Source organism: Chlamydotis macqueenii, chromosome 3, assembly GCF_036417535.1.
Source record: "Chlamydotis macqueenii isolate bChlMac1 chromosome 3, bChlMac1.mat, whole genome shotgun sequence".
In the NCBI taxonomy this organism is placed as follows: Eukaryota; Metazoa; Chordata; class Aves; order Otidiformes; family Otididae; genus Chlamydotis; species Chlamydotis macqueenii.
The window spans coordinates 79,911,160-80,179,123 of NC_141558.1; the positions used below are offsets into that span (position 1 = coordinate 79,911,160).

General features: G+C 39.1%; 3 protein-coding genes across 5 annotated transcripts; 1 reads left to right on the plus strand and 2 right to left on the minus strand.

Annotated features, from left to right (window-relative positions):
• Nucleotides 1–16,054: 16,054 nt before the first annotated feature.
• COX7A2L (cytochrome c oxidase subunit 7A2 like) lies at nt 16,055–26,441 on the minus strand. Of its 2 annotated transcripts, XM_086745627.1 has the most exons (3): nt 26,039–26,440; nt 17,838–17,972; nt 16,055–16,952 (listed from the first exon to the last, which is right to left on the minus strand). In XM_086745627.1, exons 1-3 carry the CDS (start codon nt 26,108–26,110, stop codon nt 16,809–16,811), a joined length of 351 nt encoding a protein of 116 aa, XP_086601753.1. In that variant the 5' UTR covers nt 26,111–26,440; the 3' UTR covers nt 16,055–16,808. The 2 variants fall into 2 exon arrangements, 1 of the variants encoding a protein (XP_086601753.1); XR_015258266.1 differs by lacking the exon at nt 17,838–17,972 and having other exon boundaries at nt 16,794–16,952; nt 26,039–26,441.
• A 17,312-nt stretch (nt 26,442–43,753) lies between these two features.
• Nucleotides 43,754–54,956, minus strand: KCNG3 (potassium voltage-gated channel modifier subfamily G member 3). The gene is made up of 2 exons (XM_010116516.2): nt 54,166–54,956; nt 43,754–45,285 (listed from the first exon to the last, which is right to left on the minus strand). Exons 1-2 carry the CDS (start codon nt 54,819–54,821, stop codon nt 44,640–44,642), a joined length of 1,302 nt encoding a protein of 433 aa, XP_010114818.2. The 5' UTR covers nt 54,822–54,956; the 3' UTR covers nt 43,754–44,639.
• A 19,097-nt stretch (nt 54,957–74,053) lies between these two features.
• MTA3 (metastasis associated 1 family member 3) lies at nt 74,054–221,380 on the plus strand. 2 transcript variants are annotated; one of them, XM_086745229.1, is made up of 20 exons: nt 74,054–74,147; nt 76,275–76,342; nt 78,290–78,383; nt 97,008–97,134; nt 114,198–114,261; nt 115,447–115,564; nt 133,711–133,813; nt 141,833–141,932; nt 147,693–147,881; nt 155,989–156,063; nt 162,512–162,570; nt 168,461–168,585; nt 170,291–170,442; nt 170,958–171,180; nt 177,082–177,168; nt 182,263–182,409; nt 193,377–193,408; nt 200,847–201,001; nt 204,374–204,401; nt 217,014–221,380. In XM_086745229.1, the coding sequence occupies exons 1-20, from the start codon at nt 74,120–74,122 to the stop codon at nt 217,023–217,025; spliced, it is 1,986 nt and encodes a 661-aa protein (XP_086601355.1). In that variant the 5' UTR covers nt 74,054–74,119; the 3' UTR covers nt 217,026–221,380. The 2 variants fall into 2 exon arrangements, with proteins under 2 accessions (XP_086601355.1, XP_086601356.1); XM_086745230.1 differs by lacking the exon at nt 204,374–204,401.
• The last annotated feature ends 46,584 nt before the right edge of the window (nt 221,381–267,964 follow it).

The following is a 267,964-nucleotide window of genomic DNA, read 5'->3' on the forward strand; positions in this document are numbered from 1 at the left end:
AGCATGCACTGAGTAGGGTTTTCCAGTGCTCTGGCTGTTGTCTGCTACGTGCCTCAGTGAATTGTACTTTAGTCTACAAAGATGAGGCTCACCAGCAAGTATTCTAGGGTAAGACCAATTTCTTGCTCCCTTTTTATGCTGCTTAATATCCAAGGCTCCCATATTTACCTGAGGCAAATAAAAATTTTCAGCTTTTTTTTTTCCTTCAGGTATTTAATTGATTTTTTTTTTCAGAAATGCACATCTACACTGCAGTAGAGAATTGCAGATTAACTACAATGCCTCATTTAATAAACTGTATAGACCTTGTAGCAATACTGTGCATGGCAGAAGATATAACTGAGTTACAGTACCCTGACAGATGAGGATAGTGATGCGGTACCTCTGGCAGAGTGCAGTCAGAGCACCCCAAAGAGGACAGTCACGCTCACAAACCAACTTGGCTTGGGTCCTAAAGGCCATCACAAGTTACACTAGCCAGCACTCTCACTCCTGCAGCTTATTAGTGTCTTCATGCACGGCCACATCTTCTTTGCCTTGGCCAAAGTACTCATTTGCAGCTCTGTCTTACTCTATCAAGGAGAACAAGGTTTATTGCAACACAGCGAGTCAGTTACGCAGTATGAGATTTAATCTATCAGTGCCCCACTGATAATGATTTAAACTTATTTGTTGATGTTCTTCAAATTGCAGAAGATTAAATTGCTGGAAACTTCTTAAAAATTGATGCCTTGACACAGTAGAAAGCTGAGAGATTTGTGCTCCCAGTGTCAGGAAAAGCAGCAGAACTCAACTGCTGCTTGTGGTTTGTTGGGGCCGATTTGCCAGCTGTAATCCTGTCTGTCAGCCTGTGAGTAGCTCCAGATTACCTGCGTGTTGCCTATTTCCTGATTAAAATATTAAAGGCGACCTAGGATACATGTTACATTGAAGGGAAGGGGACAGGTTTGAGAGACAAAGCATGGACCACAATAGAAGAGCAGGCATTACTAGTTGTACCACGCAGAGAAGCAGCTTGTCTTCAGTCTTACCTGCATCCTTCCACACTGCCTTGTGAATGTGGCGTGCCCTTTCAGCTTTGGTTGGAATAACCTCTCTGAAGTAGTTAGCCAATATAGATTTATTCAAATATATCACATGGATTAGCTTTTGACATGAGAACCCCCAGAAAACAAAACACTGAGCAGAGTGAGATCATAAGGCAGATAGGTGCCATCTGTGCAACTGTGGGCTGAAACAAATCAGTTCCTATAGTTTGAACACCAAAGACTTGTTGTTCATGAATATCAAAGTCTCATTGTTCACAAGTCTGTCTCCCACAAACGGCCCCCAGCTTTTGTGTTCTGGCTGTTCAAAACAGGTACTGCTTTCCCCCTGCCCCTACTATGTTATTGAAGCAAGATAAATTCCCAAGGTCAGTCTCAGCAAAGCAGTCATGTAATCTTGTCAAGTTCTGAATGTTTACTGTTGCCTTTGTGAGGCTGAAATGTGTAAGTGTTCAGTAATTTAAAAGGGGCCATAGTTCTTCACTGGGACTAAGGACTAAGTCAGAGTTAGGTAAGGACACTGATAGGGCTTAAAGCAAAATATCGCAGATTTTCAGCAAAGCTCCCATTACAACAATGAAAATGTTTGAATGGAAGAAAGCCAAGGAGAATATTCCATCTCGCCAACCTTTCATGTTTCATTTTCATACAAATCTGCACAAAACAGACTTTCACTTCTGTTCATTCTTAATGCCTCACATCCCCTTGGGTGCTCAGAAATGTTTTTTCTGAAGCCATGTGTTCCTTTCAAAGTGACAGTCAGTCTTGGCGTAATCTTATCTTGCACTACTATTGGGTATTGATCAAATTCAAATGAAAGTATTTCAAAGTTATTATCATCTTAAGTTTTCCATATGTTTGGAATGGAGAAGGGCACGCCATTGAGAAGGAAGAGAAAAACATATTTACATGAAATGTTGTGACATTAAAATTCAGTAGCTAGGGTAAAACACAGAGGTCAATGAATCGGAAATTATTTCCAAATTATTCTAGTTAGAAGAAGCAATATAGTCACTTTAATAATTGAACCTTAAGCACCAGACAGAAAACACTGCTTTATTTTGTGTTATTAAACTCTTGAGTGTTCTGCATCACCAAAGTTCCACTAAATAGTAGAAATCAAATAATCTTAAAGTGTTCATCCACAGACCTCTTCATCTCGAGGTCTATGCCCTCAGCATGTGTTTTTCTGAAACACTTGTAAACAAATAACCCTCTTCACCAAGATGTCAGAATACCCACGTTGCCCTCTCAGAGAAATAAGCTTCCGCTCACACATGGCTTTTAATGGTCTGTAATGGAAGGTTTGCCTTCTGCCATCCACTCCCAGGACAATGTCTCTGTTGTAAATGTAATTATTCGTATTAGCCCTAACAGAACAGTAAGATGTGAAACTATTTGGATGATGACTTTGCATAATAGTTTGGACATTTTAGGGAAGCATTGCAGGGAAATTCAGTGTCACAATTGATATAATTTCTGTTCTTTGGATGCTGCTTTCAGTTTTGCCTTTATGAAGCAGAGTCTACATTTCAGCTCATGTGTACTAGTCTAGTTTTATTAAAATCTATAATAGTTCACTGTAAACCTCTTTTTTTTTTTTTCCACCATACTTTTTCTTCCAGTCTTCATTATGCTAAATTATCCTTAAAATTAGTCTCTCTCCTGATTCCCTATTTTCTTCCACTTTGTACGGTCTATTCTACTGCGTGCACTCTCATAATTTAGCCCTGTGAATGGTAAATGCACTTGTTAGAACACCATCAAGCCATTTATACGAGAGCCAGATTCATTTTATTCTGTTTTCTTAAAAATCTTCTGTTAAGGGAGTCTGTTTCTGTGGAAGCTAAATGATATTCAAGCTTGAGTTAAATTCAGTGAATAGTTTCATCTGCACAAAAAGGAAAAACCAGTAAGAAACAGTGTCTGTGTTTCTGTGTGAGGGTTTTATTCCTGAAATTCTAGTGTTTTGTGGAGGTGTTTTTGTAATTTAAATCTTCAGAAATAGTGTATACTTTCTTTTATCTTAAAGTTAAGAGCTTCTGAAGGTTAGATTACCTGAGATCAGAAAGTTTTGTTTCAAATTGAATGGACTGCTTTAAGATAAACTTGAAATAGAAATGCCCCAGAATTTTTCTTACACTTAGCTGACCACTGAATTAAAATGTCAGTATCCTAAGTTTACTTTGAAAACACAACAATTGCAGCAGACAAAATGAGTGAGAACGAGGCCTCTCTTTCCCCTGCCAAATTCCTCTTGTGTATGCCGTGAAATATGTTTCAAGCCTTTTAGTACTCTATTGAAATGAATATCCTGCACAGTTAATTCCCAACAAAATGCTATTAATGAAGGATTAATAGAGTAAATCACATTTGATTTATAACCAAAATGATACAAATAGGTAGAAATAGAGGACTATTTTGCATTTATTCTAAAAATGGAGCTACTGCAATTAATACTAGAGCTTGTCCTAAACTCTACAAAAAATAAAATGTATAGTGACAAGATGATGCTCCATGGTCATTCAGGCTGCCAGGTGTGATGGCCTCACATAACCCAAGTTCTCACCACAAACACAACTGTGAAGTTGGTTCTAATTGTTAGTGTCATTGCTATTTAAAAATGCTGCAGTATCTTGTAACAGATAACTGACTTTGTATGAGACAGAGCTGGATTCAGAGTGTCATTAATACACTTCAGATTTATTCCAGTGTGTCTGATCATACAATTTTTGCAAAGAACAATTTATAGCAAGTATGCAGTTACTTCTATATCAGATTCTGCAACCCTCTTTCATATATCACTCAGGTGAAACTCCAGCCAAAATTCACATGGGCTGTAATATTGTGACACAGTTGGGTGTATTGCAATGAGTTCTACCAGTAAATCAAAAGGACTTTGATCAAAATAAGAAATTGTAAATGGTATTATATGCAAAATATAAGACAAAGCTTCAAGGAGCTTTGTTTCTGTAAAAATACATTATGAAATAACTGTAAAGAACTTTACAAGGCTGTAGCACCAGGACTTAAAGGGGACCTGCAGGAAAGACGGGCAAAAATTCTCCAGTAGGGCCTGTTGTGACAGCAGTAGGGGTAATGGTTTCAATAATAGAGGGAGGTAGATTTAGATTGGATATTAGGAAAAAAAGTTTTACGCTGAGGGTGGTGGATAACTGGAACAGGTTGCCCAGAGAGGTGGTGGATGTCCCATCCCTGGAAACATTCAAGGCCAGGTTGGACGGGGCTCTGAGCAACCTGATCTGGTTGGGGATGTCCCTGCCTCTTGCAGGGGGGTTGGACTAGATGATCTTTAAAGGTCCCTTCCAACCCTAACGATTCTGTGATTCTATGAACAGCCAAAGCAAGTTTGTCCTTGTAGGGGGAGTCAAATCCACATCCTAGGTTTATAAGTTACTTGGTACTCAGTGAAAAATCCTGTAACTTTATATATTTTTAAAACCAGATACTTTTGGTGATTGCTGTAACACAGTGTTTCCATCTTGCAACCTCCAGGTTATATTGTCTCTGCAGATGGGACAATCAGAACTCTATTTGTTTCAGTAGGCAAGTATGACAACACAGATTTATGTGGGATACCTCGGATGGCAAAAGGACCATTTCAGTATAATTGCTCTATAGTTTGATTTATCCTCTGTGTCCCGTTAACTTTTCAATCCCAGAAGAGCATCAAACTGGGTCACATATACTGCCACAAATTCACAGCTAGCACTTCCATTGACGTCAGCATGAGTCCTCTGTCTGGTGTTGCAGAAATGTGGCCTGTTACAAACTGCTTCATAAGAAAGAAATTGCTCTCTGAGACTTGATCTTTCTGACTGGGAGAGATGAAATGTGAAAGGAGTCTTGAGAGGGGAAATATCTGTAGGGATTTCCTGTCATAATCTGTAAAAATGGACAGAAACTCTACCAGGCCTCTTCATTTATAGGTTTTTAGTTTTTTGGGTGGTGGTTTTTTTTGGTTTTTTTGTTTTTTTTTTTTTTTCCTAATGCCCTGGCCTTGAATGTTTATGTAACAGACGCTTGCAATAGAAACATAAAGGACTTTTTTCACGTGTACCACATCCACTGTGGCCTGGATTTTGCCAGTAGGAATTAAACTTGGAGAGGATGCTATGCAAGCCTGCACCAACAGAAGAGAAGTTCTGCTGATAAAACGGTGAAGAGTGTGGAAATGCAACCTAAAAATGTTTATGCTTTGCCAGAAACAAAACTTGTTCTGATTCAGGCTGGGAGAGATGATCCCTCTGATACGTGGCGATCAGGCAGGGCTCTTCTAGTTCTGGCCTAACACTCTGTGTACTACCAAAGCTGACTCTAAAAATGATAGCACATAGGATCCTGCAATTTTTCACACAAAAATGCATTAATAGAAAAACACTTAACTGAAACTTTTCACAAGCTGTGGATGACCTATGGGCAGGCTTCCAGTGGAGGCTGACTTGCAGTTGGAGACCATAGTGTCTCCAGAGTTCACAGCTCTAGGAGAGCAGCCATGCACTGTCGTAGTTCAGCCCTGATCAGGACCAGACTACGCAGTCTCTCTCTCACTCCCCCCACCCTCCGAGAGAACAGGGAGAGAAAATATAAGAAAAACGGCTCGAGGTTTGAGATAAGGACAGGGAGAAATCCTTAAAGTTACCGTCATGGGCAAAACAGACTCGACTTGGGGAAAACTATTCATTTATTACTACAAACAGCAGGATAATGAGACAGAGAACAAGATAACCTCCCCCCACCCCTCCCTCACTGTGAGGGTCTCCAACACACTCATGATTCAGCTGTTGTAAAAATGAAACAATTACTTAATGAGAAAAAAAGGGCAGTAGTATGTTTTTGCCTAATGTATGTTAAAATCCAAAGGTAGACAGTGCAGTAATAGTTAAATTCTAAGTTGTCTAGAGTTGATTTCAACAGGTTAGATAAAAATACTTTTATAAAAATTATTTCTCTTTTGCTTTGTGAAGATGAGTTTCGCTGGAGTCTTGTATAGTTTGATTTCCTCAAGGCAGTGGTGCAAACCAGGCAAAGTATGTTTGTTACAGACAGTAGCTTCTACTTGCTTATTTACTGCTGCTCCTGGAAATGTATTTTTCCTGAAGTGGAACTGAAAAACAGAATTAAACCTGCAGGCCTCATGTATGCATATCTGCGTGTTAGGGCTGAGAAATAAAGCACGTAATTGCTCATTCACACATCAAGTTCAGCAACTTTCAGGTTCTGTTACTAGGAGCAGAACTGTTCATACAAGATAAGATGCTTTATAGCTCTGTTGAGCAAACACTTATTAGAAATACCTAGTAAAAGCAATGGAAGTTAAAAGAGCAGTTTGGGCTTGGTGTTATCATTTGATGGCTCCTATGCAGCTAGTTAATATTTACAGAGATAAAAAGATCAGGTGATCCTGATGAAATGTATATATCAGATGGTCATTTGACTTTACAGTATGTAAAAACGAAAGGGCATATACAAGGGTTCACAAAACAGAATGTCACCTATCTAGTGAAAGTTGCTGAGTTTTGAAAACATCGAACCCAAAACTTATAGCTGAAATAGTGTACATGTGTGTGTACAGAATAACCATCCGACATATATGGTCACAAGTGGCATTCCTAGTACACCTGCTGGCATTCGATGGTGTTTTTTACAGGTGATCTATTCACATAGTCCTGAAGGCTTTGTTTCCAGAGACAGCGAGTATCACCTTCCCTTTTCTCTCGCTGCTTGTACCTAAGTGCCAGCCATGGCAGCTGGGCCTATCTCTTGACCAGCCAGAGTATTCATGAAGATCTCCCATCCTTAGGTGAGTCAGGCAAGTGAGGTGCTCCAGTTTCGGAGAAAACTGCAGAGTCTAGCTGTTTGGTTGCATCCTCAAAGGAAGAAATGAGTGTCATGGAAATGAGCTGTTTACTCGATGGCCACACAATCTCCCTTGTTCCAGAAGCAAGAAAAATCATACTGTGAATATGTGCGTGATTGCTTGTTGCTTCCTCCTACCACAAACAGTGGCAGGAAAAGCACAGGCACTGATATCTGCTCCTGGAAAGGAGGGGCTCCAAACTGAGGAGAAGGGATGGCTGTGGTTAATACTGCTATTGATAGACTTTTCTATTTTTACTTGCTTTGCTTTATCCCATAAAATTTGAATAAAGAACATGGTATTTGAGTCTGTAATCTAAGAAATCCGTATTACATAGAGTTTTTCTCGCAACCCTTTGGTCAGCAAAAGTAAAAAATATGCCACACAGGATGAGAAACTTCTTGAAGGACATGTGCCTCTGAATTATTCAAACATTTTAATATTGCCACACTGGGATGTTTTACAATGATTACATTTTCTACATGTTGCAGTACAGAGGGATCAAATACACAGCTTCTCTGCAGGCAGACCTGACAGACAGTATCTATCAGGTTCTGCATATCTGGGAGCATGTCTAAACAAGAAAGACCTTGGCCTCGCAGACTGTTCTTCAGTGATGTCCTGGTTCCGGATAGGATAGAGTTAATATTCACCTGAGCTGGGAGGAGAACTGGAGCTGGTGGCCCCTGTGGCTGGGGCACCCAGCTGGGATAGTTTACTAATTAGCCAACAGCTGGGGTAAGTTTACCCAAATTAGACAAAGGGCTGTTCAATCCTGTGTGACATCATCCTCAGTATATAAGTGTGGAGGGTGCTGAGGGGTTTCCTGTTACGTGGAAAGAAACTGGGCATTGAGATTTGCTGTGAGCTATTGTACTGTATTTGTTTTCCATCACTGCTTTGTTTTCTTCTGTTAGCTCCCTTAAATTTATTTTTTCATTTCATCTCAACTGATGCGTTTTTGCTGCCTTTTGTTTACCAGTTCTCCCCTCTGTCCCGCTGGAGAGTGGGGGGAGTGAGAGAGAGACTGTGTAGTCTGGTCTTGATTGGGGCTAAACTACAAGAAGTGACCATGGAAAGCTGTTACAGAGCTTTAGAAAGGCTTCCAAGTGAACTTCAGGGAAACCAGTAAATATCCGAGATTGCTAGAAATCACCCTTTCAGTCTGTTTTTATGCTTTTCTGAAAGAGAATGCAAGAAGGGGACAGTGCTACAAGCTATTTGATTGGTTCCTCCACATCTTGGTGAACTTACGTGGATTCCAGCCTGCTTCATTGCAATGCAGGATTTTGCTGCTGCTGTCATTTTATGAGAACCTGAAGTCTTCACTCCTGTTAATTCTGCGGGGTCATGCTGCTAACAATAAGTACGCTTAAGTGTGGTTTTTGTTATGCATATGAGCAGACTTGCTTAATCAGTTCTGATCAGAAGACTAATACATTGTCCTTAACGCAAGAATAAGCTTTAATAAGCAGCACTTGCTCTTTATGCCAGAAAACCTGCTTTCTTGGCTACAAGTCGGGATCAAGTGGGTGGAATTGACACTTAAGACCTCTCCACTCCTCCAAACATGCTCTCCTTGCGTCCTTCCAAAGAAGTGCTATTGTGGTTTTAGTTTAAAGGTAGACACAATTTACATTTTTGCAGTATTGTGAATTAGATAATGTTCAATATTTTCTTGTGAGCAGATAAGCAACTGAAGATTACACAGAGGATCTTCCTTACATGTAACAAGATGCAAAATGCTAAGGATGGCTTTGTGTGGTTGGAAGAACATCTGATTTACTGCAGCAGGTTGCACTGAACTCAGCTATGGATGCTGTCAGCTGTCTCTGCACTATGTCTCAAATGAAAGATTTGTAATGGACACATGTTGTAATTAATCCTAAATATCTAATTTTGGGTGCTCAAAATTAGAGCTCAGTAATGAAACTGAAAAGAGAATCTGAGACGTTTGAGGTAGCACCACACCATAAGCAATTAATAGCAAGATTGATTCATGTGACTGAATTGCAAGGATGATATAAAAATGGGTATAATACACTTTGAGCCATGTTAGCTTAAATGTCTAAGAATGTTGCAGGGAAGAAGTATTGTCTGTACTTCTTTTAAATACAATCGGGTGCTTGGAAGCAGCAAGTCTTTTGATGCCACTATGTTTTCACACCTGTAAAACAGCTTCTTCAAGGACTTGCCACTGTAGTAAGCAGTTTACCTGTGTACCTGGAGCAGATGCGAGTTGCTGGCTTGATAGGATCATATACTTCACAAAGGAGGCTTCCGGGGATTGTTCCAACTTGCAGAATAAAAGTACACGTGGCAGATGAGTACTTTCTGATATGAGTATTTCAGAAGTTCTCTTGAAGCACTTAGAAACTATGTCATTCCTTTTATGACACAGAATGTTTTTTAAATGCTGTGGAAAAAAAAATGCAGTAAACTAGAAACTCTTCATAGTCTTCAATAAAAACATGAGAGTGAGGGAGAAAAGTGGTGGTGGTATACAGCTGATGTGAAGGGAGGGAAAATACTTCTTCCCTCCCCCACCCTGCTAGTTTTGCAGCATTGGATCCACTGGGCAAAGTCATTTAGAGAAATGTTTTTGTACAGAGTATCATCTCTCTTTGGAGCTAAAGGATGTTGAATGCTGCCTTGTAGGCCAGATACAGGCTGCCTGCAACAGACTGGGGAGGGAAAAGAGATCCTTGCATTTAACTTTCTTGTATTTTGGGATGTACAAATAAAATGGCTCCTTCTGTCTAGTGCCACACCCAAAAGCAGTCTGGGATCATATAAGAAGCACCAGGAGACAAGGCTCTTCTGAAGCCTCTCGGAAGGCTTGAATTTGGAGGAAGTATGTATTATGTATATACATGTGAGGAAACAGCTCTTGAACACCCTTCAGCTTTTTGATGTCTTTAAGATTAGATTCCCATTTTCCTACTTTCTCTTGCTTTTGTTCCTTACAGTGCCTTTTAATTTGACAAGCTCTACTTCTAAGGCAGGATCAATACATTAATGTCTGAGTATTGAAATGATCAGTTTATTGACAATTTAAAATGTTAAGGCAAAAGCCAGTTGAGACGGTATGGTCATACTGAAATACTTTGGAGGAATCCTCTCCTTAACATGATTTTATTTTTAAAGCAGCTGAAAGACATATGTGCATACTATCAACATCTTCTCAAGTGCATTTACTCTACTACTCCCACACAAATAAGATCTCCCTCACTACTTTTTAAAAACCATTACAAAGATGTAACTATTCAATTCAGGTTGCCTGAGAGATCATTTAAGAAGGAAAATAACTGTCTCTTAACAATAAGATAATGCCATGGGGGATGGATTATTATCCTTGAGATAATTTCAAGTATTGTAAATCTCAGCTGCTTTCCCTTCCAAACCCACCACCTTGGGGTATAAAAGCTTATTCTAATTTATTCTCTATGGTGCATCCAAGCCAAAACACTAGAGCATAAGCTATCACTTAAAAACGTGTCTTGTTTTCTCAGTTCTCGGTGCTGGTATGTTGCATAATTTCTAAGACAAAACTGAGAGGGTCTTTAAAAAAAGCAGAACATAACACACATATAATGAAGTTGTAGCAGCCAAGTCAGATTCTTCTGGGGACGACAACTCAAAATATTGAAGTAGCCTTCTTGACACTGCAATTCAGTCACAGTTCTCCTTACTTAAGACTGTATTTAACATCAGGCCAGGGACAGACTACTCCTTTTAAAGGTAAGGGCGTTCTTAAAGGCTTAAGAGTAAGATTAAGTCTATCACAACCAATAATTCAAAACACTGAAACTCTCTTGAATCCTCATAGAAGTCTAACATAAGAAATATTTTAAAATATATAGATATTTAACAGAGCTTTTTGCCTAGGAAGAAAAGGATTTATCATGTTGTAATTTCTTTATGATGATCTCAAAACTAATTGATAAAAGAGGCAAGATTTTGCTGCTGCAGCCTAACCTTTGTGTTACAGCTTGCAAGCCTTCCTGTTCTTCAGAGCACTTTGCTGTGGGAATATAGAAATGTAGTCTCCTCTTTCCCTCATGACTGGAGCTCTGCCCTATGGCTGCAAACAAGCAATACCTCTTTGTTCTTTAACCTCCAACTGAACCCGGGATGTGAATCTGACAAGCTGAAGAAGCATTCTCCTCCTACTTCAACTGGGTCAGGTTTTTTTGAGACAGGCAAAGTGCAAGGTAGCCCGACCGGCTCGCGTGATAACTAGCGCTACCAAGAAAGAGACAAGTGGTAGTAGTGGGTGACTCCCTCCCGAGAGGTACGGAGGCACCCATCTGCTGACCTGATGCGCTCTCTCGGGAGGTATGCTGTCTCCCGGGGGCTCGTATCAGGGATGTCGCCGAGAGAATACCAAGCCTTATACGGCCCACAGACTATTATCCACTGCTGGTGTTTCATGTGGGGGCCAGCGACACAGCTGGCAGCAGTCTGAGAAACATCAAAAGGGATTTCAGGGCTCTGGGGCGCAGGTGGTATTCTCATCAATCCTCCCGGTCAAAGGACAGGGACCTAAAAGGGCCAGACGTATCTGGCAGGTTAACTCATGGCTCAGGGAGTGGTGCTACAGCCAGGGCTTTGGGTATCTCGACCATGGGGCGTGCTTTGAGAAGCCTGGGCTGCTCGGGGTGGATGGCATGCACCTAACCGAGAAGGGGAAGAGTGTGCTTGGACGAAGGCTTGCCAGGCTCGTCCGGAGGGCTTTAAACTAGTGTTGCTGGGGGAGGGGGAGCACAGTTCAGCCCACTGCTGTCAGCATGGTGCCAGTGCCAGCACCGAGGGTCCAGAAGCTGAGGAAGGATGGCAGGTGTGTGCAAGTGAACTTAAACTGCGGTCCAAAAGAACTCCTGTTGCTCCAGCCAGCAAGTCGGCATTGTCGGGGGCCCAGCTGAAGTGTGTCTATACCAATGCACGCAGCATGGGGAATAAACAGGAAGAGCTGGAGATGCTTGCACACGAGCAGAGCTACAACCTTGTTGGCATCACAGAGACATGGTGAGACGACTCATACGACTGGAGCATCAACATGGAGGGGTGTAGGCTATTTAGAAAGGACAGGAAGGGGAGATGAAGAGGGGGTGTCGCTCTCTACGTCAGCAACCGGCTGGAGTGCGTGGAGCTCCGCCTGGGGATGGAGGAGGAGCTGACAGAGAGCTTATGGGTCAAGATTAGAGGATGGGGATGGACAAGGGACATTATGGTGGGGTTCTGTTACAGGCCGCCTAGCCAGGAGGACAGAGCGGACAAGGTGCTCTATAGCCAGATAGGAGCAGCCTCACAATCACAAGCCCTGGTCCTCATGGGGGACTTTTGGAGAGACAACCCGGCAGGGCACAGGCAGTCCAGGAGGTTCCTGGAATGTGTGGATGACAACTTCCTCCTGCAGGCGATAGAGGGGTGCCATGCTCGACCTTGTGCTCACCAACAGGGAGGGACTGGTGGGGGATGTGAAACTGAAGGACAGCCTTGGCTGCAGTGACCTTGACACGGTGGAGTTCAAGATCCACGGGGCAGCGAGGAAACTACACAGCAAGCTCTCTCCCCTAGACTTCAGGAAGGTGGACTTTGGCCTCTTCAGGGAGCTGATGGGCCAAGTGCCATGGGAGGTGGCCCTGGAGGGAAGAGGGGCCCGGGAAAGTTGGTCCACATTCAAGGAGCACCTCCTCCAAGCTCAGCAGAGGTGCATCCCAATGAAGAATAAGTCAGGCAAAAAGGCCAGGAGGCCTGCATGGATGAGCAAGGAGCTCCTGGACCAATGAAAGTGAAGAAGAAAGCCTATAGAGGGTGGAAGCAGACACAGGTAGGCTGGGAGGGACTACAAAGAGGCTCTGCGAGTGGCCAGGGATCAGGTGAGGAAGGCTAAACCCCTGACAGAATTGAATCTGGCCAGGGATATAAAAAGCAACAAGAAAAGCTTCTATAGGTATGTAGGGGACGAAAGAAAATCCAAGGAGAGTGTAGGCCCCCTCCGGAAGGAAACTGGTGTCCTGGTTACCCAGACATGGAGAAGGCTGAGGTACTCCATAAATTTTGGGCTCAGTCTTCACCGATAAGGGCTCTTGTCTCACCACCCAAGCTGTGGAAGGCACAAGCAGGGACTGCAAGGATGAAGAACCGCCCACTGTACTCGAAGAGCAGGTTCGGGAACATCTGAGGAACCTAAAGGTGCACAAGTCCATGGGACCTGATGAGATCCATCCGCAGGTCCTGAGGGAACTGGCGGATGAAGTTGCCAAGCCACTGGCTATCGTATTTGAGAAGTCGTGGCGGTCTGGTGAGGTCCCCCGATGACTGGAAGAGAGGGAACATAACCCCCATTTTTAAAAAGGGGAACAAGGAAGACCTGGGCAAGTACAGGCCAGTCAGCCTCACCTCTGTGCCTGGCAAGGTCATGGAGCAGATTCTCCTGGAAACCATCCTAGGGACATCGAGAGCTGGGAGGTTGTTGGTGACAGCCAACATGGCTTCACCAAGGGCAGATTGTGCCTGACCAATTTGGTGGCCCTCTGTGATGGGGTGACAGCATCAGTGGACAAGGGACGAGCAACGGATATCATCTACCTGGACTTGTGCAAAGCTTTTGACGCTGTCCCGCATGACATCCTTCTCTCTAAACTAGAGAGGCATGGGTTTGATGGACAGACCACTCGGTGGATAAGGAGTTGGCTGGATGGCCGCACTCAGAGAGTGGTGGTTAACGGCTCAGTGTCCAAGTGGAGACCGGTCACGAGTGGCGTCCCTCAGGGGTCCGTGCTGGGCCCGGCCCTGTTCAACATCTTTGTCGTTGACATGGACAGTGGGATAGAGTGCACCCTCAGCAAGTTCACCGATGACACCAAGTTGTGTGGTGCTGTTGACACACTGGAAGGGAAGGATGCCATCCAGAGGGACCTTGACAGGCTGGAGAGGTGGGCCCCTGCCAACCTCATGAAGTTCAACCAGGCCAAGTGCAAGGTCCTGCACCTGGGTCATGGCAATCCCAGGCACAAATACAGGCTGGGCGGGGAATGGATTGAGAGCAGCCCTGAGGAGAAGGACTTGGGAGTGCTGGTGGATGAGAAGCTCAACATGAGCCAGCAATGTGCTCTTGTGGCCCAGGCGGCCAACCACATCCTGGGCTGCATCAAGAGGAGTGTGGCCAGCAGGTCGAGGGAGGTGATTCTGCCCCTCTACTCTGCCCTGGTGAGACCCCACCTGGAGTACTTCATCTGGTTCTGGAGCCCCCAACATCAGAAGGACATGGACCAGTTGGAGAAGGACCAGAGGAGGGCCACGAAGATAAGAGGGCTGGAGCACCTTTCCTATGAGGACAGGCTGAGAGAGTTGGGGCTGTTCAGCCTGGAGAAGAGAAGGCTCCAGGGAGACCTGACAGTGGTCTTCCTGTACCTCAAGGGGGCCTACAAGAAAGATGGGGAGAGGCTGTTTAGTAGGGCCTGTTGCGATAGGATGAGGGATAATGGTTTCAAAATAGAGGGAGGTAGATTTAGATTGGATATTAGGAAAAAATTTTTTATAATTCGAGTTGAACACCGGAACAGGTTGCCCAGAGAGGTGGTGGATGCCCCATCCCTGGAAACATTCAAGGCCAGGTTGGATGAGGCTCTGAGCAACCTGATCTAGTTGGGGATGTCCCTGCTCCTTGCAGGGGCATTGGACTAGATGACCTTTGAAGGTCCCTTCCAACTCTAACCATTCTATGATTCTAAAATAGTTCTTCAAAAACAGAGAAAACAAGGGATTACCTACTATTTGGTTATTTGCAAAATTTGATGGCATTTTCCTTTCCCTTTAGCACACGTATTTTCAGCTGCTGAGTAAGAGCTGGAAAAAGCCAGACCCAGGGCAATAGAGAGGCAATTCTAATATACACATCTACAACTCTGATGTCTATAGCAACACATGAACTCAATCTCACAGTTGAGCTCCCTTTAAGAAAGCTGTACCTGAGTGACAAGTCTCTGTTGTTGTTCCTTTCACAAGTGCTTGGAAGAGTATTTTCACTGGTTAATGAGCCATGGGGTAACATTTTAGTTACTTTATCCATACTTGCCTTAGCAACAAGCAGAAATTTTGTTATCTTTTACGTTAACTGTAAAATAGTTTGGTTTCTAAAAAAAAAAAAAATACAAAAACCAAAAGGATAGAAATTCTCTGAGCAAAACTTATCCTCATGAAAATCTGTCAAATTTGCAAAGCAGGCTTTACTAGAAGATTCTTGTAGGCAGTGCTTAATATATGGTATACAGGGAAGACAGACAATAACCTACCATCCTATTATGATGCTTTCTCTCTTTTTTTTTTTTTCTTTTCCTTTTTTTTAAATAGGATTTCACAGCCTACAGCATGAGATTTAGTGCCATGGAAGCATAGGCTACTGGGGATAAAATGTTTTATCTGTTGTTTGAGTCTTACTGTCCTTACAAATTTCTTTTTCAGTGACTTAATCTCTCCCATCCTGAAATGCCAACATTGACTGAAACCTGAGATCACAGCACAAGCAGCTATTTTGTTTCCTATAGAACAGTAATAAGGCTTGGATATAACTTAACTGGAAAAAATAAACATCAGAATATTTTTAGTAAAAGACTGAAGAAATTGAAATTTTAGGCTCCTTTATCAACTGTTTTCCTTATTTACATGGAAGGTGACTTCTGCAAAGTCCTGGGAGAGACAGGTCTCTACAGAGGGCAGTGAATCCATGCTTATTCAGAGCCTGGGTGGCCAAGAGTGAATATTTGATGTTCATAGACAGAGGAGGATCTATCAAATCAGAGGTTGCTTTTTGTGAAGACTTGTATCAAACTTACAGTTGAAGGCTGTGATGTTACAAGGGAAAGAGAATGAATAAAAGGGTTTATTGGCTTCTCTCCCTTTCACCCACACAGCAAAGGAAATGTGTGTGTGTACATAGATATGTGTGGGCACTTAAAATAATATGCAGCTGAGCTATGACAGTGACCTGTTTCACCAAAAATTATACTTAAAACCCTCTCCCAAACCTCATTTGGTGTTTAAGAGGATTACCATTTCAAAAAGATTACAGTAAGGTAGCTGAATCAGTCGTCTGGTTTGAGTTCTACAAGTTGAATTCAAATAAATGTGTACCAATATCTTTATTTCACACCCAGGCCAGTTGAAGTGGTCTGAAACTTTCAAGACTTGCCTGTTTTATTATTCATGTAGTTATCTTTATTGCACAATAAGACAGTTTGACAAATGAAAGTCCAAAAACTGGTATAACTAATGTTACAATACTGGTACACTCTGCTGCAAATAGTGATACTGAATTATGGAATAAATCCACTTTGAATGCTTCAAGGAGATGAGCCCTTTGTCCCACTACCAGAAGTACAAATATTTAATAATATACCAGCATTTGGAAAAGTTCCACTGCCATCTGCTTATGTAAAATGAGCTGTTTATGACAGAAACAGGTTCTCGGTATGTTGTAATAATTAAATGATTTGCTTTTACTGTTTTGGACACCAGCAGCATCCTCCCAATACAGAATGTGGAGCATAGCCCACAAAGTATTTGTTCTGTCCTGTCTCTAACATTGTTTAAGTTGCGGAAGGGACGGAAGGAAAAGCTTAACTTTCTTCAACTGTTCATACACTCCTGCAAGACAACAAATGCAAAGCTACAACCATATGTTAAGATGATGTCATTAAGTCTGTTTATATTGATTTCTAGAGCACATAAGGCAACTAATTTAAAAAAACATTTTCTCCAGGAAATTTTATCTGAATAATGAACCCTATATGATCACAAAATTAAAGCAAGTGCAAAGAGATACAAGCAGGAGGTCCTTCCAAGAAGTGTCACAAGTCCCATGAGTTGTGGTTCATTTACTTTCTGTTTCTGGGTTGTGAGGCCATGTACAGTGCTACTAGACAGTAGATAGTCCCGCCTATTGTTAGAGCCATAGTGGTCCGATAGAGCAGCTTGTCTGGAACGCCTCGTTTCAGGTGTACTGGCAGTCCGTCTGCTTTCTGTGGGAAGAGTTTAAAAAGAAAACAAACAAACAAACAAAATGAATACCTGTACCAAGGCCACAAGGAACAAACTACCTCAGGTAAATTAAGAGACTTCCACGAGGGAAAACTCCTGACAAATAGGCTATCTACAATCCAGTGCATTATGTGTTTTTCATTTAGCAAGACAAGTGCAAAGGCAAGTTAATTTTATTAGCCAAAGCTGTTAAATGCGGGCAGAAAGCATATATCCTGAAATATTTCTCAAGAGGACCTGGATGGGAAAAGTGTAACTAACAAAATAATGTGAAAAGATATGTATAAAAGGTTATTCACCAAGTCAGACTGACACATTCCAAATGCAAGTGGCATGTAAGAGAGAAAAGGGTACATTATATAAAGCACATTCTTGATGTTTTAAAAAAAAGAAAAAAAAAAAAGAGCTTAACTGATTTTTTATGAAAAGTCCTGGTATGCTTAGAAATTGCATAGCTAACAAATTGGCTTTGAAAACTCCACTGTGCTGCTCCTATACTGCATCACAAACAGCTTCAGTAATATCCAAATTATTAGACATAAAACAGTAATGATCTGCTTAAGGCATACGCTTGGATTCCCAGACACAAAGTGCTTCCAATAGTCAAATAATACAAAAAGCATCTTCCAAAGACAGCAGAAGGACAGATGATGTTACTAGACTTTCCACTTTCTCTATTTCCTATACAAGGTATATATACCTGGTAGTATACTACAAGTATACAGGTTATACTGTACATAATGCTTTCTTAAGTAGACTTTACAAATTTTTGGTATTGTGGAATGACAAAAGTAGTTAGCCACATTAAAATAAGGTAATATATGTCCCAATCTCCAGTTTTAAGTTACTCTCAAAGTTGTCGTTACCTGAAAAAGTTTCTGTAGGTCTGGCACCTTGTTTTTACCCAAGAAAGAATCAGTTGCTGGTAAATCTGAAGCAAGTTTAGTTGTTGTCCCAAAAATCAGAGCTGGGGATTCAGTGGAAACTATTGGTTTGAGTCCCTGCATAAATAAAGATTAAAATATCAAGGTATATAACACTTGCAAATGTACCAATTGTCATGTTAGGCAGGCATACTGCCAGTCATTACAAGGATACATTACAAAGATTATTTATCTGGTATGAAGACCTATGACAATGAGATAAAGACACATTGTTGGCCCACTCATTTCTCAGCTACAACTCTGGGTCAGGGTCAGGGCTTAGCAAGAGGAATAGAAGCCTCCTTTCCGATTTCGTCATTACATGAATTTATAGCTATCATTAAGGTTTTCTGTGCTGGTACGTGGTCCAAATTGCTGTTTTTCACATGCAGTCAATACTATCTAGGGCTCTATCAGAGTAGTAAGATTAGAAGCAGGGAATCCCTGATTCTTGGGTCAAACAGAGTAAGGAGATCTCAATGAATTCTTCCTCCTGAATGCTGCAAGCAGTAGCCTTAAATAATTTAGATGTATAGTTTGAGGAGGGGGCAAAAAAAAAAGGGTTAGGACCACTCATTTCATACAAAAGTAGTAAGTGGTACTCAAGGACACTCCAGAAGCCCTGACATGGGGGTATTTTATGCAGGTGTAACTACTTCCCATAATCCACATGCTACTGCAAGTTTCCATCCCTCAACATACTCCCCATGAGCAGCATAACTTTCAGTTCAGACAGTTGTACTCTACATTTGCCATAATTAAAAACTACATAATCCAGTTCTATGGACAAGATTAAGTGCACAAAGTCACAGCCATCATGAGGTGGCCTCCTTGTCTTTATTATTAGTTAGATTTAACAGTTACACCCGTGCACATGGCAGTGATGTTTTACATGATGGCTCCTGAAACAGCTGTATTTTTTTCCCCTAATTTGTCACAGAAATTAAAAGCATTATACAAATAGGTTAATGCAAGAGGTTTTCATTACAAACAGAAGCAGCAATTTATCTCCATTGGTCAAGATAAGGCTGCACTGAAATTCTAGTTTCTGTTCAAAGGACTAATTGATGCATTTTGTATTTAAGAGAACTGCCTGAACAGTATTTGGAGCTGGAAGCAGACTGTTACTCTCTTTCTCTTCTGCCTGCCATAGACCAGACATGTTTTGTCCATATGTAAATTCTCTGAATTCTCTGCCACAACAGGCACCTTCAACAGAAAGATCCTGTTTCTCAACATCCCAAAACAGCCCATGGAATGGTCATCAGGGCTCCATCCTGAAGACATGGGTTCAGCTTTCCACTTTTCTAGTGCCTGAATGAGTATTAGAATCTCTTCGTTACTTTCTTGGTTATGTTTTGAAAGACAGCAGCCAAAACCGGATTGTCTGATGCATTCAATAACTAGTGCCTTCCTAATGAACAGGCTTGGGCAGAAGACAAGTATAGAATTATTGAAAACTAAGGAGTTCTGGTCACACCAGTAAGGAGGAAGCATCTAAAAAACTATTATTAGCCAGGGGAAATTACTGGCTATATATTCAAGGCTAAATGCCAGCTATGTCAAAATACTTGAAGAAAGCAATTTTGGACTAGTATTTTTGTCTATAAGAACACTAAGTACTTGATTAGATTTGTCTTTGAAAGGTTGGTGATTTGATATAAAGAACTATAGAACAGATGTTTATGCCAGATGTGTAGGTGACTTGTTCTCCAAAGCTTTTCTTGCCTTCTTGATTGTTAGTATCACAACAATGTGCGTCTTTCATCTTCCTTTTAGTTCCCACTTCTGAATCTCACTTTTGCCTTCCTGAGGCCTCAACTTTTTCAGCAGCAGTCTTTGAGATCGCTTCAATAGTTACTAGACCATTGCAAATCCTGCTTGTTGTGATCATGTCTATTTTATCTTGTGAGCTATCTGTACTGGATAAAATCTGTAAATACTGAGAAGTGGAGTAAGCTGCAAACTACTTCAGACAGTTCCATGATAAAGATACTTTGTTCATCATTCCTAAATTAATAGATGGGGGCTTAACAAATGGCAGGGGTTGCTAATCACATTTTTATTAGCACTAAAACTCCCACCTCTACAGGATACCACCTGGACGCAAGACACACTGTACAGACTACTATTAGAATACTGAAATCAGTCATGTTAACAACTGTAAGTTATCACATACTTTTTCAGGCTTTAGCAATATATTCCTGTTCAGACAGTTATAAGATCCCCTCCTGCTGGAGCAACAGGAGATTCAAACCTGACTCAAGTGACTAACTTCATCATGAAATCAAATTAAACCATTTCAGAAAACTCATATAATCATCAGTACACTGTTGTAAATGACTTCCAAAGCAGCATGGCACCAGTTAAGAATATCACATAGCAATTCAAATAAAAGTCATTGATACGGTTCATTTGATTCAGGAAAGATACATGCTGCAGAAGAGAGACAGTTCAGTTTGCCTAACATAGACACTGCATTAATCAGGGTCCCTCACCCCAACATAAAATTCCACTTGAATTCCATCCATGAATCTTGTGATCAGCTCCAATCAAGCTCAGCTAAACTCGTGTAAGTGCATGGCTGTTCCAACAGGGTATTTGTCTGTGTTTACTGAGAGAAAGCAGCAAGTGCTTTATCTTGCACTCAGCTACTTGCTAAGCTTAGCGTGGCTGAAGAGAAATCCTCAGTATTACACAAGAATTTCAGTACAGATAATTTTTTAAGCAACTCATTAAGACACCTTAAATGACCCTTAATTGTCACTTGTATTTAACATGACTAAAACTGCAGGTTTATTTAATAACATCAGTGTCTCACTATGCTGAAGACCGTGCTGAGGAATGAATGCCTCTACACATTTGACTTGTGCTTCATAAGAAAATGTTTCACATTGATAATTCCTCTTCTGATGTTAAGGTGTTAATCTTTTATTCCTAATCATGTTAACAGGAATTTGTTCCAATTCTTAGACAAAGTACAACAGATCTACTCGTGCAGAAGAGTCAACATCAGCTGATTTTATCAGCATGCTACAGCAAGTACTTTGTCAAATGCTGAAGTCATCAATAAAAGGTCAGGACATGTAGCTAATCCAAAATGCTAAAACAAAATCCTCTGCCTGCCCTCTACAAAGTGTGTTTTCCTGTCAGAGGTCTGAAGGTCTTAGGACCCAATCCATCTGTTGGCTGGCCAACACGCTCAAAGTTAAAACAAACTTAGACCTTCCTAGCATGAATTCCCAAGCTAGATTTACATTTTTCTTACTGCAAAAAACAGTTAAGGATTTGGAGCACAATTTAATGGAGACAGAAACATACTCAAGTTTTTAAATGTTTGGGGAATTGCTCAAAAAGAACAGAGAATGAGAAAGTAGAGAAAACTGAGGTAAGGACCAAAATGAAAAGGGGAAACAGAAAAGAAAGTTAAGCTGAGAATTATTATTTCAGAACATGCACTGAAATAACTTTTACAAACTTGCTGAACCTAGACACTTCTAACCTAAATAGCAGGTCCTTCATAGTAGAACGCACCTCACTGTATGAGGTTAAATCTTTTTTTTTTTTACCACTAACGCAGGGATGCTGTTAGGTACGATCACTTCAGGCTTTGTATTGGGATGACACACTTAAGTAGAAGTGATTTTGTGTACATTTTAAGTATCATCTACTGCATAAAAGGTTAATCATTATAGTTTCTCAACAAACTCCAAGCAATTCATCACAGCTAAAATCAAAAGATCTGTGATTTGTGGGGTTTTTAAATAGCTACAAGCAAAATAAGTTGTATCAAGTGAAGATACAGTAGTATGACTAAATTTCTACTAGGACCGTGGTCAGCCTTGAAGAACTAGGAAAAAGTTCACGTAGTCATCTTCACCTGATGGTACTTGAAACTGATCCCACTATTTGTACTTTAAACATAAGCCAACTCTTTGAATTAACAGTTTTTACTGTATTGGTAATGGTTATGGCAATCATTATCCTCCTAAATATGACTAGTAGTTTTGAACCTACTTGACTCCGCACTTGCACTAGCTGAGAAAGTTTCCATTTACTCAAACAAGCTAAATTGTTCATACTACTTTACATAACTTTGTTAGAAGCAAAACTAAGTCTTCTAAGAACTCTAAGACTGAGATGGAAAGAACAGTACAGGTTTCAAACCAAGGGATTTTTTTTTTAGTACAAGCTGTTAGTTATGTTACTGTCAGCAAAACAGTTTCTGAAGTACATTTTTACTGATATTTTGCAATCCGACAATAAGCTTAAACCTGCATCAGACCAATAGTCCGTTGGGAAGCATCAGAATGTAACAGTGCAGAATAGAGTTAATTATTATACTGCATATTTGACCGAGTAGAATTTGAATCACAGGATGTCTTCATTTTTCCATAAACATCAAGATAAACAGAAGCATAAAAAGCAAACCATTTTACATGCTAAGCTATGCTTTTAGTAAATACAGCAACAAAATCAATAGGAAAAAAATATATACTTCATTTTGGACTTAACATCTACTTATTCACATGGTTCCTTTCATATTTTAATCTCTATTTATTGCAAACAATTTTATCAGACGGATGCGTCTGAATGTGTCACCTAGGAGTAGAGTCAAACTAAAAATAAAACCCAACAAAACTATCAAAAAGTTGGCCTAAGAACATTGTAAAAAGGGACTGAAGGTAACTTTTTAAAATGTAGCTATTCTATTGCATAGCATGTTTGCATGCCACAGCTGAGGACTAAAGAGTGTGAATGGTGAGTCAGATATGAAAGATAGTTTCTTTCATCAATACCAAAAAACCTCACATTTACAAAAATCTTTGCAAGACTTATGTGAAATGCTCCTGCTTGGATACAATCTCATCTTCTCAACTATATCGTCTCAAAAATTAGGTTTTAACATTTCGGCAATGACACTGAAATGACCAATGATGACCTAAAAACAAATCACTATAAAGTTCTAGAAGAAAAGTATTTCTATTCCTTGGATATTATCTTTCCTGCCTGGCAGAGCACAGAATTGACATGTATCTAGACTTTTTTTTTTCCTACCTGCAATGATACCTGTATGTGAAGCTTGTTTTGCATAGACCCTTTACAAACCAATTTTGATATATGGCACTACAGCATTTTAATTTATAAAATTTCAAAAATTCAGAATTTATCATATCTTTCTGTATCTAGTGCAATGATATTCATACATACCTAATATTCATTAACAGAACAGAACGTGGGATAACAGAGAATTCTCTACCTTACTTCTGCCTTTTCAATCCCTAAAAAATAAACATGTACTTAAAATTAGATGGTTGTTGTAATGTAATGGAGCCTGCTGAACAGAAAGGTAGCAGTACCCCACAACCTGGGCTCCAGAAGCCAAGAGCGTTGTCTTCAGGACTTTACTGCAGGTGGTTATCAGAGCTTCCTGTATTTCTGTGTTGGGGCTTTTTTTCTTAGGATTCTAAAAAGGATATATTATTATTTGCAGAAGAAATAGTCACAATGGCCTAGAGACTAAGCCATAGTGTTTTAAGCCATACTCTTCCAGAAAGGAGGTATTTACTGCCCGGGCTTGAAGCCCTTTCCCCATCCCCCACAATCATAACCCTAGCCTTTGCTTTCCTCTACACAAATGAAGTGACAATTAATGTTTATTCTTTGACTATAACTTTGTGGTAGAGTGCCCTAAACACTGCAATAGTGGCAAGAGTGTTTTTTATCACAGGTGCCTGTTGGACATACTCTTAAGGAACAGACGTAATTTCCGACTAGAACATATTATTTATTCCCTGTGCCCTGCACCCTCGCCCCCCAGTAGCTACCCAGGAAGCCTTCCAAAGAACGATGAGGAAAGAGGATAAAAATCTTGGGACAGAAGTTGCCATATCAGAAAGTCACTGGTACTTCAATGTTTACTTAAGATCATAGGATAATTCAGGATGGAAGGGGCCTCCAGCGCTCTTTAGTCCAACTGAGGTGAGATCAGGTTGCTGTGGGTTTTGTCTGGTCTGGCCTTGAAAACCTCCAAGGATGGAGACTGCACAACCTCCCTGGGCATCCACTGACTGATTCTTCTCACCATGAAAACATCTTTCTTTAGATCCAGTTTGAACTTCTCTTGTTGTAGCTTATGCCTGTTGTCTTTTGCCCTCCCACCATCTGCCCTTGTGCAGAGCCTGGCTCCACTGCTTCTTGCAGGTGCTGGCTGGCCAGTCTTAGGGCTGCACCTGCCCCCTCTCCCCCTTACACCTTCTCCTCTCCAGGCAGAACAAACCCCATTCCCTCATCCCTTCCTCACAGGGCATGTGCTCTGGCCCCCCAACCATCTTGGTGACCTCTGCTGAGCTTGCTCCAGTTGCTCAAGAGAATATTCCCATACTGGGGTGCCCACAACTGGATGCAGTACCTAGATGTCATCCAATGAGTGCCAAGTAGAGGGAGATCGTCACTTCCCTTAATCTACTGGCTATACACATGGTGATACAGCCCAGGATGCTGTTGGCCTCCTTTACGGGTAGGACATACTGCTGACTCATTAACCACTGTGCTAAGCATAACCATCCAGTTCTCTTAACCTTTCTAATTGTCTATCCATGTAAACTATAACATCTTAACTTTCAAAAAATTCAAAATGAAAAGCTTTGTAGTTGGTCTGGGCCTCTTGAAACAATCTGAGATTTTACAGAAGCTTAACAGAATATGCTTGCTTGCAGAAGATGATGGGATTTTCCAAGTAAAATTTGCATAGTCAAGGAAATCCAGGAAAGTAGAACTGTAAAATAGGTTGCTAACAGGCTAAGGAAGAATGAAATAGAAAGTTATTTGCGTATCACAACAATACACATTAGTCTACAAGAATGTAGTGTATTTCAGCTATCTTTTATTAATTAATCAGAAAAAAGACAAACCAGAACTTTGATTGCACTTCTTTGTGTACACATGTATCTACTTTTTTTTCTCTCTTAAAAACCTCGCATCATATCAGACATGTTTGGTCTCTGGAGGCAGTTTTTTGGAAGCCTGACTTTTTAAAAATCATTCTTCCAATCCCTAACCTCCAGTTGTTTTCTTTTTTTTTTCTTTTTTATTACTAAACTGTAAGAACTGTGAGTTTTTCAAAGTTTACTCTGAAACTTGAACATAGTATAGCACTCATGCTGCATTTGATCTGTGACAGAATCACATTACAAATCTCCCTATAGTATTACTTAAAAATCTGTGTTGACATATATAAAAGCAAACAAGTTCTGTGGTGTTTTTTTTTCTCTTTTCTACCACTATGCAACACTTCAATGTCTTGAAACAGCTGATGTAACCAGGATCCATTCTCACCTCCTTCAGCTCCCCTCCACTCCCAGAGAATTAACCTTATATTTTAACTGTACACTATGGAAAGTGTAAGTCTATTTAATGCAACCTTTAACCTGTATAATAAGTCAGCATCATACAGAGAAAGGCTCTTCTTCATTTTGCTTTAAACAAACTTTTATAGATATGTGTCTTCTCTAGTAAGGGTTTTAATGCTTTCAGTAATTAGTTTTTCTGCATGCACAGACAAGGGAGGGACTAGTTGCAGTGCTTTTTGGATTTACCAGCTGCGATTTTAAAACACCACCAGCCGCCGTTCTCAGTGAAGAGCAGTCCTATGCGATGAAAGTGTTAATTTCTTGCTCAAACACCCAGTGCATCCCAAAACTGAACCACGAAACGCTCTGCAGAAGGAAGCGTCTCATCGTGCCCAAGGTCACACGACAGGTCAGGCGGGCCAGGTGCACCGTGGATGCGCACAGGGGGCGCGGAAAATCCCTCCCCAAGCGAAATAAACGCCACCAGGTCCCGAAGCCGCTGCGGGGGGAGGTGTGGGCCGGCAGGCGAGGCAATCACCAGAGCAGCAGCCAAGCGCCCTCCGCCCGGCAGCATGCACTCGCCCGGCGTGGAAACTCCAACCCCCGCCCCGACCGCCTCAGCCTCCACCGGCGGGGGGTCCCCCGGCGGCCAGAGCCGCTCGCCGCGGAGGGTGCGGCGGGCTCGGTTCCTCCAGCGGCTCTGGGCAGCTGGCGGCGCCGCCGCATGAGGAAGAGGACGGCGAAGGTCACGACCGCCGCGAGGGCGGGCACCCAAGGCGGCGGCCCCGTTACCTGGGGGTTGTAGGCGGCGGAGGCCGCTGCCCCGACCAGCCTCTGCGTGACGCCGTTGAACTTGTAATACATGGCGGGGGGACACCGGCGCGCGCGCTCCCCAACGGCCCACCGGCTGCGGCGCTTCACGAGGAAGGACCCCAGCCGGCTTTTTCCGCGACGCCGGAACGACGTGCGAGGGCCCCCCGGCTCGCTGACCGCCGCCACGAACGCCTGCAAGCGGTGAGGCAGCGGAGCCACCAAAGGAGCAGGGTGAAAAAAATATCTGGCGAAATGCAGGAGTCGCTACTAAGGATGTGAGAGCGCCTGTCTCCCTCGAATGCTTGCCGCGCTCAAAGTAAGGCTAGCGACAACTTTCAATCAGGCAACAGGCCGGGCCCCTCGCACGCCGAGCTGTAGTGCGCCTGCGCGCCACTGCCCGCCGAAGGGCAAGGGTAGCGGGCTGCAGGCTCGCGGCGGGTGGTGCAGAGGGGCGGGATTGCCTCCAGCCAATCAGCGCAGGAGAGAGGCGAGGCCCCGCCTTCAGGCCGAGGAAGAGGGCTGGGAGGGGCGGGGCCGAGGGGTGGAGGGTGGTGTGGCCTAGCGCTACGCAGTGGGGGCGGCTGGGCAGGGGGCTCCGCAGGGGTAAAAGAGGGTTCGTGTGGCGGTGGGTTTCCCCTCCGCGGTGGCCCAGCCCACCCTTCCCCTCCTGGGGGTCGGGGGGTCCAGCCCCTCCCTCAGGCCGCTGCCTTCCCACCGCTGCCTGTGCGCACTGGCCACCGCTGAGCTCGGGGTGTTTAGATTTGGGTGGTGGCTTGTCCTAGAGTGTTTGCTTTCTGACATAACTTAAGAGACAGCAGCAGGTTGGTTTTTTTTGGAACTTGATCTCTGTGTCTCTGCTTTGTCAAATGATTCCCTTCTCTTCCACCATCTTTTGAAAACACCTGAAATCTATAATCTGTTTCATAAAACAAGGTTTCCATTAAATGAAGTGAATTGGCGTAATGAGCTAGGGGAATGAGATACCATGCTGCTTCTGTTGTGACTTAATCTTCCCGAGAAGTCCGGTAGTACTAAGGCTGAAGGTACAACATGGTAGGGTTTTGCCATGCTTACAGCTTAAGGGCCTGTGGGTGTTGAGTGATCATTTGGCTTCTGTGCCTGCCTAGGGTTGTAGGTGGCTGCTAACCGAGATCTCGTTGGTAATCAAGAGTATTTTGCTGTTACCAGAGTCTGACAGTGCAAATTCATACTTTGAGTTCACCCTGTGATTTGCCTACTGTTGGTCAAGATTAAACATACTGAGGCCTTATTAAAAAAGGAATGTTTGTTGGTAATATTTAATCATTAGTGACCCACACTAATTACAGTATTGCCTGTTAGGAGTTGCTGATATGCTTGCTATAAAAATGTCTGTGGTCATGCACTAAGTGAAAAACTATTAAAATATACTTTGCTTATAAACTGGGGGAAGATTGATTTGTAGGAGCTGTTTTAGAAAGTAAAATACCCATATAAAAATATGTATCATATGACTTCTTTATCCACCCATGTAACGCCTTCTACTTAGTTTTTAGAATTTGAGTTTGGTAGCAGCAAAGTGGAGCCTTGAATCTTCTTTGATTTATCCGCTTCTGAACAGACGTCTCCTATACAGGATAACCACCGCTCAGTAGTGAGGAAAGCTGTTGTGAACCCTGTGCATCCATTTACTTGTGAGAGCAGGGCTATGATCCAGAAGCTAGGTCCTTGCTTTGCCAGTTCTTAATCTGTGCCTGTTGCCCTGGAAGCACATTTTCTTCTTGGTGAGACTTCAATTCCGCAAACTCTGTCTCTGCTGTCCTCTCATTGAGAGAGCCAGCTGGATGCTCCATACGTGATATCCTGAGTTGATGTTTTGACTCTGTGTTAGGAACATTAACTGGAGAGGATATGTTGTTTGCTCAGTAACTAGGAAATTTATGGAAATATTTTGTAAATGTAACAGGAAGAATTGTGAAATCCCTGTAGCTTTCAAGACTATGCAGTATTAATGAACTGGAACATGTCCTGCGTAATTTACGGTAGAAAAGAATTTGCTGATCGAGATTCTACTTATTTCTGAGAAAATTAAACTAAAAGTTGTGTTTGATTACAAATCTGCCTGTAATGGAGCATGGAGCAGAAGACCCTGACAACAGGGTAGACATGTTTTTTTTAGAGTGGAATGCGGTGAATCATGGCTAGGCTTGTATGGTAACAATCTTGACCTATTGAAATCTGTGGGATCGGCTTGTGTTATAACTGCTCTGGAACCTTCCCTGGGCACGTCTGTCTGCAGATGCACTATAGCTGCTCCTGTCCGGCTGTTTCAGTATTTGCCGGAAGAAATAGGTATGCCTGGCAAGCTCACTTACTAAGGTTGTTTCATATCCTGCTCTTCTGCCTTTTTTTCCCAATATTAATACATTCTATAATCCCAGAGAAGCACAGGTTTTGTGGCAGGTCATGCATGGAGACAAGCCACCGTATAACTAGTTCTTGCTTCACTGATGCTCTTGAATCAACTTCTTGAAAAGTCATTCAATATTGACTGAAAGCTGCAGGAAATAAAGGTTCGTGCCCTGGGGCTCCAAGGAGGCTGTGAAAAACATACAAATATATCCCCTTTTTCAGTTAATCAATTTAAGTCATGATGCTTAAAAGTAAGCTGTGAAACTTCGCTGCTGCCAGCTGTTGAAACAAAACCTAGGTGTTGTCTCTCGTTTTAGCACAGAAAACTGAAGATGAAGAATTGTTTACCTCGCAAAAGAGATGCATGGACATGAATAAAATGACAGTTAAAAATGAAGCTTCTGCTGTTGTTCTTGTAACACAGGAGGATGGCGACATTCCGTCAAAAGAAAAGTAAAATCCGAATAACATAAAGTCTTCCCTTTAAAGGAAGAAACTTGGTTTTGCATTAGGCTCTTGGTCCATCTTTTGCTTTAGTCTCTAGACTTTTGCCAAGACTGCTTTGCTTATCAGAGTTTCAGACATAATGGGGTAATTAGGCTGTAAAACTTACTGCCATAGAAAGTAATTGGGGCAAAATGAGGCCACTCACCCTAGCAGGGTTTAAAGAAGAACTGGGCATCTTTGTGGACCATAAAACTATGGGCAGTTAATGCGAACAAAGTGTCCCGGAAGGAAAAGGCTTCCTGCATTGGCTTTAAGCTGACCTCTGACTTTTAGACATTGAGATGAATAATTCATGGGGACTGGCAGTCTGTTAATGCTTTTATAGCTTCGTCTGCAGTGTGGTATTGGCAGCAGCTAAAGACAATACTATCCTACAGGCTACACTGTAGTTTAATCTATTCCATTTTCCCCGGATTTTAATGTAACTGATTTCATACGTGTTAGTTGGTCATGGCTCTTTCCTGGAGTAACACTAAGATTATGTTTCAAGATGAGTGGATTTCTGGGATGAATGAAAGAAGCAGAGTACCTTGACCTTATTCTGCATTTTTTTTTGTTCTTGTTGCAATTTTTGTGTGTTTATTTTCTTTTTGAGGATAAAATAAAAAAAAACCAAGACCCTATTCTGTTGCTTAATGAACAGAACCTTCATACGCTGATCATTATTTCAGCACAGATGTCTGTAACTCAAATTCTGTGAATCTGCCCATGCAGCTCTCTTCTTGAATTGCTGAGAACAACTGTGTGGGTGGATTTAGAACATGAAATTGCTGTGTGCGTTTATGCTTTGTTTATCCAGTACTCATTTTTAAGAGTACTAGATTGGATTTGCTTAATATTTGCTTTCTGTGTCTCTTTGTGTGTGTATACATGGCATACACAAACTCCCAAACTAGAAGATGATCACCAAGCATAAGCTCTATTAATGCAAGAGACTGTGACATTGTGAACATGTTCCATTTGAATCATGTTTTTAACTGAAAGAAATAAATCAAGTCTATGCACGGAATAAGGCAGTAGTAACTTCTAAAACCCATACCTGAATTTATTGGTGTTTTGTTGCCCAGATGTACCGAATACAGCACAGATGACTCTTGGGAATAGACTGCTGTTGTCAACTAAGAGATTTCTCTTCGATAGACTTAAAAATGCTGAAAATTAATTAAAATAGTTCCTAATTTTAAAACTGTTCTGAGTTAATATCAATTTTGGCAATAAGGGCATTGAGTTAACTGCCTTGTGTTGGGAATCGGGAATCTTTTTAAAAGTATTGAATTTTATTTGGGGGTATCTACCTCTTGTTGCACATATATAGTATTCTTGCCAGGTTCTCAGGCGGAATTTGTCTGAAAAAGTAAATTAAGGAATTGAAAACTTGATGATAGAATTAGTGTGAAGTATAATGATTGAATAATGCTTCTGTGGCAATAAGTTATGCTTTTTGTAGGCCATTTATCTGCAATTACATGTTACCTGTATAAAAGCAGAATGGAAATTGTGAAACCAATGGTTTATTCCAGGTTAGCAATGAAATATTCTTTTATCCTCCAGTCTCCAGATGTGAAAAGCATTATAGGAACCTACAGTAAATATTACTTTCACTGCTTTTCAGCTTTGTGGTCTTTGCTTTTTTTCAGAATTGCAGAAGCAAAGATAAATTTTTTCATCTGATTGAGACATCAGTGTTTTCTGTCAGCAAAATAATACTCACTGAAAAGCCCTATTTATTCTACTTTTCAGAAGTAATTTTGAAATCTCCAGGCCCAATCTTTGTGGCATATAACACTTCCCACTTTTGAAATGCTGTACTAGAAGGTTGGATACTTTGCTTCTTGCTTTTGACTTTGATAGGGACAACCATAGCTTGAAGTTCCTGTCTGTGTCCTTTCTGCTGTGATGTATTTTTTCCTTTACCACCAGAAGGGAAATCTCATGATGGCAGTACCTTATTCTCCCTGAACTTTTCCTTTAACCATTATACAGGTAGTGAAAAAGGTTCCAAAATAAGTGAGCAGGATCTCTGGACATCAGGAGGTAAAATGTGTCAGCAAGGTTTTCTGTTTTCACACCGCTGACAAGTCTTCCTTCATCTCTTCCTTCTCCCTTCCTAGGCTAGAAGTGTTTCTTTGTCAAATAGTCAACAATCACAGCAAAAGTTTATTTTCTTCAGATGTGTAGTAGATACTGGGAGGATGATGCATAGTCCTTGTGTTTAATTTCTTTTTGTCAGGCTTTTCATATGCAAATCCACAGACAGGAGTCCAGAGACAACCGCATCCTTAGTGCAGTATTGTAACAATCTTCTCTGAATAAGGTAAGAAGATTTATAGACAAAAAAAAACTTATTTTGCACGAGTGTTAGAGGAAATGCTCTGTGTATTTGTAGAGTATGAAGAAGATAGTATTGTCGTGAGCTGAGGAAAGATCCCATGCACTGTTTCTCAGTATTAACAACTAAGATACAATGGAAATGCACAGGGAAATTTATACCAGGTGGCTTGACTTGAATACCTAAGTCTTTTGCTTTCTTGGTCCAGCATGCACTTGTTAGTCACTCATACTTAATTTTAGTTATTATTAGTCACGTTTCAGAACATTCTATAGAGCTATTTCTGGGCTTAATTTACCTTTTCCCAGCAGTGACACTGCTCTGTATCTACTCTAACTGTTCCTTGGAGAAGGCAATAATCAATGAACATGCAGAATTGCCGACACCAGCTGTTCAAAAATTATGAGCTTGGGTTAAAAAAAGTTGTCAGTTTATTCATGTTTTAGCATGTGATGATGTTTTAGCACTTCTCTCTCACACCTCAGGATATAAGGAACATGAATAGATGAAAGCCTCATTTCACGTGATGAATTTTTATAACAGCTATCATAGGTAGTAAATTTCACAAGTTGGCAACTTACGAGCTGTAATTTCCTGAAGATATAAACTGTTCTTTAGAGCTCCACCCTTAACATAGTGCAAAGTGATGTATAGGTACATGCTGAGGCAATCCTGTTTGATAGAGTGCATTGAATCCATGCTGTTCACAACGAAGTAATGAGAATGACACCAATTCTTCCACTGGAGGATCACTGTTTGCTAATAATTCTAAAGGTGGTGCCATCAAGTAGCAGCACTTTACTTTTTTGTTGAACTCAGTATCCAAGCGTCCTTGTGAGAGTACTAGATGTGTTTTGTAAAAATCTTTTGATTGTGTTTTAGCTAAGGATATGTCTGGGATGAAGAGCCAAAGAGTCATCTCCCAGTTTGCTCCTGGACACAGTTTTTCTTGGGAAGGAAGCTACAGAAGCCTTTGGCTGAGTCTCTAGATTGAGTGAATAGGAAACCAGGGCCATGCAGCACACCATGGCTGCTCAGCCAAGATGTAGTCTAAGAAAAGCCTGGGCCTGCAACTCCAGTGAAACGTCTGCGGTTCTGTGGATTCACAAAGGTTGAAAACAACTGATCTTCAGTATGTTACACAGGAGAAACTGAAATATAAGGAGGAAAAAGAAGTATCCTCCAGATGTACTCAACTAGGAAGCTTTTAATCAGAAATATGTTTTTGAAGTGAGCCTCCCAGTTACTCTTTCTAACTGTGGTTTGGTTTGTATCACTGAGCGGGCTTGGAGCTGACAAAGAGGATATCTTTTTGGATGAAACTGGACTTCCTGGTCAACTGTAAGATGCACTTAAGGAACACACCTAATGTGCTCCACTTGCTAACGGGCCTTCAGACAATAGGGCCAAACTTGAACTGGTCTGAAGTAACTCCTCCTGAAATGCGTATGGTGTGCGTGTCAGGTCCTCAGCACAAGCTGTTTCGTTCTGCATGTCACTCCTCTGGTCTCCACTGCTTCCCACCGTAGGTACAACCTGGTAAATTGTACAAGATGGGGTGTGAGGATGGATTTTTCTAGATTCTGATGCCTGCATAGAGTCCTATTGACAGCTACTACCTCTGAACCCTTCTTCTAAGCACTGCCATGGGGTAAAGCCATTCAGAGCTGGCTGAATTCTCGCCATACTCACTCAGAAGGCCCAACTTTGCCCAGATTATTTGTCAGTAGTCTGTACTCGACAGGGTTTCTGTTTGACTAACTAAAAAAAAAAAGTGCATACTTACATTTAGTAATACTGATGTCAACTGTCTGTTTACTAGAGAAATCTTTCTCATAGAAAACATTCTTGTTTTATGAAACATTTAGCATATCAGAGGTAACATAATAAAAATAGATTGCTGCCATGAGATCACAGCATAGTTTTGACTGCATTTACTTTTGAAGATTGTATTTTTCCAGCAGCAGGAACCATTACCCTGTGATACCTTTACAACTGACAGTCTCCTAATTATCTTTCCTGCAGCATCCTACAGCCTCACCAACATTCCGTCAGCACCTAACTATTCTGCTTTAGTCTTTTCATGTGGTAGTAACTTAGATCTGTTTCAGAAGGTCTTGCAGGTTTCTGATGCATTTCCCCTTTGTCTTGCTGCATTATAAATTATGTTTGTTTGGGTTTTTTTTCTTTTAAAATATTCTGTCAGGTGTTGTATACCTGTCTGTGCTTTCTTACTGCCATCAGAATAGGGACTCTGTAAAACTGGGAGTCCAAGCAGATGAAAGAATTATCTATGTCCTTATCACAGCATTTCCCTGTGTAGGAGAAAGAACTTCAGAAGATTAGGTAACACTGTGCAGAAACACTGATAAAGTCCAGAATGAGGGGAAGACAGAAGCTCAGTAGCAGCTCTGCAGAAAAGGGGACTGAAGTGTGCTGGAGTGAGTAGAGTAACAGCAGGGAAAGCTGAAAGGAGCTATTCCTGAGCCAAGTCCTTGCACACATTAAGGGGCTGGATAGTTGCAGAAATAGGGAGCCCTCCAAGTAAATGCTGCCTGCAACATCTGCCTCTACATTGTGCAGGAACTCTTCTTTGGCAGAGCATACTCAAAGCCTATGGTTAGATTAGGGTTCTTCGTACTGTGCTTCATGTCTTTGTTTACTCCCAGGCAAGAGATGACCTGTGTAAGCGCAGATATGTGTACGTGGGTGGAAGCAATGTGATTCAGTTGCTGACCACACTTAAAATGTGTGAAAATTTTTGTTGAAAACACGTCTTTTGACAACAGTCTCCCTCCTAAAGATTTTTTCACAGTTAATTTTGCTGAACCATATCTGGCTCCCTTATCTTGCGTAGGTTCTGTGATGCTAATTGCTAACGGAGAGTTTCATTTGGCTCAATGTATAGGAGCCTGGGCTTTTAAATGGGAAAATCTGAGTTCTGTTTTCCCAGGGAGGGTGCAGGCATGTTCGTTTAAAAGTGCTATATTCTTTTCTGGAGCCTGAGGGAACTGAAAAAGGGCGGTGAGGAGGTGTGGAAATGGAGATTTGGCACCATAGTTTTACTTGCTTTTTACTTTGCGTGCTCTTGATTGTTTTCCCTCCCCAATATAGTTCTCTTTTTAGATTTTTTGCAGTGTGGAGCTGATGTGATTATGGTTTCCTGAAGGATTCCCCATCTCCTTTAGACTACAGGATTTGTTGCTCACTGTTAAAAGGCAGAATGGAAACTTGCTTCTGTGCATCCTCAGAGTTGCTGGAGGCACCGCTTTGACCCTATTAAATTGCTTGTCTTGGATCCAGTTGCCACCAAACAGACAGTAACAGATTAATAAAATTTGAGCCTACAAACTCAAGCTTCTTAGCACTGGCTAAACACTTGCCTTATAGTATAGAGATTACACTAAAATAATGGGAACCAAATTACTACAGGTTCTTTCTTTGCTTTCACTAGGTTATTGAATTATAGCATCATGCTTATAGTGCTTCAGGGAGAAATTAATTAGGAGTGAGATCTACGCGCTTACCTTACAGGGAAGTTCTATGGGTAGAGACAAGGGAAACATTCTATAAATGCTATTTAAAAGATTTTACTTGAAGTCCCATATATTTTTAATGTAATCTAAGAGCTGACTTTGATTCACACATAAACCAGTTTGAACTCTGGAACAATACCTGTGTGTGTTCCCTTTTGTTTCTTTTTGGGTGATTGCAGCCTTAAAGCTTAAAAAACTTTCTTAAAGCTGGTTACAGAAAAAAAAAAAAGAAATAATAAAATATGATTTGCACATTTGATGTATGAGGAGGAAATAAAAGACCTAGCAGAAAGTTTATGGATTATTTATGACTACTGGTAAATAACTGCAGGTTTCTACAATGGACTTACCTAGTTTTCTTTCTGAACTATAACATTCAAGGTGAATATCTTTTGATTCAGGAGATCTGTGTCTCTCTCCTTTGAGCAGTGAAAAAGCTTAACCAAGTACTGTACTGCTTATCTTCCTGCTGTAGTCTCCAAGACATTTTATGGTTCTTTAGCTGAGCTTTTGTTTCATACTCTTTTTAAAAGCAAAGTAGTAAGTATTGTTTGTAGTATATCCTCCTTGAAAATAGTAGAAGAAAATTAATAAAGATGTCACTTGTAAGCCCAAATTAAAGAGCTGAACACAGCAGCATTTGCTGCATATGTTGTTGTTAGCCTTAGAGTGCGAGGAGTTGGCTGACATGCTGCTGATCACAGCTTCAGGCTGTGGAAGCAGCCAAAAGTTGTGTTTTGTGTGCCAGGTATCATGACTGAAGTCTAGCTTAGGGACCCTCCATGCTGAGATGTGACATTTTCATGGAAGTTTCCAGTGGTCATCTCTGAAAGGAAAGGATGTGACATTTGGGGAGGTTTTAAGTCAAAGGCCTCTGTTTGCTTTTGTGTGTATTTTGGGTTATAGCTTGCAGGATCCAGTCCATGGATCCCCTTACTGTGGATACCTTATGCTTTTGGTAGTCATTAGTGCTTGACGGAAAGGGAAGCGACTGCTGAATGGGATGAGATGGTGCCAGATTCTCTTTATTCTTCTGATTTGAGAGACTGCGTCTGCAAGCAGACACATTCAGAAAACACTTAGAGGGAAGCAGTAAATCACAAATGTTGGCGAAACAAGTTGTTGTCATAGTGTGTAACTGAAAGAAATGGGTGAAGGCTTTTGTTTTTAGCAAAATAGGAAGGTTTCACTTGGGTTACGCTTACCAAGGATGAGTGGAGTGGGGAACTGCTTTTTAGCACAGTTCCTCAAGGGGCAGGGCACTCTATTTATATAAGTGTGTACCTATAGAAATGACAGTATGACAGAAAATGGGCAGGATGAGATGGCAGACAGTGGGCTGCCACTGCCATTTTGGAAATATTTGGTGCTGGCACAGAAGCCTGCCAGCGTGGCTATCAACAGAAAGAAAATAGGGCAGCTGGGAAAAGGGTAAAATCCAAAGAGGAATGGAGTTGGAAAAAGTCTGGAAAAGGAAGAAAGCAGAGGTGTGCTTTCAGGGAGGGTATGTCAGGACAGCAGAAGTGAGGGAGAAGAGAGCTGAAAAGTACAGCAAAGTCCTACTGTGTTTAGTGTCCGAGAGTTATCTACATTGCATGTTCTTAGTTTTCAATGAGTCACTTGGAAAAGATTTCATTACTGTCTCAGACTCTTTTGTGTTGTTGGATGTATTTTTAACCTCTCTTTATCCCTCTACCACATCTAATTTTTTTCATTACTTAGTCTTGCACTTTCTCTCTGATGAGTTCTTTCAGTTTGGATGACAATCCTGGACTCCAAGTAGTGATAAATCCCCAAAGCAGGGATCATAAAACTAGTAAGTCCTCTTATGAATCTTAAACTGGGATCTTTAATACTAGAGTGAAATCCTACCAGTTTCCAAGACTGTTAGTTGCTTCTAGCATGACTCTATTATACACTGGTGGAAGTGGACCAGCCAGTGGAAATGCACTGTCCAAACTTGAACAGTTTGCTTTATGGTTTGTTTGTTTTCTTTTTTTTTTTTTTTTTTTTTTTTTTGAGGAAACAGCAATTTAGAGCAATCAACCAAAAAGTAAAGAAGTACAAATCTGCAGCTCCAACATCCCATTGGCAATTTGTCTGTAAGGTCCGCTCATGTTGGCAGGAATAGGTGGCCAAAGGCAGATAGGTGATCTTCACTGCAGAGTTGTGTGTGGATTTGAATGGGTTGTGGGATGCGAGGTTCCAGGACAAGACTGGAGATAAAGGGTGGGATGTGGATGATTTGGGCTATTTTGTATTGCTTTGTAAAAGCTTTGCTTTGCATGACTATTTCTTCCCATTATATATGACATTTATTGTGTGGGAGGAGAGAGCTTCTTATCCTACACTGAGATGGAGAAATGTATGGATATTTTTTCTCAGCTATCTAATCTGGAGTTGAACTGCATTTCAAAAGTGAATGGGACGTTCTGTATGAATAGAAGGCAAAGGTAACAGCAGCTTCAGTCCCTGAACGTTAATGTTTAACCTTAATGCTCCTTGAGTGAGCAGGTGAAAGGAGAAAGGGAAAGGTCTAAGAAAACAAGACAGAGGTGCTGAAGACGGAGTCTTCTATAAGAGGGAAGCAGATGAGCTTCGTGATCCCTGGTCTTGTACTGAGGGTAGCTTGGCATTTACATCCAAGACTTTGTTTTCCATAAGCCAGATGACAAATAGATTTTCTAAAACAAAGCAAAACTCATCTTAGCTAGCTTTTATTCATTGCTGGTTGCCTGACTCCCTTGAAGATTTTTCTCTTCAGACATACCTGCTTTTTAAGCCTTTTGAGTCAATGGAGACTAAAAAGCTGTTGTGACCTATAGGCTTAGTTTGTATCAAAGGACCCAACAGGTACAGCCTAAAAACACTGCACCCAAAGGCAGGGACACTCAAGGAATCCATGTACATTTCAGAGCTGTAAGCAAGAATCTCTGGCAGGAATCCGCACTTTTAGATTTGTATTTATTTTTTTTAATTGAAATAATTTTGTAACTGATGTTTTTCTTTTCAGTGGGCCTCTGCATAACTATACTTAGTGAATACATTGTTGAGATTGTGGGGGTTTTTTAATATGTCATCTATATAATAGCATCCTTATGTAGCATCAAGGATTCAAGATGCTATTCTAATATACGGCCCCAATTTTACTCATTCACAGCAACCCATCAAATGGCATGAACTTCAATAGTAAACTGTAACAACAAAAGTCATGGTTAGAGGCTGTGCTGCCTTGGCACAGCCAGTACAGCTCACAAGGCCTTTAGCAATGTAGAAAAGACTGTCTTGTAAGTGCTGCATTCTCTGGGAGCCTCTCTAAATTGAAGGGGGGCGGGGGGGGGAACCAGTATTTGAACACTTAGTACTTAAAAGTATATCGGACTCAATAGATAAGCTACGCTTCTGCTACAGAGAAATGCCCTGTTGTTTGCTTGCACTGTTGTCTGCATACAGCTTTTGATTTGTGTTTCAGTCTCAGATTACATGTTTTTTGGGAGCAGAATTGTAATTTTGATCCATGGCTGTTGAGCACTTAGTACAACAGAAGCCTGGGCCTCAATGTAGTTCCTAGTTGCTACTTCAATATTGGTAAAAGAGCAGTGAAAAGACATGTAAAAATAGAAGTGGAGGATTTCTGAGGTACAAGGGAAAGAATTCCAACCTCTTTACTATTTTCTTTTAAAAATTCTTATGGTAAACAAATGTATGAAATGTTCCCCAAGAGAGCAAGAATTGATCCTCTTTTGGGGGTTCTATGTATTAACAGTTGCATCTTGGATTGCTAGGAGGTGCAAGTGCTGAGCAGGTCTGTAAAATAATAAGTGTTAAAACATTTAAAAAACCTTTCTGCTTCCAAAATATCTTAGAAGTTATTTTAGAAAAACACTTCTAAAATATATGACTATGTGGACACCTGCTTAATTTCTTCACTGATTTTATGTAAAACTTTTTAAACAAATAAATAAGATATAAGAAGTAAGAACACTCATGATTTCTAAATGAAAAGTTTGTTCATTTTAATAATAATGCAGTGGGCTGGTGCCAGAATAGTTCATAATTCAGTTATCTCTTAAAATATTCAAACTTTTTTTAAAAAGAGCATTAGTTGTGATTATTTTTGGAAGTACTTTGGAAATGGCTGCATTTAAAGTATCAGTAGAGTGTTTCAGATCCGTTCATAATAAGGCAAGCATTGCACTGGTGAAACTTCTGGTTGTTTTGAAATTCCAGAATAAAGACCATATTGATGGTGTTTGCCTTTTTTTAAAAAATATAAATACATTTCAGTCAACTTGAAGCCAAATTCAATCAATTTTGCCAGATTTGTTCTTATAAATAATCCCTGAGGAATAATGTATGTGTTACATGGCTGCTTTTTAATTTTATTTTTACAGTTCTGTTGTAGGTTTAGCTTTATTTTTTTTTGCTTAGACTAACTTCTGGATCACATATTCAAATTTTCTATTGAGTACAACTCCTAGGTTCTAAATGGCAGACTTCTCAGTAGCTAAAAATTGTTAAAGTTTTTGCCAAGGTACGATACTAATATGAATAGCCATTGAACTAATTTGTTAAAAAGAATGCATTTTATAAACATTCATGTTTTGACCACTAGTCCATGAAATATAGCAACAAGACCAGCAAATTTTATTACGTGATTTTATGCATCTAATTCTGTATTCACATCAAAAAAAACACATTAGCTTTTCAGATCAGAGTACACATTTTTCTTTACAGATAAGCAAACAATATATAAAATTAATGTTCTATAAAATTATAAACTTTTGCATTTGTAAAGAATAAAGGAATCTAAAATGTATAGTTGCAAACATTCACATTTTATTAATTTGACCAAAGATTTACATTCTTCTTCTTCTGTGTCTCTTAAAATTTCTTGTCAAGCAGATTGTCAGTCTTGATTGCTCACTGTGCAGCCTTCTTGATGCTTAACCTATCCTGTCATCTGCAAAAGATACTCCCTACTTTGTGTTGCACTTCACAGGCCCTGCATCATGTTAGTTTTTCATTATGAAACCAATGTTTTGTTGTTTCTTCCATATGGGCTGGGGCATCTGTTCAGCTAGTGTAAGCTGTTACAGCTCTAGCAAAGCTGGAAGACCTTTCTCACTAAATCTACTTATTTTAAACGTGGATCTGTTTTATGTACCAAGTTTAACTAGCATTGTGTATACTGGCCTGCACGTTTGCTTTTACAAACAACAGAAAATGCGAGTCAGTTTCCTGTTTTAAAATCATAGTGAAAAAAATTCATAAAGCGATATAATCTTTTTGCGATGCATAGCTTATTTAATTTTCCAGCAAATGTTTCCTTAGAAACACATCTGAAAGGATAATTCTGAAGTTTTCAAGGTACTTCAAATGATCAAAGTTTAATCAGTAGTTTTATCCTGAACCTCTTAGGTGGCAGAAGGTGCAGAGCACGGCAGACCTTGTGCGTGGGGCTGGTTCCCTGGAGACTGGCTGGCTTGGCTGCTGAATGTAGCTGGCTGGTGTCTGCATATGACCACTTCCTGGCAGATGTTCAGATCTGGTAAGACTTTTGTAGTTGTTACCCAGAGGGGAAGAGACAAAGTGTTTTGAACCCATAAGGACTGCAGTTTTATTTTGGAAACATGAGTGTTGAATGCTACAAAAGCTGAAGAATGATTCCTTTACGGGCACAAATTGCATACACGATATGAAAACCCAGTACCCTTTTCTTTAAATACATGGGTATCAAGCTATGAGTCTTACATTAACAGGATTTTTATCTTTCTGCCTTTTTTTTTTTTTTTAAATCTATCTAACTTGCTGCTATGTACGCCAGGATAAGCCATTGGACAGTAAGAATAAATGTCACATATTTAAATGGCTGATCCCTATGCTGATAAAACTGTTTAAAATAATCAAATTAATCTATTTTTTGGCGAGCATTCAAAAAAATAATATTGTTTCCAAGTTTTACATCAAGGTAAATGATAATCCTCTATTCTCTGTGATTTTGGGGATAGTGCTTCATGTAGAACTGTGGAAGGAAAATGTATCCTAGACAGCTTTCCTTTCCAGTAGTTTCATTAATGATCAAATGCTTTTAAGTGGCACACAGTACTCTGAAGGACTGCAGCCAATATATAGTTCCCAATAGGTCAGTCCCAAGGATTGAACCTAGTACAATTAACCTAATGTACGATTAACCTTTGTTGTCATCCAAACATACAATGGCAGTTGAAAACTCATCGGCATTGGTTTTAGTTTTAGATGAACGGAAAGGCTGGATCACAATTATCTAAGCTGTCTTCATTTATCCCCAGTTTTATTATATTTGTATTTAATCTAATTTGTTCCAGCTGTGAATGTTTCAGATGCAGCAAGAGGTATGGCCCATGAAGTATTTTATCGTATAGGGTTCAAACTGGCAATGATTAGAAAGGAGCCGGCTTGTCTTCACTTAGCTTAGAAATGCTGTATTTTGAAATAGAGTGCTGCACCCCATGTCTGCATAAAACATGGTCTCTAGTAAACTTTTAGTAAAACAGTTTCATCTGTTTAAAAGTATGCTTATTTTTTACTACACATATAATTCAGTTTCTTTAGTTTCACTAAAAAAAAAACCACTGGCCCACTGAAAATAAGATTACATATATTACAAGAAGTCAGGAATCCTATTTACTTTCTATAAAATTCTGTTTTAAGGCTACTGTTGAGATCATGTTCCTTCAACTTTGTTTCTAAGGAAACTAAAGTCTACACATTGATAACATACAACAATAAAAAAGCAAAAACCACCCCACCCCAGTATGTCTCCTTAGTGGGCTTATATAGAGAGCAGTTTCAAAATAGTATTTTATTATAACTTAAAAACTACATTTAAAAATTTTAACTAAAATTTAAAACTACATTCTGTTCACATTTTGCCATATAAAAAGCGAACATAAGCTGTTAAAAAAAAAAGTACGATGTAAGATTGTCTCCATAGACTTATTCCTTTACACGATTATTTTAATTAGATAATCATTTTACACTGGGAAAGGATTCTTTAGCTGGAAAACACTTTATAAAGAATCAAACACTTTGTCTGTATACCACATATAGCCTGGATCTTTGAAAACCTCCTGTCCGTAATTGCTTATACAAAATGTTTCTTGTTGCAAATTAGTATTTGTGAGTTAATATCTGCATTAATTTAATTTTTTTTTCCTTTGTACAAGCATCTGAAGATTGGATTTATAGGTAGTGCTGAAATGCATTTTATTTTGTCTTGAAATCACGATTGCAACATACTTTGAAGTATGTTCACATTCTGCATGGATTTCAAACTATTGTCATCGTGATGATGGTTTGCGTGTTTTGTAGGAGGAGGGTTGTATCTCAGAGTATTGGTTTGGTTAAATACAATAGATGGACAAAAGACAAAGTAAGTTTTAAAGAGTTTTATGAAAAACAGTATTTTCTCCAAGCGGTAAAAACAGCATATGAAAATCTGTAGGGCTAAGTTGCCATGTGTTTTTTTTACCTATTTTTAATGGAAAAAAAATGGAGCAGAATAAAAAAAAAATAGCAATTTTCTCCTTGAAAATGATTTTGATACTGTCAAAATAAACTTTTCATTAGAAGATTAAAATGTCATTTTCTTCAACAGCTGTGTTTGGATTTAAATCTGAGATTTCAGTTTTGCCAAGGAGGCAGTTTCTTGTGAGAAGAAAAAAGCCCATCTGGACTGACTATAATATATAATATATGCAGGAGAGATATATATATATAGGTACACATGCAGGAATACAGAGCCAGCATCTCTGCTAGTGTAAAACGTCTAAGTGTCTCTGAAGTCACAACTTGACTAACTAACACCAGTTGTGATTCTCACCTAAGAAAGAAATTTTTGCTTATCTCATATTCACTTCTCTGTGGAATGTTGGAGCCAGTTTCCGAACGTCATGATTCTGATATAAAAGGCATAAATATAGTAGTGCAGGGAACTACAGAGCGAACCTTCTGAACACCAAAACGCGTCGGTGGCAAGAAACATAAGGTATGGCTGTAACATTACTTAATGATGTAGTTTTGAAAAACTATTGAAGAAAAAGTCAAGCTTGTCTGTAAGAAGGCTACTAAAATTCTTTTCAGGTCTTCAGAAAAACTGTGTTTGCAATGTAATTCTTTAAGACTACTTAAGACTAAGACCACTTAAAATGATAATGAATTTTTCAGGTCTCAAAGTAGAGCCTTCCATGTCCTGGTTACTGACCAATGTGGCATTTTTATTTGAGTGAGCAATTCCAAAGATGTGTTTTCTAGGTGGTACTCATTTTAGTTCTGAAGCTTTTAACAAAAACGTATATAAAAGATGCTTCTACAGCATAGTAATAGTAAATGTGGTATTTTCAGGCAAGCACACCAAATTCTACTATGCTGATGACTCTGAACTTCCATGTTAATAAGAAAGCTCCCTGTTGATGTTTGTTGGTACTCAAATTTGTAAAGCTGTACCTTAACGTATTTTAGTATCTAATTGCACATTTCTACGTAGCAGCCTTACAGAATTACACTGAACAATGCTATGAAGCAGTACTACACAAGAAATGTAGTGAACAGTATTTCAGAACCTAACTTGATTCATTTTAATTTTCTAGTTACACTGGAGAATATACCATTTTGCCAAGTGCAACCCACAACTCTGTATTTTACTTTCTTTGGTATGCTCTGGGCTTTTTACAGTTTTTTTTTAAAACTTCCATTGAAGTGAAGTGTATCCTTCCAGTAGTAAAGATTGCAGAATTTAAAGATGATGAAGAGTCTCATCTGACAGGGAGCAGCTACTCTTGTTTTCCAATGCTTTCTCCAGAGTGTTTCAAGTGATGGAATCTTATAATTTGTCTTAGACAACTTTCACTATGATATGTATGTTTAATTAAATGGGGGGGGGGGAGAAAGTCTATGCTTATGGGTATGTAACTTCAGGTGGATGGAGTTGAACTGAATGTACATAAAATTTGGACAGCTCCCCCACTAAGCTACCAGGAAATGTATTTATCAATGCCTGATTTTCTTAATCCTGATCTTTATAAAGTACAACACTTGCTTCTACTAACAATTTGGTTCAAGAGATTAAATTAATTGTGGCTGAGGAATTCCTTGCTACAACATTCAGAGGTGCACTTTTTGGACTTCTTTGAATTAGCAAATTCAGAGCAATGCTACTGACTTCACTGGTTTTACAGAAGATTTGTGGGCTTCATCAAAGATCAGGATCAAGCCTCAAGATTTTTCTGCCCTACAGAGCTATATTCTTCATCTTTCCTGAGTTACAGAACCAGCTCTACTCTGCTGCAAAGCTCAAAAGTAGCAGATACTCTCCTTCAGTATGTAATTTGGTTATCTGAGTTGAAAGTGGAGATACTTCAGGCAAGAAGTTACTAGTGCCTCTGTGGAGCATTTAGATATTGAAATCTTGCTACACGTTGCTTAGAATGGTATAGGATCTAATTATGGGAATGACAGATCTCCACATAAAGCCCATTTTTTGTTCTGCTTTTGTGTGGAAAGGCAAACTGAAGACCAAACTGGTCTGGTTGAGGACTTCTGAATCCTCTTTTGTTAGTTTTGTTCTCTAAAATTTGAAGCATCGCTCCTTCTCCCTGCAAGGTGCCCAAGGCAGATGGCCATCCTTCCTGTCTGAACGGTGACGGGGTTTCTCCAGGCTGTGGCAAAAATGTTGTTCCATAGGACCATCAAGTCAAGGAGGACGCGTGAAGGGACCTTCCACCACTGTCTTCTAAGACAAAGCTTAGCAAGTAACTACAACAGAATGCAAGTTTGGTCAATTTAAGAATTCAGCAGAGAGGCTTCTACTGTACCTAGCAGATCGGAACTTGAGCTCATGGTAACATTGCACAAAGCTGTGATAAATGAAAGTGATCGGCAAGGCTAATAAAACGATGCCACTAACCACACAAATTCCTCCAAGAATCCTTCCTGGTACAGTGATGGGACACATGTCACCATAACCAACCGTGGTCATCGAGATGATCACCCACCAACAAGCAGCAGGAATGCTGGCATAATCCTTATTCTTTGTTCCCAAGTCCAGCCCATTTTCAAGAAGCTGGGAAAGTGCACTGAAAATTGCCATAGCAACACAGATAAAGACAAGTAGCATCACCATCTCTCTGTAACAACGCTTCAGAGTCAGACCAAGCGTTTGAAGGCCAATGAAATGACGAGCCAGTTTAATCACCCAGAAAATCCTCATCATTCTTAAGACCCTCAAGGTAACTCCAGCCCTCTGAAGCTGTGAATTTTCCCCTGTGAAAACTGTCATTAGAACAGAGATGTAGTAAGGAGTAATTGCCAGTAAATCAATGATGTTGAGGGGTCTTCTGACAAACTCACACTTGTTTTTGGAGACGATGAACCTCACAATGCACTCTGCAGTGAACCAGCCTATGCAGATAGCTTCAATTATCCTGTCAAAAGAAACAGAGTACAGTATTTATGTCCTGTGCAAAAGCTTTAGTGGATGTTTGGTTTGTTCACAGATATTACCAAATTGACACTCAAACCATCACAAACGACAAACAGAAAGCCACACAATTCTTATCCTACGCATGTAGCACCAGATTTCAGCAATTAACCTGAGGATCTAGTGAGGAGTTTAAACTGATCATTGCTGAGAACTCATTCACTAACGATTTTCTTTTAAATTATAGATTGCTACTAGTCCTAATATTGGGCAAATATGCCTACAAAAACTGGAACCCCACAGGAAACAGTATGGCACTGATGCCAATGTGTAACATTATCTATAACACAGGTGTATTTTGGTTTGGTTTTTGTTGTTGTTGTTGTTGTTTGGGTTTTGGAGGATTTTGTTCTTTTTTTTTAGCTTGTTTTAAATCTGTGAAGCTTGATCTACTTGGGAATGCCAAGGTCTGTGGGTCAGTGAACTGCCTGGTTATGAACAGCAATGCTGTTTATGAACCAGACTGCTAAACTGAAATGGAAGTGAAGAGGGAGTAGGCAGAAATCAGCTTTTGCATTGGATAATTCATGCAAATTGGCTCTTCGGGAACCAACATAAACCAGTCTGTCTGTCTGATTTGCATCCCAAAAAGGGGCTTACCTTGAACTATATTCAGAACTTTATAGGTATTGCCATTAAATACAGATGGTATTTCACTTTTCGTCATTGAGTACACAAATAAGCTTGTGTCCTCCTGCTCTGCATTACTAAATTTTTTCTTTTGTTTTAAATGTAACTCCACCTAAACTGTGTTGCAACAAAAATGTCAGGGTAATAGGCAAGATCATCTTCTTGCCAATACAAATAATGGCCTTAAGAAAAGAAATCCTGGAAGGTCATTTCAGTATGTTCTTATATATTCTCAAGTCCCAGTGCAATGAATGTGACTTGAGACTATCTCAACTTGAAACCAAGGAAGATAGAAACAGAAGATGAAAATGTTGCTCTAAGATTATTTAATGATTGTTGTGCATGTAGTCTCAAATCTCCCATCTGAAAATAACCCTTTTCTTAAGAATTCAGAATGTGCTCACTTATTTAATACAGAAGAGAATGGAAGCTAATATGTCCCTCTTTCTTTTTTTGTTTATCTTTTTTCACCAACAGTTTGAGCAAAGAAAAAGCCAATCACCAATGCCTTCTCATACCGACAGGTCTGAAACCAAACTGACCTGAGATTGGGGGTTTGAAAATCCTATATAGAGCCAGAGCTTTTTTGTTACTGCAGGGATCCTAACAAGGTACTGTCTGTAGAAATGTAATGATTTGCAAGTCCTAATGCAACTGTCATTTCAAACCTAAACTTCTGCTTCTCTAACATATCTGCATAACTTTGTTCCATTTCTGAAATCTATTATTATTAAGACAACGGCCTGTTGGAAAGACAGTATTCTTCCGTAACTGCTGTAATTATACTAAGAGACTCTATAAACTAACTTTCATAGAAGTGTCATACACTAAAGTTTTATTTATTTTTTATTAATTTCATTTTATTCATTCATTCAACTTTAATTTTATACTAAAAAATGGAGGAAACAGTTAACGGTCAGTAGATGCAAAGTTGTAAGGTACACTGTAATTCCAGCCACAGCAAATTTAAATGAACATAAATTAATTACTTACTGAAATAGTTATTCAAATAAAAGCAGACCTTGGTTTTTTTTGTTTCATGAATAACAACGAAAGTTCTTGTAAGCAAGTGGCCTTTTCCCCATAAAGGGCTTCTAAAACACTTTGTTCTTGTTAGTACCTCTTGATGGAAAGACCTGTGAATTTCAAAAATAGCTTGCTTTTAAGAATTATATGTTCTCTTAAAGCTTTTCAAAATAATGGTGCTTCTTTTAATAATGACAGTGAGTGATAACTACCTCAGATGCAATTTAATTTCTTTTAAAAAATGCTCAGATCATAATGTCTTCTAAACAAAAGTCATGTACGGAATATATGAAAGTTATTGTACAAATGTGGGTTATTGTTCTTTATGTTGGAAAAAAAAAGTCAAGAAAGAAATGTTAATGGATAAGTTCTCTTAAATCTTTTTTACATATGATGAGGAAACACCTAAGACTCTCCCTAGTAAAATCAGTCAAATAGCAAGATCATGGTAATGGACACACCGGTAAAGTCTGAATGTACCTATATGTTGGCTAGTTGAGATCTCATGTAATGGTTAGAAGGAAACTGGCATCTGCAAAGTTGCAGCCAGGAATATTCAACAATTCCAACAGACTCTGTTTCATTACATTTTGTGAGATTTCTGTGGTAATGCTGCCTGTATCCTATGACATGGAGCATTTAAATGAAAAAGCAATTAGTAACTATATAATTTAAAGCTTTTTAACTCGTTATTTCCTCCTGATGCCTCCTGATGATGCTGGAAATGTGATTCCTCCATAACCAGGCAGGTTATATCTGAGTTGAGCTTTAAGGAAGTTAGGTCCTAATCACTGTAATTCAGTAGAAGTCTTCTTTATGAATCAACATTGATTCAGTGGTCCGGTATAACTTTGGGGAATAGTTGTGCAAGTGAAAATCCATGAAATGTAATCAATCTGTTGTTTGACTCTGGCAGTTCCCAGCACAAGAGATATCGTAAATCAGCTATACTTCAGCAGGAAGGACTGAAGAAGCCTTTTATTGTAGAATGGACTTGAAGAGCACTAACGAACATCACTGATACAAAAATGACAAAGCAAGATCAAGATAGTGGGAGATGCATTACTGCCGCTCCATTACATACTGCATTTCCACTTCTCCACTCTACATTTCTCCTTCCTTCTCATCAATTATACGCATCCTGGCTAGGGAGAAGATAAGGAAGAAAAGTGTCCCTTATTTTTTATTTTCCTCTCCTTACTCCTTAGCCATCAGAGAAACCTTTTTCAATTCCGTCTTGTCACTCCTTTTTGCCTGTGTAGATGTATTCCAGCAGTACTGGTGAATCATGTAAAAGTAAGTGCTTTGGTGAGAAGAATGGAAACCTCTAGCCTGTTGGGAAATCTAGAATGCTTTATACTATGTTTCCGCTTTCAGATCAAGTCTCCCTCTCCTTGTAGTGACTTATCTTTATCACTAACTTTGTTAATAGATAAATAACATCTAATAAGGAAAGCAAATATAACAGTAGTCAAGAGAACTTAACTGAGTATGAAGTTAAAACCAAATAAAAGGCATGCACTCGGATGACTAAAGTTACTGTATAATCTGTAATCAATTCTTAAAATATGTACTGCATATCGACAGGACAGCCTGCCTTTTATTGCCTATTCCTGGAATAATGCTGTATTAAAATTCTATAACTATATAAGTAAATCATAAGCTTTATTTGGTAAAATGTAGTACCCATTTCATAAACTTCCATCACAGTTTTTAGTTGTTTTTTTTTCCCCCATCAGTTCAGTTTTAAAATAGCTGGTATTCAAAAAGGAGAAGGAAAATTAAAAACAAACTCATGAAGTATTTCCTTGAAGAGTCCCCCCAAAAAATTATAAATAATGAGAGAAAATACTAAGTCCTAATACTAAGTCCTAATTTTTGTTCAGTTACAGACTACTTCTGCTCAAACTTACTGTTCATTGCCTCTGACCTAAGCTCATGAAAGAGGTTTTTTTCCTAAAATGTTAAGCCTCTTGGTACTTAACAGGCTTTCAAAATTGCTCTAATGAGTCTTTTGTCCATAAACTGAAAATCAAGCCTTTATGAGCCTCGTTTCTACTGTAATCCCATCACTGTTCAATTTTCTGTTCCATTTGATAACTTCCTTTCAGAGTAAGCTATTTTATGTACAATGAGTTAAACCACTTCAGAAATTATTTTTTCAGTCACTAACAAGACTAGTTTGTTATTACTAAAAAAATAATATTGTGAGTGTCTTAGAATATTTAAACTTAGCGTTATTCTTTGCCCCAGCGTGCCAATTTGTATATCTGCAACATCCCCTGGTGAGTTGGTTGAAATTGAGCCAAAATATTCGTTAGTGGCACTATTATCTATTAAGCTTGTAAATAAAACATACACATCAACGGGACACACGAGGAAAACAGATGATATGATTAAAGACGGTATATGACAGGATTAAAGATTAAAGTCTGTCAGCACTGATTTGGTAAATTGTTGCTAAAGCTTATTTCCATGTAAAGCACATTAAACGTGAAAAACGTCCAAGCAGAAGCCAGAATGATCAAATTCCAGCTCAGGAAGACTCCTAGACATTTCAGCAAAGGTCTTTTTTTTTTTTTTAATCCTTTTGAAATCAACAGGGTTTTAGTCTCACTACAAACTGTAGAGTAAGGGCCACAGAACAGCTGGTTTCTCTGCATTAAAAACCTCACTGGCTTTTTTCCATTCTGTCCCTGCTTTGGTAGCAATAATGTATCTTGATGCATTAAACTCCGGTGCCTTATGTAGGAGGCTGTAATGACCCAGCACTCCTCAGGGAAGGGGCAAATGCCTTCCACAGCTCTCGGGGGATACCTAGTTATGGACATCTCGAGCCCTGAGGTCCTCAGCATCTTTTCTATATGGTTTGAACACAAGTGGCACCTAGCCCTGGTGAGTTCGCTAAGGTTCTCCTGTGGCCAGGCAGTGACACATGTCTGTTCTGTGTGTTATCTCTATTTTACAAAAAGCTTGTAAATTCATTAGAAAAATCCACATCCATGTTTTTAGCTTAGGTCTGCAGTTCTATCCTTTACCTTCAGCCTACTGTTTTAACTTAGCAAAAATGCCGTGTTCAGGTTAGATCTTATCCACGGAAGAAATTTTGTTGTTGTTGTTTTTTTTTTTAACAGATGTTGGATGTGAGCATTTGGGTGTTCTGAAATTCCACCACCATACAGGAATAATAGTTTTTGTCTGTCTAAAATTCAAATGCTACTTTTTAAGCTGATGTTTTGCAGAGATGGAAAAAAAGCCCACTGGCATCTGTTGAGAGATGCTGTTTGGAGAAGTTACTGTGTTTATTTGCTTTTGCTTAAGAACATATCAATCATATAGGCTTGATAATTGAGTGATTCTTTCAATATAAATTTAATCATGACTAGTAAGTGGGAAAGGGGCAACAGTCTCTCCCTTGTGCTAACAAGCTACTCGTATTTAGCGTTAGAAAAATAGTTGAAAGGCAGGCGGATAGAACTGTGCTGGCAGTTAAGTCGAGCAGCTCCAAGTGACTTCCTATTACAGGCTTGAGAAGCTCTCCCCAAGAGATGATGCTTACGATCAGTTTATGGACGGGTCCCTGATCAGAGACTTGCAGCATGCATCTGTTGGCACAGTTCAGAGGAGAGCAAAGATGACTTGAAATTGCCAGAAGCAACAGAAGGGGAGACAGGTGTCCCTGCTGTCTGCTCCTAAACTGTGCAAATCTGAAGCAAATCTCTAGCTCTGGTAAGTGAAACGTGCCAAGGCAGGGAAGAGAACAAAATCTTAATATGAAAAAAAAATTAATAACTCATCCCTCATCCTGAGAACGGACCTGGGGAAGGCAATCCCTCTGCAAATCAGGGAATTATATTGTCAGTGTCAGTAAGATCTGTGAAATTCAGAGGTCAGATTCCACATCCCTCTCTCCTTAAAAATGCTCACTCATATGGCATTCTCTGTTGCCCTCCAAAGGGTGTTACCCCAAAGGATCAGAAATAGCCATAGGCTGTTCATCCTTTGACAGTGTGGTCACCAAGAAATGTCATAACAACGTAACGGTTTCTGAGAAGAGTTCGGTGGACTCAATTCCTCCTCTGGTGAAGAGGTGTTCATGTAAGAAAAGTAAACACAGCTGGTATTAGTTGGCAGCCGCAGTAACCCTCACTGCAAACCTCATTAAAGAGGCTGATTTTGTAAATTACGGAGTCAGTGACCCCCTCACTTCTAGAGATGATGTCCAGCTGTCGTGGAGACACTAGTAGAGCTGTTTTTGCTACAGCTGCCCAAAGCGGTTCTGTGGATGGTTAGCACAGTTCAGCCACAGAAGTTATCTGCATGGCACGTTCCCAAGCCATAGGTAACATCAAATAAAGGACACGGGTTTTTATCAGTAAGCATGTGAGAGACTAAAAATATTAAAGTTGCTGAATTTTACGAGTTATATCTCACCTCTTCTAAGCAGTGACTTAGGCTGATCTGAGTAGTTGGTTACATCTGAAATCTACAGCCTAAGGACTTCTAGATAAGCGCATTCAATTTTAATTTCTAAAACGTTTTAAAATGTGGTTTTAGAATAATGTAAAGTCTTCATACTAGTAATTACAGTGCCATGTGAGTCAAAACTCACTTACATACAGCATTAATGTCACAATTTCTCTTGACAAAAAAAAAAAAAATCGTATTATTATGCCAATATAGAATTTCTTTATTTTTATGAGGAACTCTGGTTAATAAACAAAAGACAGAATTTGGCTTCAAATTTTTAAATGTATCTGGAACTAGTGGCCAGATTTTTAAAAGCCTTCTCACCTAAGATGGGCAGTGTTGCCAGAGGATGCAATCCCAGACACTCCTGTGTGATTTCTGTGGTCAGACTTTCAAATAAGCTACTTAGGTTTTGAAAACCTAACTAACTTTAAATGAAATAAGTACAAAGAAAAGAAAAGAAAATATAAACAAATAAAGGGAAAGAAGGTCAGATGACAACTGGGCATGTTAGGTCAACTCCTATGGCATGTGTAAGTAGTTGTAACTGAACTGGACCACTCACTTAAAAGCAACTGTAGCTCACACCTTTTTTTTTCAGATGTAACAAGCTTTTTAGTCATGATGCAGCATATGCAATAAAGAAAGGAGTGGCTCCGGTAAGAGAACAAGGCCACCTCAGCAGATGACCAGCTGTGGACAGAAAGGAACACATTTGCATCTGTTCTCCATGTGTTTGCCATTAAATTGCTGTCAGTTCCCATGCAGTGACAGGACATGGGTTAAGTCACACATGAAACTAATCAGCCTTTATTGGTGTTTATAAGCAGCAGACTTTTGCAAGAAACTGTTCAGCCACCACTTTTATGGTTCCTTCTCTTTTTCTTTTTTTTTGTTGCAATTCCACAGAGTACGACAACCGGTACTGAAGAAACTCACCCTACCATTGGGGGTGGTTTTAAAAGCACCATTCACTGCCCTCTGAAGTGCTTGGCTACACTGTCCCTTAGAAACACTTCAAACACTTTGTGTACACTATACAATCATTCAGAAGAGTAGAATTACGTATGTATGTAATACACACACATGCTTGAAGACAAAGGCACTATGAAAGAAAAATTACTTATTGACTTGCTTTGTTCCTCTGCAAGTTGAACTCTTTCAGTAAGAGAAAAATGGTTGTTGACTGCCACACCATGAAGATGAGAACCAAGATATGACCGATGTCGTTAATGCTACAGTGGTGTTGCATCTATTTTCCCCTGTGTAGCGGGAGTATCTAAGCCATTTGCTGCCTTAGAAAAAGATCACCCAGAGGATCCATCCTTTGAAATAACCTTGCAAAGCTTAGGTTCTTCCAATTATAAAGCCTTACTTATAAGAACAACTTTTGACATATCTGAATCTAAGCAGGAGTAAACAGCTTCTCAATCTGCATCTGCTTTATTTTGTTCTTTGGCTCAACTACAATCAGAAATATAGGTGCAGTTTTCCATTAAGCTAATGGAAACTCTGAAAATACTTTCCAAGGAATTAATTTGGCTACTAACATATAATATATCACATTCCAATTAACTCTATAGTAAAAGATGATGATTTCATAATGACAAGGCTGGGATTTCACTGTAGGGCCCCTCTAGCAGAGCAGAAGCTGAAAACTTTTTGTTGAATATCCCGTCTGCTTTAAAAGAAGGAAGCTAGCAAATACAGGAAATGTTTACTTCTTTCTTTGTAAGTCAGTCTTACGTACAGGAGAAACCCTACCAGAGTGGTCTTGATTCTGTTCTCTAGGGAACAGGAGAGAGAGAGAGCACAACAATACTTAAGTCAGCAGAGTTGCATCGATGTAACCCTAAGCTGAGGTCACAAAGAAGATGACAAAGGCATTGTTCTTACTAGTATGGCTCAGGATGGAGCCTTACACCCGACACGTCCTGGTTTCTGCAACTGTTTTGCAATGTTTAGTGTGCTAACACATGTTTTGCCTACAGGAAATGTATAAACAGCTGTGACATTTGTACGCTGGGGTGCTTACATGATGCATGTGCAAGAGCTTAGTGCTCAGCCCAACCATCTCCTGTGCTCCTCACACAGAGAACATGAGATGCGAAAAAGATCGGGGGTAAGGCAGCTCCCACATACAAGATTTGGGAAGAGCAGAACCATAACAGGCACACCCGATCTGCTCCAGCAGAAGGACCTGTAGGAACACTCACAGAGTACATACAGGATCGGGCTTTTTGCAAAGGAAAAGAGAAGGGAACTGCATTTTTTCAGGGTTTTATTTCCCTTTTTTCCACACAACTGTAAGGCCCAATATGATTTTCCGAGCGTTTGAACTTCTCTAGGTGGGTAAGGAGTCCCGTGGCTCCTCAAAAAGTGGGGAGGGGGGATGTGGAATGAGAGCTCCAAGATCCCGCACGGACGGCAGCAACCTCACGGAGAAGGGGAGCCGGATTCCGACAGCACCTGCCCGGGACCCCGGGCTGCCGGACCGCGGCCGCTCCCCGCCCGCGGAGCCCGCTCTCTCCACACAACCTCCACACCCCGGCTCCCCAGTTCGGGGTCGCGGTTTTAAAGGCGCACAGGCGATGTCGGCCGGCGGCGGCTACAGCTACGGACCGTCGGGACAAGGGGCGGGACACACTGGACGGGACACACGGGGACCGGACAGCGGGAAAATAAAGGATCCTCCTACCCTGAGGGCTCCCTCACTGACTCTGCTGTGTACCTGCTCTGCTCCTCCACGCTGCGGTTCTCCGGCGCCCGCCACTCGGGCAGGGTGCTGGCGCACAGCACCACCATGGACACGATGACGAAGAGGATGGAGACGGTGGCCAGGACCTGGGCGGCCAGGGAAGACGTGGGCTCCTCGAAAGTCCTCCTCATCCTCTCCAGCCACTTCCCACCCTCGGCTCCCGCCGGCCGCCGGCCCTTGTCCTGGGGGGCACCGGCCGCTTCCCCCGGCGGCTCCTCCGCCGCGTAGTAGGTGCACGTCTCGGACATGCGGTCGTCGAGGCGGCGCTGGCAGCAGTAGTCGAGGTGGGAGCCCTCCAGCCCCCAGTAGATCATCTCGTTGTAGAAGGAGAGCTCGCACATGTGGGGCACGAAGCGCAGGTGGCCGTGCCGCACGTACAGCATGATGAAGCCGAAGGCCTCCGAGTGCCGGTCGAAGAAGTACTCGTTGCGCTCCCGGTCGTAGTCGTCGCACACCTCCAGCACGTCCTGCTCCGAGAGGCAGCCGTGCAGACGGCTCACCCGCCGCAGCGGGAAATCCTTCAGCACCTCCCGGGAGAAGGAGTACCGGGTGCCCCCGACGTTCAACACCACCGAGGGGCCGCGGCCAAAGTTCATGGCTTGGACGGGACGGAGGAGGGGAATGGCGGGCAGGGCTGGGCAGGGCGGCGGAGGCTGCCCCGGCTCCGGCTCTGCTCGCACCGCCGGCGGCTCCCGCTGGGCGACGGGGCGAGAAGGCGGGAGAGGCGCAGGAGACGGGGCGCGGCGGAGGCTGCGCGTCCGTCGTCCGCCCCCCCGCTCCCTCCCGCGGCGCTGCCGCTCGCAGGTGCGGCCGCGGGCTCAGCGCCCGCGGGCGGGCGTCTCCGCGGGGTCCCGCCGAAGCGGGGGCGCGGCCGCGGGCATGGCGGGGCCGGGGAGCTCCGCGCCCGCCGCCGCTCCGCTCCACCGGTGCCGGATCGGAGGCGAGCGGGAGGCGGCGCGGCAGCGGCGGGGTGGGGACACGCCTCCTCCCCCGCCCGCGCACATGGCGGAGCGCAGCGCAGCGCGGGGGGCGCTTGCTGCCCCGCCCGGTCCCTCCGAGGACCCCTCCGGGCAGAAGGCGTCAGCTGTGCCGGGGGCGAACGCGTCCTCCCTAGCCCCGGTGCCCGCCCCGCGAAATGGCACTTAGGCGAAGTTGTCCGCTACCCCCAAGTAACACTCTGGGGGTGTTTACCCCCTCTCCCCCTCCAAAAAAAAAAAAAAAAAGGAAGTGAAGCGTTTGAGCTCGCGCCTCGCTGGAGGCACGGCAGGGCGGCCGTCGGGCTTTCCAGGAAAAGCCCAGTTTCCTTTGAAAGTTGGTCCCCCACGCACCCCCGTGCACTCCTGGGTGAGGAGACACCTTTTTTCCCCCTCCTCATGCAGTGTACGGACACCAGGAAGAGTCAGGTGCCGTCGGCAGAGCCTTCCTCCCTGCTTCTGCCCACCTCTGCCTCACGTCTGTACTCCTGCAGCTTCCTACACCCATCTACACTATTAAAACATCCATTAGCCGGCACGACCCTGTCTGCTCTCTAAAGCCTTGGTTCCGTTCGGTTGCATTATGTACAGGGAGTTCATTTCCACTACTGATTTTCTTTCTTTTTTTTTTTTTTTTTTTTTTTTTTTAACTCTAATACGACAATTCTCCAGGCTGAGGTATTTTCTAGGCTCATTTACATCTGGAGCATCATGGGGTGAAACCACCCAAGACACAGTTCTCCCTTCCAGTGAGATGCTGACAGTTGCCAACGTGCCTCCATCTGTCGGGAGAAAGGGCAGGTGAGTACACCCTCTCGAAACTAGTGCCAAAGATTGGTCACTCAGAAGGAAATCCAGGTTAAACCAGTGTCCCCGTTCTTTGTCGCTCGAGACAGATGTACTGGTCTTTATGGGTTGAGTGTTTTGTTTTGGTTTGGTTTTTTTTGTTTGCGTTGCTGCCGTGTTACTTTCTCAGCTGAGATCTGTAAGGCACATTTAGGTGTCTCAAAATAAATGGATAGTCATCAAATTGTGTCGTAAAAAAAAATTGTTGTTTTAAAGGAGAATGCGATCAAGCGCTACGAGTTTTAACCCTGTTTGTCATCCTCTAAAAATGCTTCCAGAGAGATCCGAAGAAACGTGCAGGTTATCACCACGACGAGCACTCTGCGCGCTCTGCGGTGGCTGTTATGTGGAATACCCACTAGAGGTCACGGTTACTCACCGTTCCCTGTGCCTCCACTGAGCTGACAAGAAACCCACTCAAACTCCAGTCACAAAACGTAGTAAAGTGCACACGCCAGCGTGTTGTTCCGCAGTAAGGTCATTTTTGTTCTGTTTAGTCATGCTGGTGTCTGTTTGGATAGCTGTTTTGATGTCTGTTTTTCCTTCCAGCAGCTGAGTTCAGTTAAATGTATCTTGGCTGCCTGAGAATTTTATAAGCAACAAACACTACTGTAAACCTCTTCACCTTTCGTGGATGTGTGTGCTTCTGTATTTCATTCTTTCAGGTACAATTACTAGAATAGATGTTTAAAAAAAAAAAAGAAAAAAAAAAAGCCTGACTAGAACTCAGGCAGTGATAATGAGTTCTCCAGGTGCTTCTGGCTCGGCAATTTGTCAGGCTTCCTGCTCCGTAGGTTTCAACTCCTTTCACTCCTCGTAGGGAGCTTGCAGAGGAAGAGGGGAGAGTACAGATAACATAGCCTGAAGACATGTATTTTCTAACTGTATAGAAATCTTGGTTGGAGTGTATGGTCTAGAAATCATATCAAGATGAACAAAGCCTTACATGCTGCGTTGTGAAGCTGTATGGCAGAGCAGGTAAAGTGCTGGGCTGCCAAGAGGCAGGCTTTGACGTGCATCACTTGATGAAGCATTGTAGGTTGATTTGATGCACTTTTCTATTTCTGGTTTTCAGTTGCTTTTAAATATAGAATACGATGATTTCCTCCTTCAGAATAACATTGTCAAACATTCAGTGTAAGCAAAGCTAACCTGACAACAGCAATGTTTTATTTTCCTCTGTAGTCTGGCATGTTCAAGTTCAGTTATTTTAGTTATAATTACTGACTTTCAATTGAGGAGATTTGTTCTAGCTGGTGTCAACAGCTGTAAACACTACCTTCTCACACCAGGAGCAATAATTCACCAGGAACAAAACCTCCCATTTTAGACAGGATTTAGTAATTTTCCAGTAAGTGTTCTGATTTGGGGCATTTTGAGACTGGTCACCCCATTGCAGTTGTGAAACAGCTAGTTTGTAGTAAATTTGTGGTAATTCATGTTGTTTCATGGGAATTACCCAGAATTTACAAGTGTCAGTTCAGTGGTTGTCATGGTATATCTTTCTTATTTTCCAGGAAACTTTTTGTGTTGGTGTTGAATTTTGAGACTTTTGTGAAAGTCTTAAGAAATTTGAAAAAAATAGGATGGAGACCCTGAAAGAGACAAAACACTTAGGACATTGCGTGACCGTAAGCAAAACACTTAGTGATATGTTAAGCAAAAGACCTTTTTAAAGGCCATTGTGGGGGAAAAAAAAAAGTGTGCTTGAAAGTTCCAGCTGTTGTGATTTGAAAGATGGTACCTAATTAGTAAAAACCAAGTGAGCCAATAAATCAATTTAAATAGGTCAACACAGAAATTAATAAAGAGTTTTCAACCTATATGTGAAATAGTAAAGTATGAGGCACAAAGTAAATCTTTAGAAGGACAGAGCTGGCTAATAATCTAAAATATAATAAAGACCTCTTTGAAGTAGTTGAGTTCAGGTGGTTGGGGGGTTGGTTTGACTTTTTATGATCTGGAGATACATGCTGAGATGTTGAATCAAAGCAATTGTTCTTTTCCTGGTGTTACAGTTGTTATTGTATGCTGCCCAGGAGGACCTTCACAATTAATAGTCATTATGTAAAAATAGCTTTCTTTATGTCAGCATTTATTTTCATGGCTTGCACTGTGCTATTGCATCCTAGGGATATTTAATGAACTCGAAATCTTTTCTGCAGTTTCCAAATATTTCTAGCCTTGTGCCAAGACCATTGCTCTGTGTTTTGAGTGCTGCTCTATGTTTGCTTTTAGAAAAGAGATTCTCTCCTTGCATTTTGTATGAGGACAAACTGCTGTATTTTGATAACTCAGGATGAGATTCCGTTCCTGCTGACATAGCTACTGAGTGCTGCTGACTTCAGTGCAGGCAAACTTGGCTTTTGGTGGAGTGTCTTCTGTCAGGAATCTCGGTTATTTTTAAGACCACAACACATAGGAACTCTAGCTGTGGAGCAGGTTGCCATGATGACAGGCTTGTAGACATAGAATGAAAAGATCTTCCTGCCCAGGGAGCATACAGTATGTAACAGGTAAAATTGTGGGGTGAAAAAACCCAGTGCTTTTTCGTATTAAACATACTGCATTTGGCCCTATCCATCTTAATTACTTGAAGAGGCAATATGTAAAGACAAGAACAAATGCTTTGAAAGGTTCTGCATGCACAGATGGACTATAGTTTGCATTTATCTTTAGGTCTGGAGAGAAAAAGAACTTCCACTGGATGGTTTTTCTTTAACCAAGCTTCTCAGCACCAAAGCCCCTGTACCTCAATGTGATTTGCCAGCTATATAGAAAACCTTTCCTGAGATGAGCCTATTGCCATGTGTAATTACCAAACAGTCTAATGACAGACGCAGTTTGGATTGTCAGTGGCACCTGACATAAGAGTACAAGTTCCCTTGTTACTGAGGCACTTATAAAAATCTGAATAATTTTGAATATGAATGTTTCTAAAAGTGGATGAATGACATTTAGTAGGGAGCTGGATATTCACATATAGATACATGTGCACAGAATACAATCTGTAGTTGACATTTATAATTAGACTAACTTATTTCATGAAACATGCTAACAATTTGAGAAATTTGGCTGTAAACAATTAAGATTTGATATTGGAGACTTGATGTATTTGTGGGTCAGACTGGAAGCTTTGCTTTTTTTTTTAGTGAGGCTCTACTGCCTTCTCTGTTATCCTTCGCCTCCATATCAAGAAAATCCCAGCAAAATTTCTTGTACCTGATCTGATGCTGGGCTAATTACTGAAGGCAATTAAATTTCAATGAGCATTGAGTCAATGGACAGAGATAGTTAATAGCTGGGGCAAACCAGTTTGTTACATCTGAACTCCAGGCAGGCAGATACAAAGCACAGAGAGAAGGACGTTGCTCGCCTGAGGAAGGTGATTAGAAGGAGACTTGCTAATGGGGAATTCAAAGGCATGAACGAATTCTCACAGGAGAGAAGAAAATGGGAATATGTTTTCACACCAGTGAGATCCTTTTCTAAATACCTACTGAGGGAAGGGAAACTCTGCAGAGAAGATGGAGAGAAATACTGAGATTTGGGGAAGCTGTGTGTGTGGGTGAATCCAAAGTATGCTCTCAGAAGAGGAAGAAAATCAGGCCAGACAAATACATATAAACATTATTTTGTCATGCTCTTACTTTTTTTTTTTTTTTTTTTTTTTGGCATTAGCTGACATAAACAGTTATTGTTGTGCTTTATTGTAAGTGTGGGGCTTTTTTTCCCCTTTTGCATCCTCAGGAAAGGCTATGAGCTCAGTTTACTTGCCTAAACATACATGAGTTAGTGCCACTTGAGATACCCTCCATTTTCCCTATTCTCCACCTGCTGTTGCAGTAGTGCTTGAGTCTTCTGTGTCCCGTCCATCCCCGTGGATGTCCTGGATGCCATACAGATGACATTTCATGCCTGTGTTTAGGTAACTGAATTGAACCCTAGGCATCGTTGAAGAGCAAGACTGGAAACTTAAATGCTGTATGAGTTGAGACTCAGGGCAGATGCACGCTCAAGTGTCCGGTGAGTCACCCGTGGTCTTTGGGAAGGGAATTCAGACAGCTCGGACTCTGAAACCCTGCTGCTAGGCACTTCTGCAGAGCCATTGAAGACAGCACGCGTAGCCCTGCCTGCTCATCTAGAAGCAGTGATGAGCCTGGAGGTCTAATTGCGTGAGACCTGACCACAGTGAGTTAGTGTCCTGCAAGTAGCGGTTTTGCTGGTTTTGTGGGAAAAAATATTTTAAAGACAAGTTTCTGGAAATACTGGTGAATTTCTTTTTATTCCTTAGTGAGAAATAGTCTACTTTTCCATTTTATGTATCTAAGCTCTCAGGGGAAGCAGAGGAGAGTTAGAAGCTCTGTCTTGCTATTGCACTGCTCCAAGCTTCACACTTCAAAGGAAATAAAGTTAAGTAAGGCAGTTTTGAAAACCTTTTCACTTGTTTCCTGATGAATAGGGGAAATACTTCCTTCTTAAATACTGCCCTTCTCAAATGCTATATTGTTAACTACTGACCACTCAATCGTACTAAAGTAGGATAAATGATGCAGAATTGGGTCTTATATAACACTTAAGCGTACAAAATTCAGTCACTTTGACTCCTTACGTACAAATTTTTATTTCTAAAAAGAATGATTCATCTTTTCATTCTAATCCTACATGTTCTTCCAGAAGTCCCAGAAACTCTTCCCGTTGACTGTACTGATTTATAAAAATGATCAAGCTTGTTAACTTAGATAAACGTTCGCGTAACTATTTAAAAATTACAGATGGTGCTCAGGTTCTTAAAATACTAAATCTGAAGTCAAATAGTCATCCAGTTAAAATAAATAAACCAGTAGTGTCTTGTGTTTTGTTCACAAAGAAATCTTTGATTCTGGGTGAAAAATGAGATCAGATATCTCTGTAAAATTCTTCTTTTCCTGAGCCTCTCACAGGTCTGGAGCGTGTGGTGTGCTCGTATCTTTCCTCAGGACGTAGGCAGACCTGGTCCTGCAGTGCAACAAGGTTTTAAAACCTTTGCATTATCGGAGCTTTAGGAACAACTGGAGCATAGCTCCATTACTGTTACAGGGAAGCCAACAAAGCTGCTCCAGCCTGAGTTCACCCCATAGGATGTTAAATGGCAGCTTGCCTTTCATGGCTGTGCCAAAATAAGCTAAAGATCCCTTGGTACTTTCTCTAACTTATCAGCAATATATTGGAGAGGCCTCTGGCTTCTAGCAAAAAGGTTTTATTAAACTGAGTTGTGTGTAAGCAATTGTATGCAGGTCTCCCCAGGTGCCTGCATAATCACTGTGAATATCTAAGCAAATTACACAGATGTTCTCTGAGTTTACTGCTGTACCACTGGCACAAGTTGGTACCTGCTTCCAGGAGCAGTAACTTCTTATCCCTAACATTAATTCCTAAATCACACAAGAGACTGGATTATGTCCCAGAATTGGAAGTTAAGGTGATCACACAGTTATCTCCATTACACAGCTAGAAATGTCTCCTACAGGCAGAATGAGTCTGCCTTTCTCTGCCTTCGTTTTATGACAGTATCATATTCCTCATGATGGTATTTTTCAACAATGACTTCAAGATGTAACCATGGATGGTCTGGATCAGGTACAAATACTTGCAACAACAGCCACCAGAATGATCCAGTAGATTGATCATCTCTTAGCAAAATATCTGAGAATCTGGTTCTTTCACCATGTGAAAAAATATTTTTCTTTCTTTCACACTGCAAAAATATATACTTATATACAGTTTTCATGCTGTGTTGTTTTCTGGTATAAATTACTATAGCTTCATTTTCTGCAATTACTGACTTAATTATTTTTTTAAAACACTTTTTTTTTTTATTTCAACACACTTTTGTTTCTCTGACAACTGCAGCTCCTACCTACATGCAGACCTGCCCCCACATTTTAAGTCAAGTGTCAGTAAATTCAGTTCCTGAGTCACTTATCGGAAAGCTGCAATATGTTCACTAATTGTACTTTTCCTGCTAATTGCAGGAGGGGAAGGTGGACTCCCCACGCTCCCCGTGGGGAGGGAGGAGTGAGATTCAGAGTAGGACTGGTTTGCCAGTGGTATTCCTCCATAATGTATCAAATCCTTAATGAAATTGCAGGTGAAAAAGATGCATTCCTTTGCCATCACGGAGTGTGCCAGCAAGCGCTGCTGGTGAGACTTTGCAGAGCTCAGAAACAGTTGCATCGTGCTGAAATGCGAACAGGGAGAGGGCCACCTGCATTGCTGTAATGGCCACTACCTCTCTGACTCAGCTACTGATGTACCTGCAGGATGCAAAGCTAATCAACCAAGGTTAGCAATTCAGAAATCCCCTAATTTCCCGGCTTCCCATTGCGATAAACTGTGGAACCAAACTGCTGAGGCTGGAGTGGCTCTGGCACAACTTTGCCATCGAGTTAGGACTGATTCTAGCCTGGATATAGCAGAAAACCAAAATGTCACAATCTTGATGACAAACCAGATCTTTCCCGGAAATTATGGCTAAGAAACGAATTGTTAATGCTGTCTGCAGAGCTATGCAAATGTATTCTGATAAAGATCTTTGGTAAACTTTGAGTGCGACTGGGTTTTTGCATGTTCAGCTGCGCAGACAGGTTTACAGATGTGCCTTTCAATTGCAGGAGACAGAATAAAATAGATCGCTCATTTCAGATTCTAAATCAGGTTTTCCTTTGATCCTTGAGAGTTTGTGGTTTTTTGTTTTTAACTGTTGCACAAACAAGGCAGGAGACATCAGTAATCCTAAAATCCTAGTAAGAAAAAAACTTGTACATGTCTCTTTAGAAAAACTTAACATCATTTAATGAAAGACACTGCGTTGTGTTGCACTTCAATGAATATGATATTGCCCTGGTTCTCAATGATAGTAACAACCACAGAAGCTTGTTTCAGAAGGCTCCTACCCTTAGCAGAAAGTCTCTGCCCATAGACTGGGCATTCTGGTATGCAAGGGAGGCTGGAAGAGCTTCTTTCTGTTTGGGGCTCTGGATTATTTTTTTTTTAATTATTTATTTTTATTCTGTGTTATGGTCTTAAGCTTAAAACCACAAAACATGACCTTAAGATCATGTTGTCTCCTTAATTTTCTGAAGAGTATTGTTATCAGATAATCAATACATTTTTCCCTCAGCAAGTTTAAATGTAACTCTCTTTTTCTTCTTTCTTTTTTAGAAATTTCATCTGTTTAAACATTTGTGCTGCCAAACAGACTTCAAACTGGGAACAGACATCTCATGTTTGCAGTGCCTTGTTTGTTTGATTTCCTTCCTCCTACAGTTACATTCTTAATTCTGAGAACTGTCTTTAATGCACCCAGATTTATATCACTGGTTTTCTGTGTCTTCTACTTAACACTTCTTGTAACTCATATATTAAAAATTATTTCTTCTTCAAAAGAGAAGAATGAGGAAAAGAATCATTAAAAACCAAAACAAAACAGCCCCAAAAATGAACCAAAAGAAAGATCCAAACCCCAAGTAGTGGTTAAAACCTAGCATTGAAATCTTGCACTTCATGTTTTCCAGGAGCTGTATTGGGAGCCCTGCTTTTGAGTGTCCTACTCCGTAAGTCATAGGTTCATCTTCTCTTCTTAGCCCCAAGCATCTTGTGCCTCTTTCTAAAAAGATGATGGTGAAGACTTCCCCACTCAGCTGGACAGTATTTTGGAGGGCTGTTGTCACTTATTCAAAGATGCATACAGTTAACATGGCCTAGCTCCCAGCAGAAATCAGGGATATGCCAGAGCCTGGCACGCACTCTTATTATTTCCAGAGTTTATTTGGAAAATGCTCCTTACAATCTCCTCATCTCTCAAGTTTAATGTTTCAGTGTTTTCACAGAATGTAAAAATTACTCCACAACTGCAAAATACTTGATCAGTTTGTCTACTCATACAGCTAGCTGATTTTCCTCTTACATTTCCGCTATCCTTGGAGGAGTGGCCCTTGAAAGCTGAGTGGAAGACAACCTTCCAGCCTTGTGGAGCCATGATTCCTAACCCCACACTTGGCAGCTTGGTGGGAGGGAGCCTGTTGAGGTGTACCAGCATTCCTCCTCCCAGCAGGCCCAGGAGGTCTGGCAGACCGGTTACCAACCTGAAACGTACAGTTTCCCATCCCGTACTGGGAGCAGAGCAGACAGATGCGCAGTCTTCCTTCCTGGGGTTGGGCCTTAAAGATTCCATCTATTGCTGAATTTTGTAATTGTATAACTAAGTTATCTTGCTTTCCCCAAGACTGTGATTCCTGTGGATTAACTCGATGGTATCAGAGTTGTTCTGAACTTACTGTGGTGTGAGTGAGAGTTAATGATGACCTAGTATTTCTGACTCTCTGTAGGCAAACAAAATAATACATTTTCATCGCTAATCATAATGGTCCATCTAGTATTCCGGTATTCACTGTATTTAATGAATTTTAGATAATAAATTCCACTGAAAAAATCTGCGTTGCAGAAATCATGATCATTCAGGTCAACTGGCTCAAGAGACAGATATTGTGAGTAAAACAGAAATTATTTCTCATAGACAGATTGCTTGGTACAACTGTTTGCAGGCGTTACATTCTTTGCCTATTTTGTTGACTTAAAAGCAATCCTCTCTGTCTCCTACAACCAGAGAAATAGTTCTGTAGTAAAAAAGAAAATAGCTTTTGGGTTCCTTAAACCTCACAGGACAAATTTCAGCCTAGTATGAATTTTTACTGCCAAGTCATAAACCTTGGAACAGAGGCTGGTGATGGAAACAGTGATGGAGAAAATTTTAGAGTTATGAATGGTGACATGATGGATTCTCGGTGCCTCGAAGTTTTGCACTCAGAGGGGATTGCCAGACTGGTGTGTCTGAAATAGCAGCATTACCTTTTGCTGTTCAGAACAGCAGACTGCAACAGAAAGCTAATACTTTGATTTAATATACAGATTTAATATCCAGAAAGTTCATGAAGAACTGTAGTTACTTTTGTCCTCTCCGCTGGGGAAAAAAAAATTGATGGAAGTATAATGGGGTTTCCCGTGTTTGTGGGGAACAGCTCATCCCTGAACAATTAAGTTCTTGAACTGTGCACTGCATTCAGAAATTAATTTGAATTTGTTAAGAACTAATACAGCAGCAAATATTGTTTTCAGTCCCTGTGTTACTTCCATCACAGAAATCTGTAGGTGAATAAGCAAGCTGTTCAGCAGCATAGTTTGTCCCATAAAAAAAAGAGAGGCTTGAACTACCTAGCAATTGATACTTTCATTTTTACATTTTGCTGTATGAGGAAAACTGTAAAAGGCCTTTAGAAATGATTGGTCACCTTTAAGTCACGATTGCTATTAAGCAATGTATCTCTTCAAGTTTTAAAGGTAGAACTAACACAGACTTAACATATTCTATGCTTTATAGACTGTATTCAGCTTGCTAAGGTAAATTGCCAGTTTAAGCAGTGCAAGTGCCATGGCGTCCAGATTCCACCCTGTAGAAGGCAACACTAAGCCCCTGCCCAGACACCTTCTCCTCCTGCTTCTCCCGTCACAACAGATCACAATGCTATATTCAATCATTTGTTATTTTGTTCTCTGAACAGAAAAGGTTGATAGCCAAATACACAATGACTCATGTTTGGAAGAAAATATTTATCAAACAATCATAAATAACCTTCCTCATCCCAAAATCTTGGGCAACTACCAAAGAGGAACTCAATCAAAACATGAAATCTTCTTAAAATATTCATTAAAAATGTCATATTCTGAAAGGCTTGACAGTCACTATGGCTAGGATATTTTTATTGCAATTTCCCCCTCCTATTTTCATGGAGAAGTCTGTAGGGAACTGATGTTATGAGTAACAGCTACAAGAACTTATACAGTACTTTCCAGCACTGCAAAGCTGGAGGGTCTTCTGCCTGTGTTGTACATTATGTTTCTGCCAGCTGAAGTTCATGAAAGCAGATGGCATTCAGCACCTGTTAGAACTGAGCCCTACAGTGACGGGTTTGGATGTTGACCACTGCTGCTTCACAGACCCAGCCAGTGCTCAAAGGGATATGAGTCTTCATTTGGGCAGAAGACCAGAGCTTCTGGAAGCGCATCTGAGAAACATGCATGAGCAGGCCTCTTCTGTCTCAGAGTATATGTGATTTAGCAGCATGAGCTGTGTTTACTTTCTCTCTGATGTCTTCTGGGCATTTTACGTACACAGATGTTTGTACTTTGACCTGGCTGCTGGTTGTTAGTCTGGTGAAATTCAGGAACTGGCTTCAGTGAAAATAGTCCTGAATAACTTGCTGCCTTGTTTGGAGGGGTTTTTTTTGTTGTGTGTGAGATGGTTTTTTTTTGTTTGGTTGTCCCCCCTGCCCCCCATTGCTGTTGCTATGGATTAGTTTAAAAACTTTTACAGGTCCCTAAAGGGAACAGTATGAAAGGGGGTTATTCCAGTATAGCTTATTCTTGTGTTTAGAAGAATAGGGAAACAAGCACGCTGTATGTGTGTAAGCCCAAGGCTCATTCCATCTTTCTGTAGACCATGAAATATTTTCTGAGTTGTATGGCAGTGCACCTGGATGAAGGAATCTAGGTTATTTCAAAGAGTATAATGTAAAAGACACTTCTTTGGTCATATTCTTCCTGAAGAGCAAGAATTTGTCTTTTTCCCTAGCAGTTCTCCTCATTGCCAATTCCCTAGTTCAGAGCAGGTGGATGGACGGCATTGAGGAAGACAGGGGAATGGAAACATTTTGGCTCTGTGTGCTTGTTAGCCTCAGCTATCTGCTGCATTCTTGCCTCCCAGTGGAGCCTTCATAAGGAGAAGAGGGCTGATGCACCCTGCTTTTTTTTTTTTATATTGAAATATAAATGATAAGAACAACTTGTTTGTAAGCACATAAAATATTCCTTGGTATTCTAGACAATATTGTTGCATATTAAAACTCAGATACTTGCAGAGTGTTAATCTCGGGTATCCAGATTTTATAGGTTTCCATCCCTAGCTACAACCAAGACCCAAGCTGCAAACGGGTCTAGTTGCAGAGGTTAAAGAATAGTGAGGGGATCATCTGATAAATGTGCCTGAAGACTGTAGAGCCAAAAATCTTCAATCTGCCAGGGAGAAAAGTAAAACTTGACAGACTGAGCATGGACATGACAGACCTTATCAAATAGCAGAATTGGCATCTGCCTTCCCTGCAAAGAACAAAGACTTAACTGCAGTAGCGGGGAGATTCTTACTGAATATGGATGTTTCAGAGGCGGGTATCTTGTTCAGTTATTCTGTTTGTGCCTATTTGGCACAGATTTGCCTATTCTTGTGCCTTTTTGGCACAAACAGGCACTATTAGACACCTTGCAGGACATACGAGTTCGTATAACATCCCAAGTTAGGCTCCTTGCTGTAGTCCTCTTTCGGAAACATATAAAATCTTGCATATCTTGCATACAGGGGGAATACTCAGGCTATTCTGAGTGCACAGGTTTTCTCTGCCAGTCCATTGTGTGCTATGGGGAACAGAGTTTTCAAACTGTTTATTTCTTCTTGCCAGGCATAACACATAGCTGATTTAAAACAAAAACAACAACAAAAACCCCATGCTAGCTTTGTAACTAGGAAGCCTCTCAGAGCCTCTCGTTCTTACAATATTTCTTACCTATTGCCTGGGGTGATAACTCCAACTGCCTCTAGTAATCTGGTTTACCTAATGGTACATTGCTTGTTCTTTCCACTCATCCTGAGAAAATAGATACTTCATGCACTTCACTGTGGGCAGCCAGGTATGTGATTGTCTCCAGGTAAAAGACTCGCTTAAAAGTGGCCACCAATACTTTCCAAAATAACAGTATTACTACCGTTCTTCAGAGTGCTGCTGTTCTTCCTCGCCAGTACCCAGACCGATTTTTGGAAGCAAGTCCTGTTAATCAGATAGGCAAACCGACCTCCTCTGTGATACCAACTGGTGTTAGAAATAAAGGTCACTTGAATGCAGAGTTACACTCGCTGTGCTTAAGCAGGCACGATTCACCTGATTTAAGAGGAAGATGCTTGTATTATACCACTGATAAACATGTCCCTGAAATTCACCCAGCTGTTTCAGAAGTGAAGTTCCTCCTACCCACAGAATAACGAGCAATCATCTCATTGCACTGATGTGGAGACTTGCAACCCGCATCAAGAAATTGTTTGGATTTTCAAAGCTAGAGGTAAAACCAGTACTTGAGAATTTCAGGTCAAACGTGTCTGTAATGGAAACACAAGGCAGTGTTTAGAGGTATGGAGAGGCATTGAGGGCCTGAGGGTACATTTGATCAATAAGTTGCACGTCGGTATTGCTTGCCTGTAGTCATTCAATCCCCAGAAAAGCTGAACTGAACAGATGCTGAGCCCTTGACTTAAATTAATTCTGCTCAGATGAATGTACTGTACTCTACTTAAATATGTGTCATTAAGCACCTTTGACAGCTTTTTAGCAGGTGTTTAGCACGAAACATAGATCAGTTGAGAGAAAGGGAGAGATAAAGAGTAAATCCAGTGTGGTGTGTTTAATGCCTATCTAGTATTACCGTGTTCAGGACCAAAATGGCTTCATTTAGGAGCACTGCAGATGTACGCAACACTCCAGTGTGCTGCCAACTGCTCTGATTTGCAGCCCTGCTGACGTCAAAGATAACAAAGGTATATAATGGTCTCACCTTAGCCCTACTGGAGTCAGCCACAAAACTCACATTGATGTGAACAGAAACAAGATGTGAACCTAAGTCTTCTCTAAAAATGGCAAGCAGAATAGGGTACAAAACTGAATCCTAGCGCTCTAGGCTTTTTCTCTATTAAGTTGTGAACTGCAAAATAAATTGGTAGCTATAACAAAAGCTCTAGATGGGCAAATTTTCATGTTTTTTTTTTTTATTTTAAATTTGATTAGAAGATATGATCCTTACTCTGTTACTGAGATTATTATAAAAAAAAACTGTAAGAGTTATGCCTGTGGAGTAGAAGAAATGCATTTCTTGCATATCTAGTCTTTAGTAGTAGATTAATGACAAACCCTACTTTTCCATCCTTCCATCCCTCTCTCCATCAAACTTATACTATTATTTTCATTGCAATAGAATGGTTTTCATTAAAGCAAATTCAGTCAGAACAAGAAGACAGGTACATACAGGTCAAGTTCTGACTTATTTTGCGCAAAAAAAAAAAAAAGGTCCTTAATTCAATTGTGTGATTTATGGGAAATGAAATTATGTATGGTGTCAAAATAGTGTCATATGGTAGATTACAGCATCTATCTATATAATAGTATGATACTTATTGAAAAGCCATTACCAAACATCTCTTTTTCACTGCCCACTCAAATAATAACTTGTTGCCATCCATGAACACAATTTTTCTCTGCATATTGATTTAGTGGTATTTTTACAAGTTTAAGATTTGAATTGACTAGTGATAATTCAGCAATTAACTTTAAGCTATTGTTTAAATAATATTTAATGAAAATAGTGACACATTTAGCTAAGAGTCTCTTGAGAGATCTGACTCACAGAGTCAATAAAAAAGCCAACGTTATTTCTGATGCCAAGAGAAGATGATTTTTCTCTCGTGAGAGGGTTGAATTTTTTTTTCCTGATTTATACAGAAGTTCATGTGGAACCATCTAGTACAGATTGCACCTAGCCTCTGCTTCAATAGAGGAAGCTAAAAATCTTCTATGGCTTATGATAATAAACATTGAATTTCATACTCCTGTACATTAAATTAAAAAAAAAAAAATGTCTGTTACAAAATGGAAGTTATCTAAGGTTTTTATAAATATCATGAGTATTGACATGGAAAAATGTTTTTCTTTGGTGACTAATTAAGTGACAGAAATATTAATTCTGTTTCTGCTACAAATTCACTAATGAGGTTTTGCAAGCTGTGGTGTCTCTTTGCATTAGATAAAAAAAATAAAAAATTGCATGTACTTTTAGCTGCCTGTAAGCCAGTCTGATCGACGTGCACCTGTATTAGCTGGCATGTTTGTTCGCACCAGATGAAAGTGACTGTACAGACTGCATATTACTTTTGAGCCACAGGACAAGTCCGTGAACTACCGAAGTCCTCTGTGGTGGTGAATTACTCTCAGCGTAAGAATGAGTTTAGGATGCTAAGAAATGATCATTTGTAAAGTCCTTTGTATTTTTTTAAACTCTTTGCATGGGTTATGTGCATGCAACCGGTTTATTCGTTGTAGCAAATGTTTACTAGCAAGGGAGCCACGTTCCCTTGGTGTGAACTCATAAACTTGAACTGCTGAATGTTTACTGTGCTTCCAGATTACCCATGCCAAAAAGAAACTCTAGGCTCAGCCGCTTTGAGTGAGGCAGGTCCTGTAAGTACGGCTCAAGGATGGGAAGGTCTAAATGCCTTTCCCTTCTGTTGCATCAGCATGAGGGTGAGTCTCTATGAAAGCTCTGCGAGAAGCTGAGCACCTTTTATTAAGGTTCAAGCAACTCCCTTCTCCAATGCTTTTGTTGATTTCGGTAAGATGTTTCTACCTGTAAGATTCTGAAGTATTCCATTCTTAAACACACCCCTATCAATATGTTTTACTTAATCCTTGAGCAAGTAATTCAGGAAGATTTGTCTTTAGTACTCGTGTCTTTTGTGGGCAAGTTTGTGGAGTCCTTTTTTTGTTGTTTTTGTTGTTGTTAGATTCAGGCTTTTATTACAAGGCAAGATGTTGGGCTGGAACCTTTGAAATTAAGTTCTCTGGACACAAAACAGGACGTTGCATGACAGCTGCAAGGGAAGTTCCCTTTTTCTGCTACTTTCTGAGGTTATAAGGTTGTCAAAGCTTTTTGAAACTTTCATCTTGGCTCTGCAATAGTGGGAAAAGAGCATCAGTGGTGAGGAGTCCTTGTGTTTGATGCAAGAATCCTTGAGAATTTGTCCTAAAACCTCTGAACTAATGTGAACAGCCAGAGTTCTGCCACTGGCTGAACACAATCTTTGGTCTCTGAAAAGCTATAGGGAATTAAAAATGAAAATTCAGGAATAAAATTCTGTGATAGCAGGTTCCCACTCCCTTTGTCCAATGAATTCCACACATGAGAAAGAAGCCTTAAATTGCCCATGAAGTGAAACTTTTTGTATTATCCCTAATGAAAAAAAAAAGTATTTAATCATTGCATCTTTTAAAATACAATAAGAAAATTGTATAGCTCCAGTCAGCTTAATGGGTATTTAATATACATGATTTAGATGCATCTGATGATGCCCAAGTGAAAAAGCCAATAAAGAGGGTGTGGCCTGGGCAAGTCAATAGACACTGTACTGGTAATACCACAAAAGGTCCTCAGGCAGCCTTGGTCTCAGCACCTCATCTCCACCTCCTTCAGTACTGCTGCTCTAGCTCTGGGGGCAATTGGTGAGCCTGGACCAGGGAACTGGTCTATGTTTTAAAGTGATCCTTTACACTCTCTTCTTTTCTTCTTGGCTATTTTTTTTTGAGGAATATGAGGCTGCTCAAGATGGCACAACAAAAAAAGTAGTGAAATGAAGTTCTCGGGTAATCTGTGTCTCTAGCAGGAATCTATTTTGCAACTTTAAATTGCCACAGAGATGTGCTTTATTTTGAACAACGCAAGTAATCTCTGTAGCTGAATACAGTTTATTTACCACGTTAAGACAAAGCTGTTACCTGATTTTTTTTTTTCTCAAGAATGTTGTGGTTGAAACAAGAGTTTTCCATTGTATTTAATCTAGAAAAATGAAAATGTTTACATAACTTTAATTATTACCATTCTGTACACTGAGATAACACAGAAAATAAACTGTATCCAGGCCTTTGAATACATTACACCAAAGTAAAATGTACTGCCAGTCCTGCAACTTGGTACCCAGCCACAGTTGCTGTGCCCACTACCTCCCTCAGCTTGCAGCGCTGACTTTAAACTATGCGAATACAGCAGCCTGACACTACAGGGTATCAGGTTGTGCTGTCTGTGGCTGTGTGAACTGTGTCAGTGTGAATAATAAGGCCCAGTGACTCAGTACTAAGGTATATAAGCGTCATTCTTTATTTATCTGGCCTGTGATGCATGCCTTAGTTGGGCAACTGTAGATAAAGGGTTTTTTTCTTACTATTTTCAGGCTGCCAACCCAAAAGGGCAGGCTGGGACCATGGGCTTTCCTGGGCTGCGCTCTCATGTTTTTGAGAGGTGAATTCTGTGTCTTCAGGAGCTGCCTTCCTTTTCCATAGGCCATGCCTTCAGATGATGGCAGAAAAAAGAGTGTTTCTATCAAAATCTGCTCTTTGCTGGATAAGGGTACACTGTAAGCTTCAAAGTATGGGAAATTCCTCTAACGTCGCAGTGCAGACTTAAGCTGAGGAAGAGAGCTTGGAGGCATTTCATTTAATTGATAATGACTGCGACAAACCAACTATTTGAATTAACTGTTCTCTCGCCTTGAAAGTTTAACCTTTTTAATTTACCAAGCAGTAAACCACAAGAGTAACAATAACGCCCCATGGAAATTCTAGCTGTTTGTATTTAGGTCTCTGCTAAGGCAGTGTTGTGCCTCTAGAAATAAGCAGCTGCATAGAGCTGCTACTGCCCAAGGAGTTTCTGCAGACTTTCAAGATGTTCTTGTCGGGAGACAAAATAGAGGAAGATTTCTGATTTTTCCTTTCAATGCATGAATGTGTTGCTGTTTATTAAAGAAGACTGAATCGCTGTATCATATGCCTACTTCCTATATTTCAGGAATTTGGTACTCAGTTGCCTGTTTGACACAAAGCAGTCACGCAGGAAATTAAAAGTGTCCTGAAAGTAGAAGGAATCTTAACCTAATAGTGTGAAATTCCCTTAAAGAGGGAAAGGGAGGACAGCGTAGGATCATTTGAAACACCGGGGAAGCTCATCTTCCTCCTGATCAACACGTTTCCCTGCAGCTCAGGATGAAGTGAAAAGTTCGCTTGGTAACGCTCAAGCCACACGCACAAAAATCCAGGACATGAAACAAATAATAGATCATCAGCTTCCTTGCAAGAACATGATAAAAAGCATTTCCCTCCCAAGGAAGCGTTCCACAGCAAGATCAATTTGTTTGTAAAGCGTATGGATTGTTTGTGATGGCGTGAAATTTGTATAAACACGGTGAAACGGATTCGTGCTACATCAATATTGATGTTTTTGAAGCGTCCCTCTCCTCGGATGATTTGTAAGCATCTCTTTCAAGGCTTTCCGGCTCGAAGACAAGCTGCTAGATCGATCTTTACTCAGTCGTGGGTGCTTTCCCCTGCCTGTTGCGAGCAGGGTGGCTTCTCCAGGCAGCTGCCAGGGTCCCCCTGCCCCCGCGGCCGCAGCCGGGCTGGCGGGGCCGAAGCCGCCCCCTCTCCCTCCCCGGCTGCATCCCGCGAACAAAGGAACTGGCGAACCGGTCACCCACAGGTGTTGCGGGCACGGGCGGGAGAAACTTTTTTGGGGCTCTTACGGGGAGTTTCCTGGGGCGAGGGGGATTCCTCGGCCGCCGGGGGAGAGGCAGCCACCGCCAAAACCCGAGGGGGCCGGAGAGGAGGTGGCCGAAACAGCCGCCCGCTTCTTCCAGGCAGCGCGGGCCTCCCGAGTTTTGGGACAAAGCGGCGGGAGCCCGCAAAACGCGGCGGGCTTGGGCTGGGAGAAGGACGGCAAGGAGCCCTCGCTCTGAGGGAACGCACCACGCTCTGGGCCCGTCGGGCCGAGGGGGGCAGCGCAACCGCCCCTCCCCCGCCAACGGCCAGCTCGGGCCGCCCCACCTGCGGCCGGGCCACCGCCCGGCACCGCTGGGCCCCTGCCTCCGACCCGCCCCGAGGCCGGTGCGCGGGGGGAAGCGGTGGGGGCGGTTGTTTAACCCTTTCCCCGCCGGGCGGCTCCGGAAACGGCCGAGGCGGCGGCGGCCCCGTGAGGCGCGGCGCTGTGCCCTGTGCCCGGGCGGGGAGGGGTGGCGCGGGGTGGGGGCGAGCGCGGGGCGGGGGGGCCGCCGGAGCCGCTCCCTCCTTGCCCCAGCCCGGCCCGGGAGAGGCGGCGGGAGGAGGAGGGCGCAGAGCGCAGACATGGCGGCCAACATGTACCGAGTGGGAGGTATGTGGGGACGGGGCAGCGATCGCCCGCCGCCGGGGGGCCCGGCAGCGGGGACGGGGCCTGGCCGGGGGGGGGTCCCCGCCGAGCCATGGGCTGCGTGCACCGCGCCGGGGTGGAGAGAGGCGCACCGGCCCCTTTCGCCTGCCGCAGCCACCGCCATGGCCCCGAGCGGGGCGGCCAGGCCCGGGCGGACGGCGGGAGGCAGCAGCCGGCAAAGGGTCCGGCGGGCCCTCCGCGGGGCGGAGGGGGAGGACGCAGGTTCCTCCCCCGCCAGCCCTGTGCGCCGGGTGGGAGGCCGGCCCCCGCCGCCGAGAAGGGCAGCGCCGCCCTCCGCGGGGAAGGAGGGAGCGCTGCCGCCGCTTTCGTGCCCCCTCATCGCGGTGCGGGCCGGGCACGGCCTCCCTTCGCGCCTCGCCTCGCCTCCTTCCCCGGCGAGCGGCGAAGGGACCGCCCGGCCATCCCCTGGCCCCGCCACCCGCCGAGCCAGCGAGGGGCGGCCTGCCGGGGCCGGGCGGCTGAGCCCCGGCACAGCCCAGCCGCCGCTGCGGCCTGGCGGGCCCGGGCGGCGTGCGGCGGGCAGCCGGTACCCGTGAGGGGCGCCCGGCGGCGCCTCCCTCCGTGCCGGTGCCGTTCCTCTGTCCCCGTTCCCTCCCTGTAACGGTGAAGTTTCCTCCATGTCTCACTTCATCTCCTGGGGATAAATAATAAATCCGGCAGGGTAACCGGGGGATTTCTGTCAGCTTTCCTGCTCACCGACGTGACCCCAGAGGAGTGTGCTGATAAGTGCCTGCTTGGCACTGAGCAAATCGGGAGCACTTAAGCGGCAAAAAACCGCAGCAAGCGTTTCTCTTCCAGCCCCTTAGCCTGTCGAAATAGACACTGCCCTGCCGAGTGACATGGCTGTGTTGCCTAGTGCTCAGGTGCACCGCTCAAGTTAGGTTTTTCAATACTTGGTGCTCAGAAATGGCTTGTCTCCTCCTGCCCTCTCGACAGCTTGAGGTGAGAGGGAAGATGCAAGGAAATGAGGAGAAGTAGTAGTAGTTGGTTTGACTTCCTCTCTCCTTGTCTTTTGAGATATGCTGATACATCCACAGATTGTCCATGTGCATGCTGCTTCATTAGGGCATTTGGACTGTAATCCTGTCAGCTTTTACTCGTGGAAGTAATCCTCCTCTTAGCAGCACCGTTGAAATGTAGGTAGGGTTTGCTTCTTAGGGCATCAGTTCTCATTTTCTCTGTAGTTTTAATAAGCAATTGTGAGCAATATCCAGAGATCATGTTATTTCTTGGGATCTAAATGAGCTACTTGAGCCTCTGTCACTCTAGTGTCAAAACATTGCAGAAGATTTTTGTACATCATTATGGTCCCCCACCCAATTTTTTAAAATAAAGTTTGCAAGGTGCATGGAACAGAAGTCAAATATCAAGTGTAAAGTGTCGTTATCATTTGACAAAAACAAGTTTTGAGAAAACTATTGAAGGAAACGCACTGCATGTCAGTTCTTTGTATGTTACATGGGAGTAGCTTTCAGGATATGAGTAAACTTCCATAGACTCTATGAAAATATTTTTATATTAGCAATGCTGTAAGAGATTTTGTCCTGGAAGAACCTCACTTACCTTGTGACTGTTACTCCTTAGTACAGTTTGCGTGTTGCTGAACAGAGATGACAACAAAAGCAAGTATCATAAAATGTACGTTACTGAGACAACTGTGCTGCCGCAGCACCTGGTAATATATGTGAGGTAGCATATCTTACAGAAATATTTATTTCCATAATATAGAAACTCACTAATGTACTCTATTCTTAAATCTTCCCTAATCGATTGTGAGAAACTGCTGCTTTTATATCAAGATTTATGAAGTGTGTGGATTACTGAATTAGAATGTAGGCTCCAACACAAGGCATTTATTTCAGCATGATTGTTAAAGCACATGTAGTGCAGTTATAACCAGAGTTTAGTAACAAATTCTGTTAAATCTCAGTGTAGTACTTCACTGTCTTTGCTAAGAAATCTCATATTTTTAGCAGCTTCTAGGTTTAGAAGAAAAATTTTACACTAGTAATGATATGCTTTTATGTATTATATTTTAATATTTCAATATCTTTCTTTTTTTCATTGCAGATTATGTTTATTTTGAAAATTCTTCCAGCAATCCATATCTCATTAGGAGAATAGAAGAACTTAACAAGGTATCTTAAGATTTTTGCTTAACCTTTGACAACAGTCAGTGCACTTATCAAAAACTGAGGATGATTTCCATCCTGTAAGAGTTCTATCATGGTCGAATTTTCTGGTGGTGTGGGGTGTTTTTTTTGTTTGTTTGTTTGTTTTTGTTTTGTTTTGTTTTGTTTTTTACTTGAGATTTGCTATGTATTCTGTGTATGTTTCAGTTACTGATATCTTGCTGTGTGACACCCTGTAATTCTGCCCTGTTATCTAAGGAAACACCCAGTTGATCATTCATGGTGAACAAGAGTACTGTGCTGTAAAAATTTCCAAACCAATCCTATGAATCCTTGAGGAAATGGATGAATTTAGTTCTCTATATGGAATGATAGCAATCATGTAATGTGTCTGCTTTTAGATATATATGTAAAGAGCTCGTAGTTATCAGTGAGACTTTGCAATGATCAAGTAACAGAATGTGTGGCTTCTGTGGTTGTTTATTGCTCTGCTTATTGGCAGCTGTGAGCGAAGGACGGGCTTTTGAACAGAAGTGGAGACTGTATTCTCTGTCTTTATCCTAAGTGTATTTTTAGTGAGGGCTTTTCAGAATGTCGTTCTGGGGAAGGTACGATTATTTTGCTTTCTTCTTGTACTACCCAGAACAGTGTGGGATTTATTTATTTATTTTTTTTTTTTTTTAGTGTGGCATATTTGTACTATTCCATCAAGCAGTATTAAAACTTACTGATACATTATGTCAGAAGTTAATGATCAGAATGCGTATCGTGATGTAAAAATGATAAAGATTTTTTTTTCCTGTGGTTAGAAAGTAAATTAAAAAAAATGATGACCTGCAAATGATGATGTTCTTATTAATGGAACATAACACCCCTCCATAGCAGAAATTAACCGCATTACCTGTTAGTGCTGTCCAACACAACATCCACTGAACTTGTACATGGCAAATAATTTTTGACTTTTATTGGAGAAGAATATTTTTTTCTTTACAGTAATTGAAATTATTCCAATCATGTTCTCAATGCAACGTTTGTTTTAAACTGCATTGCTGTAATTTTATCTTGCTCATGCATGGTAAAGCAGAGCCAAGTATTGAATTTTTTTAAATGAAAGAGTTTCAAGGATATAGTCCAGATCTATGTCCCTACTCCCAACAGGGGAGTTGAACTAGATGACCTTTAAATGTGCCTTCCAACCCAAAGTATTCTATGATTCTGTGATACCTTAATTGTGAATTATGTGCTTTCATGTGTTAAAGGCATTGAGCAAACATGGAGATGTTATGCAAACATGCAATGAAATGCTTTAGTTATCATTTTACAGGAGATAAGGTACTTTTAAAATGAGAAACTTAATTAAAACATGGTACTTTACAGTGTCACATCTTCATTTTTAAAGAAGTAACTCGAGGTAATTAACAAATTTTGTACTTTTCATAACAGGAAAGAAGGTACAGTTCTTCAAATATTAGTGGATTCTTTACATTTTCCAGCTAAAGAGCATGATCCCTGTAATGAGTCATGAAAACAACTATGAACTGAATAGCTTATGAGCTACAGTGAATTTTCAAATAAACTGTTATTTAAAATATGATTCTGAAAAAAGTGCCAGGGTACTTTGAAATACACATTTCTGTCTAAAGATGGGTTGCAAAGAGATGTTCACAAGGTTCTAATATTTCTTAAGGATTCTTATGTTAATGTGATACTGGCATTACATCTCTAAACAGCTGAATAATACATAAATTCTGAGGACTAAATAATTACCAATTCTGTTATCTGATCTGAAAATGATATTGGCCCGTGTCAGAAAGTTTTGACTTACTTGATTTCGGCCTGACTGATCATGTGAGAACTAATAATATAAGAGAAAATTGAAAGCAGAGGGTGCCTAATTTGTATTACTCAGCTGAGGAAAGATACATTCTGACTTGATTTATCTTTCTTTTGTAGACTGCCAATGGAAACGTGGAAGCAAAAGTGGTGTGTTTTTACAGGCGAAGAGATATTTCCAACAGCCTTATAATGCTTGCAGATAAGCATGCTAGTAAGTAGATTGTATAGGGCATGTTTTCTTCCTATCATGGACTGTTCAGTTTCTGCAGCTACTTAAAATTGCATTTCTTTGGCATGAGGAATATATATTTACATTAGGCATTAATTAATATCCAGTTAGATGCTTAGCATTATCTGATACTGGCCCTGCTCCTACTAGTTGCTTCCAGGACTTAATTGAAGCTGTATTAAAGTGATTGAAAGTCTCAATTTAAAAAAAAATATATTTTTTTCATCTGGAAGATTCGGCTATATTTATTTTTTTATTTCAAAAGTAAACCTTGGGTGTAAATTGATGTAAGCTTAAGAGCGTTCGTAAGGATTTGGTTTGACTTTTTTGAGTTAGACGTAAATACGTATTGCTTACTGTAAAGAATGAAATCTATTGTTGGAGGCTGAAAATCAGTGGAGATTGTAAAATAGTTGTTATGTGCACTTATGATAAATGTAGATATGAATCAGTAAAATAATAGTACGCATAATCTCATTGGCTTTTCAGAAAAGCAACAAGTGATATAGTAGGGAAAAAGTCCCATTTTCATAATCAACTTTCTGGTAGCTACCATTTAGTCTACAACTGAAATATCCTATTTTTCCTTAACTTTGTAATTAAAAATATAATTCTGAAGAGAAAATCAACCTAAAAAATGGAGATGTTTGAGAAAATAATTATTTGCAAAATATTACACTCATGTTTGTAAGTAACTGAAGTGTTAAAAATGTCAACATCTGGTAAATTTCTCGCCATATACTGTTAAATAACAGTTTGATTATAAATGATACTTCAGTTTTGAAAATTAATATGTGAGTAAATGATATACGGATTATAAATCTCTGTTCTGTAATTTATCGGGACGAATCTCTTTAAAGACATTACCTAATGCCATATTTTGTGTGCACATAGAGTAATTAGCGCTTAAAAAAAAAAATCTTACAATTTGTTTAACGCCAAATTCGGATAATTTTACTGACACAAGTACTTTTAGTGAAGAGAAGCAGCCAGCTTTTGGCTTTTTTTTTAGTTCTTTTATTGATCCTAAGGAAGTGGAGGTGATTTGAGTATGTAGTGTGAAGTACTAGCTAGGTTTTTAAAGAAAGAATGTACATCTTGCTTATCTTCTAAGGGAGTGCTTTGTTTAAACATTTTTCTAATATAGTTGGGTACACTTTATAACTATTTGTGACCTGTTTTGTGGTAGTCTACCCCCACAATCGTTATATTATTTTGAGTTCTTCCAAAAGAAGTTCTTCTTTGAGTTCTCTATGTATAGAAACAGAACTTCTAGTGAGATTTCCAGCATATACTCTTGTTTTTCTTTTCTAATGGAGGGAGCAGGGAAGGATGAAGAGGATAACAATTCTACTGGAAATATATATTTTTCCATTTAATTTCATTTTAAAAACATAAATATTTGTAAATTTTTTTTTGATTGGCTTATTTTTTTAGGAAAGAGTATGTTAGTTCTGTGGGCATCATTCAACCTGGGAAAGTGAATAAGATTTTTCTATTTATTTTGTGAGCTTTAGATTGCCATTTTGTCAGCACTTTGATATAAAGGACTTGTTGATGGTCTGTTGCTCTTCCATTATAGCATACTAGGGGTTTGTTAGTGTCAGTAGAAGTACTGTGGAATCTTCCATCGTGTTTTCTCTATTGAGATTCTCTTGCTGTTTTCTAGTGAGAAAATAGAAATATAATTTCTAGCTGATTCAACATGTATCTTTAGAATGCCTCTGTCTCAGAGGTCGTAAGTCTTCTGACCCAGCATTCTCATGGATTAGGTTTTTCTGCGGATGTTTTCTCTGTACATAGTATTTTCTTTCTGACCAATCTGTGGAATCTGTACAGCTAATTTATCTTACGAAATCTATATTACAGTTACAGGGGATTGCACATAATGAAAGACTGCTCGCCTGGATCTTCATACAGCTCATACAGCAGATGTAGTTAAATGTCAAATCAATTTAAGTGTGTTGATTCTAGAATACCACAGTGTTCTGTTTAAAAATATGATGTGTGTAAACAAAATATTTGTATATTTATGAACTGAATGTTTTAGCTACATAAAACATTCCCAAACATGTTGACGCTTCAACACTTCTACCTGGTTTATTATAAAATAAATGAGAAACAATGTGGTTCCTTACGGAATGGAAATTCTAGTTCTGTCACTGGTTGCTCCAGTGTATGTGTCTAGAGAAGTCTTTTAAGTATAAGATCTGCTTGATCTTTTCTAACGACATTTTATATTGCTAGCAATTACTATATTTATTTCTGATTATTATTTTTATTAAGTAATGCACTTTTGAACATTTGGCAGGTGAGGATTCAGTTTCTGAAGGCTGCGTTTTGTGATCCCATTTAATAAGAGAAAAAAATAGCATTATAAGAAAATATTCTGGAACTTTAAGAACAAGTTTTCAGTAACTTGAAAAAATGTCAAAACAATTTTAAATAATGTTTGGGGAAAATGGAATGAAGTAGATCTGTGACACTGTCAGTGCTAAAGAGTCAATACACTGTTTTGGGAGAGGGTGTTTGTTTTTTAAGTTGTCTTCAAAAAAGTTACAGAATATAAAAATAAATGGGGGGGTGGGTGGGAATTGAGTTTTCCTTAGACCGCTCTAAAATACTCTGGTATGGAAGAGTTCCCTTGATTTCAAATCATCCGACACTAATCTGTGAGGAAATTGTTTCCTTGGTTTTTTTTTTTTGTTTGTTTGTTTCTGGTGGAAGTTAATTAACAAACATTTTGATTTGTGTACCAGCATTATGTATGATGTCAGTCTAGATCTGGGAATAGTTCTGTAAGCTGACTGTAGCTGCTGGAATCTGGGGGTTTTGAATGTTTTATGGGCCCTTGAAGACATTACATTTTTACCCCTTTGATTTCTGTTACTATTAAAAAGGGTGTATGATAAGGCCAATTTGAAAGCCAGATCCTGGCCAAGATCAGCTTCCTGATCCTGTAGAGCCTCCTAAACTGAGTCGGGGAGTTCTGTTGAACTCGGCTCTTAGATTATAGCTGTTACCATATGGTTACTGCAAGGGGGTTATTCTTTTCTTCGTGCAGCAGAGTAAGGCTTACTTTATGGGGGGGAGGGGAAGGAAAAGAGATGGTTAGAAGACAGCAGGCAAGTACAAGAGCTATTGCAACAGATGACTGAAGTACATAAGCGCATGAATTTGGAGAGAGGGGACAAAAAACACTCAGCTCGTTAAAATGGATGAAGCAAACATAAAGGGTTGGCATAGAGATCTTTTCTAACCAAATGGTGTGATTGAATGAGAAATTGCCAACTGTAGCTGGATCTGCAAAATTTAGATGATCCCTTGCATACAGTGGAGTTGATGTTTAGGGCAAGGTTTTAGTAGCTGAAGAGGGGAGACTGTACTAGCTGTCTGCTAGCACTGGGTTTGGGTTACTGGGCTCGACTTCTGTGTTTCCATCTTTTGTAGTAGGTTTAAGCACTGTTACTTTCTTGAAGCTGAGCAGGGTGGCCTGAGTGCATGATGCCATTTTTTACAGTTCTTTACATTTAAAATCCTTTTATCTGGTCATGTGCTATCATGTAATACTCAGTCTGAAGTCATTCTCCTGTTACAGCCCCTCAAACAGCTTTTGCCTAGTCAACCACCTGGGGAGGATATAAAAAAAAAAAATAAAATCCTGTTGTTGGAGGCTTTTGTCTTCCGTTTATTAAGAGAGCTTGCTTTGAGTTAGGTGTGCTGAGCTCCTGACTAAATACCCAAAATTTTTCTGGGCCTGTGATAAAGGCCATGTACTATGTATTTTTTTTCTCCTTAAGAAAATTGATACTCTTGTGGATGAGACAGAGTCAGTTTAAAAAAAAAATAATGAGGCGCATTGGTTTCAGTGACTGAGAGATCAAAAGTAAAATGGAGATTTTTCTAGATTACAGAAGCTGTAGTCAAAAATCTCCTTTTTTCAATCTTGATTGCTCTTTGTTGAGATTACTTGCTGGCTTTACTTCTCATAGTTGCGCTTTTTTAGGACTTTTCTTAGCCTTCAACTCTTAAACAGTCATGTTTCATGTCACATTGCTTTGCAAAATGGTATTTCTGCTACAGATATTTTTTTTACACTATAGATTTCTAGGAAGAAAGGAAGAGTCCTGCTAGTCATCTGGTAATTCCTGTTGAACAGTTGGGAGTCTGTAGTCAGTTCTGTCCTTGATGTGACACCGAGGTGTTGTGATCAGAAACAAATCAAATATTTTCTCTATGCTTTAGTTTCTTTATCTGTAAAGTAATGCTGTTATTAGAAGTTCTTAAGATTGTTGGAGAAGTATTTAATACAGCAGTACATTTTTGTAGCTGCCATTGAAAGATCTCAAGGCGCTTTACAAATAAAAACCGAGAGCTTATTTTGTGTATTAATATCAAGCATGTTCCAACAGTCCTGTAAATTATTTGATCTTACACAGCAGTTTTGCTACTGTTGAGCTTTCTTGTTTTTATGTAGAGACGCTTTGTATTTGTGAAAAAACAAACAATTATTTTGAATGTTGTCAGTCTACATTAGCATCGTAATAATTGCCAGACATTCTAGATTCATTCAAGACAATGAAGCCGTTAATATTCCATCTGATTTTTGGGAAGCAATTTATTTCAGTAGTTTATTGTGCTAGCAAGTAGCACAGAAGATGGCTAGAAAATGAGCTTAACTTGAGAAATATTGTTTAATATATTTAATAGTAATGCAAATTACTCATTAATGTTCCCCAAGATACACAAAACTGAAATGTGAATTCTTTTCGTAATGTCATCAGATTTTTTAATATGTGGTTGCTGTTACATAGTAGTATTCTTAATACTTAATTCCAGGAAAAATATGAGAGTTTTTCCTGCCCTATTCAAATATCGAAGAAATAAAACTTAAAGTTTTATTTTTCTGTGTTTTTTCTCAAGTGTACACAGAATTAAAACAGGAATAGGGTAATTCAGATATTCAGTCTGTAAGGAAAAAAAAAAAGTGTGTGGAGACCCTGGGAGTTTGGTAAAGAACTCCAGAGTAAAATACATAAAATGCTTTGTACTGTTCAGTCGTCTTTTCTTAGTCACATATTTGATTCAGTATAATTGAAAACATTTATAATCTAGTATTACTGGGTTATTTTTGTCCAATTCGATGATAACACAACCAAAAATGTGGTGTGTGTGGTTTTGGTTTTTTTTTGTTATGGTTCTTTTTCATCATAGTAGTTTTTGTATATCAAACTAGAAAGCTGTTATTCAGAAAGGATATAATGTTTCTTTAATGACAATCCTTTTTCTGAAAAATCACTTTAAGATGAGAGACTTTTCCTGTTACTTACTTCTTATGCTAAGACATTATGTGATTTGAATTATCTTTTGACTGAAGATTTTATTTGAAACCTTAAATTGGCTTTTTTTTTGGTCCCATTAGTTCCCTTGAATACCTGTTGTCTCCACGGCTTATGTTTAGTTAGAATCACCTTTGGTCAAACAAATGTGAGAGACAAATGTTAATTCTTTTATTGCATGTGATCCATTTGCTACACCTTCATGACTTCATATGTTGAAATAATTAATACTTTTTTTTTTTTTTTAACATGGTGAATGCTTATGTTGTTGTATCTTACATAAAACTTCCAGGGAATGAATTAGGACAGTTTAGTTGCTTTACTGGTAGTGCTAATAGAGATTGACATCCGTTCTACAGGAAAGGATGCTCAGAGGTGTAGAGTTCTTAATTATTCTTTCGAAGGAATTGAAGTTTAAAGAGCTGCCTATTTACCAGGTGGTCCTTTGAATGAAAAGAACATCTTTGTATTGCATTGGTCTTGATACAAATAAAACAGAAGCAAAACCTTTTGGGTCTTATTTATGATCACAGGGGTGCAAAAAAAAAAAAAAGTCTTTGGAGCTCAAGAGTTCAGTTGATTTGTGTCTCTTGCACTAGTGTAAGTGGCTCTTCCATGGAATTTAGTGTCTTTCAGAAGGTTTTCTGTTAGGTTACAATTAATTTTTAAATTGTGCTAGGTGAGAAGGCGACTTTCCTGTTTGCTGTTAAGAAAACAGATCTGTTGATATTACTCTGTGATGAAGGATAGCATTTTCTCTGGATGCTCAGTAGGAGGGAAAGGAGCTAAGGAGTGGGAAGGCAGAGTTGAGAATCGAAGACAGGAAAATCTCTTGGAACGTTTATAAAGGAAGAGGAAGACTTGGCTGCTAGATACGCCTGATGTGGGTGAACAGACTTGTGTAACTGGTTCAGTGAGATGCTACCTTCTTAATCTCAGGGCTTCTGTAAATATAAACTAGTGTGTGTTTGTAGCTCAATGTCTCTGGCCCTGTCATCTGTTGTCCATCCATCCTCCCCCTCGCCCCCATTGACTACCTAAGAATTAGGAGAAAAATATTTTTGACGTCACATATTTGGTCTCTTTTCTTTGAGGAAAACACAAGAATTTCCAAAGTCTTAGGCTGTGAGCAAGCCATCAGAAGACTCGGATTTGCTTTGAAGATGGGATGATAGAGACAAAAACAAATACAGTGAGCCAGGAAAGTTTTGGAGAATGAGTTCCAATGGCTCATTTGCTCAAGATGGGAATTTTACATGTTATACTTATTTACAGTCAAGTAATAGAGACATGTAAACTAAGCACTAGCAAATTCAAGTATGTTACGTTGCTTCTGCGAATCCTGAAGTCTGTGATGTGGGTGAGACACACCCTAGGAATACCTTTTAAGGATGAACAGATAAAAAATTCTTTAATCAGTGGCAGAGTAGCTTTTATATTAGTGTAACTATCACTTTCACTGAAAATGAGCTTGAGGAGTAGGGATTTTTTTTGTAAGGAAGACATGACCTTTTTGATCTCCCGAGACAAAAGAACATGAAGTTTTCCTTCATTTACCCAAGAGAATACCTTCAGTTGTAATTTATTTGGAGAGGGGGAAAAAAATCAGAACTTGCTGAAATAGTGCAAGCCTTGTCCAAAATTACATTCTCATCGCCAAGGAGAAACTTGTCTCAAGGCTCCCAATTATCCTTTTCAAGGGCGCTTTGGGTTGTCTCATAATTTATGTGTTTTGTTAATTTGATTTTTGTGCAAGAACTGCATACTTCTGAATTTTATTTTTTTCCCTCAATGGTAAAAACAATAAAGAAGCAGCAATGAAGAGTTTTTTGCTTCTGACAATATCTGAATCTTCTTTTTGTGAGTGACATTTTAGAATTAGTAGTTAACTGTAGTGTATATTGTCTCATTAACAAGTTTACTGTCAGCTCTAAGTATCTTGTAAAATTATTAACTGTTGCAGCCATTCAGACTCTTCCTTTGGGGTAGAATGTCTTGTTAGATTGTGAATGTTAATGATCTTCTTTTAATGGAGTGAATAGATTTCCAACTAAGTTCATAATTTCAGGAGTTCTTAGCTCTGATAGAAAACTTGCATAAATACGTTTTTTGTTTTTTTTTTTTTTTTTTCCACCCGAGTATGTGTGATCTACATTGGAGTATATAGGATTTTGCGCATAGGAAAATATTGTCCACTCTGTGCAGTAAGTTTGTATAACTACATGAACTAGCAAACTAGCTAGTAACTGCTTCATCTTTAGACCTCTTAAGAATAGGTTTTTATAATTTTGGTCATCCATAGCTAGATTTTTTTTTTTAAATTTGAAAACCTTATTTTCTGAACACATAATTTAAAATGCTTGAACGTGCTGCCAGTCTCTGTGAATGTAAAAACAAAAAAAACCCCAACATCTGGGTTAACTTGGTGAGTTTGCTGTGAAGAGTAGAAGGCTGCAAAATAGCAGTTCATGTTTATGCTTAAAACTGTTTAATTGACATCTCAAATTCGGCTTTTGTTTTTATTATTTAATTACTGGAGTTATTCGTTTAGTATGTTTCCTCAGTAGGGAGTGACGTGGTGGTGTACAAAAGAAGGTGGCACTTTTTTGAGCTCTGCTCGCAAGATAAATGTTTTACATTTGAGTTACTGGAAAGAGACGGCATTCCCAGAAAATTGCCAAAGATTGTGCATTCCCTGTTTCCTTGTGTTCCTTAGGATTCATTTCCTCATGGTCAACTGTAAATGCATGCATCAGTATTACTGTATTTCTTGTTCTGAGTTTCTTTTGATTTGTGGAAAACACATAACTGTCATCTCTCAGCTGCTAACTTTTTCTTCCCTCCTTAATGTTTGTTAATTGTGCAGGCAAATGATCCTACACTGTTTTCTTGATGACCTACAAAATAGTAGTAACATTTAAATTGATATTATTGATCATAATTTTTTTCTCTCATGAAGATAATCAGGATGTTTCACACCTCCTTGATTTCTGTAATCTCAGATGGTTCTATTTTTTTTCCCTTGGCTTGTAATTTTAAGTGACTCTTCCCACTTTCTCTCCAGCGCACCTACACTGTACCAAAGCACCCAAGGCATAAATTTTAGTCTACAAAAACATTGCTAGCTTATGTCTATCAGTGAAGCTCCAATTAGAGATGCATTTTACATCTTCAAAGAGTTCTCTGATAGTTTAATTGAATCAGTAGTTTCCCTATTAATATAGAAAGACTTTTTTCCAAACATGCAGTGGCAGTTAAATGTATGAATCAGGGATCAGGCCTGATGGTTTAAAGGCTTAACGGCAATAATTCTTGAATGTCTATGTCATACTGTGGCATGGAGTCTGCAGTAGCTGTCCTCAGTAATACTGATGCATGCTTGTAACTTCACACATGGTGACAGAGATGGAGCTTATTAGCCTGGGCAAAGCACTGTGTGAGAAAGAATGTAGTGCTTCCTACCCAAGCTGATTCATGCAGTGTTGAGTATGTATGGCATGAGGTATTATGGAAAGGTAGAAGTAGCAGGTAAGGTTAATATGTAAAGTACTTCTGTGGTTTATCTGTAAACTCTTTTTCTGTTAAACGTAGCCTGCACAAATAACAGAATAGGGACTCCAAGTTACCATATATATTGAGTTTGACATGCCTGGAACTACATGGAGTATCACAGTGGGTGGCTGGAATAGCTGTGCTGTTTGGGGATGTGATTTGTCTGTTTGAGCAATACTTTGTTTTTTCTCCTCAGCTACTCTTTGTAGCCCTATCTGAGCAGGGGAAGATTTGTGTTGTTAACCTGTTTTTGATTCTGATATTTATGTGCTACGCAAGTGCTTTTGCAAGGATCCTTGCAGAGAGATGTTTTGTACTAACATAGAGTACATCACTGCCATGAGCAAAACAAGTTTGAGTGGTAAAATGTGCTATTTTTTTTTCCCAGTAAAAGGCTGTTCTACATTATCAAATTCCTGAAAGACTTTGGAGAGCTAAGTAGTTCATTTTGACTGTCACCCACTGTCTGAATGGGAAACTTGTTTGCAGATTTATCACAGTAGATAAAACGTCTTCTCTGTGCAGATCGCGTAGTTGCTGGGCTATGCGTAGAGCACTGTGTATGCATACATCCAGAGGTTATGTAAGTACGTGTGCATTTTCTACTTGTGCAACAGGTTAAGTATCTATCAAAAAACAGCATGACTAAATTAGCAATCTTCCCGTTTTTGATATGCCAAGTGATAGACCTAAGTTTTCATTTGTCTGTTCTTGTTTCTATGAAGAATTGTGGCAGTGATACGCATCACTGAAGAGAGTCGTGTTTCAGTTTCCTGTATTAAAAGTGCAGCCTTGTTTTAGCTTAAACCAGTGCAGAAGTTGTTAGTGTTGGCAGGGTCAGTGACCTGTAACCTAGCCCTACAGGGTACTGTGGCCCTTTGCTATGTGACAGTTCCTTTAGGTCACCCCCTTTGAGTGATGCTGCTGTCAGGAGTGAAATCCTGATGCTGTTATTCTCAGTAGGGCCTCGAAGGGCCAAGGACTCACTTGCCAAGTATCATACAAGGAAAAGGGCTTTGATATATGGACAGCTTTTATATTTATATTTGCCTTCAAAGAGTGACTAACTTCATATACTTTCATAATGCTCTTACTTTTTTTTTTTTTTTTCTCCCTCCATTTTTAATTTTTTTTCTGAACAAGAGGAAAAAAAGCCAGGATCAAAATACTGAACATGTATCAAGTGAATAAATTATAATTTTTGATATTTTACTTGGTGCTATAACAAACGGTATTGGAATGTGTTGTCTACGAAACAAAGCACTGAGAGTAGAAGAAAAACTTAATTGGTTTACTTGATCTTTATTTCCATTTATTAAAAAAAAAAAGATGAAAATAGCATATGTATTAAAGATTTGACTAGTTAATACAATGTGCTGCTTGTTCTTAGCTGGTTTGTTTGTTTGTTTTCCCTTCCGGCATCAGAATTAATAAATTAAAGGTTTTAATAATTTAACGTGATGCATATATTAATATCTCTTTATACTTTTCTCAGTTCATATGTATAGTTCCTGTTAATTAGAATATTAAGACCTACACTGTCTCTGTACATGCATCAAGGAAATAATATATCCTGGAAGAGAAATCTCTAGCATAGCTGGAGATGGAAAAAAAATGAACTTTTAAGTCTTAAACAGACCATCAGAGTGAATGAACTCCTCTTCCTCCTTGTCTCATCAGGTCTATAAACAGAAAAGCTTTCTTATTGTGCGGGCATTGAGCAGACGTTATCTTGGATAACATTCTTCTCATTTTAAAATCATGCACATAGAGCTTTAATCTATCTTGGTTAAATTTATTCAAGAACAGAATATACAAATACTTTTCTTTTTTTTTCCTACTTCTTTCCTCCTTGCAAAAAAATCAAACAAATTTCAGCCCTTCTGGAAGGAGATACTGTAGAAGATAAATAATTTGTGTTTTATAAGCAGAATCATATGCCATTCTGAGTAGGGGTAGGAAAGTGCTTGTACAATCTGTGCCTTTTTTGTCTCTGCCAACAAAATTTGAAAAGCTGTGTACCTGCTTTTGAGTATGTGAATTGTATGTTAGAAAAGCAGTTTAGATCTCTGAAGCTCTGTGGTTATCACTGTCACACAGTAAAAAAAAAAAAAAAATACCAGTGTAGGTCTTAAATGTGGACTGTGGGTTCTTACAGAAAACTTAAGAGATTTTTGGTGATTTTAGTTCTCTACATGATTTTATTTTTTTAAATATTTACACTGCATTTTGTTAAGGAGAGGCAACTATACAACTTGTTAACTAACTAGATCAAGCACACCTGTTGTCGATTCTAAAGGAAAGACTATGTTGTTTTAACAAGATACTATGAGCAGGAGGTCTGTATAGAAATGGTGAGAATCCAAGTGATGGGAAAAGTTGTTCGTAGCATCAGCCTCATGAAAATGGAAGATACAGATCTCCGTTTTCTGAAAATTAGGTCTAGTAATTATTCATGCAGGTTACATGGCATTGTTCCGGATAGCCTCTGTGTTTCTTCAGCCAGATGATAGATTTAAAAAATGGTTTATTGTGCACTGTCCGGTTCCCCATGTGCACTTTTGCTCTCTGGGACAGTCTGCCAGCCTGGATTTGAGGGTGGAACTAAAACTTTACACTTTCTTTCCCACTGCAGCTCTAAACATATTTCCACCTTGAAAAATTACTAATTGGCTTCTAATTCAGCTGATGAGCTTAATACCAGTAATTGAACATTGAAAATAGTTATCATACTGCAAATAGCTGTGTCCGTGGCACGATTCTGAGTCTACTGCGTGGTGCTGCTTCTAACGAGCTGCTTAAACACTGCGCAAGACTGTTGCTCCACACGTGCTGCAACAGGTTGCTCCAGTTCATACAGGTGCACACATGACCAAACACATTTCGACCCCTGTAAGAGGGCATTTTCTCATTTGGAAGAATTTGAATTTGAATAGAGGAGACAGAAACCAGGAAAGAGGGAGAAAGGGGAAAAATCTAGTTTTGATTTATCATACAGAATTGCCAGCTCTCTCACCGTTGTCTGCATGTCATTGTTTTCATGCTTCTATGGGACCCTTCTGTTCTGTAGTGTTGTCATAAGCTGGTTTGCAGTACTGACTCGCTTGAGTTTGCAGGGTAAAGAACTAGTGTGCTTACTTTTGCATTTTTTCATGTTGCATTTAATTTATTAGGATATACTTATTAATGTAGCATGTCATGATTCATACTACTTATGAAAGTAATCCTTCCCTGCCTTCCACCCACGAGCTCCTTGCTCTCAAAAATATCCGAAACCAGTTATCCAGAAAACCCACCCATCAAGTTTTGGAGGGTGGAGTTTTCTGGAAATTAAATCTGTGATGGTTTTCATGAAGTATTTTTGCTACATGCCTATGATATACATGAGATACTTACCCGGTTGCTTATAACTGACTGTCATCCTGGGAATTGTTATTATTGTAACATGCTACTTGGAAGTACTAAAAAAAACCCCTTTTGTATGAGTTTAGAAATAAGTTTTATTATTGGAGAGTAGGTGTGGCATATTAGTTCTTAATGGTTGTGCAGTGTAGTTATTTCTTTGTTTTGTGACCTCCTTTAGAAAAATAATGACGAGCTTGTTTAAGGGGATCACCTGGATAATTGTTTAAGAAAACTGGATAACCCCTTAGAGGCCATGTATATGGCTGTACATGAATGGAAATTTAAAGTATATAGTCTAACAGCCATCTGAACATTGTACTAACAGACATGGTGTAAGTAAGGCTAATTAATTCAGCTTTGATAAACACTTTCTGAGTCAAACTGACAGTATAACCATGCATAGTCTAGCTCATAAAGTTGATTAAACTGCTTTACTACAGGGCTAAGGGGTTAAATATCACAACTGAGTTAGTACAGCACAACATGTGGCAAGAAGCCTCATGCAGATGAGGAAATTGGCCAACTGCTCACCTAAGAAAGCTCTTCATTCACAGTCTGAGTAGAGTTGTTCAGGTGGTTAGACTTCATGTTTATCTTTTGTATTCATTTTGGCAGTAAACAGACTTACACCCTCTCCCCCAAAATCTATATTTATAATTCTTACTGCTGTAGCATCTAACTGCCAAATGCGCACTTGATGTTTTTGCCACAGCCAGCTAAGCTTAAGAGATTTAGGCACAGCCGTCTTTCCTTTGATGTGTGTGGTAAACTTACCGCTGTTCAGCGTTCTCAGCTTTTTATCTGTAGGTTTTAAAATACATTGACGATACCTGTGATGTATTGAGTGCTGGGGCTGAGTGTAGAAAAGAAGGGTATACAGGAAAGGAAAACAGTTTAGAAACTTCTGAAAATAAGTCTTAGTGGCATTCTTTGAACTGAAATTTACACTGGTCTAATATAATTTAAAAAGTATTTTAACAAGCTTGGTGAAACTACTGTAACTCCACAAATTGTGGTACTGATTTAAATCTCTCCATCTAAGCTTGCATAAACCAGATGCAGCTAAGCTGAGATACGGTTTCAAAATTGGAAGCAATTAAGAGGTAGGAAGTTAATGCACCTCAGTTTTTGGTTACACTGCTGATTTAATTCAGCGTCAGTCCAGGCTGCAGTTGGAAGGAATGGTCTTGATTTTTCCCATGTCTTCCCAGTTTAGGTCTCATATTCCTGCTTTTTTTCTTTTGTGCCAGCACTAGCATTTTTGATAGGCACACCCGGCTAAGGAATTGGAATTGATCTGGATTAGGGGACAACTAGGTGAACAAAAAACTAATTGCATGGTCTGAGTCAGAGGGCGGTGGTTAAGGGTTCCTACTGTGTGTGGAGTCCCACAGGGTGCTGTATGGGGACTGGAGCAGGCAATGTGGTGCACTCTCACCACATTTGCAGGTGGCATCACACTGAGGGGGCTAAGCAGGTGATACTCTTGAGGGAAGGGCTGGTAGTCAGAGATTCCTAGAAAGCAGGAGGAATGGTGTATCGAGAGCCTGAAGATACTCAGCAGGGACGAATGCCAAGTTTTGCACCTGGGAAGGTTGAGCCCCTGGCAGGGATACAGGCTGAGGACAGAGGGGCTGGGGGGAGCAGCTCTTCAGGAAAGGCCCTGGGGATGCTGGCAGACAGGAATGCCCTGGCAACGAAGTTGGCCAACAGCATCCTGGGCTGTATCACCAGGCGGATAGCTAGTAGATTAAGGCAAGTGATTATCTCCCCTGATTATTCAGCACATGTTGCATCACATCTAGGTACTGCATCCACTTTTAGGCCCCTGATAAAGGAATGTTGCTGATAAATTGGAGCAAATTCAGCAGAAGCCACCATGATGGGCACTTGCCCTCCTAGGAGCAGCTGCAAGAATTGAGCAATGCCTAAATTGAAACAGGAGTGATTCAAATTAGATACAAGGAAAAGCTTTTTTTTCACCATAATTGGGTTGCTGGAGAGGTTATGTGTTGTCTGTCTTCAAAGGTTTTCAGGACCCAACTGAGTAAAATGCTGAGTAACCTGGGCTGACCTCACAGCCTACCTTGAGGAGGCGTTTGTACTAGAGACCTCCCGAGGCCCCTTTCAGCCTGCATGACTTTGTTTCTGTGGTTCTGTCATCTGGGTGACTTCTAACTGAAAATAATCCTGTCAGCAGTTTGGTAGCAATAGAGAGAGAAGTCTCTTCTTCCTTTTAAAACTGAAGATTTACTCTTCCTCCCTGAAGATAGCCGTGAGTGTTTAAAGTAATATCTCTTAATTTCTGTTGCAGTAGACAAGGGGAGCATATGGTGGTTTATTTTGACTTAGTTAAGGAAGTAATATGTTAGAGGAATTTAATGTCTGTGCTAGCTGATGATTAATTATAGAATGGTTTCAGTTGCATTTAAATCTTCAGGTGTCTTTCAGGATTTTTTTTTTTTTAATTATTTTTAAACTGTTTTATATTAAAGGGGTGTATTGTGTTTCTAGAGGTTTGCCCTCAGTTTATTTTTATTTTAATTGTAAAAGCAAGGAGTTCTTCCTAATGGCAAGCTTGAGTTATCACATTACTTAACTATAAACAAAGACACTGTCTACAAAGTTTAGATGGCATGGACAGTTGTCTTTTCTTCTCACACTTAACTAACGCCACCATTTTCTTACAGTGGATCTCACAAATTAAATGGAAGAGGGAGGGGAAAAAAAGTTTATCATGTTTTTGAAAGTGCCTGTGTATAATGAGTGAGGATTACAGTTTCTTCCCAGTATGCATTGCTTCACTGAGTCTTATTTACGTCAGAAGGAAAAAGGGAAAGGGTGAGTCTGCCGCACTGCCGCTGGAAGTATCACCTGAAAACTAGTTTTGAGGATCAAAGTTAAGTATTTACAACTGCTGATTAGAAGGGCCATATATAATAAACAGACCTAAAGATTTAAAAGCTCACCGGAGATGCCTGCTTTTGCTCTCCAGGATTTTTCCTTTAAATAGTGAAATATTTCTTGTAAACCAGGAAAAGTACTACAAAACAGCATTATCTTAAGCTTCACCCAAGGCCTAAAAGGTATTGTGTAATTTTCAGAAACTGATTATGTCCGTCTTTGTAGTCATACATAAGACTTTGAAAGTATTTCTAAGCTGAACAATTTAAAATGAAGTTTTATTTTCTCACTACTCTTGGAACAGTGAGGCCTGTGTACATCATCCCCATATTTTCCCATTAAAATATTTGCTCACTTTGAGCTGTTGCTGTATTTCTTTTCCTGAGTGCTGAAAATGTGCTTAGTTTAGTGCTACTTTATGATTTCCTGTAGGTACCTTGTGTTTCACTCCTTTTGATGGGAACAATCTCTCCTTGGATGGCAAATTAAATTTCACATGCGCTGCAAATCTGTGTCAGAAAGGTTATGTGATCTCTAAAAGTACTGTAAGTTCTTCACTACTTTTCTTCTAATAGGTGTTCAGGTCTGATCTGTACAAAAACATGATTAGAAAGCAGCTATCTAAAGGTTTATTCAGATGCAGAATTCTTCATATTGCCATCCATCAGATTGGTTTTGTATTTGCCCTCAAGCAAATTTAGTTTTCTCACTTCTTTATGCTATTTAGTGTTTCCTTCCCTCGTGCAGGTTTGTGTTACTGCTGAGGCAATGTTTTACTAAATGCTAGTCCTACTGTTAGCAATGTTTTTATATTATAACACTGAAGAAGAAAATATACATTATCTTGGTGATAAATTACATTGTGTTAGGAGTGGAACTGTTCTGTGCTTGGCTGTGGTTTTGTTCTACTTACTGAGTTTGTCAGATCATTATGAGTAAAACAGACGTGTTACTGTTCCTAAAAATACAACAGAAAAAGTTGCATTGTTTTATGTTTAGGTTTGGAGTGTTTTAAGTGATATGTGCAAGAGATATTTAATCAACTTCAGGCTCTTGGAGCAACACTTTCTTGGCTTATGTAAGATTAGTACAATACATACATGATTAAAGTCTTGAGGTTTTTAAAAATTATTTTTTAATTTAAATCTTACTCTGAGGGAGCTATTAAGATGCTTGAGCATAAGTATCTAAAGCATTTTAAACTCCCTGGAATATCCTCTCTGGCTCCCTGCAGCCACTTTAAAACGGCACATACTCTATTTGTGTTTTGTGCCATATCTGCAGTCAGATGTTTTGGATATGTCAATCTGAAATGGCCCCAGACACCTGTGTTTGGATGCGTGAATTACTTTCTAATGGACTGCTTTTTGTCAGCTATTTTCAGATGGTTATAACACAAGATTACCTGGCTTTGATATTTCTCAGGAAGGAGAGAGGAAATAAATAGCCAGCTGAGAACTCTGGACCTGTAGGATACTAAAAGCAGTACATTTATTAAAAAAACCCTCAAAAATAATAAAGCAACCACTGGCATGTCTTGGTATTTTAGGAAGAAATATTAATGCTTGAACTTTGAAATACAAATACAGCTTGTAGTGGTCATTTACTGTAATAAACAATTGTAGCTATTAATTGCTTGAAATGTTTTAATATTAATTAAACCTTTTAACATTAATTTCTATTTTTTCTTTAATTACTTGCTTAGTTAAAAATGCTTTGTCTTTGCACAGATTTTTTTTAAAGTTTTATTTGTTTTAGTATTGCGTATAGCAGAATAATTCTGAACTGAGTTGTGATCTGACTTGAACCTTGTACATGTATCAGGTGAGGCTGTGGGATGTCAGCTGAGATTAAGGGGAGTGTCTTGTTTTCGATTTATTTTTTTTTTTTTTTTTTCCTTTTCGTATTCTGTCTCCCCACAAAACATACCAAAACTAGGAAGGTGACTGGGGAGTCTACAGCAAGGTAGACTTAAAGCATATGGAATTGCGTCTGAAGAAGTTGGCTATATCAGAGTGTATTGTTTTACCACTTTTGTCGAAATAACTATTAGAAGTGCAATGAGCTATACACAGGCATAATTAAAAAAAAAAACAAACAATGAAGTGTTGAATTTGGAGAGAACTGTGGTTGCCATGAGGATACAGGCAGGCTTCATTGTGAGATAGTGTCTGTAGGTTGTTTGTAAAAATGATTATTGTTGGAAGAGCGGATGAGGTGATCTGCTGTAGGTAGTTATGTGAAATAGCACCTAATGCTGAGGTTTTGTTGTTTAACTTCTGAGACATCTTTTATAAAGTACACTTGATTTTGCAGCTGATGGATAATTTAACAGGTAGAAAATTGCCGAATCTTGGAGAAGTTATTAAAGTGTCTGTACTTTTGCATACAGTATTCATGGAGACTTTTTGTATTTTCTGGGAAGCAAGAGGTAGTATAGATTTTAAGTTCTGAATGTCCCAAGAATCCACTACGAGGGCAGATTTCAGTGATGAAGATCCCAGGGTAGCCATTTTGGAGAGCCTGTCATATTATGGTGTGTTAGTAACCACTGTGAACTTGTGAACACTGCTCTTTAACTCTGTATGTGACGCTTTCTAGTATCGGCCTTTATTTCTCACTTTATATTCCCAGTTTACAGGTGGTTTAAATATTTAAAAGGGAATTACTTCCTTGGTTTTATTATATATGAGGTAATACTAGAGAATTTCAGATTAGAGTAACTATAAAAGACAGTTGTCACCTGAAAACATCCTTCAAAAAGAGCTATATAATTTACAATTTGCTGATATAGATGCAGTCTTCTAGATTAAATAGTGCTGTCTTGCTTAAAATAGAAATAATTTTAAATCTTATTTAAATATGAAAATAAACTGTGTTATTGTCAGTATCTAAGAAGACAGTAGGCTTTTTCAATTTTTTTAGACTGTGATTTGGTAGTCTTAAACTGCAATTGTATTTCAGTAAATTTCTGCTCATAGAAAGTGTATTTTCCCCCGAACTTCTGTAAAAGTTTTAACAGTACCGGTATCAGCAACAGAAGAATCTAAACCAGAACTGGTCAGCAAGCAAGAGGCACCCCTTGAGAAAAAAAAAAAAAGCAGATGAAAGAAGATGAAAAAGGAATGAGTGGTGTTGTCAGGATTGTTCTTACAGCTTTGTGAAAGACATCAAGGCGTAGTACAGTAGGAGAGGAGCATAATTTTTTAAAGAGTTTAAGTAGAAGGTATGGAATTCAAAATACTTAATATTCTGTCAAGTTACATAAACTGTGGCCTTATTAAACTAATCTTTTATTTGAAATACTAAGGGAGGCTGCTAAGGGGTGGAGGGGATGTCAAGTAAAATGGCTGCAGTAGTGTTATGCAACAGAATTAATTTCGACCTACGCTCTGCTTCTCTGCAGAAGAAGTTGAAGAAGAGTCTGAAACTACAATTGAGGTAGACTTGACTGATAAACAGAAACATCAGTTGAAGCACAGAGAGCTCTTCCTTTCTCGCCAATATGAGTCCCTTCCGGCAACGCATATCAGGTAAGAAAAGTAGATATCATTTATCTGTGTATTCTATTGAGGTGGATTGCCTGCCAGTAAACCACCTGCTTGAACACTTAAGCTTTTATCTTGCAAAAGGATGTGATTGATCACAGCTGAGTTGTGCCAGGTTGTTCCTTGAACTGCTTTGGAACCACCTTTGGTTTTTCCTTCTGTTACTTCATGTCTGAACCTTGAAAGGGACAAGAGTCTCAGAGCTCAGGCTTGCCAATTAGAGCATCTTTTGATAATGTGGTATAAAGTCAGTCTGTCCCTACTTTGGAAGAGTTTTATTAATTCTTGTTCTGCTGGCCAGAGGAACTTTGACTATCTTGTCTGCCCAGGGAAACCATAGATGAGTTTGGAAAGGAGACAGATTGATTTCAGTGGTCAGGTCTGCAATTTAGGGCTGTATGCATTTAAAAATAAAATTACCCCAACCTCAGTAAATGTGAAGAAGAAGTCATGATTGAGTTTGGCTAAATGTTGCAGAAGTATTTCAAGTAGTGCTTTAAATTGCCCTAATGCTAATGTTGGAAGAGGCTTGCTAAAGCTCAAAAAGGGTTTGTTGATTTCTTTCTGTAAATGATGTAAGCACTCATGTCATCTCATATATATCAGTCAAGCAAATTCTTTTTTTTTGAGGGGTGGTGTACCTAGAAATGGAAAAGAAAGTGCACAGTGAGGAGAGGAGTGCAGTAAGTGTGAAACAAGTGCTCCTACATTGCATTCTGAAGGAATTTTCATTTTCTCATTACATCTAACTCCTCTCAGCTGTTTCAGACCGTAAAAGACTAGAAGCTACAAAAAAAGTGTATGTGCTCCAACAGGAGAAACACTTTGTATGTGCCTATATATTTTCTCTCTCACTGGCAAACGTGTGGCTTATCTTTCTCACTGCCAACATAAAAACTGGAAGTTGGAAATTTTTGTATTAATTTCCTCTGCTTGATTCAGCTACGTGTTCTCTGACTTTGAGAAAGTCATTTAACTGTCAAATCTCTGCTTTTCCAACTGTAGCATAGAGATAATAATCCTGCGCAGTTTCTTTTACTTACTTTGACATTTAGATCTCAAAATAAAGTATTCTCTTCGTAGAGAGAAGATTACATAGAAGAAGTATTGTAAATGTCTTCTCACCTCACAACTCAGGGAGCAAATACAATAGAGGTTCTCCAGTACACTCTTCATAAAGAAGCCAGAAAAACAAGTGAATTCATGGTACATGCAGCACTGCACAGCAGGCAGATGCAGAGTGATGACTTGCATCTACTTTTCAGAACAGACAAATGCTGTAGGTCTGTGCTGTCATGTGTTACTACGACCTTTACCAGACAGACTCTGGAACAAAGTTTTTGTAGTCTAATGACATTTTAACAATCTTAACTCTGTTTTAAAAAGAAACAAGAAGGAAATTTCACTGCAAAATAGTCCTTATTTATCTTTTAAACTTACTAATGTTCAGATTCTCTGATTCTCAGTAGTTTTTGTAACTTTTATTAGTTAGCTTATTCTGTAAAAGAGGATAGAAATGTTGTGAAGGTGCTACTCCAACTTTCTCCCATCAGTACTCCAGATTATCTAAGGATGGAGATTCCACAGTTCATTTCTGTCTTAGTTATGTACATTTTCATTAAGTAATTGAACATGGCAGTAGGATTTCTCCCTTTAGTTGTCATACCTTCAGAGTGAACAAATCCAGTTTAATATAATCTGCTGGCTTGCTGAAAGTGTATTCAGTTAACTTGTTCAGATTGTTAGTAAAGATGTTAAACTATTGGCCCCAGTCTCAGCACTTGCGGGATACCCCCAGTAACCAGCTTCCAGCTGGACTTTGTACTATTCACTACAACCTTTTCACCCTGGTGGTCCAGCTAGTTTTTTTTTTTCCCAACCTTATTGTCCACTTACCTGGTCCATATGTTACCAGTCTGGTTAAAGGGCACTGTGGGAGGCCCTTGTAAAGTCAGGGTAGACAACATTCACTGCTGTCACTGGTGTACCAAGCCAGTCATCTCCACATAGAAAGCTTGTCGGTATTCGGGGAATAACAGTCTGAGTAGCTTTGTTCTGTGGGCCTCTGCTCTTAACATGTGCAGTTTTAGCCCCTAGATAGGAACAATTGGATTTACAGGAGAAAATAAATTGTACAAGAGTGGAGAATGGAGAGAAGTTCTCTCAAGAGTAAGAATGCAAAAGCTCAGTCCCTTTGAAAGGAAGCGGAGAAAGCTGAAAGTGATTTTAAGAGAATGGAGGAGGCTGAACCATCTATAGTTGCTTTTAGCAGCTACAGATCTTGAACTTTTACTGACATCTTCAGCCAAGAAAAGAAACTGAGTTAGATTACCTTTCTGCTTGTAATTTAAAGGAATAAATTAATTTCACCTAGTGTGGTATGTTTTTATTTGATTTTTACTAATATTAACTTTTTTTTTTAAAAATGAATGGCAGAGAAAATTGCAGCCCACCCCTGAAAAAACTATGATTGAGATTACTTTTATTCTAGTTCACAATTACAAATACAGTAATGTTTCATCTATACACCTGGTGCCACTACTTTGTAGTTGAGATGCCTTGCAGTTATTTTAGCAGGTTAGTTTTCTTTGATGCACAAGTCTAATTCTGAAGCTCTTTGGTCTGTAATGTTGAGTTTTGAATAATTTTGATATAATTCCTTTGCTTTTGAATTACTGAAATACAATTTCATTCCTTTTTCTCATACTTTTTATTTTGCTATATACACTGTATGCAACTCTCTTGAGATACAATTTGTTTTGTTATAAATATTGGGATTTTTTACACTTCCTCTTGTTTCTGCTTTACATTGGGTGTCACTGTGCCTTTTCAGTAGCTTTGGGAAGTGGTGTAAGTTTTGGCACAAAAAAACCCCAAACAGCCAAATTTAAAAAGGAATTAGAAGCAGGTAGTGTAGTAGTAATTAAACATGGCAATACTACCTTGTGGACACAATGTTCCTGCAGTGGAATGTATTTAAGAAGGTATAATTGGCCAGCTCAGTGCAGCACCATTCTGGAGCAATGGCATGTGGTACAGTACAGGCTGATGTACTATTTGGGTCTCAGATACAAGGCTTCGTGTCTGCTTTGTCAAGTTACAAGTGAAACTGTTCCCTTCCCTATCTGCTCAAATGTGTAAGGCTAGTAGCACCCTCCAGTAAATTATCTCCTTCCTTCCTAATCCCCTGCGTGTTACAGATGCAGTTTTGCCAGACACTGTAATCCCCAGATGTCCTTGTAATAGAGTTATACTACCAGGCAGACACTGAATGCTCTCCTTCGCTAGTGCCACACAGTAAATGCACCCATAATTCATGCAGATAGCTCCTGTAAGCAGTGCCAGTCCCAGAGAGGGGCTGAGTTGGTTTGAAGTGTATGTACTTTAGCTTGGGTTGTCAGAGATATGAGCATTGCCAAGTACAGCATTTTGGAAAGGTATGAGAAGGGACAGAGTAAAAAAATGTTGAAGTTGTCATAAAGGTGAAACTGTTTGCCAGTGCTGTAAAATTCACCATAAAACTTAGCACATGGTGAAATGGGTCCCTTGTATAAAAATCTGCCAGTGATTATCTTGTTGGAGAGATGCACTGGGTTATCTAACTTGAGCTTTAAATTTAGTTTTCATTCTTAAGGTATCAAGAGTTAATAGGTGATAAACATGTCTAGATTGCTGTAAAGGATTGCATTAACTTCTAACATTATTTGTAATCACATTTAGATTTAATACTTCATATGAATTGTGTATAATTTATTTTTTTAACAGGGTTCATTTTGCCATTTCATTATCTTTGCTTAGTTCTTTTTTGCTAAGAACTATGTTTCAGTCTTAGTGTTGTGGCTTTTTGTGTTTGTGGATTATTATTTTTTGGTGTCTTAAGTGTTTGGAAAGCATACATAAGTCAAGCATTCTCAGATGTCATAAAATCAGATGTGAATCTTTTGGGCTACTCTATACTACTTTATAACACACTCCTTTTAAAAAAAAAAAAAGAAATATGAACTCATTTACACAAAGTAGAAAGAGGCTTGTATACAGGCTATTTGACTGAAGTCAGAACAGCTTGAGAATGGAGAAGAGTTTCAAAGAGTGATGACCGTTTGTCAAGGGGAAAGAGGATTTCAAATACAATATATATTTGGTTGCTATCATGTTGGCGATTTAGTTGGTTGATACAGTTGCGTGGGTTTTTGTTAGGATTAAAGTACTACTTGGTCAAAATTCTTTCTTAATTACAGCAGGGTGACAAATATTTATCTTGAGTAAATAAAAATGAAATTTGCAAATAACTTCTGTTCAGCAATCTTTCTGCTAAGTTAGAGTTTGAATGCAGGTTTTTAAGAGTCCTTCCCTGAGTCAAGAGAAGAGTGATATGGGATTGTCGTGACCTCTTTAGTTTCTCTTTTGGCTGATTAAGGCCACATAATTTTGAGCAGTGACTGTTGACTTGGTCCCAGCTGTTTGTGCTTGAATTAAACTGTATATTTCAATGTATATTTCCAGATGATGGATAATTTACCATATTCTTTGTAGTTTTATCAATTGCTAGTTATGTTTACTGACACACAAGGTAAGCAAGCAGGCAGAAGATGCCAATGAATGGAAAGGGGCAAGGGCAAGGCGCAGCAGGAGGAAGAAGCAGCTTCCCCAGAACCCTGAGGTGCCCCTGCAGAACGTCTTTGCCACTCTGCAGACTGAAGAAGTAAGACCCAGTGCCTCGGGGGAGGCACAGGAGCCATGCGAGGTAGCTCGACCAGCTTGCGTGATAAATAGCGCTACCAAGAAAAAGAGACGCGTAGTAGTAGTGGGTGACTCCCTCCTGAGAGGTACAGAGGCACCCATCTGCTGACCCGATGCGCTCTCTCGGGAGGTATGCTGTCTCCCGGGGGCTCGTATCAGGGATGTTGCCGAGAGAATACCAAGCCTTATACGGCCCACAGACTATTATCCACTACTGGTGTTTCATGTGGGTGCCAGCGACACAGCTGGCAGCAGCCTGAGAAACATCAAAAGGGATTTCAGGGCTCTGGGTTCAACAGTCAAAGGCTCTGGAGCGCAGGTGGTATTCTCGTCAATCCTCCCGGTCAAAGGACAGGGACCTGAAAGGGCCAGACGTATCTGGCAGGTTAACTCGTGGCTCAGGGAGTGGTGCTACAGCCAGGGCTTTGGGTATCTCGACCATGGGGCGTGCTTTGAGAAGCCCGGGCTGCTCGGGGTGGATGGCGTGCACCTAACCGAGAAGGGGAAGAGTGTGCTTGGACGAAGGCTTGCCAGGCTCGTCCGGAGGGCTTTAAACTAGTGTTGCTGTGGTAGGGGGAGCACAGTTCAGCCCACTGCTGTCAGCATGGTGCCAGTGCCAGCACCGAGGGTCCAGAAGCTGAGGAAGGATGGCAGGTGTGTGCAAGTGAACTTAAACTGCGGTCCAGAAGAGCTCCTGTTGCTCCAGCCAGCAAGTCAGCGTTGTCGGGGGCCCAGCTGAAGTGTCTCTATACCAATGCACGCAGCATGGGGAATAAACAGGAAGAGCTGGAGATGCGTGCACACGAGCAGGGCTACGACCTTGTTGGCATCACGGAGACGTGGTGGGACGACTCATACAATTGGAGCATCAACATGGAGGGGTGTAGGCTATTTAGAAAGGACAGGAAGGGGAGACGAGGAGGGGGTGTCGCTCTCTACGTCAGCAACCGTCTGGAGTGCGTGGAGCTCCGCCTGGGGATAGAGGAGGAGCTGACAGAGAGCTTATGGGTCAAGATTAGAGGACGGGGACAGACAGGGGATGTTACGGTGGGGGTCTGTTAGAGGCTGCTTGGCCAGGAGGACAGAGCAGACGAGGCGCTCTATAGCCAGATAGGAGCAGCCTCACAATCACAAGCCCTGGTCCTCATGGGGGACTTTTGGAAAGACAACCCGGCAGGGCACAGGCAGTCCAGGAGGTTCCTGGAATGCGTGGATGACAACTTCCTCCTGCAGGCAAGAGAGGAGCCGACAAGGAGGGGTGCCATGCTCGACCTTGTGCTCACCAACAGGGAGGGACTGGTGGGGGATGTGAAACTGAAGGACAGCCTTGGCTGCAGTGACCTTGACACGGTGGAGTTCAAGATCCACGGGGCAGCGAGGAAACTACACAGCAAGCTCTCTCCCCTAGACTTCAGGAAGGTGGACTTCGGCCTCTTCAGGGAGCTGATGGGCCAAGTGCCATGGGAGGCGGCCCTGGAGGGAAGAGGGGCCCGGGAAAGTTGGTCCACATTCAAGGAGCACCTCCTCCAAGCTCAGCGGAGGTGCATCCCGATGAAGAACAAGTCAGGCAAAAAGGCCAGGAGGCCCGCGTGGATGAGCAGGAGCTCCTGGACCAAGTGAAAGTGAAGAAGAAAGCCTATAGAGGGTGGAAGTAGAGACAGGTAACCTGGGAGGACTACAAAGAGGCTGTGCGAGTGGCCAGGGATCAGGTGAGGAAGGCTAAAGCCCTGACAGAATTGAATCTGGCCAGGGATATAAAAAGCAACAAGAAAAGCTTCTATAGGTATGTAGGGGACAAAAGAAAGTCCAAGCAGAATGTAGGCCCCCTCCGGAAGGAAACTGGTGTCCTGGTTACCCGGGACATGGAGAAGGCTGAGGTACTCCATGAATTTTTGCCTCAGTCTTCACTGATAAGGGCTCTTGTCTTACCACCCAAGCTGTAGAATGCGCAAGCAGGGACTGCAAGGATGAAGAACCACCCACTATACTCAAAGAGCAGGTTCGGGAACATCTGAGGAACCTCAAGGTGCACAAGTCCATGGGACCTGATGAGATCCATCCGCGGGTCCTGAGGGAACTGGCGGATGAAGTTGCCAAGCCACTGGCCATCGTATTTGAGAAATCGTGGTGGTCTGGTGAGGTCCCTGATGACTGGAAGAGAGGGAACATAACCGCAATTTTTAAAAAGGGGAACAAGGAAGACCCGGGTAACTACGGGCCAGTCAGCCTCACCTCTGTGCCTGGCAAAGTCATGGAGCAGATTCTCCTGGAAACCATGCTAAGGCACATGGAGAGCAAGGAGGTGGTTGGTGACAGTCAACATGGCTTCACCAAGGGCAGATTGTGCCTGACCAATTTGGTGGCCTTCTATGATGGGGTGACAGCATCGGTGGACAAGGGACGAGCAACTGACATCATCTACCTGGACTTGTGCAAAGCTTTTGACACTGTCCCGCATGACATCCTTCTCTCTAAACTAGAGAGACATGGGTTTGATGGACGGACCACTCGGTGGATAAGGAGTTGGCTGGATGGCCGCACTCAGAGAGTGGTGGTCAACGGCTCAATGTCTATGTGGAGACCGGTCACGAGTGGCGTCCCTCAGGGGTCCGTGCTGGGCCCGGCCCTGTTCAACATCTTTGTCGGCGACATGGACAGTGGGATGGAGTGCACCCTCAGCAAGTTCGCTGATGACACCAGGCTGTGTGGTGCGATCAGCATGCTGGAAGGGAGGGATGCCATCCAGAGGGACCTGCATAGACTGGAGAGGTGGGCCTGTGCAAACCTCATGAAGTTCAACCAAGCCAAGTTGTAAGGTCCTGCACCTGGGTCATGGCAATCCCAGGCAAAAAAACAGGCTGGGTGGAGAATGGATCGAGAGCAGCCCTGAGGAGAAAGACTTCAGAATGGTCGTGGACAAGAAGCTCAACATGAGCCAGCAATGTGTGCTTGCAGCCCAGAAGGCCAACCACATCCTGGGCTGCATCAAGAGGAGCGTGGCCAGCAGGTCAAGGGAGGTGATTCTGCCCCTCTGCTCTGCCCTGGTGAGACCCCACCTGGAGTACTGTGTCCAGTTCTGGAGCCCCCAACAGAAGAAGGACATGGACCAGTTGGAGAAGGTCCAGAGGAGGGCCACGAAGATGATAAGAGGGCTGGAGCACCTCTCTTATGAGGACAGGCTGAGAGAGTTGGGGCTGTTCAGCCTGGAGAAGAGGAGGCTCCAGGGAGACCTGATAGCAGTCTTCCTGTACCTCAAGGGGGCCTACAAGAAAGATGGGGAGAGGCTGTTCAGTAGGGCCTGTTGTGGTAGGATGAGGGGTAATGGTTTTAAAATAAAGGGAGGTCGATTTAGGTTGGATATTAGGAAGAAATTTTTTTACGATGCGAGTTGTAGAACACTGGCACAGGTTGCCCAGAGAGGTGGTGGAAGCCCCATCCCTAAAAATACTCAAGGCCAGGCTGGATGAGGCTCTGAGCAACCTGATCTGGTTGGGGATGTCCCTGCTCCTTGCAGGGGGGTTGGACTAGATGACCTTTGAAGGTCCCTTCCAAGTCTAACCATTCTATGATTCTGTAAGTTCAGTTGCATGGAGTGATGTGCATTGCTTCTGATACGGAAGACCTTGTATGGACTTGATTATCTTAAAGGTCGTTTCCAACCTAAATGATTGTATGAAAAATCATTCCTAACCAACCTCTTGTGGTTCTTGTGTTCATTTCATATGCATTGTGGCTGCTGTGCTAAAAGGCAACAATCTTTTTACTTTCTAGCACGAGTTGATCCCTAGAGGAAAAATATCATAGAATCATACAATAACAATGATTGGAGTTTCCTACAGTAGTTTATCTATATATAGTAGTACTTATTTTGAGATATCAAAACATATTGTTTTACTGTGCCTAGACCAAGAAAACATTTAACTCTCTCCGTGGCACTCAGTGCATGGTTGTTTGTACTCAGTATTTTCCTACATATCCTTCTCAGCTACAGAACACAAGGTTGAGTCAGTAATGTAGACTGGAACAATACTAGTGTAAATCTAATTTTAAGTGATAATGTGTTAAAGCTTGTTTCAAATGTATGTACCTTCATAGATCCATACGTTTACCTTTTAAAATTTTCTACCACTATTGAGGTAAAATCTTCTGGGAGAGTTGTTGAATGCTTTGGGTATTCAGCTAACAACATAGTAGTTTAAACGTGCAAACTGCGTAAATTGTTACTGAATAGAAAGTCTCCTTTCATTTTGTTTTGTTGTAAATGTGTTTCACATTGGGAATGTTTTTTGCTGTTTTGATGGTGACTAGACAACAGTGGTGAGAACTATATAAAATTGTCACCTTAAGAATATGAAAAAAAATTAAATATTATCTACAATTTACTTTGAAATCCATGTCAGTTATGCTCCAAGAGACTGCTTTTAAATCTTAGCAATTTGGAGTGCTCAAAATCAGCACTCCAGCTTTAATTAAGATTAAAGCTCTGAATTTTTTTTAGTAAAAGCCACATGCAGCATAAAAAGCTTGGGCCATCCATGTGATCTATGCATATGTTTAGATGCCAAGCATTTACTGGTTCGTTTAGGTGTACATAAATCAATTTGCTGTGCATTCTGGTTTCAATTTTATTTGATAAAGAGTATGTTAATCAGGTAATACGAAGTTTATGGATCTGTCTTTTGGCTACAGATAACGTGGTCTTGTACAGTTTGGGAGATTGATGTCATTTTGTTGGAGAGACAGATCCCAGTAGTATTCAGCTATCAATTTTTTTGTTGTTGTTGTTTTTCTTTTATTTGGGACAGCTCTGTAAATGAGCGGAGCCAAACTCAAGCCAGTTAGGTATGAATCAGTACAATGCAGATCTTTTGTCTATCAATTCTTGATATTGATGGAATATTTTAGAAGTCCAACTCTAGTTAGAGGTCTGCAGATTTAAATCACTACGATGATGCTTTTATTTTCTTGGTTTTATTGTTGTTGCAATAGCTTGCTCTCCAGTTGTAAATATCTTTGCAATAGGAGAACTTGAAATTTGCCATAAAACTTTGGTACGTGTCTGTCAGCATCATTCTGTGCGCCTTACTTAAAAGTAAAATACAGAGATACTCTTAGTATTGGCTTTGCCTAACTGGGGAATCAATTTCATGTAATTAGCAGAAGCTGTTAGGATTCCACAGTTCCTAGTCTGTGGTTTGGTGATCATCATTGCAATTTAGACTGCTTGTAAGGGACCAAGACTTCGCTCAAAGTGGTTATTTGATTGGAAATCTTCAAAACACTTTCCCATTTAAGACACTTCAGGAAGAACCCTTTTTATTTAAGGTAGCTCTCTCCTCCTCTACTCAACAGCTGTACCTTTTCCCCCCTTCTTTCCCTTTATGCTGAGTATAGGAAAGGTTACTCCTGAGTTCTACTCCTGCACAAAACCTTTCTACCCCTCTTCATTATGTACCTTCTTTCTAGTTTAATCTCTGATTGTCGTTGAAGTAACAGCATATGTTAAAATCAAATCAGATTTTCCTCACAAGCATAGTATTTCCTAATATTCTCTCCTGTTATTTTATTCTCAGACTGTCTAGCTAGTGACTCACACTTCTGAGTTCCAAATCTCTACTGAAAGACCAACATTCTTGGTGAAGATCAGCAAGAGATAATTGGTATATCTGTACAGAATTACCCAACATAATTCTGTCGTATTCAGGAGGCCAATTGATAATTGTTAACAGCAGAATTTCAAAGTCTGTGGGGCCGTGCCTGCATATGTTACTTTCTTTCTTCAACTTGTATCTCAATGACTTGGTGGGAACCTAGAGCAATGAGTTCCCAACAGTTCTTGCGCTGTGTCAGTCTCACTCAGACCGCATCTGTGTTCCACTAGGAAACTTACATGGCATAATGCCATAACAATAAGATTGCCTCTTCCACTCTCACGGTTTGTCCTGATTAAAAAGGCACTAAGTGTTTTGTTTCTTTTGTAATTTCTTTCTGTAATTTTTGTTTGTATACTTCCTGTCTCAAGAAATTCTTATTGAAATACAATTTGTACCTTGTGGGCTGTCTTACTCATCTGGTGAAAACAGGAAGAAGTCACCTGCAAGAATAGCAGAAGAGGAATTGTAGAGCTTTCCACCAGGGGCTGTGCCTAAACGAGCAAGAACTTCGAAAGATAAAAACAGTTGCTCTAGATTTTGATCCATTTTGGTTATTTTAAAAGATCAATGTTTGCACCAGTTTTTTAAATTTTGATAAAGATTTGAAACTATGTTTTTGATCAAGAAAAAAATTATTAAATGACAATTACCCAAACAGTATGTTGTGGTTTTGTTAGTAAGGGGGGAGCCTAAGGTGGTAGCTTCTGTAGGAAACTGCTAGAAGTCGCTCCCCTTTGTTCAGTGGACTCGGCCGGGCCTAGGGCGGACCTGCTGCTGGCCAAGGCCGAGCCAGTTGGTATCAGAATGTCCTGTGATAACACCTCTGTGATAACGTATTTAAGAAGGGGTAAACAGAAAAAAAAAAAAAAAAAAAAAAGAGGAGAGAAGATGTGAAGAAGCTGAGCGGGGACAGAGAGGGGGAGGCGCGAGCCTTGTGGGCCTTGCAGGCCTCACCCTCTGGCCTCCCGCCGGGCGGCCGACTGAGCCTGACTTGGTCCGGCCTGGCTGCAAGAAGTGGAGAGGAGATGAGATGTGAATGAGATGTGAAGAGATCCTGAGAGGTTTCTGCCTGCCTGTTGTGAAGAATTTCTTGTGAGAGGAACGGCTGCAGATGCCAAGGTCAGTGAAGAAGGAGGGGGAGGAGTAATGTGGCTCCATTCCCCTGCAGCCTGTGGTGATGACCATGGTGGAGCAGGTTGTCCCCTTGCAGCCCATGGAGGTCCATGAAGGGGCAGAGATTCACCTGCAGCCCGTGAAGGACCCTGTACCGGGGCAGGTGGATGCCTGAAGGAGGCTGTGGCCCATGGAGGGCCTGCTGGGGCAGCTGGGACTGCACCCGTGGAAGAGATGACCCACGCCAGAGCAGTTTCATGAAGGACTGTGGCATATGGGTGGGACTCCACGATGGAGCAGGGGAGGAACGTGAGGAGTTCTTCCCCCAAGGATGAAGCAGCGGTGTAAAACAATGCGTGATGAACTGACCGCGACCCCCATTCCCTCTTCCCCCCTCTGGTGCTTGTGGGGAGAAGGTAGTAGAGATAATGTTAAGCTTGGGAAGAGGGAGGGGTGGGGGGAGGTTATCTCGTTCTCTGTCTCATTATCCTGCTCGTTTTAGTAATAAATGAATAGTTTTTCCCAAGTTGAGTCTGTTTTGCGGTAACTTTAAGGATTTTCACCCTGTCCTTATCTCAAACCTTGTGCTGTTTTTCCTTATATTGTGTCTCTATTCTCTTGGAGGGTGGGGGGAGTGAGAGAGAGACTGTGTAGTCTGGTCCCTGATCAGGGCTGAACTACGACACAGTGCAAACAAGAAGTATGATTTTTTTTTTTTTTTTTTTTTTTTTCCCCAGATATGCATTACATGTATTTTCTGGAGAATTGAGTGCTTTGCTCTAGGTTGTTTAACCAGGCTATATTGAAATCTTTTCATGACATTGTCTTGTCTTGGTATGACTTTTTTCATACAGCTTAAATTCTTGAGCTGGTTATCATCATCTTGTGTCCTCATTGAAACAGGTTGGTAAGGGAAGTCTTGTTGTACTTCTCTGTTCTAAATATTGATCGTTGTTATGATCCTGTCTGAATTATGTTCCCACATGTTTGTCATTCCTCCGTTGAATCTCACTCAAATGTGATGGTTTTTTGTCTTTAGTTTTCAAAGCCTGTGAGATTCTATTTCTACTTACTGTCTTTGAAATCGGGACTCACATCTCAAGTGGTGGGAGCTCCTTATTGAATCAATTCCATATAATTAGCAGAACCTCTTAGGACTCCACAGTTCCTAGTCTGTGGTTTGGTGATCATCATTGCAGTTTAGACTGCTTTTAAGGGATCAAGATTTTGCTCAAAATGGTTATTTGATTGGAAATCTTATTGTCCAAGACAGTTGACTTTGAGTGTCTTACAAAGCTACTATTTATTTTCTAGTTCTGTCTTTTTATTCTCCTTTTCTTTGTTCAACAGTAAAAAAACCAAACAAACAACTCTCCCCCCGTCACCTCCCCGCCCCCCCCCCCCAAAAAAAAAAAAACCCAAAACCAAAACAAAGCCACAACCCAAAATAGATCCTCAAAACATGGAGGGGGAGGAAAAAAAATTGTTATATTCGTTGCACTGAGGCTTCTACCTGCCACGATGACTAGTATGTCTTGCCATTCCTTTTAATCCTCATTAGTGTGTCTGTGCTTTGCTGTTTCAGTTGTAGATAGTTAGCATTTTGGTTTTGGGACTGCATGGTTCTGGATTTCTGCTAGGGCTGTTAAAGAAATCTTTTTCTACAAAATCATGATTTTCTACTAGAATACTACGTTGGAAAGTGTTTGAGTCTCATTTCTATATTGTAACACAAGGGCTTACTTGAAGTATAGAAGTAGGTTGTAGGTGTGGAGAAATAGGTCATCAGACATCCCTTAGCTGATGAGTGTAAATGATCAGGAATTGGGAACCTACTGGTGGAGTCACCTGAAAGGTATAATAAAATTTACAAACAGACAAGAGCTTCTGATGAATGGGAGCAAAGGAGGGTGTAACATGTGAAAACAGCTTTCACATGGTTAATGCTTTAAAGAAAGAAAAAAACTTGTGAGTTGTAGCTCTGGTTCCTAGGGGAAGCTATTGAATCCTGAGTGGTTTAGTGGTAGAGGCTGGTAATACCATGAGCATGTATATATATATATATATATATATATATATATATATATAAGCTTTGTTGTCTCCTTTTACTGCAAGACCTCTGAATTGCTTTTTATTGCTGACTGATTTAATACTGTAACCAGTTTTGTTGGTAGTGTTGTCAGCTCAATGAAAGAGCTTTTTATTTGTGACCAGCTTAAATACAAAGTACATCTAAAAGCAGAAAGTATTCTGAACGGACAATTTTTTCTCATCAGAATTAAATTGTAAGTGAAGACATAAAAGCTAACTTTTTTTTTTTTTGAGGTTATGTTGCTAAGGTATCTGAAACTGTCCCTCAACATTCATACAAGATAAACTGCCTACTTCTGTAGGAAGTAAAAATATTTTTTTCTGGATACTTTTAAATTGAGGAAAAGGTCAAAACCAGATACATAATCTTAATATCATTGCGACTTTCTGATGCTATTTACTAGTAATTCACCCTGTTGATACCAGTTAAGTCAAGAATGCTGCTTGATGGAGAAATACAGCTTCAAGCCAAGAATCATAGTTGGATAAGAGGAAGAAGGTTTAATATCTGAGTAAATATTAGACATTTTTTTTTCTTTTTAAATTTCATGAAAGCTGGATAATTGTTTGTACCTTACCTTAGTTTGGTTAGTTTTGTGATGCTTTTCAGGCAGGAGAGTCCACCAATAGAACAGCGAAACTATGAGAGTTAGACTATACTAGTCTAATGCTCAGAACTTTCAGAAATCCTAGTGTGTCTGCAAAGAGAATATAATTTTATTTTGATGTGTAACTGATCTTACAGCCTGGTAAATGCAATGTATATTCTCTTTTCACTTGTCTCTGTAGGTGGCTAGCTCCCCCTTTTTTTTCTCTCTCTCTCTAGGTTAGAATAGTCAGATTTTATCCTGTTATATTGATTCTTTGTTTGATATAGCTCCATCTATCCCAATTATCTGAAGTTGTTTAAAAAAATTAATGAACAGAGTTCCAGAACACTCTGAGGAAGATACTATTTTATTTAAATCTAGAGAAGCTCTGGGTTTTTAGATACATGCCTTAGAGAAAGAACTCCAACTCTTGTCGTAATGTGGTATAAACCACGTTAACTTTCTTTCCAGGGCACTTTGATTGCCCTGTATTGGAAGAAGGGGTAAAGAGTACAGTGGTGGCTGGAGAATGTTTAGGGACATATAACTACAAATCTGTATTCACTTAAGTTATTTCCTAGGCATCTATGATTGAGAGATGCCAGACACAATATAATGAGGTAGATGCTTGGTTCCACCCAGTAGACCATTTGCGATAGGTTGAGAGAGTTTTCCTCTGATGGGAAAAAAGAGGAGGTAAACGGTAGGCTTTTATGCGTTTGGTAAAGATTCTAAATAATTTGTAATAAGTATTTCAGGTTTCTAGATTACAGAAACTGGTAACTGTAATACAGATAATTTCTTCTAGTTTTGACTCTATGTAGTTTACCTGTTCTCAAATGCCTTTTTTTTTTTTTTTTTTCCTCATTTTAACATTGTATCTACTACTATATGTCTAGTATTATCCTTTTTTGGGACTCCAGTCCATGCATATAAGATGCAATACATGCATGTAAAATGTTACCTGTGTGTATGACTCCAGCCATTAGATGGTTAAAATGCTGTACAAGGAAACGCAACATCAAACAGGAATTCATTCACTTAGAAGATATGCTGGGGGGGGCTAATCTTATCTCTTAATGAAATAAAATCAATTTTTTTTAAATTACCAGCAATAAGGTATAAAGTCAGGCAATAAAATACTTTTACAGTCACAATGACAGTGAAGGAATGCCCCCGCAATAACTGGAGTTAAATAAGGATAGGCTGTAGTGGAGAGAGAGCTTACTACAGGTATGCGGAATAGAAGCAAACTGGAAAGGTAAGCTCCTGTTTAGCTTTTAACACTAAAAAAAAAAAAAAAGAAAAAAAAAGAAAAAAATCTATTAAAATAAAGTTGGCAAACTGAATTAATGGTAGTAATTTATAATTTTTAGAAATGAATGTTCTGGAGTTAGCAAGTGCAAAAGCTTCAAAGAACAGTTCAGAGATGTGGTTGGGTGTAGAGAAGGTTTCCTTATTCTCTACTGCAGGAGTCTTTTCCTGTGCTGTTGTGTGTTCTGCTTGGATTTTTCTTGCTTGTCTTCCCACCATTTCTCTTTGGTGATGTGGTTCTGACAAACACAGAGATTAAGAGAAATTGAGGAGGTTACATACTGCGGACCTAATGAGTGGTTTAACCCCACTTCCTATGACGTGCAATGGTAATGAATAAGGCATTAGCTGGGTATGCTTGCTTAATGATCAGTTGTTAACAATTGTCATCTAATGCTTATGGCTGAGCTTAACAGCCAACGTTCACTGAAATGAATGACACTTTTTAAAATAGCTTCTTTGTTGTTGTCTTAAAATCAAGTAGGTCTCTGCAAGCAATTATCTTTTATATATTTGAGTCGTCTGTTTATGGGAGAAGATGAGAAAAGTGTTCTGGGCAGGGGTGCTATATAGCCATATGTGTAAGGCCACTGGAATCTTCTGGTAAATACCAGCTAAACTGATAGAACTTGAATAAAACCTAGGTACATGAAACACAAGGTGATGTATTTAAGGGGTAATAAATATATATTATTATAAATTGATAGTTCAGTTGAAAATGATAGCATAAAAATGCCAGTTGCTAGCAAGATGTTTCAGCACAATTAACATTTTTCATCCGAATCTGTGTGTTTCTTTTAAATGCCATTTGCTAAGAAGAATTCTGCAGATGATTTGCCGAGAACTTGGAGGCAGAGGAATCTGGGGCCAAAGGAATATTGGGAGAGAAGCGGATCAGAGAGGGGGGAGAGAAAAGGAGTGAGGATAGTGAGGTCAAACTCCCACTGTGTTATCTACATGTGTTGTACATGGGCAGATCTGTACCACTATTGAATAACAGGAAGCTTTCTACTGGCAACCCGCACAAAAATGCGGTAGTTAACGTTTTAACGTGGCCATAGAAGAAAAGTATAGAATTCCATGATTAAATATTAGAAATAATTCCACTAAAAAAAGAAAAGTACTTTACTTTTACAGGCCATTGGTAAGACCTTAGATTATTTCTAGTTTGTGTTATTTATTTTCAAATTAGACACTGAACTTGCTGAAGGTGAGTCACTCGGAGGCAATGTGTCGTTCATTCAGGCCTTTTTATTAATTGTGTGTGTATTTTTTATTTGCCTTAGTACCTCTTGTTCCTTCATTGCTTCTCTGTTTCTGAAACTGTTTCCCAGTTCTGCAGAATTCTTACATATTTGAGTCCTTGGGTCAGTATGACTTTGATATTAATTTTGATACCTTAAAAGTATGGCAAAGTGCATTTTATTATATTTCTAATGTAAAAGTTTATAAAGTATGTCTAGATCATTTTATTGCAAATAACTTTTCAACTTAGTAAAAACCAGAACTTTTTACAAAGTAACAGTTGTTCCTTATGTTTGTGTAGGGGAAAATGCAGTGTTGCACTTCTGAATGAGACAGAGTCTGTGCTGTCATATCTGGAGAAAGAGGTAATATGTGACTTCTGTTGGTGTAAATATTGGGATGGATTTGTGGGGTTTTATGGCTGTATTTTTAATAAATGATCAAACAATACTTTGAAAATCTTTTCTTGAATGATAAGATACAAAAATTATGTTATTGAAAACACTTGATTTTTTTGAAAGTGTTATTGGATAAATACTTAATTGACACTCTTAAGTCATGATTTTATTATGAATATGGTTGTATTTAGAAAATAATTAATTCAAAGTAATTAATATTGATTCATACAAAGGAAAAATATGCAGACTTTTTCCTGCAGTGGATACTTAAGGGGGAATTCACGTGGCTTCCCCTCTCACACCCCCCCCACTTTTTTCTTTTTCTTTCTTTTTGTAGAGGTGTTCTGGAAAGAAGACTCTTCCTTAGTCAATGGACAGAGAGAGCAAGAGAGGCTCCTGAGAGGGCAACTTACCATAGGAATTTAATTTTAAGGGCTCTAAATTATTGTGTGGAAGGTGTCTCCTCACTTTTTGTTTTGTGTGGAAATAACTTAGGGTGCTTAGCCTTACCGGAGGGAAAGAAAATTCCCCAACAATCTGAAAGATAATTGTATTGCAAAATACTTTTCAAAGTAACCGTATTCTTCTTTGGAGTTATCTTAATCCAACATCAGGCAGACAGTGTTTTTTTAGCTGAAATTAACATGTCTTTATTTTACAATTTCTTCACCAAACCCACTGATAATCGGTAAAATTATTTCTAAAAACAAGACTTGCCCTATATTTCAAGTGTCTGTGCCAGATGTGCCAATACTATTTTTCTGTAAGCCCTCTTCAGACACTAGGAGTGTTTTATGCTTTTTGAGACTAATTTATAATGCGAAGTCAGTATGGTAGAGGTATTTAGGAGAGGAAACGTGTTAAATTCAGAAAGTAGTTAACATTAATTTTCAAATATTTTTATGTATGAATCTTTTAATTATTGCTCTGTTCTGAAATAAATCCTAGCAATGAGAGAAGCTTCAATTAGCTCTTTAAAAGTACTCATGAAACATCTGCATTATTTAAAATAAGGATTAATGTACCAAACCTGTGCTCTGTAGGAGTGTGCAAGGTGGTTACTTTAATAGTTTCCAAATAGATAGTGATAAAGATTTACAAACCTAATTTAAAAAAATAATTCTGCTGTTGCAATTGTGTCTTCTTTTTCAGGATTCTTTTTTTTATTCGTTGGTGTATGACCCATCACTGAAAACGCTTTTAGCAGATAAGGGAGAAATCAGAGTGGGGCCTAGATATCAAGCAGATGTGCCAGACATGCTTGCAGAAGGTAAATTTATGTTCTTCAATCAGTCAAAAAAAAATAAAAAATCCTCATCTTGCATTATTACTTATGCTGACTTTCCGAACTAAACTAATCAGCATTGAGGCACAGAAGGTAAAATAGCAGGTGTTAGAAAACTGATGAATCCTGGTAGATATTATAAAGAAAGGAAGAAAGGATACTTGAATAGGTGTTGAAAAGACATTGTCTGTTTCAAGTTTGTGCATAACACAATTTAGGCATTCAAAATTTGTTCATTTAGTTATATGTTACAGTTAGTTCTTTGATATAAGCGTAATGGAAAGAAGGTGTTGAGAACCAACCCATTTTGTGGAATAATAACACTAACAAAATAAGTGAAAAATGTATTCTTTCTTTCCCTTTTAAAACAGACTTTGCATAGGGAATGTGTATCTTTGTGATTTTGTGATTGTGTATTTTAAAACATTGACAACTTCTGTCAAAGCATCTTGTCTGTGCCAATGTTTCAAGCCTTGACATATCTTTGAAATCACTGGTATTTTAAAAATATTATTTTATTTATTTGTAATCTAGCACAACTACCTGTGCCTTAGATTTTGCTACATAGGAAGTTTATTCTTTTAAACAAAATTTCAAGTACAATATTTCTTTAGTGTTTGGATGTTACTTAAGAGGCATGAGCAGTTGTGTCTTGTTATGTTTGTAATTATATTTATTTAGTAGATTTTTAAATTATCTGGTTTTATCAGTGAAATGTGCACTCTTCATTGAGTGTGCTAACAAAAGAAGTTTCCTGGGACGTATCTAGACATAGATACTATTTTCAAGAATCTTGGTATTTATTTCTCAATGAGAAAAGATTATGTGACAGGAATATCACTTGCACTAAGTCAAAGACGTTCTGAATGCCCCAAATATACGTATTTTTAATCTTAAATGGTGTGTTTTACATTCAACATGGCCTTTTTTCCCCTATAGTTTTTCTTTCATACAAAACAAGTATTACTTCTTCAAGGCTTATTTAGTTAGCTGTCTAAAACAGGAATGATTTGATTTCTGACAAGTGGCAGATTATTTTATGATAGATGCCATTTAGTAGCTCAACTGCATGATTCCTCTGACTTTTCTTTTAGTAACCTGAAATAAACTGTAGGAAGTATTTTCCAGATTTGTTTATAAGGCATACAGACTTGTTTCAGAACAAGTTTATGAGTAGAATATGCTACAGTGCTGTTCTTGCTGTAAAATGTGCCTGTCATGGGAAAAGAAATAAATGTGTAGACTTTCATATGCTCAAGAGGAAAGCTTCCCAGAGGACTAAGAGAAAATGACTGTCTCAATGTGTGTATCAAGTAGCCAGAAGGTATTGATGTGTTTCTGAAGTAGCTGGTTGAATTGTTGGGTTTTCAGGATGAGCTGGGGTTGCCTGTCAGGCAGGAAGTCTTTTCCTACTGAAGTCTGATAATTAAATTACTGAAGACAGAGCCTAATTATGGAATAGTGAATACTACATATAAAGTAAATGTTCTTCCCATAGAAATTTTACTTTTTTTTTTTTTTTTCTAAAATTAATTTGGTATTTCTTAGCAGTTAAGTTACTAAGTTCTTCTGGAGCTTAACTTTCTCAGTAAAATCCTTGATTCAGTTAAATGAGTAGTCTTTCTCTTACGTCATGAAGATAGCATTTCACTGTGTGTTCCTGTCTTGTTTTTCTCACTCCCTACTAATCCCCAAAGTGCAATAAATGGTGCAGTCTTATTGCTGTCTTTAGTAGGCAATAATAGTCCATCAGTTATTAAGGTTCAGAAACATCAAGTTGACAAACCAAAGATCTGGTAGGATACAGAGAACTACTCTGGCAGTTTAGTTTGATTAATCTGCACTTATTTCCAATGTCTAGTGAGAAAATGAGTTTGGTTTTAGGAGGATAAAAATATCTGAATTATTGTAGTTTTGACTGATTGTTATCTAAATGTTTCTGTAGCCTTCTGACCTCCAAGGAAAAGAAAAAGATGATCCAGCTGTTGCTGTGTCTTTTTGTAAGCTGACAGCCTAAAAGTTAATCCGTTCACTGTCAGGCCTTTTCATTCATGAAGACAAATCTAAAAAATGTTTAAAATTAATATAAAATAGATATGTTTGGAAAATATGGGATTCTGCGAGGATTTCTGAATCTTGAAATAAATTTCTTAGCCTGTTTTTAAAAGTGGCTAATGATCTGTACATCCAAATTACTATGCCATAATGTATGACTATTTATAACTAAAAGCCTAGATAATGACCTTAAATTAAAAGAAAGAATTTAGACAGCGTCAGTTAGGGATTACTTGGGAAAAATTAGGTTTTATGTCATCTAATAATGGCATTATATAATGAAAAAGAAAGCATTGCTAACTTTATTCACACATAAAATCTGTCACAACAATTTTAAAGTAAAGGAAGTATACCTTTTTGAAGGTTGTCGGTAGGCATATCCCCAGAGCCATTTTAAAAAAAAGTTAGAAAAATCAGAGATTCGTATACCATCAGTTGTTTTATTTTAAAATTTACTGGTTTACAAATCCAGTTCAAATTACTGAAAACATGCCAGTTCAGATTAGCTTTCAGAAGACAAGTCACAAAGTGGCTGAAAAATCAAAAAGTTCTTTGAACTATGAAAGCCCTTTCAGTTCTTCTGTAAACATTAAATTATTTTGATGTAAACATGCTGATGTATTCTAGTAGATTAAAAATTCAAATTTCTTGCATGTTCTCTATACTGTGATAAGTTGTTTTCTATATGAATGAGCTACTGTTTTTTTTTCTTTAGTGTTTATTGGAGAATTATATGCATTGTTTTTGTGAGAATAGAGTATTTTTTTTTTCCTTACGTTGATGTTACCATTTTTCCATCCTTGAATAACACATGCTTCCAAACCTGGTGCTTAGACTGAACTTTTAATAATGCAGTGTACCTTCTCCTCCCCACCCCACTCCGCCCCATGAGTGAATTGAGTACATTTATATTTCTCTTTAATTTTTGAAATGAAAATAATGTTTTCTTTTTAAAAGACTGAAAGGTGTATTAAAAGATACATAATAAAGTATTACAGATCCAACTGTTTTTCCAATTTGAGATACAGTGAATCATAAATCCTTCACACAGTTAAAGTAAATATAAACAGAGTTTAAATCTGGTGGAAAGCACAGAAGCCTTGTTTATTTACTCTGCTTTTCCTTGTAGTGGTTTAGCTAAATCACTTAGGTTGCCTATTTAGTGAAGACTATAACTTTGGAGAAAGACTATATCAGATTTCTTTCAACGGTCTCTTATGACTTCTGTTACAAACATCTTTGAGAGTAAAACTGTTCAAAGTTGTCAGATTTGAATGGCGTTATGGTTGAGTGAAACCCTTCCTTCTCCCCTCAGTACCAAGTGCTCCAGTCTTTCTAGACTCTAGTTTGAAGATTTTGAGAGTCTTTTTAGTTGCTTTCATTACAGTGGAGAACAGGAGGCTGTGTTCTACAGCATTGACTTCACTTCTAGCTAGTATGATGCTACAGTAGGTCCTTTCTCTACTTGTAACATGTTCTCCAGTGGCTTATTCTGTGAATACAGCAGCTGTTTATTTTCAAATCTGTTTCCAATGTGGAGTAGCATTCTACTCCTCTGTATAAAGCAAGAATAAAAACATTTATCTTGGAGAATCAAAGCACACATTTGGACAAAGAGTAGCTTGTTTTAAGCATCCGTACTCTACAGTCCAGGAGCAAGGTGCCTGGGTCTCTGCATGTGATGGCCAGAAGCTGCTGTCTGATGCATCCACCTACTGTATTTACTCAGCAACTTATAAAATATGTGACTAGTAAGTTAAAACAAAACAAAACAAAAAACCCCATACAAACAACAACAAAATATACAGTTTTGCTTTGTGCAAGTCATTATAATCATTACTTGTTTAAAAGGCATACTTTTGTAAATTGTTCTGAATATAATCAAATTGCTGCCTCCTTTACCTAACAGATTTTGTTCAGTCTTGGTTTGTGTACAGGGGAATATGTGGAAGGTTAGGGAAGGGAAATAGGTTCAAGGAAAATCAGTTTAGATACCTATTAGATTTTTATGGAACATTGATCTTTCCCTGTCTCACAACTTGATCTATTTAAAACCAAATGTTTTTAAATTCTGGAATTTCAACCAGTATTTCTCAGCAGTGGAACAACTGATGCAGTGACAAGTTATGTTACATGGTTGATTAGAGAAAAAAGAATTCCAGCATGGTGTTAGGGATATAGTATATGAAGTAGGATAATACTTAAAGATGGGAGTAACTAGAATTTTTTTTTTTTTTCTCTACAGGGTTTCTTTTATTGTATTAAAAAAAAATTGTTTCTCTCATAAGCCTGCACTAGTCTTTCTGCTTCATGCATTCTGTCATACATCTAATTGTAGTTGTCACACAGTAAAATACGTTACAACTTAGCTAAACAAATACAGTCAAATTGTTCTTATAGATAGGGAAGCCAAGTGTTTAAAATAACCTCATTGGCCAAATCAGTAATTTCTTAAGTAATGGCTTACTTTTATTTATTCATAGGGTTGTGAATCAAGTGGAAAGACTGGGACAAAGCCAATGAAGGGCCAGTAGTTGTTCCTCTGTCTCTCAAAGCCTGATTAAAACTTCTGAAGCAAAAGATGTTTTCTAAATAAACCTAACAAAGAACTTTATAATGACTGTATTCTGGTTGTGATATGCAAGTCTAGTGAAACTATTTTGAGTAATTCTCTGACTGAAAAAAAATCCAACCAAACAAAAAAAAATACTAAATTGTATTTTCAAGAAAATTAATAAAATGTGGATTAACTGTCTCCTATGATTTTAAAGAAAATTAGAGAATAAGTGTGATTTGTTGAAATAATTTTTCTAATGTTACATTTGCTTTGTCAAGCAATAATGAATGAACCTTTTGTGTACCAGACTTTGGTAGAATGCTGCTTTGTTAGGCAATGTAAAATATTTAAATGTTGAAATCGACGTTCTCAGGAAAACTTAGCTCACCAGTATAAGAACAGCCATGCCAAGTGAGATCATCAGGTGTTTATCCATGCAGCTCTTGTGGTTTCTTAGTTTTCTTCAAACTTATTTAAAGCCTATTAGAAATAACAGCTTTCTTAATATCTCTTTGATCTCTTTGCAGAACTTGCATAAAGTATGTGAGGTATGATTTTTCTTTATAGAAGGCATGCTAACCCATCTCCGGTATATCTTTGTTGCAGTTTTTAATAATTTGACTAGTATAGCTGTGAGCCTTGACAGTGCTTAGTTGCCCACATTTTACCTTTAGCCCATATACCCTCCTTCACAGCCTAAGTAACCCAAATGGATTTGAGTTCACATGTCAATATTAGTAGCTGTTGTATCCTTGGGTTCTGGTAGAAGTCTGAGAGGATGTTTATCCAAGCTCATATAACTTGTTAATGTTTGTTTTGTATAATTGTTCTGTAACCTGTCCTACAGATGCTTCATTATGGGGTAGATCTTCTTTTAAGTCTCTCATGAAGCGTGTGAACATCTCCAGTTTTGTTGAGTCATCACAAATACAGAGAATTAATTTGATTTTTCTGCTAACAGTTAACTTGAATTTCTTTTTTGCTCCCTTTTTAAACAGATTACATTGCCAAAGTTTTAAATCCTTAGGTGGTTTATAGACCTTTTGATTCTATTGACTATCTGAGAAAACTTTAGTCATTTGAATGCCCTCTAAAATTTTGCAATGTTGTAGCAAATAGGAGGGTGAAAGAAGAATGAGTAAAAGATAAGAAGTAAAAAAGTAAAAGTGTAAAAAAAAAAAAAAGTAAAGAGACTAAAAAAATAAAAATAATTAACCCTAATCCCAAGGATAGTTTTCTTTCTCTGTGGCTTGAGATGTGACTTCAATTTTGTTCTAACTGGAGGGGAAATTATAGCGTATGAAGGTACTCTTATGCCTGTATTTCATAAATGTATGATATTTTGGGGGGATGAAGGGTTTAAGGAGAGCAGCTCTGTGGGAGAGGCCCTGGGGTGCTGAAGACAGCAAGGCGATGTAAGCCATCAATGTGCCCTGGCAGCAAAGGAGCTGTGTTACCTGGCAGATAGCGAGTAGATCAACGAAAATTATCATCCCCGTCCACCAGGCACTCATTAGATCACATCTAGACACTGCATCCATGTTTAAGCCCCTCAATATGGGAAGGTTATTAATAAAGTTCAGTGGAGGCCATCACACTTGTTGGGGCTAGAGCACTTGCCCTGCAAGGACAGGCTGAGGGAGTTGAGCTTGTTCAGGCTGGAGAAGAGGTGGCTTCAAGGGGAGGAACAACACAAGGGGAGCAGCCCCTCAGTGACTGGGGGAGGTTGTTGAGAAGAGAAGACAGGTTCTTGGCAGTGGTGCATAGTGGGAGGATGAGATAAGAGACATAAGTTTAAATGAGATGTTGAGAATGGCTGTGAGCAAAAATTTCTTTTCCCATGAGTATGGTCAGGCAGTAGAGCAAGTACCCAGGGAGGTTGTGTCGTCTCTGTCCTTAGAGGTTTTCAACACCCAAGTGAATAAAGCTCTGTTCTGACCTCACAGCTGAACTTGCTTTGAAAATGAGGTTGGGCTAGGGACTTCCTGAGATCCCTTCTAACTTGAACTATGGTGCTCCAGCTTAACAACTTACTGATGAGATTCAGTCCATGGGCTTCTGTCTTTTATCCTGGAGAAGTGCTTCTTTGTCTGTAGAGAAGTAATTGGGACTGGAAGTTTACCTCTTATTAAACAGGAACTTGAGTGGACAGTCATTTAATCAAAACACCTATACTTCAAAGATGAACTTAGGCCATGTCTTTTCCTGTGCTTGCCTACGATCATTTTTCACTAGGAGAAGCTGCAAGGGAAACCTCAAACTGCTGCTCTGCTACTTAGTCACCTTCCCTCCAGTGATGATGCTGGATAGTAGATATTTTCTTTGTATATGTTGAGTCATTGCTATTAGCATGCTCAGTTTCGGCTGACTTTTCCATAAAGGCTTGAGACAATATGTTGAGCTTTTAGCAAATCTCAGTCTAAAAATAAAAGGAACACCTGAAGATTAGGAAGTGCAAACACTGATGTTAAGCTAACAGCATTAATACTTACCAAAAGTTTTCAGTGTAATTAGATTATAATACTGCAATACAAGAAAAAGTATAACATGCATAGTATGATTCAGTTAACACAGCAACTACTAACCTTTAAAAATTCTGTTTCTCTCTTGTAAGAACATGGTGTAATTTCTGAGATTTAGCACAAAACCACCAGCTAGAAAGTAGATTGTAGAGGGAGTTAACCTTTGAAGTTTCTCTACCTGTCTTAAGTTGTTTGGGTGGTTCCCAACCTGTGTTATCCTAGGCAGCATCACAGTGGCAGCTGTTCACAAGTATCAGGGTGCACATGCTTATCTGGACAGTGGAAGGTGCCTGTTAAGAGTGTTTTACTGTTAATTAATTGCCTGTGTGTAGCAGCAGCTTCTGTCAGCTCCTCTGGCCCTGCTCATAGTGCCTGCTGGGTGAGGTAAGGATGCTGGGTGCTGAGCACATCATGTGGAGCTAGAGATCACCAGGCAAAACAGAGGTGTGTCATGGTGGGAAATGTGATGATGGATGCATGAAGGGTTAGGGTTGCTTGACAGTTGGCAGGAAATGAGATTTTAGTCTCCATAGAGAGGTATATGGTAACAGACAAGCATCAGGAGGTAGACAGGTGTGGTGGGGAGTGATTATGTTTAGAGGTTTATCTAGAGAACTGGCTGCTAGTCCTAAGTACTGCTAGTCCTAGTGGAGTACTGCCACCAGCAATGGCAAGCTGTTTGCAAATCCCTGTTTTAATTAGCCTGGAGAGCTAATCTTAGTAAGAGTCACTGTTAAGGGCATGACTCTGTACTGCCACGTCAAGTTTTTCTCCTAGTAATGGTCCCCTCCCAGCTGTGGTCCTGTTCCTAGCCCAGTGCTCCGTATCTCTTGTATCTAGATTTAAAAGGAGGCCACTGTGTTCTGGTGAATTCTATGTGGAGCAGGAATCTGACACAATTAGGTACTCTTTGGCCATTTACAGCAGTACAAAGGGTTTGGAGGGCCTATCCCCTTGCTGAGAGGAAGAGGAATTAGAGTCTCTGAAAAGGAGGAAGAAGTAGAAGAAGCCTGTAGGAAACATACTCTGTTGAAAGCTTGTTTTTTCTTAAATAAAATTATAAACTCTATTTTAAGTGTTTATATAAAAACCCAGAGTCCCTCTTGCACATCTGAAAATATCCAGAGAGCGCTTAGAGGTAGTACTTGCTGTGCAATTGATTCTGTTTCTTGAATGCAAGACATTTTAGAATTAATGGAGTTCAAGTAGCTGAGCGCTTAATAGGAAGAAGGGGAGCAGTTGGGGAAATTTAAGCTGTAAATTTTGGATGGTGTTCAAAGAACTTGTATCTAAGACTTCTAAAACTTTTCTCTGTTTTGAAAAAGAACAAAATATTTCCTTTAGAGGTGTTTCCTAATATCGTCTCTTTTTTTTTTTTTTTGCTGCTTCCTGCAACTCAGTTGTAAGAGTATGTTGTTTTTAATAGACTGGACAGATAGGAACTATTAAATTGAGAGTTCAAGCCTGTTAATGATTGGGAATATTGGTATTCCAGGATTTTAAGTTTAAAAATTGATACAACTAAAGAGACAAATAAGAAACTCATCTGCATGCTGTTTGGATTTTTAACGTTTGGAAAGTACAGGATGCTTAGACTCAGCATATTGTATTTTCTGGTTCTTTAAATGCTTCCTATTTAGTTTGACAAATTAAAGTTTTGTTTTAATTTCATAAATTTAAAATGTGTTTTAGAATAGAGAAACCCAGCTGTAATATCATGAGGAGGGATGTGTTCTGTTATTTTGTGGTACGTAATACTCCCATTTATTTGAAGAACCACTGCTGAATTTGAAAATCACCCTAACTAAGCCAGAGACCTGCAGGAATTTGAATAGTGCAGCTGATTCGTAGAATCGTAGAATGGTTTGGATTCGAAGCAAGCTTAAAGATCATCTAGTTCCAACCCCTCTGCCCTGGGCAGGGACACTTTCCACTGAACCAGGTTGCTCAAAGCCCCGTCCAACCTGGCCTTGAGCATTTCCAAGGATGGGGCATCCACAGCTTCTCTGGGCAACCTGTTCCAGTGCCTCGCCACCCTCACAGTGAATAATTTCTTCTTTATATCTGTTCTAAATCTACCCTCTTTCAGTTTAAAGCCACTAGCCCTTGTTCTGTCACCACCTGCCCTTGGCAAAAGTCCCTCTCCAGTGTTCCTGTAGGCCCCTCTTTAGATACTGGAAGGTTGTTAGAAACCTAGCTGCTTAGGTAAAATCATCAAATAATTGTGTTTCCTGTGCACACACAGAAGGTGACAACAGCAGCAAATTTAGGCTCTTTGAGTGGTATGCTGGCATGGGAAGCAAAGTTTTTCTTGGAAAAAGCTGTCAGCCATAAAGTACATTTTTTGATGGGGTGGAGGAACTAGTTTGTGTAATAGCTTGCTCACCTCTTGTGGTCTACATACAGCAATTTGGGAGTCCCATAGTATGTTGTCTAAAGCCAGATTGCCTGTCAATTGAAGACAACTGTACTGGGATCTAGACAGTCAAAAGCAAAGCTCAAATTCTAATACCAAAACTACCTTCAGAAGCTAGTATAAAAGGAGATGCTTATGCCTAACTTGAATTTGCTTTAAGAAGATGCCCAGGAACCTTGTAGAAATCTGTTCCGCCGAGTTCAGTGTGAAACACGTTGAAGCTTTCAGAGTTGTTGGAAAATGTTGTAAGTTAGCAGCAAAATAAATGATCATTTCAAAATATCACTCAGAATGTGCCAGAAGCAGAGAGATCTTTGAGGATGATTGGTTCAACTAGGTGATGATGACTTTCTATTTTAATGAAGTTTTCAGAAGGAATGCGTGGAGCAAAAGATAGAACAAACATATTCAGGAGTTCCTACTTGAGGAAATTGGAATAGAATATGAGACAGAAAAGGTGTGATTGTGCTAAGACAGTAAGACTTACCTTGATGGTCAGAGTAGAAGAATGTTGCGTATCTCAGCTGAAGATGGATGTCTAAAATAGATCAGGGAATGTTTAAGGTTAGATAAGATGAATCTCAACAAAGGTAATACACCAGAATAAAACACCTATTTATTGACTTGGAGTTAAGTTTTTCTATAATACCTTCTAAAAGAAGGAGCTACTTCTTGAGGGTTAGCAGATTTAAATAGTCACTTGTCCGATTTGTCTGGTTTTTTGCTTGTTACTAAGCTCAGTGGAGTAAATTTTTCATAAGTAACTGTCAAGTGCATGATCATCACAAACAGTAAAGTACTCTTTACAATGTTGTTCATGTCATTTTAATAGGCTTATAATATCCTTTATATCAGTCTTGCCAATATCTCTTCTAGGGAGCTGAGTTAGTGATTTATGTGCTGGGCAATTAAATGCATGTTTATAGACTTCTATGAGTTTTACTATAAATTAAACATACAAAGCACATGTAAATGGCCTCTTTGTGCCTGTTTTCGGTAAAGACATTATTTTCTTCTGCCTAACCTTGCAGATGCAAGGGAAATCTGAGGTTTAGAGTTCTAGCCACATACACTACAGAAGCTCAATTAGGTATGTGGAAGCTTTGCATTATAAAACATAGTGTTCTAGGAAGTCTTGTCAGTAATGTTATTTAAAAATATTTGTTGACTTTTGGTACAATTCCTTGAGGTACTAAGTGCATGTAAAATTTAGATCAAACAAGCAATTATATGGATTTAGTTCGTTCTTTTCTTCCTTATGTATTTACTGTACTTATCCTTACATAATGTGGTAATGGAAGTTTCTGAGCTTCAATTCTGAGATCATTTACGACTTCTAAGTTAACAGTCAAATGATAAATTAGAGAAGTTGGAAATAGTGCTGTTTAGAAATTACATTTGATGAAAACCATTTAACAGTTGTGGTGAGTTACTCTGGTGGTTCTGCTCAGGGATTGTTGGAGTGGTCTTTTTTTCTTCCTGTCCCTGCCCTGAATTGTAGAAGCAGGTATACCTTTCCCAAGTTTGCTTTATACTGGAAGAGAAGTCAGTCAGAGTTTTAGTCTTCATAACGAGAGAGCTATGTTTTCCTGCTGTCTTTAGCTTCTTGAGGAGACTTGCGCATCTGTTCTGATTCTTTTCTTTGTTATGAACTTGCTATTTTTTCCACAATTTGAAGGAAATTGTTAAAGTAGCTATGTTCTCTTTTGCCTTCTGGTTGCAGTGCAACATAAATGGTCTATGCTGCGTTGTTGATGTGGAAGGTTGTGGATGATTGGTGTCAGGAAGATTTCTTTATTAATAATAGCTGTAGAGCCTTGGCTGAGATTGTTCAAATGCTAAATGAGTGCTGTCAGGAGGTCAGTCTCACGAAGGATACAGTTATTTATTATATGCTGTGTGTGTGCTTGTTATCTCAAATAATGTATCACAGCGAGCACTCAAATCACCTTTCAAGCAGCAACATCTTAGGGTTCAATTGACTTTACTGTTTTTTAGTACCTCAGTAACTTTGTCTAAATGGACTCATTTTAAGTTCAAATTTTTGTTTCCTTTACTCTTTTACTGAGAGTCTGACTTTTCTTTAAAGTTTGTTCTGCAGAAGATGAAAAACAAATATGAGATGCAGATGAAATGTGTTTTTTACACTTGAATAAGTTAAAATACATTTCATCCTAAAGAAAAGTTCTTCTCTAAATAATGTTTTGTTTAAATTTATGCAAATGAATAATCTTATTTATCTTTAGAATATTATAGTCACTGGGAATTTGCATATTAATAACATTGTTTCTTTTAAAAAAAATTGCGAGACCAAAGATTTCATTTTAATTTAGTGGGGTTTTTTTGAAGAATACAATGTCTGTGCATTGATACCCCTCTTTCCAAAACAAGTATTTGAAATATTGTTAACATTCGTATATGGTATGGTACTGTTATTATTTATACACAGGATCATTTTCACTATGCTTTCCTGAAAATTGTATTACCTCATGTGTTGTTATTTCAGGAAAAACTGTTACAGTCTTTCTCTATTCAGATTGGAATAGGTGCTAGACCACTGCACAATGTCTACCAACCAAAAAGTAATGTAAAATAGGGGTGAGAGGTGGGGAATCTTGGTACGAGTCACATTGTTCAGGTTTGTTCACAGATATCAAAGGAGTACAAGAAGCTAATTCCAAAATAAATGTGAATTTCAGGTATCTTTTCATTAGTTGAATACTTACCCTTGTCTTTGAACTGAAGGTGACCTTGTAGTTTTACGCAATATATTAATTTAAGTCATTGCCTTTATATTTGCCATAAAAAGCTAAAATACAAGGTCTGACTTGTCATTATTTCATTTCAGTGACAGTGAGGATTCTACCTAAATGCAATTTAATGTAAGGACTATGAAGTGAGAAATGGTGTGATTTTAGGACATTATGCCTCCATCTTCTCCTATCAGTGGAAGTTCGTTTTTGCATACTGTTCTGCAGAGTTTTGAGAAAGAGGCAACCTAATTTCTTCCTTTCTTCCAGCACTGGACTTCCCCCTAAGCCAGCCATTCTTGATGCTGTATTGTGGAGAAGTTGATCATTACTGCCTGGTTACAGTTTAGTTTATTCTGACTGAGCCCAGTTCTAATTCTTTCTGTTTGTTTCTAGGAATTTAGAATATGATGAATTAAAGCTCTTTTGAGTGCTTTATGAGGTCTTGTCTTCTGATCATCAGTGGTTGATTTATAAGCACCGCAAGGCTGAGCACTGGGAGAGCTCTAAGATAGTTGGTGTTGGAGGCAGTTTTAATTCGAAAGGGATTTTTCAAGTCAAGAATGACTGATTATTTTTTTTTTTAATATACTAGAGTTCTAGAGGTTAGGAGGCAATTGAATATGCATGTTTTATTGGTTTTGAAAATGCTCAGTAGCAGTTTACATTGCTCTACACAAATAATGAGCTTGTATCACCTGTTATCTTTCATTTGATGTCTCTATACATGTAGTCTTTATGTAGTCCGTTTTTAATTTCTGGTCTTCATGCATGCGTTGTGTTTTACCGTAAGATTTGTGTAAACCTACAACTCATTATCTGAATGACTAGTTGAAATCTTGAATACACATCTGTCGAACAATTGTTCGTCAATAGGAAAGTAAACAGATAATTTTCCTTTTGCCTACACTTTTAAAATAATCTAAGCTTTCTCATGTTACTTTAATCAGAGAAGCTATTTGCGCATAACTCAAGTTTTATTTTTTGCAGAGTTGAGTGTAAGTTTTTGAACATTTTTTCTGGATGATTTTTGATTATCAGTACTGATGAAAATAACAAGTCACAAAAAAAAAAACCTCTGCAGAGTTTTTATAGTGAGAAGGGCTATAATTTCTGCTAGTTAAGACCAGCAGTCAGGTCGCTGTTTACCATGAATTCAATTTATGCAGAGTTGAACTTATTAAATATCAGTAGGTAAAGTTTATACATTTATCTGAAAAATGTCTTTCCTCCTATACCTCATGTAAAACTTATTTTCCCAATGCAATTAGTTTGATGTTTTGTAACCTGCTTTCTCAGTTAAGCTGTACATTCCTCCTCAATCGGTTGTTTGCAAGAAGCTGTGTGGTAATTAACCTGTGTATGAATGTATAATTCATGTTATGCAGTATGAATATGCTGACTTATTTAGCGGGGAGCTAATGAACTTTTCATTGAAGGAGAAAGCTCGGATTTTAATATCTAGATCTTTGTTCATACCTAGACAGTACAAGAAAATCCAATGTGAAGCTGTTTTTCTCATCTGTAAGTTAGAGAAAAAGTTGCAGACAAACAATCTAAATAGCAGCATGATAAGGTGGTTCATTAATTAAAATCTCATGTTCAGTGATTACTTGCCTATTTTTACAATATCTAGCACATGAAGCTGTGTTCAAAAAGATGTTTAGGGTTACCTGCAGTTAGTATACTGCCAAAGATTTCTGGCAAAAATCTGCTACATGCTGTATCAACTAAATCTGATCCCGTATTTCAGGAATAGAAATTTCATTGTGTTGCATGCTGAACTGGATTAAGGGAGGAAAAGAACTCACGAGTACCTCTCTTCCACATCCTTGCAATATAGCTAAGAGATATTGCTGTTTCGCAGGTATAAAACTGAAACACAAATACAAAGACACTGAATTTGCTTCTTACATATGTGCTAAGCATTAAGAATGTATGCATCTACAAATGCCTTCATGTTTACATGCTTAGGTATCTAGTGAGTCTGATAAATGAATCATTCAAAACTCCTGTCTGATTTCAAAAGATTGTATCAAGCCCTGAATGAATTTCCATAGTAGGAGGAATCTGTGGCACAAACCATTGGTCTGGTGTCCAACTGCTGTCCATGGATATGTCTGCCTTCTTACTGTGACCGAAGATCTCAGCTACAGATTTTCTGTCCCATGTGATTAAAGATCTAGCAGCTGATACTTCAGCCTTGCAGTCATGAGAGATGGATTCACTCAGAAAGCCGAGCACTGCAGTTGTTTAGTTTATGTGTTTGGATTGAAGTGACTGCTAAATTACTTTTTGAAAAGGAAAATGAGAGGATTATTTTGGAAAATAGTGAAAATTATGCAAAATACAAAAATTAGAAATTCTACCTGACAAGTGGAGTCATTAAAAGTTGTCCTCCTGGCTATTTTTCAATCAGAAAATTGAAAATAGACTGTTTGTCATTAAAAGTGGAATTGGCATAGTTTCCTTGAAAACAGTTTTAAAAAAAGCCCTTTTATAGATTTCTTATTTCAGTTTCTTAAAAGTATACAATATTGCAGCATTATTTTATACTGTAAAATAAAGAGAATTGCGCTCTAGGAAAATGTTCATAGTTCATATTGCAAGTTATTTTCTTTTAGTTGGATATGTTATGAGAAGAACATAGAAACGTGCTGAATTTAATGTGCTAATTACCTTGGAGGCATTTATCTGTGGGAAGTGAAGTCTAAAAGACTGACTAAGGTAGATCTTTGATTTCTTGTAGTTCATCTTTATTGCATTCCATTAAAAGTTGCATTTGGTTTACTTTTGTTTTGTAAATTTTTTTTTAAAATAGTTTTCTGAGGGGCAGACCATGCTTTCCTGTGTTTAAAATGACTAACTGAAATGCAGAATGTTTTTTTTTCTTTTTTTTTTTTTAAGAAAAAAAATAACATTTTGCTTTTTATTAAAAGAGAACCATAAGAAGTAAGGCATTGAATAAGTGATGAGGAGAAAACCAGGCATATATGTGGCCATGTACTAATGTTTTCCAGTAAAATTAATTTTTGGGATTAGATTGACTATAATAAAATTTTAAGCAGCTATCAAAATAAGTTGGATACATTGATAAGTCATACCAGCCATTCAAAAAATAGCCTTGCACTTTTCAGGAGCAGTAATTGATGTGTTGGTGATAAAGGGGGAAGGTAGCACTTGTAAAACAGAACCTGTGAGCTACAGTGAAAATGTTAAAAGTTGTCCTGGAATTTGCAGTATAAGGAATTAATACTATGGCAACTTGGATACCTGTTCAGTTTGAATGTTTTACAGTTCTGTGTCAAATTCAGCAATATAAAGGATAAATATAGAGGTGTTAACAGAGAAGTTGCATCTTAGTTTTACATCAAAAATCCTACAGTTTAAGGTACAAGTGTGGTTAACTAAGGCCAGACAGCTCAAGAAAAATAAAGGATTTTTTTATAATTACTATTTTGAAAGAAGACCTGTTTATCTCACACAGTCCTCCTGTACTGATTTTCAGCGTATTCAAAGGAAGTAAACAGTATTTTTATTCCTGAAATCAGCTTTTCAAGATTTCTACAGCACTACTTGACTGCTTCCATCATTAGGTTACTTTTCTTCCTGTTTAAGTGATAATATCCTGCTACGTAAGTGGAAAATTGGGAATGAAGTATTTTTTTTAAGTGCAGTTTGTCAGAGACCACATATCTTCTGGAAACGTCTCTGTCTACTATGGTTGCAGTAATGTTTAATATTGCAAATATTACGTTATATGTGTTTGGATTCTTTGGCATACATATTCCACTACTCGTATCTTATTTATGTCTGCTGCCATTACAAAATACTGTTGTGCAATACTGCAAATTTACCTTTATCAAAAGTTACAACAACAAGTTGTAGTAGTAATTGTTTCATTACCTCTAATTGAAGTAAGACTTGTAGTATTGCAGGTTTTTTCATCTTTTTGCAAACTTGGTTCAGGAGAGTGATGAGTTTTCATTGCATACTTGTGCTGTGCTTGTGTGATGTTCTATCTTTGCGAGAAGTATACCCTGCCTGAGTATTGTTATGATCTCTAGGATGTGACCTCCTGAAACAGTTAACTGACATTAAAGGTATTTAAAAACTGTATATTAACAGAACAAAGTTAAGTACTCAGAGATTATTTATAAAATGTAGACCCACAGTATGTCTGTCACAGATGGAAAAAATGAATGTATTGACAAGTCTGTAGTACACTGAATAAGTTTATAGTCCTAAAATCCTACACGAGATTGCCAGAAATTAACAGTTTGTCTACTGTTGGATGTGCTGGATGGGAATTCGCTTAAGCAGAAATCCCATTAGGCAGGCAATTCTTTATTGCCTCTGTATCAGAAGAAAGTAATTTACTTCATTTTTCTGAGAATTTGACTGAGATTTGTTCCTGAAACATCAGCCAGACAGCATGGTGCAGTTCCAACTTGTATATTTGGTAGGGATAAATACATGGTGCATTTTCATTTTCTTCCAGAATGAATATGCTAGAGAAACTCACCATATATGATCAGATTTCAGAAGAGTCAATGCTTAGTTTGCAGTCTGTTTCCAGACTCTGAAGTGTACAGGTTATTTCATGTCTTGATGATACTGTCCATGTTTAGACTGGCTTTTTCATTAAGTAATAAGAAATAGCACAGACTAAAGTGATCTTCTGTGTGCTCAGAGAGGTACCTACACAGCCTAGATTTTCAGAGGAAACAGAATGGCTGTATTTGAGAACAAGTTTTTTTCTTGTAGTAGCTCATAAAAGTCAGAGACAAGTACTGGCAGCCAACTAAACATTAAAGTTTTTCACATGTTCACTGAAGGAAGTACATGCTCATATTCTAGGATACTAAAGAAAGATCATGATGTTAACTTTGCTCGTCATCTGTTGTGGCCACAAATGTGGTGGCCATATCCCACAGGTAAATCTTCCCATAGTAATAGGATCTGTGTTGTCTACTTAATCAGCCTCTGTAATGTTTCTCATTTTGCAGTAGAAGTTACTGGTATAGTAGTCAAGCCAAGATTTAGGCTTACATATGAATGTGAATCATTTTAGTGTCTTCACACTTCACTGTTCTTCCAAGCAGTACAAATGCTGTACTCTTTTAATAATGAATACAGGGCAAATTAAATTGTGGAAACCAGCAACACTGTTTTGACCTTGTGTCTGTAGACAAACTGCTCTGTTCCTACAAATGGAGTTGGGAAATGATGATGTAGTATGTAGTAACTTTCTTGTGCTGTGGCCTTATATATTATGTTGTAAAAGGATATGGCTAGTTAACATACACAGCAGTTTTAATAGTATGATTTGTGTTAACAACATGGATAATGTAGTGGCTGAGAGCAAGAGGTAAAAAAAAATTAAATGTCATAAACAGAATTTTTTTCATAATGATTTTTGTTTTAGAGGCATAAAGTACGAATTGAATAGAATTTAATTGCTAAAGCTGGTTAAGTGTAAAATTAATTTTAATATGGCTTAAGTGAAACAGTAACCTTGATATAGTTGAGAAGCAATTTAAAGAAACCACTGGCTACTTAGGTGATGGTTTCAAGTTTGTAATCATATATTATTAAAGTTCTTTGATACTACACCTCCTAAGAATGCCTCCTTAAAATCAAATGCTGATGTTAAGGGAAGATATTTATTTTACTGATGCTGCATTATGAGGTTTAAATGGATAACTACTGATTGTTAAGTACTGTGTGTGTATTTAAAAACGTACAATGTCTCTTTTAAATGTAGTACAAGAAATAAACAGAGAAAAACATTGAGTAATAAGTGTTTTGTCCCATCTACCTTTTGACAGGAGAATTAGATGACAGAGAACAGGCAAAGCTGGAAGTAAAAGTATGGGATCCAGATAGCCCCCTTACTGACCGTCAGATTGACCAGTTTTTAGTTGTAGCACGGTAAGATTAAAATCCTCTAATAAAAAAAATTCATTTTCCTTTTTCTACTGACTATTTATTCCCCTATGTCATGTTACTCAACTTGTTTGCCATTTTGTGAGCCCTTCTCTTTCCCACAGTTAGCTAAAAGAGAAAATCAGACCATAACCTTCTGCATATTTATTGAAGCTACCAATACAGAAGAGAGAGAGAGTGAGTGAGTTTTGGAATAATGCTATATTGCCTGTATTTCAGGTTGTAGTAGAATTTGATACTTTAAATGTAGACATCAGTCTGTTTTCCCCTCAGTGTAAATGAAGCAGGATTTCAGTGCTAATATTTCCATCTTGTATTACATTATTTGCAATTTCATGGTGTAAAATAGAAGTTAAGAGCAGAAATAAAAAAAATGTTAACAAATGAAATCGATGCAGAACTTGCCCGGTTTACATATAATGTGAATAATATGCAGTGTAATTATTTTGGATGAATGTTGAAATGAAAGTTTTGAAGTGATGCGTTTCATTAGTGAAAAAAAATCTGATCAGTTCAACTTTAGAAATTAACATATGATTATACAGATTTATGAGGGGAAGATCAAAGCCCTTGGAATTAATAAATACTTTTTAAAATAATTTCTCTACTTTAAAAAAAAAAACCAAAACTTTTAAAACTCTGTAGACTTCTTACTGAAGGACAACTCTACACTCAAAAGATACATCATGTGTTGCCTGTCCTGTAAATCATACTTACAAATATAGTATAAAGGTACTGTTCTAATGATGGCGAAGAACTATTAATCACAGCTAATGTAGGGATTTTATCCTGAATCTCTCCATCTGCTGTATTTTCTGTAACCTGGTTGCAGAGCGTAGTCTCAAAGTTTCTGTTCTTTATTATTTCTTCCTTTTGAACAAAGCATCTCAGGAAGGAAATGGAGAAGTTGCTTTATATTTCCCATCTTATATGTGTGGTGAAATGGGTTGCTGATTTATTGTTTTACAGTTCAGGTGCTAATGCACCTGGATTTTTTCTTTATCCCCCGCTTTGTAGTGCTGTATCCTTTCTATACAGTGGTAAAAATTACCTGACCCTATTGAATTTCCAAGCAAGCCAGAGGGATATAGGTGTGAACATGCATCTGTTCAGAAGATCACAGTGCCTGGTAGATCCTTCATAGAACAGAACCCAGAAAGCAAGCTACTTCTATCACCAGCAGTATAATACCTGGACATGTATGGGCAGGCTGTTATGGGGTGCCTTAAAAATACCATCTGTGTGAAGATGATGTGCATTTTTGAAGAGTGAGTTCAGTGTCTTCACATCCATCCACTCCCTATTTTGCAGCCATTCTCGGGAGCTGGAGTAGTATGCTGTGAAGCTGAGAATGTTCCCAGAGGAGTGTACCAGTAAGCAGTCTGCTGGGAAGTGACAGAGAATAAATGAAATGTTTAGAGAAAAGCATTCTTCTCTCTTCTTCCCCTTGTTTAAGACATCTGTGCAATGCTGTGCCCTGACCAAGACTGCGTTTGTTTAGAAGTTGATAAATTTCTGTAAAGAAGGTTTTTGTTGTGGTGGGAATGGGTCTTGGTCATAGCTGACTAATTGTAGCTGTCCACAATCTTGTGGTAGGCAATCACTAGTGACCATCTATAATCAGATGTTACTCAAGTACCACTTTATTGATGTTCTTCCACAAAACTCCATTCATCTTTGTTAGCTGCTTTTGAGCTGACAGAAGCTATTTCCGAGCTCCTATATACTTGTATTCACAGGCCGTAAGGTCACTTGCATTAACTGCTTCTGAGACAGGTTTTCACCAATTGCTGGAGAGACTGTTCCCCTATGATGACTGTGGCAGCTTTAAATTCAGTATCCTGTGTGCTTGCAGGTAAAATCTTTCATTATGCTGGACCATTAAAAGCTGCTTGAGTAACAGTGGAGTTGGTATTACGATCTGGTGAACTGTGCTTACAGACTCGTAAGATAGCTCTGCTGTGGCCTAACTGCAGTGCACTGGGCATTGGCTGAGCCTGCTGGGTTTCCAGTGAGAATGGTATTTCTCTGGTTCCTGGAAGTTATGTTTAGTTTTGCAAATTTGAAATTCTGACAGTAAAAACTCTTTCCTAAATGCTTTTCTATTTATGATTTTGGTTAAATATGTGTATGCTATCTGTATTTGAAATTTCAAAAGCATTTTCACGTGATCCTTTTTACATTCTGTATCAAAGGCATCAAGTATTTCTTCTCAATGTTTTCAGTTTACTCTGGTTGAAGGAAGAGTTGCTTTTGTCCTTATAGGCTTTAGCTTTTTCAGTCACACAAGCATGCTTTGTTGGTTCTTTAGAAGGTGTTTAAATACTCTATTTTTTCTATTTGTGTTGCCCGTTTGCAAGAACATTTCTATTGGCCTCGGGCATGTAGTTTTCCCGGTCTTAAAAGGTTTGTTTACTGTGTCATGAACGAGAGGCCTTTTTTCTAGGTTTATATGCTTGATCAGTCTGGGCCTGTCACTAAGCCCTAGTTTGCAATTATCTGCTGGATATAAAGGTAGAAGAATATGCCTGTCCTGTCCGGAAATCAGAGGTAACAGTGCCAGAGGAATCTATGGAGATTTTGAAAAAAGCATAAGAGTACTTGAGCGGAAAGATCCTTAACCTTCAGTTCCCTATGTAGTCTTGCTCGACTCTGTCGATTTACAAATCTTGAAAGTCCCTTGTTGCTACTACTGAAGCATAACTTGGGCAAAGGCTCTTGCTTGAACTAGCAAAAGCATCTGTTAGGAGAAGCTTGAGGCATCAGACTAACATTCTGCTTTTGTGTTGTTTTTTGGGTTACACGCTGTCATTTATACTCTGGCAGTGAGAATTCCAGCACCATTTTCTACTCCGTTCAAAGAAGATACAGTGGCTTCAACCAATTTTTGTTCTGTTGTGTATATTGGCAACAGTTCTTCAGTGTTTGCTAGCTTCAAAGAACAGGACTCTGAGAAGCTGCAACAGCAGGTCCTGTTCCTGTTGGTAAATAGTATAGTCCAGTAGAATTGGATTTGTAGAATTGAAATGTTTTATTTTCAGGCTAACTCTAGTATGATCCTGTGGACTAAATATGAATATGTGGAATTGCTGTTTAATTTAACAGACATTCAATTTGTATGCTCCAAGATACCTTTTGATGTTGGTCAAAGTGCAGTAGCTAAGATGCTGGGGACAGCTGCTTTCAAACTTCATTCGTAATTTGAACTAAAGCACTACTATAGATGCACTCTGTTTTCACCAGTCATCTCTCTCTATCATTCCTAATGTACAAGGAATAGTTTTAATTTTAATTTGTCAAGGGGTCGAAAATGGTCCTGACCAGACTCAAACGTGGTGGGAGTTTTGAGCTCCAGTCTGGGCAGATGCTGAGAGCTGTAGATCTGACCCATTTTTTTGTTTGTTTTCTTTCTGTCTGATAGTTTGGTCTATAATTCATTACACACAAAATTTTTGGAACATTCTAGTTCCATTTATATATTTTATGACACAGTGAAACTGTTAACAGTTTAGTTCTTTTATTCTACTTTGTCTAACTAGGTCTTCTAGAAGGAATATATCTTTAAACCAGGCTATTTTCCAGGCATTTGTGGTCCCAGCTTATTTACAACTCAGAGTTTTGAAGACTAATTAAAATAGCTTTAAATCATTGCACCTCTACCTTAAAATTTTGTTGATTTATTTGAAGTTAAAATGACACCGCGTACATCTGGCTAACATAAGATGTTTCTCTTTATTTGAATACTTGCTTACTGTTTGATGTAAAATTGCAGAACGCAGAATTAAATGTTAATTATTTTGAGTTACAGCTTGATTCTTCCTGTGTTTTTTCCATTTTTAAATTTTCTCTGAGGCAGTGATTATATTCATTTGTTGTTGGTTACTATTGATTTAGTTACAAGTGCTCATGGTATATGGAGGTGTATTTGTTACAGGAATTTATCTTACAGTGAGGAAGTAAGCACAGTGCAGCTTCAGCTAGCAATGTGTCTTTCATCATATTGAGGAGAAGAACACACTCATCAACTGAGAGCAATAAGTACAAACATTTAGAAGTGTGCTCAAATAGTAGTACTCTGTTCTTGCAAGATAATTCAGTGTAGTCAGTGGCAGTAGATGGCTTGCAAAGCTCGTCAATGAAAATAAATAAGTAAAAGTCACTGGTTTGGAAGCTTCAGTATTAGTATGCTCCTGGATTCTCTTTAGGTGGTGAGAAGTGAAAGGAATTTGAGTTCATTAAAGAGGTAATGAAATTTAATGGCAGAATTGCAACATAAAATTACATGGTAAAGATGGTGAAAAATCTTGATGCCAATGCTTCACTCGCAAAACTAGCTCTCTGCTAGCAAGGTGAATTACAGCATCTAATGGTAGGCAGATGGTTTGGCAATAAAAAGAAAAAAATACATTCACATCAAGTCTACTAGGAGTATTGAAATACTGTGTGTCTGCCTGTCTCATGCTTGGCTGATACATGTTTATTCCTTCGTGCATTTGGTGTTACTGTATTTCTTCTTGACCAAATTAATTTGAAAATAACTAGTTCAGACCTGGAGCTGAAGTTCTTTTTGCGTTTTTTTTCATATGAATTTTGTTCTATTGCATTATAAAGAAAAAATTTCTGCAGCAGCATTTTAATGGACCTTCTTTTTTGGGGCTGTAAATCTACTTTGTGACTGTGAAACTGCAGGATGAAGTACAGATGGACTTTATTCACAGATTAAATCATAATCTGTGAATTAAAGTCCTAGTATATATCAGATTTTGTTTCTGTTAAATAATAAAGATTTCACATATATTCCATTTCTATTCATTATTCCATAGTCTTAGATCCTGGCACTAGATTATCTTGATTTGGTTGTCAGCTGCAATCTCTGTTGTAGTCTTTGAGAGAATGTTCTTGGTTCTGGTCTTTAAGATAATTAAAACAAGGAAAACCTAATTAAGGTAATTTGGTCTAGCCCTTAAAGCTTTTACACCTGCTTGCTGATACAGCCTGTGCAAAGAGTGATCTCTCTGCTGGAATCACTAATTATTTATCATTCTTGTTCATCTTTCTGCCACCTGTGTAATTCATGGTCTGTGTGCCTTTTGGCTTTAGATTACTTTAGGAGGCATGGGGAGTGTTGGTTTCTGTTTGAATGAAGTCTCAGTACTTCAATTACTCATTGAATAACTAATTTGTGACTAGCTCGCTGAGCACATTTTTTTGGTTACTTGAGTTTATTATTATTGAATTAAGTATAGTTTCAATTAAATATTTACAGTTATTTGGATGCTAACAACTTAATGGAACATTTACGTTAAAGAGTCTGCTTAGAAAAAATTAGTCTGATTATTCAGTCTGCATTTGTTTAATACTGAGTTCTATTTTGGTAGCAGGTAGGTGAAGACAATAGTGTGTCTTCTGGAAATAGGCATTGGTTAGTTATCAATTTTTTTTTTTTCATTTTAACATTTTGAAAATAATTCTTTGGTGGTATTAGAAAAAAAATCATACAAGTTAAAATGACAAAGGAAATCTTTGACCTTTGTATCAATATGTTCCTCATACCTGTGTTTTAAATACATTAATTTTTATAATTTTTTTTATTTTAATGATTTCCAAAATTAATACTGAATTTGGATTTGGATTGCATGGCTAGATTTGACAGAGCACTGTGTATCACTGTTAAATTTTGAGACTAGTTACTATTTAACAGCCAAATGCTCTAGAATTCCAACACTTATTTGGATTGTCTGAAAAAAATTATTGTCTTAAAGTTTCCAGGGAAAGGGGAACTGGAAGTTTTGTTAGTTTCAAGGTATAGCCACAGACACACATACGCCTCCCTGTCTCCCCCTCAAAATGGCACACTGCCTGCTCTTTATGATGGTTCTTATTTTGCATTCACGTACCCTGCGCTCCTACGCATCATTCCTCTGACGGTTGTGATCTTCTCCTACTCAGTACAGCACTGGAAGTGATGTCAGCTGGTGCATCAGCTCTTACTTCTTTATCACGTATTTGAAATAAACCTGGCTTTATATTGTGTGTTAATTTTGACTTTGCACATTGGGCAACATATTTCACGTACTCTTGGGCTCTGAAGTCAGCCTAAAAAATTTGATGTGCTGGAGAGCAACTTGTGAGAATGTACTCTTTGTAATTTTTATAGCATATGCTGATTTTATTTTAGAAATATCGTCGAAAGAATATAATGTTAATTATGCAAAAGAAAGATAAGAAGCTTGTATGTAGCAGCGGAAGGGAAGTACAGTCATGCCACGTGCTGCTTTGCTGATTTGAACAGTAGCAACAGAAGGATCACAGGAAAGACTGTTTAGCTAGAACCCTTATCAATGCCAACATGTTTAAAGAGGTTGACTGACTATCAGGAAATGTGTTCACAATAGAGCCTTATTCTTGAGACTGATTTGTGGACAAATACTGTTTTATGTACTGCCAAACTTCTAAAAAAAAATAAGATAGAATGTGTATGTGTTCTTGTCACATATTTGCCATCTCTGCAAAGAGGGAGCAAAGGTTGTGGAACAACGTTTGAATGTAACTTATATATTCCAGAGCCTTTAGAAATTAAACCAGTTAATATCTGAAATGTGTGAATCACTGCTGTTGAATCTTCACTATGTCTTACAAGTTTTTGGCAGCAAGTACTGAAACATGCATTCAGTGTTAAATGTTTTGAGATTCAAGATAAAATTGCAGTAACAGCTGTTATTACTAGTTCCTCCATGATCAATAATATGCCTTAGAGGGTTAAACTCTTGACGCACATTACATTATTTTATTCTTGAATACCGAGTTTATAGTACACAACTTTCAGTGTATTGATCTCTGTCAGTGACATTCCTCTTTGGTATAATTCTGCACTTACAACTTGCACGGAGTGTAATTGCTGAGTGAGGCTTCAGTCCTTAGTCCAGAGGCTTACACTGTATGAAAAATGTTAGGTGAGTAGTTAGATCTTTGAATTTACAAGGACTTCTGTCGTGTCATACCTGCAACAAATAATTTGTTTCTAATATCATAGTGACACAGTGCCCCTCAAAAGTTATTACACAAAACTGGGTAGTGGAGCAACTTCTGTTCTATTAATTAATTAATTAATCTTTCTTACGTGTTGCTCCATCTTTGCTCGCTTGGTGTATGATGTACTGAGCCCAGTCAAATTCTCTTACGCATCTTTCCCTTCGCTGTGTGTGATATTTAGATGTGTTTCCAATAGAAGTTTGCAATTTAGAACAGTCACTGTAACACTAATTCTCCATCTCTATTCCTTATATTTGTTGCTCTGGTAAGTGTAATAAATGTTATGTACAATTCATCAACAAAAGTGGGGAAAAAAAACCAACCCAAACATAAAGGTTTGGATAAAAACCTGTCTGTTTTATAATGCTGGAATGCTTTTGTTAAGTAGATTGAGAGATCAATTTATTTCGTTATTACTTAAAACCTGTGATAAAAATATTATTTTGGAGGTACCTTAGACTAAGCTAATATGCTTTCTTTGCCTCCCTAATGGAAGTAGTACACATACATTACTGAAGTGAATAAAATGTTATTAAATGTTATTTCCTCACAGGAATATGGTGAACTCCCTTTTTTAACTGTGTTGTAACTTGTTAAATAGTGTTGTGGCTTATTAATTTAAAAAATAATACTCACAGTTGTAAAACCCAAGCTGAGTAGGATCTTGGACTTTATAATTAATAAAAAATTGGTACATTAAAAAGTTGATACATGAGAATTCTCTGAGTATCTTTTGTTTCTATGCTGCTGTTCTTATATATAAGTTGTTAGTTTGGGGGGAGAAGGTCAGAGTTTTTACTGCAGTGTTTAGTGATTTATCTTTATCAAATTGTCCTTTGTTAGCAAAGATCTGAAATCTTAAGAGTATGTGATTTATTTTTCAAAGTGCACTTTTATAGATATGACATAGTCTGAAAATAAAGGAGGTTGCATCTTTCTTTGTATTTACAGTCTGCTGTTGTTCTGTTGTAGTGCGGTTGGCACATTTGCTCGAGCATTGGACTGCAGTAGTTCTGTCAGGCAACCTAGTTTACACATGAGTGCAGCTGCTGCTTCCCGAGACATCACACTGGTAGGCGACTTCTTAAAAACTCTACAGCTTTTTTTTCTATCTGTGAATTCAACAGTGTCTGTTGCTTCAGAGTTCCTGTACTCCAGATATCTGTTTTCCTTTAGATGCCTGTGTGCAAGGTGCGTATGTATATGGTAGAAAATCCTGTCTGTTTTCTGTAAGCTTATTTGTGCTGCCCTTGTAATCGTACTGTAAATCACTTGACTTCAGCTGCAATATATTTAAATATAATATCTTCATATGTGATAGTTTGCACAGCAGAGTGAATAGTACACCTTGTATAGGGATTCATTCAGTATAAATGATTGACAGTTTTATTTAAAGTATATGGTAATAAAGCTGATTGAAAATTGTTTAGGTAATATTTTGTACTTACTAGTTGGGTGTGTCAGGAAATTTTCTAAAGGATAAGCAATATGACTTTATAAGCAACTTTCTGAAGAACATTTTACTTAGGATATCCTTAGGATGTTTCCTTAGTTTGTTAAAGTATTCACTGTAATGTAAGCATCTTTTAGAGAAAGTTAAAAATATGTCAACTACAGACCAAAGTTTTCTCTCTGTACATTCATATTAGCTGAGATGACAAGATGTACTACGGTAGTAAAAGCATGCCAAGAAAGCTGTGTGAGGACAAAAAATCTCACTGTTTTGTAGAATCAAGTTGGACTTAGATTTCCAAAGACATCAGCAGGAGTTGTTTATTATTTTAAGTATTTGTGTACAGAATCTTGATGATGATAGTTAAGGCTAAAGTAGATTACAATTTATCAGATACTTGAGTATTTGAACTAGAGAACACTTGATTAAAGTAACAGATCAGTTTAAAACAGTTAAGATACTGTCTTATAAAGTGGCTAGAGAGCCCATGGAATTTAGTTACACACAATTTTGTGGGAACAGACAGTGTAAGTACGTTAAAAAAAGTTAGAAAAATTATGAGCCATGGGTTCATAAATGGATACTGAGGAGAATAGGGAGAGAGAGACCATCTAGCATTCAAAATTCCCAATGTTTGTAGATGCTAGTGAGTGAAATGGGAATTGACCTCAGACTGTGGTTAGACTTACTTCATATTTTCTCTAAGTAACATCCCCTGGTGCTGCTGTCGGAGACAGAATGCTTGGCTAGATGGATGACTAGTCTGATTCAGTAGGGTAGATTTTATATTCCAGATAAAATATATTCATTAGTATTATGGGGAAAAAATATTTAATTTCTTAATTTTGCAATGTACTCAAACACTATTAAACAGGAAATTGATTTAATCTGGATTATGGTAGTGTAGTAAAGGCAGTAGCAAAATGTAATGTTTTCAGTAAAACTCAAAATGAGTTTTCTGTTTCACATTTGCTGATATGACCTTACCAAGACAATTTGGATCACATGAGGTGCTCTATTTTTTCTATAAAAATAGTTTAGTTTAACATTTTTCATTTTATGAAGATTTCATTGGATTAAGAACTTCTAATCAATCCCACACGCCGCACATCCTTCTTAGTTTATTCAGTGATTAATAGAATAGATTCGTCCTTATAGCAATTTCTTCCTGTTTGAAAGTACATGTGCAATGCTACTAATAAAGGGATACCTTTTGTGTTTGAGTGCTGTATAAATGTTTCTCCTTTGCAAATGATCTATTAAGTTCCATTACATTTAATGAAAAGCATATCTTACAATGAGGCACCAGAGGAGCCATCCTAGGTTTAATTATTGTGTCTATCTGTTGTCATTCTCCTACCCCCTCAGCTTTTTAAAACCCTCCTCTTTTCCTTTTTGGCAATGTACTTCCTTCTAAGTTAAGAAAAGACGTATTTGTCACTGTAGTAGTTACTCTTTCAGACATTCCCATGTTAATTGGGAGCATATTTTGAGCAGCAGTTAAAGTTAGTACAGACATTTGCAGAACTTGCGGTGTATCTCATTTATACTTTGGAAGGGCTGTAGGTGCATAACACTAAGAAAATTATACTGTCTGTATTCTTAATGCAAGGCAGATATCCTTGCACCTGAAGTGCTTTTAATGGGAGTTCTGTACACACATGTAGCTTTCCAGTATTCCTAATAAGTTGTTTCAATTAGAGATCACTGTAAACAGACTGATAAAAAAAAAAAAAGGTACAATAAATGCATAGGTTATAAACATGAATAAATTTGAGGTGCATATAACATTAGGGAGGCCTTGCAGCTTAACAGCAAGTGAGAGGCTACTTTCAGGCTTCCTTATTTTGAAAACATGGAGAAGGTAATGAGACAAGGCAGGAAACTACCAGTGCTTTCAGAAAACCCTATTGAAAGGTATGGCACAATGTATGTTTACCTTTTTAGATTATAGTAAATGTTCTTTTCTTAGAGTGATAAAGACTTGTGAGGCAAACAATTAGCTGAAGCTTGCTCTTTTGGCCTTCTCAGAGGCTAGTTGTTTTGTAAGGATAATTGATCTCTGGGAAGAGAAAGAAACTGGGAAGACTTCCTGTTTCGGATTCCTAAACATAGTGTAGTGCATACACTAATGACAAGAGCCATTAAAGCAAAGCAGGTTGATCGAAGGTCTTGCTCTTTGTGGTGGGCTTGTTCAGAAGAGCCCACACTACTTTACTCTAAGGACGTAAATCTGGTTTTGGATGTCTCTTCAAAATGAAAAGTATGAACAGGTTTTTCCTTTGCATTTTCAGCGATGTCTTTTTAACGTTTTTTGTTAGACTTCCATTTATGTGGCTTCTAAGATAAACATGCTTAAAATATTACTGAATTACAGAATCCATACTCTGTTTCTAGTTTAAATGCTTTATTGGAGGCAGTACAGTCTAGTTGATTTAACTAGATTGAAAATGCAGCTGGTTTGGGAAATGTATGTTAACAGCTTGTTTGCTGTATGCCCTGTTATTCCCTTTCTTCCCAGTTCTGTGCAGCCCTTCCTTAGCTTTTGGTGGATAGTTTTCTTCTTTTACCTGCTTAAATTTGGACTTGCTATTCCTTCTCTCTCTGTGGCTAATACCTTTCTTCTGGTGGGACCTTTTGTCTGTCCTGAACCGTATGCTTTGAGCAAGAATTCTTAGGAAAGAGTGGTTCTTCCCCTATCCTTCAAGCTTCTGTTTGGGAGAGGCAAGGCTGGGTCTTCCCAGCCTCCTGCTCCCTAGATATCAGGTAACCACTAGTTGTTTCTTGCAGTCCTCTCATCCTTGGATAAAGCAGATAAAAAGGAGATACTCCAGGACTTTTTGTCTTGGGCTCCAGTAATGTCTTCAGGCTGCTCTTGCTTTTGCTAGCACAATTTTCTCACTGCAGTGTGGGAATTTGATGGCAGGTGAGGGCTGACAAACCTGCAGAAGGCAAAGCGTTGCTATCAGGAGCTTGTTAGTGGTCTTCTGTTACAAAACAGCTCAGTGAAGATGTGCTGGTTTTATGTAGCAGAGAGGGCTACAGTGGCAGCTTCTGTGAGGAGCTGCTAGAAGTTTCCCCTTTATCTGGTGGACCTGGCCAAGCCTAGGGTGGACCTGCTGCTGGCCAGGGCCAAGTTCATTGTTGACAGTAATAACATATCTGTGATAACATATTTAAGAAGGGGAAAATAAATTTTAAAAAAGGAAAGAGGAGCAAAGAAGCAGAGGTGGGGGCAGAGAGGAGGAGGCAGAGCAAGCCTTGTGGGCCTTGCGGCCCTTGCCCTCTGGCCTCCAACTGGGCAGCTGTCTGGGCCCAACTTGGCCCGGCCAAGAGAAGTGAAGAGAGATGTGAAGAGAACATGAGAGGCATCTACTTGCGCCTGTTTGTGAAGAATTTTTTTGTGAGAGGAATGGCTGCAGACGCCAAGGTCAGTGAAGAAGGAGGGGGAGGAATAATGCGGCTCCTGGCCAGGATTCCCCTGCAGCCCATGGTGCAGCCCAAGGTGAAGCAGGCTGTCCCCCTGCAGCCCATGGAGGACCCCACGCCAGGGCAGGCAGATGCCCAAAGGAGACTGTGGCCCGTGATGGGCCTGCACTGGGGCAGCCGTTCTGGAGGGACTGCACCCCGTGGAAAAATGACCTGGTCTGGAGCAGTTCATCAAGGGCTGTAGCCCATAGGAGGGACCCCACACTGGAGCAGGGGAGGAATGTGAGGAGTTATCCCCCGAGGAGAAAGGAGCGGGGGGAAAACACAATGTGTGATGAACTTGGTCCCGAGCAGGGCTAAACTACAAGACAGTACTTATCCATAGAGTTCATTATGAGTTTTTTCTTTAGTAATATAAAAAAAAAAAGCTTTATGGAATCAGAAGTTTATTATAGATGGAAAAATGAACATAAGGCAAGAGCAAGATCGTGATTTATTCACTTTTATTGTCATTTTTAAGAAAGTTGGTATCAGCGTATAGATCTGGATTTATCAGCCGCTCAGAACATGCCGCGTGTGTGTTGCTTTCCCAAGGGCTACAATTTAAACAAAGATTAAACCCATGATAATAAGTATACTGTAAGAGTTCAATCTTAGATCTGGATTGTTCATTGCCTGAATGATAAGCAATAAACTGGTAGTTTAATTTTACATTCTCTAATTTAAAGATTATGGATTTTAGAGATTATGTTACATGTTTGTTTCCATATTAGAATACGTCATTTTAATAATAGATTTTTCTCAAGGCTGGTGAATTTGATTTTAGCCGTAAGTAAAATGACATATTGTAGGATAATAGTGACATTACTTCTTGCAGACGAAACAATTCAAGAATCTTGTGCTTGATAGCTTTCAAAGAGGTACACTGAAAGCTGGAGGACTTAAGCCACTCATAGGAGATGGCGAAAGATAAGGAGAATTTATTTGCAATACATTTGTATGCAGAAGCTCAACTAGAATTGCTTTGTAAGTGCTATACTCACACACAATGCAAGAGTGTTCCTTCCTTGAAAGGTTTTGGGTGCCCCCTCTTGTGAGTTTAGTTTAGGACTGTGTGAGAGATTGCATGTTACAATTACAGCTTATTGCGGTAGAGGTACAAACGGATGGGAGGTTGGTGTTATGCAGTCATGCGCGTTGTTGTGCTTTATACATCTAATACCTCCTTCAGCACAGCAGTTGAAGATTGTGGTGGGGGAGGCATTTGGGACACTGAGTCAGAAAGGCTTCTTGTATGTTTCTCATTTTCACTGAGCGTGGATTTGTGATGTAGTTGCTTAGTTTTCATATTCCCCATCATTGGTTAGTGATGTGAGCATTCAGTGTTACCTCTCATGTGAAAGGCTATAAATTGTTCGTTATCCATTTTCCCCTTCTGTAAAGGAAAGTGAAGCAAACAAACCTCATTTACTTGTCTCTGACAGCAGATTTCAGTAAGGGACAAAAATCTTGCTTGTTTTTCAGTATGGTGATAATGAAAACAATAAATTACTTACTTCCCTAGCAGTGAGAATATTGAGCACGTAAATGTCTGAGCATACTATTTAGAACTTCTGTCAATTGAAGATGGCCCCTCAGTCACTATATACCACTGTGTCTATTGGGTTACTTGGAACCAATTTTTACCAACTAAAGATTCTCTAGAAATGTTTGCTAGTGATTTGCAGGAACTAATAAACTAATGTCATTTTTAATAAACATTTTAGTAAGGCATTTCCTTTCTCAAATTAAGTAGTAAACAAAGTCTGTGATATCAAGATAATTTCTAAATTTAGCATTAGTTGAGGCTTCTTGCATGGCTTATAGAAAATAAGATATTGAATTTGCATTAACTGAAATGGGCTGCTGTCTATTTAAACAAGTTTTTTGTTATCTCCTCCTCCTTATTAGTTTCATGCAATGGATACACTGCATAAACAGAACTATGATTTGAGCAGTGCCATCAGTGTTCTAGTGCCACTTGGAGGGCCTGTCTTGTGTAGAGATGAAATGGAAGAGTGGTCAGCATCAGAAGCTAGTTTGTTTGAAGAGGCATTGGAAAAGTATGGCAAGGACTTCAATGACATTCGACAAGACTTTGTAAGTATGAAAGTAGTACACTTTCCTGTTACTTTATTTTCGCATGGATGAGCGTCACTCCTTTCTGTAGATTTGGAAGATTATCTAGAGGAGAAATCTGTGTAGCTTTTATATGTAATTAACATAAACATACATTTTATCCGTATGAAAGTCAATATACTTTCTTGTTTGGTGCCGTTCTTTGGAAAGATGTTAACAGAAGATAATCTGTTTAATGGTTTAACACCAGCTAGGATGTCTCATGCTGATGTGTTTTGATAAGGATTTCACAAGCATCTGATAAAGTTCTAGCAGCTTTTTGGAACTTTTCCACAATTTCCGTTGCAATTCATTAGTAGCTACGTGGCTGACTCCCCTGAGTGTTTTTGGAAAAGCTGGGATTTCTTTCTATGGTTAGCAGAATGAAATTCATATTCAGTTAGCTTTTAAAGTGCACTACAGGGAGTTATTTTGACATACTAAGTATTTTGGCACTTCTGAAAAGTAAAGGAAATGTTTTCCAATATGTTCTAACTACACTGGTTTTGGTACTGAAATACCAGACTATAGGGCAGAAAAGCTTTTATTTGCTGGATTCCATCTAATGCAGAGGAAGTAGAAGAAATTGATTGTAACACTGATTACTGGAACTGCTGGTAACCTGTCTGCAAAATTTTTGCTTGTTTCTTGGAGAGCCTCTTTCTTCCAAGGAAAATTATTTCCTCTGTTCTACTAAGTTCAGGTTGGTCTTTGTGAAAAGGTTAGGATTTGAGCCAAAGGAATTCCATTATTTAAGACTGAAGTCAATGGAAACATTTTCATAACGACTCATTCTGCTTGACTCTGAGAGCTCAGATATTTTTTTTCCTTTGCAGATGTTACTGATAGTCTTTGTGAGGGGAAAACGGTACTATATGGTAAATGTAGAAGTCCTTCCAAGATGGAGTGCAGGACAGTGGGAGGAGGCTTGGCACTGAGCTGAGCTGTCTTTTCTTCACTTTCACAGTTCTAAAATGAAACAGATAATTGAGTGAAGGTGGGAAGGGAAGGCTATTGTTTTTTTTAAGAACTGACATTTTAACAAGTGTATTATATCTGCACGTTATTTTTGAGATTCCTAAGGGAGAAAATGTTCACTGCATTCATCACATAAAGTTGAAAATTACATCATGGATGAAATAGCTCTAAGTTTAAGAAAATATGATTGTAAAAGAGTATTTTAGAGTTTTAGAACTGAAATATTAATGTAAACTACAATTCCTTATTATTTCTCATACAGATAAATGTTCCTCATCTGTAATTGTACAATGTGAGTTAAGTAGCTATGTCTTCTAACTAAATGTTTCCTAATACATACTATTAGGCTTTTCAAAATGCCTAAAGCATATATTATAGGTTTTATTGGCTGTTTTCAAGTTGAGTCCTGACACAATTTGTGACCAAGTATATCTAAGCCTTGTCTGTGGTGTTTATGTGATATTTTTATTTTCTGTATAATTTCTGTGTTCTGTTACATGTAATTTTGTTGATATGCATACATTAAAGTGATAGAGTGCAATAATGTGTTGCGGGAATCAGGCATTTGTAATGTTCAAATGCTAGAAGCTCTTTAAAATGCTCAATATTTGTCTCGGGTAGACTCCTGATACCCTCCTGTCACTGAATCTTCCTTCCGAAAACAGATATTTTCCGTTGCCTTCCTCACAAAGTGAGAAGCATGCACAGATCTAGAGAGAGGGTTCCGTAACCTACTGAGGGTACATTAATGATGAGGCAGAGTGTTTCAGAAATAGATATAGTCTCATTTAGTTAGAAAAGGGACATTGTCTGTCCTTAATGAGTTTTTGTTACCTTTGGAAAAGTGGCATGTCATTTTTAAAACATCGTTAGAAAAACATCTGTTTTACATATCAATTCATATGGTATTGGTAACTTAGTGCGCACAATCTTGATCTAGTTCTACGTAACTTGGAAGCTTTCAATTACATTAATTATTGTCTAATCTTGGGATATCTTAATTTCCCTAGAGTAAAATTTGTGTTGTCACTTGTTGTGTAGCATTCTAAAGGTATAGGGATTTAAAAACAAACATTTGGTTTTAAGTAATCATCTAAAATACTCCATCAAGATTTAGATATGGATAGATAAAAAGTTTCTGCAAGGTGAGGTGGGTGTAAGTTTGTAGCACTTAAGCAGTGGTTATCCATGAGAATATATTTATCTGTAATCATCCCTCTCTTGGTGGCTAGTTGTTGAAAAGTAAATACGTGGTGTAAAAGCACAGATAAAGAAGCTAATGCATTTGTAGTGTAGATGCTGACTTGTTTGAGTGTCCAGGTGAGATCTAATGATAAAATTATATCCGCTGGTGCCTGAGATCAGACTTGAACGTAAGCAGTCAGGCAGTGGTGCCACAGCACAGGCAAGACTGTCGTGTTGCCTAGCAGAAAGTGGTTGGTAGCAGTCTCCTGAAGCAGAAGGGTTATGTAGCGCCTGCTTGAGTTGTCATATGCCAGAGGAGTTGCCTTTTCTGCGTTGTCCTGAATTTGCAAGGTGTGGCAGCTGCAATTACAGGCTTTACATGATAGTTCTCTAAAGGGCAGCTTCATTTACTTTTCCAGCAATTAGTAAGAACTGGCACTGTTTGACATTTAATGTGTAGCTCAAGCATTAAGCTATAAACATTAAATATTGGTAGGCAAGACAATTATTTTAAATTAAGTGGTGTAAAGGAGTTTACCTTTTTTTTTATAGACAGAAACTCATTTGTTATCAAATTACCAGTCTACCCTTTGAATAATCATTGTCATCAGCTATTGACTCATCAGCTGTTACAGGAGCTCATTTGTTGAGGTTCTGCTGTCTTTAAGAACCTGTTTGAATCCTAGTTAATCTAAACTTTTAAAGTTAATTGAATTTATTTGAATTACTTCACATCCCAAAGTAGAAGAATCATAGAATCATAGAATGGTTAGGGTTGGAAGGGACCTTCAAAGGTCATCTAGTCCAACCCCCCTGCAAGGAGCAGGGACATCCCTGACTAGATCAGGTTGCTCAGAGCCTCATCCAACCTGGCCTTGAACGTTTCCAGAAATGGGGCCTCCACCACCTTTCTGGGCAACCTGTTCCAGTGTTCTATAACTCGCATTGTAAAAATTTTTTTCCTAATTTCTAATCTAAATCTACCCCCCTCTATTTTAAAACCATTACCTCTCGTCCTATCGCAACAGGCCCTACTAAACAGCCTTTCCCCATCTTTCTTGTAGGCCCCCTTCAGGTACTGGAAGACCACTATAAGGTCTCCCCGGAGCTTCCTCTTCTCCAGGCTGAACAGCCCCAACTCTCTCAGCCTGTCCTCATAAGAGAGGTGCTCCAGCCCTTTTATCGTCTTCGTGGCCCTCCTCTGGACCTTCTCCAACTGGTCCATGTCCTTCTTGTGCTCGGGGCTCCAGAACTGGACACAATACTCCAGGTGGGGTCTCACCAGGGCAGAGTAGAGGGGGAGAATCACCTCCCTCGACCTGCTGGCCACACTCCTCTTGATGCAGCCCAGGATGTGGTTGGCCTTCTGGGCTGCAAGGGCGCATTGCCTGCTCATGTTAAGCTTCTCATCCACCAGCACTCCCAAGTCCTTCTCCTCAGGGCTGCTCTCGATCCATTCCCCGCCCAGCCTGTATTTGTGCCTGGGATTGCCGTGACCCAGGTACAGGACCTTGCACTTGGCCTGGTTGAACTTCATGAGGTTGGCAGGGGCCCACCTCTCCAGCCTGTCAAGGTCCCTCTGGATGGCATCCCTCCCTTCCAGCGTGTCGACAGCACCACACAACTTGGTGTCGTCGGCGAGCTTGCTGAGGGTGCACTCTATCCCACTGTCCATGTCGCCGACAAAGATGTTGAACAGGGCCGGGCCCAGCACGGACCCCTGAGGGAGGCCACTCGTGACCAGTCTCCACATGGACATTGAGCCGTTGACCACCACTCTCTGAGTGTGGCCATCCAGCCAACTCCTTATCCACCGAGTGGTCCGTCCATCAAACCCATGTCTCTCTAGTTTAGAGAGAAGGATGTCGTGCGGGACAGTGTCAAAAGCTTTGCACAAGTCCAGGCAGATGATATCCGTTGCTCGTCCCTTGTCCACTGATGCTGTCACCCCATCAGAGAAGGCCACCAAATTGGTCAGGCACGATCTGCCCTTGGTGAAGCCATGTTGGCTGTCACCAACCACCTCCTTGCTCTCCATGTGCCTTAGCATGGTTTCCAGGAGAATCTGCTCCATGACCTTGCCAGGCACAGAGGTGAGGCTGACTGGCCTGTAGTTACCCGGGTCTTCCTTATTCCCCTTTTTAAAAATTGGGGTTATGTTCCCCCTCTTCCAGTCATCGGGGACCTCACCAGACCGCCACGACTTCTCAAATATGATGGCCAGTGGCTTGGCAACTTCATCTGCCAGTTCCCTCAGGACCCGCGGATGGATCTCATCAGGACCCATGGACTTGTGCACCTTGAGGTTCCTCAGATGATCCCGAACCTGCTCTTCGAGTACAATGGGCAGTTCTTCATTCTCGCAGTCCCTGCTTGTGCCTTCTACAGCTTGGGCGGTGGGACAGGAATGTAGAATGATTGAAGAATGGTTGTAGAATGGTTGAAGACTGAGTATTTTATATTTTCCAAATATAAGTATTTTCCTGATGGTAAGAGACAGCTGTTAGGCTTGTTGATTCTTAGTTTTTCATTATCACAAGTTTTCATGAATTTGTAACTGTTACATCTCAAATATGGCAGGAAAGGCCTTGGGAATCAGACTTGAACCATTTATAGAAAACAGGTGCAACTGTTCTCCAACTTCAGAAAATTGTGAAAACATGCCTTAAAGTTAACATGTTCATTTTAAGATACTTTATAATCCTGAGTTTTTCATTCTGGTCTGATTTGAGTAGTCCATTTTTACCCTGCAGAAGATGAAGAAACTGAAAATTCCCTCTCCATGTTTGTGTACTGCTGACACCTCTTTGCTAATTTTCTGCTACGAAAATGCCATGCAGATGGTAATTTTTACTTCTTTCAATTAGAGTTTAATAAAACTTGGTTATGAGAGTACATTATTCTGTGCCTGTTCACAGCTTCTCTGGCAGTTGAGTGCAACCTGTGGAAAATTCACATGCTCCATAGTTTTTTGTAGGTGTATAGGTAAACATAGGAATACAGGATAGTTGTACTCAGTCTATCAAACAGGTTTTCTGAGTTGTGAATCAAACTGTAGAAGATTTTATGGTTATCAAGTCCAAGCACCTTAATTATTTTTTCTGTAATTGTAGATGCCTACTGAGTGAATGAACATATGGGTGTCGCAATCATACTTAAACAGATTAAAGTATTTTCTAGAGAAGTGTAAAACAATCTGTAGCATGAATGTGTTAATAAGGGTTCAGGAAGAAAAATAAATGTGGAGAAGCTCAAATGTGCTAGTGGAAAGTGGCAGGTAATTGCGGAGGCAGTGTTTCATCTGGATGCCAGGAAGAGTATGGACCTAGAGACTGAGAAGCAGCTGATTTGTCATCTTACACTGGACACATGTTCCCATCAGTGGCCTTTTCTTGGGCAGATTTCTTTTAAGGCGTAATTCAGCTGAGAAAGTAAAAGGATTTTAGTAAACCAGGTTGTGTTGCTATCTATTACAATATCTGCTTATGCATTTGTTACACTGCTACGTCTTAAATGCAAATAGACAAAAATGCTAATGTTTGGACCAGGGGTTTACACACTGTGCTACATTGCCTCCAAAGAATTCACAGCAGAGCCTGGACCTGAATCCCAGCTCCTGAAAGGCAGAGTTGGGAGCCAGACTCAGTTCCTCTAAGTTATCTGTAAGCAAGTGTCGTAGTTCAGCCCCGATCGGACCAGACTACACAGTCTCTCTCTCACTCCCCCCACACTCCGAGAGAACAGGGAGAGAAAATGTAAGGAAAAACGGCTCGAGGTTTGAGATAAGGACAGGGAGAAATCCTTAAAGTTACTATCACGGGCAAAACAGACTCGACTTGGGGAAAACTACTCATTTATTACTACAAACAGCAGGATAATGAGACAGAGAACAAGATAACCTCCCCCTCCCCTCCCTCTTCCCGAGCTTAACATTATCTCTACTACCTTCCCCTCCCAAGCGGCACAGGGGGGAAGAGGGAATGGGGGTTGCAGTCAGTTCATCACACGTTGTTTCACGCCGCTGCTTCATGGTTGGGGGAAGAACTCCTCGCATTCCTCCCCTGCTCCGTTGTGGGGTCCCTCCCACGGGCCACAGTCCTTCGTGGAACTGCTCCGGTCTGGGTCATCTCTTCCACGGGTGCAGTCCCTTCAGAACAGCTGCCCCAGCGGGCCCTCCACGGGCCACAGCTGCCTCAAGGCATCCACCTCCCCCGGTGTGGGGTCCTTCACGGGCTGCAGGTGGATCTCTGCTCCTCCGTGGATCTCCATGGGCTGCAGGGGGACAACCCGCTCCACCATGGTCATCACCACAGGCTGCAGGGGAATCTTGGCCAGGAGCCGCATTGCTCCTCCCCCTCCTTCTTCACTGACCTTGGCGTGTGCAGCCGTTCCTCACAACAGGCTGGTAGATGTCTCTCAGGATCTTTTTTACATCTTATTCACTTCTCATCTCCTCTCCACTTCTTGCAGCCGGGCTGGACCGTGTCGGGCCCAGTCGGCTGCCTGGCGAGAGGCCAGAGGGTGAGGCCTGCAAGGCCCATGAGGCCTGTGCCTCCCCCTCTCTGCCCCCGCTCAGCTTCTTCACATCTTCTCTCTTTTTTTTTTTTCTGTTTTCCCCTTCTTAAATACATTATCGCAGAGGCATTATCATGGGACATTCTGCTACCAATCGGCTCAGCCTTGGCCAGCAGTGGGTCCGCCCTGGGCCTGGCCAAGTCCACTGACCAAAGGGGAGCGACTTCTAGCAGTTTCCTACAGAAGCTACCACCTTAGGCCCCCCCTCACTAACAAAACCATGACAGCAAGCAGCTTGAAAAACTGGTTGTGAGCTTCTGCATGCTGGAAGAGGCAGCTTCATACAGTGTTCCTCTGTTGCTTTTAGGAATATAATTAGAGGTTCAGGAACCTGTCCTTTTGGCTTAGGACATGGAGAAAGCTTCAAAGTGGAGTGATTAAAGTTGGAAAGATAATGTTTCCACATGTATATTTTCTGGGACTTACTAAAAATCATCCTTATTTCTGGAGAGTAGAGAATATTGGCATTAATGCGTGCATCTAGAAAAAAAACATGCACAGAATAGTAGCATGTTTCCAGGTTATGAAGAAAAATTGCATAAATTCTGGAAGAGAATTACTAATTCAAATGATAGAAAATTTATGGAGTTAAATAGGTGATTTGGTAGTAATTAAAAATGTCTACTGTATGCTTAATTTTCTGCCCTAAACTTACGCTAATACATTTTCACTTTACCAGTGAACACGTGCACCTGAAATAACAATCATCATCATCATAATTTGCCCTGAGTTTGCACAGAGATTTTTGTGAAGTATTTATTGTCAGTATCAGTCTTTTTGCTCAAGGTAGCATTTGTCCCTGGCATCATTTTGTTTCTTGAGTACTCTTTGTCAAGAGTATGCAGAGGTTTATGCAGAACCAGTGACATTGTATGAGCAGCTGAGTTGTTTGGGACTTGAAAAACCTGTGAACTAAGTACAATAACCACTGTATTTTTTTAGGAGTAAAATTATCATGAGACTCAAATGTAGTCTTGTCAAGATGATTTATTTTAGTCCTGATGTTCTCCATCTGATACATTTTATAATAGAGATACTACCTTTTGTGTTTCCTGATGGAAATCTGGATTCTGTTTTGATCACTTTGTTTAACCATATGGCTTCAACAGAATAAATTACATTTGGATTTGGATGTGTAATATTGTCATTCTGTATCTTTGTTACATCTCAAAGATTCTGTATTATTAATAGTAATATGTACTTATTTGCATATGGATTTTAATGTAGGTATTTGATACATTCCCATTTTAGTGTCCATATATCAACTATACTTTACTTAAACATGAATTTAATAAGATGTGGGCGTTGCAATTTCTTGGAACCACTTTAATTTGTACCAAATGTTTTTCAGCTCCCGTGGAAGTCTCTGACTAGCATCATTGAGTATTATTACATGTGGAAGACCACTGACAGATACGTGCAGCAGGTAATTTAATGGCTATTTCAGCATGAACCAGTCTGCCGCATTCTTAAAAAATCTGAACTTGTTAAAGCATAAAAATCTGTATTTCTTAAAAATAAATATGTGAAGTTTATGGTAATATTTTAGGCTATAGACCAGTGGTTTTGTGCTGTTCGCAGAGCACATAGTCAAATCCTCTGATGCCTACTGTACATCACGTAGCTGTGAAGAGCTTTTTAAGCCACTTGTTGGTTTGTAGCAATTTGATTCCTGGTTCGTACTGCAGTATGAGATAAGAAGGAAATGGACTGCAGAGCAAATGCTTTAGGCTGTGAAATTGTGCATGGGACAGAAGGAAGAGAAATACACATTGTGGTACAGGTGGCTGCTAATGTTATGAACCTTTTATTAATCTTCCATGATAGAACATTACTTTGACATTACTACGATTTAAAAACAAAATTGAGAACATTCTGCACACAGTGGATGTGTTAATTCTTCTGATCGAATGTTCTGTTGTTTGGGTTGCTCTGGAGCAGAAACATGATAAGGTTTTCTTGGGTACCTACTGTGGGATATTTTACGCAAGTTCAGACAAAATTTCAATGTTAATGCTTTTTGTATATTGAATCCTAGATAGATTTACTCCTTGATTTAGATGTACAGAATATTTTAAAATACTCCCTTTTAATTTATGATTTAACGTGTAATTCTGTAGCTCCTTTCCTTGCTGCATGATTAGTGGAGATGTATGTGCAGCATGTTGAAAGTAAATTTCATGCTTTAATGATTACCGCTGTATTGTTAGATGGATCTTTGGAATTGTTCCAGATTTTGTTGCAGTATGTCAGAAGGATGATTGCTTCAGGTTGTTCTGGTTTATTTGAAAGTGTTTCTACATTATCTTGTTTGGGTATGGAAAGTCAAGGAAAAGTCTTTTACCATGTAGTAGAGTCTTGAACTATCACTAGGACCTTGTAGTTCTATGGATAATACAAATAGAAAATAATAATGCTTTGTATAAAGGCATGTCTTTCTGGGTTTGTCTGCATTTATTTCACTTTTAAGACTTTTTTTTTGCACTGTTAATCTTAATCCTAGAAAGATATTGCCAGCAGAGATTTGCTGTGATTTTGTGTCAGCTGTTAAGGATTGGGCAATGAATGATTTTGAAGAATCGGATGGAATAAGGATAAATTGAAGTGTGAATTGACTTTTGTCAACACTCTTAGGTTGCTCAGAGACAGATCATGTTCCCTGTGAGTTTTTTCTGAAATACTTGCTCTGTAGTGGTTGGCAAAAGAGTGAGACACCCTTTCTAAAGTTCTCTAGGGCTTCATTGTGATTCTGTTGCTACAGTGATCAAGGTGTGTGATGGTGTGCTGAGTTTGTGTATCCTTTCCCAGGATTAGGTTTTTTTTAGCCTCACGTACAAGAAAAACACATAGGTTTTGTTGATATCTGTGACTTGAATACTCTTACAAATGCCTGAGTTTTACTTGTAAGTAAGTAAACTTAAAATATCCTAACTCAAAACATGACCATACAACTGCAGAATTTACTCCTTTAGACATGTTATTTCAAGGTCATGTATGATCATCAATAACAAAACCAGTGTAGGCCAAATACCTCATTTCTGTCCTGGTTAACATTTCTGTAATCCTTCCTAATGAGAGATAGGAACTTCATCCTGCCCTTGTTTAGTTTGTTCTAGAACGGTAAAAATAATACAGGTCACTAAAAATTATATCGGTAGGGTTGTGGGTTTTTTTCCCCACCAGAACAAGCTGTGATAACTGAATGCATTTCAGGGAGAAAATATGTTCAGTAAGAAAGTGGCAATTTCAGAGTCATTCTTTTCTAAATATCATGCTTGAGGGGTAGAGGAGTGCTTAAGGGAATGGGAAGACAAAAAGGTCAGTGTGCGTACTTGACTCTTACACACAAAATACTGTTTCTGAATTCTAGATCAGTGTGATTTAATAAGAAAATTTGCTTTTTAATTATCTTTATTCTTTTGTGTGAATTGGCTTAATTGTGTCAGACATAAAGGTTTCCTTGTCATAATTGCTACTAAATATTACTCTTGCTTGGTAGCTAAAGGTGGTGATTTAATGGCAGTGGAGATGCTCCTGCCACCTTGCCTTCAGAGCATGTTCCCTTCAAGTGAAGGTGAAGGGAAATAGATATGTTCAAGTCCTCTGTCTGTGCTGAACCTGTCTAGCAGAACTAATTCAGGCCTTGGGTAATCTTTCTCTGTGATACGGCAGTTTTCATGACCACTACATTATATAGTGTTTGAGGATGGCCAAGTGGCTCGTTCCACTGAATGAAATGTGTTCTCATTATTTGTGGTGTTCTTCTTAAAGATCATATTCAGTGCAAAAAGACTATATCGAGACTTCGCAACAGAAAAAGGGAGAACATACCTAAGAATAACTAAATTACTGTACTGCAACAATACGTTACATTTCCCTCTCATTTATTTATTACCATTCTTGAAAACAATACTAACATAGTGATAATTTACTGAGATATTTGTCAGTTGATATTCATATAATAACAAAAGTTCTTAAAAATAAATAATATTTAGTTTTAAGAATAGTTGATTAAAAGTAGTTGAGCCCAGGTGAAAAGCTGGGTTAGTGTAGCTTCACCTCCCCTACGATACAGTCTGATCTCAGAAAATTGCAACTATTTGCTGATAGTTTTGTTTCTGCATCCTTTCTTCTCTCTTCGTACTTAAAAGTTGATAGATCAGTGTGAATACAAGCTGTGACATTTTCTGTTGCTTTTAGAGAGCAAAATTAACCATAGTTTTAGTGCATAAAAATATAGCTTATACTGAAATGACATTGTGTGATTATTTTGTAGAAGGCAGTGTATCGTTGACTTTAGTAAATAAAGGAGGAAAGCAATTGGTAAAATTGCATCCTTACAACCCCCACCCATGCAAGTGTTAAAAGTATGCTAAAATTTAATTAATGTGTATAGTCACTTCTCACTGACTGCCATCAGGGCTTAATACAGCTTCCTACAGATGTCTTTACACTTTGACAGAGCTTCAAGGCTACTTTCCTCATTTCTTTCCATTTATCGTGTTTTTCTCTTCTGCTCTGGTGATCGTGCTAGGTGTGCAGTGAGATTTATTAGTTCTTTTTGTACAATGGGATTAGTTTGTTTTGAACCTCTGTGGAACGCGTGTTACCTGCTGACCTGCAGTCTCATATGCTTTTTTGGTTTGAAAACAAATCCTGTGTTGTTGGGTATAATATGAAAAGAAAAAAGAGACAGTTGTGGAAGGCCTGTGGTGTGAAGCTGTTAAGCGGAAAGAGTTCACAGTTGAGAGCACTTCTTATGAGACTGTGAAATGTTCTCAGATTGAAAACTATCAGTTTATGAGACTTGGAGCATACTGCTGCTGTTCTTTCTCCTTGTTCTGGTAAAAACTGACTTAAGCAGGCAGAGCATACTGTGTTCTGTGTGTTTCTGCTGTGGGCGTTGAAGGTAGTACCATGTTGCCATGCCTGGTGCTGAGGAAAGACTGCAGCTGCACCAGATGTATGAATGGAGGTCATTTCTGTAGTTTGGAACACATGGACGTCATATTTGAGAAGTCATGGCAGTCTAAGGTTCCCGCCGATGGGGAAAAAGGGTAACATAACCCCCATTTTTAAAAAGGGGAACAAGGAAGACCCAGGAACTACAGGCTGGTTAGTCTCACATCTCTGCCTGGCAAGGTCATGGAGCAGATCCTTCTGGGAGCCATGCTGAGGCACATGGAAAATAAGGAAGTGATTGGTGAGAGCCATTACAGCTTCACTGTAAGGGCAAATCATGCCTGACCAATTTGATGGCCTTCTATGATGGGGTTAGTGAACAAGGGATGAGCAACTGACATCATCTACCTGGATTTGCGGAAAGTATTTAACACTGTCCTGCACGACATCCTTGTCTCTAAACTGGAGAGGCATGGATTTGACAGGATGGACCACTTGGTGGATAAGGAAATGACTGGATGGCCACACTCAAACAGCTGTGAGCTGTGGTTAATGGTTTGATATCCAAGTGGAGAATGGTGATAAGTGACGTTCCTCTGAGGCTGGTACTGGAACGAGCCCTTTTTAACTTCTTTGTCAGCAACATGGACAGTGGGATGGAGTGCACCCTCAGCAAGTTCGCTGATGACACCAGGCTGTGTGGTGTGATCAACATGCTGGAAGGGAGGGATGCCATCCGGAGGGACCTGCACAGACTGGAGAGGTGGGCCCCTGCCAACCTCATGAAGTTCAACCAAGCCAAGTTGTAAGGTCCTGCACCTGGGTCGGGGCAATCCCAAGCACAAATACAGGCTGGGTGGAGAATGGATCGAGAGCAGCCCTGAGGAGAAAGACTTCAGAATGGTCGTGGACAAGAAGCTCAACATGAGCCAGCAATGTGCTCTTGTGGCCCAGAAGGCCAACCGTATCCTGGGCTGCATCAAAAGAAGCGTGGCCAGCAGGTCGAGGGAGGTGATTCTGCCCCTCTACTCTGCCCTGGTGAGACCCCACCTGGAGTACTGCATTCAGCTCTGGACCCCCCAACATAAGAGGGACATGGACCAGTTGGAGAAGGTTCAGAGGAGGGCCACGAAGATGATAAGAGGGCTGGAGCACCTCTCCTATGAGGACAGGCTGAGAGTTGGAGCTGTTCAGCCTGGAGAAGAGGAGGCTCCAGGGAGACCTTATAGCGGTCTTCCAGTACCTGAAGGGGGCCTACAAGAAAGATGGGGAGAGGCTGTTCGGTAGGGCCTGTTGTGATAGGACAAGGGGTAATGGTTTTAAAATAGAAGGAGATGGATTCAGACTGGATATTAGGAAAAAAAATTTTTACAATGAGGGTTGTAGAACACTGGAACAGGTTGCCGAGAGAGGTGGTGGAGGCCCCATCCCTGGAAACATTCAAGGCCAGGCTGGAGAGGGCTCTGAGCAACCTGATCTGTTTGGAGATGTCCCTGCTCCTTGCAGGGGGATTGGACTAGATGACCTTTGAAGGTCCCTTCCAACACTAACCATTCCATGATTCTGTCTGTGAACAGCAAAAACCTGTTTTAAAAAAAAAAAAAAAAAAAGGCTATCTTGGAAGTAAATGGAAAAGGTCTTTCATTGCATGGGAATTAATTCATAGTGGTGTGGACTGCTTAGCAGTCTATTTGTCATAGATTGCTCTGCAAAGATGCGTTTTTTTATAAATAAGAGTTATGATGATGGATGGCACAGAGGCAAGTTTCTGAAATGGAAAAAAGCTGTTTACATGAGGAGGCTTACTCAGACTGCTCGACCGGTAAAGCTGATTAACCCTGTAACTCGCCTCAGGGCTCAGGCAGGAGACTCTCAGAACCAACTCTCTTGATGATACTTTTCTCAAGGTGGGAGATATCTTTCTGGATTGTGAGCCTTGTGAAAACTGGATATCAGAAAATAGAAGTGTATCAGAGAAGAGAATTGTCTGTTGTAGGAGAAATGGAGGACTGAATTTTAAACACCTGATAAAGAAAGGGAGAATCTTGAGAGGCATGCAGGTAGTGTTGATTTATTGTTGCTGGATATCAGTGTCCTCCCCTTGTTTTTTCCTCTTCTGTAATAAATTTGGCCATTTTTCAACTCCTCTCAATTTTTAAATTTTTTTTTCAAGTGAACAGAAGTAATGTCTTAAGTAGAGGAAGAGCAGGGAAATAATCTTTCCCTTCATCTTTTATGTACAGACAAATGTTTCAGATAAACTGTAGGCATCTGAACTCTGTTAATTGTGCTATTGCTGAAAAAATTGTCATCCTAGTTATTTATGTAATATGAGGCAATAACTTAAACTTCTCTACCTTGAGTGCAACATGTTTTGAGTTTATTGCAAATATGAAAGAAGTAATAATTTAGTAAATTCACAGATTATATTGATAGTAGTGTAGCTGTCCTGCTACTGCTGTGTTCCTGAGCTAGAATTTTAATGGCACTTAACGGAAGTAGATGTTTAGTTATTTCTAACAGTCAGTGGACTTTACTGTTCTCCTTCCTTATACTGCTTATAAAAGACTAGCCTTGGGCTTGACAGAGCACACAGGAAGTATTGAGTTATACTGTGTGCAATTTCACTCGTTTATTTTCTACTTGCCCTGCAGTGAGGGTTAGCCGCAATGTTGTACATGTTTATGCAGATGTAATTTATGTAAACTGTAATTGCTGGTTTTACAGTTTTGCTGTCGTATGTGAGGCCTGTGAGTTTTACTGGGGAGGACAGCACTATGCTGTCATTTCAAACTAACAATAAAAATAGAGAACTCGCTTTTCATGGTTTTTATATTGTAGTTTTCTACACTTGTTTTGGAGGCTCTTGTGAATTCACAAAATAGAAATAATTTTAAGATGGATTGTGTGCGGTTTTATGAAATCTCGTACTTGAATATAATAAAATATTTTGATGTTATTTTTTCAATTAGAAACGTCTGAAGGCGGCTGAAGCAGAAAGTAAATTGAAACAAGTATACATCCCCACCTAGTGAGTATAACAATCAAGTCGTTTTAAAAAAAAAATGTACAGGTAAAATTGAAACAGTTACATGCATTGTATTAGTTGTCTTTTTAATAGTTACTTTATTATTTGTTATGTACAAACAGAATATACAGAGATATAATCAGAAAATGCCACAAACTCTTGTGATAAGTGAAACAGAATCACAGAATTATCAAGATTGGAAAAGACCTAAAAGATCATCCAGTCCAACCATCACCAATACTTCTCAGCTAAATCATATCCCTCAACACAACATCCAAACGTTTCTTGAACACCCCCATGGTCGGTGACTCCACCCCCTCCCTGGGCAGTGCATTCCAGTGCCTGACTACCCTTTCCGAGAAGTAATATTTCCTAATGTCCAGTCTGAATCTCCCCTGGTGCAGCTTGAAACCATTGCCTCTAGTTCTATCACTGTCTACACGAGAGAAAAGGCCGACCCCTAGCTCACTACAACCTCCCTTCAGGAAGTTATAGAGAGCTATAAGGTCTCCCCTGAGCCTCCTCTTCTCCAGACTGAACAATCCCAGCTCCCTCAGCCGCTCCTCATAAGGCCTGTGCTCCAGACCCCTCACCAGCTTTGTAGCCTTCCTCTGAACGCGTTCCAGGGCCTCAATGTCTTTCTTGCAGTGAGGGGCCCAAAACTGAACACAGTACTCGAGGTGCGGCCTCACCAGTGCCGAGTACAGGGGGACAATTACCTCCCTGTTCCTGCTAGTAACACTGTTTTTGATGCAAGCCAGGATGCCGTTGGCCGCCTTGGCCACCCGGGCACACTGTCGGTTCATGCTCCGCCGAGCATCAATCAGTACCCCCAGGTCCGTTTCCTCCACACAGTCCTCCAGCCACTCCACCCCAAGCCTATAGCGCTGCCTGGGGTTGTTGTGGCTGAAGTGCAGGACTCGGCATTTGGTCTTGTTGAACCTCACCCCATTGGCTTCAGCCCAGCTCTCCAGCCTGTCCTGATCCCTCTGTAGGGCCTCGCTACCCCCAGGCAGATCCACACTCCCAGCCAATTTGGTGTCATCTGCGAACTTACTGAGGGTGCACTCAATGCCCTCATCCAGATCATCAATAAAGATATTGAAGAGGACAGGCCCTAGCACCGACCCCTGGGGAACACCACTTGTGACCGGTAGCCAGCTGGATTTAACTCCATTCACCACCACTCTCTGAGCCCCGCCCTCCAGCCAGCTCCTTACCCAGCCAAGAGTGTACCCATCCAAGCCATGGGCTGCCAGCTTCTGCAGGAGAATACCGTGGGAGACAGTGTCAAAGGCTTTGCTGAAGTCTAGGTAGACCACATCAACAGCCTTTCCCTCATCCAGCAGATGGGTCACTTGATCATAAAAGGAGATCAGGTTGGTCAAACAGGACCTGCCCTTCATGAACCCATGCTGGCTAGGCCTGATCCCCCAGCCATCCCGCACATGCCGCATGATCTCCCTCAAGACTATCTGTTCCATAACCTTCCCTGTAACCGAGGTCAGGCTAACAGGCCTGTAGTTCCCCGGATCCTCCTTACAACCTTTCTTGTAAATGGGAGTCACGTTGGCAATCCTCCAGTCTTCCGGGACCTCACCAGTCAACAAGGAGCGCTGATAGATGATGGAAAGTGGCTCGGCTATCACCTCCGCCAGTTCCCTCAGCACACTTGGGTGGATCTCATCCGGCCCCATGGACTTGTGGCAGTCCAGTTGGAGTAGTAAGTCTCTGACCGTTTCTTCCAGAATCACAGGGGGGTTAGCGTGCTCCCCAGCCGAGACTATCAGGTCAGAGAGAGGAGTACCCTGAGGATAACTGGTCTGACCTTTAAAGACAGACGTAAAGAAGGCATTCAGAACCTCCGCCTTTTCCTTATCCTCAGTGGTCACATTCCCAGCCTCATCCAGCAAAGAGTGGATATTCTCCTTTGTCCTCCTCTTACTGTTAATGTATTTATAAAAGAGTTTCTTATTCCTTTTCACCCCAGTGGCCAGGTTAAATTCAAGCTGGGCTTTTGCCTTTCTGATTTCACCTCTACACATCCTAACGACTTCCTTGTATTCATTCTCAGTTGCCCGTCCCTCCTTCCACAGGCGGTAGATTCTCTTTTTCTCCCGGAGCCTCAAGAATAGCTCCCTATTCATCCACGCCGGTCTTCTTCCCCGCCGGCTCATTTTGCGGCTACGGGGGACTGCCTGCTCCTGCGCACTTAAGACTCCCTTCTTGAAGAGCAACCAGCTCTCTTGGACCCCTTTGTTCGCTAAGACTGAATGCCAGGGGACTCCCCCTACTAGTCTCTTGAACAATTCAAAGTCCGCCCTCCGGAAGTCCAAGGTAGCAGTTTTACTATTCCCCCTCCAAGCTCCACCATGAATTGAGAAATTTATCATTTCATGGTCACTGTCCAAGGCAGCCCCCAACCTCCACATCTCCCACCAGACCTTCCCTGTTTGCGAACAGCAGGTCTAGCAGGGCAGTTCCTCTCGTGGGCTCTCTGACCAACTGCATTAGGAAGGCATCCCCTATGCACTCCAAAAACCTCCTAGACTGCTTCTTCTGTGCTGTGCTGTACTCCCAGCATATGTCAGGGAAGTTGAAGTCCCCCATGAGGACAAGGGCTGACGACTGTGCAGCTCGTGCCAGCTGCTTGTAGAATACCTCATCTGTCTCTTCATCCTGGTTTGGTGGTCTATAACAGACGCCCACCAGGATGTCTGCCTTGTCAGCCCTTCCTCTGATCTTTACCCATAGGGATTCAATGTTATCATCCCCAGTCACAATCTCAGTAGCAGAAAAGGATTCCCTAAGGTAGAGAGCCACACCACCACCCCTCCTTCCTTGCCTGTCCCTCCTGAAGAGTTTGTAGCCATCCATTGCAGCGCTCCAGTCATGGGAGCAATCCCACCACGTTTCTGTTATGGCAACTAGGTCATAGTTTGCCTGCCGCACTATGGCTTCCAACTCTTCTTGCTTGTTCCCCATGCTGCATGCATTAGTGTAGACGCACCTCAGCTGAGCCCCTTGCCTCTCTCCTAATCCCAGTACCACTTTCCCAGGCCAATCTCTAGCAGGCCTGGCTTTATCCCCTTCCCCCTTCCTATCTAGTTTAAAGCTCTCTCTATAAGTCCCGCCAGGTCCTGGGCAAGTATCCGTTTCCCTTTTGGAGACAGGCAATTCCCATCAGCCAACCTCAGGCCGGGTGCCGGGTAGACTGTCCTGTGATCAAAGAATCCAAAATTTTTGCGTTTGCACCAACCTCTCAGCCATGCATTTATAAGATGCCTTTTTCTGCTTATCTCAGTGTTTGTCCCTGCCACCAAAGGAATACTGGCAAATACTACTTGTATGCCTGCTCCATCAACTAACTTCACCAGCCTCCTAAAATCATGTTTTATAATCCTCAGGCTTCTATTAGCAATCCCATCGCTGCCAGCCTGAACTATCAATAAAGGGTAATAATCAGAGGGGCGGATAAGGCTTCATACTTAACTGATCCCGTTGTCTTTGACCTGCAAACTACCTGTTCTGGAACAGTGGGAAGTTTTACAAAAGGTGATCGAGTGCTACATGGACTGCTCACATGCAGAAAGGGTCTTCTAATTTGAAAAGCAATTTTTCCATAATAATTCCTTCTGAATCCCTGTAGCACAACACTTCATATTTGTGTAAATGCAATATTTCGACATAGAAAAAGTTGTTAATGTAGTTACGTAAAATAAAATCAGAGACTTACCCATTACATTTCTCTTGTTGATACAGTTTATTCTTCAGCTAGAGACAAGAGATGTTCTGGCTGTAAATTAAGGGTAGCACACATCCCAAAATCTTTCATCTTTGACCAAGTCTTATTAATGAAATCTGTTTTCTTCTGAGGGATTTTTAATCTATCTTTTTTTAGATATAAACTCAATGCTATATGTACTTCTTTAACATGTAGTTTACAGGAACAAGATATAATCTCTTTCATATTCATAATTTCCTCAAGGTTATGAGAAGAGAAAGAATTACAGATTACATTCTTTTAAGATTTCTGTGGGTATATTAAGTATACATATGTGTGAATTTCCTGTTGTTATGAATGTTTGTATAATGAAAGACTACAATACGAAATACTTTGAAAATCCACTGTTGTCTTTTTAATGACTTGAGCTTCGTTTTCATATTTCATACAGACTTCTTTTAGCCAGATTTAATAATACAAACAGCAAACTGTTAAATTCAGTCTTCTAATCTCATCTCTTAATCTCATCTCTGAAGAAATGTTAAATTTTAAAGCTGCAGTCTCTAATAAATGATGCCTTTTAAAAAAAGCTGAACACTCCGGTAGGAGTGTTTCCTAACCCTCTCAGGGAAGTGGCTGCTTTAGGAAAACTGTAAGGTGCTCAGTCTTTCCATAATGCTTTTTCAGTTTTATTTCCTTGATCCATGTGGACCGTTCAGGACTTCTGCCAGTATGTTCGCAGTAGGGACTGGTTGTACTGGATAACAGAACTTGGTTTGAAATTTAGGATTTTAGTCTTTTTCATCTTTCTTAATATCTGTCTTTTGCCTTCATGTCAAGACAAAATCCATAGTCAACAGTAAGAGGGTAGAACTTCTGAAGTCTTTGGTATCCCTGCAATCTGCGACACACATGAGCAAATGGATTGCTAACGCTCTGTTTCAAGACTGATATATTCCATCTGAAATCTGAGTAGAATTGTTTCTCAGAGCTGAATACCTTTTTGAACTTGATCATAAGGCATTCCCTGTAAAAGCAAGGTTCTGTCCTCAATACCAGAGAGTCCCTTTCAATTCATGGTTCCTCTGGAAGGTAACTAAGCAACAGATCATACCATGGGAGACTTAATTGTCTCTCGATCCCTCCTCTTGTACCTTATGCCCAAGGTACTTGATAAAGAGTATCTGGAAATTGTAAAAGTGTCTCTCACTGAATATAGTGAAAAAGGAGAAGGCAGGCGACAGACTTGCTGGCCTTTGGAGTAGAGACTTGATACAGCAAAGGTTTCTTCAGTTAGTCGTTTTAACTGATCTTGAATATATTTTTTGCTACCCAGAGTAACGTATAATCATCTTAGGAATTAATGTATCCGCCTTGCATTGTATTGTGAGTATAGCTTGTGAAAGGAGTAATTAACACCCCCCCAAAGTTGGACCTGTGGGAATACTGTACTTAACCTAGCGAGAAGCATATTGTTCCTCTCCAAATTGACTGACCTTAAAGTCATTGAAGTATTATTAGGTAAAATAATCACCGTAATAATGTAACAAAAAAAAAAATCTGGGAACAATTCTTCAGCCTTCTCAGAGTGTGAAAGAAGTTTAGGACACAGCCCAGGCAGAACAGCCTGATGCGTGGGTGAGCTTTGCCAGGGTTGCAGGACATTCGTCTTTACTGCAGGTGATGGTGAGGTGTGTACTTCTACTTCAGATGCAAGGTGGCAGGCCCTCTTCTAGGGTGGACAGCCCTGTAGTATTATAGTCAATCTTGCTGCTCTTACTTGTTATACTTCACCCAAAGCCCAACCTCACCTTTTAAAGCTTCGTCTGTTGACTGGAATCCTCTTAAATTCTGTGCTGTGTCAGGCTTATGTTAATGCTTTACCCTGTTTGGTCTTTTAGTAGCTTGCCATGTGAGAAGCTTAGGCCATGTGAGGGTGTTTTACAAAGATCTGTAAATCTGAGTATCAAAACAGCTCTTTACATAGCAAGTCTCTTACAGTGCTGAAATTACTAGAGGAATATAAAAATTAGTCTTGTTGTTTACAGCAGTTTTTACAGATGTTGTTACCACACATCAGAATTCTGGAATTTGATTGATTGTTTTCATGTTGACTAAGTAGTTCATAAAATCTTTTTTGTTTGTCTGTTTTAAATTATTTATTTAAAGCAATAAACCAAATCCCAATCAAATATCCAGCAACAATGGGAAACCTGCTGCAGTCAATGGAGCAATGGGAGCCTCATATCAAGCACAGACCTCAGTAATAGGTCGAGCTTGTGAAAGTTGCTATAGTAAGTAAATTTTAAAAATAAATAGTATTATTTAAATAATATTTTTCAAATCGTAATATGCACTGTTTAAAACAAATGTGTGTACTTTTGTTTGCGTGCTATAAATAGAGGATGATCTTCAGTGAATTGTGTGGCAGAAATAGCTCTTAAGTTAGAGCTGACTTGATCACGTTGAATGAATGTCAGTATTCCAATCCACTTTATGATTTTTCTTAACAATTCAAGAAGTACAGAAAGATAAAGTAGTATAATAATGTTGGCACCGCTGTTTTTCCTTTACCTTCAGAATACTAGATTCAGATTTATTTTTGGTTCTCATGTAAGATTGCAGGGTTTTTTTAGTTAGAATCATAGAAAAGGTGACCTTTAAAGGTCATCTAGTCCAACCCCCCTGCAAGGAGCAGGGACATCTCCAAACAGATCAGGTTGCTCAGAGCCCTCTCCAGCCTGGCCTTGAACACTTCCAGGGATGGAGCCTCCACCACCTCTCTGGGCAACTTGTTCCAGTGTTCCACCACACTCACTGTAAAAATTTATTTCCTAGTATCTAATCTGAATCTACCTCCTATTTTAAAACCATTACCCCTAGTCCTGTCACAACGGGCCCTACTAAAGAGTTTCTCCTCGTCTTTCTTGTAGGCCCCCTTTAGGTATTGGAAGGCCCCAGTAAGGTCTCCCTGGAGCCTTCTCTTCCCCAGGCTGAACAGCCCCAGCTCTCTCAGCCTGTCCTCATAGGAGAGGTGCTCCAGCCCTCTGATCATCTTAGTTGCTTGGGGTTCCTCCCTGTACCCTTCTGTTGTTGAGGGAGGTGGGTGTTTGGGTTTTCTCTACTGTTTTGTATGTTTCTGGTGGTCACTGGTGGACTTCCTGAAATAGCAGCTTGCAACATAGATTGTATGAAAGAAGCTGCAATAAAATCCAGAACTGGAAAAAATTGAAAAGACCTACCATATGAGAGGTCTTTACTTATCATTGCTGTGCCTCCCTGTGTCTTAAAGACCAATGACATTAAAATTGTGTTCTGTTTATAGAAAGTTCCAGTTAATACTTTGTTGTTTTTCAACCACATTTTTAAAAGAACAGTTTTCTTGTGAAAGATTACAAAAATTAAAGAAAAAAGGTTAAATTAATGTTTCCTGCTCAGTCTCCACATGCACAAAATAAAGGTGCACGTGCATCTCCAAGATCAGTAGAAGTGTTTATCCTTTTCTTATATGGGTCTTGACTTAGAAGTAATCACTTCGCATGACTTGGGCAAAACCCCCAGATATTTAGTAATTCTCATAGGTAGAAAGCAACTTAATGTGCTTGTCTTCCAGGGTAAGATTAGAAATGGTGGAGAGTATAGGTTTTGTTTGGGTTTCTTTGTTTGTTTGGGTTTCTTTGTTGGTTGGTTGGTTTTGGGTTTGGTTTTTTTTTTTTTTTTTGTAGTTCCCTGGAAGAAAATATCTTCTTGAAAATACGAAGTTCCTCGTTTGAAATTAAGTAGGGAAGTATTTTGAAATTTCTATTTGGAGTTGACTTTTGGGGTGGTTTTTTTTTTTAAATAAACTAAAAATCCAAGTTCTTATTTTCTCCGTGTGAAATGTATTAAATGTTTATCCACATAATGCTCTTAGGGAATGCCATCTATTACAGCATTTGGATTTACTGCATTGAATGTAGCGTGCACCACTTCAGTGGCACTGTTTTTTTTCCTCCTTAGCTCCACAGTCTCACCAATGGTATTCTTGGGGTCCTCCTAATATGCAATGTAGATTGTGTGCATCTTGCTGGATTTACTGGAAGAAATATGGTGGCCTGAAAATGCCCACACAGACAGATGAAGATAAACTGTCTTCGAGCCAACCTACAGAGGTAGGATTGCACAGATAATATTTCCTAAAATGAAGTATGATGCTTTCACAAAACTGCTGTGATTTGAATATTTGATGGAATGGTTTTTTATGTATATGTTCAACTTTAGTGTTAAAAAACTTAAATTTATTAATCCTTTTCCTGTCTGAAGTAGAACTGAACAGCATGCAAGTCCTGCCATGTCTTTATATGACCAACTCGTAGATAAACAAACGTCCATTTCATGCATTTTTGGTGGACAAATGTCATCTTGTCAATCAAATGTGGTGTTATCTATAAAATGTTAATATGACTATTCTATATCTCATAAAGAATGGTATTATATATTCACTTGCAGTAGAGCTCTCTACTGTGTTACAGAGCTTCTTGCATAAGCCCCAGGTTCTTTGTGTAGTGCTTATACATACTGTTCGATTAACCTTGTGAATTTTTCCAGATTGTGGATTATTTAATGCTGTAATTCAGATGTGCATGTTATGATTTTTTTGTTGTTGTTGTTTGTTTTATTTTTGTAGGAAACCCATGTTAGAACTCATATGTCCCGGCAGGCCACACAGGGAACTCCAGTTCGTAACACTGGAAGTCCAAAGTCAGCAGTGAAAACACGTCAAGCTTTCTTTCTTCACACAACGTGCTGGACAAAACTGGCCCGTCAGGTCTGCAAAAATACTCTCCGGCTGCGGCAGGCAGCAAGACGTCCCTTTGTCCCTATTAACTGTGCTGCCATTAAGGCAGAATGTAAGATGTTTTTTTAATTCTTAGTTCTGTGTGCTGTGCTTCCCACCCATTTTTGTCTTTTAATTTTATTTTCTTTTTCAATAAACATTTATTGTCTATACGCTTTTGCTTTTCATTTTTTCATTTATCCAGCATGTCACCAATACATTCAATAAAGTCTGGCTGCCTTGGAGCAGATTTCGGGCTGGGGGAATGTTTCAGTGAATTAAAAGGAGAGAGGTATTACCTCATTCACTTAGAAAAAGTTGTCATTAAAAAAAAAAAAAGCAGGGAAAAAGCAGGGAGAGGAAATCAATGCTGTGAGAATAAAAAAAAAAACATACTTCCTACTAGGCAGTGTAAAATAAGTTCACTTTTATATTGTTTATTTATTCTTTTGATGAACAGAAAGTGTAGATCTGTACATGTTTTACTTTTTCTCAGTGGTGGTGGTCAAGGAATAAGGAGCTAAGGATGCATAAGAATTTAAATTTGGCCTGTAATACAGCCCTTTGTTACTGTGGTGATAGCGATGTTCATTATTTCATCATAGCTGTATCATTTTTTTTTCTCTTTTCTAGTTTTAAATTTTAGATTTAAATAAAATTATATATTATGCTTGTTCTTTTTATAACCAAAATATAAAGTATGGATAAATTCACTAGTAATATGACAAAAGGTTATGAGCTGTTGTAGATAGCAACAGTAAGTCTCTTTGTGTGCATACGTGTGTGAGTTCTGCTGCAAAGTGACTGAATATTTCAGCAGGTTTTGTGTCTGTGCTGAGTCCGTTGTTTTACTGCTCGTGCTGTTCGGTTATGTTTCCCAGTCTTCACGGAGGCAGTTCTTGGAGCAGACTCTTGGTATGCTAAGGTGACCCGTGCTGGCTCATCAGACTGTCAATTGTATTAGAATTGAAGACACCTTTTTAGAATATTACATGTTGGATTTATAACCATGTTTACTAGAATAACACTAAATGTTTTCCCAGCACATTTAACTAGGATGCTGATGATGTCAGTGTTAATTGTAAGAAATTTACTCCATAGGGGTTTAAAAATCTGGTTTTGAGTAATTATTTTCCCCTTGCGTACTTCAATACCAGCCATTCTTCACATGCAAACTCTTCACCTACTTCCACAGTCATCCAGAACTTGGTGCATATTTCTGCTCATTGTCCTTGTCTTATTTGCTTGGTTGTCCTATTGGCCGTTTCCTTTCTTCTTTCAAAGCTGTGCAAGTTGGGCAACTTTCAGATTTAAGGAAACCATATGTCCACAATATGAATAAAGTGGATTGTACTTTCATGGAAGAAGTGTGTCTAAGGCTGGACTAGGATTATATTTTTAATCCTTAATACAAAATAACAGTTATTTTCTGAGGGGAAAGCATTGTACCTTTTAATTTACGTAATCGGCACTGATTTCTACTGAATCATGGAGGAAAATTTATTTTAGAAGTTCACTTGAATCTGTTTATCCATACCCCTATTTTTCTCACTCACCACAGTAACTCAGCTGGAATAAAGATGAAGCTTTTGTTTTAGGAAGAAAAAAATAGAAGGAAAAAAAGAAGTTTAATCCAACTGTTAATTATCATAAGAGAACAAGTGTTACATACACAGTTCAACTGTAAAACAAAGGAGTGAAAATCTGAGCTTTTCAGCAGGAAATAGTCATTCTCATATCAGACTGGCAGTGCTGGGTCTACTTCCTCTATGATCCTTTGAATGAAAAAATGCCACATTAGATTAAAAGCAAGAGCACAAAGATATTTAATTTTTTTTTTCTACAGTCTGTGTTTCATTACTCTTTTTTACTTAAATTAGAACTTTGCAATTTTGTCTTTTTGAATGCTGATGCTTCCTGATTACCTAATGTAGATTGGGCGGGGAAAAAAAAAAGTCACAGTTGTCAATGCTTTTTGAACACAGCATTAGAATTATTTTATAATAGTGGAAACCACGTTATACCTAATTTAATTAATTAAACTCATGTTTCTCTGTCCACACATACACATATTCCATTTCTGGCAATACCTCTCTCTGTGGAATTTTATAATGCTCTTATCTGCATTGTCATTGTCATGTTCTTACTCTAGCAGAGCCTAGTAAGTAAGTAAATAAATCATGTACTTATATCTGGTGATCTATGTTCAGTGCACTCCGTAGATTTTAAAATTGTAAGTAAATAGCTTGATGACAGTAATTTTTAGGGGTTTTATTTTTAAAAGGAGATACTGAATTAACAGTAATTATTTTGTATGTGGAATACCACCGAGCAATTGCAGTATTGAATGAATGTCTTGTGTTATAAAAAGTTACAGTTGTGCTTAGATAATAACGTGGCCAGAGTAGCAGGTTACGCATGATGTGATATGGCATGAGATGGTTAGGTGGTCCAAGAACTGTTTTGGAATTTGTTTTCCATGTTGGTGTGCTGAAACTGGAATCTAATGACTGATTAGGTGCTTTGTCAGACTCACCCGATTCTCTGTGTGTGCCAGACCAGTACTTGAAAACATAACTGCATTTCACAACTATAATGCCATAGGCACAATACCAACACTCAGAATCCATAAAATCTAGAGACAGAAGGATGGTAGGGCACTTACCTCAGCAGCGTACCAGGTTTTATGCCTTCTTAGTCTTAATGCAATTTGTTGAAGTGCCAGGTTGTGAATGAAACTAATTCCCAGTTCTGAGAAAGAAAGTCTGAGTAAGCCAGTTAGAGCTTGCTCATAAAATAAATTTATTTTTGCATTCTACCTGAACTCATCTGCAGATACTTCTTTTGTCTTGGAGAGGCATTGAAGCCTCTGAGAATGCTTATCTCAGACCCAACCACCTTTTAGGTGAAACCAGATTTCAGACAAAGCATTTTTTTGTTATTGTAGTTATACCCACATCATCTGCCTTGGCCCATTACCTCCACTGGCAGAAAACAAGGTCCTACTCTGTCGTCTTCTTCAGTAGCGCATAGAATTAGATTTTTCTCATTAGTGAACCATGTAGCATGACCCCTGCTCAGATGCCAGCAGGAGATAGTGGAGATTATGCATTGACATCCCAGTTCAACCTAGAGATGGTCACCAGAAGGCTGAGAAGGCATGGCATCTCCTGCTAGGAATGCAACCCATTGTGGAAATCTCAGACTTTGTCCTGCCTGAAGATAACAGGCTCGCTGTAGTTGTTGGCTAAACTTGTCTGGTGGATTTTCAAGTATAATTAGAATTTGTGAACTATTTCAGTAAGAGTAAATTCCCATGCTCTAAATTATGCAAAATACCTTCTTTTTAGTTTGAATATATTGCATGTTTTTTAGGAAGTTAAGCAAAACTGTTGTGTCGATGGAAGGCCTCTTAATTAGAGGAAACCAAAGTGGGCATTCTCCAGACAGTCACTGACAGGACGGGATCTGTCTCCAGCTTGCAAGCATGTGAACATACGCCTGGCAGCGAGCTATGCATCTCTGAACCTTATTACTTCAGCACAGGAAGATTTTTGAGGGCTTTTTTTTTTTCCTACTCAAATGTAGCTTTATCAATATAACTTAATTATATTAATTATAGTAATTTAAATTTGGGTAACTATGAAGACATGAATGTCAAAATGTTTTCAGTGACTTATAGTATGTTATCTGTGTAATACATATATATGTATAGCTAATCTGGAAATGGATATACTGTTCATGATCAAAACTTAACATACCTTTAAATCTGCAGGTTTAATAACAGGTTTGGTACACAGTACTTCCTTGTTACAATCTGGTTTGATAAAACAAAGGCAAGTGAAAATTAAGTAGAATATACAAAAATCTTGTTACTGATTTGTCTTTGTAAGCATACAGCCTATGTTTTACAGACATAAAACTGTCCGTTCATCTGAAGTGAGTAACGTTTACAGGTATTGAGTCACAAATAACTTTTATATCCTTTATTTTGATAGCTATGGAAGATCTTTTGGCTGCATTGAGGATGAAAATATTTTCTCTACTATTATCTTTGTATATAATTTATGCCAGATTTTAGTAGCCAGTAAAATAACTGTAAGTGTGCACTAGTTTTGTTTTTTTTCCAGAGTTTCTAAGAACAGAATTCAGGGAATACACAGAGCACAGTAGATTCATTAGATAATCTGAATTTTGATGGGGATATGATGGAATATCAAAGAGAAATAACTCCCCAATGAGATTCTCTAAGCTTGAGACATCTACAAATCTAGTTTTAAAAAACGTAAATAATTAAAAACCCCTTCCAAAGAACGTTACTGCATTTGCTGTGGTTTAGTTCTCTTTAATTGAGACCAGTTTAAGCATGAGTTAAACACAAGTAGTATACGTGTTCAGAAGTATCTACTTGGATGAATTCCACCTGCTCCTGGTAACTTGTTTTTATTCATTAACCAGTTTGTTTTGAAATACTTCCTATGGACAATCCGATGTGACACAGTTCTCATGCTTTGCTCATAAAAGGATTTTGGAATTGAGCCTCTTCAAATTCTTCTGCAGTGAACACTGATGCAAAGAATGCATTCAGCTTTTCTGCCGCGCCTTTATCTTTCTTGTGTATTTTCCTCACACCTTGAAATTCTCCTAATCCTGCAGGCGCTAGCACACTTTCTGCTTTTGATATGTTTGATAAAATATACCATGAAATAAAATACTCTTTTCAAAAAAAAAAAAAAAATTCTTTTTTTCTCATTCCGTCTACTTGTCTCACTGATCTTACTAAACATTTTTTATTGTTCATGTGGAAGCCCATATTTGATTTTAGGACTTTTTTTTTCAACTTTGTTTTTGACAACTTCCACCTAAATTTTATTCTATGGTTTTACCCTTAAGAGTGATGCACAATTTAACTTTTGTGTTTTCCTTTATGTAGTGCATAAAGATCATAAACTTTACTATACTTTTTATGGGAGTACCATATTGTGGATTTATGTTTGCTGCTGTTAAACATATTTAACTCTTTTAATAGATAGGAGTGCTTTGGCATACCCACCTGGTACATTTGGTGAATATCATTTGCCTCAAGCACGGAAATTTTGCTCTCTTTACAGTCTGTATTCTCAGTCAGCGTATTAATATCTCACCATGATTCAGTGTTGTCTTTTACAGTGGAGATATGTAGATGGAAAATTTTCTTGCTAATTAGTTCTTAGGCGATGCTTTGCTGATCCCAACGTAACTATAAAATACTTACCGTATAGTTTGTGCTTATTTTACTAAGGGAGAGAGTGGAGACACATCGTTCTGCTTTGTCACTTAAAATATTTCAAGTGTTGTGGAATATTAAAAATATTCCAGGCATCAGGTTCAGTGCATTTTTTTTCTTCACTGAGAACAGTATATTTTGTTATTAAGCTAAAATAGTAAAGTACTTTGAACTCGGCATTAAGGCCATTATAGCCCCCATGTTCTGTTTTACTTATTACTAAGAGTCACTGTGCTATGCGAGTAAGACATGACAGATATCAGTAGTCCCACCTTTAAATACCTCTTACTTTCGTATTACGCCATTTAGAGCCAGACGAGCTTGTAGGAAAAAAATGAAGAATTCAATGTAAATTGTTCTAATAGCCAGACCTGCTTTTATTTTAGTACTCGTGTTTTCATCTGTGTTTCATTTGCCTTGCTGACTGTCTCCAAAAAAACTTTGTAAGCAAAAAAAATGCAATCAAATTTGTGTTAAAACTTGCATTAAGTAATAAAAAAATAATCATAACGTCACGTGCATGAATGAGGCCGTGGCCTGCCTTTAAATGTCCATCATTATTAGTGTTGATGAAAAAAAAAGAAGAATTTGCTAAAAGGAAAAAAGAAATTTGTGGTAAAAATGCAAGTCAGAAACTGGTTGGTGCATCCTAATTATATTTGTAATGGTAAAATACTTAAACTGAATTTTATTCTTTAAAATTCTCAGATGCAGATCGACATTGTGAACTTGCTGGAAATCCTCTGAAGATAAAAAGCACCAGAAAACCACTGTCATGTATCATTGGGTATTTAGGTGCGTATCTGCCTCCAGAGAATAACGAGCCAAATGAACGTTCAGTGTGTACTGATACGTAAAAATCCTATTTGCATACAATGAGAGATTTGTGCTTTTAGTTACAAGAAAATCATAGAGTTAATAAATTAGTAATAATTCTGGTCCGCTATCAGTTGCAAAACTGCATGATTGAACTTGCAGGATGTAGGCAGAAGGCCTTTTGTTACTGGTTTAAAATGACAGAGTGAAACCTGATGTAATTTAGAATCCGAAAAATAGTCTGGTAGTCCAAAATAAAATATAAGCGCTCAAAGGGGAGATACTCAGTGTGCTCAGTGCTGCTCTACTGTGCCCTTTGAATCTACCTTTAATACTCCTAGGTACTAAAGGAGTAGGAGAGTTGAGGAGGAGACCTCAGCCACATGAAGACACTGATCTTTTAATTTGATGACATAATTTTAAAAGATGCAATTAAATCTGTACTTAGGTTCATAACCAAGAGGACAGTGAGCTCACATAAGATAACAGGGAGAGGAGAAACTTTAGTAATTGTGATTCCTTATTAAAAACGTTAAAATCATCCTCTTTGCAAGGAACCATGACTGACTATTAAATATTTACACAGGCGTATGAGAGTTGAGATACCGCAGAGACTTCTTATTAATCCTCAAATGAATATAGAAATCAATCAGTTGATCAGAGAAGCAGTGAACAATTCTGCAGTGTATTAATTTTACAGAAGTGAAGCTGAGGGTAGAGCTCAGTCTAGATGTTTTACTCAGAACTTCAGTCAACGGGACTTTTTTTTTTTTTTTGGTACTAGAACAAAGTAAACAATAACCATCTCTTGACTTACTGAAATAGAAATCAGTTATTAATGTAGTTGAAAATGTTCTTCCAGAACATCAATTTTAACAAAATCCAATCTTCAGAAAACTGGATTATGAAGAATTAATGCCCACTCTCACTGAATTTTGATTCCTCCTGCCCTGGCGTTTAAGAAAAAAGCCAGCGATAATTTCCTACAGGCATCCCAGCTGTGTGCGTTGTGTGTGTTGTCATTCGAGTGAACGAGGAAAGGAGTGCTTTGATCGACTCAGTGGGGCTGTGGTTGTGAGGGGATGATTTGGCAGGAGACAGATGATTCATCCGGCTGATCCCACCTGTGCAGTCAAAAGAAGAAATGGCAGCATGTGTAATCCTAGAAGATACTGCATGTTTTTAGTGCCACATTATTTAGTCAGTGAGGGGTCATCTTGATACCTCTGGGAGCGTAAGTCTGTAAGTTTAACGGGAGTGAATGGATGACCAATGTCAGATAGTATTAAGTGTACTTAAGTGAAGGTTTTGTAGAAGATTAACAGTGCTAAAATACACCAGGTATCTGTAGAGTCTGCTTAGCATTTGAGTGTATGGGAAGTGAAGGTATCTTAGTACAGTTGGTGGTAAATAATATGTGTTGCAGTGATACGAAGTGTACCCAGTGTAGTTACGGACATGCATCTGAATTAGCTGTGTAAGGATGGCTAGAAAATGGCTTTTTGCTTGCCATCTTGCTTGGTGGGATTTTTAGTTTCGTTTGTGATGTTTGTTTGCGTGGTCCAGTGAATAAGTAATGCTTGCATTATTTTTCTGACAAAATGTAGTATTAACTATCATTTCATAGCTAACGCAGGAGGCATTTGTTTTCTTTTTGAAATTTCCTCTGTGCAGTTCCCACAGACATTTACTGTAATACAGGCAACTGTGTCTCCTGGGACACCACTGTTTTCAGCCCTGTTGGTAAGGCAGAGAGGATTTTGGTGCCCTGTACATCCTGGGTCATCGCTTCCCTTTATCTCTGTTCAGCTTCTTGGCTGCCAGTTCCACAGGTGAGGTAGGTGGAGTCCTGTCCTCTAGAGAGCTGAGGCTAATTCTCTGTAACCTCTTCAGTCACCACTGTGGTTACTGAACAGATCTCCTAAGGTGCACCCCTGGCTAACTGAATACCCTATATTGCCTCCTAGTTATGAGGAATCCAGGCTAACGTTTCCAGCTGAGATGCATGTTGCAGGGAGGAGAGAGAGGTGCACTGCTTAAGCACCTCTGGAATCCAGGATCCTTATTTAAGTGACTCAGTTGGAGACTTCGACTTTTTGGAATTTTTTTTTTTTTTTTTTTTAACCCTAGTGACATTAGCTGAAATGGGAGAAGTTTTTAGCATTGTTACTGCTATTTACTTGTTTGAGGCCGCAACTTGGTATTATAGAAAGGGGTTCCTAATATGTTGTTCAAGTATTACTCCTGTTTTATTTTTATTTCAGGAGTGGCCATACAATCTGAATCTGGCCAACTGGTTATTTGTTGTGTAGCTAAAGGGAGAATTTGGATTATTTGGATGTTACGGTTAGTTCTCCGACTTAGCAGAAGGTGCTGGTGGCTAGGAGATTTTCAGTGAAGTATTAGGCAGTAGAACAAGTGTAATAGCAGAAGGAATTAAAAGATCCCTAATTACTATTATTCCATAATGCAGTAATATGATGGGATGGTATAATTCAGGCAAAAACCCTGAAAGGCCTCATTACCTCTCTCCAGTGTGATGAAGCAGCAGTTAGAAAATGCATGCAAATATTTGAAGCAAGTCTTTATGTAGAGGATGAGAGTGTACAGTGTAAAGAGCCCACAGGAAGGACTCAATCCATTGAGAAGTGGTGCTGGCTGGCTAATTTGAAGTTGCTTTCTAGAACTTAAAAGGAGAGCTTGGTCTTGCTACCTTCCTTGAAGGCAGAAAGAGACAGGACAACCTTTGTGGTAAACTAACAGAGGATTAGTGGCCTCTAGACTGAAGAAAAGTCAAAAGAAAGAAGTGCTTCCTTCTTCAACTGTTCATCCTAAAAATATGAAATTACATCTCCTATATGCTGTAGATGGCAGGAGTTTACGAGTTCTCATATGTTGATCCAGCTGCTGGGATTATTGTGGATGCTGCTGGAGCTCTTTGACAAATAAGATAAAATTTTAGTGATATTAGACCTGAAAATTAATAATTTCCTTCAGAAAATTGGAACAGATTGCCAAATGAGTATTTTGGAATCCAAATTCCAATCATGTTCATTCAACAGTGCAAACCCTTCTATTTCAGTTTAAAGTTTTGCTTTAGCAATCAGTAGTGTTCATGCCATTAACCATGCCTCTGTTCCCATTTTAGTTAAAAAGCAAAATAGATATTTACTCTGTACAGCATGAAAAATGGGACATGCCATGAAATCTGCTGTGAGCTTGGTGTTCCTGAACTCTTTTACATGAAAAGCAGATGAGCACTGCAGTGAAAAGCTCTCATCTAAGTGGTGAAAAGATTGGCAACATCAAACTGGCCATGGCTCTGACCAAACCAGTGGTTAGCAATTAACAAAGTCTTTTCAAATGTGAAAATTGTTTGCGTTGTCTCCTCCTGATGTGCTGTTCCCAGTCCAGCCTGGCCCAAGTCACTGTGGCCATCCTGCTCCTTCCTGCTGGTTTGGATACTGACAAAACTGTTTGGCTGTCCTGTCTTTCTATTTCTGCCTTTTAAAGGTTATTGCAACTGTTACCACGGCAGCCGCAGCCTCCCCTGCAGCCCCAGACGGTTCCTTTTTGGGGTGGGTGGGTTTTGGTACCCGCGGGCTACGTGTGCAGGCTTGCTGTGGGAGTGAGAGCATCAGGCCGGGCAGGCGAGCGCTTGGATATCAGACTTCGTTGGCATTTCTGGAAGAGGAAAAATCTGCTCTTGGCAGTGGACTTTGACTTTATGCAATGGTTTTTATTTCTCCCATGTGACAGCCGTGAACAGCAGAGGCTGGAGGGTCTCCTGCTTGGGTACCTGGCCTCATTTTAGATTTAGTGTACTGCCAGCTTCTCTGCTTTATTTTATAAACAGAAAAGCAGAAGGAAGCACTCCTTAGGAGGTGCAAACCTGGGGTACAGAAGAGAAAATACTTAATTTTTGTCTTCTGATCTTACTCCCCCGGACAGTTGACTCTCCTGATCTGTCTCCCAGCCCCTCTCCCTCTCAGCCCAGAGGTCTCTTCTGCTGCGTGAGGAAATCGGGTGACGGCTGTAATCAGGCTGCACACGCCTCACAGCCTGCGCAGTGCCCTGCGGCTGTGTTGGAGGGACGGGGACCTGCCCTCGGGCGATCTGCCTTCCCTCACAAATTTGGATCTGTCCGAGGACATACGCAGCAGCGGCATTTTGTACCCAAATGTGTCATGGGAATAAGTTAATTGGTTCAGCAAATTCCTGGTGAAGGACAAGCAGATCTACTGAGGCTTCCTTTTGCCACTTTCATCTGGCAGATAACCGAGAAATTTCCATACGGCTGTATCAGCTCTTGGCAAACACAGCAGCTGCCCCCCTGAAGTGTGCTGGCCAGCTGCGTTTCACTGCCTCTTCCTCAACCTTTCTTCCTCCTCCAAAATAATTCTATTCTGTGAACTGTGTGAGATACTTGGGGTTATTTGAAACTCCCCAGTAATGATTCTATATGGGAGCCTGGCTGTAGCTGGTGCAGGTGCAGCCAGGTGCATTAAGACTCGGTGCAGTCTTAATGATTTTTGTGTTCCTGCTGCAGTTTTGGGGTAGTTTTAGCTTCAGAGCCCTGCTGTGGCTGGCTCCCTGTCTCTTGCACCTGATGACTTGTGTTTCGGAAGATCCCTTAAAGCTTCTTGTGACAGAAAATAGTGTAGCCTGAGGTATTGAGATGGTGTTCCTACAGTAAAATGCTTTTATTTGCTTGCTAGGAGATCTATAGGTGTGTAGCTCCGATACAAACCTCCAAAGGGCAGGAAAAGGTAAACACAGACCTGTTTCAGATTGATTTCTGTTATCTCTTCAATCTCTGAAATCCTTACACATCTACACCATTGAACTTGGGTGATGTAAAGTGAAGTAGATTTTTCTTATTTGGAGGAACTGTATGTATGAAGACTTGTACATGGATTGTTATTCAAGATCCTGTAAGCCCACTCATGATGAAGAAACTTAATTTCCTTTCACTGGAAATTTGAATGTAAATTTACTATGTTGAATAGCCTATTTTTATTTCTTTTTTCAAAATCAGGTATGTACAATCTCTCTCTCTTTTGTCTCAAACAGAGATTCACCCTGCAGTGAAACCCAATGTAATCAGGTCGACACCAAGCCTTCAAAGTCCAAGTGCAAAACGACTGCTTGCACCCTCCAATCACTCTTCGCTAAGTATTTTGGGAAAAAGAAACTACAGCCATCATAATGGTCTTGATGGTATGTGAAGGAATGTAAAAGGAATATTCTTTAGGTCTCTGAATTGCAAAACTTTCTGTGGACCTGAGTTGACATTAAATAAGGGGATATAGACTGGCAGAAATGTAAGATATGGATAGCATATTTACAGCACTAAGTTCTTAATGCAATGAATGGTGGCTCTTATTCATTGAACATGGATATATTAATGCAATCTCTTTCAAAAACTACTTTTACCATTTTTCCTACTAATCTTACATAAAAGAACAAGAGAAGAAACAAATTTGGTGAAGGCAGAGATGCAACAAATGCTTTATTTTGGCTTAATGCCATGCTTTTTTTGTTTGAACAAATATTTTGTAGAGATATGCAAGAGCTTTTGAATTACTCTGTGTGAAATTACTTGACATGTAGTTAAATTGCTGAGTACTGGACCTGCTAGTTTACAGCCAATCTCTTTGCTAGTATGTGAATTCTAAACATGGCTTAGTCTGGATTCTCAACGCTGTGATTGGTAATGGAGGGAAAACAGCTTTTGGCATCTTGCATCCCAAGACTGGTGTGAGAGTCAGCTAAAACAAGAGGTAGTCCTGGCTGTAAGGACTGGTGGAAGGTAGGAGCTCCTTAGAAAGCAACTGTCCCTGCACATACACCACTTGCAGAGGAGGAAGGAAAACGGGTGTCACAAGGGTACAGGAGAGGCCGTTCCTGTACATTGTGCAGCACCAGAGGTGATGTTTAAGCCTGGTGTATCCAGTGTCTTCATTACGGTATTGTGCAAATGGAGAGCGGATATGAAGCTGTGCAAAAAAAATTATGGAAATTTGTAGGTAAGGCTAACTTTTCTCAAATATTCTTTATTTTTTATTCTGAAAAGTGGCATGTGTATTACTGATTTTTTTTTTTTTAAAAAAAAAAAGTACCAAGAAGAAAGATTTTCAGCTGGAACTGTGAAGAGTTTTACTTCAGACCCAAATAAGAGGTAAATCCAGCAGGATGTCATTTGTTTGCACTGAAAAGAAATGCGTGAGCTCTCTTTTTGTGAGATGTAACTTCCATAAGCCCTTAGCTTATTTGTTCTGTAATTGAATAAGATTGTTGAGATTAGAAATCTGAAAGAAATTAGGCTGTGAAATAGACCATTCAGGACACGATCTGCAGAAAAGAGGTGATTGTTTTCACGCTTCACAGAGGAGGTTGAGGTAGAAATGTGAGGAACTCTTCTTTTAGACAAGCTAATAGAAATAGTATTCCAAATACAAGAAGAAAAACTTCATCTATTGTCCATCATCTTCCCATAATGATCAGGTTTTCCTGTCATTGCCAACGCTATTTGTATTTTGCAATGAAAATATCTATTTGTATTGGGTCTGACTGAGATGAAGTTAATTTTCCCCATAGCAGCCATCATAGGGCTGTGCTTTGTAGCTAGAAAGGTGTTGGCAACACACCAGTGTTTTGGCCACAGCTCAGCGGTGCTCCTGCAACGTCAAGGCTGTCTCTCCAACTTTTCTTCCTCACCGGGAGGCTGGAGGTGGGCAAGATTTTGGGAGGGGACACAGCCAGGACAGCTGACCCAAACTGACCAGAGAGATATTCCATACCATATGACATCCGCTCAGCAATAAAAGTGAAGAGAAAGGAGGAGGGGAGGGGGTCATTTGTTATTACGATGTTTGTCTTTCGGAGCAACCACTACACATACTGAAGCCCTACTTCCCAGGAAGTGTCTGGACATCACCTGCTGATAGGAAGTAGAGAATAAATATTTTGTTGTCCTTTGCTTCTGTGTGTGACCTTTGATTTTGCTTTTATTAAACTGCCTTTATCTTGACCCGTGAGGTTTTTTTTTTTTTCCCATCTTATTTTCTCCCCCTCACCTCCATCCTGCTGAGGAGGGGAATGATAGAGCGGCTTGGTAGACACCTGGTATCCAGCCAAGGCCAACCCACCACACTGCTGTACATTTAATAATACCTTGACAGAAATCACTACATACTTTGACAAAAAGTGGATATTTACACAGGGGAGAGGATCACTTGGACCTCTGCTCAGTGTGCAAAAAGCCATTACACAGTAGGCCAATCACATGCATGGCAACAATGGTGGTGGTCAGTAGACGAAGATGGTGACCATGTGACCTTTACTTGGATAAAAAGATGATGCTGTTAATTAGCATTGCCATAAATGCTGAATTTCCACTGTGACTTTTGAGTGTGAAGTTCTGCAGGGGTGGTCTGATCATTTCTGCATGGGAATGTGAGTGAATGCTGTTTCTCCCCCCCTCACCGGGACTGGACTCTTCATATGAGCTTTGAATGATGGATGGCGTTCATCTGGAAATAAAGGTGACATTACATTTCTACTGCAGAGAAGGCTGTAGCAATAAGTTCAAGGTAAATTTTATTATGTCCCTATAAGGAGGCATGGTTGGAAGTCTTTAAGATTTTCTTCTACTTAGTATGGATATTCTTTTCAAAATGAAGAGTTTATAGAACCAGTCATTAGTTTGTATCAAACAGTCAGCTAATTGTGTTAAGGCAATTTGCACAAAATAACATCTAATTTGAAAAATTAATATTGAGAACTGTAAGTCATTGTTTAGGAGATAATTATTTCTGCTTATCTATTTTCTTTGAAAACATAACTTGCAAATTGTAAATATTTGTAAATAATTGAAATCTGTATTTTGTTAGTGTAAAAACTACTATTTTAGTGTTTAAAAATGGCTATTTTGGTTCTTATCTTAGCCCTGCTCTCTAATTGAAAGCCTGCAAAAGGTAAATAAAATGCAAAGAAAAAGCAAGAAGCCAGTACTAATGATGCTTAGCAGCACAGGTCCTCTGTTCCTTTTGACTTAAAACCGATTACCTTGAATATTTACCATTTAACCCCCTCTCTGGTTATAGGTAAATACCAAATACATTTTCAGGCCGTGATTTATACAGCTTCTTTTCAGTATGCAGCAAAACTCAGTGACCAGATCAACCTGGGAAATGATGGTTTCTGTGTAATTGCACTGAACACGGTGTACTGTTTGTGCAATGAAAGGTTTGGCCAACCTCTAGAGCTTTTTGTGTTACTATAAATGTACTAAAAAGCATTTTTTGGTTCCAAAATACTTTTGATGATTTCAGGGTCTATTGCATTGTATCAATTAACAGCATCCAAAAAGCCAGCTATGGAGATTATATATCCTGCCTTTCAAGGCAGGCTTTGATGAAATCAACAAACAAAACGGAGGCTTGTATTAAGTTTTATCTCTTGCTGTTTTCATAATCTTAATGTTATTGGCATAGAAATGTCTGCATGTTCAGGTTTGCTTTTTTCCAACAGTATTAGAAATTTGTTGTAAAGAAGCCATATAAATATGTTTACTTAAGTTATACAATAGTTTACAGTGTTCAAGTCAACGTCACTTAGACTTGTGTAAATACATATTTAGATTGCTATATTTAAAGTCAGTCTTACTGCCTAGGTGAGTTGAGTGCCATATTTTGACAGAATTTGTTATAAACAAAATAATAATTATTGGCGCAGAAATAAAGCGATGTAATATGGAAATGGCACTTCTTTGTGCCTGTGTCGGGGAAGATTATGAGAAACATTGTTAATATTTAGTTTAATGCTTTTAAGAGTAATAAACAAGAACATGGTTAGTATTTCTTAGGGAGGTATTATATTGGTTTGAGTCTTGATTTTGGCCAATGCAGCACAAGTTTTGCTTTAATTTTTTTCACAGATGCACCTCCAGCAAGTGCCTGGAGCAACTGATAGGAGTGAGGGAATCTGTCATTTCTGACTACTGTTGCTCGATCTTTATCAAGAATGATGAGGGAGCTCATTTATCTCTTCATAAATGGTGGGATTTGTGCCCTGACACCTTGCTATTAACTGATCTGAGTGTCAGTCATTGGTGGCTGAGGGATGTAGTTGTAGCTGTATGCAGGAACCCGTGTATAAGGCATAGGCATAAATAAAATTGCACTGCTTAAGCATTCTGTATTGTAACCAGACAGACAGAAGATCTTGTAGCTGTTTGTATCCTTCATTGTAGGAGGAAGACTTTTTCTTGATGGTCTTAGAAAGGTGTTTTACCTTTTAATTTTTGAATAACAGCAAATCTTGCATTCCGTAGGATGAAATGAAAAATGCCAGAAAGTGTTTCCATTCTGGAAAAAAAATCATAGTACCTTGGGAAATTTTCCTGTAATATGCATGCTGGTGCTTTCAACTATTCTGAGATGCAGAATTTCCATTGCTGCTGAAAAGAAAGTCAGCATAAGATGCTTAGATGTTTCTCAGCAGTGAAGACAATCTCTTTCAAATGGAAAAACTCTGTCTTCAGAAAATCACGATGTTGCAGAATGTTAGGTGTATCCAGTTTTGTGACTGGAACTGATGATGGGAAGATTTAGGTGTGACTGTAAAGCGCTTTGTAGATGTTTTGAATCTGATCTTTAAATTACAGTGTCTGAAGTTATTCCAAGCAATTACTTTCACCCACAAGCTGCTTAACTGTGAGCAACAGTACATCTAAGTAGTTGCGTTTCACGTCAGGCTATTGTTTTGGCAGGGTGAGTAATGATAATTTTCCATGTGATACTTGGAAAGATCAGGTAAAGGTATTTCACATGAGTACAATCTCTGTCAACTGGCAGGCATTTCCTTATTTTTACATGCATCAGAACTGGAATATCCACAGGATGCCCAAGACCTTAACGTCACTAATGAGGTACAGAAATCAGTCTGTGCGCATTGATAGTGTTTTCTTGACTTGTGGGCAGAAATAAGAGAGCTGGTTGTTCATAGCTGAAGAGACTTTAATCAACAGCCATGATCCTCCTTCTCTCTTCCCCTGCCCAGACCTTTAATGCTGTATTTCAGGCTGAGGTGTTCTGATACCTTCAAGAGGATTCTTTCAAGCAGTCAGTTTCTGTTCCTGAATATACTGAAGTATGTAGCTGTTTCTGAGAACAAGACAACAATTTTTGGGTCCATTTTCCTTGCAACTCGCACATCTCTGGCACAGCAGGGCGAGAAAGTGACATGAACAAATGTCAAAGGGAGAAAGACCTCAAAAAAATGTACCTTCTCTCTTCGATGCTATTTTGGTCAATCCTTCTCTCTGTGCTGATGACTAATAGTGTTGGCTATTGAGGAGATAAGCAAGGAAGAAAGGCTTATATTTCACTTCTGTTTTTCCATGGGGAACTTGAGACTCTTCTTTGACAAACACATGAAAATATAAGCAGCCTAACTGGACTGGAGCCTTTCCTGCCCCAAATTTTCTTGAAACAGAGAAAACAATTCTAATACATGCTTCATCATAATTAACTGCACATAACTCTTACGTGGAAATACATTAGAGGGAAGGAATTTTTACTGTAGGGTGGAATTTCTCAGCAGAGGGAGGGTTTTTTTGTTTTTTTTTTTTCTCAAAGGTGTCTGATCATTGTTTTCACAATACAATTTTTCAGTAGAAATGGAGATGTTCTACTGTGGTGGCAGACTTGCAGCATGAACTGCATCCCAAAAAAAAAATCTGTCAACCCATTACTTTAAAAAATAAAACCCTAAGTTTTCTCTTACATGTTAATAAACTAGAAACCTTCCTACATTATTATAAACCTGATTTCACATACCAATGATGTCCAACTGAAAGAGAAGAAATGAGATGTGATAAACAAGCTACTATGTGAATCCTTTTTTGCCATTCTTCAAGGCTGAAACACAAAGGATGATTAATGTTGAATTGTGTATACCCACTTTTCCCAAAAGAGAGAAACAAAAGTTACGTATTGTTCCACAGTCAACTTTTCCTCTGAAATTTACTTTAGGCATGTGTGTTCTAACTTTAGTCCTTGGTATAGCCAGCAAATGTTTTGAAATACTTGGCTTAGAGATCTCTTACTGAAATGTGTGCACTGATATTGATGGAAGTGCGAGCATGGAAAGTAGATCTCACTGGAAAAATTGATGTTGTACTACTGTCATTTGCTGGAGAGAAAGAGGACTATGAAAAGGGTGTTTATGACTCTTGGTTATTTCCCAACATATATTACTCATAGCATTTATTTATGTCATGATATGAAATGCTTTTATGGTAAAAGCCTTGTCATGCCTTTCTAGACAAAGGCATTAAAGCCATCTCTGACCCTCAAGAGATTAACACAACCTTTTTACCTTTAGCTTTTGTGCTTGCACAGGAGTAGTCTATTTTAAGTGTCCAATTGGAAGTAATCATTTTAAATATTTAGTAGAAAAATAAGGTTCTCTAAAGCTTGCATTTCTGTGGTTAGTATATTCATTTATTTTTGTAGGGGTACAAATGGTGATACTGGAGATGATGAACTAATGACAACATCCAGAGCCCAGATTATACTGTACCTGGAAAATTATGCAGTCCTTAATTATGCCAGGGTGTTAATGCTGACATAGTCAATCATTTGTAGAAATAAGCTACTACATCTCGTTTTTGCACATCTGAAGCCTTTTTTTTTCTTTTCTATTTAAATTTTTGAATTTTAAACTAATGTTTTCCCTTCAGTTCATTTACAATGAGTTGATGATTCCCCCATCCCCACTTTGGTCTTCATTCCTCCTACCCCAGTAATGCAAATGATGATGTGACTTAACATGAAAAATAATTGGCAAGGAGAAAAATAATTAAATCTGTGCCATTTTTGTCTGAAAAAGTTAGAGAAGTATTTTTTCCAGAATTTCTTGAAGTTGATAAAATTATTTCTTATCTTAAAATGATCAATGTGCAGTCATCATTTGCCTACACTGAATTCACATTACAATTATCTCCCAAGTATTTGAGGTTCTTTGACTATAAATAAAAGAACAATCTTCCATTCTGTGTCCAAAGACTGCTCAAATTGGAGAGTATTTTTTCAGTGGGTAAAGGTAAGCAAAGTCACTTTTCTATGATGAATTTGGTTACAGGAGGACTTGGGAGGAGCAAACCCGTTTTTGCAAACCTATGTTTCCTTGAATTTCTTCTGAGAAGGGAGTGTTCCTAAGCATTAGCAGAGCATATCACTGCGTTGTGGGTTTTAAAAATATAAACAGTGATTGCTTTTGTTTTGCAAAAGTCAAAATATGATATCCATTCAGCTGTTGTTCTCAGGCCTATTGTATCTTCTGAAATGTGAGCAATTTCCAAGGGTGGAAGTACACTAGAGATTGAATAGGGAATTTTGACTTTTTTTTTTTTTTTTTTTTTTTTTTTGGCTTTTATTTCCTTTCTCTCAAAAGTGTATCTTTGGACTTTCAAGGCTCCTTTGCCTACATTCGATTTAAAGAAAAACAAACCCACAGAACTAGAATCGCGGTCATGCTTTGATACACCACTTTGAGTGTGTCAGACATTGCTTACCTTTTGTTGTGCTAAGGAAACAAATACTTATGAAAAGCTTATAGCATCGTGTCTCTGTGTTCAGTGGTGTAGCACCTGCTTCTGATAGCGCTGGTCACAGCAGGGGTTAGAAAGAGCAAGCTATGTGGGATCACAGATGGAGGAAAGGGCACTTCACAGTGAACTGCCCCATTTTTGCTGCTGAATCGGTGTTTCTTTTTTTTGTGTGTACAGGTAACAAGTAGGCATGAAATTGCAGTAACACTGGCTTTTCTAACTGGCAGAATAAATCAGCTGTTAAAACAGCAAACAATAAGAACAACACTATAATTAAGTTAGCATTTAAAACACAATGCAGATAACCAGAACCTAATTCCTGGAATCACTGCTTTCCCCTTGTGTTATTTTAAAGAATTACGGTTGCAGAAAGAGAACCCTGTCTATTGGATAACAGAATTAGCAGCGTATTACCACATGAATTACGTGTTCTGGATTCGAGATCTGGAGTTCATACTTAAAGTGCTTCTGTGTATGATTACTGTCAAGTAGGTTGATTATTTTTTGTAAGCTGTGATTGCAGAGCAATAGTTCTTAACAATTTTAGTACATAATACAATAGGGAAGGCACTTTCAGAAAGTGCTTAGGCAGTGTAACTGGAAAAATCGTGCCTCTGGGGAAAATGCTTTGTGATAATTTTGTACTTTTTTGTGCTTTTTGCTTTTCTCATCTGTATGTTGTTTCTCCAGTATTTTGGATTTCTATCTTGGGAGACTAAGGGTTTTCCTCAAACTAATTCTTAGTATGATTCTAAGACATATATATATTTAATAATACTTTTGAAATAACACTTAATGTCACTTGTTCCATTGCTACAAACTCACAGGAAAAAAACCCAATTATGTTTGGTTACTTAAAATATTCATAACCCAAGTGGAGAAGAAATAATGCAAGTCTTCCTTTCTTGGGTTATTTTATTAGGTGGTCCATCCTGAGTGAAAAGATTCTTTATAGGCTTATGCACGACGATCAGCTGAGAGTGTTACTAGGACTAAACACCTCTGCTTGTCTGTCTTTATGGCTAAATGACGTTATCTTGAAGCATATTTATTTTGGAAGGTTTAGAAAAGGGCACCTTTCAGCCACTAGTGTTGCTGACGACCCCATTAGTATGAAAGAGAAAGGTGAATATCAGATAACTAAGTTTCCAATCAGCAGACCGACTAAAGAATAGCACATATAAAGACGACATATGAACAGCTGTTTAACAGCCTCCAGGTACGTTCAGCCGCTCCTCAGTTCCCTTTAGGGAGATATTCTCTCTCACACTCAGTTGTCTGTGGCACTGAGAGGGTGACTGAGTATTTTGGGACAATCGTGGCTAAGCGTAGTTTTAATAGATTTAGCATATAAACCTGTGCCAAAGGCATAGCACCTCTGAGGAAGAGTGAAGATTTTATTACTGTAGTATCTGAGTATAAAAAGTATAGGTTTTTGTTCGTTCAACCTGATCTTTTTGGGGGTGACTGAAAGGGCTGTGTAGTGTATCTTCTCTATATTTCAAGAATGAAGAAGCCCCATCCTTTTTGTTTAACCTGATAATTCTGCTTAAGTTGAGGATTCCTCAGGAACTGCAGTTGTGCTCTTGAAGATAAGCTGTGGGTTGGTTTTTTTCTTTTTGTTTTTGTTTGTTTGTTTGTTTTTTTATTTCTGCTTATAAATGCTTATAAAGTGCTTATAAATGGAGCGAGTCTTTGTCTCAAGAGTTACTCAAGTGGTTGTACCTCAATGAATGCAGTCTTTGAATTTTCTCAGGAACATTCAGGTCCTAAATGTTACTTCACTGGGATGTCAAAAAAATAAATAAGCTTCTAATCACAAAAATAACTTTACTGTGAAGATAAACATTTAAAAGATGACAGAGTTCTTCACTCTATTGTGATCTTCTCTTACTTTGTAACAGTGCCGAATATATTCAGGTGTTAGGAAACAGTAGACTGTTACAGTATTTGATTTTTATACTACCAGTTTCAAACTTGCCTGGAGGACTGGTGACCTAAATCTATTTTTATATATGATAATTTTTGTGTGGAAAAAAAGAGGGGAAAAGAGGTCTGAGAGAGTAGCTTACAACTAAAATATAGGTGGCTTTATGTAGGTTTTCATATTACTGAACCTTTATCAATGGGAAATTATTGATACCTGTATTGATATATATATATATATCTCCTCATGTAGTTAGATTTGATGAAGGATGAAAACTTGTACAAATGTAAATGTAAACTACATACAGCAATTACTGCTGAATATTGAATTAAAGTTGCTAAACAGTTTAAGATGTTTAAAATGGCTTTTCTTTGTTTCTATCAGTGATTGAACTGTACTCTCAGATTGGTTAAGATGACACCAGTCTGAGAGTGTAATTACCATTTTTTTTTCAGAAAGAGATGTGCAGCTGTTCTTTTTCATGTCCTTTTAATCTCTTTAATACTGTTTTTAACAATAACAAAACCTCTGGAGAATTCTTTGTGTAAAGTGATTCCTGTTGGGACCCCCATAAGTATCGCAATTTGTAACCAGAGCAAGAATAACCGACCCATTGTAATTATTGTACATTTATGTCTCTTGCAGAATTGAGACTCTGCTGATTCACTTCATGCAGAATTGTGTACACTTTACCCAGAACTGCATGTAGTGTTGCTAAATGTCTCTTCCTTAAGAACTCTGTGTACTACAGCTGATATGATGTCTTACGCAAATTTTTGAGCAAGTCTATGAGGTTGCCAGTAGCATCATCTTGCATCTTATAGATCAACAGGAAATTTTCTTGCAGTTGTTTTAACTGGTTAGGTGGATGTTTAGTTACTGAAGTTATACTGCTCCAAAAAAGAACACAGCTGTAATATGAAAACTGTAGTGTTTTAAAGCCAAAGAGGATGAGATTTCTGTCCTTGGGGGGGAAAAAAAGAGCAAATGTAGTTTAATTTAAACAGTAGGGTGAAATCTATGTTAGCTGTTGGCATAGCAGTGGTTCTTCAGTAATTTTATATAAATATAACCATGACTTCAGTTGATTGACTCTCCTATATTTATTGGTTAGGAGAGAATAATTAAGATTTCTGGATGTTGCACTTCTCAGTATACTTTATCAATTTCAAACTGACAATCCATCTCAAAATTCTCAGAAAAAGGATTGTCTACTTTTATAAAGCTTTTTAAAATAAGAATAAGTAATAGAATTACGCTGATACTATTTGTATTTTTTTTCTGCAGAGCTAATCCTCCACATTAAATGATGCCATAAGTTAAAAGCAAAATGAAAAAAAAACCATTTCTTGAAACATGAATTATGAATTAGCTACATTTTTATGTTTTCTTGCAGAAGAGGATAATTAAGCAAAAAGAATGAGTGCAGTTAACAGTGTACTATAGTGTGTCATATATTTTCAGGACCAATGATGATTCTCATGCTTGTTTCATGAGAAATCTTTCCAATCTCTGCATTTCTGGTATGGTCATTCTTTTAGCTGAACAGTAGCATCTTAGCCTTCAGGGTAAGCATCAGAAAATACAGCTTTTATGGGTAAAGACAATACTGTAATATGCTGTGGTTCTTTTGTTTTCCAGAATCATCCAGCCATACAACAAGAACAATAATGGTGAGTATAGAGAAGATTAAAGGTATCGAACTGTCTATAGATACATTTTTCCTTTGAAAACAAAGTGGATATAGTAGTACCCTAAGCCATTGGCATGCTTTCTTATAAAATCCAGTATTAATTTAGAGATCAAATTAGTCTGTCTGCCATCGTATTTCCTGGAAAATCTTGGAAAAAATGTGAGGTTGAATAGCTTAAGAAGTACCAGTGCTGTCAGTTTGAATAGGTGAAAAATCCAGTTAAAATTCTGTGTCTTACGTGTTTAAGTGATTTTTGATTATGTCAAATTAATGTTGATAAAATCTCTTGCATTCTATGTGTATCACATGTGTCAGAGCATATTTAGAGTTTAAAACATAAGCAAGTAATTTCTTGCATCACATTGCTGTGAGGCTGGCTTCTAACTTTACCTTGGGTTTGATTGTTTGAGTTCTGGAAATGGAGAAATTTTTAAACAGACAGGTACATCTTCAAAAATTAAATTTACAAAGTTTTATGCATAAAAATGTCATGGATTTAGTGTCTGTCATGGGTTTGTTATAGGGTGAGAAATTTTATCAATCTTCATCTGTTTCAAATTCCTAATGAAAGTTTGATAAGGACTGAACAAAATTTTGCATAAAGAAAGCCTTTTTCTGACTGGGCATGATTCATGCATATCCTGTAGATATTTGAAGGAAGGGGCATCTAGTTTTGGAAAAAGACCAATTTTTGAGGTGAGTTTTGAAATTTTAGAGTAAAACCCAACAAAAGCTTGTTTGTTTTAATTCCTATAGTTTTCAGGGTGTGCCTTCAAGTTTATTAGTTCTTCTATATATACGGCATTTGTGGGACGTGTAAATTCACACACAGATACTTGATTCAACAGAGGACAAAGGGTAAATTTAATTCGTTGCCTTTCTATCAATAGTCATTAATAGCCCAGTGCAAATGGATAACAAATAGGTAAGGATTACAGATCACAAAATTTCAAAATAGTAGATATGTATCTGGAAAAAGTGATGCTTTCTACTGGATGTGACATAATCCTTCTTTGTAATTATTTTGGTTTAAATAGACCCATTTCAAAATAAGACGCTTAGAGTTATTTAACCATATTCCTCTGCTATAAAATTTTGGAAGAGATTTAAATTTTTTTTTCAATATGTCTTCTGCATAGGTTTCAGGAAAAGAGATAGAGGTTAATGCTGAAGCTGGTGAAAACTTTACTCTTCATTTCCCTTTATTTTTTGTCCTATTAATTTTACTCTGAAGATAACACATTCTGTCAGTCTCTCTTTTCCATTAATGTATCAAAACAGCTCTCAAAACTGACCCAAAGAAATGGGAGTTTTGCCTATATGAATGTATCTTCCCACCAAAACATGGTCAAACTTTAAAGAGATAAGAGAAAGGTTTCTAAATAACTTGTATTCTTCAGGTTCCTGTGTTGTGAACCTCTGCAGACCTCTCTGCTGACAACTCAGACCTCTCAGACTAATGTTCTGCAGTCAGTGTGCAGTAATTGTCCATGGCACTTAAATAAAAGTGCAATTAAAAATACGTATTCTGTTTAGTGTGAAAAGGTTATAACAATATGTCCGCTCTTCTCTGCAATTAAAGCATAACTGAATGTGTAAGAGAAGATCTTTTTGCTCTCCAATGAGTAGGTAGAATATGTCAGTAAATCCAGAAAATATCCTGTTTCTTCTGCTAGAAACATGAGATTAGCTCTTCAACACAGGCATAGTAAAGCAACACTGCTGACATCCATTTTTGAATGACTACTGCAATAAGCAATTAGTCTGAAATAAAGTCCCCTTTTTCTGACTGATTATGGTTAATATTGTAACAGATAAAAAGTTAAAGCATGATCTTTAGTCAATCAGAATGTGAGAGAGAGAGCAGTAAATCTGTATACTGCCTCGCATGCTCTGATGTAAAAAAACTTTTGTCTTACAAGGTGCAGTTCTTGAACTCCTTTTAACTTGCATTTATAGGTGGTAGAATAATGGAATAAGGCATTAAATCGGATCTTGTCTCTGAAGATTCAGGTTTATGTTAAAATCAAAGCCAATGAGGAACAGAGTGTACTTTGCTAAGGAAAAAGTGGTGCAATTTTTCTGAAAACATTACAAGAATTCTTCTTATTTGAATACAATGATGGCTCCCTATTTTTTGTTTCAGATTTTTGTTCATAAAAATTTAAAAAAATAGAAAAATTTTCAAGGGTCTGGGGAGGGGGAGAGGGGACTGTCTGTTTTAACTGTAAAACAACTTTCCTCTTATTCTGTGGATAGACACCTAGGTTAGTCTTTCATCACTGATTTACTGATTTCTATAAATAAATATTTACTTTAAAATGCTGCTTTTAAAGACACAGTTTATTCAGCTTTTGTGTAACTTCCATGAAATACAGAGGCTATAAGCATTGTAGTATTTTAGCCCAGACGCTTTGGAAAAGTCAACTGTTGTCTTTTTTTTTTTTTCCCCCCTCCTTTTTTTCCTCTTGCACAGAAATGTCTTTGATTTGGATTTTCAGCATTACATCTATTCTAAGTGTTTTGTGAAACGTTTGATAGCAAATCATAAGGTTCAAAAGTAATACTTGCGTTGACTATTTGGTTAATTTATTTTATATGATCTGTTTGAAAACCTTTTTTCTTTAATAGCCTTCAGGTTTCTTAAATGAAATTCCTTACCCAAAATGAATATCTGCCTGCATGCTAGTATCAAGATTTGCAACTCCATCCTGTGTGGAGACTGTATTTTGTAATTTTTGCATTCATCTCAAATCTCTATGAATAAATAAACTAAAAGAGCCCCAAACCTTGATGCTTATTAGAGGTATAATGCCTTTGCAGAGAACAACACTTCAGGTGTGGCAAAACAGAATAAATATTTGATTTAAACTTAACATAATTCTACACTTGTTTTACACTATATCCTGTATAATTAGGTTGATGTAAAATATATTGAACCAATTAGTATGGATTACTACCGATCATCTGAGCGTGCCTGATGTCTTCTAGTGATTTTTTTTTTTTTTTTTTTCTCCAGGTAGTGACTTCTTTGGTTCTGCTTGATTTGAATTGATTTTTTTGTTTAAAGATGCAACAAAAAAAATTTAAAATGCTAATTTTAGGCAATAGGAATTTTAAATTTCTTTCTTTTTGAAAGAATTGGGGAAAACATAAGAGATGGTAGTTCAAGTCCACTTAGGAATTTATGATAATGTAGTTAAACATTCTTTGAGCCACAGCATAAACGTGCAGCATTAGTTGAATGTTCACTTATAATGCCAGTTGGTGTTCTGTATTTATTTCAAAGCTGGATGTCTTTTCAGAATCTTCAGTGGCTCTCAGTGAATAAATGCTCAGCCACTTATATACCAGTGCAATTTGAGAAACTTATAGACAAGAACCTTGATTGTGATTTGGAATCTGAATCCCATTTCTGAATTTGTACATGATTCACCTTTTGACTTTCCAACATGCATCTTAATATCCTTGTGCTTGAAATTCCTCTGGGAGCTAGTGAGGATAGGAGACTTACCCTCCATAATAAAGATGCTATATTAAGTTGCCACTTTAATATAAGGTGTTTGTGGAGTATCTTTTTGGGTGTCTTTGGAATAGTATCCAAACTTTGTTGGACTGGTAGCTGCCACTACAGCACGCATCATGGGTACGGTGATGCTATACGGCGAATTCCTGTTTCCCAGACACAGCAAAGCCTTATGCCTAGCACACCTTGTATTGAAAGAGGTGGATTTACAGTTAAGCAACTGATTGAATTAATAACTCTGTGCCGCTGCTTCCAGAGGATCTGACAGAGAGAAACGCATTCTTATGTAGCTTCTTCATAAAAGGGACTGTTGGATTCATTGAACATTGGAGGTGTCTCGGTTGCCTGATGGGAAATGAATATTTGTGTATGCAAATGTGAAATCCATGCCCCTGCCAGGTGAGTTTTGATGAGCAGCACTTGCAAGCAGCTCTCAAAAATCCAACTGTGCACCAGCCTGGGAGAGAAGGACCCGAGAAGAGTATCCCCAGAGAAATGCTTTAGCAGGGGACAAGTGAAGCTGTGAAGACACTATAAGAAACGGTCTTCCCATAAACTCCGCCTTGTTGAAGACCTTGAAAAGACTGCCTTTGGTCTCAGAGGTCTCTGAGGATGTGTCCAGTTTGCAGCATGGAGACTTCCTGTTTGGCAGGTGAAACTCTTACCAGAGATAACTTGGTGCTGACTTAAATATTTGTGTTCTTTATTGCGTGTGACATTGCCTGAACCAGAGCTCCCCTAGCCTAGTGAGGTTTTTCTTTCAAGCACACGCAAAGATAGGTTTTCTCATTACGCCTTTTGAGTGTGGAGCAGTTTTGTCCTTGAGGTACAAGAGATCTCAATGAATGTATGCAGGTTGAGGGGAGGAAAAACTTGGGAGAAAGGAGTCCCTCAGCAGGGAGGAGGATTTGTCCACCATGCAGTTAGCAAACTCTGGGTACAGCCCCTGCTGCTCGCATGCTGTGGTGTGATCGGCCACTGGAATGCGGACTCTTCATACCAGCGGTTTTGTTGCAGACTCACAGCACAGCTGGTTAGTGATGTACACAGCCAAAATCAAAATGCTGGCTGCTAACTGCGCACAGCAGCATTGCAATGAAATTATTGGAGCTTTCTGCGTGCGGTGTTTTTGAATGAAAAATCATTCTGCCTGGTAGCACAGGTAATATTCCTGAGGCTTTCATAACCTTTCTAGTGTAACTGTGTGCTAGAGGGGGAAAATGTAAAATCATAATAGTAGTTTTAAAAAAAGTATTTAACAAGTACTTTGTATGGAAGTTCATTTTGCTCTTGGTGTTGATATTAGTATGACAGTGGCATTGAATGCTCATTTTTAAACACCGTGGTAAATATATATTTTTGAGAGGAACTAATGAACTGATTTTCTACTCAAGAACTTCAATTGTTTAGATTAACTAGAAATTAAAGATAATGTGGTCCCTAGCACAGATGGGAGAACAATGATCTTATTTTCTTGTATCCTTAAGTAAAATGTAATTAATTTCTTCAAATAGCCTGAAAGAACTGGAGGAGAAGGAAATAAAAGAGAAAATTCTAACCAATATGAATTATGCAACAGAAATGAGATTATATTGTAACCCTTGCACCATTTTCTCTAATGTTATCTCTTGCCTGGTATAAGAGTTTGGGTCTAATAAAAGTAGATAAAGCAGAAGTTCAGAATTGGTAATGACATCTGTCTCTGCCAGGGGAAAAAATATTATGAAAAAAATACATACTTTTTTCATCAGGCTAAACTGTTCTTCAGAGTTTATAGGAAATACACTTTGTGTATCTTGTATGTTTCCTGAACATTTTTTGCCTGTGAATGTTGTCTTGAGAAAAGGAAACATTCAGTTGTGTATTCGAAAGGAGCCTGGGAAAAGATGTAAGCCATTGTATTTGATAACTTAAACCCATGTCTAATTGGGGAAGCACAGCAAAAAAATTGCCATTTGAGCCCTTGAGTGTTCCTCTGTAACATACGGCACTGCCCATTGCCAGATAAAAATAATTACCATGAAATCTGATGTATAGCAGTGTTTTCCATGCACGAATTCTTACTCACTTCTTGAGCGCTATTTACTTTGTACACTAAGATATCATCAGTTAAGTACCGTTATGAATTTTTAATTTCGTCCAAATGATGTATTTTATCTTGAATTTATTCTAAATAATAGCTGAATTATTTCTAGTAGCATGTCCTTTAGTTCTTCCTCCCCACCAAAGCCAATACAAAAAAAAAAATGTGAAAGCCAAACTGCAGTCTAGACACTGAATGAAAAAAATGGAAAAAATCAGGTAAATATTTAGAGGGAATACAGAGACAGATTTTCAGCCTTATGTGCAACAACAACTAAATTCACTAGAAACCCTGTTTGTCTCTAAGACAAAGGAAAATAGTTTAGCTCTAAGAGTTGTATGTGACTCACTCAAACTTGATGTCTTGTTGCTCTTTTTGTTGTTTGGTTTTGTTATATCATATCTAAAGTACCATAGAAGAGATTGTTCAGTTATTTGCACTAAAATAATGAACACTGGAATTTTTCATCGAGTGCATAAAATTTGTCTTACTGGAGGGAGCAAATGGTGTGGATCAGGGTGTGTTGAAAGTTGTGGCATAATGTGAATATAATGCATTGAATAAGAGTGTAAGAACCGTGCAGAAGAAACAGGGCTGCTCTTTATTATTTTTGGCTGTTACTTTTTTATGACATGATTTAAGAGATCGGTTTTGTGTTCTGTTCTGCTCGTCTTTGTGGATGCTACCAGCCCCCTCCTTACTCAATGACTGTGAAATTGATCCCCTAATTAGAGAGTACTCCTGTGAATGTGCAGCATTTTGTAATATTCCTAAAATGTGCACAAATGGTATCAGTAATGTAGAAGACCGGTATTATTTCACCAAGAAAATAGTACTTCTTCCTAAGAAAACATGATGCTGAATCCATGTGAGAGAAAGTAAGCAAACTTTCATTTTTGTATAATGTCTTCTATCATATCTGTTATAATCAAATAGTGTTATTAGTTATCCTGCTGATAATCAATTATGTGGGAAACAAGATTCAGATTTGCAAGATTAATTTATTTGTCATGAGATGTTCTTCCAAAATATTACCTATAGGTGACATAGAAAACATTATTTTCACTCTCTCCTTTTCATATATCAGAAGGCAGCTTCTCTCATTAGATCTGAGTAGCTGCACAATTATTCCAGGTAAAGGTTTAGTATTCCAGGTAAAGGTTTAGTGGAAAACTCATGCATCGTTTTATGTTTAATGTTATCCGTATTAAAATGAATGCAGGCATATTGCAGTCGGCTTTAATATACAATGACTGGTGAGTAAACCTATAAACCATGGCACCAGCAAGCTGATATAAACCTTTGTTATCCTGCTTCCATTTAGGTTAGCAGCAGGACCAAACCACTTATCTTATGCAGTGACTTTTATTTAAAAAGACAGACAGGCAGAGTAAGGACTTATGAAAAGAGAAGTATGGATTTTTAAAAATTAGATTAATGCCATACTTGGATGAAAAAAAAGTGTATCTCATTGGTTGGGGTACTAGGGTTTTGCTCAGAAAATGTGACTTCTCTCCTAAAATCAACAGGTTTCTGTTGCAGAACTGCTTAGTTCATGGCATTGATTCATGCCTCAATCTCTCTTTGTATAAAATGGTATTAGCAATAGTTAATTTAGTTTTTAAAGAGCTTTAAGACCTGTGATTAAAATGTGCACAGAGTATTATCTGACCCCCAGGTACTGCTTGAGGAAGACTAGCTGGTTTTTTTTAAGAAAGGTGCTGTGTATAGCCTGGCCTTTACAGCAGAATTAGTTAACAATTATGCTTATTCTCAGGCAAATACCTTTCCCTTTTATTATGATTTCAGCATGCTGCTCCCCATGTTCATATGACTAATGGTAAGGCCTTGCAAGCCCGTGCAAGTGCCATTAAGACAAGCACCATTCCAGTGATCAAGAGACAGAGGCAAAATTGGCTTGATGCTTCAGATGATGGTTTCTTTATAGCTACAGAAGAGACCAGGTAAGAGAAATGAAATCTAAGCAGGGAACAAGGCTTCACTGCATACGTGTTACTGATCCACTATTTGAATAACAGTTTTTTGACATTATTGTTTGAGGTTGCATTACAGTAAAGAGCAATGTTACATTAAAACATATAGTTGACTTTGCATCTCTTGCATACTGATATTATCAGTATTTCACTAATACGACTTATTCAGTCAGGCCTGCTTCTTTGTGGCAAAGATTAGAACTTTTAAATTGCTACTAATTGTAGTTCATATACAACGAAGTTTAAGGCACCTCTGATCATTCAGCAAAATGTAAATGCATCCACGATGTAGGTTACACTCTAAGATTTTCAGAACTTGAAAAATATATAGCAGATATACAGAAATATACAGCAGATAGCATCTTTTCCAGGCTAGAAATTTATTTCCTTTAAAAGCAACTAAGATTATAATCTTTTTTAGTCTTTCATTTACAGATTAATTGGTAAAATTTAATGAGCTTTTGCTTTTCCTAATAGAGCTTGATGTCACAGAAGAGTCGCTAGTTTTCTGGGGACCTCTGTTCTTTTCTTTCCCTGTTAAGATCTGGCCATTACCTGATTTAATTCAGACTAAGACAATAAGTTAGTCTGGTTTTGTAAGCAGTAGCTGCTGGGCCTGTTACTTAAAAACCTTTAAAATCTTGCTTAAGCAAGGGGATTATTACAGCAAGTAACATCAGTCTTCTTGTTACTTCTGTGATTATTTCACCAGCCTAGAAAAGCTGGTAGTTGAACAAAAATGTAGGTAATTAAATGAGGAAAAAGAAAGAACATATGTAAATATAGAGCTAACCAAGGAAAATGTGCATATTAAGCCCAGTTTATGGTAGGTTTAGCTAGGGAAGTCAAAATACTAGTATGTGACAATTTGGTGATTATTTCAAGATCAATTAAATATGGCACTTCATTTTTTCCTTTTGTATGAGGAGTGCGACAATTCAGAGAGCTCTTAGAGAGCTCTTAGGCTTCTGATGTCTAGCCCAGAGTAATAGCATTCACTGTTTTTGAGAGCTGCTTGATGCAAAGAGCTTAGCACTATCAGTCTAATTTCCAGTGATTATACCCTCCAAATGAGACTGGTAACCTTTCGAAGTTTTAGGATTTTCAAATTTTTTTTCAATTATTATAGAGAAGTGCCTGTCAAAGGACTAGATGAGTCCTACACTGACAGCGTTTGTCTCTCCCCACTGATCTCAGAGGTAGCCCAGACAACTGGCATAGACTAGATGTTGAAATTCTGGGTGATTGAACTATGGTGTGATGAATCCTGCCTTTGCAGAACACTCATCCGTGATAGCCCTGCCTGTTCCCATCCTAGGAAATCGCCCTCCGCACTCCCATGGCTGCAGACACTGTACCTGTGCCCAGCAGCAGGGCAGGCCTTGCACTGTGTCCCCGTCCGCACCCACGGTGGTGGTAAACGAGGGACTTAGTCCTCAGGACTCCGCATCTGCTGCTCTTCTCCAAATCTTAAAAGTTTAAAGAGTAACATTTGAAATCTCCTGGTGTGGGGACCATAGGGCAGTTAGACCTCACTGATAGTCCCTCAGACAAGGAGTGACCTGAATATGTCGTCCTGTGTTATGCTGGCTGGCACAGAAGAAGTGCAGCAGGGAATGATGGAGGACTGGCGTGGGTTGAGCCTCCCAGTACAGCCGTTCCCAGTCCAGCCAGAGCTGACCCCGTACGTACAGTGCCGGTACATATTCGTGCACCTTCCTTCTGTGCTAGCAACACACAAGGAGTAATAGTGCCCCACTCACGTTAATCTTCAAAACTATAGCTAATGGAGACAGCAACATATTATCTTTTGAAAATCTGTTTCACATAAGATCTGTTGCTTCTCTCTCACAGAGCTTTTTTTTTTTTTTTTTTTGGAAGCAGTTGGAAAGCAGTTTCCTCCCCTGTTGTGTATCAGTATCTGTACATCTAGGGTAGAATAGCAGCGTAATTCCCATTTGTATTCCACTCTCTCCAAGCCCACAGGCCTCTGAGAAGCTGGGCTGCACATAAGCAGGGTGCTAAGGCCCAGCTAGTTTGGGGAAGGGACAGAGTGAGTTTGCATCTACCTACATATGAGTGCCATGAATGACTCACCCATAGGAATTTATTGATTGATCTATATCTATACATAGAGATCCCCTTCCTGAATACCTACCAGCATGCGCAGTGAATTTTACCAATAAATATAGAGATCTCCAGTTTTGCTGTTTCATCTGTAGTGACAGCCCGCACACTCCGTTCAAAAACCTTCCTGATGCCTGTGTAAGTCCAGCTCGCTTGGGGTTTCCACACTGCTATTCATTCACAGGCTCAAAGCAGGGCTTAATCTAGGCAGAAAAGTAGGTGGCAGTTCAAGAATACTTACCTTCACATTACATCCTGATTTTATGTTGACCTTTGGATTTAACATTTTTGTATTTTCCTTTGTTCTTACCTTTTTTTAAATTGAAAATGAATTCTCATCCCCTACTGCAAAATAACTTGCTCAATATTTTATTCTAAAGTGCAAATCTGTTTACAACAATTCATTGAAAAATCAATCTTTAAAGAGCTTTACGTTTATCACTGCTCATCGAAGGAGACTCCTTATTTATTTTTAATATACTTAGATATTAGCTGCTAGGATTCTCCTAGCATTAGATGCATGCTTTAGAATCAGCCAAAAGCCTTATAACTAGAAAATAATTTTATTCAGGACATCGTACTAAATCACCTTCACTGTAAGGAAGCTTTTTGGGTTTTATTTTCCTTTTGTTGACTAGCTGTAATATAGATTCTTTTGTGGGCGCTGTTAGAGGTTAATGCAGAAAATGACTATATTGTGTGAAATTAAATTCTTTATACTGAATCACCACTCTGGGAGTTAAATAATAATTGAAAAAATGAGACAGTTCATATTATGGTCTCCAGAAGTTTAATAAAAAAATGTAATATATCAGCTTAATATCTGTTGAGTTATATGAGACATAATAATAATAATAATAATACTCTATGAATAAAATTAGTAGTATAGCTGTTGGATGTCAAGGGAAATGTAACTGTTGATTAAAACTTTTCTTACCAGTTCTAGGTATGCAGTGTGCATACAGTTCCTATACACATGCTCTGTCCAGAACAGAATGCATATGCATGCTAATGATCACACTTGTATAGGGACAGCTAAAACACTGTGTGGAAAATGAAATTTTTCTTTTCAGCATTTGCATTAGAAAAAATGTGTGGAAATGTTTGGCTGAATGAGTTATAGCAGCAGATTCCATATGCTTTCCCTTCGTGGGCCAAAAAGCATATTTGCATATAGAACTGCAGTTGAATGACTCGATGCTTGTTTCCTTTCAGTGCTGAAGCAGTTAGAAACCTTCTCACGGTAAGTGCAACTCCATTGGGAATGAGTTAACTGCAACTGCTAAAATTAGAACGTGATCTTTAGCTGTTACCGGCAAACATTGCTGCTTCCTTTTTCGCTGCTGAAATGATTTGAGAGGCATCCCTGTGGCAGCATTATATAGGCAATTTTCATATTCGTCACTTCATGTTCTGTCTCCAAAAGGAAAAACTTTTCTTGATTTGCTGAGTTACTACGTAAGGGTATCACAACTGCTGCGATAATTCCCTGATACCACCCGTTGTTATTTATGCATGTCTCATAGCACACATGAAAAGCTTAAAAACCAAAGTTGCATGTTGAGAAAGAAAAGAATGAGAGGCTGACAACCAACTTCAGCAACATGTTGAGTCTTGTCTTGTCATCAGTGGTCTGGTTCTCTTGCAGAATTTGGGGGGAGTCGTGGCAGTGCTCACAGCCCTTCGTGCTCCTGCAGATACCGGTAGCACTCACTGCATTGTGGCTTTATCAGTGTAACCCCTGACCTGTACCTTTAAAAGCAAACTGAAAACTTGGGTGAAACAAACCCAATATTAAGAGTTGTGAATGACCTTTCTCCCTCCCAGATGTGTTTTAATCGATGCTTAGACAAGGTCAGGCACCGTGTTTGAGTTACCACTTGTAGCAGGTTGCTGCGAGAAAAGGGGAAAGTGGAGGAGTAAGTCTCCAGTGCCCGGGCTCTGATGTACAGTGCATAGGCGCAAGTCTAGGTCAAAATCAGAGTTCCAGTGCTAACTGCTCTGTTCCTTCTTCCTCCTCACATGTGCAATTCATATCACAGAAGTGTTCATAGGTATATTTATATTTTATTTTTCAGTTGTCTTCAACTGTGCAAAAAAAATTTGTGCACCAAAAAAAGTGTTTTCAATATATGCTCAGGGATGACCTCTGCTTTTCATAAAGATGAGGCAATTTGATTTGAATTGGGATCCTGGTTTTGAACGTCACCGTACTTGGATCCAGGGCGTAGTGCATTTTCATTTCTTACCTGCATGGCACTGTGGCCATTAGTCCCCGACATTGTAACCGACTGCATGAGGACGCCTGGCTGCACCCTTGGAGCATCAGCTGCAAGCCTGAGCGTGTGATGCACCAGCTGCTACCCTCTAACCAAAAAAATCAGCCTCTAAGAATGTAATTTTCTGGTTTCTTTTGTTTTGCTGTATTACGTAGTTGTCATGCATGTTGAAAAGCAGGGATTACAGAATATATCCCTTAGAATTATGTCTAATCCTTGCTGATAGGATTGCAAATATCTTATTGATTGGCTGTGGCTGAGTATAGGTGAGCTGACAGCCATTTCCAGTCACTGTGACAATACTGCATATGGGGAATTTGCGGAGGAACTGTCCTTGCTACAATTCAGGAGCGGTGCTACTTGGCTGGCTACTGCTCAGAATTGTTATATACTTATAAGAGTGAAAAGCCATAGTCTATTAGTTTCTGTGAGCTATCATTTTGAACTGATTTAGTGTGGACTGTTCATGAATGCTATGCATTGTTCACATTTGAGCTCTGGCTGAGGTACTGTGATACAGAATCACAATCAGTGGCATAGAAACTAGATCATAATCTCTTGCCATTTGTTTCTCAGTGAGCAGCTTTCATGGACCTACAGTTGTTTTATTTTGGTATCTACATGGGGTTTTCCTCTAGCTCCTTTTACAGTACCTACTAAGTCAAAGTTAACCCTACTATGATTGTGCAAAAGTGTGTTTTTTAAAAGCAGAATCATTCAATGAAGCTAAAATCAACTCATTTCAAGAATGTGATTTTTTTTTTTAACATATGAAAGGAATAATAGATATATACATGGAAAACATGTACATAACAAACCCAAAGGTCATTATAAGTTGTGTCATTGGTTAGAGATGGTAGGTTTGAAGAGTATATAGTATTAAGACATTTGATTTGTCAGTTTTCAGAACAAATGAAATCCAACCATTCTGGTTTGGAGCTATGTATCTTCTCGCAGTTTAAGATGAAGTTTCAGTGACAGTGTAGTAAGCTACTCACCTTTTTTAAAGCCACATGGTAAAGGAAAGATGCAGTGGTTGGAGTGCTTACCCAGGAATTGGGAAAACATGATTCAATTCCCTGCTCCCTGACAGACTTCCCATGAGACCTCAAGCAGGTCTTTTAAGTCCATATGTCCAAGCATTTTGATGCCCGACTCCTCGTGTCAAAATTAACAAGGTGCCTAAAGACCTTCTTTGTTGAAGATTTGGAGGCAATTATCTATGTATTGTCTGTTCATTGCCTGAAGAATCAGATGAAGAGTACCTTATTCTTTCACAGGGCTGTTGTATATGGAGCAGGTCTGAAGCCTTACAGGGGATCTTCTTTCAGAGAAAACTCTTAACCTTTATTGCTAATAAAATTTGACGGAAATGCTACCCACAGGAGTCCTGAAGCTGCTGGCTGAAACTGGGTGGTGTGTTAGTTTCAGAGGTGTCTCCACTGATTAGCAGGTGAAAATTAATTATCACACAGCTTCAGTGATGACCGCAGGGAGGCTGAGGGTAAGAACAGATGGTTGTAAATGACCTAGTTACTGCTGCCCGAGAAGTCACACTGTTGGGTCTTGTAAAATGTTCTTGTCTGATCCTACCCTGTTGTGAGCAGGAATTCAAATATGCTGCCTCTCTATGGTGGCTTAGATACCAAAGTATATTTTGCAATTGCATCTTAGGTAGGAGCTTGAATGTGGTTAATTCACATGACTCAGCTAAAGAGCAGTGACACATTTAGAGGTGTTACTCAATCACTTGCAATCTTCTCCGCTCCCTTTGATGAAAGTAATTTCACATTCAGACAGTAACTGCAGAAGTAGCTGGAGCATTTTGTATTTGGGAAGGGAAACATAATTTCTGAAATGAGACTTTTGCAAAATGTTGTCTTGGGAAACTTGAGGGGGGGAGGGGAAAACAACTTAAATGAAACATGGGGATGATAATAAGTGTGTTAAGGATTGTCTTAAACGGATGTTGGTGGAGAAGCTCCTGTGTAAGTACTTAACTTTTCCATAAACCTAACTCACTTTGTTAGACCTTCCAGACCCAATTCAGCAAAGCTCTTAAGGGCATGCCTGACTCCCACTGAGTGCAATCTGTCAGCTAGAGTACATCACGTAGTCAGTAATACACCTTATAAGTCAGATGTTAAACTGGGATGTCACACAATTCTTTTAACTTGTTTTCTTATGGTTCTTGACAAATTTTGAATTTCCTGCAGTATGGTTGGCCGTTTCAAAAAATTTTGCTTCAGAAGCTCTCTTTTGTGTTTGTGTAGAGGATTTGATGTAGCTGAATCCAATCCTCTTTACAGGATGTTTTAGCTGAAGGTCTTAGGGCTTAGCTTTTTGTTAGCTTGCTGCTTGGCTTTTTCCTAATCCACATCACCACTGGGAATGTGTCATCTTGTAATATTTAGTCATCTGGTATTCTCAGAGTTAAAACCACTTTGGTTTTGAACAAGAAGAATTTTTTCTATAAAGAAGTATCTTTGTAAGCCAATTTCTCTTTTGAAACTTTCCTTGGGAAACATACAAAATAACAATAAAAAACCTAACTTGTCACACCAGCATAGTCATCTTCATATTTAAGTAACAAAGAAAAGATAAGGACAGAGTTAATTATACAATAGTTACCTATAGCAAGGCTAGTGTGACACTAGTTTAGGGCTAAAATTAGTCTACTGTCACCATTCTTATGCCTAAACCACAGAGGTTTATCACATTAAATCTTAGCTATTGATGACTGTAATCCTCAAACAGTGCACAATACCAGTCTTAAGAGATCTTTTTTCCTTTTTTACAATTTCTTTGAGCAATGGTAATGAGTAGAAGCTGGACACAGGGTTAAGAATTATTTCATCTAAAGGCAGAGAAATACACAGCAATAATGTGCATGTAGATACAGAAACTAGGTAAATCCTGCGGTGAACACTGCTAAAGTTAAGTAGCAAAGAAGATGATAAAATTGTTCTGTGGTGAATATGTTCAAAAATATGTCAGTGATCCTCACAGTCTTAAAATTCACACAGAACCACCCACTAACTTTCATTTATAAGTTGGCCTGTATTGGATTCTTAATTTCAAATTAGAGAGGACTTAATTCTGAGCTAGTCTGTATTTCAGTGTGTGTATTTAATAATTTATTCTTATTACTTTCCTCTGATAGTGTGGGGGGTTTTTTTTTTAACCTCATTAAGATCTTTTAAGTACATGACTCCTTCGCATTAATGTAAGTAAGGCTGTGGAAAAACAAATGTTAGTTGGTCTCTTTTTGTGGAAAAAGCTTGCACAAGTAACTACATAGACATTTTAAATGTAAAATACCAAAGAGAACATAATGACTGTGTCTGTGAAAGCCAAGCACAGAGATAACTATCAGTTCTTGTCAAACACCTAAGGGGAGACCTGGCTGGCTGTTTTCCTTACTTGTCCCATGGATAGAGGCTAAAACATTTACCTGACAGAATAAAATAGAAGCGTATTTCTAATGGAAAAAGCACAGATTTGCACTTTAAAATCCCTATGCTGCCTTTGTTGCTTGATGTGAGACACCAGACAAGTATTTTAATTTCTGAGTAGCTCCACCATTTGTCTGTAAACTTGAGTAATGTTGATGTATACCTGCTCTTAAGATGCTGTGCAGTTTTTAATTAAGCAGTCCAGCAACCACTCTGAGGTACTGACATGAAAAGTGCTGGCCATAAGAGTGGGCAGCAGGATGAGCCGCAGAAAATGAACTCGCATAGACCTTTGGAAACATTAATATTTATAAACAAGAAAAAAATCCAGTCTTTGAACTGAGGCTGACCTTAGAAATTAGCATCAAATCTTTCTGTGGAAAAGCTTTCCTCTGTTGATGCCACAGTACAGATTTCTAATCCATATTCTGCATCAGCGCTTCTGTGTATGGAGTAAGTGCTGATTATGCAAGAGGTTGATGGTGTGGAGCAGAGCCCTTGGGGACGGTTTTGTGACGGAACTTCTGCTCTCCAGCTGTTTCTGATAAGACTGATTAATTTTGATTTTCAGCCCTTGCTTAATAGCAAGTAGCCAGAATGCCAAGAAGCTCCTCCAAATATACTCTACTGATACATATATTATTCCAGGAAAAGTATATGTATAATTGATAAAGAGGAAAAATAATGACAATTTTTTTTTGAGCCTCAGGTAATAAGCTGTAATACTGTAAACACAGTGTCCAGGTCAGAAACCTCAGAGGAAACCTACTCTGAAGTAATCAAACAAGGGAAAGAAAGAAAGAAAGAAAAATACTAATAAAAAGCCATACAACAAGTTTTGTGTTGAAACAGTTCTCCTAATAAACAGAATACTAAAGTAGTTAAGATGAGGTATTTAAAGTGTGTCAAAGTTGGAAAGAGCAACAAAAGTAGTTGATCTCCCCTCCACTCCCCCCCACCCCCCCATGGAGCATATAGAAAGGTGTTGCTGGGGAAATGGCACTCAATGCTTGTAGCCCAAGGCTAGAAACAGAAGTTGTATATTCTGAATATTTTTGTCATCTTAAAGTCTAGGATAATGCTGAAATTACTATGCAAGGTGTTTGGGGAGTAGTTGAAAGCAACATTGCATTCCACTCTTAGCCAGCTCTGATGCATCTTCTCTCCAACTTCTTGCCTGTCGCAGGAAAAAATATATGCTGCCATGTGAGTAATATTCTGATTTAATAGCGGGTGATGTTTAATAAATATACAGAGTGGCCATCCTTCTGCAGAATAACTAGATGATAATGAATATTCCTTTTACTAGAATATGAAACTATGTAGCATAGGAATTCACCCACACCCTGCTCATATAGTTAGGAATAATAAGAGAGTTGCTTTGAGATCTTCTGACGTTTGTGCCTGTAGAAGGCTTTCTGGCTCCTTGGATTCCCAGGATGGCTGTGTATTGACAAATCTGCAGTGATTTCATGTGTGCGTTCATGGGGAGGAGAGATGAAGCAGCTCTTTCTTTCATAGGGCAGGCTTTGTTCCTTACAGCCTCTGAAATCTGTGCTGCCTAAGGAGAGGCTAATGAATTTCAGAAAAGGTGCAGAGCAGCTGTCCCACAGCTCCAGTTACAAGACTGTTGAAGCCTGAGCCATTGTTTCATTTTAAGGAGCATGAACAATTTACTTTTTTACCCGTCCTAACAAGCCACCTTTGCGAGGACTGAGGGGTTCTAATCCACTCTGCGAAGCTGGATGCTGTGATAAAACGCTATGAATCCAAAGACAGGCCTTTCTCCCTCCTTCGAGGGGAAAATGGCCTGAGGAACGTGGCTCTGTGCACGCCTCTGCCATAGTCACTGCTTTGTGGTAAGAGACCGTCCCTGCTAAGTTAACAAAGCTCTGCCCAAGACGCAGGGCAAGTCTTGAGCTCCTTATGCCACACTGAGCTCTGTGGTGTCCATCATTCCTACCAACTAGATTGAGGGTTTTTTTTTTTTTAAACTGTGCCTACCACAAATCAGTCTGGTAGGGCCTCTGTGATGCTGGCTTCTCTGAGAAGTCAGCATTGCACATATAATAATTTTTGTCCTAGCCATCTGCAGTAGGTAAGTTTAGTCTCTTGGTGGTAAGTACCAAGCTTACAGATTTCATTGCTGATGATTTAGATGTAGTCATCATGTGATGACTGCTGTATGACAACATCTATCTATGGTATTTTTTAGGGGTTAAAAGTTTTTCTCAGTTCTAGTATTCGGCTGAAAAATGAATAGTAATGCTGAGAATAAGACTGGACTTTTTTAATTCCTTCTCTCCTAGCATCCTAAACCACTTTAAAATATTAATGAAATAAGCTGTTTTCATGGGAAATGAAAGCATGGAAAAATCTGTCGAACAAGGTGATTTTTCCAAAAGCCATGCCAGTTTTTTTTTTTTTTTTTCCAGTAAAACTTGATATAAATAATTTCCATAATGGGTAAGGTTCCTGTTGTTTTAGGCACTCTAAAAATGCACACAAATAGGTGGTTTCTGCTCAGAGATTTTGATCTGAGTAGATTTTAAATCAGCAGCAGCTAGAAAGAGATAGAGAGGTGGCTTGTGCTGTGCAACAGGTCAGGCATGACATAGTCATAGAAGTTTGTGCTTTAAACATTTGACCTGGATTTTTCCTCCCAGTAAAGAAAATGCTCAAAACCCGTTATTTTTTGTTTTATGTATATGCATAGTAGCTATAAGCTGTTGCTGCGAAACACAAAACTTCAGAGAAGCCCTCAAGGTGGTGCAATGCTTGAAAATACTATATTGAGCTGCTAAGGAAGATCTGACACCATAATTTGTACCTGGTGTGCCTGTAAATTATTGTTCATAGAGAACAGTTTTGCTTCATAAATATTGATACCAAATTGGAAGATAAACACCAGCAAAGGAAAACATTTCCTTGCTAGGAGGAGAAAAATAAGACAAACTCTTAAAACATTTAAATGAGGTTGGCATGTTACAGCAGCACCTCTTTAATCTTATAAAGGTTGTACCACTCTATCTGCCATCTGTATGAGTTTTATAATGCAACATAGTGGCTCATAGGAACTGCTTTCTGATAGCCCGGTGCTTATTAAAACACTTCGGATTTGTTTTATAAATGAAAATTTCACAAAGGAGCCTATTTTTTAAAAGCATATTGGTGTCAACCCACTTCTGCCTTCCAAATATTTTTCTCCTAGTTTCTGTCATTTTGAGGTTAGATTAAAACTTTAATGGAATATGGGTAAGCTTTAGGCTCAGAGTGCTGAAGGGAGAAAAAAATCTAAATCGGCAAGCCAAATAGTTAAATAAAATACTTCTCATTTACACACAGGTAGCAATGTAGGAAGTGCTGTGAGTCATTCAGTCTCTCTGTTACCTGTCAGGTTTCTAAGGATCTGTACCTACAGCTTCATCCCAGTTAAATTATCTTTGAGCAGACAATATTGCACATATTTTGACCTTTCACTTTGTTTAAAAGCCTGTTGAAGTTAATAGAAAGCCTATCAACATCCTAAGATAGTGCCCCCTCTTGTAATATAATCCACTGATGTACCTCTGGATACAAGAAGCCCTCAGAGAAATGAGTGATATTTGAGTCTAATAACCCCCAAGGAATGATGGTTATTTTTAAAATAGTTGGTTTTGCTAACTAGCCTTGAGCTTGCACTGAAAATTTACATTGCCCAAAATTTACATTGCCCTGGAGCAGCAGCAACTTCACAAATCTTTGTCTAGAACATTTTTTCTTTGTTTAGTTTAGTTTTTCTCTCTGAATGTCTCAATGCTTAGACTGATTGCAACTTTCACATAAAACTTGTGCCGGAATGCAAAATCCTGCCTTGCTGTAGTTAATGTCTAAAACTCCATCTCCTTCCAGAGTTGGCGGTATTTTTTGCACCTGGCACATTTAAGTTGCTGTTTACAATTGGCAAATCATACCAGAATACTTCACCCCAGTCTAGAGATGAGGTGGAATTTCAGGTATGATTGTCCAGGGAATCAGTTCTCTTAGGCCTGCTGCCAACCTGTGCGCATGGCTTGTGCTACCAGTGACGACTGGGTGATAATACCCACAGCACTAGGTCTTTGTGTGTAAGGATGTTGCTCAAATGGCATCAGTCTAAGAAAGACTCAAGCAAAAATATCCAAGTAATGCAGGGAGAGCATGAAATATAATACTGTATCCTTAGCTTAAAACCCTGTAGCCAGATTTGTATTAGCCAGATTTGTATTTTTAATGGAAACAGAGCATCAAAAACACTTCTGGCCCTTGGTGTTTAAGAAGGGTTATGGACATCTCAAAAGTGTGTGTGCTGGGGGTGATTCCCTTTCCCAGGAAAATGTTTGTTTCTTTCAAAACAAGGTTTGTCATCTACTAAGATGTCAGCAGACTTTTACATGCAAGGAATTTCTCTCACAGAAAAAAATTCTGCCATAACTTGGATTTATTTAGTATTATTTCTTAAGTACTGTTGATATAGCTGAATAGACCAAAGTCACTCTAGTCATCACAACTCTGAGTCTAATGCAGAGGAGGCAAGACTGATGCACAACAGTTTATATATAGAAGCAGTAAGAGATAGATACGCCTGATATCAACACAACTAAAGCAAGTAATGCCTGTAACTCCTATTAGAAAAAGCTTGAAAAACACGTTCTTGACTAACATCAACTGGAGATCACCTTCCTTTATTTTATTCAAGTTTAAAAATTGCTGCTGTTTTAATGCATGGCACAATTAGAGGAGGGAACTTTGAGTCAGCTTTTACAAATGAGAAATTTTGTTACCAGCTACCCTATTCCTTAGAAATCTGGACATAATAGATTACATGAGATTGTGCTTAACTTCACCAGATGGTTAGTGAGATTCACTTAGATCATGAGAAAGGGTTGGTTCATTGAAATGTTTTGCCTGATTAAATTTAAGCATGGCATAAATGCCCTATACAGCCTAACTATTATTTCTGCCCAGTAGGTTTCAGTCTGTGTATGAAACTTGCAAAGAGAAGATAGGTCTTAATACTATGTGGTACTTATGTCCATTTCCATATTTCCCTGAATTGGTGCCAGGGGTCTTGCGTACCCTTCTTTGCAGTTACTAATTGAAGTATCATGCAGACATGAAGAATTTGTTGTATTCCTACATTAGCAGCAGTGCATCACATTTGACATCAAAATGAGCACAGTGGGCTTTATATAGCAGTCACCTATTAAAAGTTTGATTCATTCTCATACCTTTGGTCTCAGGAGAGCTAGAAATACAATGCAAAGGCTTTAAAATACTTTTTAATTCACATTTCAAATGAAGTTTGTACCACATCATACTTGGAGCACTAGTACAGAAGTCAAAGGAAAAAGTAGAGGAAAATGGCAATTAGTCTTTCAAAACAACTGCAAAGGACAGTTATCAATGCTACAGATATTAAAGCCATTTGCTTGCCATCACCAAATAAAAGCTTTATGTAATTAAAACATATGGCTGGTATGAACTGAAAAATGGACAGGGAATTGAACATGAAAGGTGGCTCTGCCTTTAATTCACTGTTTTGTTGGGGGAGGGAGGAGAGTGTGTTGAAGCACTCTGAGAGAAAGGGTGATGAGAACCTTATCTTTGAAATTCCTGCCTTTCATCAGCTACTATTACAACCTGCATGTTTAAATGTTAAAAAAACCCTCTGAAGCATTATAAGACCTGATCGGTGCCTCTCAAAAATCTTGACAGTATTTAGATGCTGAATTCTTCAGTGTAAAGAATCAGTTCCCTCCACCTTCTATATTTTTTTTGCAGTAAAAATAACAGTTTTGGCTTTTAGTGAAATGATTGTTTAAATATTACGTTTAATGAAGTCAGTGGAAATTTCCATTCTTCCAATTTTTTTTTCTGAAAGGCTGTATCTCAGAAAGCTAATTTCTGGAAGCATTTTCACAATCCCATTTAAACAGAAGTGCTGGATTGGCTTTTTAGAGATTAGTTCTTCTGACAGTCTATCTAGAGCTACTTTCGTTTATAGTTAGTGACGAGCCTCCTCTCTTTGTGGTTTGCATGATGTAATAATGTGATGACTCCCCCTTTTTTATTGTGCTTTTCTTCATGCGAGTTTCGAGCCCGTATGTAATAACTGCATCTTTTGACTTTACTCTCCATACAAAATAATCACAAATTATAACCACAAATACTTTACTGTCCTTATGTTGTCAGCTGCAAATTGCTTTCATTAGTAGGAACCTCTTGGCAGTTTATGAAGTTGCCATATTAAAAATTGAAAAGAGCAAACTATTATCCAACATTTTGGTAAACCATGGGCTTCTCAAATGATTAATGACCACATTCATTCTGTAAATAAAGTTTTGCAAGCAAGTGTATCAAAAGGGATCCAGTTCTGTAAGCTTTTGCTTGAATGATCCCCATTAATAATCAGTGTAGGTGAGAGTTGTCGTCTATTTACATGAATTTACAAAACCTAGCTGTCTTATTATTTTAGAAATACGTGTTTTTACCTGTCTCAGGTTACATTTTTGTGCTTTTACCATTCTGGAAGGTATCTTGTCAATCAATTTAATATCTTTTCAGGCCTAATTTAAGATGACCATGTAAAGTAAGTACTCAAACAGTAAGTCTGTGTCTCTGTGGGATTGTGTGAAAAGGCTAAACTTAATTTTCTGACTATTCATTTCCTTTTCTTTTGCTGTGCTTATTACTGAATGATGCTAAATCCTAATTTGGTATTCCAGGCCATAAGATGCTGATGACGTCCTGCTTTCAGGCAACTTAGATGAATACTTTTCTCCACCTTTTAAAGATATAAAACAAAATGGATATGTTTTTCAGGCTCCCTTTAGCCTCTGAGAGCACAGTATAGTCTCCTGATTTTTCGCTTTTTGTTTTGTCTTTGTTTATGTTCTCTTCTGTGGCCCAGTTACTTGACTGGAAGCTGACATTCCTGGGGAATACTCAACCAGTAACTAAATACATGTTTGAAATTTAATATGCAAATTATAATTTTAGTACTCAATAGAATTTATTTTAAGCTGAACTTGTATTTTCAATGTCACGTGCCACCATTTTTCAGTTTCAGAGTTAAGAGCCCATTAAGATGAAAGGGACAAATAACTTCTTGAGTTACCATCTCAAAGCCTTGATACGGGTAAACATATCATCACCCTGTAGTTTGTAGTCAGGTCACATTTTTGACTTGGAAAATTTGAATTAGAAAGCCTGGTCTCATTTAGTGTTAGAGGCCCCAGTTTGTTTTAATTCATTTCCATAAGCTCAAAATCTCTGTAATTTATAAAACTACCTAAATGAAAGCTGAGATTCTGGACTTGAGTGAAATCAGAAAATAGGTAATTTTCCAGTAACCTCTAATATTCAAGGCTCTGCCAATGAAGATGGTTCTTGACATACTCTCTGTGTGTAATTTTTCTACCCTGGATACACTCAGCATTCTGGTTATTGATTTATAAGAGTACAGAGACACAGAAGTTGGAACATAGGAAAGCTTTTTATTTCACAATTAATTGTTCTTGGATGTCTAAGATTACAATACAAAAAACATAGCTGCATGTAGCTAATATTTTTGATGTATCATCTAAAAGTCTAAAATTAAAGTAAATTTACTGCACCTGAAAGGCACCGGTACAGAAAGCCCAGAGATTTGGGTCATCCAGTATTCGCAGAACTGGTACAGTGCAAGTAGCAATTGCTCCCAGTCTATCACTTTTAGAGGTAACACATTCACTTGGGTGCTAATGAGATTCTTTCTTCCATGATCCTTCATTCCTGTATTGATATCACATGTGAGGATTCCCCATTTGAGCATTCTGGCCCAAGATTTCATATAATTAATTGTTACTGTCCAAATACAGTCTAATGCCAACTCACTTTTCACTGAACAATCATCAGTTACTAGCTGGAGACAACTGTGAATCATCAGTTGATAGACAGGGCTCACTCTTGTTGACTGCAAGTCTCTTCCATGAACTAGCCTTCCTGCTCTGGTAAGAGTATTTGCTTATGCTTGTTACTGGCTCTTCTGTTAAAGACTGAGTTTTATCTCTTCTTTTGTCTCTCTCTTCTTTCTCTCCTTTCCTCCTTCCCTCCATACAGAAAAATCCGTAAGAAGTTCACCAGATCACAGCTGAAAAGAGCTTCCAGAACACCTTGTTCTCCGATCATTGCCAAGACAAAGTCTCTCATGAACAATAGGCAGGCACGAACAGAGACAGGAACCATCATGCACTGAAGATATAACAGCATCAGCACCATAATCATGTCAGAATCATGTTTAATTGTGAATGCAGATACAATAGGACCTTCCACATCTTCAAGACAGAAACAATGTATGGACAGATTGTGGATGGGTTCTGTGTTCTGGGCAGGATCCAACAGCAGCTCTGCAAGGGCTACTTCTGGTTCACTGTGCAAGGCTATGACAGATCATCCTGCTATTCCCTCCATTCCCAGTCATTGGAGTTGGCTAGTCAGGGAGGGACTGTTTGCACTGACCACACTGAAGGAGAGTATGGATGCAGAGTCCACCCACCACATTTGTCTATGCCTTCTAGTGGCTTGATACAAAAATATGCAGCTTTTAAAACTATTGCAGTGTCTTTAAAGCAGGATTTAGCCTTGAGGTGCTTGCATTTTCAAAACCAGCTGCAAACTTTGGGTGTTTGTGGGTTTTTCTGGTATTGGCTTGAGCCACTTTGGATTTTATTTTCTGAACTGCTGAACATCCAGACTCTGAAATGAGGACAAGGAGTTGTTTAGCAGTTCTGAAACTTAGACCAAATTAGGAAATGCCCATAAGTAGTGGCCAGTTTTCAAAATGCTGGCCATATTAGCTTTGGTTAAAATCCTAGGAAGTATTACGTATGGCTGTCAAACAAAACCAGAACAATGGCAGTGAACCTCCAGCTGGACTAGTTGCATGTGTAGGAACCTGTCCCATTGTCTATGTATTTGCAAGCATCCATCTATTTCTTTGGGTATTTTTTGCATTTCTTGAAGCCTGTTCTGAATAGTGAAAACCAGCAGAACGCCATTCCCAGGAAAACATGAAGAAACAGAGTATTTACTTTTAGAAATGTCTCTCCACAAAATAATTTCTACATTTTGATATGTCTTGGATAAAAAGGTGTCTTGCAGAATGCTTTGAAATTCATAACTGTAAGTCTACAAGTGGATACTTACCATGGAGAGATGATGTGCCTTTTGAAACTACTTGTAGGAAACTGTCAGTCCCCTTGAAAGTGGGAATGGCAACAGAGGCAGGTCTTTTTTCTACTCAGGTACTTACAGGTGAACAATCTCTGCCCTACATTGAAATCAAGAGGCAACCAGCGTGTAGCACTGCTGTGTAAACCTAGTTGGGGTAAGCTGATTATCTGAGGCAAGTTGTGTCCTTTAATAGGTTTGGTTTCCGTATAGCTTTTTAAGAGGTAGTCAGACACTGAACACATCATAGTAAGCTGAAATGAGCTTTCTGTCTCTACTAGGCAACTCTAACAGTACAGTATAGATGTGAGGATTTCATCCAGTTGTGGACATGCGCTCAGTTCTGTGGTTAGAAGGACAAAGATGTAAGTGGTGACTCATACCTCTGGGTGATCCCCCCAAAATTATTCCCCTTCCAGACAATTTACAGTTTCAGCCTGAGAGAGCATCTGTGATCTCAGCCTGTAACTAGCCATACTCTCCATGTAGGATTTTGAGCTCTTGAGACACTGACTGAAATGATTCTTGAAAAAATAAAGTACCTTGACCTTCTGAAGGGACTTGCTGATGATTTTCTGGAGTGGTGGATCCAGGTCTTGTCCACTGTCCTTCACCAGCAAGAAAAGGGTGAATATGAATGAGAGATTATGACATGAAGTGCTTCTAGTGCCCTGAGCACTCTAGTGAATGTCACTGATTTGGATTCAATTAGAGAAGACCTGGGATTCATCTGTTTACCGTTCTTTCCAGTAGCCACTGAAGTGTGCAGCCCTAGTAGTCTCTTCTAGGCACAGAATCTGCTTTTTCCTCACAACAGGAGGGATTTTCATCAGATAATTGAGCAGAGACAACCTATTCTTATTAGGAAGAATTGCCTTTATTAACTACAACATATGGAAACACCTTCTGTGTAATAACTTCCTCACCCATTAAAATAAAGAAAACATGATTATTCAGCAATCTGTTTGACTGAAAGTATGAAAAACGTGAACAGAAAGAGCTTTGTCTCCCTCAGGCATCAGCAGACTCATTTTCAAAGTGTCATTAGCTATAAGGTGGCAGATTTTTTTACCCTGCCTTATTAAGCTTGTACTCAAATTATTTCTTTTAGTCAGTGTGCTATGGTGTCTAGACAGTATTTTGTAAAATCTTTGTGTGTTTCTGCTTTTGACAAAACTATTAGTATCTGTAATAGTCTGATGTGAAGTCATTGTTTCTTCTTTCCCTCTGAGGAGAGAGAGATTGGTAACAGGATGCCCTGTTACTCAGCCAGCTGCCTGATACCATTATCTTTTGCATCAAATAGCCAAGGTAAGCAGCCTCAAGCTGAGGTGCTTCATCTGGGTACACTGGAAATAATACTGTGCCTCTGCCTGGCAGAGTCATTTCACAGGTTGCAAATGCTGACTCTTGGGGTGGGTAAGGCATGGAGGAGACTGCTAGAATAACTTCTGCTCCATCTTTAAACTGTTTTGCATGCAGCTGCACAGAGACTTTCCCTCCCCTAGAATGCGCACAGTGCACAGAGAAACTGTACACCACGTATTGCACCTTTGTCTTTACCTGCTCTCTCTCCATCTTACCTTTCCTGCAAGATCTTCTCCAGAGATGGATACAGCATTTACCTGTGAATTGCAGCCAAAAGCACTGATGGAAGATCAGCTGAAGACATGTTCCTGCTGGATTTGGGCATAAAGATTTAAATTTTTGTAGAAATTGTGACACTCCTTACCACAATATCATGCAATTCCATGCCTTCTGCTGAGGTAAAGACTTTTCCACTGGCTATGAGCAAGGATGACACATTCCTGCGTAGTGTAACAGTATATCCACAGCAAATCAGAGCTCAGTACTGTTTTTATCAAGCTTCCCAGGATAGTTATTTTAAAACTAACCAACATATATCAGTCCTCAGCAATGACACTGAGTATAAACATGAACCTCAGAAGCAAGGACAAGAATTTTGGTACTTACCATGGGTGTGAGCAAGAGAATCTAGGCAGCATCAGCACTGCATTTGCAATATGATTTATTTTCCTGTTAGCTAAATAAGAAATCTATCTGAAATTCTGCCTCTTGTCTTACAAATAGGACACTAGAAAACCGTGAAAAATGCACGATCTTTATGTGTCCAGAGGTCTCATATAAAAAGTAGGAAGATTGCTTTAATGTTTAACATGTCTATGTTGCTGATTTCAACTATGGAGCTATTCTGCACTCTTGAAATATTTCGTGAATTGTTTTCAGATTATTTTTAAAGGCCTGTATTTAGTGATGAAAGTTTTGGTTCTGTAGGATGGAAAAATGAGGTTTTGAAATACTTGAGACTGCTTGAAATGTGTTGGTGATATGAAAGCAACATCTTTTAAACCAGTGTTTTGATTAAGGGCACATATAGCCTTTATTTCTGCAGTCCAAACCTTGCAGCATGTTGTGAAAAACTGGGTATTGAAACTGAAATGAAGAACACGCAAGCAGTAGAAGTGGTGAAACGGAATCTGCACTTACAGAATGTGCACTTTTTATTAAGCTAAAGTAAGATATGTTTTTTTTTAATAAATATAATTTCAACGTAAGTACTTCCCTAATTACAAAGGCTTAAATGAGGTGGCACGGCTGTGTAGTAGTTTCTGATGTTGTCACAGGATAACATGCCACAGTCTTTCGCAGAGAACAATTATGGTCCTTGAGAAATATTATATTGCAAAGTACAATATAGCAGATACGGTGTCTTTATATTTGTGTACTGCTATGGTAATGGAAGTGTTAGAATACTCTGGAAATTTCGGCATTTTTCATTTTCTCTTGAAGGTCCTTTATATAAACCTGTGTCTTCATAAGCCAGAGTGGGTGTCAAGAGATCTGAGTTTATATAACTGCACAGAGGAATTTTTTTGAGTAAGTCAGGACTTTTTTTATTCAAATGTTCCATGTTGAGGGAGGAAACCTAATTTTGGAATACATGGGTTTTGGATAAGAGTTTTCAGGTTGTACTATATAGTGATCAACAAATTTGCAGAATATACGCCTGTTGCTTATAAAGATTTAACAGCTGGTATTGAAATTCAGTATTAATTAAATAAAAAAGAGAAGCATTAAAGAGCTGTCTTTTAAATTCTGTTGTTTAGACTAAAAGTGAATTTTTTCAAGGGAATGGTAAAACTGGGAAGCTCAACGTTGAGTGTTTGAGGGTGTGGAGCACCTTAGAATGAAACAAAGTACTGTTTGATTTGCATTAAAGTGTCTTTGTGTACAAACTTTGTGACTCTTGGCCCTTTTTGCAGGAACTAAATTTCTGCATTGACACTGTCATCCTGTTTTACAGTAGGCTATTGAATAATCAAGAGACTGAAAACTGATGAACTATTTAAGCTGCATTAACATTAAAAACACAAGTAGATGAAATAAGGATGAGGAAAGAAGACCTAAAAGTCAGGGACAGAAAGACATGACGTATTGGTCATTGCACTGGAACACTAGAAAACTTCTTAGGATTGAACTGAAATCTAGGCAAAAGGACTCATAGTCCACAAAAAAACAAAACAAAACAAACAACCAAAAACCTAGCATTTACAGTGCATTGCAATTTCCAGTGCATTGGCCTCTAAACTTCACAGTTGGTATTAGTGTCAAAAACTTTACTTGTTGTTAATTTAGTAGCACCTAGAACTGGTGGCTTCTGTGTGAATACGGGGCATAATCTGAATCCTTTCCTTACTAATATCTGAAGTACTTTCCCCAAATAAATTGGATTTTTTTTGCAGAGAAGGAGAATTGTACAAAGGGCTTCTGAACAGAAGTGATGGCTGCTACTTCACAGGTTTGTTGTAGGCAACGGTTTCCATCTCCTGACTCACTGATCTGTCTTGGGGAAGGCAGAATTTACATGGATCCATGCTGCTTGGTCCACATACTAACTTCTGTTTCAAGTGTGTGTATTAGAATAGATCATCTTTTTCTTTTTTCTCTCCTCCCCTGAAGAGACCTGTGCAGATCCCAAGTAGCAAAACTCAAGTTCTTCTGTGATGTTTGGATTTATTTGGCAGGATGAGTTACATTTACTAGTCCTTCTGGGTGAGTTGCGTTAGTATCAAGGAGGAGATAATCTCTGGAAGCAGTTCTTTGCTGGGGGAACTGAGGAAATGGGCTTCTCTTTAACCAGGCTTATAAGGAATCTCAGTCAAAAAGGAGGAGGTCCAAGATACTAATCACTTCCAAAGTATGACTGTAAAGCCTTTCCCTTGTCTAGTTGAAATACGTACTTGAGGGCCCACTTCAGTTCTTAATTCTTTAGTTCACTTTAAAGGTATTGATCACACATACAAAGCCTCAGCAATGAGAGGCCAAATACTTAAAGTGGTTTTGTTTCCCTTGCACTAGCAGTCAGAAAAAAAGAAAAAGATTTTTTTTTTTAAATTTATAAAAGGCTATGCTGTCTACTTGAAAGCAGAAAGGGCATTTTACTAGGACCTGAGTTCTGTTTTGGTCCTTGGTATATACAGAACTTTCTTAAAAAGCTGAAAATGCAGAATATGTTTTCTGAGAGATTGATTTGACACCATGGCACTTTTCCATGATGTCAGATGCATTATGGCTGTTTGATACAATAGGAAACTAGCAGATGAGTGACTATTACCATTTCAACTTAATGTACAAGCCTTACGTGGGCTTTAGGACCCTGTTACATTACAGCCAGCCACTTGTTACTACTGTGACAAGACCAAATGTTCTTCAAATATACATTATTTGTGTATACATTAAATGTGCGTTCCTTATAAGCTAAGCAGAGGGATCTTTATGGAAATTAAAACACTTTATTACTCATTTAAATGATGATAAAACCTAGATGCCAGGGCAAAGCACTATCTGTGGCCAATAATTTTTAAGATACACACTCAAATAAAAGTCTGCTTTATATAGCTGACATGTTCCTTAAGCATTAGAATTGGCGCTGATATTATGTGATAAGGACGTTTATTTTTAAGTGGTTTAATACTGTCCTGTAAGGAACAAAATCTCCTGCAGGAAATAAATCTTAGTCTGTACTGCTTTGGGCAATAGAGTGGGAGGAAAAGGATTAGAGCCAGATTTCAATGCCGATTATCTTCCTACCAAGTTAGCAATATGTGGCTGCAGAATTTCCTCACGAAAGCTAAGCCTCAGTGAGCCTGGAGGAGTATGACTCCCCCCTAATTTGTTTGTAGGGTTTTTTTTTTTTCCCTCTGCTTGCCAGCTTTGTTATTACTTTGGAGATTTGCTCCTTGGTAATCTAAATCAGCAGTTTCATTAATGTGGAGGAAGCAGTTCCTATCACCTCTGGGCTAAAAGTGGCTCTTTCTCTAGTTTCATCTGTTTTGGCACATTAAAGAACATTCTGTATAATAATAGCAAAAAAAAAAGGAACTCCACAAAGACTTGTGTGAAGCTAAGAAGTAACTAAAGGGTGTACAATCTTAAACTAGAATGATATAGCACAACAGAACACTGAACATGATTTTCATTTGTTACGTAGGTGCAGCTGTCCATGACTGAAGGATCATTCTTTCAAGCAGACATTTCCATTTCAGTTCTTTGGGCACTGCACTGGTTTTTGCTGTATTCATCAAACTTCTCTATTTGTGCTGTTTGCTCTGCCCAGTAGTGACATTCTGGAAAAAGGAACTACTCATACTTTAACTTTTCAATAAGATAAGTTATTTGCGCAGATACAATAGAAATTTAGAGACCGTAATATTGATGAATGGCTCCATATTTGTTTTCTTTCCTTCATTTAGATGGGCACTTAAAATCTATATCAAACTCTTAATTTTTCTGCACTCAATTAAAAAGCAGAAACAAAGTAGACTGTTTCCAGAGTTGGGAGCACTGCTCTGTGCAGGGAAATGAATGGATTTGGTGGGATAGCAATCTAGATTTCTTTTAGAATTTTAATCTCTTTTCAGACAGTGAATCTAAGAAGAGTTACACTGAATGTCTTTGATCCTTAGGATATACATTTAATCCATAATCCATAAGGTAGTTGTGTTGCATGGTCTGCTTACAGGAGCCTGACTCTATCCTAGATGTTCATTAATCCTGCCCCATTGATTATTTTCCCTATTAGTAACAGTAAGCGCAGTATTGATTGGCCTTTTCAAGCAGGCTAGACTCCATCCTGCAATTTGTACATGTACAGTTAAGGCATGGTTAAATATTTATTATGGTCTCTGGTTGCTCTCCTGCTTCTTGTACATGTTCAGAAGAAAGGAGAGCTTGATGCTGCTCCCCTTCCCGTCATGCATGGGTTTGGCTCAGTTGCTGCTGAACGCCTGGGAGAAGGAAAGGTTGGATCACTGCTGACTGTCCCTTTGTGCAGACTGTGTACTGGCCGCTACAGACCACTCCGATACTTCTTATTCTAAAATTATCAGTATGGGGACAGCCTGTCTGGCTGGTGCTGCTGTCACCCCTAGCACAATAGTGTCTTGTTCTGAGGCTAAGCAGACTTCGTGGCACTGCTGCAGTTTGGAGTGTAATAAACGGTTCACAGCGGCTGAGCCCTCTGGAGATGCTGCCATTCCGCTGCTGCATGACTGGAATACACTGCCAGCTCTCTCATTTAATGGCATATTTGGATCCGCTTCCCTTCTAAGTTGCTTCACCAATGCTCAAGCACCCCAATCCTGCCATGTTATGTTTACTTTGCTTCCTTGAACCCTAACCCTTGTGAATTTTAACTCACTTTTCATAATGATGTTAAGAAATATAATTAAGATGCAATAAGCATCTACAAGTTTTTGCTCCCTCACCTCTTCATTTTTATTCCAGTACTTTTCACCTTCCTTTCCATTGGTCTTTACTGATAAAGATTCATCTAATCTGCTTATCTTACTTGAAATATGACATAGTCTTAAAAATCATGAAGTTGTACTTAACAGGGTGAGGGCGGTGAACATTTGACATGGGCTTATAAGTGCAACAAGCCTAGCTAGCCAAATTGTCAGAATTCAAGTCCAGATTAATATTTTAAACCTGCCCAGTTTCTCAGGTATTTAGAGCCAGTGATTTTGTACTGTCCATTCCAAAGACTGGGGCTTCCTGCAGACTTGCACTCTCAACGTGTTTGGATTTTTTTACCCTTCCTTAAGGCTTAAGGTTCTGCTCTAGGGTTTGGCTCAACTCTACCTATTACACATGCCTTGCTAGCCTGTAATTAGACCTGCTACTTTAATGCTGAGTAGTTTTCTTCTGTTTACTGCTTGTGTGGATTAAATTTGAAAGATTTCAGTAGAAGAATATAAATGAAGTGACTGCCTAGCTCTGGATTTTCTCCATCTTCCCTTGATGCACCAATAAGAGTCAATTGCAGTTGCCTATTATTTTTAAATAGCAGTTAATTTGAGAAAATCTGATTCACTAGCTCTTTTTATTTTGCTGATTTGATTTCAGCCTTCTGCCCATCTGGGCCAACCTAAGTATACTGTTCTAAAACCAGTGTGTAAACTCCCTGGTGCACATCACCAAAGTCAAAGACACTCAGCCTGACAAGCCAGCAAAGTGCTGTCTGCAACAATGTACTCCGACCCTCTGTGTTCCTATGAGTAAAATCCTCAGTGAAAGAGTAAATTTTATCGAAGTAAAGAAAGCTTTATCTGCAATTAATTATCTCTTGTGTCTGGCAGAGAATCAAACAGACTATCCAAAAATCTCCAATTTAACCATTCAGTTCCAATCTAGTGACAGTATGTAACACTGTGAAGTTGCATAAGCAGATAAATTATTTCCTGAGCAGATAAGTTTATGCAGTCTGGGGATGTTCTGAAAGAATCCCACGCTCACCATAAGAGCTGTAGTATTAATCTCTGTAAAGTCACATGACACTTCTAGAAATGGCCTTCTGGTCAAACCCCTGCATCTGTGCAAATCCTCCTGAAACCAACAAAGAATCCTCAAGTAGGATTGTAGGCTAAGCTGTAAGCTCTTTAGGGTAGGGCTAATATCCTCCTGTAATTATTAAAAAAGACTTTTTAGATTTATAGCTTTGTGACAGTGTCTGTGATATTAAAAAAAAAAAGAGATTCAGGAGCTGGTAGTAGATGCAGGATCTTCTTAAGAATGGATGCAGGAGTGGATGTCACTAGTTTCTACAAATGTGGTGTGCTGTTATCTGATGTGAAGAAGAAAAAGATGTATTCTTCTCTGAATCAAGGGGTGGGTGAGGGTTACTAGCTCATAGTGGTCTCCCCACATTTAAGTCCATGCTGACTTCTATTCACAGCTTTTTAAGTGCTTTTCACTTCATAGCAAAGAAAGATGGGATAATACACTACAGGAAAAGCTACAGGATGGTTATATTTGATGAAACATTACTTTTTTCATTATATACACACACAAGGAAGTTGAAACATTATTTGTAGAGGATAAAGGTGAACTTTGCTCATGATTTTATGAACTTCTTTACTGCACAGTTCTCTTTGTGCAAACAGCACTTGACGCTCTCTTGCCTTTTGTTATTTCCAGCAGATTGGAGTCATTTGTTTTTTAATGCTGAACTGTGACAAAGCAGCAGGTGTTGGCTAAAAAGTATCAAAATAACTTACAGGTTTTGTGCAAATATTTAGGGGGATTTGTGAACTACTGTAAAATTCAATTAGATTTGCTTCCTACCTCCTTTTCCCTAGACCACTGATTTGCAATTCTGGAATAATTTGTCATCGTTTTTCCTAAACTGGAGCTGGTAGCCGGACTGGGCTAAGGCTGTGGGGTTCACTTTGCAAACAGCCATACTGACAGAAGATGTCACCCTGGAACAGCCACTTACTACTAATTGTCTGCTGGGGATTCCTGCCCTCTCAGCAGAGAGAATAGCATGGACTCTGCTATTTTCTGCTTCAAAGTTAGCCTGAAAACTAAGCTTAGATGCATGGTATTTTCTGCAATGAAAGAAAGAGAGTTCATGTGAATCTGCTAACAAGGAGGGAGGGGAGTAGAGAGGAACCTCTGATGGCCATGGAAGACAAATAGCTCAGGTCAGTAGCATCGTCAGCTGCACAGCTAGATCTAGAAGAGGACCTCTGTCTGCAGCCCAAGTTAGCCTCTGGGTTTACCTAAGGAATTACTAACCTTGCAAAAATACATACCTTTCCATGAGGAGTTATTAAAGTATTGAAAAAGCAGAAAAGATCTCAACTTATTCAATGCAATGGCATTAGCCAGATTCAAACATCTATATATTTCTGACTAATTCGTTGTCTGCATGTATCTCTGCCTCTGGCCAATCCAGGACTGCTGTCTGTATCTGCTCCTCACCAATTTTGTGTTCTAATCTGTGTCTGATTGTGACCATTTGTGTTCAAACACTGCCAATTCAGGAGAGTCTATCAGTCTTCAGCTAGGACTGGACACCTATTAAATAGTGTCAGACTTGGAATTGCTTAGTCCTTTCTCTCTGTGCTGCTTGACAAGAGGCTGATTTGCTCAAAATTCAGACTGCAGCTAAGATAAAGGTCAGTGACATACTTGGTACAGTTTATCTATTTGAAATGTCAAGTAATATGATAACTTTTCCATGAACTAATACGTTAATCCAATATGATCACTGAGAAAGAAATAATTCTATTTTCAAATGTTCCCACAAGCCAGTACTGTCATGAACACAGATATTGAATTTCTGATGGCTGGTGAAATGTATTTCCATGTTCTTTGTAGCTGTGTACTTAGATTCATGTAATTCATTCAGCTCTCAATAATGCAGGATGCTATAAGTGACTGCAAAAATTTCATAAATATGCAACTAAAAATCAGTGGTGATTATGAACAAAGCCAGTGAAATACAATTTCAGTAAAATGCATGATCATCAGCAGTCAGGAAGAGACTCAGGTAAATAGGCAATTTATCCTGATTTCTTGTTATAAGTAGTGCAAAGGAAGAACATGTATTTTGCTAATCTGAAAAGTTTATCGAAATTGCCACTCATTTTTTAACTTGAGCACCACCTAGTGTGCGTGATAAAAATAATTTAAAAAAGTAAATTGAAGGCCAGTTTATTATGGCACTTAGCAGTGGAAGTGCTGGCATGTTTTCAGTGTCAAAAGGTGATGCAACACCTTAAGCTTAACTCTGATGCAACATCAGAGCTTAAGTCCTGCTAACTTTCAGCAAAACAAGCTTCAAGTGACACATTCTTGTGAGCTCCCTTCCCCTTCTAATTCGTGCCTCACTTATACACTTACTTGCACTTAAAATAAATGCAAGAAATGAAATGCACAAAACCTGTATGTATCCATTTAAAAACAAGTTAAAAATACAAAAATCAACAGCTGTATTTTTCCATATGCAAATATGTATTTGTATATTCATGCAAATATAAATATGGAGTCCTGCACATTGCTGGAAGTTGATACTGTCTGCTCCACCAAATCCCTAGCTTTCAGCTAAATGTATTTTGGCAGATGTTCTCTAGATCTTGCCCAAACTTGGAATGCAGTCGGAGATGAGCTTCTTTCCTTTGTGCCTGGATCAGAGTGGAGTGCATTTATGAGATGTTCAGTGTGCCGTTACTTTTCGTATTACATTGCTTCATGCAGCGTGTGCTCCATGGCATACTATAGGAGAGACTCATCCATTATTACCCTTGCTCATGAACTTCATGCTGCTGTTTGCTATACATTTTGTTTGCACCTGTGTTGCAGAGTCCCTCTGGCAGTAACTTCTGCGCTTTCTCTAGTTAGCTCACATTCCTCAGTGTAACAAGATTTAGAGCTGCTGCTGGGGAGTGTTACTCATTTTCATGCATTTATCACCAGTCATAGTTCTGCCTCTTGCTACCAGAGTTCCTGTGATGAAGGAAAGATCTCCTGATCCCATGTGTTACTTCTGGCTTCTGAGTAGTTTTAAAATCAGAGGAGATCAAAACCTACCATTTGATTTTTAAAAAGAGCTTATCAGTTGTTCATCAAGTGAATGATTCTTTTGAGAAGTGGAAGGTAAAAGAAGGGGACATTATCAAGATTTTTTTCAAACTTTGGGCTTAAGAGACTACTGATTTTTTTTGCTGCAGTTGTTTTATGAAACAGAAGCTACTAATGAAGACAAGATAGTATTATAATTATTATAGTATTATTAAGCCATGAAATGAAAGTCAAAGTTGGTAAAACTGCACCAAGAGAATCAACTTTTTATAGGACTAAGAAAAGAAAAATTCTTATTTGGGGCATTTCTCTTTCTCAGTTCAAACAAGGTAAGGAGGGTTTTGGGAATAGACAACACTGGTCTCAACGGGCCCATGTGCTTTGCCAAACTTAAGAGCTCCTTCCTCTGATGTTGCGTTTCTGTGTGACCTAGCTTTAATCAGAAATAATTTAGATCAATAATGGCATTTTTAAAAGCTTAATAGCTGTATTTGGATAAAGCTTTTGAACTTGACCTATCATTCACTGACTTGCTACCCAGACATCTAGTCTCCAGTGCAGCACAACTGCAAACTGTTCACCAAAGCCATGCATCAAATGAATTTTCAGAATATATTGTCCAGATAATAAGTGATAAAAACTACATTATGGCGAGTGATCTCATCGCCCACTGGAGTTTGAAAACTGTTCATCACTTTGCACGTGTGAGAGTTGTGTGCCATATGATCTAGGGGACAGATTTACTAAACCCTTGTTTCAGGGAGATCCTCTGGTGGGAATGACCTTCTTCATCCAAACGCCTTTTTTCTTTCTTTGGACTGCACTAAGTAAAGACTATGCAGTGTGAAGTAACCACTTTAGGCAGAGGAAGTGATCCCTTTCTAGCTATTTGATACAGTCTAGGAGTGTTTTACCAAATGGCAAATATACTAGGCTAGAAAGAAAGGGATAGCTCAGTGTAAATTCAGGTGAGATGGCAGAAAAATTGAGAATATTCATGAATTTTTTTTTTTAAATTAAAGTTAGATTCCCTACTCTTATTACTGTTGTGTTTATTGTCTGTTAGTCGTATGACATTTATTTTGGCTCAGATTGTAATATCAATACTGTTGAATGATACATAATAGACTAATTCAGCTTTTCTTTTGGAGAGGAAAATCTTGCTGAAAACCACATGTTGTGTCTGATCTGAATCTTCATGGTTAAGCTGATTACAAAAGCACACACAAATGTGTACTTTGTGAAAGCCTTGAAAGCAGACAGGAATGCTTATTTTCTCTTAAGTGGAAATATGTTGAAGAGCGCAACAGTGAAGTGATTTACAAGCACTGTAAAGTTATCTATCTTCAACCTTACTCCCCCCACCACACACACATATCAAAAGACTTGCAGCCTCCTACATCACTAAGGTGTAGTTCCATCAATTCCAATCTTGCCGAAGTTCAGGCAGAGTTGTTGCTTTGTGATATGCAGCACATAGAAAATGCCACCAACCTGAGGATTAAGCGTGTTGCTTCTAGCACTACTGGAATTGTTTTGCTTACCTGAAGCATACAGAGCAAAGAGAATTTGGTGGTGCAGTCGCTTGGAAAGCTCTGCTTTAGTGGTTCTCCTTTTTTTTTTTTGTGTAATTTCTAAAAAGTTCAGCATTTAATTCTTAGATGTTTTAATACTCCTTGCACAGTCAGCTCTTAAAGTCATCTGCATGGAAAATAACTGCTTCCCATTAGTGCTTTCCTGGCAATACCGGATTTCAATATCTCATAGAGGATTTGGCTTTAGCACTTGGAATATAGTTTTAGGGCTTCGCCATTCTGCCTTTTCTTCCTGGAGTAAGCAAAGTTGTAATTTTTGATGGGATTCTTAAATGGAGTTTCTATTTTGCAAGCAGAGATATGTATTCTTTTCTTTCAAGGGCGTGGTTTTAAAAGCACTTGGATTTGGCTTAACTTCTTTCTTCAAGAGTAGTTTTGTAATACTTGAAGTCTGTTAAGTCTACTGCAAACATTCATTGGTCTCCACCCTCTCCAAGAGTTTCTTTAACAGACAAAACCTAGCGGATGGCTGAAGCAGCTTGGGTCATCATATCACCTGGGATGAGGAGGAGACATCTGACATCCCAGCATGAATTGTGGTCTGAAGCCAGGCAGAGTTAACACCACACAGGTTAGAGTCTATGTAGCCACTTTCAGTGCTGGGGCAAGGGTCTGTGCTTGAGTGCTTGTGACAGTCAACTACAAAATGTTAAAATGGGAACAATTAAATTCTTAAGGTCAGTGAATGAAAAGGAGAACTGCTGCTCTGACGGCAGTGAATGGGGAAGTCTGAACACCAGCATTCCAAGCTTCCTACTAGAACAACTGAAATGGCTTTAAGAGGGTTATCCTGAGAGGCACAGTATAACTCTGTCAAAATGTTGTCATGTTTCTGTCGTTTCATTCTATGGAAAAAGTAGCAACTAGTCCCTGACCTAGTCATCTGTCTATGTACCACTGGTATACCATACCACCTGTGAAGTTAAGGATCAGGTTGAGCTCACTGAATTCCCACAAATTCTTTATTTGTTGATATCTCATGAAAGAAGACAGATTGCTTGACAAAACAAGTGGGTTATCTGCATTTCTGATTTTCATATATATATATATATTTTTTTTTTTTTAAGTCTAGGGACATCAAATCTTCAACTACTTTTTTGATCATAAATGAATAATTCTTTGTGCCAGAGTCTGAAGGCCATATGCCTGCATGTTCCCATTTCCTCACCCTATAATTAACTCCTGAGAGCAGCTCCCAAGAATACTTGAAACCTTGTTGATCTTACAAAAATGAAACAGCCAGCCTTAGGAGAATTGGTTAGTTTAAGAGGCAGGGTTTATATAATGATTCAAAACAGGGAAATTAAGACCAAATGAGAAGCAGACTAACATTTGGCTGTGGTTATACTGAAGAGCACCCTTTATGGAAAATTCTATCTGTTATATTTTTCATATATGTCTGTTGCATATTGTGTTTTCAGGAGTAATTGGATTAGATTGTGTTAATCCTTTCCCTGTTTATGTCTGGTCATTAACTGATACCTTTTTTAGTGTATATGTTTTATTCCTGAAGGTAATCACCTTTAGCTATCAGTGAGATAACAGAAAATAGAAACAGACAAAAAAAAACCCATTCAGATATATGTGTTGCTCATTGTTCTACTTAGAGGCTTTACCATCAGCAACTCTGTAACCCAACAGTAGAATTGTGCCTTACAATATCTTCCCTCCCTGCAAGCCTGGCAGGGGTTTTCCAACTGATACACTTTCATCTAGAGATCTTCAGTTCATGCTTTAAGATTCTTCATTAGCAGGCACAAGGGTAGACTGAGATGGCATACGTAGTTGCTTTTAGAGAGTGTATTTACTATTCTGAATACTTGCTGCTGAACCATCACAATTTAAAACCCAGTATATGCCAGTAATCTAACCTCGGTGCTTGTTCTTCTAGATATTTTGGACCAATAGCTATGATTCAGTACCTGCTGTGTCAACAGTTGAGTTGTTCCTGCAGCAGGAGCCACCTTGCAGCAGAGATGATGCACTGGTGCCTGTTTTGCTTGAACTTTACATTACTGCAGTTGGCGGCAGGGCAACTAGAAATTGCCCTTGTGCCAAGGTCTCATTTTCCTCATGTCATCATTTTTTTTCTATTAATTCAATGCAGCCCTTAAAATACTGTGCCACAGGCATTAAGGATAGTTTCTGGTCTGGCCATGAAAAACAGGAGAGAAATGTGGGAAAGCATCACCTGCCAGAGAAAGATGTGTAAGGACACCCAAACAGGCATCTGCTTTGGTCTGCTTGTATTTGGAGTTTGAATGGTCGTTTCATACACGTATGAGTCTCCTGCAAACTGTCTCTAACCAACACAGGTCATATGACGGGTGTAGGCCTTGATCAAGGCAAAACTCCCAGTGAATACAGTGGGAATCAGGGACCTGTGCTCCCTCGTATCCATAAGGAATTTGTCAATGACAAGGTAGAATAAAAGGACTCACTCTGGGCTATCACCTAGAAATGGGGCTTCTCTAGAACCCACAGTAAGGTATCCATACTCAAGATATTCTACTTCTCCTTAAAAGACTCCTGTTTAGAAACCAAAAGCTAGTTAAGAAAAGGCAGGAATAAGTGGCTACCAGGTTTCAATAGATAATGGCCCTGTCCAATTTTAAATTATCCAAGCCCTAGATCCCTTGTCAGAGACTAGGTACAATCAATCTGGATTTTGCTGCTTAAAACAACTCCTATTTCTGCAGAATTGAGCTCTGACTCCATTTTATACCATCAGACTTGTCTGTCATGTCAGATCCACAGCTGACTCTCAGCAGCTCTAAATAAATGCTTTTTTTTTTTTTTAAATTTCAATTTTAGTATGTTTCCTATTCATCAGCTGAACATTAGCCCAATAATTTGCTGACTTTCTTTCTCATCTAGGTTGTATTCTGTATTTCTAGTTAGATACCTATAGGAACTGTGATTCTTCTTCTGCTTTACACTTTGCTGTGGGTTTCTTTGCTAGATTAAAGCTGTATTTTAATGGATTCCTCCTATTCTAGCAAGTTACCTTGAAGTAGCTTACCAAATCAGAAAGCAGAGTAGTATATTTTAATGATAAAAAGAAAATGTGGAATCTCCATCATAAAATGTCCTGTCTTCAGAATTATTGCCTGTAAGTAATTGGCACCTTTCTGGGCTGTCCTTCACTCCAAACTTAATTTTGATTTTTTTCATCTAGTATTTCCAGACTGTAGCAGACAGCGATGAAAGACTGGTGCATGAGGCTGTGTGACTTTGTGTCTTAGGTTCCTTTTGACAGGCATAGTTAAAAATCTGGAACATGTCCTAGTATTTCCATAAAATAAAACAATTGCAATGTATTAAATTCAAGTTCTCTGGTTTGTCACTTCCTGTACAAAAAAATTTGGAGCCAGACGCCTTTTCTCTAGGATCTCAAGTTCCTACTAAAGTTTTTTAAAAATCCCAAGATTATGATTAGTATATATTTTTCATTGTAACTGAATCATATTCAGATTGTATTTTCTTGTAGTTTGTATTACAAAAGCAGTATCAGTAAGTGTTTGCATATGCAGCTACCATTACAAGCGTGTTACTAAGGGTGAATGTTCTTTTTGTGCTCTTACCTTTTAGCAGTTGTGCATGCAGTCCTCCTTATGAAGAGACAGCTCTTCCGACAAGGTTCACCTCATTTTTCACCTTATCCAGAAATCAGAGTGTTTCAAACTGCTTTCTTCTGTTCAGAGCTTTCAGAGGTGGGGATGTCAGCTGGAAAGAGCTTTGTCTTCCATTCCCAAGTGCTTACTCAAGATATGCTCTCGCCACTATGAAATAGCAAGTGTTACTTAAAATAACTAGTGTAGCTGCAGGTAGTGATCTCTGCTCCCTTCAAAACTGGATTACAGGTACTCTCACAACAACTCAGGAATGTTCTGGTAGAGGGTAAGAGAGGTTTTTGAGAAAGATGGGTAAAACATCTTCCTGGGGTCTCTTTCATCATGAATAGTTGTGATGCTGTGCAAACACGGTCAAGAAGGGAACATTAGGATCTGTCTGTATGCCTTTTATTGTTTTGTCTTTAGGATGAACTCCTTCCGAAAAGCATAACAGGGAAGTCTTACTTGCTAACAGTAAACTCTAAACTTCTGAAGGAGGCAGGTGGCCACTGGCAATATCTAAGTCATGATTCAATGCTCATTGTCCAATGTGATGTGCAGCGTCATGGGTTAACTGTCATGCTCGTGGAAGAGGAAACAAAGGAACTTTGTTTTCAGTGAACAGGAAGGGGACTGAGTCTCCTTGAAATTAATTCTTTTTAGCAATCCATTTCAATTTAAAGTGAAATAAGTTGATTTACTGTAGTGAAAATCATGCTTCCTGAAATGATGTATCTCCTTGGATGAGCAGAAAGAAACTGGGTATTTGCAATGCTAGTCATCTTGAAGAATGCACAAGCATGTTGTTAAAAATTTCATCATCACAGAATAAACTGCATGGTAAAAACATTCTCAAGGACTAAAAAATAGCTGGATATGAGAGCTCATTGTAAAACGATCTCATAACAGTTTGTAGATAATTCACAATGGATGGAATAGAACCTTGTTCTCAATAGGGTCTTGCTAAGTTTCAAAATTAGAATTTTGTTGTGGTTCAAATATGAATGATATTTTAATGTCCGTGAAACCAGTGACCTTCCTGGATAAAGTGAGGAATAAATGGCAATGCTTGGTTATGTCTTGCATGAAAATACAGCTTTGGGCTTATGCTTATATTTGTAGGAAAGGGGTGCCTACTGCTTGTAAAGGCTTTTCTTTAGATCTGTGTGCTTATTGATGACTTAATTTTTATCTCTTTCTGACAGCTTGAGGGTATTAGTAGGAATGCCTGTTGCAGTTAATTCTGTTTTACCTCTTTTTGATGCTCATACATGGCACAAGAGAGTGGTAAGGGAATTAATGAACTCTTAGAACTGGGAAGTGCGTCCATGTCCATTGTTAACACAGATTGGCTGTGGCTGGAGTTTCTAACCAGAGAGTAGATGGAGTGCTCTGGTGTAGTTCCAAGGGACAGCTTGGATGAACAGTCCACTGCTCCTTTCTCTAGAGGGGACAATTTATCAGGATTCCCTGTATTAGGGAAGAGAGGGCAATAAATATCTCTACTGTACTGAAGACATCAAGTGTCATATCTGCCCAGATTGGATGAGTAATCTAATATGTGAAAAGGACAGAAATATCAATTAGGACAAACAAACAGAAGTTGAACTGTCATAAAGCTGTAGTATCTCAATCAGTAAAATAGCTATGGTTTATATTAGCATTTTATATTGGCCTTTATGACAGGATCACAGAAGGGCTGAAGTTGGAAAGGACCTCTGGAGGTCATCTTGACCAACCCTCTGCTCAAGCAGGGTCATCTAAAACCAGTTGCCCAGGATCATGTCCAGATGACTTTTGAAAATCTCAAAGGAGGGAGACTCCACAACCTCTTTGGGCAATGTGTGCTAGTGCCCAGTCACCCCCGCAGTAAAAATACATTTCCTAAAGTTCATAGGGAATTTCCTGTGTTTCAATTTGTGCACGTTGCCTCTTGTCCTGTAACTGGGCACCACTGAAAAGAACTTGGCTCCATCTTGTTTACACCCTCTCTTCAGGTATTTGTATATTCATTGATAAGATCTGCCTTGAGCCTTCTCTTCTCTAGGCTAAACAGTCCCAGTGCAGCTGTTTATCCAGCTTTACTCTTTAGGAACCTTATTAACTTTCAGACAATTTCTAGATGCTCAGTCAATAGCTGTGACCAAGAAGAATGAAAAATCTTTTTCCAGGATTTGGCTTTGCTGTAATTGCAGCATTTGCTCTAATACTGTAATGTCATTATAATAATTATGGCATTTCATCTCTAGATTCTGATTTCTGCAACACACTCCTTTTTGATTTGCAGGGCAATATGTAAAAAACCCCATATGACAATTAGATCAAGTACTAAATTTTGTCCATTGGCTTCCTTACTGTGGGATGTGCCACAGTACTTTGCTCTTCTGTAACCTGCGCTGGCTGCCCATGCTAGCTGACTGATATTTGTATCTGTGGTCAAAGTACCCACAGTCCCTTGATGAGTTCTAGAAGAGGTCCATAGTTGAGTGTTGCTGATATGGCAAATTTGAATTGACAGGGCAGGTAGGGTACAGGGCAAGCCCTTGTGACACTTCTTAGCAAATGGAAAGCAGTGACCTGAAAATATTTTTGTGTGTAACAACAGAAATTATTAGGTATTTTAGCAATACAAAGAGAGACTGAGAACAGATCATGCTGTTTCCCACGCTCTATTAGGGAGAGCATAATGCAGACATGCTGTGGAGAGACAACCTTGATGTGTTAATCACCAAAGATTGGTTATAGAATATAATATTTTAGTACTTGTGTATGTGGGAAATTTAAATACACTTCTTTTTTTTTTTTTTTTTTTTTTTTTTACAGACGTCTTACAGAGGTAATTTTTTCAGGACCAGTAAGGTCAGAGTAGTGATGTGTTTTGTGTGTTTAACATGTGTTGCTTGTTAGGTCAGAATAATCAGTTCCTAGTGGTTGGGGTCTCTATGCTTCCTTGGACCTTCATAGGACTAGAAAAGAGAGGAGTCATGCTCCTACCAATGCCAGTATATGTTCTAGAGAATAACTCTTCTGCCTCAGCTGTCAGAGGGAAGTCCAGTCACAAAATTTCGTATTGCCCATTCATGGCGGATGGAGCAGCTGGTCATCCCATAGCCCATCTGCCGGTGACACATCTGTGCAGTCCCAGAGAGCTGCCTCTGGGAAAAAGCTGCTGTGCCTTCCAGCTAAAGCTGACTTTGGCAGCCACTCAAGAGTTCTGCATGAATTTTGACTGTGCCTTTACACCAGAATATTCTGAATTCCAGTGGAATTGTGCTGGTGTCATATAAGGGAGAACAGGATCTGCTTCACACATGCTTTCAAATAGGTTTTAAAACCTATTTGAAATAGGGTTGTATATAGGGATGCAGGGTTGTGTATATTGCAGACTATTCCATGCAGTTATAACAATCCTGCCATGTAAGTACTATTGCATACAATGAATTAAAGCAAAAGATTTTAATGAACTTATTTCAGTAGTTTCCAGGAACTAACTTTTAGGTGACGTGGATCCCAAACTAATTAAGAAATTGTATAGACAAGTTGATATGCACTTTGTTCAGTGTATTTCTTACTCTACTATTGTTTAAAACTTGAAGATATAAATGAAATAAAATTATAGAACAGTAATTAATCTATTGTACAATAGATTAAATGAAATCTCTAAAGGGACATTTTTACAATAACATCTCAGTAGCAAAAAAAAAAAAATTGGGGTAAATATGCAAAGTTGGATAACTTTACTCAAGACTGCATGCTACATTTCTCACTGCCATTGAATTTGCTGCAATTAATTTGGAATTATAGAATGGTTAGGGTTGGAAGGGACCTTCAAAGGTCATCTAGTCCAACCGCCCTGCAAGGAGCAGGGACATCCCTGACTAGGTCAGGTTGCTCAGAGCCTCATCCAGCCTGGCCTTGAATGTTTCCAGAGATGGGGCCTCCACCACCTTTCTGGGCAACCTGTTCCAGTGTTCTTTAACTTGCATCGTAAAAAATTTTTTCCTAATTTCTAATCTAAATCTACCCCCCTCTATTTTAAAACCATTACCTCTCGTCCTATCGCAACAGGCCCTACTAAATTTGAATTGCTATTTTTTAATTAAATCTGAAGTTTCCTTTTTAGGAAAATATTACAACAAAGGTCCAAGAAGAAAGCAACAAAGATGCACTTGGGCTATGTAAAACCCACATCAGGAAAAAAAAAATATTTCCTTGTCAGCATCTGAGCTAGGACAGAAGGGAATTAATAGGTACTCTGGAAATCACCATCAGCAAGAGACTATCCTGCTCATAGATGTGTAAAGGCAAACAGTGTAACTTCAAGGGTGCGACACGCAGTGATTGCCAAGCTGCTTGGCATTGCCTCTACTTCACTTCCTACACTTTGCATGGAAAAATTGAAGGGAAGGGGTAAGGATCAGGCTAAGCTCTCCTAGAAATATTCAGCCATTTTCCTAGCTATGTGAAACCAACCCCATTTATATATTGATTTTAGAAGACTTCTGTATCACAACTATGAAACAATGGGCTTCCAAAACCTAAACAAACTGTAGGAAAAAAATGAATTTAATTTAGGGGTTGTCTGAAACTTAGGAAAATGGTAAAAATCTTGGCTTGAAATTCAAAGAAAAAAAATGCCTTTAATATGAGTAACTTGCACCCAGCACTAAGATGCTCTTGGTAAAATATAACTTTATTTTTATTTTTATATCTTTATGTTACATAAAATTATTTTTCCAGGACATGGTATTAGCCAGGAATTTACAAGCTTGAGCTCAGGCACATCCTTAGAAATTTAGTTGTCACAATATGCAAGATCTCATAATCTCTTATTGCTAATCCTCCTCAAAAGATAAAAGTAGACAAAAAGCTAATGAGATAAAAATATTAAATGAAACAATCTATCTCATAAAATTTTCTACTTTTCTAAGTTTTTAATACAGACATCTTATGTGGTCCTAAACTTAGGCTGTGGAAGTACCTCAGGCTTGCAAGTGGATGGAAGCACTTAATTTCATATGGTTTGATTCTGATATTTGAATATCTTATCCCCATCTTTAGATATACAAGGAATATCATTAAGTTGGTTGATCAAGACTATAAGGTCTTTGGGGCACAGACTTTTGCAAAAATTACTTTTTCAGCATTCTGTAAAGACTCATGGTAGTATTAAATGCATAAGAAGAACAAATCCACACATTAGGTTGCAGAATTTTTATTAATGATTACTCTGTGTGAATATCTTTATTAGTATAATGAACTCCTTATTTCCTTTATTATTGGCTACGTTAAAATGGTTAAGCATTTTTAAGAAACAGTTTAAATTTCTGAAAATTAATACTTAAGAAATACTTTGGAAGTCAAGTATTTGAAGCCAAACTGATAATGTTTATTATTGGTAAAAGTACCAAGAAATGTTTCAACCACTAGGAACAGTCTTCTACCAGAAAGGTAGAAGCATGAATAACTGCTGTTATGCCAAGGTAAAGACTACTGCTTTTCTGTGCTGGAGATCTTCTCTCCCCACATAATGTGTTGGTATTGTGTCCAAATCAATTATTTCGTATAATGACAGTAAAGCCATGGTAATGGTTCTGTCACAGTAGGAGTGTTTCCTCCTTTGAAAACGAATGTCTCGTCTTTGCCGTGTTTGATGACAATGTGAGGGAGACTGTTATTATTGAATTACATGGCATTATCTCTTCACTAAATTACAGGAGCCTTATTTAAAGATGGCTTTTGTTCAGCAGAGTTTATTTGGCAAGCAAGGAATGGCTTCTCCTAGCGAAGTGCTGAGTTGCACATGCAAGCTACGCTCACAACATTTTGCATTTTGTTTGTAAGCTTCTATGTATCTGTCTCCTATCTTGTTACAAGAAAACAAGAATTTTAAAGACATGAACTAGGAAAAATAAATCTTTTCTTTCAATATTCATTACAGTTGCAATCAAAAATTCAAATCCTCAAGCAGTTTATTATATTTTTGTCTGAGGTGCCTTCCAACGTGAATTACCCCATGACCTATTTTAATTGTATTTTTAACCTATTTGAAGTCACTTTTAATTAAAAATAGAATAAAGTATCAAGTGCCCCCTTCCACTCAAAGCTTACTTTATTTTGAGAAATGGTAATAGATGCCTTATTGCTGAAATGCTGGTGATTGTCAAAAGTATATGCTGTATTTGCAGGCTTCTATGCAAATAGGCTCCTGTATCCTGAAGTAAACTTAACCAGATGATAATTACAGTTACAGGTACGTAATCTAAAGGTATTGATAATGGAAAAAGTGAAAGCATTCTGTTGCTGTAAGAAATACAGGCCCGGTGAGAGCTGCACGTGGCGGGACTCCTCATCTGAAGAGGCATCTAGGAACACTCAGAGCTCATTACCTGGATGCAGGCCACCATGCTACGTGACATGTGTTTTGGGGCACGTCAGTACATCAAAATGGAAAGGGAAGGCAGCAGGAAACGTGACTTCTCATCACCCTGTCAGCCCACGGCTTGCAGCTGGGAACAGCTCTGATGGCAGCCCTAAAATGGCTGCCTAGGAATGGCCATCCTGAAATGGCCGCCCTCTGGGTGTGCTACTGTGGAGGCCAGTGGCTGAGTGTGCCTCAGGTGGGTCACTTGGTATGGCTGGTCTGAGCCTCGTTGGCAGCTGTTTATAACACCGCATTCAGGGAGAAGCACATGAATCAGCACTGTGGCAAAATTTCCAGAGCTAGTGACAGATGTTTTCTCGGTGTGCTACAGGTGTACACAGTTTATAACGGGGTTTTCAGTAATACTGGTAGCCGTTCCTGCTCTGGCCCTCTGCTTTAGCAGAAAGCTTTTAAAGATCTGGTGTACTTTCAGTCACTTTAAGAGTTTTGGCCTGTCTGTTCCTTTAGCAAGGTATTCCTCATAGACCCCGTGGGCTGCTAATGGAAGTGGACAGCACTTTATGCCTGCCTTATGTCCTGGCCCATGATGAATCGCTCTCCAAAGTCCATTACAAACCAGTGAAAAAGGGGCTGTTGCTTCAGCAAAATGTTCTGTAATGCAGACGATTTCATTCCTCTGTCTGGAATGGAAAAAATGACCTTTCCAGTGCATAACACCATGAGGGCCGGGCTCTTTACTGTATTAGAGACCCACCCTATAGCCTATTAAATAGCTGACTTCTTTTGCATGAAGAACAGCTAATCAAACTCCCATAAGTAAAAAAATGTCAGAACGGACTTAAACTTCTAAAAAAAAACCCCCTCCAGGCTCAGTGAAAATCATTGCTATTTTTTAAAAAAACATTCAGCTCTCTGAAACACAAGGAAATGCGTCAGGCATATTCTCAAGGCTCCCCACTCTTTCCATTCACTTCAAAAAGTTTGATAAATTTTTCATATAATCCCCAAACTCTGGGAACTTGGGCATCAAAAATTTACTCACTGTATTAATAAAGATAAGAGAATTGACAGTTTGATGATAATTTTCTTCCTGCATAGTAGTTTTGTAGTTTTGAATCAACTATGGAAAATCTAGTTAAGAGAAAAGAGGTGGATTGGTAAGGAAAAACAAGCAATTAAAAGCCTTCTTTCTAGTTACCTTTTGGTTTTTGTTTTAATTAAGCCTTTGCAAAATGCATAATTATGGAATATGTTATTTTCTGTGGCTGACTTATGACAAAGATTTAAATTCATAATTTGGTCATCATTATAAGAACCACTTTAGAACTAGTAAGAACAATATTGTTCAAACACATTTCAAATGCAGTAAACATTCAGAAGAATCAATAATAATCAAGGTAGATGGCAAGCAGAGACATAACTGGCTTTGAATGCAAAACTGCAGTTTAGGGAGCCGTTTTGTTTGCTCAGAGGTTGTCTATCAGAGGTTCTTGCAACTCAGATGCATGCAATTAATATCACAGAAATCAATGAAATTGTGGGAGTCTGAGAGAGAAAAAGATCCTTTTCAAGCAGGTAACTATTCCATTTAATAAAGTTCCCTGATTATGTTTATCTTGCTTCGACATTTCAAAGGCTTCTAAATAATAGTTACTTAAATGGTTGGTCTGTGTGTCACTGACTCTGCATGCACAGTGTCAGAGGAAGCTGTGCTATAGCTTCTTTCTCTGCCACTGCACTGCTGGGCAATATACTGCTGTGAAATCCATCCTTGCCAACAGAAATAGAAATACTGTAGCACCCTGCATGCAGAGTTGAAAAGGTATATAATTTCCCTAACCAATGTAGCTATTTGTATTTACATCCATTTGCTCTAAATAGTAGGGCTGATTGTATTTTTCTTTATTGTCAATACTGCTATTTTGTAGAAAAAGTGTTTTTTGACAAAACAAATATTTTCACAAGTATCTCACTTGAGTCTATTATTTTCCTTCAAAAATACAAGTGGTTGAATATGCCAATATTTGGCTGATAAGAAGACATTTCATTCAACACTTCTGCTACAGTGCACCATGGGAATCACAGTTGTCTTTTTTTAGGTTGTAGGACTGGGCTATCAAGCTCCATTAAATTGATCGTGATGTGCTCTGACCAGACTTCCGTGACATAGCTGGCTTCTCTGATGATGTGAAAGATCATGTTGCACCATTGAAAATGTAGTGCAACCTAGAAGATAAATTTGTGAGGAAAACTAGTAATATGAAATATAACAACTACAGTTCCTCTTTTTCTCCCAGTTGGCAATGTTTCTGAAATGAAATATTTTGGTTTTTTTCTGAAATAATTTTTGCTGTGAGGTTTTCTTTGAGGGGCAGGTGGTATGGTAGTGAGGAACAAAAATAATTCCTTATAAAAATGCTGATAGCTCTTTTTAATTGTTTTTAATTTTTGTTAGCATTTTTCTGGGAAAAATATTTTTTTCTACCACCTTGTTTCTCAGGTACTTAGTATTCATGATTAATAATGGAGCTGTGTGACATGTTATATTATGAATGTACATTACTATTTTAGTTCTTTGACTCAACAAATGAACCTTTAAAAGTGCCTTACCCTTGAAACAAAAAATTTAATATACTTATGTATCTCAGCCATGGACCCAGAATTAATTTCTATGAATATTCCTACGAACAAAATGTCAAACATATGGATGTTTTAAAAAGGAAACAAAAAAGGGTGGTAAAAACATTAAATCACATTTCTAATTAGAAGCCAGTTGAATGTCTTTGGTGATGTTAATGCTACTCACACAGTTGCACTGGCAACTCTTGGAAAATATTTATTTTTAAAATTATTACTAGTCTATGGTTGTTGCAGGGAACTGACTTGAAAGTTGTATTTAATGCTGGTAAAAAGGATAGGACTCTGTCTAAATTAGACTTGTGAACATCAACTCCAGGTTCAGATGCCTATGCTGGACTTTTGCCTTGGTGCTTTTTTCCATGCGGGAAGGAAATCTGGTAATGAGAGATGAAAAAGAGCTGTGGTTCAGGCCACCAAGCTGAATGTCCCGTGGAAAATATTTGAGTTTTGCTGAGTAAGATGTGTAAATTAGATAACATGGCAGCTGCACAGCTGTAATAAGCGTAAATGGTGAATACCTACTAAAATGATATCGCAAGTATTTTTCAGGGAATGTGTGGTCTGATTTATATTCCTAGAAGTAATTTTGTTAATATCTTAAAAAAGCAACAAATTACTAATTAATAGAAAATCTGCATATGGATCATTTATGAGAAGGGAAAATTTTAAGAAGTACTTCAATCAACGTAATGTCTCACTGTTATTTGATGAGGAAGGCCAGCACAGTCAGCTGAAAGGTAGTCTGCTGAACTGAAATCTGTAAGTACTGATTTCTTATCCCAGCAGGATTCCCAGCTCTGAATTGGCAGTCTCTTTGGTTTCTGCTGTTTTTATCCTGGCTAGTCTTTGGGGAAAGGACTTTTTCTTACTCTCTGGTATCATGTGAGCTGTAGATAATAACAAGTGTGTGAACTACACTGTAAGTATCTCATCTGGCTCTACCCACATTCCTCTATAAAGGAAATATCACAGTGGCCCTGGAAGGAGAAAGCTGGAAATACATGCCAGTGGAAAAGAAAAAAAATCCAAAACCTAAAGCTAGGCAATAAAGACTATCTGTAGAATAGCAATAGCATGATTTATTAACACATGCAACAGCCATCATTTCCAGATTAAAGAGGAAAAGTTATTTGTTGGGTGTCAGGATGATCAATGGATTGTTTTTACATTACACCAACACAGCTTTTTTTGTTCAATACGTTGCAGTGTTGAATTAACATGTTACAGTTCCTGAACGCAACTTGAAAAAGAAAAAGGGTTGTTAGACCAGTAGCAAAACCCAATAATTTTCTTATCTACGACAACTTTAATTATTACAATGAATAGATGCCCTGAAAACACATTTTCCAAAAGCTGGCTTCTACCCTGTACTTTGAGAGAGATGTTGAAAAGCTCTCCTGATGCCTGTTCCAGCTGAGAATTTGTCTCTCTTCTTGGTACATGCAAATCGCCCCAGGGTTGCCTCAGGGTTTTCTTATTGAAAGGATGTAAGGGGTAAAGTTAACAGCAAATAGCTTGTGTTGAAGGGAGATCATGTCAGATGATCATTAAAAAAACAGTTTGGAAAGGACCTTATAGATTGGAAAGTACCTCTGGAAGGCATCTGGTCCAATACTCACTGAAAGCAGAGCCAAATTAGAAAAGCTTTCTCAGGGCATTGTCTGGTCAAATTTACATGGGAACTTCCTTTTGGAATAGATGGGTTGTCTGCTATTTGATTGTTTGCACAGGCACTCTGAGTAGGGTCTGGATGGTTAAGGTGTATCTAGACAAGAGGAATTAGGCTCTGTCCAGAGAATGTTGCAGGAACATGTTTGTTCAGATTTTCTGGTTTGCTTCTGTGAATGATTCCTCCATGAGGAGGAGTGACTGTCAGAAGGAAGATCAAGAGGAAAAAGGGGCCAGGTTTGTTGTCGCTGTACCTTCATGACCATGCTTTGATCCACAGTTGAGTATGACGAGTGATAGCTAACAAGAAAATGCAAACAAGAACTGAGTGTACTGAGCCTTGGCACGGGTCATGGATCAACATGTTATATAAGTGCATTATTTGAAACTGCTGGAAAGACAGACAGAGATATCGCTGGGTACTGACTTGATTGGTAGCCTGTACCAAATCCTGGCTATAAAACCCTCCAGTAATTGAGACGAAGGGAAACAGTGCTATGCAGGTATCCAGCGCTGACCAGAACTTGAGACTGAATCTGGTCTTGGTGGGTATTGCACTTCCTCCAGGCAAGACTGAGCTAAACCTCTCAAGAGGTAACTAGGGTGGGTCTTGGTTTGTGTGTATGAGTGCAAAACTCTTCTAACCAAAGCTTATCCCTTGCTTGTTCCACTCAATAAGTTGTGCTTAGCAGTGTCACATTGCCTGGTGTTCCTTTTCCCTGTGACACTGAATTTCAGGATGACAAGGAGGCCAGATGTCACTGGCTCACATGCAGTCAGGCTCAGGAGCTGGAAAGTGCTATTTGGCCCTAAATCTAGTGGCTCAGATTCTGAGACTGTTTCTCTATGGAGGCTTGCCTTTCCTGCAACTGGTGGTCCTGCTCTCCTTCCTTACTCTGTGGATCAGTAGCTCCCAGTGCAGCTTTCTGTCTGCTGTAAAACATGACTGGGCTGGTGCAGGGTGAGCAGATGTGGATTAGCTGAAAACCACTTTTTGCATGCAACACAAGCACACATCTGCACACCTTGGTCGTAGAAGCAGACTGCTTGCAAAGATTTAATTTTAACCGAGTTGAACTTGCATCCCAAAAATCTTTCTTCCTTTCTCCGTTAAGTAAAAAGCTTATAATTAATTCAACACTCTGAGGATTGTGTTGCAGATAAAAGTCTTTATTCTTTCTGGCTTTTGAGTCTTGCATTCATAGCATTAGGGCAAAAGAAGGCAAAGCAAATGTAAGACACTTCCAAAATGGATTGCTAGCTAGAGAGAAATATTTGCCATTATTGTTTTAGATTAGTAAGTGTTGCAAAAAAAAAAAAACCCCATATATGCGAATTTCCTCATTTCTTGAGCAGGACCAATGAATGTGGCTGGTTCATGTCTTTGCAGGGAAAAAAAAAATGCAGAAACTGTAAGCATATCCTTAATTATAACTGAAGCACCTGTTGTGACAGTCTGATTCAGAATGTATGGTACTAATCTAGGCACAGGAAAACTACTTCGTGCCAAATAGGTTGAGTGAGTTTTAATTTTGCACAGTTATGCCCAACTACAGAGAAGAAACATCCTTAGCACACTGAGAATAATAACCCATTCAGTGAGGAAAACATATTTGGACAGACATTTGGTGGAGAACACTCATAGCGTACAAGAATTGTGATAAACCCGATCAGCGGTTACCAAACGTTTTGGAACAATGCCCACTGCATCTTACTCTATAGAAGCTCACAGCCAAAAATACAGGAGAGCATACTGGAGCAGTTCTTAACAGTTTAAAATACTTCTTTAAATTCATATGAGAAGATTCCGCACCATCAGTTGTACTTTCGATAACTTCATATCACTGTGTAGGATACAAGATAACAGCAAATGAAAACAGTGCTTTCTTCTCTCTGCTCAGTGTCTGGCTACCAAAAATATCACGAGATGAAATTAAATATTATGGTGCTATTGCTTTAGCCCAAAAGGAAGAGGCCAATTCCACAGACAAATGAAGGGCTTAAGGAACTCAGCTGTGGCTCTGAACATGTGCAAGGTATGAAATTAACCACAAGAGCCCAATGTGCTTTAATCAAGATTTTTAAACAGCTTCTCCCTTTAAAGCTGAGTCTAATCTCATGATGCTAGCATAAGGTACATTTCATTCAGTTGGAAGAAGATCAGATCAGTGTTTTCTAGCAATATGGTATAGCCTTTCCTTCTGGAATTTTTAAATGAAAATTGAAACTGGATGGTAATTCTGAATATATCTACCATAAGCCTCTCTGATAAGAATTACTGGTGATCTGCAACCACTGTCCATCTAGCAGCCTATCAAGGAACTGATTTTAAAACAACTCCATAGGGTAGCAATGCTCATTTAAAAAATAAAAAAAAAAGGCCAAAGAAAAGCAGAGTTAAATTATTTTTTTTTTCATGACAGTTTGAAGAAGAACACCTAGAAGTTTGAAGTTCTTCTTACCATCCCTAACCATTAAGCTCACTTATTTAGATCTGGAATAAGCAGTGAAATTAACAATATTTCTCCTGCTGCTGGTGTTCTTTGTGGTAATGCTTTCAGCCACATGACTATTGCCTGCTTTATGACAGCTTAGAAATGTAAAATTAACTTTGAACCTTGGCCAGCTTCATAACTGATACAATTTGACATTGCTCCATTGACTTGGCAATGTTCAGCTGTCACTAAAGGAGGAGCTGACACATGATTTCTAATGTTTATGAAGGGAAGAAGAGTTCAGCCATATAAAAAGAATCTAAACACTGTGCTCTTTAAATGAAGCATGTGAGAATTCTGACTTAATACCAGGTTAACACTGAGTTAATATCAGGTTAATCAATGCTAACAGAACTGAACTGCAGCTTTAGGAAAATACTGTGAAAGAAACCATAGCTGGATCAGCTAGTGATACCAATAAAAATATACTCCCAGGTTATTTTCTGCATGATTCAAAGAAGATAACTCATAACATGATATATGCTTCCTAAGAGAAGCTCTTCTTGCTATTTAGACGTTTTCTAGAGATTAGGTAATAATGTAAACAACTCAGACCTGACTTCTCACAATCTGTTGTTCATTACCTTGTTCGTGCATTGTTCATTCTGCACTGGTTACAAAGAGAAGCAAATCTGGGTTAAGAAATTTGGCTTGATTGTAGATTATGATAATCAAGTAATGGAAAATTGATTTTATTTCTTTTCTAGTAACCAAGGCAGAATTTATTCTATGAGAAGCCAGTTTCTGATCTTAGTATTTGAGTGTCAGTTTGGAGTGGTCCCATGACTTCAAAGCCCTGCTCCTCTTTTCTTTTTCTGCCAGTGCTCCATCTGTTCACCTCTGCTCTCACTTTATTATTCTGTCTTCTGCTTTGTACCTCAGTGCCTCTTTTGATATATGTCCTGTGCTGGGACCAGCCTTTCATTTTGTATGTCAGGCATGTAAAATATATTATTGAAAGTACTTCTCAAAACCTTTCTTATACCTTGGTTTTCATCACATACTTCTATTTCATAAATGAAATTCTGACTTTGTTGAAGATAATTGCAAAACTCCCATTGGCTTCCTGAAGGACAGGTTTAATTTTCTGTGCCTGGATTTGTCAAGAAAGATTGAAATGTATTTGAGGCAGAGACAATTGGATAGATTTCCAGTTCCTATGGTGGTACACTGGCAAGATTTTTAATTTTTTAGAGTGCTTAGCTCTTCTAAAATTTTTTTTCCACTCCTGTTAAATGAAAGCTGAGTCCCTCTGAGATTGGGACTTCAGAGGTAATAACTTTTACACTCTTATTCACCCTACCTACTATCAGCAATCTGGCTAAGGTCTCTGTATCAAGAACTGAGTCATGCTAGATTTCCTCTGTAATCACTAAGTGGAGAGAAGCAGTCTAGGGAGACAGGTCTACCTCTCTACAATATGTATCACCCTCTGGATGTGCTGCTGTCTCTCTCTAGTGACTGCAGTGGTTGTGCTCACTAGAATTCAAGTCTGGGCAATGCAGATTTCATCTGAAACCTTAATGTCCCAGAAAATCAAACAAAGTATTAGCTGAATATGCACAAAATTAAGTGAAGCCACTTCAAAACTCTGAGGCCACTTGACTTGTCCAAAGTTTTACCTGCTGGAAAAAGTCTATAAATGTTAACCAAGGATTCCCTTATGTTCCTCTTTCTTGAAATGCTGGACCATGATCGCCCCACCCCTGGAAACATTCAAGGCCAGGTTGGATGAGTCTCTGAGCAACCTGATCTGGTTGAAGATGTCCCTGCTCCTTGCAGGGGGGTTGGACTAGATGACCTTTAAAGGTCCTTTCCAACCCTAACCATTCTATGATTCTATGACGACTTACTGTATCCAGATCACGCAACTATCCATGATGCCGTATTGTATCCAAAACCCAAAAGCATACTTTTAATTTAGTAAATAAAAATCAGGAGTAACAGAGGGATGAAACACAATTCTAAAGTAGTTCTACTGTCATAACGTCAATGCTTTGAGAGGCTGCAGTCTTTGTTCTACACTTCTGTCTGAGCTCTATATTTTGTCAGTTAAAGGAGTCTCTCTAAATAGGTGTAGCTTTTTTTTTTCCCCTTTCTTTTTTTGTATCTATTTACGAGCCCTGGACTTTAAAAGCAATACATACCTGTTCAGGCACATTGTTTAGGTATGTAAAAGCAATTGAAGCATGGAATAAGGTGACTACAATACCAACAGTTTTTGTAACATTTTCCACAGTGCCAATCAGAACAAAGAGAAAAGCAGGAAAGAAACATGTGATATATAAAACAATGAACAAAGAACAATGCCTATTAGAACTTTATAGCTCTTTGGACTGTGTTTCTTTCAGCCAACTGCTTCAGTTTAAAGATAGTGCAGAGAACATTGAAGAAAATGCCTAAAAAGCAGAAAAGAAATCAAGAACAAATTGAAGTTTTATCCCATACAACTTCTGCTTGTATCTTGCTGGTCAGGTTTCACCTTTACAAAACCTTTCTACAGTTCTCTAGGATGTTTGGAACCCCCAAAGCCTGTTAGTTTGGTAGCTTAACAGATGTGAAAAGCCAGGGACAGAGGTGCTTAGGCTTCTTCATCATGGGGAGTAGCCCACACCTTCCCTGCTGCCCGTTCTGGGAGTCCAGAGGGCCTGTATTGGCAAAGACACATGAAGTTGTGCATGAGATGAGCAAGCAACATTTGGGCTATCAACCAGATGTAACAGCGCTACACTCATGTCACTTGGCTCTTGACCTCACATGGGAAAGCAATATTTAGAAGACAACAAATTTGCTGCCCTTTCTTCCTAGAGCTACATTTTTATTTCTGCTCTAGTCCATTTCAGTTTGCATCTTTCACTAGTCAATTAATCAAGGATCATGATATGGTTTCGTGAGGCTTCTTCATTGGAACTTTTTCCAGTGTCTTGCCTATGATGCTTTGACGGTGGGAATACACTCTCCGTTATTTTTGTTATGCAATGTTATGCATGCAGGGTCCATGCTGAACCTAAGGTAGCTGAAGCTCAGTGCTTCTGTGTGAGTATTTAGTTCTTGAGACATTTTTGAGATGCAGCAAAGGAAATTGCTCAGTAGATTTGAGCTAACAGTAGTATATTTGATATAACAGCAACAGAAAGATTAGACCGAATGATTTCTTAGCATAACTGATGCCTCAAATGTACAGCAGTATTTATCTTCCATAGCACTTTTCAGAACTGTTACAGAAGTTGTTTGCTAATAGAAAAGTTTGCATAATCCTGCAAAGGTTTGTCAAGTTTAACAGGATGGTTTCACCTGCAGCGCTTCTGACTTTCTTTGAACTATTGTTGTCTAATTATATTTTAGATTAAAAGTTCTATGGTAATTCTTGATATAACTTCCGTACATGCAAGAAAGTTACAGCTTACACAAGACCTCTCAAACAGAAAAAAAACCCAACCCTTTTTCCATTTACTCACAGCTATCTTTGGATAACATCAGGCCAAATGAAGCACATTTACAATTCGACTGAAATGTGTGATTGGCAAACCAAGGTCCTGGAGGTAAAAATGCAATAATAACTTCAAAACTTCAGCATATATTTATATTTAATGTTTAACCATTTAAAATTAATCTTGGGAAAAGTTTAGATTCAAAAAGCCATTCTTATTGGTTTTGGTCAGTCACTATAGAAGCATGCACGTGTATGTTTATAGAATATATTAAAAAATCTATGGGATGGCACCCAGAACACTGTAACATTGGTGCCCTACTATATCCCTAATATTCTTCTTTCTTCTCCCAATATTGCTGACTTACAAGTAGTTGTGAAGAAATATACTATCCTGGAGTGTCAGGAAGAGCAAGTGTTAAGACGTTTAAAAACCAGCTAATTTTGTCATATTTCTATTCCCCTTCTTCCGGTATTGACAATAAAAGAGTGACCCTAATTAACACAGGAAGTTACAGAAGGGCCTGCATGACATCAATCAATAACATTAATTTTGTGCACATAAATCTCAAAGAAAGTTTTTGAATGTCAAACTGTCCTTTCAATTGAAATGTGTTTGTCTGTGAGAAAGAGATGGGGTGACAGTGACCCAAGGGACTTCTGTTAATTTAAGTTTCATCACATATATTGCATAGTTGCAATGCATAAGGAAATTAAATTATAAAAATATAAATATCATAGGAAGCACATGATAATTTGCTGGGCTTGGGCCCTTTCTTAGGCTTTTTTTTTCTCCTTCTTCTTCTTAGTATGTGCTGGGATGTAGGGAAGGACAAAGAGACAGTCTTTTCTTTCCTGTCCTGGATACCCTCTGAAGCAGTAAGCACCGGTTTTGGCTGCAATAAAACTGCCTCCCACAGACCCTAAATAAGCTGTCGTGGCTTCATGGGCTCTGGAAAGCGTGCCAATGCTGAGCAATATGACATTCATCCTGATGTTCTGGAGACTCTGCCTGCAGAACTGCCAGTGGAGGTGCTGGGGAGACTGCCTCATCAGCCCGTTTGGCCTCTAAATTAGGAAAATGAGTTTAAGCTCCAATTTGATCTATGTAGTTATTAATCCTCTGAGAGATGCTGTAACTCAGGTTTTGTGTTAAAGGAGCTAGTGAACTGGTGCAGAAGCCATAGTGAGAAGTAGAAATCATACTCATGTCTTGCACTTTTATGGCATGGCCGATTTTCTTGCCATGTTTTCTTTTGAATTCTTTTTGGGCAACACAGAAATTGAGCAATGCTGTTCCCCATCATGTGAGCTTTATGATTTTATACACTTTTTAAATGTGTATAAAAAATGTAAATTTTTTTTTCCCTTCAACCATACAAACATAAGCCTATGTAAACTTAACTCCAAACCACATGGAGGGCTGTGAATGCAAACAAGTAAAGGACATTTCTCTGTTGTTTTATTTTTGCATTTTAATTGCTTCTCTGCCTTGAATTAATTTGTTTGGATGATGAATTGGAAAGATAAAGTTGTCTTTCTTTTTGACAACTATGCTTTGCAACCCACAGCTAATATGTTTTAAAAAAGAATAAATTTTGATAGCTTGACATCTTCACAGATTTTACTTCTAGAAGCCTCTTGCACTGTTCTGATCACCTTTTACTGCTGGACTATTCAATGTGACAGACTGGTTGGTTGGCTGGGTTGTGTCTGGAACATTCCTCCTCCTGTGCTAATGCCCCGAGTAAAGTTGGGTTAGGTTTTGAGTTTATTTGTTTGCATGTATTTTCTGAAGAGAGCACGAAGAGGAGCTCATGTTTTCATTGGAGCTTTAGGGAGCGAGGGTTTTGGTTTTTTTTTTTTTATCCTAAGTTCTCTAGTCTTGCGACGTAGTTTCCTCTGGGACATTTATGCCTCCCCTGATGTCCTACTTCAGAGCTCTGTCTGCAAGAGACCACAAAAGAAGAGGTAATTGCAGGAAGAGCTGTCTCAGCTGAATATGTCTAGAGAAGGACATAAATTCAGGAATGTGAATGAATGTAGAGAGGCAATCCCTGCCTCTCCTATTTAGGGCCTGCCAGAAGAGGTTGGGCCCTTGCTGCAGTCTAAGACATCTCTACTTACCTGCTGCCAAAATGCACTGAATACTTGTGGCAGCTAGATATTGTGAGAGTATAGGACATGCATCTGTGTTCAACTGCATTTCGACTGCAATTTCCTTGGAGTGAAAGGTGGCTTTTTGTTCATGTGTGTGTTTTGGACTGCGGGTTTGGAGCCAGAGCTCTCCAAACACAGTGACCGAGCACTTGCATGTCCTGTCTCTCTTTGCTACATCCTGAGCCGTTCCTGTCCAAGCTGATGCTCTGAGTGCTTTGTTATTTTTGTTAGGCTTTTGCCTGAGAAAGAAAACAAGTTTATTGGACTGTGGCTTGGCTGTATATAACCACTGTTTAGTTTTTGTTCTATTATACAACTGTTTACATTAATTGAATTTTTAATAAAAGCACAAGCAATTCACACAGCAGGTGTTCTCTGAGTCTAGTCACAGTCTGAGGTCATCACGGCTTTCACAGGCAATTTTGCATCCTTTTTATTTGTTTCCTGCTGTTTCATTTTGCTTTGTTTTCTATAGGTGCCAAAGAGAGAAAAAATTGTGTGTTTTCTTCCTCATTTACTTTGTTTGTGGAGGGACTGTACACCCTTCTGATCATTCCAGTACTTCCTCGGTGAGTCCCTCCTCAGATCATTGTGGTGAAAATAGTATAATGTGCTTTTCTAACTTCGGGCTCACTGATTGCTTGTTGTAGTCTATTTTCTGCTTTCTGCTATTCATTCCACCCATAATTCCACTGATTTTTCTAGCTCCCCTTTCTAAATTAGACTTTGGCTAATGCAGGCTTCTCAAGCCTCTTTTATTTTGCCCTGTGAGACTGAGCACTAACAAGTGTAAAAGACTTGTTAGGTTCCTATTTCTTTTAAGTGCTCCTTCCTACCAGAGCATCACACAAAAGCCATTAGGCAAAATGCCATATTCCCCTTTTTTTTTTTCCACTTTTTTGAGGGAGGGAGAAACAAGAGTGAGGCATGGGCATCTGGAATTCCCAGAATGCACAAGACCCTTGCCAGCATTTGGCATTCTGGTTTTGCACCCTACTGAGCCCTGTGCACATCTCAGGGCTGTGGCTCATGCACTCCCATGTTTGTTTCTCTGCACAGAAACTCCCAGAGGATCTCTGGAAGTTCATCTTATTTTTTTCCAAGGCCTTCAGATGGTCTGGATCTGTCTGTAAGCTTCCTGGCCTTGTGTATCACAGCAACTATAGGGTGCCCCTGAGATTGCTTTGCTATTATTTATTAGATTGCTTGCTTCTTGTTACCCTTACCTCAGTTTCAGAAAGCTCAGTGTTACTACTTAAATTTCCCTAAATATTTATATATTTACATGTTCTACGTTGTCTATCTAGATACCAGCAGACTCCAAATCATGTGCTTCAGCATTTAAGCTGCTAAATACTGATAGATGGTAGGCAGGAAGATATTAAAGCACAATCTTGTAACAGTCCTTCTTGATACTGCACTATATAACCACTTACTGAAAATCATTATCTTCCTGTAATATTGTCTTCATTTACGAGTGAGATCTGAAGATGGCTTTCTCAAAGATGAGGGTGACTTTTAGGACCAAGATCTTCATGCAGATGCACTCACTTCAATTTATGTTTCTAAAAAAGTTAACCACTGATGAAACTTCCTAAGTACTATATACTGAAGATTTGGTCTGCACACAGTTTTTCTCCTGGCACAGAAGTTTTTTCCAATTATGACTTCTTTTAATCTTCCCTTCCAACTCGATTACTCCTGGTGAAGCACTATTTTAATAAAATTGCACTTGTGTGATTTAATTTGCTTCTCATATTGTAATTGGTCTACAATAGGGCTGTGATTGCATCAATACGAACAGATGTGAATGAAGCATTTTTTATTATGCACAGGCAAGCCCTTAAATATATATTTTCCCTAACATTTATTATCATTGAAGATCTTGCTAGTATTTGGAGAACATTAAAGGAAGCTAGCTTAACTATTTTACCTTAAAAATAGTCCCCTGTCTTTCCCTGTGTGCCATGAAAAAGGCCAGCTGACGTTAATAAAATCCTTCTATCTCAGCTTTGAAATGACTTCACTTTAAGTCCTGAATATGTAAAAAACTTTTAGCCTTCCAAAACCAAATCTGAGTTAATTCCACTCTAAAGGAGCTGAGCTTCTTCAGTGCTGTAAAATAAGAAATAATATTATAGGGGTAGAGGTGAGCGAAATAATCTGAATTTCACATATATACTCCAAACTCCCTATTTTCTGATTAAAAAATATTTTTTTTTAGTCATGTCTTTATTTAATGGGCTGCATGCAGACAGAAAGACTCATTAGAAACAAATTTTCTGCACATCAAGGTTATGCCTGAACTACCTTTTCCATATTCAGGGAGAATGTAAAAGCTGAGATTGGCTGAATTGTGTAATACTTTGACAACAGCAGTTTTTTAACAGAACTGACCATGGACTTAATTTATTCTTTTTTAAAGAATAATTGAGACCTTTGGCTCTTGACTCTTTTTGAACAAGCTTATTTGCATTCCTATCTCTTCTCCCAGGATTTCTGCCTCACAGAGCTCATGTTTAATAGGTACTCAATATTATCTTCACAGTGTAAGTGTGAGGGCAGTACACTTCAGCAGTTGACAAAACTGGGTTTAGCTGGTCGCAAGATGTCTGTGCTGAAGATAGGAGCAGAAGTGGGCTCTTCTGATCTCTCCAAACATCATGTTCTTGCTGATGAGAACCTTCTTTCCAAGAGACACTGGCATTTGCGGTATGGTTTAGCATGTTTGGATCTTCAATACAAAACTAGGCATTTGAATATTAGTATTACATATAACCATCCTGATAGCAGATCTGCGCAGAGTTTTGAAATAAAGGAAATATATTCTAATATACCACAGAGTAAGCAACTAGGTAAGTCTTGTTGGGAGGTCCTCATAGTTTCATATAGATTCTTCCAAATGTTTCCTTATGATGATTTATAATGATATGAGGCCTGTATTTTCTTTGCTTCTAATATATGATTGATAGTGGTACTGTTTCAGATACTGCTTGCATATGCTTGTATATAGATCCGTAGGGCTTACAACCCTAGCTGCAGCTTTGCTTTCCATTTCTGTTGAATCAAGCACTTTAATGGGCCCGTGGTTCAGAAAAACAGTGCCCAGCCAAAAGAGAACTATAGCGTAGGCTGGTCTTTTTTTTTGTTTAATTACTTGGTTTTTTTCTTTCTCAAATTCGGCTTTTGGTCACGTGCCTAATCTGTGTCCTCATGCTGCACCTTGTGAGTTGATAACTGACTCATACACCCTTTCCCCTCCCACACACCTTTGCACTCCGGTTCTTCCATTGCTCCATCTGACAATATTCCCTGTAATGAAAATCTATATCTATCTATCACAAATGAGACGGGAAAAGTATATTTCAGTGGAGATGGGCTATTGAATGTATAATAGTGTTACGAACTTTCATTCTGATGTTGTATTTTTGTGCCATATGGGAAAAGTAGCATAGCAACATAACTGCTTCTCCTAATTATATAATATAAATGTCAAGCTTGTTCAAAATTCCAGGATTACACACGGCCAGAAGAAACTGTCTCTTCTGTAGACTGAAGCTTTTTGGCAACAGAGTCTGAAGGAAGAGACACTCTCTGTGATCTCATCAGCCTATTTCTTAAACAGCAGGGAGATGGACAGAAAAAGGCATTTTTACAATGTCTCTGCCAAGGGACGAGAGAATTTCTTGATTTCAGCTCTGAAAAACTTCCAAGATACAACAAATTTCAAGTATACATGAATCTTAAGATTAGAAAAGCTAACAAATACCGGCTGGATGTTTAAGCATTAACAATGTTATTATGTACATTCATGGAAAAGTCACAGATGAGTATAACCAACTGACTTTTTGTGAAAAAAAGATTTAGAAATTATTAGCTGAGCATTTAGCGAATTATTATCACTTATTGCTGAGAAGATCAATGGATATTATTTTTATAACTTTACTATAATTCCTACTGGAAGTAATAAGGAATACTATACAATGCCTATAATAAAAGGCTCTCAGTATTCAAGGATCTTCCAAGCTTAAAAGCACACAAACCAGTGTTAGAAAGTAAACAGTCTTATCTCTGTTGCACAGCAGAGAATTGAAAGTGGGGTTTATGCCAATGTTACAATGAAAATCTTTGGCAAAACTAATCACTTGTTAAGTGAGGTCTTGAAGAACTTCAGAACTGCTTCTTCTAGAACAGATCATACATGAAAAGCCAGGTACGTGTTTGCCTTGATTCATATGATTCCAAACAGCTTTTAAGTTACTTATAATCAACTTAATAGCTTCCAAAGTGACTGCTTTATAAATAGTAACAAATCATCCGTATGTGTTAAGAATCCTGTTTTTTTTTTTTTAATGAAACCCCATTTCAAAGCAGTATAAGGTATTTTTAAAGGCTATTTCATACAGTTATGCGTAATAAAATTACCTGCAAAAACACTTTAAAGAAAAAAAAGTGACTTAAATGACATTTTTTCTTTATATATAGGTTAAAGAAATTCCTACAGGACCTTTTTATTTATTACCTGAGATGGCTTGATTTAAAGCTAAAAAACATATAAGTCAAATTTCTGATTTGACCAAGTGGCAGAGAACACACATATGATGAATTTAGAATTGGCAAAGGCTCATCTTGGTGAAGAGTGCTGTAAATTACTTTTGATTAAAAAAATCAGCAGAGGAAGTGAAAAATCATTACTACCAGAACAAGAACAATAAAACATTAATGCTCTGTGTAAAGATTGATGGGTAGTTGAGAAGTTGATTTGTAAAAGTCACCAGTACCACAGGGCATGAGTTTATTAAGAGTATGAAAGAGGCAGAGTAAAAAATGAGCTAATTCTTTAATCAACAGAAATGGAAAATAAACAGCTCAATATTTGTAGAGTTCTTTCAATGGAATTTTAGTTCGAGGGTAATTGTCTCTGCAAAAACCCCTAAAGACTTTGACCACTTGAAAACCAATCTCCTTCAACCCTGATTTATTTGAGGAGCTGAACACAGATAAGCATGGGTGCAGAGGCAGATGGGGACGCTTCATCTTCTTTCTGATAATTAAAATATATGAGGAAATGCATGGAAAGTCTGTGCTTTTTCTTCTTCCCCTTATTTTCATATGAGTTGTCATTTTCATATCCTTTTGCGTCTTATATGTAGTACCTTACACAAATAAATAAATCTCCAACCCCAGAGTGGGATGAACTACAGGTCATGCAAACATAGACAGGAGAATCAAGATCAGGGCCCTAGATTTGGAAGCTGTTGGTGGCTGGGATCACATCTTCACATCTGTTTCTACACAGGCACCCTATAAATTGTGCTAGATAACTGGGGGTCCTGAGCACTCCTGTGTTATGCAAACTGATAATAGCTTTCTCTGCTCAGGAAGGAACTTAAAGGCCCAACAACTTCAGTGAAAATGATGATTGGCTAAAACTTAGCAATCAGTTGACCAGATCTTCATGGTCTCTGAAAGAGCCATCATATGTTTAACACTAATTGTATTTGGCATCCCAGCTGAAAATTCAGAGCAGAAAGTCCGAAGATCTCACAGGCATAAAATATCTTCTATTTTGAGAGATGAGTCACACAGATAAGAAAGTATAGAGATGCTGGCAACTGCATGAGTTTCTGTGTACTGTTTCCACTGTTGATCTAGAATAGGAAACTTTCTTGATAGAAGTCCATGTACTAAATTATACTCCTGGAAGCTGCCAAACCAACAGTCTTCATACCGCTGGCAGAGGTAACATGCATTTCTTATTCTATCTAGCCAGTATGCCTATATTTAATTCTGATCTAAAAGCACTGAATTACACTGTGAGGAAGATATTTTATCCTCTTGCTCATTTATGGTTTACTGCAAGATGCTGAGCTTTTCTGGGAGCTGGTGGGATTCTTTGACTCCCACCAGTTCTGCTGAAAATTTGGCGTAAATATTTCATAAGAATGCCTGTCATTTTGTGAAGACAAACTCTGAGTCCTTCACCTCTCCTCTGAGGTTTTATGAAACACTTCAAGACGATCAAGTAAATTGAAATAAGTACCAAACAGACGCTTCCAAGTATCTAATTGTTTAGTTGACTTTCCTCCCAGTAAGCTTATTTCTGTGCCTTTTGTGTTTGTGTGGCTGGATTTCATCTAGAAGTCGGGCTAAATCTAAAAAAAATACTTTCAGTGCCTGATTGGGGAAGAAAAAAAATCACTTACCCTTGAAAAAGCCTCAAATTCAGAAGCCAGTTCCCTCTTTGGCCTAAAAACAAGTAGAAATGATCACTCTTTTCTAAGAATCATAGAATGGTTAGTGTTGGAAGGGACCTTCAAAGTTCATCTAGTCCAACTCCCCTGCAAGAAGCAGGGACATCCCCAACTAGATCAGGTTGCTCAGAGCCCCATCCAGCCTGGCCTTGAACGTTTCCAGGGATGGGGCTTCCACCTCCTCTCTGGGCAACCTGTTTCAGTGTTCTACAACTCGCATTGTAAAAATTTTTTCCTAATATCTAATCTAAATCTACCTCCCTCTATTTTAAAACCATCACCCCTTGTCCTATCACAACAGGCCCTACTGAACAGCCTCTCCCCATCTTTCTTGTAGGCCCCCTTGAGGTACTGGAAGACCACTGTAAGGTCTCCCCCGAGCCTCCTCTTCTCCAGGCTGAACAGCCCCAACTCTCTCAGCCTGTCCTCATAAGAGAGGTGCTCCAGCCCTTTTATCATCTTCGTGGCCCTCCTCTGGACCTTCTCCAACTGGACCATGTCCTTCTGATGTTGGGAGCTCCAGAACTGGACACAGTACTCCAGGTGGGGTCTCACCAGGGCAGAGTAGAGGGGCAGAATCACCTCCCTCGACCTGCTGGCCACGCTTCTCTTGATGCAGCCCAGGATGCGGTTGGCCTTCTGGGCCACAAGGGCGCATTGCCCGCTCATGTTAAGCTTCTCATCCACCAGCACTCCCAAGTCCTTCTCCTCAGGGCTGGTCTCATGCAGAATGCATGACATGACCTGTCATATATATGATAATTGTGTATGACAACTTCTGTTCACACTTCAATACAATTTACAGTTCTTATTAGTGAGGTTTTATGTGTTTATGTTAAGAGTTAATCATTATTGTAATTTATAGAATCATAGAATCATTACAGGTAGAAAAGACCTCTATGATCATCAAGTCCAACTATCAACCCAACACCACCATGCCTACTAAACCATGTTCCGAAGTGCCACATCTACATGTTTTTTGAACACCTCCAGGGATGGTGACTCCACCACTTCCCTGGGTAGCCTGTTCCAATGCTTGACCACTTTTTCAATAAAGAAATTTTTCCTAATATCCAATCTAAACCTTTCCTAACTGTTGTGGTTTAGCCCTACTCACCACACACTTTCTTGCTCACCCTCCCCCTCCCTAGCAGGATGGGGGAGAGAAATGGGAAGAAAGGAAAACTCGTGGGCTGAGATGAAGACAGCTTACTAAAACAGCAAAGGAAAACTACAATAATAATAGAATATAAGAATATTAAAATATACAAAATTAACTATGTACGTTTTCTTACCACCCAATGACCGATACAGCCTGTCCCGACCAGCGATCACAGAAACAAAATCTAATGGCAAGCGAAGGAGCGAAAGGGAGCCAGCAAGGTAAAGGAAACGATGACAGTGAGTGACAGAGGGATGGATGCCACGAAGGCAGATACCTTCCCCGACCAACCCCCACTTATATACTGAGCATGACTTTTATGGCATGGAATACTCTCTTTTGGCAGTTTGGGTCAATTGTTCTGTCTGTCTTTCTCCCAGCTTCTTGCATCTGCACATTAGCAAAACTTGGGAAGCTGGACAGTGTCCTTGGTCTCATTCACAACAACTCATATCATCAGAGTGTTTATCAACATTATTCACATACAAAATTCAAAACACACCGGCTACTGAGAGTAAAATTAACTCCATCCCTGCCAAAACCAGGACAGTATCCACCCCTTGTTCCATACTATTTACGTCATGATTATTTATATATACACACAGACAGATATCATTCCCTCAATCTATGGGCTATCTCTCCAAACTCTGTTGAGTTCATTTAGTCCATGACTAAACGACTAAATGTCCGAAACCAGGACATTGCCGCAATTTGAGGCCATTTCCTCTCGTCCTATTACTAGTTACCTGGGAGAAGACACCAACATCCACTTCACTACAACCTCCTTTCAGGTAGTTGTAGACAGCGATAAGGTCTCCCCTCAGCCTTCTCTTCTCCAGACTAAACAGCCCCAGTTCTCTCAGCCACTCTTCGTAAGATTTGTTCTCCAGACCTTTCAGGAGCTTCATTGCCCTTCTATGGACTCACTCCAGCAACTCAGTGTCCTTCTCGTAGTGAGGGGGCCCAAACTGGAACAGAGTGTTCAAGGTGCGGCCTCACCAGTGCTGAGTATAGGGGCACAATTACTTCCCTGCTCCTGCTGACCACACTGTTCCTGATGCGAGCCAGGATGCTGTGGGCCTTCTTGGCCACCTGGGCACACTGCTGGCTCATGTTCAGCCAGCTGTCAACCAGCACCCCCAGGTCCCTTTCCACCAGTCAGCTTTCCAGCCACTCTTCCCCAAGCCTGCATTGGGTTGTTGTGACTGCACTGATTCTGGTGAGGACAAAGTTAATTTTCGCCTGAGGTGGGAGAGAAACTGGAGCTGGCGGCCCCTGTGGCTGGGTGACACAGCTGGGATAGTTTACTAATTAGCCAACAGCTGGGAACATTTACCCAAATTGGCCAAAGGCCCTTCCACGCCATGGGGCATCGTGCTCAGTATATAAGTGAGGAGGGTGCTGAAGGGAGCTTCCTGCTTTTTGGGAGGAAGGTAGTCATCAGGATCTGCTGTGAGCTATTGTACTGTAAATTACATACTTCAGTATTTTCTGTTATTGGGTTTTGTTTGTTTGTTTTCCATCTCTATTTTGTTTTTTTCTGTTATTCTCTTAAACTTCTTTTTAATATCAACTCATGAGTTTTGCTGCCTTTTTGTTACCAGTTCTCCTCCCTGCCCCACCAGAGGGCAGGAGGAGTGAGTGAGAGACTGTGTAGCTTGGGTTTGAGTGAGGGTAAACTACAACACGTTGTTAAACCTCATACAATTCACCTCGGCCCATCACTCCAGCCTGTCCAGGTCCCTCTGCAGAGCCTTCCTACCCTCGAGCAGGTCAACGCTCCTGCCCAGTTTGGTGTCATCTGCAAACTTCCTGAGGTTGCACTCAATCCTCTCATCCAGATTGTTGATAAAGATATTAAACCAGACTGAGCCCTGGGGAACGCTACTTGTGACTGGCTGTCAATTGGATTTAACTCTGTTCACCACGACTCCCTGGACTCTGCCATCCAGCCAGTTTTTTTTACCCAGCGAAGAGTACACCTGTCTAAAATGTGAGCTGCCAGCTTCTCTAGGGGAATGCTGTGGGAGACAGTGTCAAAGGCTTTGCTAAAGTCCAGGTAGATAACATCTACAGCCTTTCCCTCATCCACTAGGTGGGTCACCTGGTCGTAGAAGGAGATCAGGTTGGTCAAGCAGGACCTGCCCTCCATGAACTGATGCTGGCTGGGCCTGATCCCTTGGTTGTCCTGCATGTGCCTGGTGAGTGCACTGAAGATGAACTGCTCCATAATTTTCCCTGGCACCAAGGTCAGGCTGACAGGCGTGTAGTTCCCAGATCCTCCTTCTGGCATTTGTTGTAGATGGGCATCACACTGGCAAGCCTCCAGTCATCTGAAACCACCAGGACTGATGATAAATGATGAAGAGTGGCTTGATAATAACATTTATCTTCCAACAGTCTTTATATTCATAAGCTTTTACAGCTTGTGGATTATAGGCTTCTCTTTCTAAAAAGCTAAGCATTTAAAAAATGTAAATGTGTGGTAAATGTAGAATAATGTAATAATATTTATTAGACAGTAAACCAAATAAAATGAGACTTGGGGAGAAGAGGTACACTGTTTTCCTAGATTAGAGGTTCTTTATGGGTCTAGACAGTAGAAATATAGGGAACAAATTAGTGATATCAAGGAACAAATTAGTGGTATTAGCTCTCCAGAAATTAGCTTTCTCGGTGTGTTGTAAATGAAACTTTGGTAACATGGAGAAAACAACTACCACATGAGTATAAAGTTTTCAAATCCTTTAAACAGTAGGGAAAATATATAAGGAGTTAATCTAGGTCAATATAGTGTTCTTGTATAATAAATATATTAATGTACAACACATTTTGTTGCTCATAACAGTAGTTTCAAGATAGAGATACTTGCATATCTGTTGTAAACATGATTGTCTGAAGATCCAGAAGATAAAAAGCTTGTAGGGAAGTTGATACCTTTTCTTGAACCTGTATACCAGGTGATCAGGCAACAAAAATATATAAGGATCCAGACTGTTCTGATTATACACTGGCATATTGCCAGATTAAATAAAACAAAGTGAATTGCATATGGGACTAATAATTTATTCTTCACAGCCTTGCTCACCAGACTTCAAGTTGCCATGCAATGGGGACTCCTGTAACTTGCTTGATGGTTCCTCATTCTTCAGCTTCCATCATGCTTGGGTCCAGCCACAATGCTTACTGGGATTTTACGTCTGATTTACAATATTAATAATATTCAGCTGTCAGATTTGAAATGTTCTTTTCATGGGAGGAGCTAAGTTAATCTGGTTTTTGTCTACTTTTAACTTTTTTTTTTCCTGAGAAATCCTGCATCTGTAATGCCTCGCTCCTCCTTTCCTGCAATATCACTTGTGCCTTTATAGCCCATCCATGGCAGAGATCTGACTAAATTTTTATCTCTTTTATTGATGTAGGAGAGGTAGGTAAGAAAGAAAAGAAGGGAGAATCCAGTACATCGTCTGTTCCTTTAAATAAATGTTGTTACATCGGTGTTACCAACAGCTGTAAGTTGCTGTTTCCTTACAGGACCAGTGGATATCATTGCAAAAAGAGATGATGAAGGGTATCTAATTAGTTCCCTTGAACTCTGCCTGTGTTTGTAATTCAGCACACAGGAGTGGAACAGTAGATCAAAATGGATGGTGCTGAGGATCCTAATCTCTCTCATATTTGTCTGCTACCAGTGTTTTGAAGAATGTCGTGGGCTGCTGCCCTCCTGTGATCAGCTAGCTGGTATTCCAGATGATGTGAAAGTTTACCTATTTCTCATCTTGCACAGGGTTGTATTATGGACTACTCTGCCTCTGATGTGCCATTAGAAGCAATGGCATGCCAGCATGGCCTCCACTGTTGCCCCCAGTAAAGTGATGTTCTTGGGTAACAGGTATATGACATGGGCCCCTGGCAAGAGGTGTGCCTGGCACACCTGGTAGTTTATGAATGTAACTAGTCAGATATAGAGGGAGAGGAATGTGGACAGAAGGAACTGAGAGAAGGACCCCACATTTAGTCTGAGGACAGGAAATCACTACTTTAAGTGTGAGACTTTGAAGAGCAAGCAGAGTTTATCTGTGTTGCTCTAATAAAAGATATGCTCTCTTCCTATAAAATTTCACTTCTCTTTGAAAGGAAGGACATCTTTTATGGGATACTGTAAAACTGTCATGTATTGTAGGTAAGTCTGAATATTTATTTTTAAAGTCCTATTCTCCAGGTCTCTGGCTTTTTCTGAAATCTGGCTGTTTAAGCAGTCAGTCTTCTGCAGGATTTTATCTGTGGTGTACTCTTATCTCCTCTCAGCTGGTTTTTCTCACTTAAGAGGGAACTCTCTGCCCACTCAGGAAGTACTGAGTGTCTTTAGAGGACAGTATAGGAAATCCACTGCAGCATGTTGTATGGCAAGTTAAAGTCCACTGGTAGTAATTCTTGGTGAAGGAACAGCTACTGTGTCCTTGGAATCCAGAACAGCAACTTCCAGCATCTACAGAATACACCCCACAGGCTGAGACAGTTTGTAGTCTATGATGCTGGAGGGGGAAGGAATGTGGTGATATAATTATTAATATTTAAGAGATCTGGCTAAGAAGTAACTTTTACTTAAAGAACATTGCTTTCAGGTAAAAGCTAACAGTCTGTGATTGTTTCCAACTCCCCTCTTCTGAACCAAGCTAATACTGGGTGTGCCACTCCTATGGGCTCCGCCAAGAGACATTTCTCCATATTGTCATGTTATTTACTGTCTGATGCCTTAGAAACATGGCGGTTAGCAAGCGACTTAAGGAGTTCCTCCCTCCCGGGGGGGATACCTGGCTTTGTTAACATTGAAATGATTGTTTTTCCTCACCTCTTTCATTCTTTTCTGAAAGAGTATATAGACTGGGTCTCTGCAAACACTTGGCAGAGAACTGGGGACCAGAGGGAGAGATGCTGTCCCAGTTTTCATGATGAAGCTTCCGTCTGACCTGTCCTAAATTGTACCTGCATTATTATGCACTTAGAGTCCCCAGATGCTCCAACAGGAGTTAACTGTCACTTTCTGAGATGGTAAAATTTGAGTCAGATTCATTGACTAAGATATAAGGCGGGCGCTATACACACACACATTTATGCAGACACACTCTAATGAGTGCTGCAAACATAAAGTGCTTTCAGGAAGAAGGATTTTCAGAAATGATGTGGCCAGATATCCAGAACATTAATTTAATTTCTTTTCAGACATCAGCAGGAAGAAAAAAGGCTGGAAGAATCTCGGGAAAAGAACTCATAGAGCAGGCAGGGATTCTTTCAGGAACATGCTGTTTTTCAAGGAGACACTTGGACACTACAGAAGTCCTGGCATACCCACTGTTCCCTGGACAATAGCAGTAATGAATGTTTTGCTATGAAAACCAAAGAAAGCGGTGTCAGGTGGGACAATAGTACAAAATGTAAGCCCATTTGTCTGTGTGATTAATGGAACAAGCCCCTTCCACAAGACAAATGCAGTTAAGGAGACCTTTCTAAAGCCTGTAGAATGTGCCCAGTTTAGCATTACACAGAGGTGTAGAAAGGCTAAGAATTCATGTAGCTGTTGATGTTACCTGGGAAATATCAATAGAAAAAGCTGTGTGATTGAACAGGTGATCTGATCCATGCACCTTTTTCAGGATCCACTAAGTCCAGCCTAGTCAAATTCTTTGTTGAGGAATGGGAGGGTAAAAAATTTGTAGTAAACAATGTGATAATATTTTCTATATGAAGTACGAACCTCTCAGTTTCCAGTTAACCAATTTAATTACACAGAGTAAAGAAAATAAATTGCTTGGTCATCCATGAGCAGGCAGATGACTAATTTTGCAAGTGGTCGATGTCTCAAATTATATTTATAAATTAGTTATACTTTGAAGCCAGAGACTCTGCTCCACAAACTCGATTATCTGCCATGACCGATCAACAACAGCTTACCCTAAAAACTGTTCCCACTTAGAAATACAGGAAAATTCTTCGTCTGTTTTAATCTGATCTTTGTCTAATGATAATGAGGTACTTTCCCCAAAGACCTCCTTTCCATGGGAATGAAGTACCTAGCTTTTTTTTGGCCCTTTTCAAAGACTCTTGTTTTGTTAAGATGATAGAGACCATCACCGAGATGAAATCAGTGAGTTGTGTCCAATGATGATATTGATAAACCTCATATCTGAAGCTCTCTTTCTGTGTGTAGCACACATACTCTGGGGGAAAAGCACACCCATGCCAGTCTCATCCAGGCTGAACCACAAGTTCTCTTGCTTTACCATTCCTTGCTAAACACAAAACATGCTATCAGAAGTAAAGCCCTTAATCACTCAAATCTGTGATCCTGAGCCACAGGTGAAATGCTGAATTTATTAGAAAATTTCTCTGGCACATGGTGTAGAACAACTCTCTCTATGGCTTTAAGGATGATTCTTTCATCTTAGACTATTTTAAAATAGCAGATATATTTGGCTGCATTTTGGTATCATGTTGTCATCTCAGTTTCTGAAACTTCCCTAGAACACTGTAGAAGAAATGTGTTCTCTATGATGCTGTTAATTTGGGTACATGCTGAATGTGGCTTCTAAAATAGCACTGTCACTTACCTGCTAGAATGCCACTGGGGCATTCCACGCTAGTGTCTAATGCTTGGAAACTTACATCTTTTAAACATTTACCTGCCCATTTCAAGTTACTGGAAAGGGAACATCTATTTGTCATTATGGTAGTATGACATTATTCCATGTTTACCAGTAATAATTGCTTTCTTCATTGTTACACCTTTCAGCCCTGTAGGAACCAGCAGAAAAGCCTTTTCGGAAAGGCTGAAAATAATTACATCCCCTCTGTTACGCAGATGTAATTATTTTCACTGGAGTTGGTTTTTTTTTTTCTCTCCTTCTTAATCACTGTTAACGTTTTTTATTCACTTCTTCACAGATTATCTTCAGTCTGTGCTTGTTCTTTTTCTTCTGTTCAACCTTGAGTATCATCAACTATACCCACAGAAAATGATTCTGGTTACCTTCACAAACAGGTGGCAAGCATGAAAACAGGACTGTTGGTTGTACTTCAGTGACTTCAGTAGTCCTGTGAAAGGCAAGACTTGCCTCACACTGACCTTAGTGATCTCTTGTCCTTTTTTGCCTGAGACTGAAGACATTTGTGTGACTTGAAGAAGCAGGCAGAGTTATTGTATTTAAGGAGGCGGGGTGGAAGAGGAAAGAGTTTTGCCTTTAACCTAAACTTAGAGTTGTTTTAAATTTCTTGCCTGGTTACAAATTTCCTATTTTCTTCCTTCCAGAGACAGCTGTCTTTTCCTGCCTGAAAAAAAAAAAAAAAGCTTATTTGTGAAAGAGAGGAGTAAAGTTGGAAAGCCTAACCCATCAGTGACAGTAAAAATGCTTTAAGATCTGGACAGCAGTGCTTTGTATCTGTTGTTTCTGTGACAGTTCATCATGACAGTACAAGAATTTTGGTCCAGCCTTGAAGGATGCCTAGTCACTATTATGCTGTCTTTTATTAATAGAGACTGTAGTAACAAAA

Bases quoted from the DNA above. Each gene is read 5' to 3' on its own strand.
- COX7A2L (XM_086745627.1), bottom strand. From the start codon at position 26,110: ATGTATTACAAGTTCAACGGCGTCACGCAGAGGCTGGTCGGGGCAGCG. The intron at 17,973-26,038 runs GTAACGGGGCCG...TTATTTATGCAG, and splicing joins CCGCCGCCTACAACCCCCAG to GGACTCAAACCAATAGTTTC. The intron at 16,953-17,837 runs GTAACGACAACT...CTCTTCCCACAG, and splicing joins ACCTACAGAAACTTTTTCAG to AAAGCAGACGGACTGCCAGT.
- MTA3 (XM_086745230.1), top strand. From the start codon at position 74,120: ATGGCGGCCAACATGTACCGAGTGGGAG. The intron at 156,064-162,511 runs GTAATTTAATGG...TTTTTCAATTAG, and splicing joins CTGACAGATACGTGCAGCAG to AAACGTCTGAAGGCGGCTGA. The intron at 168,586-170,290 runs GTAAGTAAATTT...TTTCCTCCTTAG, and splicing joins AGCTTGTGAAAGTTGCTATA to CTCCACAGTCTCACCAATGG.
- KCNG3 (XM_010116516.2), bottom strand. From the start codon at position 54,821: ATGAACTTTGGCCGCGGCCCCTCGGTGGTGTTGAACGTCGGGGGCACC. The intron at 45,286-54,165 runs GTAGGAGGATCC...TTCTTTTGACAG, and splicing joins TCAGTGAGGGAGCCCTCAGG to GATAATTGAAGCTATCTGCA.